Source organism: Melopsittacus undulatus, chromosome 5 (genome assembly GCF_012275295.1).
Source record: "Melopsittacus undulatus isolate bMelUnd1 chromosome 5, bMelUnd1.mat.Z, whole genome shotgun sequence".
Classification (NCBI taxonomy): Eukaryota; Metazoa; Chordata; class Aves; order Psittaciformes; family Psittaculidae; genus Melopsittacus; species Melopsittacus undulatus.
The window spans coordinates 38,378,639-38,653,237 of record NC_047531.1 but is presented as its reverse complement, the minus strand read 5'-3'; the positions used below and the strand labels follow the sequence as shown (position 1 = coordinate 38,653,237).

General features: G+C 40.1%; 2 protein-coding genes across 3 annotated transcripts; both read left to right on the top strand.

Annotated features, from left to right (window-relative positions):
- Positions 1–55,573: 55,573 nt before the first annotated feature.
- On the top strand, positions 55,574–200,889 carry PTPRR (protein tyrosine phosphatase receptor type R). The gene is given in 15 exon segments (XM_013127333.3): positions 55,574–55,624; positions 55,626–55,746; positions 68,207–68,511; positions 128,336–128,449; positions 131,719–131,874; positions 139,225–139,335; positions 145,600–145,856; positions 166,184–166,370; positions 172,856–172,940; positions 179,924–180,003; positions 180,976–181,113; positions 187,314–187,424; positions 188,568–188,725; positions 192,649–192,762; positions 199,659–200,889. Coding segments are annotated over 15 exon segments (2,082 nt in total). The 3' UTR covers positions 199,753–200,889.
- Positions 200,890–201,646: 757 nt separating this feature from the next.
- PTPRB (protein tyrosine phosphatase receptor type B) lies at positions 201,647–266,077 on the top strand. Of its 2 annotated transcripts, XM_005142572.3 has the most exons (34): positions 201,647–201,701; positions 202,970–203,362; positions 212,425–212,663; positions 217,219–217,495; positions 224,143–224,421; positions 224,787–225,044; positions 226,640–226,903; positions 228,757–229,026; positions 230,154–230,414; positions 232,556–232,822; positions 234,186–234,449; positions 235,408–235,671; positions 236,621–236,884; positions 237,600–237,863; positions 238,722–238,991; positions 239,562–239,825; positions 240,667–240,930; positions 241,320–241,601; positions 242,789–243,067; positions 244,947–245,096; positions 246,190–246,433; positions 247,175–247,281; positions 247,800–247,899; positions 252,730–252,813; positions 252,920–252,937; positions 253,040–253,121; positions 253,551–253,641; positions 254,803–254,879; positions 255,675–255,809; positions 256,886–257,008; positions 257,233–257,396; positions 259,534–259,669; positions 262,941–263,061; positions 264,097–266,077. In XM_005142572.3, exons 1-34 carry the CDS (start codon positions 201,647–201,649, stop codon positions 264,117–264,119), a joined length of 6,633 nt encoding a protein of 2,210 aa, XP_005142629.2. In that variant the 3' UTR covers positions 264,120–266,077. The 2 variants fall into 2 exon arrangements, with proteins under 2 accessions (XP_005142629.2, XP_030899129.2); XM_031043269.2 differs by having other exon boundaries at positions 262,941–266,077.
- Positions 266,078–274,599: the final 8,522 nt, after the last annotated feature.

Below are 274,599 nucleotides of genomic sequence, written 5' to 3'. Positions count from 1 at the left end.
TTAAATCAAGATGGTATTACTGTTATCACTGGATGATTTTATATATGTAAAGCCCCAGAAGATGCAGATGCTCTGGCACCACACAAAACAGGTAACAGAGGAGATTAAGGTATTTTATGTCTCTTGCAGACAGGAAACCAGACCAGCTGCCTTGATGTCTGTTGAATGGGAAAAGGCATTAATCAGAATGAAGAAAGAAACTTCAGTCATCTTCATTTGCTCATTCTGCTACTCAGCTCTTAAGCAGAGGTAGGTAAAACACTTCTGGGCATATTTAAACCATTTCGTTTTTTCCAAGACTTAATTTATACCCAGTTTTCATGGGAGAGAGAAATTGAGAACACCAGCAATATGCAAATAACTCAGGACAGGGAGCAAAAGATGCATGCAGTCAGAATCTGCATTAGGACAATGATGGTCCTCAAGACTAAGAGACCGTTGCCAACCACAGAAAAGTCAGTGCCAAATTTAAGGTTAACTTAAAGAGTATATCAGTTGCAGGCAGGTATGAAGCTGAAACTCTGCAGAACTATTATAAAAAATTCATAGTTTTGATTTTTGGGAAATGAGAACAAAAATAAAAACCAAGGGAATTACAGAAAAGGAGCTATAACAACCAATAAATGATAAAAAGTAACATGACCAGGAAATATCATCTAACATATCACTAACATTGCAGGTTCATTTTACCATATACTGTAGCACATCTGAGAGTGGCATTTCAAAGCAAGACACAAGTCTTGCAGAGGAATAAGCTGAAGTTAAGGCCATTTGCATGTGCTTATATCTTTGGCAAATGCTGAATTAATCATATACTGTATTCAAGACTGTTGGTTGTATCAAAGCTGTAGGTATAAAAGTTGCTTTTAACCTAAGCTGGCTGGTTTAGTATTTGACCACAGGAAATAAAATTGTTGATCTTCTGTTATTTTTCAGTTGCACTGCATTAAAGTGTGTACGGAAGGCTTGATAAAGTATTTTTCATAGAACCATTATTGTGTGGCTGATTTATGTGGCTACTTTGATGGTAAGGAAGTTTAATTAGTAATAGCTGCAGCTCTTGAGAATTTTAACAAGGTGCCTCACATATGAAAAGTACAGAAACCTCTTTGTTCTGAACAAGCTCTAACAGGGTGTAGGGGAGACTTTTGCTTACTCCACTCATTCTGATAAATTAGGAGGTTGCTTTGAGCAAGTAAGTGGAACAAGATCACAATACCATCGAGTATCAAGTCTTGGCCCACTGAGGGAACGGTTGCACAACTGCTAAATTGCTGCAGAAGATTTATACCATCAAAACATCAACGCTGGGATTTCTTTCCCTGCTTGGTTGAAACAGGGCTTCAAACACCAGAGGCCCTTTTCTAAGTGTCTCCAACTAGATGCCCAAAAGCTAAGCTATTTCTCCTGTGTATGTTGAGAAATTGGTACAGCTGGGGAGTCACCTCATCCAAACACAGGAGTTTAGGACAAGCCAATTCAATAGCTGTAAGCAAATCTGCTGAAAACAGCCTTCCACCCTGTCACAAAACAAATAGGTGCTGCTGGTATTGCAAGGTCCCACTAATTCAGGCTGTGTACCCATCTGAAGAACAGAATGTATTCTCATCTTCATGGCTTTTCCGTTTCAGAAATAAAACAGATATACAAATTGTTTGAATCTATAAATCTGATACAACTTTCAATAAATATTTGATGTTGTCTAAAAAGCAATGCCTACAGCACCAACTAGAGGAAGCCAGGGATCATTCTGTGTGGAAAAAGGCAGCTGGCATGGCACTGATCCTTTCCACAGTCCTGAACTCACTGCCCTCTCAAAGCAGAGATGTCACACTGCTTTGTGGGAAGGGTCCCTGACAAGTGCTGGTCTTAGCATGGTCTGTGGAAGCACTGACAGGCACAAGCTGGAAGCAGGCAAGCTCATAATTTCATTGCAGCTGTGAAGCAAGGTGAGCTGTGCCTTGCAAAAATATAGTTACTACTGAAAACACTTCTTATAGCAGCAAAAGCTTAAAAGGGAACGTGTTCTCTGCCAGGGCAAAGTCATGTTTTCAGGTTGGAAGGACTTATAGATCATTGCATATGTTTATATTTATGGATAGAATTTCATGTGCTCTTTAAGAAAGACCCCCAAAGAGAAAGCCACATTGCCTGTATGGTCCTTAAGTGAATCCTGACCAAACAGCTTTTGATTATTTTATATGAATTATCTGATATTTTACATATCAGATAGACACTGTCTATCTGATTCAAGACAGTGTCTTGAATCTTTCTCTAGGTGTCTATGTACCTCGTACGCTTTGTAAATGCTCTGAAAGCTTATAACAGTTTGGCAAGAGAGCTGTAGAATGGAGCAATCATTTATTTCTGGCATCTTAGGTTTATGGCACATAAAAGAGTAGGCTGAGCATTTATCAGGCATCAGGATTTATGGTAAGACTAGGAAAGGAAAAGAATATTACATTCAATTCTTCCCTTTTGATGAAGTGCTTTAAAATTCTGAGCTCTAAGACAGGTCTGAGGTCCTCAGTATGCAGGGATAAGGAACTACAGTGAACAAAACCTCTCTCTGCAGCATAAGGAAAGAACTACTTCTCTAGCACTTTGAAATTCAAGTGTAATTGTGTCAGGGAGTTAACCCATTCTTACAAGAATTGAAAAGGAGATAGATGGACACAAGAGAGGGACTAAAACCAGAAACTATAAATCACTTCCATGGTGTCTAGAGCTAAACAGATTTTCCAAATGTTAGTGAGATGATTTTGAAGTTAGCTCTTGTGAATGTCTCCTACTTGGCATAGGGATCCACTTTGAAGCTAATGTACACAGAATTGGGAAGAATTTTTATGACATTTTGTCTTCATCTTTAATCTCCAGAATATGAAGCCCTGTGACTCTACACAACTTCCACATTTGACTCAAAATAATAAGTTTTTTATAATAAGGAAGATTGTCAGTGATGGGGACAAAAAGGTGAGATCCTAGGATTACTTAGATTAGGGATTGCATTATACAACATAATCTGTGACAATGGCAAATGGCTTATGAAATACATAAAAAGATTAACTACAGAATAAGAGTACCCATTTCTAAACATGCAGACCCATTGGTTTTACCAAAGAGGTATTTCTTACTGTGAGTATCTGTGCACTCTGAAGAAAAGCCATTACATAGACTCAAGCAGAATTTTTTTATGTTGGATATATACTTTACTGCAAAGACAATAGGATTCAGATGTGCCATAAAAAAACTGCCAAACCAAAACAAAGCACATATATTTCTTAGGTGGTGGGAGATAAAGAGTTGTTTATAGTCCCTTATACTTGAAGCATCTCAAAACCAGACGTGGGGATTTCTAGTCCCACAGCGCTGCTAATTTCTAACAACTTTCTAAGTGTAAGGAAGCAGACAGTGTCTTGTTCCTCAGCCGTGCTGCTGCAGCCTCAGTGCAGATGCCCATTATGATAAAGGTTTCTTGTAATGTAAACAGTTACCAGCAATTCCACTAAAGAGCCCTGTGCCAGACTCTCCACAGGAGCTCTGTGCTGAGCTGGCTCCTATGCCTCTGCTTCTCTTCCCAGGGCTGCAAGTGCTGTCTCCTGGCCCTGGGGAGCCCTTGCCAGCTGGATACACTGCTGTCTTGGTGCTGAGTCTGCTTGAGCAGCTCCTTCCTACCTAAATTCAGCAGAAAGCCTCAGGATATCTCTGATGATAGACTGAAGGATTAACAAAATTAGCAGAGCGTGCAGGACACTCTTCTGCAGTAGGCAGCACTGCACCCTGGGACTGTAATGAGTGATACAGACCTCTTGTGGTGCTCAAGCCCCAGCATGTTCCTGATAGTCAGCTGGCATATATTTCATAAAAATTGGCTGGTATTTTACCACTAAAATTGTTTTCAGAAATCGAAAATTCTTTGTGGCTTGTTATTCTTCCTCAAATATCTCCGTGTTTCCTTAAAACAGTCTCATGCACAAACTTCTATTTACATGTTTCATAAACCTTGTAATTTGTGGCTTCCTACATATTTTTCCTCCAAAATACAGCAACTTAATCAGAGACCTGAAATTCTATTAATAAGGGTCTTTACAGAGCATTTCCTGTCATTCCTACTTCCAAGTGTCCCAGGGAAATCTGCTAATTGAGAGAAGTCAGCAGCAATCAGAACAGCTACAAGATGAACTCGGAAAAGCAACAGTAATTGTGCAACAAATTAGGGAATATATTAAACAGAATTCTTTTCTATTGCAGAAAAAGTAGACAAAACTAAGAGACCAATTAGTGTTCTTCCATGTGACAAGGAAATATATGAAGGTAAAGGGCAGATGGAGCAATTATAATATGCAGAAAAATCAATCTGGGAGGTAGCAAAAGCAAGTGATTAACTGAAAGCGCTGCTTGAACCCACCAGATGACTACAGCATGAGAATTAAACAGCAGCATCTGCACCAGCAAAAGTATCTGGTGTTACTTCAGTTTCACAAAGAGAGTGACATTTTACATTCACATAGATATATATATATACATACACATTACACCTTCTGTTGTGCAAAGAATCTTGCAGACTTGGCCTTATTTCAATGAACAGTGGGTTTGGGGCATATCAGCATGTTATTGACAAGTATTCTGTTAGTTCATTCATGAAGGCTTCCCTGCTGATGATCTTTCATAGGCAGCTGTGCTTCAGATCTTGGTGACACCTTCAGAGCCTCTAGGGTGGACTCAGCCTGGACACAATAATTTATATTACATGTATCCCATGGCACTCACAGTAATCTGACATGGCCTTTTTAATACTTTTTTCACCTATTTGAAACATGCTGTCCATACTGTCTGCCAGCGTTGCTCAGGAGCTAGACATTTGCCATGAGCACCTTCCTCTTGCATCCCTATGGTCCACCTTGACTCAGACCTGTCAGCTTATGTTGCATCTCTGTGGGTAGCTCTCTGCTCCTCATTGCAAGTAGCTTTTTCTCAACGAGACCATCTTGTGAGGCAGGGGCTCCTGTCAGCAGTGCTTTTGGCTTCATAAGCAAGCTGGCTACGTGCTTCATATGTATTAAAAAGTCTTTGAAAAAAAAAAAGTCTCACCCAATGTCTTGGGCTCTAGGGTGAACACAGTCATATATTCAAGTCATCCTTGTGGAGAGCAGCTAATGGTGGAGTCACCTGGACAGTGTGAGGGAGCACACCAGAGGGTGAGGTATTGAATATCTGAGCCAGAGGTTTTCCTTCCCAGCAATCCCATTTTGTTATGAACTCCCAGTGGTACTGTCCAGACTTAAGATGTTCTCCCTCAGGGCCTTGGAGTGTCTATGTGGACACTACCAGTGCTTTCCTTTTATATTTGTATTCTTCTTGGGTTTTTTTCTCTGAAGGATGCACTCAGAGGAAATATACAACAGTCCCCAAATCTGCATCTGCCTTCTACAGTTTTGAGCAGTAACACCAGGACCAGATGTTCAACAGATCCACTGGAGCTTGACCTAGCACTTACAAGCTTTTTTTTCTACAATGTGAACGTCTTTTGGCAAAACTAAAACCAAGCAATCTATATGGCACAGACCATAAAGTGCAGCAAGAAGACAAATTTTTAACTGGTGACCAATAGCTGCAACCTCTGTTTTCTACTGCTGATGTTTGGAGATCTCCATTTTCCCAAGACAGATTTGCCTGACGTACAAAAAGAGAAGGAGGTCACAAAGACAGAAATGTTGGTTATACAAAATGGATCGCTACAGCTTGCATTTCATTTTTAATTTTCTTTCAGTCTTACTGTGATTTTTAACTGATTTTCACCACTTTTGTCAAAAATCTGTTCAGGTTTTGATTGCTGAGAGCTGACAAGCAGTTAGTTTTACAATGTCAACAGCCTTTATAGGAGAAAGGGAATATTGTCAAATTAGTTTTCTTTCTTTGCTAAGAATAAAGCACTGTTATAATCAGATGGGGTCACCAATTTTTCATTAAACTAGTGCTGATGAGGTTATTGCTGTTGCTTCAAGCCTCATACTGATTCTTCCTTTGTTGCAGGGGCTAGATTGTGCATTGTTTCCCCTGCAGTGGGGAGGTACTTAGCTCATGCACATCCATCTTCACTAACTTTCAGGAAACATAATCGAGTCTGAGACTACAAATCTGGGTTTAAATTGCATTATAATACTGTTTTCAAAGACAGGTACACTTTTATGTGTCCTAGAAAACAGTCAGGCACACGCTTTGATGTCTTCTTTACAATAAAAAGTCAACAGAAACAACAGCGCCTGCAGCCCAGACATTACTTTTGAACTGTAGAACAAAAAAGGGAAAGTATGTGGAAGAAAAGGAAACTATGCAAAAGAAAACCCTTTACAGGGAAATGGTAGACTTTGTGTGATATTATTCCATTTTTTCATAACAAAGAGAATACACTGATAATAAGAGTTACATTTTATAGGAAGATAGTATTGGTAGGTTAAGGTAAGTAGACTGCTCTTTCCAAGCTAAAGTCAGAACATAAACTGGATAATTGCACTTGGTTATCTGCATGCCTGTAATTATTCTAACTCTCCACTGGATGTCAATACTGCTTAATACAAATGTTGGCTCAGAGTTCACAGCTCAGAGGAGAGCAAGACCTCCTTTTAGAGGTGATAGTGTTTAAGAACATAATTAGGTATGGGATGTAATGATAGCAGGTGAAACTCACCCATTTGGAGGCTGGTAAATGATAGCCTTTAATAGCAAAGGCACTTCTTCCTCCCTTCCCTGGAAAGTTAAGGTTTCGGTTGTGCTTTGTGCTTCCATTACATTGCAGATGTTGTGCTTCTTGCTGCAAAAAAATCCTGCCCTGAACAGTTTGGCAGAATGGGGGATTTGGTGCCTAAATTTCTAATAAAAGCCTGCAAAGTATGAAAAAAATCACCCCAGAACCATTGCAAGGCTACCTTTCACTCTTTACAGAGAGGAGAGGGTTACAGAAGATAGGCACTTGAAACTTATTGTATAGAAGTTTTCATTAAAAAAGCTGTCAAAACCTCATGGGTACTATTAATGCCAAAATTACTGATTGGCTTGAAGAAGCCTTAGTTAAGCTCTGAACTTCCAGAAGGTTCCACCCTTTTTGCTCCTATCTAAACCTAGTGCAGAGTTTTCCTCTGCAGAGCAGAGGCATGGTGGAGGTGCTGAAGGAAGAGCCAACACGAAGAATGGAAGAGGCAACGGCACGAAGGTAAGGAGAGAAAACAAATAATACATTGCATGTGCTGCAGATGCAGGGATTCGGAGGACATCCTGTCCTTGTATCTAAATTGGAGAGACATCAATTTGATAGGTGGACCACTCAGTGGATAAAGAACTGGCTGGATGGTCGCACTCAAAGAGTTGTGGTCAACGGTTCAATGTCTGGCTGGAGATCAGTAACGAGTGGTGTCCCTCAGGGATCAGTGTTGGGACCGGTCTTGTTTAATATCTTTGTCGCTGACATGGACAATGGAATTGAGTGTGCCCTCAGCAAGTTTGCCGATGACACCAAGCTGTGTGGTTCTGTTGATATGCTAGAGGGAAGGAATGCCATTCAGAGGGACCTTGACATGCTTGTGAGGTTGGGCTGATGCCAATCTCATGAAGTTTAACCATGACAAGTGCAAGGTCCTACACCTGGGTGGGAGCAATCCCAGGCACAGCAACAGGTTGGGCAAAAAGGAAATTCATGATAGTCCTGTGGAGAAGGACTTGGGGGTGTTGGTCAATGAGAAAATGAACATGAGCCAGCTGCAGTGTGCACTTGCAGCCCAGAAAACCAACCGTATCCTGGGCTGCATCAAGAGGAGCGTGACCAGCAGGTCGAAGGAGGTGATGCTGCCCCTCTACTCTGCTCTCGTGAGACCTCACTTGGAGTATTGTGTGCAGTTCTGGTGTCCTCAACATAAAAAGGACATGGAACTGTTGGAATAAGTCCAGAGGAGGCCACGAGGATGATCAGGGGACTGGAGCACCTCCCATATGAAGACAGGCTGAGAAAGTTGGGGCTGTTCAGCCTGGAGAAGAGAAGGCTGCGTGGAGACCTCATAGCAGCCTTCCAGTATCTGAAGGGGGCCTACAGGGATGCTGGAGAGGAACTCTTCATTAGGGACTGTAGTGATAGGACAAGGGGTAATGGGTTGAAACTTAAACAGGGGAGGTTTAGATTGGATATAAAGAAGAAATTCTTTACTGTTAGGGTGGTGAGGTACTGGAATATGTTGCCCAGGGAAGTTGTGAATGCTCCATCCCTGGCAGTGTTCAAGACCAGGTTGGACAGAGCCTTGGGTGATATGGTTTAGTGTGAGGTGTCCCTGCCCATGGCAGGGGGGTTGGAACTAGATGACCTTAAGGTCCTTTCCAACCCTAATTATTCTATGATTCTATGATTTCCTCTGAAATGCCAGTGAGCTGTCCCTGGTAACAATTCCCTTAAATGACTAATTCTGTGCTATGAGTGCTCTAGAGTTTAGTGATATCTGTCATCCTCCTGCTGTTGTCAGCACAGGCAATAATAACATGATGTCCCTTGAAGAGGAGAGGGAAACTGTGCTGAGGACAAGATGTGGGCTAGTGGAGTATAATTTTTAAGGGAACAACATTTTTCATTTTTTTTTTTTTATTTTTGGCAGGTGACTCTGAAAGACAACCACTTGAACATGGCACTTTTGCAAAGTAGGGGGTTTGGGTGGGTTTTGCTTCAATATGTAGCATTTTAGCTGAAACAAAATGTAGAAAACAAAATGAACAGAAATGGTGTTTCAATGACTGAATTCCCAAAGCTGAGCTGATGCCAGTGGCACCCCATGCTTCTGTGATTCTGCCTAACGATTCCTGTGCTATTTAACTTTCATGAGGATTTAATATTTGACACTGTGACAAGATTTTTTCCAAGCATGCATGGAGTGGTTTCTTTTATACTCTTTTTGGCATATTTATTCGAAATGTACTATATTTAAGATTGCTGTAATCACATACATACATTGGCTACTGGCCACAACATTCAAGCTATTAATCATACCCCAGAATCCATGGCAGATGTAAAAATTAAGTTTTATTTATCAAACGTACTCATTGGAAATGGCAGCCTAAGAAATTTACTCCTTCAGATTTTGACTTTTCTTACATACTTCTGGCAATAGGTTCAAGGCTTTAGAAAGGTGTAAATCATATTTTTGCTCAGTCCAGACAGTGTTGGCACAAAACTAAAATTATTTTTCCAGAAATGCAAACCTTTTGTTTGGATGGCCTTTATTTTTCTGCCAAATTATACCACCAGTGCTATTCCTTTAGCCTAACACTATTTTCCATTATAAACCCATCTTTCAAGAAACAAACCAAAGCCTTCTACCCTTGCAGAAGTTTCAGACCCACCAATACAGCTACCTTTCAACTGAATTGGGAAAGTCGTCTCCAGTGACATGCTTGGAGGATTCTGGTTGTTTTTCCCACAATTAGCTAGGTGAAAAGCCAATAGCTTGATAGGGAAAAAAACAGGTTCAGGAGGAAGATTGTTTCTGTGGTATGACCCGCAATAGCTCTGGCTCTAAAAAACTTAGTAGTATATGGGAGTATTTACAACAGAGAATGCTTTTGAAAAGAACTAGCATGAGTACTTTTTAAGCTGAAGAGGCCCCAAATGATTGTGATGCTGTTTCTGTTGTCTGCTAGAGAAGGAAAAGTTTGTGCAACCCAAACTTTCTATTAAAAAATTAAAATTACTATTTCTACAACCCAAGTTTTCTATTAAAAAGAGCAAATTAGGTACAAAGAAGAAAACAAAACAACTAACAAGGCCAGCGTTATGGGACAAAAATACACCCACCATATGAGTGTACAGAGTGCCGCAGATTTGTTCCTCATTTATAATTTTGCTTGCAAATTGTTTTTGCTTTATAAGCGTTCCTTTTATATATATATGTATGATATATTGAAGTGTAAGAACTAAATTAAATCCAATTGTTTTCTGCTTGGACTAAATATATGTTAATATCTGGACTTCATTTCATTTGCCTTTGCATTCCAAATGTCATAATGCATATTTTTGTATTTGTATCACAGATCTATATAGAACTTTATCATTAAAGAATCAGCTGCTTTCTTGAGTAGCTTATAAACTTGCCCAAATTTAAGAAGGCACCTGAACGGTAATATGTAAGAGTGGATGGACAGCAGTGGAGAGCATGTCAGCCTAAAAGGGACTCTATAGAGATGCAGCAAAAGAAATGTTTGGGCTTTTTTTACCCAGCGTTACCTGCTGCTTAGTTATACTTCCATGTTAGAACTGTGGTTTGCTGGTCTTTCCTTATAAACACTGGAGAGAGAGTGATTCAGACATTAAGTAAGCTGACTCATGTGCCTGATGCTAAAAGGGGTGAATAATTTGTGTCCAGGGAACAGAGACTGTCCCAAGTACAGCATTTTGCAGGACAAGCTGTTTAAAAAATATCATGGAATCACAGAATGGTTTAGGTTGGAAGAGACCTGAAAAATCACCCAGTTAGAACCCCCCTGCCATGTGCAAGGACACCTTCCACCAGACCAGGTTGTTCAAACCCCTGTCTAGCCTGGACTTGGACACTTCCAGGGCATCCACAGCTTTTCTGAGCAATCTGTGCCAGTGCCTCACCACCCGCACAGGGAAGAATTTCTTCCTAATATCCATTCTAAATCTCACTTTTGCCAATTTAAAGTCAGAATATACTCATGGTTTAATCCAAACGTTTCTGAATGGAGACCCCCATGACCCCAGTACCCCCCAGATGGGCAGATAACCCTACCACCAAAACCAGCACTTCCCCTTCCTAAGTGAAGGCACTACCGCCACCTGTCTCTGGCACTGCCAGTGAGACATAGGTTTATGGAGAAGACACGGGGCAAGGAGGGGAGATGTCAGGCAGGAGGATTAAAGCCCTGCAGTCTGTGCTAAGCATACTGCGGGAGGGCAATGTCTGTGATCAGCAGGGGAGTGTTGGCCAGGTGGCTGCATCACCCACCTGCAGCAAGGGACAGGCTAGCTCCAGACAGGGAAGTCAGAGGTTTCTCCTGCAGCACCAGGGGTCTTGCCCCTCCTTTTATTGGCCTGTTTCATTTTCTGTACAACAGAAGTTTTCTGTTTTCTCACTTTAGTGAGGAAAGCAAACACAGGGAAAAATCCAAACTTAGCTCAGTCTGAACCGAATCGGTGTGTAACTTGGCCTCCACACTGAAATATCGACTATCTGCAAAGCCCTAAAGGAAACGGTCATGCTGATTTGAGGTAGACTGATATAAATCCATGTTTCAACAGGTTACTTCAGGCATTAATGTTAATATCTGTGCAGCTGTTATTTGGGGAAAGACATGGAGTATCTAGCATGTTCTGTTCATGACTTGAAAAGTGGTGATACAAATTCATTAGCCACGGCGCTGCTCAGGACACTCATAATTTATTTGCTCCTAAATACTGCTCTCAGGTTTTGCTTTGTAAGTTTTCCTACATTCCTCCTGCTTCAATATCTCGCTGTTTGCCAGCATCCTACTTGTACTCAAAATGGGTGAGATTTGTTTTCCGAAACGTCAGCATTTCCAGGTGTCAATTTTCTTTCCTGTTCAGGCGCAGAAGTGCCAGCAGAAGGTTGGCTCTCTTTTCTGGCTTCACTGTGCATGAAGTTCAACCTTCCCTCAAAAAGGTTTGTGTTTCACAACAGCTAAACTAAAACAAAAGAGAAAAATCCACAACCTGACCCAAGCCCCCAAACAGGACAGTTAATGGAAGAAAAAGCTCTTCGCTTTGGTTTCAAAATTCTTCAAGAGGAGGAATACGTAGGACATAGTGAACACAAACAGTCCTTGTCCATGCCCCTTCTCCATGCCAACATATTTCTTCCTTCCAACTCCTGATCACAAATTAGTAGGTTAGTAACTGACCCTGTAGTGTTTTGGACTATTATTCTGGGTCTGCTTTCACCTAAATAACAACCATCTGGTGGTGTCGCAAATCAGATTCATGTGATGGACTGTATATAATCACCAGTTCAAGGATTGTCAGGGGAAGGGTTAACATTCTTGCCCTGAGCAGAAGGACCACAGCTGCATGCCGTAAACTTTGCACAAAGATTGTCAGGGTGGAAGGGCTGGGTCAGCTGTAAAGAATTAAGCAAATCCCCCTACTACAAGAGGACGGAAGAAGAAGAGTGGAGTTAAGAAGTCCTTTTCTGTTCTTGTGTTTGTTTCATAGTAAAAGAGATAACTGAGAACATTTGAGGTGTACCTTGTCCCTTAACCTCTACACAATTTTTCCTCATGAAGGGTCTTGCTCTTTGCTCTCACAGAATCCCAAGTAATTCATCTTCCATTCCAGTCATGTCCAAGGTTTGCAGAAGGTGTGTGGAAAAGAGAGCACATGAACCTGCAAACTTATGTGCTATTTGTCTGGAAATCTGCATCCTTTCTCTCAGTCCACCATTATGTTCATACAAGAAAGGTTCATGCAAGCATACATTCTATGCCAAAGTGTTCCCAGCACAAATCCTTTTTCAAGGGCAAGACTGAATTAAAGTATCATGGAAGTGTCTTGTTTTCCCTAAAGTGTTAAAATCCTACTTCAGCACAAACAGAATGTTCAAAATGCAATTCCCTGAAAGCTTTATCACAGGGATATGGGAAAATATCAGATGTTCCTGCTACAAAAAGTCATGGGGCAGCTGGAAACAAAACTGTGTCACAGGATGCTAGAGATGGGGAAAAAAAAAAAAAGGGCTGGCTGATTTTGAGTATCCAAAGGCTTTTTTTTTTTTGTGGAAAGGAGGAATGTAGAGCTGGAGATGTGGCTGAGGATGCTATTACAGCTTGGGACCATAGTAAGGGTATAGTCCAGACTCATGATGAATGGGGAAGGCCACATTCTGCTCTCTTGTTTTTTTCTGCTTTCTTGGATTCTTTGTGTTTGTTGAAGTGCCAAGGGTTATCCAGCTTCGGGTTTTTTCTTTGTTCCATTTTTAGCTGTGGGTTGGGAAATTATTTTCCTCTGTGTATCTATGTGAACCTAAAGTATGTATGTATACACAGAACCTAAGTATGTATAGATCTAGATACATGCATGTGTACATATACAAAAACTTCTTTAAGAATATAACTCTTTACATACTGGGTTGTGCAAAAGCCCAACCACATGCTTATGTTTGTAAACATACAGAATCCTACTGAAATCAGTAAGACTTCTTCCATCAACAGCAGATGCATAGGGTACATTTTGACAGTGCAGGGTATAGGTTGGCTTTTTTGTTCTGAGCCTAAGTCCAGTCACTTGCTCTTTGCAAGAAGGCTGCTGCACCTCTACTGTCTTTGAGGGACTGCACAGGGGAGCAGCAACCTCACAGAACTTTCGCTCCTGGTTTTCCTGGCTTGTGTGAGCCAATGCTTTATGAGCTTACCTGTTTTCTTTGTAAACTGCTGCACTGCATGTCACTGAAGCTGCTTGTCCATCTGCAAGACTGAAAGCAAGACTTGACTGTAGTTACTATTGACAATGGAAGAAAGATTTGTTCTGTCTTTCTATTGTGTTTGGTTTTTTTTGCTGTGTGGTAAGATTATATTTGATATATGAAAACATTTTTCAAACTGATTGGATCAATCCCTTTGTAATTTGATTTGTTGGGTGGGAGGAGGGGGAGGTGGGAGGAAGAAAACCTATTGTAGAATGTTTTTCAATAAAACTGCAACAACTAAGACTCCAGACCAACAAACACTTACACATGTGCTTAGTTTTAAATCTCAGACCCATGGGGCCTATATTTGTATTTGATTAATGACAATTATTTGAAGAAAGATGGACTGGGATGGAATCAACTGGAAAAAATATGTAGCCATAAAAACGTATGCTTACTGTAACCAATTTTTATACTGTTTCAGTTCTGTTATATTCTTTTATCTTGCATATTTGGCACACAGCTGCAACTTTCTAGTGTAAGGAAAATGTTGCACTATCAAATTCTCTTTAGTTTTAAACAGAAGTGTGTAACAAAGTCCCCATTTGCCAACGTGAGCCCAAGCAGAAACCCTACTAATGTTAGGGAATCTGGTTGCAGAACTGGGACCTTAATTTGTATTAGCTCCAGGAGTTGATCTCTTTTTCTTCCTTCCTCTGGTGAGTTCAGCAGCCCTGCTTGTATGGTTACAAGATTGAGCTTACAGTACAATAGCAGGTTCACTTTGTTAACAATCCCTTTAACCCTCTTAGGTGTTTCACCTTGTCTGTACACAAACTTGGTTGTTTGCAACCAGGTATTTGAGAGCAAAGTTAGGCAGAGGTAACCTCTTTCAGGTAAGAGCTTCTCACAGGATCCCCACAGTGCTGCAAGAAGTATTTTTAATTATATGAAAAGTGTTAAGAGTGTTGGGACAGGACTTACTGTGATGGCTTTATCGGATCACAAACAGCTGGTATAATTACAGGATCCACTTATAGGGTTGACTGTCAGGTTTGTCAAGTTTACCTCTTCTATGAGTTTCTGTCTTAATCTGCAGAGTGTCTCTGGGAGATGCAGCAGCTCTTGTACTCCCACCCTAGCCTGGGTGCTCCTGTCCCAGCACCAGTGCTCCTGCTTCAGCCTGGACACTTCTCTTAGATCAACTTTAGCAAGAGGAACTATCAGGATTGCAGGAGAGGTCATACAGCCACCTCACTACTTTTTTCCTACTGGTGAGAGGTACTTCTTCCTGCTCTCCAACACTTTCTTTTCACTGTGGCAGACAGGAGGAGGAATAAGCACCCAGACTTGGCATGGGATCTTCTCAGTCTCAGCTCAGGTCAGCAGCTTAGAAAAGACACTGCTTTGAGAGCACTGCTCAGACAAGGAGAGCATAAGCATGTCCACCCCTGAGCTGTTCACACTCCCTTTGTAACAGGTCATAGAATCATATACTTAACTAGGCTGGAAAAGACCTTTAAGATAATCAAGTCCAGCCTTTACCCAGGACAGTCAGGTCCACCACTAAACCATGTCACTGAGGGCCTCATCTACACGTTCTTTAAACACTTTCAAAGACAGTGATTCCACCATGGCCCTGAGCAACCTGTTCCAATGCCTGACCACCCTTTTGGGTAAGAAGTTTTTCATAATATCCAGTCTAAATCTTGGTGTAACCTGAGGCTGTTACTTCTTGTCCTATCACTTGTTACTTGGGAAAAGAAACTACCACCTAAAGTGGTGAGGAACAGCCTGTAATTCACCCCAGCCTTAGGATAGGGTAGGATTCAGCTCCAGACTGACAGCTGAACATAGGGGGTCTAAATGTGAGCCAAATTTTCAAGTGTCTGGTGTGGTCAGTGGAGATACAGTCTATCCAGAGAAGGGAAACCAGTGGGTAGTTTAGCCCACTACAGGTAACTGTACTGTAGGTTGAACTGTGTTGCTCTTTGATCTTCACTGATTGTGTTTGAAAAGATCTGTATGACTGTACTGAAGGCTTAGACATATTGCTCCCACTTAGGTACCTGCTTCTGCTAGTACCTACTTTTGTCTCCAAAGGTAGGCTGCAGATGGCTGACAGGTAACACCGCTTCCCTGATTTGGGAGGAGAAACAGAGCAGTGACATCTGGGAAATGTCCTGCTGGGGCTGAGGATGCCAGCTGTGCTCGGGTGAGGGCAGTAGCAGTCATCTCTGGACTACCTCTGGCTCGGGCTTCTAATTCCTAGCAGACAGCATCTATCTCCTTCTAGGAGCACTGTCTTTCTAAGTGTATGGGTTATGCAAACTGGAGAGCCATATTGGTTTACTTCATTATAGCCTCTTCCAGAGTTAGATTCCTGACAAGTTCAAAGAGAAATACAGACATGCTTGAGATGTCTGAAGCTAAACTGCAGCTTTGCACATGTTGATCAGTGCTTAAGCTCTTGAGAAGGTCCAGACAAGACGCCCAGGCTAATGACTAACACTTTGCTTTACATATAGTTGACTGATAAAAATTGTTACCTTAGCTGCTGGTGCTGTGTTAAGATCATGACTAGTGCAGGTAGGCATTGCCCTCCTCACAGGGAAGGTATGAGTGCCCTCTAACTCTCAGTATCTTGAGCTTCTGTTTAGAAAACATAGATTAGCAAGACTGAAGGTGGCCCTCTCTATATTTCCTACATTAAACACTCTGAGTTGAAAACCATTTTACCATACGAAATCTGCTCTGAAGAACTTAACTCTCCCAGGTCATCTTACTGCATTTCCGAGCCAGGACACAGAAAAGTCAAGCAAGGTGATAAAGGTGCCACCACCCAAGTTCTTTTGTGAAGTTGGCACTTGGCTATTCCTCTGCAGCCAAACACTCAGCCTGAAAATATCTTCCTCTCTGAACTGCTGGGTACTGCTGTGCTTTGTTTAAACAGCTGCAAAGTTCCACTCCTGAGGGACTCTCAGGTTTGCAGTGGGTGAAGTCTTGTATACACAAACAGAGTTTTGTGTACTTCTTTGGAATCTGCCTCTATAAGTGGTGGTATATAAACAGAAGATCATCACTGCTGTGCAGTGAGGATTACATGTTGAAGCCTCATTAGCTCTATGGCTGAGATAGATAGATAGATAGATAGACAGACAGACAGACAGAATTTACCTTTTCTGTAGTACTGCCTAAATGGAAACCACCAAGACTGAGGCAAAACATTCACACAAAATTTATCCATTTAGACTCTCTGTTCTAACCAGAGATTCAGATTCTGCAAACATGTTTGTTTTCTCCTGAACTGACCAAAAGAGATGGTCTAATTCAGATTAGATTGGGTAAGGCCCATAAGCAAGCACAAGTTAACAGAAATAACACTGCATTTATCTCTAGTGCATGACTTTGTTAGACACACGAGAATACCGTATCCACAACTCAATACTGTAATTTCAATGGATATAACAAGAGATGTAATAATTTGGAGGCTACCCGTTGGGACTTTAGGTTAAGAGTTCTCAGTCTCTCTTCCTTTTGCTCCCACCGAAATACAGTCCTACTGCAGGAGTACGGGGCTACTGCTGAGGCAATGCACCAAGAGAGAGTTTCTCTTCCCAGAGCATGTAACTCTGGGCTATAATCACTCAAAAATGTCCTGTAGAGACTGTGGCAAACTGCTGGGAAGGCACAGGAGCCATTGAGTTGTTTAGCAGAAATTGCTGTGTTTGGCATATCATGGGTATTACTGAAGTACAGTAGAGGTTTCAGATTTTATTTTCTATCAATGTGTTTTGCATCCCTTTAAAGACTCTGAAGTAAATAAACTGAACAGTGCTTGAGTAACGTAATGTAGTTGTTATTATTCCAGTTATTTAGAAATATTTTCATATTTAACACTACATTCCAATCAGGGAAGCCTGTTCTAGCACTGTGGCACAGATATATAATTTTAATATGTAATCTACTAATGCAATAGAACCAAGTGTATGTGTAGTAATTGCAAATTAAATTCCATATACAGTATCAATTGAAAATAATTATTGGGGCCCTATTGAGTGCAAATTTCTGCAGTTGCCTATGATGACAAGCCATAAAAAATGAAAGGTTTGGCTTCTGGACATCATTTTCCAGTTCTTGGACCTGCGAATCTCTGTGCTTGGTGAGCAGAATCTTGTCTGGAGCAAGGGTTTGAGTCCCAGACCTCCCTCCTCTTAGCAGGCTAGTCCAAGAGCTAGGTTCTTTTTTCCTATTTGGTGGTGGTCCTTTGTCTGTAGTTTTGAGCAGAAATTCCATTCTGAAGCACAGAATGCTTTCCCAATCACTCTTTCATTGAAGCTGGTACACACTGTGAAATGCTTTATTTTCAGGGAGTCAGCACTTTCCAAGTAAAATACATTTTGTCAGAAAATTGGCTACCAGCTTTCACCCTGTGCTAGCTGCATACATCCCCTGTAAGGAAACTACACCCAGCTGAGAAGGATGTTCCAACTGTGGTAGGTGAAGTTTGACAGGTAATATACCTGGTCTTCTGCATTCCTCCCATGGATGCATCCCACAAAGTACTCTGACTTTCCTCTGCTTTTCCAGCTAACAGCCCCATCCCTGCTTCATACAGAAGTGATTTAGAAGAGAGGCCTCTGACAGCACCAAAGCTGGGCTAAAGGTACAACACATGAGGATGTGCCAAGAGTGGTGAAACAGGGAATAGTCCTACATAACAAATTAGGTGTGAACTTGATATGTGTGCTACTGTTAAATATGATTTGCATACAGTAATGAGTGTCACAGGTGAAATCAGGGTGCTATCGATCTTTAGCACATAGACTCCATTTTTAATCCTGTGTGGCTATTCCATTTTTAATTTTTTTTTATTTTTAATAAAATAAACATGTATGTATATATATATATCTCAAGATAATTGAGAGCAAAAGTTAATGCAAAATCTACATTAAAATGACACTCACCTGTGACCAGCTGAAACAGGCTAATAAGATTTCAATATGTGCAGTTCAGGAAAGGCATTTCTAGATGGAAAAGAGAGGAAAAAAATATCCGCTCTCGTGAGACCTCACTTGGAGTATTGTGTGCAGTTCTGGTGTCCTCAACGTAAAAAGGACATGGTGCTGTTAGAACACGTCCAGAGGAGGGCCACGAGGATGATCAGGGGACTGGAGCACCTCCCATATGAAGACAGGCTGAGAAAGTTGGAGCTGTTCAGCCTGGAGAAGAGAAGGCTGCGTGGAGACATCATAGCAGCCTTCCAGTATCTGAAGGAGGCCTACAGGGATGCTGGGGAGGGACTATTAATTAGGGACTGTAGTGATAGGACAAGGGGTAACGGGTTGAAACTTAAACAGCAGAGGTTTAGACTGGATATAAGGAAGAAATTCTTTACTGTGAGGGTGGTGAGGTACTGGAATGGGTTGCCCAAGGAGGCTGTGAATGCTCCATCCCTGGCTGTGTTCAAGACCAGGTTGGATGAAGCCTTGGGTGATATGGTTTAGTGTGAGGTGTCCCTGCCCATGGCAGGGGTGTTGGAACTAGATGATCTTGAGGTCCTTTCCAATCCTAACTATTCTATGATTCTATGAACATGTGAATAGTGAAGTAATGCTATCAGAGAGGAGTAACTGCTTCAGCAGGTTGTGAGTGGGAATAATAAGGTGAAGAGCTGCAAATTAAGGAAGATAAAATTCACACCATGAAATATCAGAAACATGACAGAATCAAGTAACTTGCCTCATACGTGAAAGTCAGGCAAATGAGATTAGATAAAATCTGAGAAGCCCAAGTCTTGTTTTTTGTTGGTTGTTGTTTTTTTCTCTGAAGATGATGACAAGATTCTCAGTAATTTCAGTAGGAGCTGATTTGTGCTGTCCCGAACTGTTAACCATAGTTCAGCTCTGGGGGTGGAAAGAACGTCCCAGCAGTTGGGCTGAAGGAGACAGGAGGAAGGCCTAAATGGCAGAAAGCTGATGCTGTATCACCTTCCCTCTTCCTCCTCTCACCTCCCTCCAAAAGGAGGTTTAAATATGCACACACACAAAATCTGCGATCTTAACAATCTTCTTAATTTCAAGGCTGTTCATACACACCCTAAAGCTTGGATTGTATTAGGCTACAGTCCACAAGCTATTCTGCCTTATTCTGAGTAGTATGAAACACAAAGAGAAGAAACTCATGGTTATAACCCTATAATAAGTCATTCTGATCAAGAACAGCCTGATAGCAAGGCATGTATATTAATTTATTATAATCTGCCATGAAGACCATTTACATAATCAGTTAACTGAAAAATGCAATGTGGTTATATTATCCTGCCCCTCTACTCTGCTCTTGTGAGACCTCACCTGGAGTATTGTGTGCAGTTCTGGTGTCCTCAACATTAAAAGGACATAGAACTGTTGGAATAAGTCCAGAGGAGGCCACGAGGATGATCAGGGGACTGGAGCACCTCCCATATGAAGACAGGCTGAGAAAGTTGGGGCTGTTCAGCCTGGAGAAGAGAAGGCTGCGTGGAGACATCATAGCAGCCTTCCAGTATCTGAAGGGGGCCTACAGGGATGCTGGAGAGGAACTCTTCATTAGGGACTGTAGTGATAGGACAAGGGGTAATGGGTTGAAACTTAAACAGGGGAGGTTTAGATTGGATATAAAGAAGAAATTCTTTACTGTTAGGGTGGTGAGGTACTGGAATATGTTGCCCAGGGAAGTTGTGAATGCTCCATCCCTGGCAGTGTTCAAGACCAGGTTGGACAGAGCCTTGGGTGATATGGTTTAGTGTGAGGTGTCCCTGCCCATGGCAGGGGGGTTGGAACTAGATGACCTTAAGGTCCTTTCCAACCCTAACTATTCTATGATTCTATGATTCTATTTTGCCTTAATCAGAGTTGAAAGTTCAACTGACACAACTTTTCCAACAGTGATCACACCTTCTCATCTCCCAAGGCCTCTTTACTTTCCACCAGAAAAGAGCATTAAGTACATTGGCATTCTTTGTACAAAACACAAAGGGAAGAAAAAAGCTGGTAAATTGAGTTTTGAGCCAGAAGTGAGAGAAATATTTATATTGTACATAAGTGTGAGTTTTCATGGAATCTCATGGCAGGGATATTTCACCAGAATGCCCCTGCTCTGCACATTCAGGGAACATGTAATGGGATACTACATAAATGAATGGAAAAAGAGTCATCACAGCGCTTTGAGAGGGGAAAAATCACATTTTATTACCCATTTGGGCAGCATGAAGCAACACCACTTTCAGTTTGACCCTTTAGTGTTGCTGACAAGTGTTGTTTAGTTTAATAAAAATATCATTATCTTTTACTTAAACTACAACTCTAAGTCATTTAAAGCTGGGCAGCAGAAAGAAATTCCATTTCATGTAGTACTTCACCATTTCATATTAGACTTTACTCTGATTTAACAATGAACCAAAATAAGTGTGAACTTTCTCCAAGAGAAGGAATTGGGGCTTGGCTAGAAGATTTTGAAGCTATTGCTGGACCCACCTGGTTGGAGGCTGAGGAGCCAAAGCAGAAAGCAGTAGAAACTACACAGTTCTTCTCCTGTAACTATTTTTGGTTTGCAAATGTATGCTTAACTTTCTGTATATGTTTAAGTACCACTCACTTTCCTGAGATTAAGCTCATGTCTTATGTCAGGGGTGAATCCAAGAGAGCTCATAAATCCTCTCCTGTGAACTAGGCACTTGATGTCAGGAAGCCAGCACAGCTGTACTGGTGGTGGTCCCAGGTATGCGTTAAGGACATAGTAGGCCTGCCACCCAAGAAAAACATGGGTTCCTTCTTCTTAAAAAGACTCAGCTGAAGTTTGGAAAGTCCACGTCACCATTGTATAATCCTACCAAAGATAACTGATGCAGTGATACCATGTGGTAGGCAGGGGAGCTACTTCTAAAGTAGAAGTTTGAGCATAACCCAATTGTAGGTAAAGTTTGTTTATGGGGGAACATAAGAGTCACTCTGTAGTTCTCTGTATCTGAAGACCCATCAATTGCATATGAGGTGCTAACACAAAAAGAGGTAGTGTCTGAGTTTGACCTTTTCCCATCTTTCATCAATACTGAGCAAGTTTCCTCTTTAATCTTCTTAGCCTGTGTTGGCTGGAGGCCTGGGAACCAAACCCTTCACTGGCAGCCCAGCAGCCACTACTTCACTACCATCTTGGCTGAGGCAAATTAATTTCTATTAGCAACTAATTTATTGCATAACATAGGCAGCAGGAGAACATTTCAAAAACAATAAGACTTTTCAAAGATTTATGATCTACTAAAGACAGCAAAATATGCTTTGTACATAAACTATGAATACAAAGAGATTTGAATTGTCTTGAGGCTGAGGCATAACGCACTTGGTCCTGCATAGCAGCTACTTCTTCATCTGAGTTTACCAAGGTGATCAAGAAGTAATTGGAGTTTTTTATTTACATAATATTAAAATCAAAATCACAATATGCATCAGGTCACAAAAATTCTGTGATAAAAGTGTTTACAAAATAATAATGGTCATGAGTTTCTTTTGATTTAATATTAACATATTATATGCTTTAAAACCTGTTAAAAGAATGTTATTACATTAAAGGATTGAGAAGGCTGAATATTAAATAAAACTTAACTGTGAATAAATTCTTGTCAGTCTTTGTGAATATACAACACTCAAAGCCTTATGTACCCCCTAAGAAGAGATGGAAAAGTATGTCTTGCCCTTCCTTCCTTACTTATAAAAGCAGAAGGTATTCAGCAGACCAATTCACAATACAATTTGAATTAACTAAATGTATTCACAGGTTTCTGCTGACAAGTATTGTTGTTCAAAACTATGGATAATCAAAACAGACTATTTTTTAAAGATGCATTTCTATTTAATTTTTAAGATAAGATGCATTTTCTATTTCTTCTATTAATTTTTTTTTTTGTAGTAGTATTGCTATTGCTATCAGCATTTCAAAACTTGTTCCTGAAATTACTGAAACATAACTTTTTCTTCATTTCAGTGAGCAAACTAAGGAAACTGATTTACACAACAGCTTTTAGGTTTGTCGCTGGAATTGCTTCAGATGAAAAGCTGGACTTTGTGTTGAATGATATTATTCAGGAACAATGCAAGGGAAAAATGTGTATTTTTCCTTGATAAAACATGACCAAGTTGAATGGCCTAGGGAGTGTTGATCAAAACCAGAACCCTTCAGTTAAAATAAACTAAGACAGTGGATTAGGAGAGAAGTAGTGTGAATACCTCCTGTTTCTCCTCAGTATGTCTGGCTTCCCCAGCTGAGCTATGTTCCTGCCGTGCACTGCAGCCAGGAGGACCTGCAAGATACAGCCTAGGACAACAGTGGGACCATCCTACATTCTGGGAGATGTAGCCTCCTAGAGAAGGTGAAATGACATAGCTTTTGGAATATTCTAGGGAACATAAGAAGTGGGCTACCTTAGCTTCCCATGTGCTAAAAAGGATGAACAATGTGGCATAAATGTCTGCACTTCAGCCTATTAGTGTTCAGGGTACATGCAAGAACCTTTTTTTGGTTTTTGAGGTGTTCTTGTCCCTCTATCATTTAAATGCTGCAACTTACTTTTCTATTTCTTTTTTTTTTAATGTCTTAGATGAAATATAAAGCTCTTCACAGTTCAGTGCTGTCACTACTTTCTTGGGAATACCTCTCATCAAACTTTGATAGTATCATGTGCTATTGCTAAGGAATATATACTTAACCAAAGATATCTGTGCAGACAGCCTAAAAACTTTCAGTATAGCGGAACCTTACATACATGGCTTCTTTATCTAATCTTTTCCTCAAAAAAATAAACCAGTTCTCTAACAGCCAGAGCTACAAAAGCCCACTTTCTAATCACTTTTTTCTTGTAGTTGTCTAAATTGGTTAATGAGTTATACGAGGCACAAAGTTATACTTTATTATACACCAGGGAATCCACATTCACTACCAGCATCACAATGCAAGGATCGTGTTTTGTATCTCTGACAACATATTAGGCTGTCTTTTGAAACCTCTATCTTAATAACAGATTAGGCTAAAACTGGTCTGAACTCTATAGGAAAGAAAACCAAGAGGACTTACTGAGTGCATGAACCTTGCCTCCTTCAGAAATCAGTTAAAATGGCTTCAGGTCCTTATCAAAGGGATAAGTAAATTTGATGTTTCCATTAGCATGATTGATAGAGCTTTTCTGGTGGAGTAATTTAATTCTTATATCCTTATAATTATTTTCACGTTGCAAAATATTCAGTTGTCATCCCATTTTACTGGAACTTTCTGAAAAGGAAAAAAAAGAGATAGGCAATATTAAAATACCAAGTCTGCCTTTGTCAAAAGTACCAGTGATTTGTAGTGCTGGGAAGTCTTGTGTGGCTGAGGTCTAGAATGAATTAAACCCTGGAAGAATGGCTGTATTTTAGTGCTGACCCATCAGGTGTGAATATTTGCCTGGCTAAAAGAGCCCTCGTTTGTTACTACTGGCGAGATGTGCTGACCATAAATCTGGAGTAAGGAAAGGCACTGGGCTGAACTGGCATCCCAGAATACTTAGTCTTGTAAAACCCTCAACTGCTCTGTTATGTGCACCCTGAAATGTTGACGCCTGTCTGACTGGAACCAATAACCTTGTTTGACTGCTTTTTGACATGGGCAGCTACATGCAGAATAGGAGGCCAGACATCAGTTTATTCTGCTCTCTGCAGCTATAGAACCATAGAAGTGTTTAGGTTGGAAAAGACCTTTAAGATCATTGAGTCCAACCTTTAACCTAGCACTGCCAAGTCTACCATGAAACCATGTCCCTAAATGCCACATCTACACATCTTTTAGACACTTCCAGGGTATAGTTGCTTCAAAGATTGAATCAGCACTTTTCTTCCATGATGGCTATTTTATTAAAACCAAAGTGTTTTGTAAAACATACCATTATTCTCTGAAAATGTGATTAATGAGTTTCTCGGGTTCAGCAGCATATCAAAGAAAGAAAAGCACTTACCTGGAAGGAGGGAAGCTCAAAGTCAGCTTCTTCACTGCCTTGTTCCTTGCAGGGAGTTGAGTTATAGGCTTTTTTTTTTTGTCCAATGTGAATAACTCATCTGTAGGTTGCAGACAATATTCTAGCTGGTGTTCTGGAATAGGTTTCTTCATCATAGTTTAAAAGCAGGTATTAGTTTTGCCCATGTTAGAACAGGCTTTGAAACCTCAGCATGTTTCATGAGCTGGAATTACCGCTTTTCAGCCAGCCCTAATGTGACCTTTGTTTTTCACCATGCACAAGAGTTATTGGGCATAGTTTTTGTGACACCATTTGACAATTTTCTGGTAAATCCATGGGAAGATCTAACAAGAGGAGACAAAAGTAGCTGCAGAGATGATAATTCTCTCCATATTCTAAATCTTTTTCAGAGCTAGGAAATGTTAGGATGCTTATTCTGCCCAAGAAAATAGAGAAAAATGTATACCAGGAAAAACAAAATAAAAAAATCTATTTATCTAATAATTAAAATAAAGAGCTATCATAATACAATATTTTGAGGTTTTTCTATGTCCGTGGGTAGTCAGCAGGGCTGGCTGAAAAATCTTTAGTATTTCTATACAGGCCAGATTAACTGAAAATGCCTAAAACAAAGGTGAAAAGTTCACAGAAGACCCAACTGAACCAAGAGATCAGCATCAACCTGGCAAACTCCTGTGACTTGGATACTGCCACTGCATACTGAGCTGCTTAAGGAGAGGGTCAAGGCAGTTGACATCTGTCTACAAAGTTTGTATATACCACAGATCTTTCTGCATCTTGTGGTCAGTGACTGAGCTTGTCACACAATATACAGGAAACTGCTCACCACAAATAAGAGTCCAAAACTCTATACCCATTTAAAATGACTGCATGGAATAATGTTTTACTCTGTTGCTTATTCTACTGAGTATCAGATCTTTACAGTTTGTGATAGGGATGCTCCTTCATGTCCTGTTTCCATCACCAGTCATTAATACATCTGTTATGATGTCCAAGCCTCAAAGTACTAGCCAAGACCTGGGTCACAGACAGTCTATTTGTCTATATTAGCTGGGAAAATGTAGTACTCTGTTGGCAGAAGAAAGATTTAAAAAGAATTTCAAACCTTTTAATGATGCTTGACCTAATTATCTTCATTTCACGTGAACAAACATTGGGTATAAAGGGAAAGGAACAGTAAATAGGGCTACAGCCATAAAAGATATGATTTTGGGAGCTCTCTCCATGAAAGAGAATTATCAGTTAGACACTGTACATTATTTCTAGTCTACAACAGAGGTGTCACAGCCATGTTGCTGTTGCTTGTTCTACCAGCATCCATTTTGAAGCTATTGTAAATCTCTCCTTCCCCTCTCCCCTTTTCCTTTGAACTCACAAACTGGTCCGGTTTCATTAGAACTAAATGAAAACATTTTACATTATCTAAATGAGAGAGAGGCTGCAAACAGCAGTAGCAGCAGTTATTCACAGGACAGTTTAAATTAATAGGAGGGTAACTTTTTCATACAAAAAAGCCATAAATTGCCTTTTTGCTTAGTGACCCGGTTGAAAAATCTTCACTAGCTGCATTAAACATACATTTTTTAAACTACATTATTCCCAGTTCAGTGCCTAAAGCTGCTAGAAAAGCATTGACTTCATCTTATTAGATTGTTAAATGTTAAAAAGCTAAATTATATTTTATTCTAGACAAAACTATGTTCCTCAGCATGCATTGCTTGTGTTTCATTGCATACCCGTTTCTTTTTGCTATACAGTCTACGCACACTAAAATTTAATTCCTTAATAAATTTGTGCAGCTCCCTAAGCAGTTACAGAGAAATGTTGTTTATGCCTTTGGTATTTTTCCTGCAAATGGAAAAAAGGAGAAAATACAAATTAAACCTTGAGGCATTTCATTTCTGTTATGAAGCCTCCTGCATTCTCTTTAGATCTAGAGATATTTTTGGAAAATAAAGGTCTGAGCAGTATTTTAGCACAAGATTTATTTCTGCAGATGTAAAGCATTGTTAAAATCCTATAATTTTTAATGAGATGACAATTAGGCTTTGTAATGTTTGTTGGAGTTGTATATATATGTATGTGTATAAACGTGTGTGTGTGCACATGAGCATGGAACAGAAGTTACCATTCCTAACTTTATGGTTCTAAAATATCTAAACATCTGCAATCTGGAACAGATGTCTAAATTGTTCACCTACTCTCCCACTATAGCTGATACATGCAGCAATACCTCCTGAGGGCAGCTCATTTCACCTCACAGACATCTATCTCAGGATGAAACAAATTACTGTTTGGACATATTTCTCCATTGGTGGAAGAAGGAGCTTGTGTGATGATCTTAGGACTCAGACTTTTCCATATCTAAAATTAGGAGAGCTGAAAGTCTCACTCACAGACAATATGCTACTTGGCAAACTAGGATAGGCTTTGTCCTGCCAAACCTTAGATGTCAACCACCCACATCTGACAAAATCCCTGGAGGCCTCCCATGCTGAGGCACATATCCTTAGTTCTGCAGTGGCCATGTAAAACAGATTGGAGGAGTCATTTAATCCCCACTTCCTCACAGATGACTTTTTCTAGAAACCACTGTACGAACTTCCCAGAAAGGCTGTGAAATCTCCATCCTTTGGCTGCTCTCAAGACAAAGCCAGCACTGAGCTGATAGAGTGCAGCTGATAGTCTTGAACTAGAAAACACCTTGTAGATCACCTCCAGCCTACATTTCTGTATAGTTCATTTCTCTTCACTGGTGACAAAACAAGTCCAGTTAATGAGATTCCACAGAAGCATTGACAATTAGGTGAGATCAATGCAAACTCTGGTCTTGGGCTGTTTCTGTACACAATTTGCTCTATTTTGATTACAGACAGGTGCTCCTTGTGGTGCATGTGAACCAGAAAAAATGTCTGCAGTAGCAACAAATAGCAATTAGTGGTTAAGTCAGTTAATGTGTAAAAATGGCAATGTTAAGAGGTATCTCCAGTAGGACTAATCTGGGGCAATCTGAGAAAGATGTTTAGGTTGGATAGCATGAATTCTTCAAAGTGAATATGCACCTGTTTTGATTACTACAATGGAAGCTTAGGCAAGTAGCTTAAACTAAATGTCTAATGTATAAATAGCTAAATAGGAGCGATGGATGGAATATAGCCTTTTTCTACAGAATTTTCTGCCTTTGTTTCTTGCCTTTTTTAGTTACCAGGGAAGGAGAGACTATATTGTAGATACAGATGCTTGAAAGACAAACAAAAAAAAAAAAGATTGTTCCCCAAAAGAACAGTTTAATCTGCCTTTTCTTTACTGCATTAGGGTTTGTGATGTATTCCTGTATAATAAAAGCATCCAGAAGATGAGATGGTGAGCTAGAAATCTTTAAGCAATAGGGTGGCAGTAGAACCCTAGGCTGCAGGAGAGGAGAGCAGCAATGACAGTGAAGAGGGTGCTGCAGATCATCATACTGCAGTAATGATACTATTTTGGGAGCATTACACATTAGCTATCTAACAGAGATATCAGCATCTGTTCTTCAAAGATTTGATCAATTCAATAGTTCAAATACTAATAATTATTTGTGGAAGTGTTGCACTCTTTTTTTTTTATTTTCTGGGTTTAGCACTTGTCTTGTCTCTCACTCTAACTCCTTTCCTGCACTGAGCTATGGAATAATCTTACCTGGACATGTGCTGTCAAACACCACATTATCTGAACTCTCCCCATGTAACTTAGAGGGCAGCAGTGAACTCCCTGATAGACCTTATGCAGGTTCTGGCTCTTCTCCTTTTTTTGTTTTAAAATCTCTGTTTCCCATGAGGTATTCTTTGGGTGAAGAATGAGAAAAGTTCTGGTTCTGATAAAATGTACTCTATTGAATAAATAGGGCTGGCAAAATTTCTGAAGTGTGGTTAGTCTCTAGATTAATTTAATCTCCTCTGAAACTTCATTCCATGTTTTCATTCCATAATTTCATTCAGCACACATGAAGGACTAGATCCTCAGCTGTTTTAAGTCAATAGAGCATCACTGACATCAGCTGTCTGTAACTCAGGATAATCTGGGTGTTACAACACTCTGGCACACAAAAACCTAGGCAGTGCAGTAGTTTTCAGCCCTGAACTGGCTCTCACAGAACCAGTCTAAGCATCCCTGTGCTGGACTCCCCCATGTATCTGGTGTTGCTTCAGGTGCTGAGCCATGTGAACAAGTGAGACTTGTGAGAATTGAAGCAGTCTGGTCACTGCTGTGCCCAAGTTACCAAAGCTTTCCAGACATGGTTGTGCTAAAGAGAGTGAAGACATTGGAGGAGCAACCCAGTGGAGTCCAGCAAGGCTGATATGGAACATTGGAGATATCAGCAGAATCATCTTGTTTTGCAGAAGTGGGGAGTCTCTTTGAGGGTCAGATCAGTGATACAGGCTCAACATTCAGCTGTGATTTTAGGCTGCCAAAACCCTATCAAGCACTAGATTGCTTCTGTGAACAAGTTCAAAAGTGTGTTTTCATAAGAACATTGTATATCCACAGCTGATGCTGCCTCTTAAACTGAGTCTAGGGAAGAAGCGCATAATTTATGAAAACACCAGGTAATGTCAAAACAAAATGTCTCTGTCCTTTTTTCCCATTGTTTCTTCTAAAAAACATATTAATCAATCCTATTGTGCAGTCCTTCAATTTCCTGGAGGTCTCCCCCATACTGCTTGAAAACCCTATGGCTCATTGTTTCTGAGGCGAGACACAGAGTGTCTAAAAAGGGAGCAATAAGAGATCATGTGGATCCAAAAGATGGTATAACTAACACTGAGCAAATGCAAAAATAGATTGCCTTTAGTTTGAGGGATAATCATATCAGTTTCCAAGTTTATACTACTTAGGATGTGTTAGCAAGTACTTGAATAAATGTAGCACTTTACATATAAAAATTTTAACCTAGAGGGAGGCAGCAATAATTTAGTTCAGAAAAACTGCGGGGCTCTCTATTTCTCATTGAGTTGGCAGAGAAGCCTTCCCATATCCTCAGAAGAAATGAAAACAGATGAAGAAGTCCTGCACAGTCCATTCTCTAGTAGGAAGCATATCATATTTCTCACATCTGTTACCATCATGGCTGATCTGCTCTGTTCCCATCAGAGGGATAGTCAGGATATCAATGATTTGAGGTTTTGCCTTTTTAGGAGATGTATTTCTCATCTTGTTATGTCTTTTGTTAATTTTACAGCAGTTTGATGTTATGAAGGAGCTCCTCCTTTTCTGTCAATAGTACAAGGTCACCATATCAGAGTAACATAATAGATCACCAGCTTGCATGCTTCAGGCATTTGAATAGATTAATTTTGTCCTGGTAAAATTTATCAATGCATCTTCCTGCTTTTCTGTGGACAGTCAGTCCAATGTTAATGTCAAAAGTAACCGCATGTTACGGTGATATATTAGGCTTAAAAAAATCAGATATTGCAAAGATCTGAAAGAACAATGTCATAATACTTTAGTTCTGGGAAAGTTTTTATAGTTTTACCAGCTATAAATAGGTTAAATGATGTAAACCACCAAAACTTTCTACCTATTTGCCAACTTGCCAATATGGAGTAAGGAGAGAGACAAACAGGTTGACAGGCCTTCATGTCTCAATGCCAGATAGAAAGAAAATCAGGGATGAAACTGAAGGACCTCAGCACTCCTGTTGCTTCCACAGAGGATTTTTAAACTGTAGAAACTACAGCCTGAAACACTTCTGAAATGTAAAGTCTTTGTCAAATCCAAAGAGCTATCCCTTTGCTGTGATAGCTTTGGATGCATTAAATATACTGAGCCTCTCAACTTTTAGAGAAGGAAATTGCCAGAATAAGTCCATAAGACTTATGTTCTTGTGAATCTCTTATTCTACTAAAATCTCATTATTTGTTCCTACTTCAGTCAATGGTTTAGAGCACAGAATAATATTTGATCATAATATGTAAAGTAGCGATTAGAAAAGACCTTGACAGGCTTTATAATGAAGTGGATTATTCTGAAATCTAATCACATCTAGAAATGACTTCAGAAAAGAAAGGGATTGCATAAAATAGATGCAGGAGAACTGGGGGATCATTAAAAAGTAGCTACAACCACAATTTTTGTTGTTTGTATGTTACGTGGGTGAAAACTGGGGAAGTACCAGAGAAGTAATGAGAAAGCTCAGAATACTGAATATCAGCCATCAGCCAATACTGAAATATTTTTAATGCACATCGAAACAGAAGAAAATTCAGTTGTGAAGTCAGGGATACGCCCGATGATTTTACATTTACCTGAGAAATTGCAATCAGATAGATCAAGCACACATGAGTTTAAAGGGTAAAAATCTGTCATTTTCTGCTCTGTAGAAACAATTGCTTAGTGTTTCAGGGTGGATTGTCAATTAAAGGCTGAATTTGCCATAGGATATCTCGGAAAGTGAATAATGGAAAGCATGTTTCTGGTAGATCACTTGAAAAAATCAGTTTCTGAAAGCAGCAGAGCAGCCCATTTCTGCTCAAATAGGTGTCACAGAAATACACACCATTAAATAACATACACTGAAGCAGCAGTTTGGACAGTTGGTAGGGAAATTACAGCTTGTCTGTGAAAGGTACACCATGAAAAAAAGAAAGTGGGAGCAAATGCCACTGCACAACAATTTTCATGCACCTTATCAGGTTGATACACAGGGCTCATTTCTGGTTTTACTGGGATAAAACCTATGGGTGTCCTTTTCAAGGTAAAGAATCACTGGGGGTTTGGTTCTGAATTAGGACATCACGTAAGGGATAATATGCTTTATTCTTCCAAGTAATTAGAAAAATATCTGAGATCCTTATTTTGTGTCTTAACTTTTGGATGTCAAACGCATTTTTAATTATGATGTTCTGTCTACTACAATTAGCATCGTTAGCAGATGTTTTTGATCAAGAACCAAGACTATTGGAAACCAATATGTTTCTTAAACTAGCCATGTTTTTCCTCAGAGAGGATTCTGATCTAATTGACATGTGTCTTAAAGGGATTTCCTGTTCTAAATATACTGATTTCCTCAACTGTTGTGACTATGCGTAACATATGTCTCCAAAAGCAGAGTATCCTCAATTACCAATGTTCCAGAGTTTATGCTGTAAAAACTCAAAGATCTTCTACAATTTTAAATTTCATTCTTAACTTCTGAGTTCAAGTGGGATTTAAGGGTATCCATGTCCTTTCATGACATGCTCAATGTGTTGCAGGATCAGACATTGAAGTATTGCCTTAAGAAAGTATTCAGAATATGAATTTCTGGATTTTGTCATTCTGAATGTCATAGAATTGGCTCAACAATCACAAGAAATTCCAAAACATCTGGAAGGCATCACATTTCACACTGATGGTACCTACTAGATTTAGGTAGAAAAGCTCCAGACAGTGTATTTTTATTATTTATTTATTTCTTTAATGCCAGTCCTGTTGGAAAGAAGTTGATACACACATAGCTAAGTTCTTAAAAACGTAGAAAATCTCACCAGATATGAATAAGGCTTTAATAGAAGGATTTAAAAGATACTATTATGACATCTTTGGGCATGTCATAAGTGGGTCAGATTGGATATAGCAGAACAGTTAGAAGGTGAAAAAACCAAGATTTGCAGGAGAACTGGAGTTTTAACAAGCAGTACTAAGTGGAATATGAAATATTACATCCATATGCTAGAGAAACCACATGTCAAACAGAAGGAATGGTGGACTATCAAAGCAGTGATTTAAAATTTGTTGAGTTTGGCAAAGCAAGTCATAATCAGTACAATAAACAGAACACTCGAATGCTTAAACAACCTTGAAGAAACATTGTAACTGCAAACAACATTCTCCTCTTGATTAAAAAAATAAATAAATTTTAAAAAGTGGCACCAATTCTGTTTGTTAGGCAGTATTAGTTTAGGTTTTTTTAATTTGAGGGTATCCAGCATAACTATATTTTGTTTTTACAGAAAATACTACTTTCTCATGAAAAAACTACAACTTGTTAAATATTGCATGAAAAAATATCTACACTTTGTGGGCAGCAAGTACAAACAAGTACAGTGCACGCAGCACCGAACTGCTGATGAATGAAAGTGCTATGTATATTACCTTACCGTATTCATAACAAATATCATGCATTATTTACAGAACTGCCTCACTTTGTGCAATGATGGAAGCTTTATCCATTCTTTTTGAACTTCTGAGGACACCATATCACCCTCAGAACTCGGTTTTCTGACAGCTATTACACTATGTCACACTAACCAAGATGGTATCTGGAGTCAGAAGTTTAAATCGATTCTCTTGGTTTTACTTTAATGTAACCGAAGAAAACATCGTTCATAGATTTCAGGCAGATGTTACAGATCAACAGAGCTTACTTAAAAATGTTACACAATATTTCATCATTTACACTAACAGCATATGACTCTAGGAATTATTACTAGTATTTACAAGCAGATAGTACCTTTGAGCCATAGGACAGCAGGCATGTAACCTGCAGCACGTAGGATGTATCGTATATCTCTGAAGCCTACAACTTCAGAGTTGAGAAATCATGTGTGTGTATCTATATATATTATCTTGTGAGTAATCTAATGCTCAGGTTGCAGAACTTTACATATGTCTCCACTACCTTTCTGTGTGCTAAGATAACAAACTACGCATGCATCGGTCAACATGAACACATCTATAAACAAATAATGTCCAGCAAACAGTTTTTCTTTAATCTTTCACAGTAAATCACAGTGACTGTCTGAAAAAAGGAGATGTTGATGGAACTGTAATATTTATTCCACATTCACAGAGATGAGAGCACTGGATCTCAACTCCAAAGGTCCAAGACATCTCTCTCATACCACATCAGACAACAGGGTGTTCCAAACATGAAAGTGTTAATTGTAATCCAGCCTTGTTTTTCAGCTAGAATATACATAGCCACACATTGTGAATGGTCTGATCTGTAAATGATCCATAATATGTGTGCTTCTTCACTCACATGAAAGGGGTATGTCCCTCAAGGAAAGGGTATATGACACCTGCTGTAAGATCCTCCCATGAAGCCTAATTCGCCTCTGATGTCATGAAAAACTGAAATGTATCTGATGTGATTTATAAGAATAAAAATATTTTTATTAAAAAATATTGTTTCTGTTTGTCAGTCACTGTTTCAAGGCACTTTATGACAAAGTAGTCCCATCATATACAGCAACCTCCTGCAGCATGGGAGAAAACCTATGTGCTCATGCGCTTGTTCTGAGGTGGAGGCTATCAGCGAAGCAGCAGAGAGTTATCCATGCGGTTTTATTTGAAAGGACAGGAGGCAGATACAGGGTGGATTCTCAAGGCAGGATTTCATTGTGAAAACAGGGCTCTGAACAAGTGTTAGCCATCCAGATGTGATTTGCAGAACTAGCCATATATAGAAGGAGGGTGGCTATGTACAGGAAACAGCGTGGCAGGATGCCTGCAGCTCCTCCTGCTTCAACTGAACAGTGAGAGTCTGTAACTCTAAGGCCTTTTGTGATGGTTGCCCCAGTCACCTGCACTGTGCAATTAAAGAATGATATTTTTGAGCAATTTTCCACTGTAGTAGTGTCGTGGTTTAAACCAAGTCTGCACAGCTTGTTTCTCACTTCCCCCCCTTGCTCCCCCAACTACAGGAGAGTTAGGAAGGAGAATTCAAAGAATGTAGCCCCCATGGGTTGAGATAAGCACAGTTTAATAGCTAAGGCATAACACAAATCACTACTGCTACTACTACTACAAATAATAATGATAAAGCCAACAAGTGAAGAGAATACAACAACTCACCAGCCACCGACCCATAACTCACCCCACCCTGCCCGACCGAGCACTGACCGATACCTCCTCCATCCCCCCTGAGCTCCAGCCCTTCTGGGTCTTTCCCGGTTACCTCCTGGGCATGACGTGCTATGGTATGGAATACCTCTTTGGCTAGCCTGGGTCAGGTGTCCTGTCTCTCCTTCCTCCCGGTCTCCCTCCTCCCTGGCAGAGCATGAGCTCAGAAAAGGCCTTGGACAAACCAAACACCCAAGCAGTAACTCAAAACATACTTGCTATCAGCAACCGTTCCCAGCCCGAAAGTCAAAACACAGCACTGCACCAGCTACAAGAAGGAGAAAAAATGACTGCTACTGCTCAAACCAGGACAAGTAGATATTCAGTTGTTTCAGCAAACTTAGTTTCCTTTTCCACAATGACCTCCAGGCAGACAGAGGTTTCAGTTCAATAACTGGAGCACAGCTTTTTCTTCCCAAATTAAAATTGGCAAGTGTGTAATCAAGATTAATTGCATATGTTGCATATTTAAAATATGCAGGTCTACTTACACCCTACAGTCAAGATTTTGATACTGACATGGAGATATTTATGTATGATGCCTGTTTAGTAGGGATGACTTTTAATGGCTGCAAAGTGCCCATCAATGGCTGCAAAGAAATTCCCTGAGCCTCTTGCTCATTTTCTTTCTACTTTGCAACACTGTAATAGTCATGACTTGCTTCAGCTATCATTAATAGTAGTACCACTGCTAGAAGAGAATTACTAAAAACCCCTTACAAGCAAGAAAACTGCTTTAATCCCATTGCTTTCTATAATTCATGTTATCAGACAGTTTAGGGTTGTAAACCTTCTTTAAAGTACGTGAAGCTGGCTTAGGGGGTAGCACATTCCAAAAGTTAGATCCTTTTTAGCCAGGCTGCCCTGAAAGCCTCTTGTGTTCCTTGATCCCTAGAATAAAGGCCTAATCACAGCACAACTTGGAGCAGGCTGTCAATGCATAAGCTCATTCCTGCCTCCTGCATCATTGTGGAATGGGCCATTTCTGGAACACAAAGGAATTGATGGTACAGATGGTATAAACAAATTTTATAGTATGTGGTATGATGCCCACTCATATGCTGGGACATTCCCAGCTCTCCATCACCTTATCGCTTTTTATCAGTGCAAGGAGGGCTGCAGCCAAAGCCAAAATTGAGTTTGAAATGTCTAGTTAATTTTTGCTGGGCTGTAAAGACCCACGAAATTCATCTGGAAATTCATCTGCAAGTTTGAGCCAGACAATGAAGCCAAAGACTAAAGGAACATTCAGTATGGTGAATTGCTAAGAGTGTTCAAAGGGAAGCTCTTCCTCAGTTTATCCATTCTGGGGTCACTTATGCTTTCTGTAGGTTTTTAAATGCTATTCCATTGCTGGCTTTTAGCCAGGCCTATTGCTGGCGCCAGAGAGACTCATCATTTTATCAGGCTTGCCTCTGCTTCATGAACATTTAATTGTTTGCGGGATATTCTTAGAGCACAGAAATGATAGATCCTTCTGGCATTCAAACAAATTCATTAATTTGATTTATTTGTTTTCCCTAATAGCACTAAGGGTTTTGACTGAATATTTATTTGGAAGGGATTAGTATATAGAGAAATGTGAAGAAAAACAAATGTTTTTGTTCCATTCAGATTAGCTGGCTGTAGTGCACATGGAGAAAACTCAGCCCATGTAGATACAGAAGAAAAGCCAACATAAATGTTTGCTTTACAGTATTCAATAAGAACTGCTAGAGGCTAACTTTTTCCCGGGGAAAACTGCTTGAGCTTGCCTTCAGTGTTAGCCACATAGCCTTCTGGGTTTCAGACTGGATATCTTGCTTTAACATTAGTCTCTAGATGCTCTGAGAGCAGGGTACCACTCCAACATATGTACAATACAGAAAGTGTACTGATGCATGCTCACTCTTAAGAAAAGACACAAGTATCATTTCCACTTTTTGAAGAGAACAAAAGTTCAGCAGGCTGTATGCAGGCAGCCCACATGCCTGATTTAGTGACTATAGTACCATGGTGTTTACACTAAAGAGTGCAATGTCTAACTCAGCCTTTCTGCTCTCTAGGACATCACATTGGGATCCCTATGCAGGTGGGCAGAGAGAGGTGAGAGACAGGTAACACAGCAAGGCAAAATAACCTAAGACCCTGTAATTTGATCCATTGAATTTAGATGTTGCGATTTATCTTTTATCTCCACTGGCTACATAGGCAGCACTGATTGACAGCATTGATAAGAAGATAGCTTCATACACTTGCTGCTGTTCTGAAAGAACATGTCATCCTGAAAATACTGACAGCTAAAGGATGACCTGTGGCCATTAAGGAGGCTGACTATTGTAGAGACAGTGCAGCAAATTGCCCAGTATCATGCAGTAGAGACAGTGACCTGATAGAAATTTGTCCTGGCATTTCCTAAATCTGGCGGCATAATTGTCACAAGAACCAGCACAGATCTAAAGGACAGGTGCAGCACAGCTTGTGGACATGTCCGACATGTCCTATGATATGGGAGACTGTGCCACATTGCTAGTGTAAATGATGGAAATGATAAGAAAGAGGATGATCTATCTCTTTTCTCCACTGACTACCTATACACCTGACCCTATGTAACACATCCATCAGCAAAAGGTTGAAGTGCAGTAATGGAGAATATGAAGGCTCAACAGTGCTACGGATTACTTGAGAATATAAAATTCTTCTGGTTTAGCTCTTGTTTTAAAGAGTTCAGACACAGCCTGCTATCATGAAAGTGAAAATGTCAGCTTTACTTACAAAAGTCAACTTTTAAATCTCATACTTGAAGAATGGAAAATATTTACCAGTACAGTTTGCACCTGGAAAATACAGCATCATCAAGGTTTAATGATTTTCTTATCAGAGAAAATAATTTAAATCTTCCATATTAATAAAGCTGAAAAAGTTCATCTGGGCTTTAAATTAATGGTATTTCAATACTATCAGAATGAAATATGCCTGATTTTATATCTATTATCAGTTTTTATAACTAGCTGTTTTTTAGAAATTATGTTCCACAACACTTTTGAACAATTTAATAGTTTTGTCTGTTGAGGACAGAAATTCCATTTATGAATAGCTCTAGTTGTTGAGGGAAGCTGGAAAAAATGATCATGGCAGACTCAAAAACCAGAAGACCAATAAAAAGGAACAAAAAATGTAGTATTTTGTGTTTTATACCAACACCATGCATGTTGGTGGCCTGACACTGTGGTTTGGCAGTCCTGCACTCATTCAAATCCTAAATATTTTTCAGCTTGGTTGTGCTCTCAGAATTTGTGCAAATGAACAATTTGCACATGAAGAAGGCATCTGTGCAGAGATGAGCATGTTTGTTCTTAGCCATAGTTAATCATTATTGATTATTTATTATTCAGTCACATATGAAGAGCAACACGTCATGGAAATTGTATTGTTTAAAAAACGTTATCTAAACAGGACGTAACCAGTTCCCAAACTAAATCTCAACTATTTCTTGTGATAAAAACTGTAACTCTTCTATTGCTTTTCAACTACAATCTCAAAGAGGATCACAGTGGAAAGAGATGATGGTTACAGAAATAGGAAACTGAGGAACAAAGCAGTGAAGTGACTCTTCTGAGGTACTGAAATAGGTTAGTGGTGAGGTCCTGTATACTTTCAGTTAGACAAACACCTTGATCTTTAAGGATGCTCTGTTCCTGTGGTAGTGTGAAAGCATTGCAATGCTTTAATGGCTATTTCTGAGGGCAAATTGTTTTGTGTGTGCTTGTCCAAAATGGGTAGCTTGACTTATACTGCTAGATTCATATGGGATGGATTTATTTCTAAGCTGGGATTTTTCACAACCAAAATGTTCTATGAGTAGCAGAGTACTGTTAATTCAGTACATATGCCAAGGAGAAAAAGTAATTTACCCAAGTCTTTCTTGCAATATATATAGAACTCTCATTCAGGCCTATATACTGAAATTTGTCATCATTTCCCTATTTTGAGTCCTAGATTTTCTGACTCTTATTTCTTCTGTACTGTCCTGGCTGACACCAGATGATTTGAGTAATACCAAACATCCATTTAATCTAAACTTCAAGATTATCTCCTTACGAACCAATGACAATTAAAACTGTTATTGTTTACAGCCTACAATTATACATATGTGTGATCAGGCTAAAAAGGCTATGTCCCATCTGTGACTTTTAACATTTTCTCCATATATACTGTTAACTTCTAAGACATCACTGCCAAGACAGGACTTATCAAATAATGTGGAAGGAATTATTATTATTGTAATAGGTTTACATAAATATTTGTTTTTGAAGCTCTTGTATAAATTCCTAGGCAAGTGTTGGAATAAAGCTATGTAAAATTAAGGCTAATTTTTGCTAATCTTATACTGAATAAAAAGTGACGTTAGCCCTTCACATCTGACCCTCTACATCAATGCACTTTTGATGAGATGACAGCTGAAAGAGATTTGAGAAGGGTTCTGCATTCTGTCACTTAGACATTAAGGCTAATCTTTTCAGACTACTGGCAAAGTGAGTTGGCCGCAATCAGGTTGAGGTTTGAAATTTACATAATTCATTATACAGTTGTCTTATGTTTTGGATTTGGTTGAGAAGAGCAAGTAGGCACCATTGAAAAAAAAAAAAATCTTTCATTTCGATTTGCCAAGGGACCTTAAGATCAAAATCTGCCTTTCCAAATGATAGAATTCATATGGAATCTAGTGAGGGTTTGCAATTTTCACATCAGCAATAGCCTGTTTTTTTCCATGAGAGGTTAGAAGCTGTCATTTTAGTATTTTAGTTTTTTTTTCTGCCTGCTGGTATGTTACAGCATTCACACCTGCCAGCAAATGTCAGAATGTTTATTCCAAGAATAAAAATGTGGGCACATGTCCGCCTCCCAAAATAAACAGTACAGCAGATATATTCTGTAGCGCCTCCAATACTCACAGGTTGGAGTTAGTCATTCTTCCTGTGAGAGGGTGGCCATCAATCACTGTCAAAGGGAGCCTTGAGTTTGGAGTCAAGAATAGGGCTAGCTGGATCAATGGACAAGGAGCCTGTAGAGAGACGATATGCCTTTTCATATGTGTAAGTGGCAGCATAGTACACTCCCAAAAGCATCTGGGCTTGAGGAAGGAGAAATTGCAGTATGGAGAGTTTGCTGGTTTGCCAAGGAAATCATCTTTCAGTCACAACCTTCTCTTCCCACAAGACCAAGGGGTGAATATTTTCATGATAAAAAGAAATCATTATTTTTTAATCTCTGCCAAGGGAACACATTCAGAAATCATCTGCATTGATTTACTGGAAAAAAGGAAATCTTTGTTCTATTGTGAAGTGGTACCACTATTTTAAGATGGCAAATACATATGAAACACCAAAAGTGATACTCAGAGACTAATTTAGTCTGTCAATCTTACACTTTTCAAACTTAAGTTCTAATAAACCGGTCTGCTTTCAAAAATCTTCTATTTAGTGATCTGAAACTAAATAGAACAAGTCATGAAATCTTTACACAGAATGGTAATATTGCCTTGCATTTAAAGTGCTGGAATAGGAATTGCCTAAATTTCTGGCTCACTTATAGACTCCTTGGGTGACCTTAGATGAGTTATTTAATCTCTCTTTGCCTCAATACTTATACAAAAGAAAATATTCCCTTTGAACTTGTTACTTTACCAGGCAAGTATCAAGGGGCAGGTAATGTGTCATAGATTCTCATCTGATGTAGAAGACCCGATAGAGCTTCATTAGTGAGGAATATGCCAGTTCCAGACTCTCTCTACAGTCAAAGCAGGGGGATAAGAAGCTCCTTTGACCATTATAGCTATGGTTGGATGGGCCCTTTGACAGCACTTCTTCTCATGCATTCTCAGCAGAGGAAACCTATGGTGACCACGCTCCTCATATGGCATTTGGGTTAGCTGGTTGACCAAAAAATTATTTTGGGTTTTTTAACCCATGTTGACAGGACATCCTCCAGAAGAGCTGGTGACTTCTTTGTGTTTCATGGGTCAAGCTCCACAGCCAGATTGTTTCCCAAGAACTCCTAAAGGTAAAAAACACCTTTTATGCATGACCTCATTTAAATACAAGAAGACAATGAGACCTTAATGGGCCTGCATTTGCAGTTTGCACAAATTCAGTGCTTTCATTTTGTTTTCTGAAACATATTTTATGAGATGCCTTAAGCAATGTTTTGGTCAAAGTTCTGCCAGTAACAACCTCTCAGCTTTCTGAACCGCACCTTAAGCGATGAGTTGAAAACAGGCAGGAATCCTTTGGCTGCCAAAGAGCTACTTATTCGCACAGCATCTAAGTCCTCAGCTTTTCTACAAGAAAGTAAAATAAAAGTTTTTGAAACAGCAAGGCTTACAAAGGGCTTAAATATTGTAACCAAAGCATAAAGGCAATTTAAGAACAAACGGGAAGTCATGGCAGAGAACCTAATTGCAGTACTCATATTATTTATGTATTTTATTATGTTGGACTAAAGAGAATGAAAAAAAAAAACCCATCAAATAAATATTCTGTTTGCAATTGAGGGCCTGGGGACATGCACCCATGAAATGTATTGTTTTTACACAAAGAACCCATTTCAGCAAAAGAAATGGAAGATACCTAGAACACTTGGTCAGGGCATTGCCTGAAGAAAAAAGATAATTTAATTTTGATGAAATCTCTGAAGGGGCTTCAAACCACAGGGATTTAGACCAGGACCCTCAGATCCTAGCGGACGTTCCAAGACCATCCTGTTTTCTGTTCATCTTGTCTTCTGTTTTTCTGCTCTAGTCATAGAATCACACAATAGTTAGGGATGGAAAGAACCTTAAGATCATCAAGTGCCAGCCTCCCTGACTTGAGCATGGACACCTCACACTAAACCATGCCATGCAAGGCTCTGTTCAACCTTGCCTTGAACACTGACAGGGGTGGAGCATTCACATCTGCCCTGGGCAACCCATTCCAGTACCTCACCACCGTAACAGTAAAGAATTTCTTCTTTATATCTAATCTAAACTTCCCCTGTTTCAGTTTTAACCCATTACCCCTTGTCTTATCACTATAGTCCCTAATGAAGAGTCCCTCCTCAGCCTCCCTGTAGGCCCCCTTCAGATCCTGGAAGGCTGCTATGAGGTCTCCATGCAGCCTTCTCTTCTCCAGGCTGAATAGCCCCAACTTTCTCAGCCTGTCTTCATATGGGAGGTGCTCCAGTCCCCTGATCATCCTCGTGGCCCTCCTCTGGACTTATTCCAACAGTTCCATGTCCTTTTCATGTTGAGGACACCAGAACTGCACACAATACTCCAGGTGAGGTCTGATGGGAGCAGAGTAGAGGGGCAGGATCACCTCCTTCGACCTGCTGGTCACACTCCTTTTGATGCAGCCCAGGATACGGTTGGCTTTCTGGACTTTCCGGAAGTGTGCTGTGAGCGCACACTGTTGGCTCATGTTAAGCTCCTCATTGACCAACACTCCCAAGTCCTTCTCCACAGTACTATAACCGTTGGTGAATCTTGACCCAAATTTGTATTTCTATCAGTTTCCATCACCCCCCCCCCCCCCCCCGGAAGTCCCCTGAAAATGATAACTCATCAAGCTCTCTAAGAACAAATACAAGTAGGGTAGCAAAGCAGAATTGTCCTTTTCCTAGCAATGTGAAACACAGTCAGAAAATTTATTGTCTCCCACTCCTCCTTATGCCTATATATTGGGTGCCTTCCATGTTATTATAGTTTCATACAGACACAGTGACATCTGAAAAGGAAAACAAGAAATGGAAAAAAAACCCCCACCAAATAAACCCCAGCATTTTTTGAGTTTTAGCTGTTTAAATGCAGGTGAGGATAAACACCTGTGTCGCAGACCAGAGTTTTGTAAGTCTGGCAAATGCTTTCTGACCTTCTAAACCTCTGAATTTAGTATTTATTTCTCAGAAGTGAAGTGTAACCAAGGAAACACACATTACCAGACAGAATATCTTCAAGTAGCATAGGCTCCCAGACTTGGATAAGAAAAGTAGAGAAGTGCTTGCTTGTAACCTATAAATTAATGTTACTGTGAATATCTGTTCTTAGAAACAAACACCCTGCAGACAAAACCTAGAGGTGGCTGTCAAAGGCACTCATCAGTCCAAATCTGGCAGCTATCTGGTCATATTTTTAAAGACAGTCTTATTAGCTTCATCCTAAGGAAGTTCAATGAAATCTTTGAATTTCTTCAAGAAATTCCACATGACAGGAATTTCAATTCACATAAGACCCTTGATGCTATGGGCTAGTTAAAAGGCTTTGATTTTTTGTCTTTCTCCTAGTTGCTCCTAGCAAATAAAGAATCAATCTCCTACAGTACTCAGCACTTTGTAGTGCAAAAGATCATCAATGAGATGTTCTAATATGGTGTCAAGAAGGATGTGAAGTTTCTAGACAAAATGAGAGCAGATGACAAGCTGAGGTAAGCAGCAATGACTCCTGAGTTTACTTGATATATACACTTGGCAGTCACATACAGGTTTGAAGTTTTTGTGTGTTTTTTCTTTTTACTAGAAAAAAACAAAACAACCCAGGGAAACAGCTTGATCTTTTGAAATTAAATTAGACAAGCTGTTAATGAAGACTAATTGCTTTGCATAATTTAAAATATGTAGAGAGAGCTCTCTTGATCTGTGCAAGCTGTACTGGGGCTGAAGACAAAAGATATCTCCAAGCCATTTGCTATCCTCTTAATTTGTAACCAGACTGAGAGCCAAGATGCCCCTGAGAAAGTTATAGCAACCCAGAAATATGCATCATTGCTCTTTTATTCTGCTCTTGTCATACAGCTTAGCTGTGCTTTTATCTTTTACTTGCAAGGGAATGTGACTGCCCTCTCCAGCTAGTGCAAGGTTCTCATTTCATTGACAAAGACATTTTCCATGCTGTGCTGGAGAAAATCTTATTAGCTCATAAGATCCAGGAGATACAATCTGCCCTGGAAGCCCTACACTTCAAGAGTTCTGTTTGGGGAATGGGAGCAGAGACTGAAGGGAGAGGAGTGAAGATAAAACTCACATGGCCCAGCGTAGGCTATGTTAAGTGCCTCTTGAAAGGAGCGGGTCCCTAGCAGCACAGGCAAACCTAACTCAGGATTAGGTCTGGGGTCTTGCCTTCCTTCTATTATCCTGGCACATTACTACATTCCCCTCTGCACTAACCCTGTGGAAAAACATCAAGTTTCTTCAGGGAGCTTATAAAAAAAATACTCATCTGATTTTTTCCTCTGGATTAATTTTTGGCTGAGCAAGCTCACCACCTACCAGACACAAGGGAGAAAGTCCAGGAATGTACAGCTGGAGGTGGAGGTGGGACTTGCCACACCACTGACATAGATCAGCTTAAAATGCTATTGAACTGCACTCTTGAGGGCAATTCACAACCTAGTTTCTCTATATAAAAGTAAAGGAGTCACCAGAGAGCAGTAGACTTTGCATAAGGCGAGTCAGAGCACCTAAGCTAACTGCCTCAAGTCAGCAATGTGCCCCCCATGTTGAAACATGCTGTTATGCACTAATGATGCTCTGGACACACTTGGGTGACTGGTGGGTTGGATTTTTTCCCTGAATGTTTATTGATTTAGCAAACACAAAGAAAGTAGTGCCAAATCTGGTAGTTATTAGTGACTTCATGCTGTAGCCTGAACATACAATTTTTGTTCTGAAATATTTCTTTCTTTTTTATTTTTAGTTTAACACAGCCTGATTCAACCCAGTTATCCTCTTTACAGATTATTACCTTGCTAGCAACTCCTTTCTCTCTTGCAGTCTGTTTGCTTGCTAGTAGAATTGTTTATAAGCTAAAATACATGAATACAAACCAGTCCCATATGCCTGGGACCACTCACACTGACAGATTTTAAACATGTAACTTTCTGTTTTCAGGTATGGTAAGCCATGTCTCCCCGAACCGCTGATGTACTCACTGGAAAAAGAGAAGCTCTTCCAGAAGTACATGAATAGTGTTTCCTTTCTGAACCACTGCAGGAGACCCAGATGATCTCTAGTGATCATATAGGGAGCCTAAGAAAACTAACCTACAGTTTAGACATATAAAGTTAACTGACCAAAATTAAGTACTTGGACAAAAGTGTCATCAAAATATTTATCTCCAGAGTGAAAAAATGTCAAGTACACATGCAGCCAGGCAGTGCAAAGTGACGCTTTGTTAATTTTGCATTCAACCCATTTCTAAAGCATGTAACTTCTAAAGTATGGTTAGGGAAAAGACTGAAAAATGATAGGACTCCTCTACGGCCATGAACAAGGACCCCTCTTTTGAGAGAAGTTGTTCTTGGTTTACATTGAGGTGACAGGAAAATCAGACAGTGCAAGAGAAGTAAAGCGAAACGTTTTGCTGAACTATGGAAATTTTGTAGATGAACTCAGTTTCTGAAAATACAAGTCTCCTGGTTAAAGACCCACCATATTTGCAGCCAGAAAAAAGTGCTCACACACTTATTTCTGGAGAACAGTGACATCTAGTGAGCGTCCTGGCGGAGACTGAGCATCTCCTGGGGTCTCTTAAGACTGAGCCTGCTACTTGGGCTGAGATCGTTTTTTTGCTGTCTTTACAGCTCCTTGAATCTCAACTGCATGTGCTGCTCATCTCTTCATTAGTGAGTAGCTGTGAGCCAGAACGGTGAGGGAGTGGGCTGACTTCGAAGAGGGGACTTATGCACAACAAATAAAGCACAGGTACGTGCAGTGGGATAGAATTTCCATAGCAGAGGAATTATGGTCGTAGCAGAGTTGCCTAGGAGACAAGCATCAAGCTGTCAAACTGTCAGGAACTGCATCAGCCAGGAAACGAAAAAGTCTTATGTGCTTCATTAGTTCAGCACTTTTCTGCTAGATATTCTGTTTATGGGCTCCTGGGATGCTCCTGACAGAATTCATGGCTGGCTTCTCCTGATGGAGATCCCAGGGCACATAGCCATACCCACTTCCACTTGCAGCTAGGGACCCTTCTCCAGATACTAGTCTGAATTCATCCATCAGGTACTTTTCTTGCTCAGAACTGTTAGAGTGTGTGGACACATTTGTGTAAGAGTAAAGACTAACAGAGTTTTAAAATACAATTAGTAAAGACTAATACAGTTTTAAAATACAATATTTTAAAATACAATACAAGTACCTTTGGAACTAAAAATACTATTCGTTTTACACTGCAGCTCTGTAAATAAGTGATGACTGGGATGATCCCCCAAGGACCTCCGGGCAGTGGAATGAGTGTCAAAAAGAACTGGAAATGTTGCTGTGATGGAACAATTCCCAAAGATCACAGTGAAGCACACAATGAACTTGGGGAGTATAAATGGTTTTGAGGTATGCACACACCAAACTTGAAGTCCTCAGCACTTCAACAGCAGCCACAGCTGGACACTTCATTAGTACTTGGGCTGTAAAAAACTGGAGAGGTGATCTTTCAGCTGTGTCATAAATGACCATTGTATCCAAACCCACCTGTCCAGGCTGTTATCATGCATTTTATTACACAAATTACAAATATATTATTAGTATTCTGAGAGATACAAGCCAAATTCAGCAGTGTTTCTTAAAGAAATTTAGCCTAAGGAAAGCTTTTCTATATATGAAAGTTTTAAAAGGCACAATCCTTTTACACCTAAATTACCATATTATACCACTTTCATTTGCCAGCATTTGAAGAAACTCAAAAATGATGATGAGAAGGCCTACACTGGTGGAAAACTAAAGCTAATGAAATCTTTACATTATGCTCTACATAGTTCCTAGAACTAAAGGAGGAGAAGTTTATTTTTCATAAATCCCTCATCTTAAGCTGCTTGAATGGACAAAACCCCCATTGCAATGTGAGTTTTTGACCATTTCCTGTGTCACAGCACTTACACAGTTACTTTTGGGGTGGGTTTTTTTCTTTCTTTTTTTCTTTTCCTCATTGCAAATACTGGAAATGTGCACACATTTGAGGAAAACCTGTGCAAATATCTCAAATGTCAGAAATAAAATCTGAAGACTATCCTGATGTATTACACCTCTTCTTGGGTTTATCTCAGGGAAAAGCATAGTATGGTGCAGTCTCATGGAAGGTGCATCTTAATGGATATGAACAACAGATACAAAGTAAACTTTTCTAAGTAAACTTAATCTCGATGTTTCCCATCTTCTACATATTTAGCTTTGGTACCATGAAATTTCTGTAACACAGTGATGAAGTCAAACTTGCCTCTAGGATATTCTCTCATCTTTACAAGCTAGATGCATTGAATTTTATGGAAGATAGTTTTGTTGAGCCCAGAAAAGGAGCTTGACTTCTTCTTAGAATAGTAGTGCTGACTGTCATAACCACACTGCCACCAACATAGACACTGTCTCTGCAGTCTTGTCTGATCCCTCTTGGAACAAAGGCTTTTCAGCAGAGATCTATTGAAGATTTTGCTGTAATGAGAGAAAGATCTGTAACATATCAGTGGAAACATGACACAGGAGCCAGACTGTGTGGCAGCTAGGTTATGGGGGCCAGTCACAGCCACGGGATGAAAAGTGTTTGTAGGACAGAGGGAGCAAACTCCCCACTTTTCACCACCAAATAACTGATGAAGACACTGCAGAAAGACTGAAATCAGGTGTGGAGAAAATTTATCTTATGGTGAGGTCTTTGACTGCTTTAAGAGTAAAGCTTCAGCAGTTAAGAAAGTTTGTTAATAGGCATGTGTTTTGCTGTTTCCTTCCTTGCTCCTAGGACATCTAGCTTAGCTCCTCAGAGACAATATTTTAGATGAAGCAATGGATGAGAAATGTTTAATGCTAAAGTTAAATGTCCAAGAGAGAGTTCTGCAACACTAATTTGGAAATCCCATGCAGTTTCCTGTCAGATTACAAAGTCAGCTGAGAGGTCTGACCTAGGACTGTATCCAAAAAATGACCTAGCTAGAACAGTGAGACTGTATTTAGCCATTCTCAGCTGGTTTAAAAGTATGTAAGATTTAGCAACTGAGTCTAAATAATGAGGTATCTGGCTTGGCTGTGCAAGTGTAAACATAATGTTTCAATTCAAACCTTCCATACTGACTGTTTTTTCTCTTCAATTTGCATTTTATAAATTACTTGGAATTGCACAGATTCCCAAGAGTCAAAAACAAGTTGAAATCATTATACGGACAATGTCATCTATGATCTGAGCCACTTCGAGCATTACAGGCTATTTTTGCTCTCAGGGTAGCAGATGCTGGAGGATGAGTGGTACACTTTGCCTGTGGCTTAGTAGCTACTTTCTGGTAGCAAAGTGTAGAGTAAAACAACAATATTGATTCAAAGATGGTTATTAGTAAAATTATAATATTAAATCATTCTAACCTTGCCAGAGTCTCAATTTGAAAAGGTATCTGTGATTATTTTTATATCAGTGATGATCGGAGAATTTAAAAAAATACTTATCTATCAGTTAAGTTTTGGGGGAATTACTTTTCACTAGGAAGTGCTCTGGATAAATAAAGGAATTCCTCATCCTTTGTTAGTTAAGGATCAACTTCAAGTATTGAAAGATAAAATATATTATCTGTAAACCACTAAATGTATTTTTTGATGACTAGAGACAAAAGTATACAATTCTTCAATTTTTAACAGTATCCTTTTATGCTGCAAGTTGGAAAGTGTATGAATAACTTTGTGCTTCGTAGGAATCACATTATATTTTGGAAGTGGTTTACATGCTAATAAAGTGTAAAAGTAACTGTAAGCAGCTAAGGAAGAGTCTTACCACTATTGTATGTCAATGGAAAGACTGAGGCCTGTCTCAGAAGGCTTTAAAAAAAATAAACCTTATGACAGAGCTTAGTATCGGAAATATTCTGGACTTGGAATTATTCTCTTCAGAAGCAAAAGATGTAGTGACATATTAGTAGCAAAGGCAGACACAGCTTTGGTTTGATGCTACATGATGGAAGTATGTCAAAAGTGTATTGGGAGTGGGCAAAGATAATGAGTCTGTAAACAGTTAAGAAGCCCACACTTCTGACATGATGGGCTCCTCCTTTTCTGAAGATATAAAAAAAAAGAGATTATAAACAACTAGCCAAAGAAAGCATTAGTTCCAATTCTCAAGTTTACCACAATTTTCACAGTGTCTGTTGGCTTATATAAATGAAGAAATAGATAGATAGATGAAAAGGAATGGTGAAGCAAAAGAACTGCAATACACCACTTGGGAATACTGATTTTCTTCTCATGAATGTTTCTGTAATATGATGACAAGGCTGCATTGTCCTGTGAAAGACAAAGTGGTAAAGCATTGCCAAGAATTAGATTGATAGATCTATTTTGAAATTCCTTCCAGGATATTGACTTACTATTTAAATTTAAATATTAAGGGGAACAGAGAACATTAGAAATACTTCCCTTTTTATATAAGACTAATGAGTTATTATTTTTGACAATTTGTTTTTATAAAACCACGTTTTAGATTTTGTAAGACTAAAAATTTCTATCTGTTGATCACCTGTAACTCTACAGGTTAGGTTATATGTGATACATTACATAGGTCTGACCAATTCTCTGATGGAATTGCTGGTCCACTTATAGGCTACCTTTTTAATTATATTACATTAGGATAAGACTTGCTGCTAATAGGAAAAAGTAGATATTCTGGACTCCATAACCATATGGTAACCATAACACCATACTCAGTGATGTGTTCTTTGTCAAATCCTTTCCACAAAAAGGACAAATTAAAAGAATTAAAGTGAAATTGCCATTCCTTTTGTCTGTGTTCCTTTTTTTTTTTCTTTTCCTTTCTTATCAATTAAAAAATCATGGTTAATAAACACGGTTATTTTCTTTGTCTTTAGTCGTTGTGTTCCTTAAGTGGTGGTGAGGCAGACCATGTGACTAAGAGAGCAGGACTCGAATCCCTCTACTGGCATGAAGAGAAACAATTACTAAATATTGGCCACTCATTTTTTGTTTCTCCAGATTATAAATTGCAGAGGGGAGCTTTGTTTATTTCTTTGTTTGGATAAAATTACTTGCTGCTCAGCAAATTGGATCATGTTTTTTCAGCCTACAAAGAATCTGGCATTCTTTTGCAAACTATAGTGTTTACTTTACTGTCCACAGGCGCTCATGCTTCTATTGCCACCTCCTCCTGTTTCCTGACCACTTTTTGTCTTGTTTTTTGTTTTTAACTCCATTCACTACTGTCCTTCAGCTTTTCCTTTTGCAATCAGATTGCATCAGAGCATTAATGCCTGTGCTGTCTCAAATTGCTAATGTTTTCCTTTCCACTCCTACCTGTTTTGATATTCTTTGAGCTTCTCCTTTGTACTGCCAGTGCTCCCTGTATTCAATTCTGCAACCTTATGACTCCCTGCTGCTAAGAATAGTAGTTACAAGGAAGCCCTCTTACCTTTGCAACGAAGCATGCACTTCTGCTCTGATGGAATTGCCCACCAGGATTCCAGCCAGCAACTAGAAATTAAGTATATGCAGGGTAGATGAAATTCTGACAGAATTTTGCTTCCAGCTGAAAACAAACAGCAGTCACTGCCTCCAGACACTCTCTAGTATACACATTGAAAATGTTAGTTCCCATAGCTTTATTAAATACGGATCAACATTTCATGATAACAATAGATACACCCTGACATCAGAATTACTCTTTTGATCAAACAATTCTATTCTAGAGATAGTATCTTTTTAATGAGTAACTCTTGGTGTTAATAGGTAGAGTCAAATTTTTTGCAGTGAAATTCAGTGAAGTCTCTAACAGAGATATGTAAAATTTCAGACCAAGTCTTTAAAACTTTATAGGCTTTAGAAGCAACTGGAAAAGAAAAGCACCTCTATTAGAGAGTGACAAGAAACCTTAATTAAGGGCTTAAAAATTACAGATGTTCTAAAATTTTAAGTGTTTTCTGACTCTTTCCTAAAAAATAGGTTGTGTTTTATTTGTGAATCACAACAACACTTTCAACTCTCAACAAAACTAGGTACATATGGGTATCTAGGCCTGCTAGTAAGTTGTCATACATTCCTCTTAATTCATAACAACACTTCCAACCTGCAGACTGGAACTTGAATAATGCTTTGCTATAAAGAATTGATTTTTAAAATGTGCACACTAGACTTTTTATGTTTTTGTTGATTCCTTTATTACCCTCTTTAAATGTACATTTAACTTTAAACATTAGTTAAACATTACATATGTATATTTAATATATTTTTATAGAGAGAAAAAGATGGATTTGTTATAGGCTACTGCTTTCCCGTTTATATTTATAAAAGAAGCAAAAATACCATCTGAGAAGTAAGATTTCTAATAAGAAAATGTGTGACTTCTTTAAAGATTTAAGAGGGTGCTGAAAGCTCAGACTCACTGCATAGACCCATACTGTTGTGCTTACACCAATCTGCTGCTGTGAGACTGGTCTTTCTTCAAGAACTGTATTAAGTAACATGCCTAGAATCTGCCCGATGTTTATTTTCTGCCCCACCTTCTGCCTCAGAGGAAAACTGCTTGGAAGAGATTTTAGAACAGATACTATGTGCATTATGCTCTGAGCTTATGCTGGGTAAGGGAAGGTCAAAGAAATACAGCTTAGACTTGGAATGAAAGTAAATTAGATTTTGCTGTGGCTTTTAATACCTGTGGAATTTCATTCCATATTCTTGACTGTCACTGAAAAAGACTTGTTTAGGACACCCATCAACTTCAGCAGTATTGTCTATGTGTGTAACTAGCAGTGTCAGTAGAAAGGTGAAGATTTGATACTTTAAAACAGGCACCAAACTTAAAAAGAAAAACATCTAGAGAGAAATAAACACAGTTTATCCATAGATCTTACTGGGCCCCAACCTGAGATTTCTTGCGTGATCAGGTACCTTCTCCCTTAGCAAACTCATGTATAACTTTTGTCCAACACGAAGAGATAACAGTCTTACCAATTACCTAAACTTTCTAGCTAGGGTACTTATATTAAAATCTTTACATTTATGGTATGTCATGGGTCTAATGAAAAATTAATCAAATGAAAACCTAAAGCAAATCAATTAGTGAAAAAATGTGCTACCCACTGATTTGCTGATCAGTATCAGCCTCAATATTAATTATACAAGATGTTTATTTGTTATTTGCTAAGGACAACTGCTATAACTCCCATCCCCTAATTTTCCATTAATGTCAATTTGATATTGAGAGAACAGTTGCTTGTCCAGGTTCTTATCATCCAGCTAAAGGTGCTGCAGTTTTTGATACACTGAAATCCCAACTGCTAGTTGCAATTATACTTTAGAAACATTGTTTGAAAAGCCAATCGGCAGCTAAATCAGGTACATTTTTATTAAAACCAATCTTTGTGCTTATACACCAAAACAGTGAATAGTAAACCGCTCTGAGAGATGACCAACAGCTTAGTCTTGTTCACTTTGGCAAAGAGAAGTAATTCCACTTTTCACAAAATTATATATTTAATTAATAACCTTTTAACATTTCTTGAAATATAACATCAAAGTTAACCACCTGAGCCTAATACTGCAAAGAGACAAATGCCCAGATTCCCTAATCTTATCTGAACCTGAACTTGCCCTAATGGTGGCATCTATGGATTAGATCAGAGTTGCCTGAAGATTTATTCACTTGCACAGAAGATGATGATGATGTTATTATTAATAATAACATCAATATTAATATTATTAATAATATAATTGTTATTATCTCTACACAAATTTAGTTACTTCTGTGTGGAGAGGTTTGAATTTAGTCTATAAATTGTACTGTGCAACTTACTTTAAATCTCAAGCATAGCTGCATTACTGAGAGATGTGCTCTCTAGTTATTAGTAGCCATGGGTAACTTGCCTTCCCTATTTAAAAGCACATTAGTACACACACACGTATTTGTGGGGTTTTTACCAGTATTTAATGAGAAACCCATATCACACTAAATTACTTTGACATAAAATAACTGATTATACAAATAAGTATAGTTCAAGAGATACATTCCCAGCCTTGGCTAAGGGTCTTTTCAGGATAATCTGAAATTTCTTTTTACATGTTTTTCTGTCTGTGTTGTAATTTAAAAGTACCCAAATTTAGAAATTTTGACGGCCCTGGTAGAACATCAGAGCATGATGTCTTTATTGCCCTCTGGTACGAACAGCATAAAATGGAGAACAAAATACCCTGGCATCCTCTCTTTCTCTCTTTTTCTATCTAGGTTTTTTCTGTTTCTCCACTAAGCCAGTGTCACTTTTTCATGTCTATATTAGAGATTCTGCCAAAAATACACTGGAGAGTCTCAGACCTCTCTAGAAGGATGTACTCCTATAATGACAATGCTCATTAAGGAATATGACACATTTGCATCGGTATAATAATGATTTTGCCCAAAGGCAATCCCTCAGGACACAGGCTACTCCCTGATACTTTTTCTGTAGCAGTTACCTTTCTGCATCATATTAAAAGAACCCCTCTTCCCATCCTAGCAATATCAATTAGTGTGAGACCTACATACATGTCATAAGTTTTACTCTGCTGAGATCAATGCATACACACACACACACACACCAAAAAAGTAGTTATTTTTCTGACTTGCATTCATGTCTCCCAAGGATCTATACATAGAACCTCCTCTTCACCCCTCCTCTTCCAACCTGCTTTCATTTATTACTACACAGTGCTTCAGTTTTCTGCAGAAGCTTGTCAGGGGACAACAAATATAAGCACCCATATTATTAATCTCAGGCAAAAGTGTGATTGTCTGTTCTTCAGATAAAGTCTCTCCTTGCTAATCTGTGTACTGCTGTACTCTTAAACTGAAGATTTGGCTTTCATTGTTTCCACTTTCTTTTTAAGCAATTTGTTAATGGAAGTCTAGTGCAAAATGAGTCCCAGACAAGAAGGATGGTCTACTCAGTGTGACAGAAGGAAACCAGTAAGAACTCTTTGACCAGGGCTCTCTTAATTGCAACTAGCATTGGGTATGACTTCTCAGCAGCATACATGATCTGTTACATCAGAAGAGAAGGTACTATGGAAAAATCATCAGCAAGAATTAGCAATATCCCCCACTATTTAGTCCACTTGTAAATATTGGTAATATTCAGCGTTCCTCTGAACACTTCATTTAGCTTTAGATTTAACACACCCTCTTAGAGTAAGCCGCACACTAGTGATCTCCACTCCCTTAATATCATGTCCTATATTTGGAAATTTAAAAATAAATAAAAAACCAGTGAAGCTAGGGAATTCAAGCTGATGCAACATGTGTTAGCATGCTTTCTGTGTAACAGCTTCCCACTCTACAGTAATGCTTCCATTCTGCACTGATGAGACCGCCTTTTAAAAAGGATGCATTGCTATAAAATTCAGCAAATTATCTAGTCCTAGCTTCCTATTGAGTTCAGCTGAAGTATGAGCTTGAAGCCTAAATGTTTTCTTGGATGTGGGCTCAAAACTGTATCTCAAGACATTTCACCAGTGGAAAACAATTTTCTTAACAGAGTAGTGGTGAGTCATCTGGTCTGTGTGCCTTAGGGCTCTGCAAGTGAGGTGAGCAGATATTGCTACAGTGCTCAATTATATGAAACCACGGCTGCCTCATCTGTAACCACATGGTGACAAATCAATACCATTAGCTTCAGTGCAGTTATCCTGTTGACATATTTGACCCTAAATCCTTACCTAGAACACACAAGGGTGATGACTTGTGGACAATAACAAAACATCAGAAGACTGCAAGTAATTTTTTCTTTTGTCTTTCCCTAGGAGTTGGCTAAATTGTAATTGGTGCTGCACTCACTCCTTACTGAGGGAAGTAATTATAGCCCTCCCAGCTTGTTTCACCTGTATGTATACCTCTGAGGCCTCGGCACACAGGAACTGTAGTTGTGGGAGCACAAATGGGGTGCACTGTGTGGATAAACTTCTTTATCTCACGTTAGTTTTCATTTCTACTAGTCAGAACTAACAGGATTAAACAGGAACAGGATTAAACTGCTGCAATTTGTACATATCCACAGCAAATTGTGCCAGTAGAGGAAGCAGCAGAAATCTCACAACTTAGCAGGGCATCTGAGGCACAATACCTGTAAAGATACTACTGGAAGGACAGGGCTCAAACCCCTCTCCTTGTTCAAAAATCCCTTTGATCGTTGTAGTTCCCCATTTTGGGCAGAGCTCAAGATAGAGTGGTTTCCTAACCAAAGCCCTTTTTCATTCATGTTGCTGTCAAGCAAACAACCTGACTGTCTGTATGGATGTGAACAGCCTCGTGGGGGCTGCAAAAGCAGCTGATTTGCATATGTACAGTCATACATGCAATTGCATTTTGATATCAGGCTCTGTGCACCCATTCACAACTTTATATAAGGAAGATTTCTGCATGAAGGGTCATTTGAAGCCATGTAGAAGCAAGCTCTGTAAATCTCTGTTATTTTCTGCTTATTGCACACCACTTCAGGGGCAGACCCGACAGTGTATGTACACAGCCCGCCACATCCAGCAGTAGGCTGTCGATAGATCACTTGCCTGGCAACACATCTGCTACTTCCCCTCAAGGTTAGCCTCCAGTGACATTTTTGATCAATTAAACTCAACTTCAGAAAATGATCATATTACAGGACGGTTTCATGTCTGGCTGCTTTACATGGGTCTGTGATACCCATGTAATCAGTTTTCCAAGTGTCTCCCGAGTAAGTGTTGCATCAGTCTGCTCTGAGTCACTGCCCAGAGTTCAGGAGTCATTTCTTTATCTCTGTATCGGCTGTCATTTCCATCATACAGTTTTTGCTAACTGCTCATTTCAACGTGTTTCAAAACGCATTCAAGAGGAGAATTGCCTCTGCTGCAAGCACAAACCCACAAAGTACCCCCAGCCGCGCCAATCTGTTGAGACGAGCCTCATCAGCTGGGAAGAAGCAAACCCACCGCTCCGCTGCAAGAGTGAGCCCTGGCTTCAGCCGCAGCTAGGAACTGAGGAACAAACGACCACACACCCCCACCACCCCGTCCTGCCTAGACATGCTGCCTGGAGACCTCTCCCTTCGCCACTCATCCCGGAGGACGTTTCGGGTCCCCGCGGCTTTCCACAAACCCCTCTCCCCGGGACAAGGACTGGACGGAAAGCGGGACACGATCCCACACACAACTACCACTGCTTCCCGCTGTCACCTCGCTCCTCGCCTCACCCCGTGCAGCTGAGGCAACCGAGGGCACCCACCCGGCCGCCCGCGCGGCGCTGCGCATGCGCAGCGGGCTCCCAGGCATGCTCACTGACGGGGGCGGGGGGAGCGGGACACGGTGGCGCGACGCTGCCGGGCTCGGCTCCCCTCGGTTCGGCTCGGCTCGGCTCCGGTCGGCTCAGCGCAGCTCGCACCATGCGGCGGGCGGCCGAGTGCCTGTGGGCGCTGTGCCTGCTGCTACACCTCCGCACTGCAGGTCAGCGGGGCGGCCGGGGCCGGACGGTGGGGCGGGAAGGTGGCGAGCACCCGCTTGTGCCCGGCGGCGCACCTGTTGTGGCGGGGCGGGGGGTGAGCGGCCCCGCGGGGGCTCGGCTGCCGGGGTCCGGCTGGTGGCAGAGGCGGGCGGGAGCGGCAGGTGTCTCGAGCGCCGTTCAGGACCGCGGACAGCGGGCGGCCCGGGAGCCCCGCGGAACGCGCCGAACCCCGCGGTCCCTCATCGCGCGGACCTGAGGCTGCGAAGGATAAAATCCTGCGTCTTTACCCCCTTTCCTCCTTATTCGTTTATTACTTGAGGGGTTGGGGGGGGGGGGGGGGGGCGTTGCTACTTGCGTTCGGTCGTGGCAGCAGGGTTTTTTAAGGAAGGGAAATTTCAGCTGCGACAGCAGGCGTTTCAGCTGTAGCGGTGGTGATCATAAATCCTCTCTCTGCTTTGCTAGCAAAACGTGTGCCTCATTCAGAAATGTGGTTAGCGATGGGAGCTCTGGTACGTACATGAAGTTCCACTGCCAGTTTCGTTCTGATAGTCACAGCTTATATTCCTGGTATAAACCTCAGGCTTCTTTTAAGTCACTTAAAGCGGCTTATTGCTCAGAGTAATATGCCATCTCTTTCCCCTGTGCAGACTTAAGTATATATACTCTTAGCAAGGAAATAAAATCTAGGGTAACTGTATAACTGAGTTAAATTCCCAATTAGTGAAGTTGAATAGTCTCTTTGGTTTATCATTTATGGCAAGTGTAGCTACTTCTGAAATAGTAAATGGCTCTTGCACCCTGCTTGTAACTTCACTGAAGCTAATTAAGAACAGCAGTGAAATGCACAGGTACGGTTTCTCTTGCTCCCAGGAATGTTGTTTTTAGGAGAGATTTTTAAGATCTAACTAATTGGCATTGTCTTACTGCAGAATCATTAAAAGTAATAGTTGAACTCCATGTCTCTTTTAATGTGGAAGCAGTGAATGAATGTGTACTCGTCCCCCAAATAAGCTGTGTTATGGAAATAGTTGTTTGTATGGACTCATCAAGAAGCAAGTACTTCATTGTTTTTTTTGTTTGTTTTCTCTTTTGCTGTTGTCAGGAGAAGTGGTTTGCCCCAGTTATTGATATTTTATTGCCCTGGAATATTAGGCTACACTTCATAAAACCTCAGAAGCTTCTTTCTGGTATATCTATAGTTAGGAAGCTTGTGCTGTTGTGCCTTATATTCATATGTGCAAGAGATTATTGACTGAAAGGGAGCATTTCATGATCCATTTTAATAAAAGCCTTAAGCTGCTTTTAGATTGTTTCTTTGTAACATGTACTAAAATGATCATCTGTGCAAAATTAGTGTATGGCCTCTTTGACAAAACATGCCTTCTAATGTCAGTGTATCCTCTGTTAATAGTGGACTTCACATTAGTTTTAATGTGCTTCATTTTTCTATCCAACTAATGGAAACTGGGTTTATATCCTGCCAGTAAGCCATTTACTCTCCTTACTAAGTATTTTTATTTCATTAGTTTACTGGGAATGTCTGCAGACAAATATTGGCCTTTGTTATAAAAAATTTCTAATCATGAGAAAAAGAGGGGAAAATAAACATTTATATGGTATTACTTTGCTCCCTGGAAAATCTTGGAAAATAACTGTTTCAGAGAAGGCAACAGGATGGACATGAGCTGAATTCAACCTTTGCGTATTGGGCATGGCTCCCACTAAGCACATGAGCTGTGCTTCCTCCAAGGCAGGGCTGCATGCAACTTGCTTTTGCTGGAAGTCACTGAAGATGTCACAACAATGAAACAGCAAGCTTAAACTGCTAAGATTTCTCCGTTTCATTTAACGGAAGTAGAAAATTCGGTCTTACACAGGCTACTGTTATGGACATCTTTTATGTATAGCCTAAACTTATGAATTATTGACATTGATTTTGCAGCTTTGGTTCACGTGGAATCACAAAATGCATTCCACTTGCCATTAATGCTACGTCACAAATTATATCCCAAATGTATTTTTTTTCTTTTTGTGTAATGTGATGGAAACTGCTTGACTTCTTTTCATCTGACGCTGAATTTGTATGAGCCATGTTTCTAGGGAATGTTAAAGACACTGTCAGCAGATATTAACAAAATTTCCCATGATATCAGTTGGTGAGAATAGATTTTAGAGAAAACATAAGTCTATATTTACTGGAGCTGATGCTACAGGAAAAAGAATTAATAATCCATATTTAAATAATGCTTTTTAATGAAAAGGTAATGCATGTCATATAGCAAATCTGGTTTCCTATGGAAAGACTATTCTGCTATGAATGTGTTTACAGTAGCCACATATGCATTCACACAAAAAATGGAAAATATTCTTGTCAAATATGTGATCAAGCATGTTCATGTACTTAAAAAGGTACCAGGTTGATTGAGATTCCAGTTCCAATAAGGCATGACAGCTGTGTAAACAGAAAATTAAATCCAGTTGTGCTGTTGGTATACCCATGTATTTCTTTGCTGAAATCACAGACACTTGTGTGTGTGTCTCTGAAAACAGAAATAAGCCCTTCTACTGAGTGCAGCAGGTGAAGTAATCAACCTATATAGAGCTTGCTGTTGGATGAAGACCTAAATCAGTAGCAACTGATTAGAGGTCAGCATGAACCTTCGACTTACATTAGGCATTGCATGAAACAGTGCCCAACAGCACAGGTTATATTCCTTTTTACCAGGTATGATCTAATACGTATTCTTGTAATAAAAATCTAATACCTCCCAAGGTGACTAGGAAGCATTGTTTCCTTGTGAAAGAATGGAAGGTGGTAGCAAAACCACAGAGTGATGTATTAGGCTAACTTGTAAATAGAGAGCCATTTGAGTCATTCAGGTTACTCAACTAATTAACTCTTTCACCTCATTTTCTTTCTTTATCAAATTTTGTGAACAGAATTAAAATGCTGAATTAAACATCCAGTGACAAGAAATACGTGAGGAAAGTCAACTGGACTAGAAAAAAATCTTTTCAACTCACCACTTGCCTTATGTTAAAAATCTCTCTTTACAACAGAATTTTTTTTTTCAGAGTTTGCTTTTAAGATGAACAAACTCTAGTCCTGGAAAAGCGAAGAGTTAACAACTCAGGTCATCTATGTTGTGGTTTCTTGAGCAAAGGCCTTACATTGGCTTGCTAAGGACTTCTGTTACCTCATTTTATTATCCTCTTAATTGGTGAAGAGATGCATTGACAACCTGAAGTCAGTATGAACCAATACTTTCCTACTAGACTTCTCAGAGAGGAAGCATGTAGATCCTTGTCCAACCTCTTGATGGATTCATTCCCCAAATGAATCAGCTGAATCAGATAAAACTTGAGGTAGGAAATCGTGGTATTCTAACTTCTTGAGGCAATGGTGTAATAACAGGGGGATTGCTTATATCAAAACAAAAATTTCTCTGACCACAGACTAACACTCCTTTGGGTAGAATTCACTAGGTGCAGAAACATGTTATAAATATGCTAGACTGATTTTGTTAATTGTTACCAAAGTCCACAGGGTGATTTTACTAAGTTCTGATGGGCAGAAACAATTACTTCAGCTTTCCAGGTAAAACATTTGTTGTGTGGTATTCTCATGGTTGGAAATGATTGGAGTGGGTCTGTGGTTTCTACTTATGTGTTGGAGGGTCTCTGTTCCATAAAGTGCACAAACTCTGTCACAGTAATACAAAAATCTGGGGACTGTACTTCTAGGGTTGAGGTGAGATCTGCACCAAATGCATTCACAATCAGATCCATTTCAGTAACCTAATACTAATGAGTGAAAAATGCTAGTTTCTAAGTACACTCAGAATGAACGTGAAGGAGCTATTGATTTAAAAATGTATTGGAATTATGCTTCATTGCACTAACATAATCTAAATGAAGTCGGTACTTATAATTGCCTTCTTTAAAAAAACATATTCCTGGCCATGAGTGGGTGTTTTTACTAGAATAGACATTTGAGCCTTTTATTAGTAGAATCATGCATAATCAGGGGGTAGTCATCTGTCTCTTGAAAGGTTCTTTTGGGATAAATAGTTTTATAATAAAGTATCTGACTTCATATTTTTGAGGACATATTTCATTGGAAAAGAGACCCATGCCATGTTTTTACGTTTGGAAATTCTTGCTGTTGATTATTTTGAAGACATCCTCTTCTACAATAGGTTTATGCTCAGTACATCCATTAGGAAATTATTGAGGCTTGTGATCTTGGAATCCATGCCTAATTTCATTTGTTGCATTATAAGAAGACTGAAATGTAGACAGCAAAGGCTGTTTCCAGTTTCTCTGGAGAGTGAGGCGGGAGACTTGCTGAAAAACCATGAATTGGGCTCTTGGGGGAGTGTGTTTCTCTAGAAGGAAGCTAATGAGATAACAGTGTGGCTGTGCTTGATTGTAGTCTCCCTCCATGGGTATGTTAAGAGGCTTCATGTAGGGGGCTAGAAGGAGGGGTAGGACTCTTACTCCATAATGCACAATCATTGTCTGGTTGGATTTTCAGCATGGCTTCAAAATAAGTACTTGGAGAAGCTTAACAAGATCTGTTTAGAAATCCTCAGTGCTATTTCCGAGAGTAGTATTACTGCAGAAAAAAACAGCCAAAACTGAAGGCTGAACTTGACTTCCCTTTGTGTCAGCTGTGGTTTCTGTGGAAATACTATATATTTACATCCATGTTATATAGAGCAGAATTTAGCCACAACCTTTATTTGGAAAATTACAGTAATCACAAAATTAGCACATTGATGCAGTGCTTTCTCACACCTTCTGGAAAAAAAGTCTGATGTGAGACTATATGGTACATTAGTGCCAGGGTATAAGTATGGCAGAGTACTTTAGTGCCTTTGGGACCAATGGCTCATCTCTTAATTCATATGAGTAGACCTAGTGAAATCAATGGTCTGTGGTATCCAGTTTTATTATTGACATATTAGGCAACAGGCCCACGAAACAAGACGCAAAGTGTCTTTTTAAGAAAGATACCACTCGTGCTTAATTCAAATTCACTGTGGATATTTTTGGAGAGGTTTTTTTTTGTTGGTTTTTTTTCCCCTACTGAAAAGGCCAAATTCAGCAAAACTGAATTTGCAGTTGTTTCTATTTTCAGCAGGTTGCTTATTAGAAAAGGAAAAAAAAAATATTCCTTGCAATCATCTCTCTCTCCTCTTCCCGCTCTTGTGTGTAACTCCCCCTCTCTGGGGTGTTCTCTTACTCTCTCATGTGCATGTGAGTGTCCTTGCTTGCTCTTACACACACAAACACACACAGAAAAACAAATTGTATGTACATTTACGTGCATACATACACATATTTTGTACAAATTGGTTTTGTATTAATTTTTTGTTTTGGTCAGAAAAGCTTTTGTGAGGCAAACCAGGCAAACTTGAAAAGTTAAAAATATGAATCCACTCTGGGTTGGTAGCACATGCATGAAGCAACACATTGGAAGTTTTGGAAGAAGAATTCACCTATGAAAATACTTTCCCATATATGACAGTCTTTGTAGCAGAGGGACCTGGAAGCTGTGACAGTCCCCATCATTCAGAGAATAACTCCAAAACACATAACCTGATCACATCCTTCATGCCACAGTTTCCTCTTAAGATAAAACCTGTAAGAGCAATACAAACAAAGCTATTCCCTACCAAAGTAGGCTGCTAGAACTAGCGTTCTTTTAACAGGCACGCTCCTGGATAGCTTCTCACGACTTTCTTCAGCTAGAAGAATTTTATTACATTCAAAGCGTTGTTCATTAACGAAGATGAAGCACACCTTATACTTGAAAGTAAAGTGGTGAGTTTATTGTTAGCATAATGAAAATCTTAATAATCTAATTCAAGAAGAATTGTTAGTCTAGATCTAACGTTTTATAGAAAACTGAAGAATAATAATACAAGAAAAAAAAATCGCAGTTATAGCAATGATGCAAATAAAATTGCCTGTCCCTTTCCTCGGTATTACACTTCCCCTCCACTGCTTCTCTGGATTCTAAGCTTGATAGTTTCGCACTGATGTTGGCTACTGGAGGATGTTATGAGGAGCTGTCAGCATCTGGAGTCCTTTGCCAGGAGGAATATGATGTTTGTTCTGATGTCTCTTCTTCTTCCTTTCTCTTAGGTCCATATGTATTTCTTTGCTAACATGCATTTATATTTTTTAATCCCGCTTCCTCTGGACCAAGTAGATCTTATTAGATCTACTCTTATAGACAAGAGAGAACTGCAAATTAAATTTTGCAGGGTGTGAGTCCATTTCCATCCCAATGGACAAAAAAGAGGCAGGCAATGAGTCTCCTAGCTGTAGGAACATTGTCATTATTGGAGAGGATTGATCAATGGTCTGCAGTACCTTTCACAGAGATTCTGGGTGGCTGTTCAAGAAGAGATGAACCATTGTGAATGAGGTGATAAAGACTGAGCTTGACTAAAGCCTGAGGCTGGTTTATAGAGTGTGAAGGTAGAGTGTATGGGACAAAGAGCATCTTTCAAAATGGTGAGCTAAACAGAAATTAAAAAAGCATGGGGAGCTCAGGGTGCAAAATTTAATTACCAAAGTTTAGTAAGTCTTTTCTACTGAAAATGAGAAATTATTTGGCAACAGCATTAAGTACTGTGAATCAAATTATATCTGAGTTATATGTATCTTTGAAACCAATCAGTCAAGTTTCAGCATGCTTTTCCCTTAAGAAATGACTCTACATTTTCTGCCTTTTTCTTCCAATTTCCAGCTTGTTGGCATGAAAATCTCAAGCTGTGTAAAATACCAAGATATCTGTAACTATAAAGAGACTTCAGTTATATAGTGCTAGTTACAGTATTATATGTGAGATTTAAAGCATATGCACTATGTGTCTGTATTCACTTGTGCACTTTATTAATCAGGTATAGCACAGCAGTTCTGTCAATGGATTTGGGGTGACTGCACTAATTGCAACTAGTAAATATACAGTATGCCTCTGATTACAGGAAATGGGAATGTTCAGTATTATGCCTTATTATGAATCTAATTTGTTCAGATTAAAACAAATAATAAGACTTAAGACAATGACCTCAAATTGTTTTTCTAGACACACATTAAGACTTTAGACACCATTACCTTGCCCTATCAGGTTTACAAAAGAATGTTATATCCCACTGGGACTCTCCTTTTCCAGTTGAATGAATTTCTGGTTTCTGGCTCTAGAAGATGTGAGATAAAAAAAATCTGCAAAGCTGTGATATTTAGCTGTTTGAAAAAGAGAAATCATGCTATTGTGTTACTGGCTTGTTAATGGATCTTGACTATCTCAAAGTTTTTTATTTCTCTGTTTTAGAGAAAGTGAAGGTATTTGGGAATTGGGAGACTAGCAATTTGCTGGCAGGTTGCTTTAAAATAAAATGTCAACTGTCTTGAGAATATTCAGGGAGTCAAGACAGTCTGGAGAAATCTTGGGATTTCTTTATTAAGCAGAGGCCAACTGGGACTGCCAAAAGTGCCTTGATTTACTATTTATTATAGTCTTTCATTTCTGCGTATGTAGCACAAATTTGTAGAGTAAGAGAGGCTCAGAAGCATGTGCTATCTAGCATTCATGTGATAGACCCATCTATTATAATGAAAAAAATTTTGTGTCCCCCATATACTAGAACCATGCAGGTATTTCACAAGGGCTTCTACTGACCCATTCTCCATCAGTCTTCTATAGCTGTAGAAAGTATGCATTCTACATCACTCTGGAGCTTCTTGTTGCACTTTAACAGATGAGAAGCAAAACTCCATGGATTGGAAGTACAACTAAAGATAAACAGATTTTGAGGAAAGAAAATACTGTTGTATAGGAGAAGCTAAATTAAAGAGGGGGGGGGTTACAGTGGAGGAACATGGAAGCAAGATCAAGACAGGCTTTGTTGTTAAATATACATATATATAAAAAAAACCCCAAAACCTAAGGAAAAGCAACAGCAGCATGTAAGGGTTTGCAAGGAAGAAGGAAAAGTCAAGCCATAGGTAAAGAACAGGAGAAGTAGTGATGTTCATCACGAGCCAAGGCCTGAGGAAAAGAGTCTAGCGATCACTGCATTTTACAGACAGAAAAATTGGAAGACACGATCAATAAATCATACCAATGTAAAGTCACAGTACAGTACCTATTCCTAAAGGGTATAGGAATTGTTATACATGAGATGATCTACATGAAGGAAGGATAAGCTGTCTTCCAGGAGCAACAGTAGATACAAAGCTGCTGCTAATAGAAGTTCTGACCTGAGTTTGAAAGTAACAGTTGACTTGTTCATTTTTTGTTGACATAAAAATAGCTATACATAGCCAAGAAATAGGGGAAGACTTATTGTTTTTTTAATTAGAAGAAATAGTATGGAATCACCGTCTGAACAGCTAGTCTGTTCTCCTCAATGCCAAGGCAGAATAAACTGTAATTCTTTGTAAAAACACTTGAGGGGAAGGAATTTTAGGAGAAGGAATAACATTATTTTAGTTGAAGGGTGATATCAGCACTGGGTGAATATTACAAGTCAGTCATGAATTCTGAAGTAGAGTTTAAATAGAATGGTGTGAACAGAATATAAAAACTCACATAAGATCAAGTTTCATAAGCTTTTGGAAGAGATACCTTTAGAGATTCTATTTTTTTGAGCCTTGTCCTACGCCTCATTTTCTGAATTTCTGTGTATGTTGGGATACCTGAAGCTTAAAAGGCACCAAAATCACCGTTTTGCTGTCATACTCCAGTTCTTCATAGCTTCTGATGGTTTCCCTGGGGGCAACAAAGGAGCATTTGCTTTTTATGTGTAAGTACAGAACTTGGTATGGGAATCCCAGTCTTCCCTCTCTTAGGGTTGAGACAAGCAATATTTAAAGGTGATGTGTAGCAGAAATTCTGGTGTTTCTAATGACTTACTTCTCTGAGTGTCCTGTTGGTGCATACTGCTTGTGTTCAGAGCTGTAGTCTGCAGGGTAAGAAAGGAGTATTTTACCCCTTCGTGGTATTAAGGGGAAGCTTTATGTTTCCCTGAACATACAAAGCGTGGACCAGTTGTTAGGGTCACTGGAGGCAGCCATAGCAGTCTCAAAGCCAAAGTCTGATCATGGTTTGAGCTTTATCCACAGTCCTACAAAGATCAATGAAGTTTTTCACATGGTGCACACTAAATGCATTTATCCTACTTAAGCTAATGGGGATTTGTGGACTTATCAGAAAAACAAATACAGCCTAGTAATTTCCTTGTAACATATTTATGCTTCTGTGCCGTCAGGTGGTAAAATGGATTGTTGTGAGTGCAAAGAGTATGTTGTGTAATTAGAATTGTTAATTTCTCATTTCTAAAGGATGGGCCATTATTAAAATGTATTTTGCTACCCATCTTGAAAATCTGCTGCAGTGGGCCATGTATCAAACCCATTGCAGGGACCTGTGTTACTAACATGATTTTTAGCATTCTAATGGAAGTGAGCCATTGGGATTTAGTAGGAAATTGTGATGCGGTTGTTAAAAAGTAGTGAGATTCATAAGCAGGCAAGCTTTCAGAGAGTTTCTTAAACTATTATTAGGGTTTTTTTGTGTTACTTTGGATTCAGTCAGGATTAACTCTGAAGTCATACTTGTTATTTACCTTAACATTAGTCAATGAAGAATTTGGGCTAATACTTAATTATATTTTTTCTGCTTCTTTCAGTAAAAATAAATGAAATTAAAGTGGAATTTAGAATATTAAAGACAATAGGAAATACAATATAAAAAAATTCAGGAGTATCACAATAGTAGGAATAGGAATAAAGGAAGCAAAAAGGAATCAGAGGTGCCAAATAAAGCTGTACTTACATTCCTGTGTATTATCTGTGATCAGCTTTGGAATACTGGTTGTCTGTGCAGGAAACATTAAAATAAATCCAGCAAAGAGGTGATTGTGAGAAATAGGTGGGTATGAGAAGCAGATGACGATGAAAAGTCCTGATGTTTCCTTCTTTTTATTTTGCCATTCACACAACTCTCTAAATTGCTAGGTAAGATCAACCCTTAGTATTTTATCAATGAAGTCAGCCCCCACAAAGCTTAATGAGATCCCAGCCAGCTTAACAAGCTTTGATATTCAGCAATCTTTAAGGCTATGCTCTGCAGTTTATCTGTTTTCCTCCTGCTCTCAGTCATCTTCCCCATCAAAACCTAACAGCTATACACATGTGAACTCAGTGGTCATCTAGGAAATGGTCAGCATTTGTCTTTACCATTTAAAAGAGCAACCTTAGGTTTAGCATAGTTATTTATAATAGGAGGATCTCTAAGTGTACTGCAGAATGCAGGATTTTGTGTTCTGTCTTCATCCTCTTCATTTTCTGCTCATGCATGTTATGAATTTCTTCACCGCCTACAGACATGGATCCGCTTTTGGCAGAGAATGCATTTCACAACGATGCATAGCAATACTATAGCACAGATGAAGTATTGTCCTTGATTTTCCTAACTGAAATTTCATGAGGAATTAGGTCAACAGAATGTAATTACCTACACTGAAATCTCCTAAGGACTCTGGATAGAGCTGTGCAAATGACCGATTATTTAGATTTGCTTACAGAAGCAAAAAATTCAGAGGCAAAAATCAGTCTGAATAGAAGAAAATGATTTCTTGTTCACCCTGAATTGAACTGGTATTGGTGCTGAGATGTTCTTTACGGCTCATTATGAAAATTAAAATAACAGTGATTTTTTTTTTTATTAAACTAAAAATCAGCACACTGATTCAGCATTGCCATGAACTCCAACAGCTTCTGAAGAGGAAATTCCAGACTGATCAGAGCGAGCTCTTTAGGTTCCCTTGTCTTAGAACAAAAAGTCCCTTTTGTACCACAGTGGGTTTCTTAGGGTGCTCTTCCAGGAGGTGACTAATGCAGCTTCAGTTACTTTGTATCTATGAAGAAGCTGGTCCATGCCTGTTTTTCTGCTCACAGGGACAGCCGGTCTTCCAGACTGGGAGCTAAACAGGGCTGTTGTGGTTGTTCTGTTCTCCATAACGGCACTGAAGATTTACTGCATTTCATACATTTAAAAAGAAAAAGAGAATCAAATAGTTTTAGTTCTGTTTCCTTTTATAAAGGAATTATTGGGAAGTATTCTGACTATCAAAACATAGTTTTTACTAATACATGGTTTATTAAAACCATGTACTCTAGGAGAGTTCTTTGTGTACAACACCAAAGTATCAAGGTGTGGCTAAATCCAAACACCTGTGTCTCCTCTGCAGAGAGTCAGGTGCTCCATTGGCTGGCCAGGTAATGTGTGGGAGAAGGTTAGGTCATAAAAAGAATTGGCATAATGGACTCTTAACGCTTACTGATTTAAGCAGCTGAATGAGGAATACAGGATCATTATTATAGACTCAGGCATCAGAACTTTACCTTTCTTCTCTTTCATACATGTTTATGTCTGATTTTGGATCCAGTTCTTGTCCCTTTCTCCTCAAGTCCCCATATATAAAAGGTGATCACAGTAATTCTCATCTTGGGCATTACTGGGTGATTAAATACATCAGAAAGTGGACTGCATATGTTTTCCCATTGGAATTGATGCAGACTCTGCTCTCATGAGACCTCACTTGGAATATTGTTTACAGTTCTGGTGTCCTCAGCATAAAAAGGAGGTGGAACTGTTGGAATGAGTCCAGAGGAGGGCCAAGAGGATGATCAGGGGAGTGGAGCACCTCCTTTATCAAGATAGGCTGAGAAAGTTGGGGCTGACTGAGAAAGAGGGCCTGGAGAAGAAAAGGCTGTGTGAAGACCTCATAGCAGCCTTCCAGTATCTGAAGGGGGCCTTTGAGGATGCTGGGAAGGGACTCTTTGTTAAGGACTATAGTGATAGGACAAGGGGTAACAGATTAAAACTTAAACAGGGGAAGTTTAGATTGGATATAAGGAGGAAGTTCTTTACTGTAAGGGTGGTGAGGCACTGAAGTGGGTTGCCCAGGGGAGTTGTGGCTGCTTCATCCCTGGTGGTGTTCAAGGTGGAGTTGGACAGAGCCTTGGGTGACAAGATTTAGTGTGAGGTGTCCCTGCCCATGGCAGGGGGGCTGTAACCATATGATCTTAAGGTCCTTTCCAACCCTAACTATTCTATGATTCTATGATACTGAAGTTGGACTTGGCTCAGCATGTGTTCTGTACTCTTGCGCTTAATTTTTGAAATGTAAACCTGGCTGGAAGTATAAATAACATTTTAAAAGCCCTGTAAAAATGAGTTTATGAGTGTAATATACTTCACGTACTTTGTAGATACTCTGTAGTTTCGTGTGAGTAGTGTTGTGTGATTTTAAGGAAATTCTTGTGTTCCACAAATATTCTTTCCAAACCTTGCAGAATCTAAGGATCTCATCAGATTTCCAGTGCCACCTACTGAGTAGCCAGGAGAGACATTCTAAACTTATTCTTCTCTTTCTACAGGCTGCATTTCTGGAGACAATGACCACTTTTTGGCAATTCATCAGCAAAAGAGTGGAAACCCTATATTTATTTATCACCATGTGCAGAGTGTGGAGAAAAGTCTGGATGCAGACACTTATAAGAATTCCAAACAAAATTTCCATTCTTCTTCCCACACCAAAATAAGCAAGTTGCACCCTGCAATAATTGTTAAATCAGCCTTGCCCAGACCTGCCTACGACCCATCCCTCAACCTATTAGCTATGACTGGTCAAGAGTTGGAAGTGGAAAATCTTCCTATTCCTGCAACAAATGTGATTGTTGTGGTAAGTGCCTTTTTTTGGGTTCTGCAGTTTTTTGGTGAATAAATACGCATGTAGATAAATATTGACAGATTTTTACTGTGGGGTATCCAAAGTTCATATTCCATTGCCTGGCTGAACATCTAAATCTAAATAACAATTTCACGTCTTGAATCTCTTCACTTTGCATTCATATAGCTTCACTGTGATCAACAAGCAATCTGATGAACCGGTGCAGAATATAACCTCTCCGTAGGTAAAGAATTTGCCTTTGTTTCAAGTGCCATTAATCTTCTTGTCTTTATTGATGTTTGCACTCCTTTTGCTGGATGGGTTTTAAACTTACTTTGCATAGGGCACAAGAAGATGTACCTCAGAGTACAAATCTACAGAGGCAGGGAGATCTTAAAAGGCTGGCTGTCATGGTTTAAGTCCATCAAGCACCTAAGTACCACCAGCCACTCACTCCCCTTTACCTGGTGGGATGGGGAGGAAAATTGGAAATAGGTAAAACCTGTGGGTTAAGAACAGATTAATAGTTGAAATGAAGTAAAACATAACAGTGATGATGATGAAGAAGAAGAAAAGGGATGCAACAAAAAGGGGGATAGGAATAAAACTCAAGAAATACAAGTCATGCACAATACAATTGCTCACAACCTTCTGAGCAATGCCCAGCCCATCCCAAAATAGCCATCAGTCCATTCCAAACAACTCTCCCCAGTTTATACACTGAGCATGATGTGCTGTGGTATGCAATACCCCTTTGGCTAGTTTGGGTCTGTCTCTGCTCCCTCCTGGCTTCTTGTGCCCCTCATCACTGGCAGCGCATGAGAGACTGAAAATTCCTTGAGTTAGGTAAGAATTACTTAGCAATACCTAAAAAAACCGATGTGTTATCAGCATTATACTAAATCCAAAACACAGCACTGTACTGGCTATTAGGAAGAAAATAACTCTATGCCAGCGAAAGCCAGGACACTGACACAAAGGTTTCAGTCATTTCTATTTCTCCAATAAATCTATTGTTATGCTTACATAGCTGTTTGAAAAAAAGACAGTATCTTAAAAAGAATATATTTTTGTTGGCGTGAGCCATATGCACTACTTCTGGCACATACAGACTGCAACCCTCCTCATTCAGTTAACTGTTTGCAAATTCTTTCTCTTTCTCAAAAAAGTGATGGCAGTGCTCCCTCCAGCAGTGGAGGGCATTTTGGTAGAACTGTATACTGGTGCCACCCTGCTGCATCCTCACCCTTCATGCTGGTAGAGCAGCATACTGTCATTAGAGCTGTCCTCTGTGAAGTGCATATCGCTGTTTGCATAAGTTCTACACAGACTCTGCTCTGCCTCACCATGGTTCATAGGTAGCCCTGCTTGATTATGGAGAAGAGAATCAGGCTCATTCTTCCCCTTTACCACCTAGTACCTTTTCCCTTGAGACTTCCCTTAGTAGTTGATTGAAGAGGTCAAAGTTGGTCCTTCGTAAATCCAGAACTGTGGCCTTGCTAGGTATTCTATTCCTCCCACACAGGATCCTAAACTCCACCATCTAATGGTCACTGCAGCCAAGGCTGCCATTGACCATCACCACTTCAACCAGACCCTCCTTGCTGGTGAGTACTAAATCTAGCAGCGCTCCTCTCCTAGTTGGTTTGTCCACCATTTGCATTAAGAAGTTATCATCAATGCACTGGAGGAACCTCCTAGACTGTGAATGATTGGCTGTGTGAGTCTTCCAGCAAATATCGGGGTAGTTAAAATCCCCCATGAGGACCAAGGCATGTGGAACAGGTTACCCAGGGGGGCTGTGGATTCTCCTATGTTGGAGATATTCAAGGCCTGCTCGGACAAGTTCCTGTGTGATGTACTGTAGGTTACCCTGCTCTTGCAGAGGGGTTGGACTAGATGATCTTTCAAGGTCCCTTCCAACCTTTGGGATTCTGTGATTCTGTGATTCTGTTTCCTGGAGGGAAGAACAACCATTCATATCACACACTCATTAAAGTGAACTAATAAAGATTAAACTCAAACAATGTGACTAATTACAGTCAGTAGCTATTGCCTAGTTCTGTAAATTACTCTGTACAGAAAATGCTGGATTAAAACAGAATGGCCTTTACAAACAAGGAAAGAAGATACTTCCTCTTGTAGAAGATAGGGTATCTTAGCACACAGAGCGTTTTAGAATCATGTACAAGTTCCTCCTTTAGTACCTCTACATATCTGCCCTCATGAATGTACCAAATGCAATAGAGGCTTGTGACACAGAAAAGAATAATGAGAAAAAGGGTAGTCATTTTTAGTAGTCTAACGTTAAAGTTTTTAACAGTTAACAAATACCATTGGGGAGCTAGGCTCAAAAAGCTGGGCTCTGAGCTTCTTGTATTCCACATGAAAAAAACTCCTAATTTGAGATTGGATGGCTAGCACAGTTAGTGGACTAGATTCAGTTATATGTAAGTGTTCATATCAGAGCAATATAATGTCCTGACAGCTTTGCTTCACTGGGGACTTGCCAACTGTACAGAATCCCAATACTGAATAGAGGAGGAGATGCCAAGCAAGCTGGATATGTCTATGCCCCAAGGTAGCCAAAGCCAGCACAGCCAACTCCATGGTAAAAGTACCTGTTTCTTTGTTCCACAGCAAGTATTATTTCACCTCCTGTGAAGGTGAAACCCCCTTCTATTAGTGCAAGGAATGATGCTATTACCTATGGTCTGCTATTTTAGTAGAGTTTTGCACAATTATAAAGACCCACAGTCTTCAACTTGGAAGAACCCTGCAGAGTATTCTGGGGCCATCCTGATTGTAGCTGACCAGCTCTGTGCCTGCATTAAAAGCTAAATGAGGCAGATTTTCAATTGGCAGTCACATAAAAAAAAGAACTATTAAATCTACATTAAGTTCTCATTAAGTGACCTCAGTCTGAAGCTTTGCTACTGCATTTCTAGGATGGAGCTCCTGCTCTGAAGCCTTCTGTTCAGGCTGAGAACCATATGTGCTTCAAGGGGGGCATAACAGCATGAGCTAATCATGACATGAAAGTTGTGTGTTGCTTGGGATCTTCAGCAATCTGTGGACGTGTTGAAGGACAGTGGTTTTGGTTTGGTTTTAATTCATATTTTCAGAAAAAGCCTTTGAGGAAGCATATGTTTTAAAGCTGAAGTGTTGAGAGTCAGACAGCTCATTGGACTGATTTTGAAGGTGCCTTCCTCCAAAGGGTAGCTGTCCCACAGCAGGGTAGTTGCCACAGTCCAAGCACAGCCCTGCTCCTTCCAGGTCTCTGCACTTAACGCTTTGTTTCTCCCTCTTAAATGCCATCTGAAGTAGATTGTGATGTTAATATCATTGCCAAAGGATTCTGTGTTTTGAATGCACATATTGCTCCCTTTTGTTTCAAATGAGCACTTAATGGTTGCTGCTGCTTTTTGGTTTTTATCATATAGAGCAAGTGGCAACATTTGTTGTTTTGCCCTGGCTGACCCTTTTTGTTCCAGCCTTTAGCAATGTTGTTGGTTGCTCAACTTGAAAAGGCAACTGCTAGTGTTAATGCTTCCTGTAATCCAGTTACATGACTATTGCACATGGTGATTTAGTATGAAAGCCAGCAAAGGGGGTTATTATTTAGAATAAATCAACGCTGTTGTGGCTCTGCAGAGGGGATGGAACTGAATTCAATCTAATTTCAGTGACTTGAGGTCCATTTTCATGATGGAGATGGAAGGGTAGGGTGAATGGATGCCTAATGTAGAACTATTACAAGGTTACATTTTGTGCTAAGGACTAGACCATCTGACAAGCAAAATGTTGTCAATACACAGCAGAGTACTGTGGAGCCAAGAATTCTACAGGTATTGTGTCAAAACCCGATGTTTTGTGACTCTGTCATTACAGAATGCATGTTAAGAAGTAATTTTACTGAACCTGGGGAAATTTTAGTGCTTGCTTGCCTAAGAGGAAGAGGATGGATTTATTTCCTGGGACTGAATTTTATATAGCTGAATGCTTTCCATCACATTACTGAGTATCAAGTGCCTGTTAGGTTTTTTTGTGTGTTCAGTGCACACTGTTTGTTGAGGGCAGTGAGGACAATCAGAGCTCTTAGTAGCATTTTGGCTGTTCTATAAATGCCTTAGTGCTTACCCATATGTTCTGTTTAGCTGTCTCCCTAAATGACATGAAACCAACTCATCTGAAAATCACTTGGTTAACATATGGAATTACAAAATCTTTTGTAATACTTTAGAGTTTTCTGTTTGTATGGGTTTATTTTGGTTCTCAGAAATTATACACTTATCAAATGTATTAGTGTTAGTAGTGAAATGAATACATTCTCCAAATGTTTCTTTGTGTTTATTCCAAGCCTTTCCAATACTGAATGTGAGCATTACCAAGGTCAAAGCAGTACATGGAAAGTAGAAATAGTCTGTGGATAACCACTTATGATTAAAGTTGTTGCTGTCTAACACACTTGTTAAAAACCCAAATGTACATGCATTCGTACATATATATCGACAGGGCTGAACTTGAGAGAAAAGCAGAAAGACTTGTAGTAAAGGTTACAGCTCAGAATAGGTCTCAAGTATCACCTCATGGAGGTGCTAAAGCATCATCCCTTGTAACTGGATATAGTTTGGTCTGTCCAAAGCCTCTTTTCAGGCACACAGGTGTGTTGTACTAAGATTGGACAAAACTCCAAGGATGCTTGTTTCACTTGTATCCTGTGAAGTGTTTCAGAAATGTATCCTGTGAAGTATTTCAGTAATGTATATATTGCTCAATATATCAAGATTTTCCCTTTCACACCTCACTATTGCTATACACCTTCTTATACGTGTGAAACCACAGCAGAACTGCTTTTACAGTTACTTCAAATTCATCACACAAGTGCTGCTATATCCTCTTGTCTAACTTTACTCATACTACATACTCAGGGAAGATGCCTCTTTGACTTGCTTATTGACATGAACTTACACATATATGTTTATTCCACCATCACTTCCCCATTTCCTGATTCATCAGGTTTAATTACCAGTGTCAAGGCCCAGGAGTCATCTACCTTATTTGTTCTTATATTTTATTTCATTATTCCCACCACTTATTTTTCTTCTGGAAATGACCATTTTTGTAGATCTTTGTATGTTTTCTGAAGCCATGACTTCCACATGGAATATCATCTCTAGGTTCTTCTAGTAACACATAGGATGTCCTACTCTCTTCTCCTTCATGTATACACTCACGACTTTTGATGCTTCTTTTTAAGTATCAGCCAAACAAAAGGAACCAGAGTACAAAATATCTTCTGAACATTGAATTTGCCTCTGCTGACTGGCTTTGCTGGAATGCCATAAGAAGAACTCTATGAGGAGAACTTTATAAAAAGCTGGGGGCATCCAGTCCTTCCAATCATTTTCAGTCCTCTGAGTCAACACACCTACCTACCTGCATGTGATCTTTCTGTGTACCAGAACATAAACGGCCTTCTGAGAATCCCAGGAAGAGAAGATGCTCTGATAAGTTTTTTTTTTTACTATTAATCTGTTCCACCTTTCCCCATCTTTCCACTCCACTAACTGACTGTTTTCTCATAATCTCTTACTGATGTTGAATACCTTGCCTTGATAAAAGATGGAGTCTCTTCCTGTTTCCAGTTTTCTTTCATAGGAGCTCTTCTGTCTTTCAAGTACTGTAGCAGCCTTTGCTGGCACAGCATCTACCCAGTTGACTGGCCCAGTAAGGCCATAGTGAACAATATGTGAAGTTACATTTTAATGTTTCTGTCTCAGACAGAAAAGCATTCTTCTTTTGGGAGGGAGAGAAGGGAAGAGGAATGGATAAGGCTGGAGATGTCCTTAAAACAGAACAGGCAGGGTTTCTTAAGGAAGTGGTTTGTCATTGCTTGTGTTTTGTATACCTTCCATCCTGTGTTGTGTGTTATGTAATACTACAGTTATTTTGGAAGCTATTCAAACTGGTATTTTTATCTTCCTACTACACCATGTACAGTACCGTCCTAATTTTCACTGGTATAGTTGTGGATGTACTTATATGTAGTTCTATCTATAGCTATATGTAGTTATACTATATTATAATAATAGAAATGGCTAAGTAGCTGCTTTTTCAATACTGCATGAACCTGGGTTCTCAGCCTTGAGTCTGTCAGATTCCAATTCCAAATGCCATTTACTTTGTGGTGCACAGAAAGACCACACGCAGCTTGGTGCTGTGACTTTGAACTCTGTATCCTACTCTTCCCATTCACCCTGAGCTCACTCCCTTTGCAGGTCTTGTGAAGAGGTGGTTAAATACTTTTGAAAGTACATTAAGCACAAAATGGTGTGAGAATAAGGCAAAAAATATGAGTGAGGAGAACAAGTAGTCCACAAAGTAGCAAGTCAACCAGTGCTGGGGCAAACAGCTGAGGTAAGTCTATGAAATGTAACAAAAAGTCATATGTCACTTTTTGTCACTTAACATCTGTTATTGCCAGCCTAAGAGAGGGGTTGGCACTGGGTCAAACAGAGGAGGCATAAATAGAAAACCATGTCAATGCAGTGACTTTTCAAAGGAGACTTTTGAGAAGTAAGATCTCAAACCCCAATAAGGTATCAACTGCATGCCCTTCATTTCTGCATCATGTGTTTGTCTGATGCTTGGAATTAGAGAGGACAAGTTCCATGCTGATAGACAGTGAAATTTTAAGACCTTATTATAATTAAAGTGCTAAATTGCTAACAAGCTCTAAATGTTAGTCACAGTTTACAACTATGGGCAATATCAGTCAGTACCCTTAGTGTGATTGTTATAATCACTGTTGTGTCCCTTTGCATCATGACCCTGAACATCAGGTCTTCATGGTATTTGGCTTCTAGACTTAAGTCCACCTTCTAATAAAGGATTGATACTCACCATTATCCTAGTCCTTTCTGAAGTAATTATATTAGACATAACATATCTGCAGCAAGCCTTGCAAACAGACCTAGTAGCCTGCAGCTCTGTCATTCTGGATTTTGTTTGCACAAAGAAATCTAGAGTCTGCATTAGTTGGCCTCGTTTGCTTTCTGCTCCCTTCTGTGCACTTCAGTGGGGATAATTGCGTGCTGAACCATTATCATGGTATTGTGTTTGCTGTCAGTCTTTGTGGAAGACAGGAAAGATTGCATTAGGCTGTAACATGCACTAGAACCTCCTTAAGGCACTTTTTTTTTTTGTCATCTGACTTGCAAAATGTCAGAAGAATGTTAGTGGGATATTCTGCAAACCGGTGTTTAATTGATTAGTCTACTGCTGGCAACTTCAGGGTTATTTTCTGTAACATCCAGTGGGATCCTAAACTTGCACAAAAGCTAGCCATATCTTTCACAATTGCCCGGATCTATTTTGGTCACAAAGTTTTCCTTTTCCTGCATTTTTTTTTTAGTGAAGAGAAGATAATTCTCTTAAGTCATTTAATTTTCTTCATAAACTGCAGTTTAAATTAAAACTGGATTTTCAGGAGCAGGTATATGTTCTTAAGCTAAAGTCTGGTTTTTCAGTGGCAGCATTGTGCAATTCATCTGTAAGAAGGTGTCAGCTGTTCCATACTTCTTCCAGCTGTATATTCCTGTATACAAGTAGATACTTGTGTATAGCAGAACAGAAATTGTCTGTTTTTCCATTCTTCAAATTGTTTGGTTTGGTCCAGAGTACCGCTTATCTCATACTCACAGATGAAATTATTTGTTTGACCCAAAACACATAATTTCAGCCAACTTTTGGAGAAATTTTGAAGAAGTGTTTATCTTGAGCTGATCCAGTACAAATTTCATGTATGTGTTTTGATTTGGTCTCCAAAATGGAAAAACAAACAAACAAATCACCCTGCTGTCTCCTTTTTACTCACATGGCCCAATTTATTCCTATGATTTAAACAGATTTCTCTACCATTTGTTTGCTATGCTGGACTGAATTCCAGGAGAAAAGATGCAGAGATTTAGACAACAGTGGATTTTCCATCCCTGCACTTTGTGTGTTTCAGCATTTAACTTTGGAGATAGCCTTGCACTCCTTACCGGATGGAACTGCACTGACTCCACTGCCCCAAACAGTACAAATTGGTTTTAGAGATTGCCATACTGCTATCAATATTCTGTTTTCCTTTTACAAGCAGACTGAAACCTATTAGTGCCTAAAATTGACTAAGGAAAGGGAAAATTTCCTGGTGTGCAGAGTTCCAGGTGCCATCACTAGAATAACACGTTTGATATCCAAAATGATAAATGAACAAAACAACCCTGGGTTATGAGACCCAGCGATAAACAAATTAATGACTACTTCCCACAATAGATCTATGCATTGTGTTGATATTGTTCAGGAATAAAGACTGAACAAGCACTTTTTCTCCTTTCTTTTTAATTCTGTTAGCACTCTGGAAGAGCTGTCTTTGTGAAAAACCCAAGTGCCCTACAGTAACATTTAAAAGGCAGATAAAGGGCACTCAGATAAAAAGACAGCAAGACAGCATGTGTTTCCTTATCAGTCAATGTTTTGTTGGATTTGGCAGTTCAGCCTCTGGAATAATCCTTTTGGTTCTTCTGACATTGTTGTTAGGAAAAGTGACAGCTTCTATGAAGTTCCTCAGTAGATGGTTCATAATGTGTTCTTGTATGTAACCCCTTAAATATTAAGCCTTAATATTATAAATATTAAAGAAAAAAAATATATCATTGTTATATCAATATGTCATATTTTTAAAATCAAGTGACCTTTTGAATCAGACAAATTTCATTTGTGAGCAGAAGATGATCTTTTGAGCACACTTATAAAAATGCTTCCTAGATCATTACTGCATTTTGGCATCTCTTTTGCAAAAAGTAAATATTGGGTTCTGAAATGAAATGCGCAGGTTGAGAGCATGGTGGGGTTTGAAAGTGATCACATAAGGTGTCAACAAAATGATATTTTTTCAGTCATCTTGATATTGAAATGGTTCATGGAAAGGGGAATAACCCAGAGAGGTAAGAAGAGAGTTACAAAGTCTTTGTGTTGTTGCTAAAAGCATTTAAGTAGTGTTTTGCTGTCCTTGCTTTGAAGGTCAGTCATAACTGAGGTTTGTAATGGAGCTAATTCTTACTTGGCTCTGCACCACAATAAACTGGTGGAAAATACTTTAAGTGTGTACAGTGCTTTGAATCAAATATATGGTGGAATCATGATGAAAGTGTGGGTGTGGGGGATTACAGCAAGACTGCTAATATAATAGCATTGAATACTGTAGGAAAGTGGTTATAGAATCACAAAATGGTTTGGGTTGGAAGGGACCAACTAAGGGTTGGAAGGTTGGATCATCCAGTTCCAACCCCTGTTCTGTGGACAGGGACACTGTTCTCTAGATCAGGCTGCCCAAGCCCTGTCCAGCCTGGCCTTGAACACTGCCAGGGGTGGGGCAGCCACAGCTTCCCTGGGCAACCTGTGCCAGGGTCTCACCACCCTCATAGTGATGAATATATATCCTTATATCTAATCTAAATGTGCCTTCTTACAGTTTAAAGCCATTCCCCCTGTTTTATCCCTGGATGCCCTTGTAAAATGTCCTTCCTGAGATTTCTTGTAGGCTCCCTTTACCTACAGGGGAGGCTGCTCTAAGGTCTCTCTGGAGCCTTCTCTTCTCCAGGCTGAATAACTCCAATTCTCTCAGCTTGTCTTCATGTTGACTGCATATGTTACATTTATGTTTATTTAAACATGAAACAGATTTACATTTCAGTCTTTATTAGCTGTTGGAGAATAACAGTGAAATGTCTGCATTGTACAGATTTGGCTGAGGATATGCATTCTCCTTAGGTATGGTCATTGTATAATAAACTGTAACAGAAATCTGTGACAATATCAATAAAAATTTTTATATTTACAATATGCTAAATTTTGCTTGATTTACACAATATTATTGATAGAATTTAATTTCATTTTTTTCCCATTTTCCTGATTTTTTTTTAATTAGAGGTTATCTTTTTACTGGTAATAATTGTGCTAGTAATCTTGTTTTCTTTTTGAAAACACACTGAAAGAAATAAAGATCACTTCTGTTACAGTCCTGTGGTGTTCTGGCAACACAGCTTTCTGTTCTCTTGCTGCTGGTATGCTTTCTTAGTGCAACATGTAATGTATTGTCTAATTAAGAACACGGCTCTGCAGGCTAACCTTTACAAATAGACATGATATTTCAATTTCATGTAATGAAAATTACTTTGTGTTAACAGTTTAATTTCAGGTACTGTACCATGTAGCTCTATAGTTGTGCAGTTCTATAGTAGGGGCTGACAGGTCATTAAAATACAAAAGTTTTCAGTCGGTAGAAGAATGACCTTTAATACTGCAGTCTTAGAGCCTTTGCATTCTTTAGGCAAAGTAAAGCTGAAACAGTATAGAAATGATATTCCTTGTCTTAAGATGATGAAAAAAAAAGTCATGAAGCAGACATTGTCTCCAAAACCTCTCTCACCGACTTTCTCTGGCATGATTCTACAAGATGCTGTTCCTCTGCCTAATTAGCCACAGTAAAAGTGTATACAGGCAGTAGAAATTAACTTGGAAATTAAAAATACTCACTCCTTTTCTTCCATTCTTTTCTGTTTAAACTATAGGTACACTAGTTAAAGACCTCTCCACTTCGTCTGTTGCCTGCTATGATATAAACTTTGTTTTAAGAATTTCTAAATTGACCCTGGTAGAAGTACTCTAAAACACCGACTGGGGCAGGAGGAAGGAAGGTCATTGTTAGCTGTAGGAACACCTCTCTGGCATGCTGCAGACATACTTTTGTGGCTGGAGCAAGAGACTGTTGACTGCAGTTGGGAGATCAAGGAAACAAGACCACCCAGATAATGAAATAGCAAGAAAGCTATTGAATTTTGATCAAGAAAATAATAAAAAAAACCCCACAGCCACTGACCCCTTTAGAAATAGGTAATAGGGCAATAATTAAATAGATGGGTAATTTGAAATCCATATACTAAATAAAAAATTTGATTGTAGCTTTAATTTTTAAATGTGCTTCCTACAGATATGCCTGAAAGTGGATATAACCTTTAATGAAATAACTGTAACGTGAGAGTTTCAGTAATGAATGAATTATAAAACCATATGGATGCATTAAGTTGAATAATAAATGTACCATTTATACACAGAAGTAGGACATCCATAAATCATTTATGATGTCTCTTCTCATCAGTTCTTGGCTCTTTGAGTCCTAATTGAAAGCCAGGGTAGCTGGATATTAGAAAAACTAGATTTGTTAGTCAAATAACAGACAACTTTCATTAAAGGATTGATTAATTAATTTTAGAAGGCTGAGGCCCTGATACTTAAAAATACTTGCAGAGCAGTGCTACGTTAGTCATGCTTTTTTATATTTTAATTACTGTCTTCCTCTGGTCAATGAAAGTTGTATTCTACTTTAACCTGCTCAACAAGCATGTTGGGATACTATTGTGCTTATAGAATTAATTATTGTCATGCCCAAACAATTCCAAATGCTTCAAATGGCTGCATGGTAGAGTAACAAAAGTAAGATGGCTATTTTTGCAGTTACTGTAGAGTGTTCTTGTTTCCTCCTTCAAAGGCAGAGATTTAGCAGACCTGTGTTGGGCAGCTTGTTCTGTGCACAGTCCTTTATGCCAGTAGATACAAGAGAACACTGGAGAAAATACCTTCTTCCTTTTTAATTTTTTTTTCACATTTCTTGCATTTAAGCATACTAATTTAAACTCTTTTTATCACCTTCAATAGCTTCCTTCTTGGAATCTAATCTCATTAAGTAGATGACCAAAATAAATATTGCGCATCACTCTTCTAAACTCAGAGCACAACATGCATTCTGAAATTAATGTGAGACTTAAGCTACAAGGTTACTCTTCCAAAGAGGTAGATATCTCTGCCAAAATGATTAGAGTCGTTTTAATAAAATACTTCAAGAATTTGCAATATTTGTTCTAAAAATATAAATGATTCAGTCTGACAATAATATTCAGTATGAATAGCACATATTTATGGTGGTGATCAATATGCTTAGAAAAAGAGATAGGCAGCTTATTTTCAAGGATCATATTTAATTCTGTGCAGGTGTTGAGTAGGATGTTTTTATAATTAATTCTCCATTATTCAAAGTGGGGGAATAAAGGATATTGTAGATTATGAAATAAAAAACCAAACCATGCTGACAGTGCAGGCTAGCAATATAACATAGTAAGGTCATGATACAGGTGTATTGGGCACAGATTTAGCTCACACCTATCTGGGCTTGCTAGCCAAAGCCTAGCATCATAGAGGTGGCTATCTCTAACAAAAAGTCCCTTGGAGTCCCAGTGCCAGCAAATGTGTTCCAGAACATGAGAAGCGTCAATATCAGTTCTGAGTTATGGTATCCTGATTCTGAGCTACTATTGCTTAAGGGCAACTTTGATCATTCCACGTTCATGTGCTATTAAACTCAGATCCAAGGGCAGCTGAGCACTGACTGTATTTCTGCACCAATGTATGTACTTCTAGGCCAGACTCAGATATTCCCAACTGTCCTACCCAGTCAAAACCTTTATTTTATTCTCATGTAATTGATCCTTCTTCTGTAATGCTACCAGTTTGTTTGGCTGGCCAGCCAGGTGTGCTCAGTGTTTGGCAGTGCTTTCTCTTGGCCCACATCAAATTAACTTTTGGTTTCTACCGTTACCTTTCAGTGGACTGTAAAACTGGTTTAGCCTTACAGCTGTAGGCTTTCCTAGGGGCTAGACAAAATTTCCTTGTATGCCCTGTTTGACTTTTGGGTTCTTTTCATTAAAGGCAAGAGATTTTAAACAAAGAATCCAGTGCTTTTGGCATGCTGCATATTCATCTCTTTTGATCAGTCACTGAAGAAATTAAATACTTCAGAAAAACAGATCTGCTGCTTGAAAGGACTGTTCAGTCATTGTGGCCTCATTAATGTCTTGTGTGTTGCCAGTCCCAGTGAGCCCAGCTTTTGCCAAACACAGTTGTATAAGTTTGGCAAAGGCTTCTAGCTTTCCTTTGCCTTAATGTTGTTATAACCCTCTTCATCCATTGCTCTATTGCTATTGATCTTTGCTCTCTTGGCCATGTAACTACTATCATAGTTTCTCCAGTTGTAATAGAAAGGCATTGGCTATAATCTTTGGCTCCAATGCATAGTAATTTATTTTCTTGGCTTCTCTACTACTCCACATATAAGCTACATCTTTTCTCTCTTAAATCTTAATCTGCCTGGAGGCTGACTGACTGTGCCTCTGTCTTTGGCTTTCTTTTTCTTCCCCTTGTCTCTAATTGTGGACTTCTTTCAGAATTACTTTGAGGATGATGCAATGCAAAAATACCTTCACTTAGATATCACATCAGCTGCTAACTAGCTCGCTAACAGCTTATTGGTTATGGAGTGGATCACTCATTCTGTAACAGTTGACCTGTACAGGAAGCTGATCAAGAACCACTGAAATGAAGTTTTCTGAGTCAAAAACTCAAGGCAGATATAGCTCAAAAGCTAAGTTCCTTTGTAAAGAATTTTGAGGTAAATTGTTGAGGTTAAAAAAAGTTTAACTGGGATAAAATGGAACTATTTAGAGCCTTTAATTGTGAGGTAAGGAGGAAATGAGAGTCATGCATCACAGAATGGCCAAGATCCCACAGCTCAAGGCATAGAGCTAGAATGGATGCTTGGGTTCCAGCGCCTTTTTTGCCACATCCTGGTAGGAGCCAAGAGTCTCGGGGAGAAAACAGCTAATCACCCAAGTCAGGTTACTTGGTGTCTTTGTTTACATTTTAGGATAGATACATTTTAGGATAGATCTGAAACAGGCTCATGAAGGGGTTGTTTTCAGTGCACTTGAGATTGGTCTTTCTTTTGTTATGTTCCAGAAGTTCCAGAAGGCCAAGTCACTTTTAGACACTGAAATGCTTTGCTTTTCTTTCCAGATCAATTTTTATGTAGTTACTTGGACTGAGTGGAATCTGTGGTGTTGATAGAAAAAGATTTGTCTGGAAGTCTAGTCATTCAATTAATTATGTGGCATGTGGAAGACAAAGCAAGAATTCTTACAGATCAGGGACTTGAGCTGAGGTCTCCCATAGCCAGTATAAAGCTCTAACCACAGATCTGTTGCTTGTTCTGAAGTAAATCAGTCTTCTTCAGGTCTTCAACAGGTTGCCTCTTAGTGACATGATCAGCAATCTATTATTTCTCAGCAGTAGAACACTCATAATTTTGAGAAGAAATTCTGAAGAGAGGAGCAGGAGAAAGAAGCTATTAGATGTTCTTTTGCTAACAGTTTGTACAAAATCAGGTGGCAGTGTATTGAGTCTCACCAGAGATTATCCTGATAAGATTGTGCTGAGTTACTCATATAAACCTAGATAGCAGGGGATTTCTGCATCCTTGCTAGAGAAAAAAGTTGAAGGAAACACTATGAAGTAAAAATGCAAAGTGCTTCTGTACAAGAAGATGAGGCCACATGCAATACATGTGTTTTATCTGGTAAAGTGGGAAGACAGAAGTTGGTTTTCACAGGCAGTATCAGACAGGTTATATAAACAGAAAGGAATGAAAAAAAACTTCGGTTTGGTGCATCTAGCACACTCCATTATTCTGTTTTTGGAAATATTACTTAATAGCCATGGAAGCCTTTTAAAAATTCTCCATGTATAATTGGGAGTCATTTAGTTAAAGTCATAAGGTCAACTAGGCAATCATTTTAGCCAAACTTGTTCTACATTACTTCTGCATTGTTCATTCTTTCCTAAATTCTATTTTCTACTGGGACTTACAGCGTAATAGTACTTATGTGAACTGATGTGAAACTTATAAGAGTCCTAACTGCTTGTATTATGTTGTCCAGTATAAAACTTGTAGTTATCTCCATTCAGCCAGGCATATAATATATTCAACATCATTGATTCAGAAGAACACTGCCAATTTTCATACATCCTGCCTTATTTTTCATCGTTTTCTGTTTTGGCTAACAATTTGGTGATTACCATGCAGAATTCTCTAATTCTAAAAGAGAATTCCCTTCTCTTTCATTCCTGTAATGAGTTTGTTGGATTTCTTCCCCTACAATACCTAGTCTGTAATGCCTGCTTAAGACATTTGTCTCACCATCCATTCAAAATTCCCTGATGATGTTGTTCTTTCATCTACTCCCTCTCTGACTCTGTGTCTGTAAGTCATATAAATCCTTTAATCCTTTCCTCATCCAACCCTTGTCTTGTTTGGTTTTTTTTTTAACATGTGTTTTGGTTTCAGGCTATAATAGAGCAAATATCTAATCTTACTGAAAGTCTTTCATAACAAATTTAAACTTGGAACTGTAAATACCACATTCCTTTTCCTTGATCATGCCCACATATAGCTGCTGGAAGTGAAACTCTACTTTCCTCTTTGAGTGCCGCATTGGTCTTCTTAGTACTACTCACACCTTCTCATTCTTCTTATGCTCTAATGTTCTACCTTCCTTTCTTGTGTCTCTTCTGTGCTATCTCTTACCCCAGGCTACTGCCAGGGCCTTTGCTTTTTTAGTCACCTTCACCTTTGTCTTTCTTTTCCCCTTTGTCTTTTGATCCTTGTAGCATCAAGTCATTTTACTGTCCTCTCTTTCCTCTCCATTTCTGCATATTTCTTAGCCCACACTTCTCTTCGGTTCCCTTGATAGTTTTCCCCTCTGCTGTGCACAGTCCTTTTTGCCCTGGGGACTTCTGTCACCAGTTTTCCGACAATGTTGTGGATGTGCAGACACTTTCTTAAGCTATAATATACATCTTCTCATCATATATTGTGACAGTATGGCAGGTGTTCTTAACTCCAGTTTTAGTTACATGTTTTGGTCTGGGTTTCTTTTCTTACTCATTTATTTTGTTTTATTCATGGCACAAAGCTGCTTTGGTTCACTGTGAATAAGCCTATTTGCTTATTTGCTTGTGTTACTCCAATAAAAACCAACTAGAGAATATCCCTGCTATTTGTATAGGGTTGTCTTACTTTTGAAATGCTTCCTGGACTTCTGGAGTCCAGGTGCTGTGGGGGTTCTTGTGAAGCATATGCATGTGAGTACTTACGGACCTGAAACTAAATCATTATATAAGTGATTTCTGAAAATCCCATTTAAACTCATGACCAAAATGTACTTTGAAGTCCAAGATTAAAATTTGCTTTCTTTTGGTAAAATATTATAGAAAAAAAAAATCTTATTTTGATAAGGTTCTCATTTGCCATGACTAAAGAAAATATAGTATTGTTTGTTTAAAACAATAAAAATGTTATCTCAGCTGAAATAAATGTTAATTTAAAATGAATGTGCTTTAAGGTGTACATGTCAAAGGTCACTTAGCAATATGAAAACATGCAGTATTTCTGAAGTGTAGGTCATGTCATAGGTTGAAATTGTACTCTGTGGAGTGTTAGAGGAAAACGCCTCATGAAAAAACGTATTAAAATACAAACTAACAATGTCGTCCACCAGATGTCCCTGTACTCATAGGTGGTAATGAACAATATCCTTTCAACTGTCTTAATTGCTTTTATTAAAGGCAATTTACACACAGTATATTTATTTCCTAAGTCCCAGTTAACCACTGTGTAATAAGATCATGAATAAATACCAATTATATTAACAGTGTTTGAGAGCTGTAGTTATGAAAATAAATTACAGGAATTCAGTGTTAAGTTTCTACTTGGCATCTTGTTTTTTTCTGCTTTTCCTTCTCTTGGAAAACAGTCTATCGTGCATTGCATGACAGAAGTGATAAAAATTGATCTCTTACATTTGTAATTCATATATGTAAATATAATTAGTCTTAGAAATATTACTAATCAATATGCTCTTATCTACCTAGCTATAAATGACTCTAAGTTGCTTGAACTGGTAGAACTATGGAGTTGAAGGAACGTGGCTTTTGTGGAGAGTTCTTTTGACTTTGGTAGCTATTGGAGCAGACTCTAGTCATGGTACTTGCATTCATGCAGGGTGTTTTGTTTCTGTCAGCTGCTCCCTTAACTTGCCATGCAGCATGCTCTAGCCAAATCGTTGGCTGTCAGCCGTCCATGCATGTGTAGGGACTACAGCAGGAATGTGAAGTATTTCTTCTCAAGTGGAGACTTAGGCTACTGCCCTCAAATCTGTAGATAACCTGACCATACCCACAGTGGGAACTGGGCCGATCTGCCGACATGTGTGCCTTTGAGCATCATGGCTGATTCAAAGACACAACCTGACTTTTTAACGATACCACAATACAGGCAGGACACCCTGTCCTCCTTTTCCCTGGGATGAGTAAGCTGCCAGAAGAGCATCAGATTCCTTGATGGGAAAAAGGCTCCCATGTGACTTAGAAATCCCATCCCAGGGATTCACTCTGGCAGTTCTGTATTGATGGGTAGCCTTGGAGACAGCAAGGTGGCAGGCCACTCGGTCACAGGATCCATTTCCAAGCCTTCCTTTTGTTTTCTGTGTCAGTGTCACCATGACATAGGCCAGGTTGGTGATGTGCAGTCCTGGCAAGCTCTGTGGACCTTCCCTACCTGTGTGCTATTGTGTATCTTGACAGCTACCACACATGGCCAAGGCCCAGCTAGCCACAGAAGCTGCCTGGCCTCCTACCCCATCTCTGCAGATGCCCATTGACAGGGAGCAGCACTTTGGCTTGGAGTGGCCTCCATTGAGGTACAAAGGAGGTGCATCTCTTAGGAAAAGCTATGTGCCTAGTGTGACAATGGCTGCCCTGTGTAATTTTTGCTATAAGGAGCTGGTGGATAATGGCAGGAATCAAAGGCGGCATTTTGGGTAGAAATGTGTGGGAATGGCACAAGATATTTGTGTTAGCATGGCCTGGGACAGGCACTCAGCAGACCCAAGCACTCTCTGCAGTGTGGGCATACCTAAGCTGATCGAAGGTGTTGTCTTAGTTTCTGTTGGTTTTCAGTGTGTTTGCTGATGTGTCTGTACATATGCGTATGCATGTGACTTTCCTGCTTGGTGAGGAGTTATGTAAGGTTTGATATTAGATACATAGATTGATTCATCAGTAGGAATTCTGTCTTAATAAGGTGACTGCCTTCTGGTGTCTAAGCACTGTAAGCTTGATTAAGTAAGAGGAAATCAGTGGGAGCCAAAGGAGGCAGGAAGAGAGTCAGAAATAACAAATTTCTTAACTAATTTGGAGAAAATAAGCCACTTCTGAAAGCAGCAGACATCCTTATTTTGGTGGATGTGCTAAGAGTCTGCCTTTCCTAAATTAAGTTATCAACTAGCATTTTATATTTCTTATATAAAAAGATATGTTTTATTTATGTATATTTTTGTCTATGTATTTCAAAACAGCATATTGCATGTAAAGTTAAGTGTTTTCTTTTGATTTTTTTGTTGCAAAGTTTTCTGTGTCCACAAGGCATTATCTCAAGAACAGCTGTTAAACAAAATAATAACAGAAAATGTTTACTGCCATAGCTCAGTAAAGAAGGCATGAAAGGCTATTCCAAATCTGAGTATTAGAAAATGCTACTCAGATTTTCAAACCCATAGACCAATCAAAAAGTAATTAATTTTTTCTTAATCTTTTTTCCCTCCTAGACATACTTAGTTTTATTGATGTATTTTTAGCTTATGATATACCATGGTAGTAATGTAAAGAAGCTTTAAGGAAAAAGTTTTAGTGGAAGCAAAAGGTTTTACATGCATTTTAGCCCAACAGAGTGAACTAAATTTATTTCAGTCAACTGAGCTAACTATATAACTTAATCCTGTTGTTTCATCTGCAGTTTCACGGATTATCTCTAGCTCTTTAATCTCACAAAGTACCATGTTTATTAAACAGCTTGCTTGTGTTGGGGAAAGGCACTGGCTGAAAGAGGCAACAGAATTCCTTGCACACCTTTTTTAACTTGAATGTAGGAATGTAGACCACCTACTGAAAAGACAGTGATAAAGTCTGATTATGTAAGTACTTGTAATTTTCAATAGCTTTTATACTTGACCCTAGAAGGAATGGTATAAAATAGTCAAAGGTTTAATAAACAACTTGTGAACTAGCTCTGGTTTAGCAGTATGTTGCTAATCCTACAATAACAGTGCTCTTTTCTGTAGTTACTTGGAAATGCTCATTACATCTTATGCTTTTAATGAGCTAAATTTCAGGCTAATGTAGCTCTGATTAATTCTACAAGGATGGTAGTTATGAAATATTACAATACTTGTGCTAATTTTTGAAGGGTAACTCATACAAAGATGGATAAGTTTTGATCAGCAATGGGTTTTTCTTATAAAATTGCTTCCATAACACTTTTTAGAGGAGTTAAAATCCTCTTACTGAGACTTCTTAGAATTCTGTTTGCTGACAGTGAGTGTAACACTTGTCTTTAAGCTGGTAGAGCTTTATAGGGAGAGTTGACAGTGGATTTTTGAAGTTAGGGGGAAAATAGAGGCTTTAGAGGAATTGTTTTAAATAACTATTAACCATATATATTTGGTTAACTGTAGGTTTTATGCTATTGTAAAGTCAAAACATGGCTAGAGAAAATGTGGAACAATTCAGCAACTCTGTATGATGTCTTTACAATGAAAAAAGGTCTTGGGTAATATATATACTATTATTTCTGTAATTCTCTTCTTTCATGCTTAGTGTACCTCCATACCTGTATGTTTTTCTGTTAGCTTGGTGTCGATTACACTGTAGGTGTATGAAAAATACCCGTGCATGCTTTGGGCCCATAGGTGTTTTTGTCCCATGGTCTAGCCACATCTAGTTTGTGTCTCTGGGGATCAGTTCAAATGCAGGTGCATCTATTCTCCTGTGTCTTACTGAGGGGAAGGAGCTGAAGGTCCCATCCTACAGACACTTGCTCAAACTGAAAGTGACTTAGAAAAATAGCTGCATAGGTCATGGTATTGTATTCATTTCTACTTTGATGATAATAGAAAAGGCTCAAGTTCACTGGTATTTTCTGCCTAGACGGGTCTGAGATCTCAGTGCCTAGGAAAATTAAAGCTACAGGCCAGCCGTGAGCACAACATCACAGTGCAGGAAATGAACAAGGAACATAGAAGGGACTGAAGGAGATGTCTTCTTATATGTTGTCATTTCGAGTTCTGTGAATATGACCATGAGTATGTGTCTTAAAGCTCTCAGATATCAGTGAGCATAAGCAACTGCATTTTTAGTGTTTTGAATAGCCACTGGGATCATATCTGTGGTTCCAGAATACCTTTCTGCTACCTACAGTACTTACTGTTGGTCACTGGGACACTGAGCTCTGACTGAAAGCCCCCTGACAGAGTCTTCAGACCACTTGGGCCACCCAAAATGCACCTATCTTTCACTTCTTGCCTGGTCCTTTCTTTCTTCCTAGGCGGGCTAATAGCATCATGGTACACTTCTTTGAGGACAAACCTAACGCCTGATTTTCAGTGACCTGGTCTGTTTACATTTGGCTTGACTCCATCAATGACAATATTAAGTCTCTTAAATATCATCCTGGTATTTTAGAGCATTTGTGCATAAGTTTTGCAAACCAATGCTGGAAGGTTGTTTACACAGTGTAAAAGGCAATTCCCCTAACTTAGCATATTAGTTATTATAACATTTGAATTGCAGTCTAGGATACATGAAATATATTCAGAAAGGCAAAGATCCAGGAAAAACCTTTCCTTCAGCAGAGTAGTTCAAATGAACAAAATATTCCTGGTTCTTTAATTGCTTTTCTTTCTGTGACTTGCCATGTCACATAATAATCTATAATAAAAGTGCAGCTGTCTAATCTTGTAGCACTCATTCAAGCCGAACTCTCACATTTTAAGCTCTTTCTTTTGGTTGTTTTCCGCTCACTATGATAATAAAGATGAAATACCTGTGACAGAAATTATACCAGAGAAGGTGGCACATGGGAGAACAGTAGTTTACTTGGATAACCATGGCTTTGTCTAACAGTTTTGGGAAAGAGGTTGGCAGAAGAACAATCTTCTGAGAGGGTCAGAGCTCTGCCCTGGAGCCTGCTACCTTTGGAGTAGAACAGCTTACCAACACGCATTTCCTCTGACTACAGACATTAATCTGCTCAGATGTGCTTATGTTCAAGAAACTACCACACTCTTAAACATTTTAGCCAAGCACGTCAATATTTTCAGCCTCTATAAGAACCATTCACATGAACATCTGCTTGTTGGTTTGATCACACATAGTCTCCTTAGAAGCCAGAGTAGCAAACGAGGATGCATTTATGGCACATGCACATATTGCAATGAGGTAGATGTAAGTGAACCAGGTCAGGTATTGGAAGTAATGTGGCCATCATCACATAGTAGCCATGGTTAATTTGTGAGTTTCAGAAAAGTATTTATGTTTCTCTGCATTGCACTTCAAAATGGTGTGACTCAGCAGGTGGCATCTGTGGACATTCGATGCACAGGAAGGGACCATGTGGCCATACTACTTCTGGTTCTTCAAAATGAGTGTGAATGGTGCCACCAAATGTCCTCTAAGATGCAAGACCATAAAATAGGTAGCAAAATAAAGCCCCTGTCATAAGCAGGATATCGAATTTGGTGATATATATATATACACATATATATATGTATGCTAAATAATTTATGGATTTTAATAATCATGAATAAGAGGAAAATTCATTCTTAATTCTCTGAAATGTATTAAACAAAAGATAGAACGAAATTATGTTCAGGAACTTCAGGATAAAATGAGGTACTTACTGCGAGAATTTGCTTTATTGCTAATAAATTAAAAATGAGCACTTTTTGTATGTGGTTATAATTTTCTAAGAAAATATTGCGAATTGTTAGTAACCAAGTAAAAACCACCAAATACTGGTATGATTAAATATTTACTGGATAAAAAACAGGGAACAGAATCTATAACTTGCCTCCTTCTGTGCCTAAAGCAGTCACTAAATTGCAGTCACAGTCACATTTGTTCTTCATCTCTTCCCTCCAAAATCTGGACCTATTATCCATTTAAGCGTCTTCAAAAGAGTGGATGGAGAATGCTGTAAGTCCTAGAGTAACCTCAGGCTTGCTAGACAACAATCACTTTTGGGGAGTGTGGCTTGAAGTCTCCTTGTAAAAGGGAGAATATTGGACCCACATCTTTTTTGCTTTGGGCTACATCCCTAATACCTAAATTACTACAAAGAGTAAGGGTACAGTAACTCCTATACTGTACTGGGTGTAGAAATGGGCTAAGCATAAACAGGCAAGCAGAGTCCTCCTCCACAGCTCTGGATATGAATCCTTCTGATGGAGGATAGGATTTAAACCACATCTCTGTCCACAGTAATCTTATTCTTGTCACCAGCTCCAGCACAGATTAGATGTGTAACCTGACTGGTTCTGCCTCTGTTCCCCCTCCATTCAGACAGGATATTATTTGATTTTGCCACATACAGAGGTAGCTGCAAATATACATCCATTAACAGTTTTTGAGTTTCTCAAATAGAACACTAATGACTTTAGGGAGGAAAAAGCATTAAAAAAAATAAAACCTGTATAGAAATATAGCTGAAAAGGTGCTTCCAAAGTGAATTTTCTTGCACTAGCATCAAGGAAAATCCATACTCCCTGAGTTTCGTGGAGAAAAGATATTGATTCAATTGCTTTTCTTTCTGGGTTCTTATAGGTTCAGTTTATGATGGGTTCATATGACATGGCTGAATTCAATAAAAGAAAATTTGATCCAGGAATATGGTAGGTGCTTCCTAGTTCTGTATTATCTGAAATCAGATAATTTTTAGTCCACAGCTAAAAGCATAGACTGGTTTTCACTGCAAACTTTTAGAAATTAATTCAGTGTGTTTAGATTTGAGCAAAATCACACTCAGTTTGCATTAAAACCAGACTTCTATGAAACTATATATATATTTTTTTTAATACTAGATACTCTAGAAAAACCAAAGAATAGAAATTCTATATGCAGGACACCTCCTTAAAACTGTAATACTGAAAAGAAAAATGATGGTACGAGCTCATTGGTATTATGTCACAAGTAACACATTCAGTGGGTTAGATCTGTCTTTACCTAATGAAGACCGATCATTTGTAATGAATCCATCTCTTACAAAAAGCATGACATTAATATAACTGTAAAAAATCTGACATGGTGAGATATGCCTCTAGCAGAAACAAGTCTACTTTTCCTTATATGACAATTTTAGTTAAACTATCAGTAAAACTGGGAAATCAGTCTATAAATATGTTTATTATTATTTTGAGTGAAGGGTTTAATTTGCAGAGGAGGTGCTGCATGCAGATGTTGCAGGTAAGGCAAAAGCAGGGCGTGAAATTACAGGCTGCCATCTGCTTTAACATTTTTTTTCATTTCTGCCAATCAAAGTTTGAAATTCATGATTAATGTATGGTGCTCAGTTTGAAGCTGTTGGAATGACAGACTCTTCAGCACTGAATTCTACCACAGCTAACAAGGCAGACTCGGAAGGTCAAATCTTATTTCTTACAGTCTTAAACAGGCAAGGAAGTCCTTCTCCTCATCCTTAGTGTCTTGATTTCAGAAAGCTCACATCATCTCCAGTATGTTTTCTTGGAAAAGAGAAGGCTATGAGAAAGAGGTGATTGGTAAGACTATTCATGTCATTACATGTCTTTCAGTATTTTGCAGATGTCAATGGCTAGTTGGGACTACGGATAATCATCCTAAACCTCTGTAAGCAATAGTGATTATAAATTGTAACAATTCTCTCACAAAGTATATTAACTATAAAGGTAATGGGGCATGCTTTTAACCTTTATTTTAACCTTTTAACCTGTATTTTCCTTTTTTGGTTTTTTTTTTCCTTCTTAAAGGAAAACCCTGGAAATTTTTTTGTCCAGTGCTGTGCATCTTCTATAAAAAGTTATATACATTTCTAGATCAAATTTCACTTTATCTTAGTTTTAGCTTACCCATTTTACCATTTCTTTTTATTTTCACTTTTGCTCTTATGTAATTTAGAAGAATTGGTTGTACCTGTGTTTTTTTCAGGGTTGCTTTTAAGTAAATTTTTCTTGCATTTTGCATTCTGTAATTCTTAAAAACTAGAAACAATTTGGATAAGTTAAATAAGCAGTAACAAAAAACTTAGAAGCACAGTCAGAAAAATAGGAAAGCTGGAAAGAAAATGAAAATAAATAACAAAGCTGGAAATAGTTTTCTTCTATTCCAGTTGATGGCAAAAAACTTGAACTGAGGATGAAGAATTAGAGGGGAAAAAAGATGTATCATAGTTTTCATTTTCCAAAACTAAATGCATATAGGAATTCCAACTGTAATAAGGTCAAATTTATTGATTTGTTTGCTGATTTTTTTTCTTGCTTAGAAATTTCATATTAAAAGCATTCGAGTTATGTTTTCCTTGGAGAAAAAACAAGACCAAGTTGATTTTCAATTAAAAAACTTTCATACAGAATATGTCATCCAGCTCTTCTGGGGTTGACAGCTTTTTGCTGTTGTGGATTAAACTCATGATTTGGAAAAGTTCTGGAGCTGTTCTGTTTTCAGGGATCTGAGAATCACCCCAAAGCTGCAAAGTACCGGGTTAGAGATCTGAGGGGTTACAAATGCCAGTGCTAATAGATCACCAGCTCTATCAGCTAAATCAGTGGAGCAAAAGGAATTTCCAGGTTTCATTACTGCTGTTGTGCATTGTCCTGTATTTGTCATAATGATATTGTATGTGGATGATGCATAGTTAAGGAAGGAAAAATTAAGTCTCTCTTCCAAGGAAAATATTGTCATCTGTATCAAACTTCAAAATATTAGACTTTGTATGCTTCCTCAAATGAAAGCAAGCAAGCTACAGGCAAAAACACTTGAAATTATAGCTCATGTTGCAGTCTGTCATGGTGAAACCAGTGAAGTTCTAGGACTCCCAACAGTTCCTGGAGGTTTCTACGTTTCCCAAGAATTGTTAACTGTATCTGCCATGCTGTCAACTCCACATCCTTGCAGTGGCAATGCCAAGGTGAAAAAGGGCAGTGTAAGCATGAGGTTTTACAGGCGACAGGGAGGTGTTCCACAGTTGCAATCAAAGACTGTGTGTGGCCTCTTAGGAATGTGCCCTGGCAGATCATGTTCTTGGGGAATTGCTCTGCAGGGCAGCTTCACATGAATGGTTTAGGCAATATCTCTTGAGCAAAAAGTTTGCTGTGGAAAGACATTTGTGACTCAACAAAAAAAACCCCATACTTACGTTTTTCTGATTAGCAGACCTTCTCATCGTATTTGAAATCTTTGTTAATGGCCTTGTGGTCCTGTTTCAGATTTTGTAACTGCATGGTGAGAAGTTAAAAAATTGATTTAATTAAAAGCACTTGAATCTTTCAGAGGAAATAATTCCCTCAGAAACAAAAGAAGTCACATTATATTGTTTAACTCCCTGCCTTGCTTTGGTAACTGGATAAAAGAATTTGAATCAAAGCTGTCTTCATACAGTGTGTTCTCTACTTTAGAGATTCTCTAGCTTACAAATTATACCAGATGTATTTAAGGCTTTCAAAGCATGTGGTTTAATTCTAACTCTGCATGTGTGTGTGTATGTATAGCCTAGTCACTTCAGGATGGAAAAGAATTATTAGAAAAGGTAAGTATGTCCAAAAACCACTTATCTACCTGCATGCTGGAATTATGAAAGTACAGTTTCCAGCACTGTAGGACAAGAGGTGATCATTCAAAGCAATATAGACAATATTTAATTGTTCCATCTCTTGTATGCATGCACGTGTGGGCATGTGTGTGTATGCATGGGATCATTCAGTGATATCATCCATATTGAAACTGTTCTCCAGGACAGTTTCCCACTTATGTGGTTTGCTAGCACGTTTTCCTCAAGGTAGCACAGTGTCCTGGCACAAAGCAGCACTTAATTCCCCATGTCCTATGTAACTCCCCATATATACATGTATTTATGTATAGCTATACACTTCTTATAGGTATATGTATCTATTTTTATACAGTCAGTATATATCATCGTTAAGTATGGTTGTTATGGTACAAGTCTCTGAAATGCTTAATAAACTTATTTTGTGTGACACAAGTCTGCCTAATCAGATTTTAAACACCCCAGTTATTTTGTGGTAGAGAATTTTACAGCCATGATGCTCAATGAGTAGTAATTTTTTAAAAACCTGTTACTGTTTCTGTGCTTCCAATGTACACTGCAGGTTTGCACTGAAGAAAAAACTAAGTTGAGCCTAGGTTGCTGTTTGTTTATCTTATTAAAACCCACGGTGTATTCTTCCCTGGATGCACATATATAACTCCCATTTGCATTACAGTAAGTATCACACAAGCACAGAGGAGACAGAATAGTTCCCCAAGGCCTTTATATTATCCTCCATGCATTAAATCATGTGGAGCAGAACAAAATAATCTGAAAATATGAAGGCTTTTGAACTAGGGCTATTGACCTGTATTATCCTTGCTGCACTAATTCCACAGAATCAGCAGAGCTGATACAGACAGTACTACCCCCCCCCCCCAAAAAAAAAAAAAAAAATATGGATATTTTTCAAGCCTTTTGGCATGCAGTGAGGGGCAAAAGACTGCTCTGCTCTTGTACATATGGCTAGTAAGTTGCTAAAACCTGCAAATTATTTGGTGTAAGTAGGAAATATTGTAGAATGTTTGTTTTTAAAAGGTGTTTTCTCATTCAACACTGCCTTTTATCTCTGTATGGTTAGTATACAGGTATTGGTGACTAAGGTCTCTCAATAGGTCATTAAAGATAAAATTATTAGTGTTCTTAAGCCTTACAGGTAGTGAAAATATGAACTTTTCATTCTGAATAAAGCATTATGTGTTTGTAATATGAAAGAGTTTAGAAAATTTTGGAGGGAAAAAGATCTACAAAAGCAACATAGTCTATTGAAACAGCCTGTTATAATAATAACTTTTTCTGTGAGAGATTTTTGACTAAGTTTTTAGGTTGTTTTTTGAGCAAAACTAGGACAGGATCATAGCAAAAGCTTTTGGCCAGTAGCTAAACTACCTCTAAAGCTAATAATGGTGGTGTGCAGTTTACATCCTCCTGTTCTTTTAAATGTGACCTCACTCAGAAATAGCAGTTATACTTTGCAGAAAATTCAGAAAACTAAAAATTCTAATGAAAAAGATTTCTTGAAAACCAATTAATTTATCTTTTTTTTTTTAAATGTATTTCAGTCATATTGCATAAACCTTTATGGAAGATACGCTTAGAATTTTCCCAGCATAATCTGAATGAAATTCAAAGCCTAGTAATTTAGTTCTGTTAATATATAATCCCCATTACCATGCCATTTTCTGTTTAAAGTTCAGGTGTTTTCATGGCTGTGCTCATGAACTCTTATGCAGTAACCATAGGTTGCAAATATTTGTTCACTTATTGCTGGTTGTTGTCCTTCTTACCTGTAATAAAGCTAAGTAAACAGCTACAGGCAACATAGGCTTATCTCATTGGTAGGCTACAAAATGATGAATCAGAGGGAATAATTATTTGGAAAATAGACTGCTTCAGAGCAAAGAAAACCACCCACCTTGTGTCATCTTAGAAACTTTAAAATATATTAAGAGAATATTGGCTGTGAAGGCCAGACTAAACAAATAAGTGGGATGTTAGCATTTATTCCTAATGTAAAGAGACAGAATAAAAGGTCACAGAAAAAATTTGATTACTGTAAATCTACCAAAGATGTTGCTTCCCCCTGGTATAGACCAAACTGTTCTGTAAAATAAGTGTGTTCTCAAATCTCATTTTTATAGGACTTGTCTCAATACTCTCTGAATTCAGTGGCAGTTGTCCTCATGGTATTAACAGTGTACAGCTACTTTCCTGCAAGGTACGCTCATCTCTTGCACCTTCAGGATTTTATTCAGCAATTAATCCCTCCACTGATGTTTGAGGAGCTCATACTCTTATTGGGTTGCCTTAGTAATGGGGTACAAGGCTGGCATGAACATAAGTTGAGAATTGGTATTGCGGTAGCTACCACAGGAAAGAAGCCATGGGGCAGTGCTGGGTAGGAAGTAACAAGGAAAAACAAGCAAACAAACCACCAAAGTTATCTCTTCAGGAATATGAAACTTCTTTGGCTTTTCTACTGAAGGTCCACGGGTATGAATTTAGTTGTTTCTGCTTTACACATTGATGACTAATGGTCACTTCTTTCTAGTCCTTTTGCTATCATTTCCTTCCCTTGCATTTCATCTTACGTCTTTCATGCTGCCTCATTTCCTTTCTCTTTTCTACTCATTTCATCCCTAGCTAGGGAATGGGGAAGGAAAAGGGAATAGTGTCTATCTCTAGTAGTATTTTTTGACACTGGATTTATTCATACAACTCAAGTATACTGCTTCCCTAATGATTAAGACTAAATTTCTTGACCTTCCACATCACCATGCAGATTGACTGCTGGCAGAGACCAGTGGAGTTTGCTAGTCCATCCACATCCTGTTTCCAAAAGTCATTTATTAGGTTCCTCCTATCTTTTCTCCAGAGGATCATTTCTGAGGAAACTTTCTGCTTCCTTCTCTGACACCACAGGATACCATTAGAGATATCCAGACTCCAGTCTTCCCCTGTGAAGAAGTTATTAACTATAAAGATTTTAATCTAGATTTCTATTCAAAAGCATTCTTCATTTTGGCCTTCTTCAGGCCTTAAACTACCATGTTATATATGTACTGCCTTTCCATTTTTGCCAGATATTCCATAGAGAATCACAAGGAAATCTTCCAGTATTCTCCCACACCATGTCATGATTGGACTCCCTGTCCTTTCCATCAAATGTGTATCATCCTATTCAAATTTGTTGCCCCGTACCCATCACTGTTACCTGTTTACCTTTTTTCATAGCAATTTGATAAGCATCTGTCAGACTAATTACTTCAGTACTCCCATGTAAGCATGTGTATATCCTAAAGCTATGTGAAAGCAGACAGTCGAGGAGGTCCACGTGAAGAATCACTTTGAAATTATTTCTGTGTTTTTCTTTATTCTTTTTCCCACTCAGTTCTCCAGTGAGAGAGGGAAAATACTTCTGAAAAATAGTTTAATCTTTTATGAAGCTGTGGAGAGGTACAGGAGTTGTATTACCTGCTGAGAAAAGAAAGCCCAAGCGGGCACATAACATTGTTATTTGAACCTGTCTGCTGTAGCAGGAAAACATGTATTGCATACATTTAAAAAGTTCTCTTAGCCTCCCAGCACGATATGAGCTGTTCTCACTTGTAACTAAATTTAGCATAACTGCACAGAAACAGAAAGGAAAAAAGCAAATAAAGCCTGAATCTTCACTTCCATTAATAGTTGTTAACTGCGTACTGTCTTATAAGATGATATTGGGCAGACATTCTCCTTTATTACAAATGCTGTGATATTATTAGAGAACAGGAAAAAATAATGGGAAATAATCTGCAAATAAATGTCGACCTCAGAGAAATAAAACCTTCTGAGATTTTTCTTCCTCTTCTAAAACACCGGTGCTAGCCGTCAGCCTCTAACAAGGAGTATGTCTGGGAAAGTAAATCAATGGTAATGTTTCATAAAAGAAAAGAAGAGCTCAGATGCTCTTTAAAGGTTTTGTGGTTCTGTATTGGTTGTGTTAATGAAGTTCATTCTCTGTAGATGATATAACTGCACATGCTAATGCTTCCTGCATTAGTGAATGAATTCCCTTTTCTCTTATGGCAGAGCAAGTCTCTGGTGAGAAACTGAATTCATGATGAGATATAGGTCAATATCTCCCATCTGACTAGGGCAGTCCTCCCACCAGCCTGCAGAGAATGTGGGTGGTAATGAGAGGGGTGCAGGTTTTAGCAGAGATTGAAATAAATGAAATGAGCTCTGCTTGGCAGCAAAATTATCAGTAATTTTAGTCTTGCAGACCTGATTTTTAAATGAGTAATAGGAACATCTCTGATAATACAGGAATAAATAGAAAGTGGAGAAGCAAAAAAGTTGTCAGCTTTTCTGCTTCAGCGTGTAATTTGTGCTATGCCTGAGAGCGTTCAACAGAAAGAAACCTTCCTTTAAGTGAAGATGCCCATTTCCTGACTTGTTTGTGGCCTTCTGGCTCTCCCAGAACTGACAGCTTCAAAAAGCAGAAGGAAATATAGTTGAACTGGTATCTCTAAGTTGCCTGTTAAGCTGCTGTCAGTAATGGGAAAGGTGATTGCTTGCAGAAGGAAACATCAGGCATTCAACTGTAATTTTATCATGTTGGAGATAATAGCAAGCAAAAAAAGATGTCGATGAGAAACAGAGGTTGTGATTACCCTTCGTAACATCTTCCAGCTCTGAGAGTGGCCTTAAATTGTCTTTCCTTCAAGAACTGATTTGATTTTCATTGTAACAGTAGTTTCTAGACCTGGTTCCTACTGAGAGTATAGAGGAAGGGCTTAAGCCTTGCCAAGGGCTGTCTGGATTTGCATGAGTCAAGACTTGTGAGAAAACATTTTAAAGGCAAGGAACTTTTAACAGTGATCCCTTCCTAGCAGTGACAGGATTATTTATATATGAATAGTTTACTTCCTAGGACATTTTAGTGAAATACTTAATATAGATAAATACACATTTCCATTGCCAGCAAAGAACAGTTAATTCACTGAGCTCTGAAGAGCTATGATGAGATACCGTGTAGCATTTACTATATAATAATAGTAATAATAAACCTAATTTACTATTAGAGTGTCTCTCTGCATGTTCAATAACAGGCAATGCCCTCTGGATAACTGATCAGTTGCCTTGCATCCTTTTTAGTGTTGACATGATTTGCCACATCCCAACTGTCACAGTGTATTTCAATTAGGCTTGATTCCCTTACCTAAAAAGGTCTGAAAAGCTAATTGGCACAGAGGTACTTTGCTCCCAGTTGCATGGAAAAATACAATTATACAGCAGACAGGGGTGAGGGTATACACAGAGCAATGATGTTTTCCACTGTCATTGGGTAAATCTGGAAAAGTAGGGATCATTATAGCTAGAGATAAGAAGGAGTAGTTAAATTTCTCCCTGACAGGGAGATAGGTTTATATTTCATAAGACAGTCTCAAAAATTCAGAATACCCTGTCTTCAGTAGCTATGATACACTAAGGTATTTTGGAAACTATTATTGCCAGCGAGCAGCTGGCAATAATATGCTTACTAAAATGTCACATTTAAAAGAACTGATATATTATCCTTCTTAAATGCAAGCATTTTGAAAGATATGTGGAAGATTCATGGAAAGCTTTCACTTCTGATGTAAATAATTAATTAGTGGGGATAATTTACTGCTTTCTGTTAGAAAGGGCTTAAAAAAATCCCTTCTACTATTTGCCAGTGGAAAGTAAATGCTAGATGAGTGCCTATGCTCATTTTCCAGTCTTATCTCTTCCTGTTCATGACCACAGAGAGAACTATATTTTTATGCACAGCCGCTACCATCTAGTGTCATGAAAAACACTAAGCAGGATTTGTATTGTGTATACTGACTTAAAATCCCTGGGTACTTCATCAAAGTTGCTGCAACAGAAGATGCAGCCATTCAGTTACAGTATTTGTTGTTACAGATTTCTGGGTTGTGAGAGAAAAGACGGAAATACACAAAAATAGTTTCAGGTCAGATCTTCTGGCTTGCAGCTACACCATAATTCCACCACGCACAATAGGTCTGAATATTCCAAAATTTGAAGTGTAAAAAATGGTAAAACACGATGAATGAAATATACGGCTGGTATAGCACTACTGACTTCACAGAAATTACACTAGCACAAATCTAGCCCAGTCACCTAACAGGTACATCTGTTGTCAGGCACCTACTTGTAGCTGTTTATCATTTCAGTACAGTTCAGTATCATATCAGTATAATGGAGAGGTTTTCTTCCACTCCTAGAGAGCTTCCAAACTGATTCTGAAACTAACTGAAAAAACACTCTTCTGTTTTTCCTCTCAGTTTATGAAGAAATTGAGCCCATCTGGCTTATGTCCCTTTCATAACAGCATCCTCTGTGGGGTTTTAATCGAATCTGCATTTTAGCAAGATGTTTTGAGTTTCTGCTTGCTCTCTTATAAGTAAAAGTGTCCTTTTGTTCTGGGGGACACTGCTTTAATTAGGCCACTGTTAGAGATATTAAAGAAAAGACTTTAGAAATAGTCCCTCACCATCCCTCTAAAAATTACTTACCTGATATTTATGAAACAACTGCACACATTCCACCCCATTAGGTGATGTGAGAACATGTAGCTTAAGATCATCCACCAGCAGGCTATTCCTCAGTCCGTAGTTCATAAACTAATAGACATAAGGAGGCTTACACAGCAACCTGATTTATGGTTTAAATCCTAACATTGCAGCTGTCAATAAGCAATCTTCTTCTCCCCCAAGATGTAGCCCACAAGAGTGTCAGGTTATGACAGGGGCTTGCATCTGAAAAGGGAGGGATGTCTAAAGTTATTGACAACAGACCAAAGAAGAGATGCACAGTGGAAAGCTTTGACAGAAGCAAATGGCACCTTGTGAATACATTTTTAGCTATTTCTCTGACAGAGAAATAGCAATTTTCCTACTGTCACATTTGCTTAAATAGTACAAGCCTACCCCAGATCCATCCGTGTCAAATGAAAGATTCTGACTGAATTCAGGCAGCTTTGGTTCCAGATTTTTAACAGGTCTGTGCTTTATGCTCTGTTTGCCTAATTCTCCTTACTGCTGCTGAAGGAACACGACAGCTCCTTTATTGCCCTATCACAAGGTGAATACATGACCTTAGCAAAGTCCAGTTGGAAAAAACAAATCTATAAGTTGTGTCTGGTTGTCAGAAAGATCAGCATGAAAATCTGTTATTCGAGGACACCTGTTTGAATTTACCATACTTGTCAAATCTTTCACCTGATCCCTTAGAGCTCTGCCTGATCTTCTTTTTTATGCCTTTTATTAAATCAGCACTATTAGATTTGATTCTGAAGATGTGTAGAATGAAGAAGAGCAAGTGCCTTCACTCACTGGTTTTCAGAGTCTAGATGAGGGGGAGAAGCAGTGTGGGGCACTGAGATGGTCCGTACTTTAGCACAACCAAAGAACAATAAATTCTCCAGAAGTGTAAATCATCAAAACCTGATCAATGGCTCCATGTCCATTCTCACCACCCAAAGATCTGGCCAAATGATATGAACAGATTGAACAAATCTTGGAGGAAAGTGTCTTTTTCTTTTATCTCCCATCTTTCAAACTCAATACAGCCAATGTGGCAGATAATGTGGGCAAGCCAGTGGCAAGGTTCTGCACTGATTCATTGCAACAGCAAGCAGACAACTGTAGCTGTTCGCCTGAATTTTTTTAAGGTACATTTTTCTTGAATACAGATGAAATGTTCATCACAGGGCAATCTCTGTTGTTTTCATTTTACATTTCTCTCTGTTTAAGTCATTCTCAATTTCTAGGAAGAAATTCAAGGCTATTAAATAGACTTCTTGGGGAGGTTACGAGTCAGCTAGTCAGCAGAATGGGGCTTGTCATCTAAAATGCATGCAGGAGCATGGGCTTGTTGGCTTAAGTAGATTAGCCAGAAAGTAAAACTTTGAGCAGTGCTTAGTGATATCAGCAATGACATTTTCAGACAGTGTCCTAGAAAGACACACATAGCAGTTTATGCTTCCCAAAGAAGTAGTAGAAACTGCAAAGCTCAGGAAGACAGCTCTACATGATTTGAAGTTCATTCATGTTTGATTATTCTTTGCCTCTTAAGTCCAGAAAGCATATTTTAAAAAACAAAGTCAAAAGTGATGGAATAATTGCAGGAAGTGGTTTTAATGCACAGGCAGCTAAGGAAATCTTGGTTTTTAGTGCAGTCACTAAGAGGCTCTTCTTTGACATCCCTAGAATTTCCCAGGCTCATAATTAAAGTGAGCCAGGCAATTAAAGATAATAGGTGAAAGTATCACACAAATAGAAAGGAACATTTCTTGCTGAGATAATAACAGGAATAATTAACTGTGAATGTCAAGTAACACTGCAGAACTCAATATATTCCAGTTACAGGTTGTATTCAGAGATATTTTACTTCCATCAGCTGCAGGTTTCAGCTGCAGGAAGTATGTAAGTTAACAGCACTATCTTGATATGAAGTAGAAAGTTCATAGCAAATGTTAGTTTTAAAACACGTCTTTCCTTTTCCTGTGAAAGTTTATTCCTATTAATATAAAATTGATCTGTATTCTAGAACAGAGTATTCAAATTAGTGCTTTATTTAAGGAAATGAATTCTTCTACTAGGAGGTTTGAGAAACTTCTCTGGCTGAAGAAGGCATCACTGGAGAAACAAAAATCCCTGCACTGTGACTCGTGCACAGGGCAAAATGGTAATGGGAGGACAAATTCTTAGCTATATCTGCATTGCTGAAAGCTCATATGGATATCCAGAAATTAATTTTCTTTAGGACAGATCTGTTTTTAGCCCACTACAAAATGAGCAAGAATCAGTAAAGCTGAGTTAAATATTTTTGATAAGCAATAAATTTGTCACAAAAATATCATCCCAAAGAGAGTTCACACTGAGGTCTAATTCAGTAAGTCACTTTGGCTGGAAAAAATAACTGGTGGGAAGGGCAAAGAAGAGGACATAGAAAATCCCTTCTATGCAACAGCTAGAATGCTTCCCAGGGTATGGATACCCTTGCTGATCTTCAGAGCATTTGAACATAATTCTGGACTTTCTGCTTTTCTGCATTGGTTGCTTTCATTTTCTTCCCCTGACAATTTTTTACCCACTGTGAGCTGATTTGAGATTTACTGGGACAGTAGCTGTAGCATTTGAGCATTCTTGGTGTCCTGACCACCAGGTTAGACTGTCTTTCTCTTCCTTTTACTGACTGAATGTGCTTTATATAAAATGGAGGAGTTTCTGAGAGAGAAATCAAGGATTTCCTTCAATAAGGGTGCTAACTGACCCTAGCATGTCACTGTCTTCTGGGAGCCCAGAGATGACACTTAAGCTCATTCAGCCACCAGTGTGGCAGAGTGATGGACCTTACGTCTTGCATTTCCCATGGGAGACTTCTGACTCCTTGGCTCTTTCGGCTTAGATGTAAACATTGACCAAATCTAATTTTTCATATATACATTTTTTTCTGTAAGTGCCCAAAAGTGAAATGCCAAATGGAAAATATGACTTAGAGTAGGAAATACTTGTTTTTTTTTTCATCCCTCATTTCAGTAGGAAGTCAAAATTTATGGATTTTGCTTCATTTTTGCAGTTTGTCAGATGAAAGCATTGGGTATTTCTGCAACCCTGCAGTCAGCAAGGGCTGGAACAGAAATACTGTGCTCCAAAATGCATGCCTCTTCCACCTGAGCAGGAAGGTTAACTGCTCTCATGATATCTGTAACAGCAGGTATCCATTATTTGTTGGCGGACAAGCAAAGGGGAGAGTGTGGCAAACATTTTGTCATTTATTACACATAACATGTCAGAAAAGAGGGCAGCTCTCGGGCCTGCTGAGCTCCATCTTGCAGAACTTAAACTGCCTGCCTTTATTGCAGGTCATTATTCACCATGACCAATAGAAAAAGAGAAAGATACACTGGAAAACGTACAGCATGGGTCTGTGGGGGCAGGGGTGATTCTTGCCCTCATTACTTGTTCTGTTTCTCCCACTGATAGCTGAATTTCTGTGATAAATGGCAGCATTGTGTATAATTAATACTGGGTATAGTTTGTAAATCAGTCTGTAATGTACTTAGACATCCCTTAAGATGAAAGGTACTCACCAGTACCTCTGTGAATCACAGGCCCCTGTCTTGTCAGGAGATACAGTAAGGCATAATCTTTTTGCCACAAATCACTGTCCTCCCACACCTTGCAGTTTTACAAAAGCAAGCCATCTCAGGAGATCCATGCTTCACTTTTATATCGTTCAACCAGATCTTTACCTCTCACTTGTTTAATAATTCCCCTTGTCTTTCTTGTCCTCACCCTGCATCAGTCATGTTAATTTAAATAGTGGAAGGTCTGTACAACTGCTAAAGAAGAATGTCTCCTCTCCCTGTCCAATTCATATTTTATGACTCAATTAACTTCTCAAGGTATTAATTGCTAAAATAAAAGAACAGCATCCATGAACATCATATCTGGATCTTTAAAAAGTTTGCTTGTTATTCAGATATTCATTGCATATAGAAAGCTACTGAAAATGTAATGATGTGCCAGAAAGTGACAAGAAACTTTTAATGCCTGCTTTGGGTGGGAGAAATACTGTCAGACAATGATTTTATTGGATTAACATGATTAATCACTATGTGTGATTTACGATGTTTGTCAATTTCATAGTTTTGCATTATGTTTGAGTATCAGTCTCAGGAATGATCAGGAAGCACAACGTCTGCCAGCTGCCTCCCTGTTATATAGGGGTTTGCAACAAAATGCAGACCTACGTGGACACACTTAGAGGTATCCAAATCCATCAGGTTTAGTCAGGTCCTGAATACGCTGTCCTGATGTGTTCTTGGAATGTTTTGGTTATATGCCTATGTTTGATTTATTTGCCAGTAATGAAGATATTTAAATGGTGAATTTTGTCTGGAAGATATTGATCACTTTTTTTTCAGGGTTTGCCACATTTAAATGCTGAAATTAATGTTATCATGGCTGCCTGTATTTAACCCTCCTGAGGGAGACCAGTGAGCAGGACAAATTCCTGTGTTTCAGCTACTGAATTCATTGTGCAGCATCCTGTTGCAAATTGGTCTTCCTTTGTGGCTTTTCTTTATGAAACAGAAGTCCATCCTTGCACCATGTGTGACTAGGCTGTAAGTCCCGTTCCACCAGCCCAGGCAGGAAATCAGTGATATCTCTGCAGAAAAGGTGTTGAGTAGACTGTGGAGTAGTAACACCACAGCTGTACCACCCCAGCACAGCCCACAAGTTCTCTGGACCCAGTTTGCCTGAGCCATTTCGTGTCATATGACATATTTTCAAACTTCTTTCCAGAGCTGCAATGTAGAATGTTTTCAGTGGAAACAAACATACTGTTCAGCTGGTGCCCGTCCAGGTTAGGAAGGTAGTTACATTTTTAGAACTGAAATGGTTATTTTGCATTGATTGCTTGGATGAGGGCTTTTGAGTAATGAATATTGCTTAATTATTGCCTCAGATTGGAAGCAATTTACTGTTTTCTGGCATCAGTTTCTGAAGCTTATCTCCCTTCATTGTCTCCCACCAAGATATTGACAGATAGAAAAACATCCATGTTATGGAGATTGTTAGTATATGTTCTGTGTACCTATACAGAAAGACAGCTGAGCAGTAGGAGTTAAGTGATAAGAAGTCTGTGACAACAATACATGCTAACAGAGGAGAGCTGCTATTGTACACAATAAAAAATAATAGTATTTATCATACTTTTATTTATCTGGAACCAGATAATACACATTTTACCAGCCCTTTCTGTGACTTCTGCAAAGATGTTGATGTAGTTATAAATAATTCTCTATGAGTTTAAAGTGCAAGAGTGATTTGCCACAGCAATCAAAGCAACATTACCCTGATGATTCTGTTGCTAAGTCCCCATATATCACGATAGACAAAGTATTCTGTAGGCCTCAGTCCTAGTGAATGGAGTCATTTAATGGTCTTACATATTTTACATCATTTAAAGTTTGTACTGAATGACTGACGAAACTTTCATCAGGCTCTGATACTGCAAAGACACCACGTCATTGTAGACATAGGATTGTTGTCATCTTTATCTCTCTAAAATAGCATGCAGGTATGCAAAAATGCGAGTAACTGGATTGTACATGAGAACTAATTGTACATGAGAACCAAGGACTTTGTGCAATCAAAGTCAGTGCTTGGGTAATTTTCAAATTACTCTAAGTATACCAAGCTGTACTTTTGAAAGATGTCTTTTTCTTATACCATTAGAGGCTGTGAAGGACATGGAGGGGAAGGACAGGCAATGTCATAAGCTACAGCTCTTTTATAATCTAGCATGGAGATTTTCCACTCCACTGTGCCATTTCTCAATCTCTGCGATAGCTGATAATCAAATTCTAACAATGTGATGTTTGACTTGGTAACTTGAACCACTGAAGTGACTGTTTTTCTGAGTATCATGTTGTCATATGTTTGAATTGCTCTATTCTTAACTTGCTTTGTGCGTGTATGTGAAATGATTTGGATATGTTTCACATACAGAAGAGTAACAGCTGGTGAGGGGGCGAGGAAGAGTAAGCTGTAGCTACCAAAAAAAAGAGGATAGTTTTTTACCATATGCCATTATGTAGAGAGTTCTTGTTTTCAAACCACATCCTGTGTGACTCTTCATCCTTCGTCTCAAAGATCGGCATGCCTAGATATGTCCTTTCCAGAAGGCAAACCTGGGTTTCATTCAATCTTATATACCATGAACTATAGACGGAAAGGACTGTGGTCAGAAATGATCAAGTAGAAACCTTGTACTTGCATGGCTCATTTATGGTCCTGTATCAGAAACATTGGAGAGGCTAGAAGGCAGGAAACTGTTCAAACATCAAATCATATTTAGGTTTAGAAGCTTATCCCAGTCTGACAATTTCAGAGTGCTTTGATCTCTAGCACATTCTAAGGGGGGAAAAGAGGGGTTTTTTTAATGTCAATACCTAGGGAGATAGCCTTCCTGCAGTTTTCATATGCTCTCCTGCTATGCTCTTAATGAATGAAGCAAAATCTAGGGTTGAAACCTGCATTACAGACTCTATTGTGGGCACTGCTAGTGAGTTTTGTAACTGCAAACTCATGCTTACATGATTTATTTCATTATTGCCACTTTCTAAAGAGAGAGTTTTAAGTGACTTTCTTCAAGCTGTTTAGAACCTCTTACACCTGACAAATTTTCTCTTGTGAAATAAATGTAGAATTTTGCAACTGTTTATGACAATAATCCATTTATCAAGAAAATGTTTTTATTGATGAGAAATAATGCTAAAAGAAAGCACAATGAAAAGGAAATATAAAATATTGCACTACTAGTTAATTGTGAAAGTGGGTTTTTTTGAAACTAGATGAAGAAAGCTTAATTGAAGCACAATAAAGTGTGTGAAGCATATGATGTCAGAGCATATCCTGAGGTGTTTTTTTAGGAAAACAGAATTTTGTAGTGCTAGCAGAGCCTAGAAAAACTCTGCAGCCTAAGCTGTGCAGTCAGTATCCCAGCTCACATCATGGGAATGGCTGAACTGTGTTGTTGCCTCCCCTTCACATGATGGCTTCATCCATCTCAGGAGGAGCTAGGTTCAGATTAGATGAAGAAGGTGTTTCTCGACAGTGAGCAGTAGACCTTACCCAGTGCTGCAGCGGGTGCAATTTTACTCAGGTTCACAGAAGGAACTTCAAAAAGAGATCTGTTGAAGGTTATCATTATGGCAAACTACAGTAGGCTCAGGAAATCCCCTGAGCCAAAAGTGTTTGACACAGAATTAGTAGCAGGGGAGAGATTTCATATGCTTGCCCTGCCCTCACTCTTTGCTTCATGTCTACTTATGGCTGTGCACGATATACAGTATTGGAAGAGCTGGACATTTGGTCAGAACTAGTAGGGATGTGTGCTTCTGTTGGCGTAGAAGTGCTGGCACAGTACAAGTAATGTTTTAATTCTATTTCATGAGAGCTATTTTAAGATTTTATGCCAATTTATGCACAACTAAGCATGAAATAGAATACATATTTCAGAAAATTTCATGCTGTGAAGTGATGGGAAGGAGGTGCCTTCCTCCTTAAATTGCTACATGCATAACAGATTTGTGAATAGTGATGGGGGCTGTCATTGTATACTGTGCACTGTCCATGATCCTATTATAAGCATTCTGTGAAATGCAAAGGCTAATAAGCAGCAAGGCAGTAAAATGCTGCAGCATAATGCTGAATATGTGAATAATTTTGTGGAAGTTAATAGGAGCACTCTTATTCCTTGAATGATCATAACAGCTGCTCTGGAAGATGATTGCAAAATGCCACTCTTGTTCTTGGCAAGTCTGTGCCCTGTGTTTATTCATAAACAGAGCTGTTTAATATTGGATACAAAAGTGAGTTTCTCATTGGTTTATTGTCATCAACCCTGCAGCTTTGTGAAAGTGATCTGGATGAAGCACTTAAACAGTGATCCAGAGAGTTTCTTACTGAAAGAAGAAAACATTAATTTAACTTCCTTACTTTACTGATTTTTCTTTTTCCCTTTGGAAAAAGTCTATGACATTTCCTTTATAGATTTACTCCAAATTTTGACAAGCACAATGCATAGAAGAAAATCACTGATTCTGTCTATAGCTTTCAATGTCATGTTTTATTTCTCACCATAGAATTGTTTGAGACTGGAAGGGACCTCTGGTGATTGTGTAGTCCAGCCCCCTGCCCAAAGCAGGGTTTCTCAGCCCTGCAGGTTGTTTGGGATCTTCTCCATTTGGGTTTTGAGTATCTCCTAGGATGGAGACTCCACAGCCTCTATGGGCAACCTGTGCCAGTGTTTGACCACTCTCACAGTAAAAAAAGTGTTTCTATGTAAATGAAACCTCCTATTTCAGTTTGTGCCTCTTACCTTCCTGTCCTGTCACCAACCAGCACTGAGAAGACCCTGGTGCCATCTTCAGTCCCTCCTGTCAGTTATTTATATACATTGCCAAGCTCCCTTCTGTACCTTCTCTAGTCCAGGCTAAACAATCCATTTTCAAGAGCTCCCATCAAGTTCCAGCAACGGCTTTGGAGCCCTTGTCTTCATAGAGGTAAAGTACTTTTGTGCTTGTGTGTACAGCATGGGGCTCCAGATCACAGCTCTCCATGTATTTGGAGTTCATCAGGATCTCTCTCATTCACAGCCAGTCTTTCTAATTCAGCAGAAGCCTAGAGTTATTGCATTAGTTGCCCATTAGTTTCAGACAGATGCCCATTAGTTTCAGGCAGTTTCAGGGATCCAAAATAAAAGGACATTAAAGCCCAATGTACCCACTGAACACCTTACATTCTTCAGTGTACACCTGCATAGAGCAGCAAAAAAAGTAAATGGTTCTCCCAGGGTCTCACTCACTTCCAGTATATTTCTTGCTGCACACTTTGCATCTTTACATTGTTCTGTAGGAAAATACATTCTGAGATTTCCACAGGGGAGAATGGGTTTTATTAGATTGCTATCTCCATCTGATGACCCTAGACAGAAGTGGGCGTTATTTAATGTGAGGAACTGTTGAGCTTATCTAGCAGAGACAGAGCATAAAAACCTATTTTGCTTACTTTATTTTTGTACTTTAAAATCATTTATCCTTGGCATGTAATTTAGAAAACAGGGTTTGATGACTTTTGGTAATTGCCTGTATTTTCTGTGATCAGTGTGCGCAGTGTCCAAAATACATGATGCTAATTAAATAACAGAAACAGGAACCAAGAGTTAATTGCAGTCTGTGCAGGTTGCCCCTTAGGTGTTTTACCCTCAGCTGGTAAGTCTCAGCTCATTAGAAGAAACATAGTCAATAAGTGTTTACAGAACTGGAAGCAGCTGGAGAGTTACAAAATCACTGTCCCATAGAAGCTATGTATATGTGAATGTGTATGGTCATGGTCATGGTCACGGTTGTGCTCCTGATCACCAGCATGAGCAAGACATTAACGAATTGAAAAGCGGTAGAAAGTGACAGCCTGCATGTAGTTCTCTCTGTTCATTACCAAGATACCTATAAATAAATAAAGATACATACACCAAGAGACACAGAGACCAAGATACATATAAATAGATGAATTTTGCCACCTCTCTGACGTGGCTGTGCAGCCTCCAGTCAGTTCAGAGGTTGAATAAGAATTGTATTCCCATAACTTTAGCCTGCATGTTGTCCTGGGAATTATCTGTTTACTTGGTTATCAGTTATGAACCCTGACTCACTTTCTGAGTCAGTCCTTTTAAAAATATATTTCTTTGCAGCTGAACTGCATGTGCTTTTCCAAAATTTGTATTGTCTTTAATTTAGCCGTATTAAGTACATGATGAACTTCATGTGAAGCACCCAGCACATCCGATGTACCTTATTGTTTATCTCGTGTGCCCTGATTCTGAGCTACTTTCAATTTTCCGTGTTATCTTCAAGCTTCTGTATGACTTTTTATGGTTTAGCAGGCCTCTAATAAGGATGTTGACTAGCACAGAGCTAGGAGAAACTTTCTGAAAGAGGAAATCTGTTCTAGCATACTTACAGGTTTATCCTTTACTTGCTCTTTCAGCATCCAGTGTGATTACCTTTGGAATGGAATATGTACAGTATACATCACATCACTATCACCCCTTATTTTCTTATCCTTAAAAAAAATTTCTAAGAGTGGTTCCTTCTTTTTTTTTTTCTCTGTAATTATGGAAATTTTGCCATCCTAATCTGATGTATATCAACCCTGTTGATAAATAAACTGAAAAGCTTAAACTGGAGGAAGTCTGCTGGCCCTATATAGCCATTGGTAGTTTTTCTTCATTTAGCGATTACCAGCAGTTCATGAAGAATTTTTTCCCATTACATTATTTACATGGTTATCTAACGGGATAAAAATTAGCCTTCCTCACAGAAACATAATTTCTATTATTCTCCATCTATTCTTTTCACAAGCTTTGTAGTTTTCTTCAAGAAGAAGGAAGCACTTTGGGTTTTTATAAATGAGGAATGTCTAGATGTCAGCACTCTCTGGATTTGAAAGCAGTGTAGCAGGGGGTTGTAGAGGCCCATACCATATTTGTAGCTCACAGAGTATTTCTCTGTGGCTCCTAAAGGGGCCATACTCAGCAAAACCATTTACAAGTTGGAGCTGTCATGGGCAGACCATCATTTTGAGATCTGTGGGATATGTGAGACAAGAGCCTTAGGCTGGAGTAGCACTGCCACAGTCACTGTTTCCACAATTCAAAGAGCCCACAACTGGATTTGCACTGTGGATAGATGGGCAGCCCCAGCCTGATTTTCATTCATTATGAGACTCTTTAGGAAAGATTTACTCGTACCCAGAAACACAGAATTAGTATCACTGCAGAAGTGCAAATACTGCTAATGTTGTGAAATTGTCCCATTCATTAAGTTTATTTAATGAAATTTAAATGTTGGAAGAAAACATGGGTGTAGTATTCCCACTGGTGAAGTAAACTGGATTGATAACAGAATTTGAATTCCCAGTTCTCTTTTTGCCTTTTCAGGTTTCTAAGCCAGTCTGTTATTGCTTCTTAGTACCAGCTCTCATCGTCTACCTTCCAATTATTTCAGCTATGGATATATAGAGAAGGTTTATAACCAGATGTAATACTTCTTCAGTCTAAAGTAAGCAATCACATGCTCAACTAATAATTAGAGCTCTATATGTGTTCTATTGTACATGAAGTTTCAATACACAGGTATGTATAAATATTTTAAGGATATGGCTCCATAAGGATATTATCTTCCATAAGGATGTAGTCTGTCAAGTAGCAGCTTCTTTCTTGCACAGAAGTTTTGTAAAAAACATTTTTAAATGACAAAAAAATATCAGCTTTCTTATGTAGGTGTATATCCTATTTTATTTTACTAAATCGCTTCAAAAATATTAAAATTAGAACAGCTTGAGTCACTGAATGAAGATTTGGATTTTTGACTTTGAAAAATCACAGAGTGGTTGTTCAAGTAGAAGATCACGTCTATTTGGACTTCTAAAAATGCAAAGGAATGGCTATTTATTCATTGCATTTTGCAGAAGATACTTTCAAATGCATTTTTCTCAAATGCACTTTTCTCATTTATTCATTTAGTCGTAAATATAAAGAATAACCCCAAAACCTACGGAAAATGAGGTAGGGAGGGATGCTGGCCAGAGCTCTGGCCTGGGTGTCCCAAGTCTTCGTTTCTATTTATAGTGTTCACATTACGTACCTTCTTCATGTTTGTAAGATAACCACTTTCCCATGGTGGACTTCTGTTTCTTCAGACCTAATGAATATGTTTAATCCCCACTGACAGATCCTTTGTGGTGCCCACATTACAGAAACTACAAATGTAAGCTGAGAATTATTATATATTACTAAAGTGTTCCTTCGCCTTTCATCTTTGCTCTCTCTGTCATAACACAGGGACATAACAGAGCTTTAGGTACCTGTTTGCACAGGTCTGTAATGAAAGAATCCCTCTTGTACTGTTCTGTTCTAGCAGGAAACAGCAAAAGCTGCTGCCCGCTTTCAATGTCTTTCCAGGGGAATGCAACTCAGGATGTCTGCGACTGCTTATATACTTGCAGGTGTAGCTGGCAATGAATTAATGGGATTTGCTTTCCTTTCAGTCAGCTTATAAACCACTCTGATTAAGGCAGGTGAAAATGAGATGCCTGAAGTTGTGCACATAAATATGACCCTAGCAGCAGAGCCTGATCAGCTCTCACAGAAGTGAAAGATACCAGGAAGTTATTGTGAGACAGACATTTGTCTGTTAAATATGACAGGCTGTGCTGATGGGAGGATAAAATGGTTTGTGTGTAGATGGACACAGGCAAATTTTACTGAGTAGGTTTTGTCTAACATGGCAAATACAAAACATAGGTTTATTGTGTTGAACAAAGTATTATATATATCCCTCGTATATCCCTGCATCCTGTGACAACAGGTAGTTGAAGAATTGGGGGCGAAGAGGTCTCAGCTGTAACATTGAGCTTCACTGATTATATTTCTCTCATTTCTTGCCATATCAATCTGTGGGAAAAAAAAAACATAACTGAAAAAGAATCACATTTTCAAAGCATTTTTGCTACAACAACAGAGAATATTTTAGAATGTTTACCTTCCACTTGCTGTTGCCTTTAGTTAAAACACTCAAATGGAATTCCTTAGGAAATGATAATTTTCATATTTTTTAACTTTTATTTTATTTTCCTCTTTTCCCTCCAGTCATTTAATTATGTGATTTCTGGAAGATTTTCTGGGGATGTTATATTTAATGGGGAAAAGATCATAGAAATGGGAAGCTGTAAAAACCATTTAGTTAATCTTATGTTTCTTTGTTCGTCTCAGAGAGGGATTGTTCTGTTTTATGGTCCATTATTTTGGTTCAGCTTTGTTTCAGCTTGTAAAATGAGCATTCCTCCACTATTATAGACAGAATCTAATTCCCTGGCAACTGTAATGACCTTGGGAATCAGCTACCACATTAGCAGTAATGTGCCACATTTTTCATTGAGGTAACACTCTACCCTGCTACTTTGGTCAAATAGTAATGATGCTTTCTAGATGTCCAGAAATCCTGTGAGCACATATATAGAGCAATTGTATTGCTCTTGCACAAACATTTCAGCTTGTTCTGGTGAAGCTGAACTTGCTGCTGCTTTATTCAAAGTTGCAATAGCAAAATCATAGAGCCATAGAATGGTTTGAAGAGAAATCATAGAGCCATAGAATGGTTTGGGTTGGGAAGGACCTTTAAAGCTCACCCAGTTCCAACCCCTTGCCACAGACAGGGACATATTCCACTAGACTGGGTTGCTCAAAGCTCTGTCCAACGTGTCCTTGAACAGTTCCAGGGATGGGACATCCACAGCTTCTCTGGACAACCTGTGCCCAGCGCATCACCACCCTCATAGTGAAGAATTTCCCTTTAATATCTAATCTAAATCTGCCCCTTTCAGTTTAAAGCCATTTCCCCTTGTCCTGTCACTATGTGCCCTTGTAGTTAATAATGGGTCAGAAGCCTTTGTTGTACTCTTCTGGTGCTGTGTCAGACCAGCTATTGAGTCACATAGTAATACTACACCCTTGAGCTGTGTGAGAGGAGCTCTGCTGTACATAGCCAACAGCAGAAGGATGAATGGATATAATATATACATTCAGACTACTGCACACCACTGTGGCTTCCTTGTCATCAGAGGAGTGAGAGATGGGACATAGAACCATAGAATAGTTAGGGTTGGAAAGGACCTTAAGATCATCTAGTTCCAACCCCTCTGCCATGGGCAGGGACACCTCACACTAAACCATGTCATCCAAGGCTCTGTCCAACCTGGCCTTGAACACCGCCAGGGATGGAGCATTCACAGCCTCCCTGGGCAACCCATTCCAGTGCCTCACTACCCTGACAGTAAAGAATTTCTTCCTTATATCCAATCTAAACTTCCCCTGTTTAGGTTTTAACCCATTACCCCTTGTCCTATCACTACAGTCCCTAATGAAGAGTCCATCCCCAGCATCCCAACAGCCCCCCTTCAGATAATGGAAGGCTGCTATGAGGTCTCCACATGAGAGCAGTCCAAAATATGTAATTTGCTAGCACTGCATGAAGAGAAGAGAAAACACAGCAGGGAATCAGCAAGTGAGGGTAGCACAAAAAATAAAGCTCTTTCAAGCACTCCAGTAAATTTATATCTGCATCTTAGAGAGTATAGTGCATACTTAGTCCAGCACCAATGGGATCCATTGAGTTTGCTTCTGTGCACTGACCGGTAGCTGTGCAGGTCTGGTATATCAGTGTTCAGCTGGGTGCAGAGTTGCTGTGGGCACAGCCTGGTCTCCCAAGTGGTCATATGAATTTCAGTGGGATCACATCAGTGGATTTTATTCCCAGGAGCATTTTCTATTTAGGACCCTTGCAAAATGTATTTCTGTGTTATTACAGCTGAAGGAACAACCTTGTGAATAGGTCACTGAGAAATTTTCTCAAAATGAGCTAAAAATCAGTTGCTGTCATTAGATGTGTATAAGAATAGACAACATTAGACACAGTTCCCAATGAAATTGTTCTTTCTCTGCATGATTCTGTCAAAAAAAAGTTATAACATATAAATACACAAATTTAAACTGTGTTCCTCCACTTTTCCTGAGGCTTTGTAGCTTTTTGTTTTGTTTTGGTTTGCTTTTACATGTGACTTCTGAACTTGTTGAAGTAGACACACCTTGACTGATAAATTTAGGTCCTAAGTTTTATCTGTATACCAACTGAGATGGAAGCCATAAAGCTTTTTATTAACAGGCATAGATGCTGTCACTGGGTCTTTTTCTTGGGGCATAAGGTAGATATGCTGGGAATTTTTAAGATGTCTACAAGCCCTCTTGTCATCATTTGCAGGACTTGTGTTTTGATATGACAGGGATAACGCAGATATTGCTCTGGATTGGAGCCATAAACTCCATTTCTGAGAAGTGAAGTATTTCTCCCCAGGAGCCTCTTTCTGCCCACACAGAGCAGGAGCCACCAAATCACTGGGAAACTCCCAGAGTACAGGAAAGAGGCAGGAAGCCTGCATAAAGGTGCACTCGCTGCATTCATGCAGAGAAGCAGTACCTCCCAAACACAAATGGCACAGTTTGTGGTCACTTGGGAAAATCTGGAAGATTACTCCTTGTATGTTTAAAGAATATTATTTAAAAGAAAAGGGGGTGAGGGGAAGCAAAAGGAAACTTCACCCACCAAGCTTGCAATTGCTATTTCTTTCTGGAAGGATTATGAATTCTTTTGCTTTTGTGTATGTGTGAGAATGAGAGAACTGCATGCAAACTGTTTTGTATATTCTCTCTGAGAGTGATCAATTCTGAGTATAACGGGGGAAAAGGCATTTTTCTCATTCTAAACATCCGATGTTGGCTTCAACAGCTGTGTTGCTCATTAATAAACATTGAAACAGAGTGCTTTTCTGATTCTAAATATAAAAGACAGAATTGAGCATCCATGAATTGTGCTCTGTCCCACTCACTTTGGAGCAGTAAAATTCCATAATACAAGGCCACACAACTTCATCTTTGACATCACAAGTGGGCTTACCTCTAAAGAAAAGTCCCCCAAATTAATCTGGAAGCCATTTGATAAATGTTTTTCCCTAATGATTGAGCCGGAAATCTTGTCCTATATTAGGTCATTTGGGACACAGATTATGTATCACACTTCCAAACCAAAGCCTGAATCCTGAATCTTGACCTGCTAGTCTTAAATACAATGTTGTTGTTAGCATTAACAGGAGTCTTTGAGGTAAAACTCTCCTTAAATCTTTGAAGATTTGGTGTTAGTGTTTTCCCTTGTGTCTTCTCTGTTCAGAACTAGAAAGAAAAGGAAAAATACTTTTTCTGCCCAGAAGAAAGGGAACTTGTACCTCATAGCCTCTGAAGTACACTCAGTATTAGCATTTTCAGGAGGTCAGAGGTCCTGAGACAGTTGTCAATCATGAGATTGTCTTTTCATCTGCTTCCTTGTTTGAGCTCATAGGTTTCACACACGATCATTAATGGTTTTGCTAAAACTTTGAGGAAAAGGAGGTATATCCAGTCACATGAATCAGTGACAGCATAAACCTCAAAGTAATGCAAGTTTTGTCTAAGAAATTTAGGTCCCCAAGAATTTTGCTGGATTTTGCTTAACTTTGTTTCAAGTTCTTAATAGAAAAAGGAATGTAAGGCAGAAGTTACGAGGCTGCCTTTTGTTGTCTGCACTCAGTTCATGTGGATTTGGAGTGCTTCATTGGGCAGGAGAAAATCAGTGATACAACTTTTATTGCAATAACTTGTGATTGTGGTGACAATAATAGCTGTAAAGAAACTTGAGTGGGCAAAAAGGCTGAAAGCACCTAAACCCCAAAACACACTGGTGAATTGCATCACACTGAAGAGCCCTTTCTGTTGGACATTTGATTCCCAAAAACTGGATGCTGATCTCTCAGGAGCTGAGGTGTAAGAACTGCTTCTTAGATTGCGAGTCTCATCTGTGTTGGACAAATAATCCAGACTGTCCTGGGACATGAGCTGTATTCAGGAATCACATAAAAATAGGCTTTCATGTAAATATCTCAATTCCACTTGAGCCAAGTATATTTTAAGACCTTTTTTTTTCATTATTTTTTTTCCCCCAGACGTATTTCAAATTTTCTTCTTCCTATTCCCAGGAACTGCAGAGAACTGTGATTATGTGAAAAAAGGGAAAGCATTTGCCTCTTTCTACAATGTTCCCATTGTGTGTGTTCAGGCAGTTTTTGCTCCCCTGAAACTACCAGTAAAATTTGTCTCTGAAACTAAATGCATGAGAAAGCTAGGACGTCAGCAGTGCTGAAATCTTCCTTTGATTTTAAGAGCAAAGAAAAAGGTTACTATGGAGAATAACTCACTGGGAGTCTTTTGGCCACATCAGTTCCTGAAAGATGTGGAAGTTGCTGTATTGTCTTAGATTGCTAGTTTTGTTCTTCATTACTTTCTCAGCTTATATACATGCATGTTTCTGCTACAAACTAAATTTAAAATTCTGAAGATGAAAAGGATGATTTTGGGATGGGTTTTTTATGCCTGCCATTTTTCTGGGAGGCATTTTAATGTATTGAGGATCATTTTACAAAGTCAGAACAAGAATTCAAACTTCAGTAACTAAGAGTTGTTTGAAACATAAACCTAGCTGAAATTAGGGTTTTACAAAAGGAGCAAGGAGAAACAATGATGGTTTTCTGACATTTAGAGCTTTATGCTGGCTCTACCTGGAGATTTCATAATTGGACAGAAAAAACAAACATATAAAGTGCTGTGTTGAACAGGCTCAAAAGGGTCTGTTTGCCCTGAGGATTACAGCGGGCTTTGGGATAATGAAATAGGATGTGACTGGTACAATCATGCTGTGCATAAAAGTTGTACCGGGCATAATAGCACAATACATTTCTTTTGTAATGAAAGGAATAATTTTTTTGCTAATATTGAATTAGGACATATAGGACAATTTTACGACACTCATTTTACATGCCTCTCAAAGAACAAAAAGTCTGAAATGGTGTACAGCTGAGCTCTTCCGGCTCCCCTCATGTTTCTACCTCTCTTTATTGTCCTGTGCTTTTCCATCATCTTGTCCTTTTCAACTGTCTGCCACAAGGGAGGCAAACAGGGAGAAGTGGATGGAGAAAGAAGGAAGCCTAGAAAGCTATTGGAGCTTTGAAATGAACTTCAGCTGTTATTTTAAGAAAACTGAAATACTTTGTGATGAAGTAAATCTCAGTCCTTGAACAAATGCAGTACCAAATTACGAAAGACAGGAAGTGACTTTTGGGAGCAACATTAAAATGTTGTGAAAGAAGAACTTCTTCAAATTCTGTGAAAGAAGTTGAAAAGTTCCATTCTGTATATCTGCCCCCCATCTTCTTACTGAAATATATGATGAATGCTCCCTCCCTGCGGGGTTCAAGGCCAGGTTGGACAGAGCCTTGGGTGACATGGTTTGGTGTGAGATGTCCCTGTCCATGGCAAGGGGGTTGGAACTTGATGACCTTAAGGTCCTTTCCAACCCTAACTATTCTATGATTCTATGTAAAATCCTCTGAAACAGTCAAATGCTGTTGTCCCCATTTTACAGACATAGAATTGAGGCAGATTAACTGAGGCAGACTTGCTAAGGCCAGAGGCACAGCACAACTTTGGTCTCTTATCCCTACTGGTAACAATTTGCATTAATTGCAAATGCTCCCAGCTTAGCAGTTTTTAAAATAAATGTAGTGTTGTCGTGACCAATTTTTTAAAAAGGACTAGCATACTTCCATGTGCAGCAGTAAACTGCCTCCTCCCATCACTAGGTACTGAAGCTCCTTCAGGTGGTAAAGCAGAAAGTTCCCTCTGTCCCAAAGAAGCTCTAGAAAATCAGCCACAAAGTCCAACAGAACTACTGAATCATCCTGCCTCTCTCCTTCCTGCTTCTGAAGGGCACCCACAGTAGAGAGTACATGTGTTATTTAATGACAAAACTGTGCCAAACTTGTGTCCCACAGACAATAGATAACCTTTTCTTCCCCTCTTATACCCCCTCAGCAATGGCAAGCATGCATCCCATGGGCATTTAGGGTATGGGGTTCTTCAACTCTCTGACTCAATAGGACAGAAATAAGTCCTATTAACTTTACTGGGCTCTGGATAAGGTTATTCCCCTGCTGAGGTTAGGCTATGGGATGGTAGCCTCATGCAATCTATAGTATATTAGGTGTTTGGAAGCTGTAGAGAGTTTCTGACTTCCAAATATACAATGCATGATTAATGCATTAATGATAACATAGGAAAGAGGTAAAGGGCAGTGAGTACAATGAGCATTGAGGGGACAGTCTAATCCACAGTCTCAGACTGTCACCCCTCTAAATACATCACATTGTGGTACAGGAGTGACCCACACGACTCAGAAGCCACGAGAATGAAATAACTGACCTTCTGAGATCTCCTTCAGAAAAAAAATGGAAGGCTATGCTGTGTCTTCTCATTAGATGTGATCACTAAATCCACATCACCTTGTGACACAATGGTGTCAAGTGACATTGAAAGAGCTGACCCTTATCCTTGCTAAGAGACAGCAAGCCCAGAGGTTAATGCAAACCATAGGACTGATAGAAATCAAAGTGTGCCTTTTGAAGACAAACCTTATCCTTAATAGGCTGAATGCATTCTTGTACACTTTAATCATCCATGGAGGTCATAGAGTCTTTCTATAGCTGACTGACTCACATGTGCCCAAGTGCATGTAAGAGCTCAGCAAGAGGATCTTGGACAAAAGCCAGACCTCACAGATGGAGCATTTCTCACTCTTGTGTTGGTGCTTCCTACAGAAGTGGTTAAATCAGCTTCAAATCAGCTGATCTCGTTTGAGAAATTAGTTCTTCCTGCAAAAAGAAGTGTAAATCTGTCACGTAGCTGAGACAAACCAGTTTAGTCATATTACTCACCCACCTCCAGAGTAGCTTTGCCAGTCTGAACTGTGGATGCCAGCAGAGTGCCCTGGCCTCACCTCAACACCTGGTACAGCATCTTCATTCTCAGTGATGCAGCTCTTACATGATCCTCAAACAGTACCTACACATGTAAATAGAACTTGTAGGAAATGCAGTATTTAGTCCAGGATGATGTCCAGCACTCAAAACTTATGATAGCAGACTGAGAAACTTACCCTTTTATTGCACTAGGGTTTGTCTTGGTTTCTGATAGTTAAAGGTTTGTCTTCCTTCCTTCTTGCTTGTATGGCAAAATTGTAGTCTCTTCTGTACAGTTTTCAGGGACATTAGTGATTTTCAGCATCTAAGCATCCAGCCTTTTTCTGCCTCTTGTTCAGTTTTTGGCCTCAGAAGCTTCCTGTGGTAAAAAGGTGTGCGGATTAATTGCAGTGTGTGAAAGACTGCTTTCTCTTATAAATTTTGATTTTTTTTGTATTTTAATTAACATTAACTCAAAAATCGGTATGGGGAGAGACCATACGGCTGTCTTAACTACATTAACCCTAAATTTCCCATTAGTGTTACTTCTGTATTTGATGTCTTTAATAGATCTCATAACATGCATAAATTTTTAAATGTGTATGTTTTCATGAAAAATTGATCAAGAGCCAAATGGTTCTTTAATACTGTATGAGAAAAGCATAAATCCAGGAAATATTATGCTTACTTTAAAGATTTCCCATAAAGGATATGGGTTTTTTTTCTCTAGTAAAAATGTGAGTTGTATATATCTTGAAAAGTAGCATCCAAATATACAAAGCTTTCCTGGTCTCATCAGGACTGAAGTGATCAAAGTATCTCATTCCTATCACTTCTCCTTAATGTTTATACAGAATCAGTTTCAAGTTATTTTTCTCACCATCCCAATACTCTTTGTAAAAGCACACTTAAATTTTCACCAGCTACATGTGAAATTTGGAACTGTTGGACAGTTTTGCATATTCTGCAACCTCGTGTCTCCTCCATCCTTCTAAATGGATGACTTAAACAGTTCATATTCCAGGTCCAGAGGATTTCTCAAAGCTTTTCACTGCTTCTTGTAAACTGAAGCATACACCTGTAATTTTTCTACTATTTCAGGTGTTTTTCATAGAATTGCAGAATAGTTCAGGTTGGAAAGGACCTTAAGATCATGCAGTTCCACCCCCCTGCCATGGGCAAGAACACCTCACACTAAAGCACGTCACCAAAGGCCCTGTCTAACCCAGCCTTGAACACTGCCAGGGATCGAGCATTCACCACTTCTGTGCCAGTGCCTCACCATCCTCACAGTAAAGAACTTCTTATATCTAATCTGAACTTCCTCTGTTTAAGTTTTAACCCGTTACCCCTTGTCCTATCACTACAGTCCCTAATGAATAGTCCCTCACCAGCATCCTTATAGGCCCCCTTCAGATCCTGGAAGGCTGCTATGAGGTCTCCAAGCAGCCTTCTCTCCTCCAGGCTGAACAGCCCCAACTTTCTCAGCCTGTCTTCATATGGGAGGTGCTCCAGTCCCCTGATCATCCTCGTGGCCTCCTCTGGACTTGTTCCAACAGTTCTATGTCCTTTCTATGTTGAGGACACCAGAACTGCACACAGTACTCCAGGTGAGGTCGCACGAGAGCAGAGTAGAGGGGCAGGATCACCTCCTTTGACCTACACAGTTTTCAGTGTACTTTTGTAGAATAGGCAAGAATCCACCTCACAATTTTTTATGTAGTTGGTCCCTGACCTTAGAAGTACTTAAATGCCCCAAGATTTATATTTCCAGTCACACTGTGTTTTAGCAGAAATATATTATGTATAAAATTTTGAGTAGGTCACTGCAGACAACTGCTAACACATAGAAACATGAAGCTTCTTTAATTGATTACTGAGAATAATTGATTTTATACTCAGGAGAATTTAATCTTAGTTTACAGATATAATTCCAAGTTTAATATGGACTTTATGAAAGAGCAGGTTTCTCATCTTGGAGAAAGTACCATTGTAGAGGGAGATGTAAATGGGAGAGGAGAGAATGCCACCATGGACATCAGTTTGGTTTAGGGCAAAGTACCTTTGGAGTGACAGTTGTCTTGGCAAAATGCTTTGTTCTAGTTCCATAACACTGGCTGACTACATGCAGTTCCCATTTGATTCATGGACTACGTGAGACGCTGAACTTGCAGTGACACATGACACATAATGTTACAAAAGCCAAAGTCTCCTATGGATGTGTATTAGGTACCTGAGCCAGCCAAAGGGGCTAACATGATGCCCAGTGCAGCTATGATCTCAATTGCTGAACAGCAACAGGGGGCAAATCCAATGTGTTTAGGGGAAGAAAACAGAAAATGCAGGTATTTTCACAATTTGTTGCCAAGTATTTTGTACTCCTGTACCCAAACTGTACAAATACAGCTGCAGCACTTTCACCTTCACTCCTGAAAAATACATCCTATTTGGCTGTACAACTGAGGCTGTCTGATGAGGGTGACAAGATGGAACACAGTGACACTAATGAACTACAGACATTGTCACTGTACAGAGAGCAGAGCAGAGTGCTCAGATGGAGGGACCCACAGCCTGACCATAGTCCAGTATTTGCTTTAACACAAAAAACATTTTATAGCATTTCTGATGACTTTCTTATAAATAAAGTGGAGCACAGGCAGGTAAGGCAACTCTTTTCTGAGCTTTCTCTTTTGTTTGGCCTAAGTAAATTGGAGTGGTTATTTTTCTTGTCATTTTTAGAGTAGACTTCCTTTGGTTTTAGCACAAAAATGGAACTTATTATGCAATGGCTCTTAAATACGTAAATTTCCTAGTATATATAGTTTGCTGATTTACTTTTAATCTTTCTTGGTAAGAGTATTGTGAAGACTTTACTTTAACCTTCCTCTTTCTTGGTTATTCCAGTATACTGAGGTTAGCTGGAGGCTTGAGAAAACACCTGTGGTGGTTCGGTCAGGTGGAGTTCAGAGGGCAGTAACCAGTGTTTAGCAAAGGAATGGTATATTTGAGGGTCATTGTAAAAAGGATATCACTGATGATAAGGAAAAGATAAGAAAGGGAGGCATCTCTGAATGCTTCTTGAGAAGCAGAATTTGACTTGCAAATTATAATTTATTGTAACATCCTAAGATATTGTTTCAGAAACTGTGTTATACATTCATCCCTTTCATATTGGGTTTTTTTTTTTTCCCCTTTTTTTTCTTTAGCATAAAAATCCTTATCAGAAAGTACCTGTAGGATCTCAGGTGTGAATGAATGGCCCTTGGCATTTTTCTGTCTTGAGTTTCCTTTCCTGGAACTCTGTCTTCCCAAGTTTTCCATTACAAACAGAAAACTTCTCTTCAAACTACTGCTTTGCTTGGATCACATAAACCTGGAAACTGTCACTGCAGCTGCAATATCCAGGTCCATAGCTGCTCAGGGAAATGGGTCCTCCAGGGTGTTTACCTCGAGGCTCAACAAGTTGCTATTGCCAACAGCAGTAGCAGATTCAAAACTGTGAACTCTCATGGGAGCAGGTTGCAATCCAAGATAAACACTGCAGATGAATAAAGGGTAAATTATTAGTGCTGTGTAACTGGGATGCTTCTGCCCTTTCTTTTCCAAAGCAGAAGGAGGAACTAGAGGAACACAGTAAGACACAACTTGTGTATCTATGCTAATGATTTGTTTTATTTATATCTATGGATTTAATTTGCAGGGGTTAATTTCACATTATATCACAGGTGGTGTTAGAATACATAATGATTTCGTCTGTGTAATTATAACCAGTAAATGGTTGGACAGGTTTCCATTCTAGGAGTGATTCTGTTAATGGTAGTTTATATTGTTTGTCTAATGTACAGGCATTGTTGCATTTGTAATTCATCCTTTATCAGTTTTCTGTGCTAATCTCTTACCTTTATGGACTAAACACAGTATCTAAGCAATTCATTAGTATGGCACAATATTAAATCTTAAAATTTTATTAATATTTTAGAAGTTTTCTACTGATAGGGATCATTAGGACTTTATTTTTTTTCTTTTTCTTTTTTTGAGTAACTTTTCTCAACAAAAATTGTCATAGTTAAGAATTTGCAAAGGCAATTTTGTACAAGACCCTCAGGTCAGACTTAAATTGTAGTCACCTTTGGGAGTGCACATGCCAGAGTTGAGAATATAATGCCCCCAAGTGTTGCCTTCAAGATCTTAATAGTGTCAGTATGATAAAATTCTTGTAATTGAGGAGACTCATTACCTTTTAGTGCTGAGTAGGCATAAATTAGTATGGAAGTTGTCAGAAGGAAGTTGGGAAAAGGATATCATTTTGCCCTGTTCCTTTCATTTTCCATAAGCATCCAGAGTTGGCCAAAGGAAAATGAACTTGATGCGTCTCTAACCTGGTCTACTCCTGCTTTACGCTTTTATGAATCCCGTACAAGCAAGGGGGTAATAGAGAGCACAGAGCACATTTGTGGTGTGCTGCTCACTCTAAAGCAGATGCTCTTGGGATACCATCAAGCATTTTTATACATTATCTTTCATCGATTGAGTTAGAAATCCCATTCCTAAAGTGGCAGAATCCGGACTGCTACCTTTTCTCTCATAGGAAGAGGCAAATGCACTCTCTTGTGTTGCCTCATGTAGAAAAAGGTGGCCTATGTTACTCTTGCTTAATTTTTATTATAATTGCCAAGTTCCTAAGTTTCACGCTAACACGAGCAACTAAGAAGTAGATCCCTGCAAGGCAAGGTTCTTGTAAAAAAATCTGACCTTTTTCTTCCTCAGATACTTCTTGGGTTTCAGTTTTCTTTTGTGAACAGTCACAAAAAAAATCTTTAATGCTACACAAGGAGCACTTTGAGATGAAGTTTAAGGACAAATTTCTTCCCATCCACTTAGGAGGTTTCCTAAAAGGGTCCTGAAATCTCCAGCTGCAATGCCACGTGAGCTTTCACAGCAGGCTAAGTCCAGACCAACAGAGCAAGTCCTGTGGTCTTCAGGCTTCACCCAGAACCACCAAGGACAAGATAGTTGTTAAAGACACACACACTGTGAAGCCTTTTATGACTGTTTGTTATAGGACACAGTGGGCAAAATTCAGACCTAGTAGAAGAAAGCATTACCTCTTCATGGTAATGGAGTTTATTCATGCATTTTATTGTGCCTGGATATGATGAACTGTGATCCCAGCATGCTAAATCTGTAAGTATTTATTACCTCCGTATAGGCTCTTAAAGATCTTATTTTTCATCTGAAGCTAGGTATTTTTCTGGCTGTTTCATTTCTGTGTCTTTATCAGTGAGCTCTTAACACACGATTTAACAACATCTCCATTAGCGTGATCTGCTCCCTGGCTCGAGTATGTTTAAGTGAATGTATTTTGATTTTATGCCTGCTAATTTTGCTCAGTAACAACAGTTAGCATTATCCCCATAACTCAGGGTCACTGACTAAGACAAGCAGTTTTGCACTCTTCATACCATCCTGATGGATCTCTAGGGACACTCATGGCAGCCTTCCTATATTAGCAACAACTCCCTTTCTCGGTTGCCCAGGATCCTCAGAGCAGGCTGTCAAATTTCAGTGTAGTGACAGCTTCAGACCAATTCTTGTCTGATGTATTGCTCAGGCATGTTGTGGCTGGAGCAAGCCAGTCTGGGAACAGAAAAGATGGTGCTCAGATCTGTTAGACCTACATGTGTCCCCTCTCAAGACATTTTTGTGTTTCAGTAGAAAAGCTGGATCAGTTTTGTAACCAGTCAAGTTGTCTGTCTAGATCAAGAAGAAGCAAAGAGAAGAGGATTTTTCATTTTGAAAATGCCAGGGTAGGAAGGGTAATCTAAAATGAAGAATCCTGTAATACTTTGAATTAAACCTGTGTGGTAAGAGCAGATCTCAGTTGATGTGTCAAGACCTGACAATTCCAAAAAAATGAGAAAATGGGAAAAAAAATTAAAACAGTACTGAAAGAAAAATCAGATTGGCAGTGGGAAAAGAAAGCAAATCTTTTATGGGTTCACATCATAACTTACAAACCCTTACTGATAAAGAACAACTGTAAAACTGTGTAATGCTGCTTTTCTTTGAGAAAAAAGTTGCCTTCCTTTCTGGGCCATAGCCATATTCCCAGGGTGATGTCTGACCCATGGGTATTTAATTCACTTTATGCAGTTATGGTTATGAAAGAATTCTTGCTTGGATCCTCAAAGCAGCAAGGTGGCCTATGGCTCTAAAGAGGAAGCTTAAAATAATCTTTTTCAGCTCAAGTCAACTGGCTCAATCAGAACTTACTGACTTCCTAAGTCAGAAGTTGCCAGAAACATTGGAAGCCTTCTGGGACCATCTGACATACTCCTCTTCCCTCTCTTCTCCACTACATATTGTCTGCAAAGCAGATATGGATGCGAAGGAAGGGACCCCAGAGTACCACATGGACGTGCTGGCCACCAATATATAAAGTACATAAAGACCTCACACCTGGGTCTTTTTGGAAACAGAAGATTTGAATCTAAATGATTTCCTGGGTAAAATTCCACTGACTTTGAACTTGAGAAAACATTTAAATTTCACTATGATGCTAACACAGGGAAAGAAAATGCTTCAGTCTCTGCTGAAAATTATCATAGAACCCTAGAATCATAAGATGGTTTGGGTTGGAAGGGACCAACCTCTTACCATGGTCAGGGACACCTTCACTGTTGACCAGGTTGCTCAAAACCCCATCCAACCTGGCCTTGAACACTGCCAGGGATGGGGCAGCCACAACTTCTCTGGGCAACCTGTGCCAGTCTCTCATCACCCTCACAAGGAAGAATTTCTTCCAAATATCAAATCTAAATCTCTTCTCTGTCAGTTTAAAGCCATTCCCTCTTGTCCTATCACTACATGCCCTTGTAAAAAGTCCTTCTCCAGCTTTTTTATTGGCCCCCTGCAGGCACTGGAAGCTTCTCTAAGGTCTCCCTGGAGCCTTCTCTTCTCCAAGCTGAACAACCCGAACTGTCTCAGCTTGTCTTCATAGGAGAGGGATTTCAGCCCTTTGATCATCTTCATGACTGTCCTCTGGACTTGCTTGAGCAGGTCTATGTCCTTCTTGTTTTGAGGCCCCAGAGGTGAATGTAGTACTCCAGGTGGTGTCTCACAACAATGGAATAGAGGGGCAGGATCACGTCCTTCAACCTGCTGGTCACACTTCTTTTGATGCAGCCCAGGATACAGTTGGCTTTCTGGGCTGTGAGCACACACTGAAGCTGGCTCATGTTCATTTTCTCATCAACCAACACCCCCAAGTCCTTCTCCTCAGGGCTGCTCTGAATCTCTTCTCTGCCCAACCTGTAGCTGTGCCTAGGATTGCTCCCACCCAGGTGTAGGACCTTGCACTTGTCATGGTTAAACTTCATGAGGTTGGCATCAGCCCACCTCACAAGTGTGTCAAGGTCCCTCTGGATGACATTCCTTCCCTCCAGGGTATCAACCAAACCACACAGCTTGGTGTCATCGGCAGACTTGCTGAGGGCGCACTCAATCCCACTGTCACCAACAACGATGTTAAATAGTGCCAGTCCCAATACTGACCCCTGAGGAACACCACTCATCATTATAGCCTTCTCTGACTCACATGAGGAAGGTTTAGGAAATTCAAGCATGTGGAATCATAGACTTATAGAATAATTAGGGTTGGAAAGGACCTTAAGATCATTGAGTTCCAGAATGTTTTTTTTTTTATCTCAGAAACAGCTAATCAAAATTAAAATCCTATAATTTCACCATGTCTGACTCATTCTTCACCTGCAGGGAGAAATGCTAAGATAATATTCAAAGCAAATCTTCATTGTGTAAATCCAACATCTCATTCTTAAAGGTGAATTGGTGTCTAATGCTTGACTTTTTAATGTAGCAATTTTTAATGTAATAGCTGTGTTCACTTGAACACTATATCTTGCCCAAGGAATTTAGCCAAAAACCTCTGGAAACTCTTTTGAATGTAGTTGAGGAAAGGTGGTACTTCGCTAACGAGAAGCATTTAAGATGCTTAAATTTTCCTTTGGACTTGTTCCTTACTTCAATGCAATACACTGCACGGATTATTATTCTCGGAAAAAAACAATTAACAAACAGTTGCAGAGATCAGTCATCTTGAGAACTGAGTGTGCTGAGCAAGGATTTCATTTGAACTGGTTTTGTTTTTCAGACACTGCAAATGGATGTAAACAAGCTGAATATCACGTTGCTCCGGATATTTCGCCAAGGAGTGGCAGCAGCACTAGGACTGTTACCTCAGCAAGTTCATATCAACAGACTCATTGTAAGTACCAAAGGGCTATGTACAATAAAATGTATCAGGTTACTTTGAATTCTCTTAAATTTATTTTCCTGTCACTATGGAAAAGTGCAATAAAATAGGATGGAAAAATACTTTTTTTTCTAATGTTTGAACTGCACTACAAAAAAATAGATCTCCATTACAAAATGATTTAAATTTTCTTTTGAAAGGAAAGCATTCTCAGTTGCAATCTGGAAAAAAATTAAATCAGATAAACTTCTTTTGTGTCATGTTCATAAGCAGATTGCTTATCCCTTAGTTTTCATTCCAGTGCAGTTCAACATCACATTCACTGAGAAACCTTTATCATGGGGCTTTTTTTTCTCAAAGGTGGAATATTGCTCAAAAAAGTACATATGATTCTGCCTTTCAAAGGCATCTTCACTATCTATCCTCAGATTGCCCTCACAATGTTAATATTCGTGTTCTTAAATACAGCTGTAACAATGCATGCTCAAAAATTATCTTGCAGACTATGGTATTGTATTTGCAAAACATGGCAAAAAATTTGCTTCTAATAAGAATGACTATTGAAAGCAATTGCCATTGTGTGGTTTTCTGTTAAGAGCATGGATTCTTAATACTGTTGTTTTTTTATGACAGTTTTGCCATGAATCAAGAAAAACCCCAACATCATGTGTGTATTGCATTCAATTCACATTGCAGAGGGAAGAAGAGTTATTTTGTTTTATTCTGCATGCAGGTTGAATATTAGGGAAGAAAACTGACAGCTTCAGCATAAAAGTGTTTCCTGCCTCAATACCTTGATAGGATTTTATACATCAAAAAGGATTATAAAATTGCTTCAAATAATATCTCTGTGAGAAAGGATCACACAAGAAATACAGCGGAAAAGATCAATAGGAACGCAATGCAGCCCTTTTAATGTTTGCGAGGGACGTCACTCAGTTGTGACAAGTGATGCTAAATCTCCTTTGTCCCTTCCATTAACCAGAATGAAAGGTTGAAAGACATATTCACAGAAGAGCACAATTAAATGAGAAATGTTCCAAAGTTTGGGATGTGTATTTCAACACACAAAGTCACTTTCTTACTATGCTCTGTGGAAGTTATGTAACTAAGCAGAAGAAAAATGCTGTTTATTTTCCTACTGGCTCCATAGATTTTCTCCTCTAATTTGTGATTTAAGAGAAAAGATAATGTCATTTTGCACCTGCCTATAGCTTAGAATACGGTAAATACAATTAATTAATTAGTCTTAACATCTGCAAAGTCTGCTATGGGTTAATATTTTAGTGATATAAGAAAGAAAGGAAACTTTTGCCCTCTTTGCTCTAAAAATCACAGTCAAAATTCACAAGGATGAAAAATATCTTAGGAGACATTATTCCCACTCTGCATCCAGCATGGGCCAGTTTCTCTCATGCAGAGGGCTGGCAAGCAAGCAGAGGACATCAAAATTCATCTCACCTTACTTCAGCCTAGTCAAAGCTACTCAAGAAGGCTCCCTGTAAAAAAAGTATAGAGAAGGGTAACTGCTAGGAGAGGCACTGAGATCCTGATTATTTTAGGGTGGATTAAATCATTCCCTGGAGGTGCCAGTCTCTCTCCGCTGACTTTCAAGGTAATTCACATGACTTAAGTGAGGTAACCTGATTCCATCCCAAGTGAGCAGCTATCAAGAGTGATGAGGAACCTATCAGCCAAGATGGGGTTGGGCACAAGGAGAGCAGAGTGCGTGCTAGCCTCTCATATAACAACACAGTGTGCCAGGAAATATTCATGGGGCATTTCCAGTGTCTCCTTAACCTTTCCAATAAATCCTCCTCCCATAAAGGCCTTTTAATAGCAGAGGAACTCCTAAAAAGAGAAGGCACAAAATACCAGGGGTGTTGGGGCCATGCTAAGCCTTACCTTGTGCCTGCCAACTACACCCAGAACCAGCCACCTAGCCACATCAGAGACTGAGTAGGACTGCAGCCTCAAATCAGCTTCTTCAGCTGACAAAAGTCTCTGCCCTGAACCGGTGGTCCAGACCTGTAGGTGTGTTTTCCCTTCTTATAACCTTGCTGATCTGTGTAGTCCCACCAGTAGCTAAAGTCCTTACTAATCTTATCAAGCAGATGGGCCAGCAGCACATGTGAGAGCACAGAGGGCAGATTTCAGGTAAACATGTTTGAAAGTGTCCCTTTCCATGCAAATCTACCCTGAATGCACAGTTAGGTATTCTAAAAATAGCAAAAGATGTCTTTTTCTTCACTTCAGAAAAGTTAATGATGCACATTCAAGGTGAAGGGAAGGAGGTGGGGAAATTGTGATTATCCTAGTTTGAACCAATCTCTCCCATCCCATAATGAATAGCAAATAACCAGACTGGTTCTTGCCTGTGCAGGCATCAATGGAGGTAGCTCCATGCTTACATTGCATGTGTGGAATCCCCGACGTCTGGACTCTACATCACAGCCATGGCGAAGTTGGCCATAGCCCTGGGAAATCCAGGTTCCAAAACTCTCTTTTGGACATCAGCACTGTCTGGACCACTGGTCTCAGGTGTTTTTCTAGGCTATCATGACCAGAGGAACCCTCTGGCAGTCTTTACTTTTGCTCCCTCGTGACAGAGTGGTATCTCTAATACAGCACCCCTTGGGCTACCAGGACTGCATCACAGACACCTGGGCAGGAATTAATAGAGGGGAGAGTAGGAATTCTCAACTTACCTATTAAATGTAAACACAGCTTTTCTGGTCCTTTCATCTTGTTGTGCCTTTTTAAGGAGTTGCACTGCAGTCGATTAAAAGGACTTTATTCTTCACTGTGGTATATGTCTGCAATGTTTTGGCATGGGATTAGAAAGCAGTTCCAGAATACCACACTATTCTATTAAGCATTCCTGTTTTAAAATGACCTTCTAAAATAATGATGCATTTCAAATCAGACAACTGTCTGATAAAACCACTGCTGGCACTTTGCCCTTGTCCCCATCTTGTAGCTCCTTCCCTAATCATGTTACATTGGCCTGTCTCATTTAATGGTACTAGACTTAGGAAGAGGGTATTCTGGTAATAGTGAATGGGACAAAGCTCATGTGCCTGCATATGGTAATTGCATCTTCTTGCACAGTCAACTGGGATTTAAGGAGTCAAGGAATAGGTATACTCTCCTCACAGAGCAGGTTACAGTCTTTATATTCTATACTTTCATTTAAAGAATTATAGATACAATCTATAGACAGCAGAGGCTATCTAATCTCAGATCCTTCTTATGATTCTGTATTGTTTTTATTTTCCTAGGGAAAGAAGAACTGTGTGGAACTGTTTGTATCCCCACTGAATAGAAAGCCAGGAATTTCTGAGGCTCTCCCATCTGAAGAAGTGCTGCGTTCCCTTAATATCAACATTTTGCATCAGAGTTTATCCCAGTTTGGAATAACAGAGGTCTCTCCTGAGGTTGGTTATCAATTTTCTAATTGAGTAGGCAACAACAGATTAGGCAGTTATTACATCACTGGTAGTTTTCAGTCTGGGTTTCTTAAGAATGAGGGAGAAATTGTGTAAGCTAAGATGGCATTACTGCTGATATCACATACGTGGCCACATCACATTGCATTTTCTTTCATGTCTTAGAAGCACTTACTTTATAAAGACCTGCAGTATTCAGTGCAAGGTATAATAACTTCAAACGTATTATCAAGAATCAGCATTTTCCATGGAAGTTCCCATTTTGACAGAGATGTCTATGTCCAAAACAATGGAAAAAAGGAGAGGTTCTGATGAGCTGTATTACTCCCTATGGATAAAGACTTACTGTTTTTTTTTTACATCCAAAACTGTGCTTGAGCCATTGCTGAGTTAGTACTGGCTGTTATGTTCACTTGTATATCTACTGATTAGAAATCCTTTTGCTCATTTTAAGTATGCTAATTTTGTTTAAGAATCTGGAAGATGGTTTTGCTGCAAAAAAATAAAACATAAAACCAAAGCCAGTTTAAAGCAATTTTAGATGCCCTCCTACAGCAGCCTGCCACTATGAAAACTGAGTGGATTCTCAGGCTTTAGCTGTTCTGACACAAAATGAAGCCAAGCAGCACTGTCCAGAAGTCAGATCAGGTCTTTAAATTGTATATCAGTGACCTGAGCTAAGATTCCTTTAGGTCAGAATTTCCTTTGTTACTGAAGCACATGACACTGATGGTTGTGATAGATGCAATTATCTGTTCCAATTACTTCAGTTACAAATAACACTTCAGGTAGGCATAGGACAAGAACATACATGAATAATAGATGAATGGAGAAATGCCATCAAGCTATGAAGAGATGCTGAAAAAAAACCCAGTACTGAACAGATCTCATCTGGAGTTAGATATATTTCAAGAAGTTGGAGTGCTTAGGTGTTTGAATTTTCTGTCTGGAAAAAAAAATGCAGACAACCAGATGGAATCATTTAGAAAGGGATTATTAGAATGGAAGTTGTGCAGACTCTAACTTCTTCTAATATGAGAGACCAGAGATTATTTTAATATTTCAGTTCTAGCAGATTATACAGCTAGAAAATCACGCAGCTTTTCGCTGTTATTCCTTTTGGATTTCAAGAAATTGTTTACATGTTTAAAACTTCAGAGAAAACAGCTACTAAAATACAATATATAATCTTTACTTGCTTGGCTACTTACCAGTAATTTACTCTTCTCTCAACTTGCTCTAAGAACAAATCATTCCAAACAAAGTAACAGCAAAGAAAATCAAAACAGGCAAACCTTTGAAGGAAGATATAGTTACGCAAAGCTTTAGATATCTTTGACACATTATTTTACACATTGTGTGGTTGTGTATTTAATCCTAGTTAAATAACGAGCTAATAAATTGTGCACTCTTCCACCAAAGAGTCTGAATGCTTCACAACCAGTATCGTGTGTACACTATCAGTTTATCTGTGCAGAAAGGAAACTTTATCCACATCTTTCTAGCTGGGTGGCTGACACAGAGGTGTTAGGGCTGGAATTTGTCTTCTTTTTTAGCTGCCTATTTCAGTATGAGCTGCTGACGGCTTGAAAGTCTACTAGTTTTCTCTGCAGTAAAAAGGAAGAGTTACATTTGACAGGCTGTTCATCTTGTCTCTGAGACATCTCTCCTGAGATTCCTTGGTTGACTCTTTCTAACAAGGCTTAAACTAGACCCCCTAGCTGTAGAGGATTAATGGGGGGGGAGATTACCCTCTCCTAAGAAACTTTACCAAGATTATATGGGAAAACTCAAGTGTAAAACTGAAGCTCTCTGCTTAAATTCTCAGCCCATGTGATGCCATAAGCACCAGAAGTCTCAGTGGATGTAGGTGACTGGAAATACATTTCCATTCAGTCCAGTAATAATTTACCAGTTCAAATCTGCTGATGCATTAAATATATTAATGTATTTTAATTAAATTGCCTTTCTCAAAATTCATATCCTAGTTTCTTAAACTGCAGTAGCTGAAGGAGCAGGTTCCCTATATGCCTTTGCTGTGGGAACCACTAGAGTCCTTTGCTGCCTGGTGTAGAACAGGACATGTACTGGTGGGAATGTGAAAAAATTAATTTAATGGAGTCATTGCCATTTCAGGAATCCAGGGCAATGGCAATACCTTCCATATGTCCTCTCTCTTCCAATAGCCTACTGTAGTTGTAGCATTTGCTTTTTTGTTATGGTCTTAAGTTGGTGTCTGAAGTTGGGTTCAGGGTTGTATTCTGCTTCACAGTGTGTGTCAGGGCCAGGAGCAGACTTCCCAGAACAAACTATTGAATTGATGCTTCTTTGTGGGATCACATTCAATGACTCAGGCAGTCCATGGTATTGTAGTGTGGGAATCACGACTTCCTAATGGCTTTAAATTGTGCTTGGAGAGGGATTTCAGAACTTAGTAAAGAGAACTTGAAGTGGTTTTGAACAACAAAAATAACTGAAGTTACAGTAAGTAAAAGAAAGGTTACTTTTTTTTGAGAGATAATTTAACTGCCAGCTGGGAGATACGGCACTGAAGGGGAAATTTCCAGAAATCATGACAGAATTATGCAGTCTGAAAATGTGCTGTTACAGCCTCCTTGCACAAAGCTTCAGTTGGTTGCCTTTGAAGTGTGTGATATTAACTTCTTAGGGAAGAAATCAAAGGAAGCAGTCATGCACTTAAAGCATACAGAAACCATAAGTCATTGTAAGGACAGCTGATCAAAACCAATAGCTTAGAAATTACAACAGCCTAGACCGAGAGGGGCTCCTGGGAGCAAAGCAGAGCATAAGCACGTTCTCCTGCCATCAGCCAAGGTAGATGTAACATCACATCTGCACAGGTGCACCCAGAGCAGGTCAGGAGCCCTGCAGGCTTCCCAAATTTGACATGAAATCACAACACTGAATTGCACATGCGTGTAAGGTACAGTCAGGGGAGGCTTTGTCATGGGACACACCAAGTGGCTCTTATCCACTGTCCTGGGAGGACACTGGATCAGTGTCTGAGAGGTCATGCATGTTCCTGCATGTTTTCACTGTTGGTGGAAGTGATTTCTTGGCAGACTTTCCTAACCTGCCTTAGATAACATAGTCAAAATAGCAGAAAAAAAACCCAAAGTGAAGTTCAGGTTACATAAAAGGAAGAAGTTCTTTACTGTGAGGGTGGTGAGGCACTGGAATAGGTTGCCCAAAGAAGTGGTAAATGCTTCATCTCTGGCACTGTTCAAGGCCAGGCTGGACAAAGCCTTGGGTGGCATGGTTTAGTGTGAGGTGTCCCTGCCCATGGCAGGGGGTTTGAGCTGGATAATCTTAAGATCCTTTCCAACCCTAGCCATTCTATGATTTTATGAGTCTAGGATAAGTTGGATCCCCAGCTCCCTGCAAACTTTCCTTTGAGCTCAGAATGACAGCTTGCCATCCTTTCATTAGTGTTTTATCCCAAGGAACTAATAGGGGTTAACAGACCAAATCTGTAAATTCACCTATTTTCCAGTGCAGACTAGCCTTTCTTGGTCGTTCCTGCTACCTTGGCAGGATGTTTCAGTCATAGACTTTACAATGACTACTTACTTCCATTTTAATGTCTTAATAGATATATATGTATATATATATATAAAATAATTTCTCTAAACGCATTTGTTCCAGTTCAGACCAAAGCAGATACCTGTGCAGGCACTCTTCCATAAGATTAGTGATAGCGTGGGATTGTTAAGAATACATTGACTCTTCCCCACATTGAATTATACTGATTTTAAACTATTTAAATTAACTTGGCTAATTCTGCCTGAATGACTCACCTGATTGCAGATACTCCTTAGGGAATGGCATCAAACACTTGGTGATGAAGCTCTTGAGGATGTACATGATGACGAGCTTTCCTTCCTGAAGCCAAGATTACTCTGGTACCTGATGGTGCCTGAGCTACTGGAACTCCTCTTGCCATTTCACCTGCTCTGGTATTCCCCTGCCTTTATCAGGGCTTTTTGCAGCTTGATCTGAGTTTATCTTCCTGCCCGCTGATGGCAGTGGTACATTCCCACTCCTCAAAAAACTATCCAAAAGTCTTAGTGGATTCTCAGGCAGGAAGAGGTTCCCAGATAAGTGAGGGAAGTGTGGAGTAACACCAGACAGTTGAGCCACAGAAAGCACATCTTCATGTGGGAGGCTCATTGCCCATGGTCATGGACAGGAGTCCTCTCAATGGGGTAATGGCTTTAAACTGAAAAATGGTAGATTTAGATTAGGTATTAGGGAAAAAATCTTCACTATGAAGGTGGTGAGGCACTGGAACAAGTTATCCAGTGAAGCTGTGGCTTCCCCATCCCTGGCTTCCTCATCCCTTCCTTCCCCCTGTACAGGGCTTGGAGCAACCTGGTCTAGTGGAAAGTGTCCCTACCCATGTAGGGAGGCTGGAACTAGAAGGTCTTTAAGGTCCCTTCAAACACAAACCATTCTATGGTTCTATGATTAGCCGATCCTGCAAGCTTGTTTCCTGGGTGCCAACAATTTGTAGTGACTGTGGCAGCTGCCATCCCTCTTACCAGTTTTCCCAAGTCAAGGAACAAAGTTCTGAATGAGCAGCACTGACGTTTCAGAAAGCAGTTCCTTATCATGGTTGTGAGATGATTCATTTACTGAAGGTCAAAGCCTCTTCTGTCATTAGGGAGCAGCTTAAGCAACGATACTGCTGTCCTGCGGTTAGATTCAGGGAAGAGTCATCCTTGCTTAGGTGAAAGTACTAGTAAAGTGTTTCAAAATGGTGTGTCAGATAAGTTTAAGTTGTGGCATACATTTCTTTGAACTTTATTTTTAGAAAGACAAATCAGGGAATCTGAACATACAGACATCATAGAGATCAATTCTCTTAGTATTAACTCAGCAATGTGTACGAAGTCTGTTATAAAATATTTTAAGTTTTGTGACGCTAGTGAATTAGCTTTAATTTTAGTGCCTCATTTTGTCATTGAGTGAAAAAATCCTATTCATTCTTCATTTAGTTTTCAGTGTATTTGTCCTTTCAGTGGAAAGGTACAAAAAAAAAACCCAAATCCGTTTACTCACTTACAAAAGGTCAGCACAGCCAATTCCCCTTCAGCTCCTGTTTTATATCTGGATTTCCTCCTGAGAGATCTGAAACACCGGAAAGCCATCAGGTAACCCACCCAGGGTCAAACAGTTTATAGCTAATGGGCCAGAGCTGCAGCTGCTTCTGTCACTGTGGGATTCCCATGGAGCTCAATAGGAGGAGTGCTGAGTGCAGAGCAGCTGTAGATTTGGGCTGTGAGCCAGTACTGGGACCTGCGTCCTGTGCCATAAGCACAGCAGAAGAACCTCGCTGTGCTGAGCTGGCAGATTGCATGGGGAGCTGCACCCTGCTGGAGTGGCAACGCTGTCTGAATGTGTCCAGGAACAGTTTCTGCAGAAATATTTGGCAGGATTTCCAGTTTATCTTTGAAAGCCCTCACTAAACATCAGACTGACACTCAGAAACCTTGTTAAACTGTGATGCCTGCAATACGTTTAAGCCCAGACCACGAAACACTACATGATTACACACACAGACAAATATACTAATTATACAAGGTTTGTTTCTGAAATTTAGCAGAAGAGGGTGAAGGATTTACCTGGGGCTATAACTTCCAAAGAAAACTCTTCTTTGTTATGCTTTCAGTTCTAAAGCAGTCAACTCCTGGTTATACACAGGCATTTTTTTTAGCAATCAAGTCTTCATAAGTTAACCCTTATACCAAATACTTCTCTAAATGTTTGCATTCTGGGGCAGTATGATCTGTGAATTGTCATGCATCTGCACTGACTTTAATGTCCATTGTCCTGGCCCTTTTCAAAGCAATCAGGGCACAAACCTATGCGGAAAGGAGGATCATGAAAACTCCAGAGGGATTCGTCATGCAGCAGGATTTGTCAACTTGTCCTCTGTTCCCCAGGCCATGATCTTCTCCTCAGCAAGCCTTTCTGCATGCATTCAACTTCATAATGACTTAAGATGTTTGGGAAGCGGATGGACACAGGAAGTTTGCTTGACATATGAACTGTTCAAAAGATCAGGCTAATCAGTGGCTTAGCAGACATTGGAGCATGCAGCACCCATGTAAAGTGCTAGAGGGTCCCTTCAGTTACACAGGTCCAGTGAGCAGCCACTCATCTCTAAAGAGAGGAACTCTTTCCTCTGTGGAAAACTCACAGTCCTCTTACTCAGTGCCCCTAGAGAGAAAAAAGGCCACCTTGTGACAGAAGACAGCTCACTAATTAAACAAGAAGTTTAATTAAAGCCATGAGGGAATTTCAGCAAAAGGGAAGCATCAAGACATTGAATATTTACAGTGGAAACCAGAACTTGACAAAAGTAGTTTTTACTCAGTCTGAGAACTGTACTGAAAATACACAATTAAGAAGAGCAAGTATCCAAAAACTGGGAAAACGATGTCTACTGAACTGTGGTTGTGGAAGCACAATATGCTATACTTTATTCTAAATAATGTATTGCAGTTAGACTCAGGGTGTGTGTACCCTGTTTCTGCTACCGACTGTTTGGAAACAGTGAAATTCTGGTCATTTATATCTCAGCCAAGTGACCACACTGCAGTAAAGCCAAAAATAAATGCTTTTAGCATTATTAATATTTCATAATTGCCAGGAGTTCTGGAAATGTTAGTGTGCACAGCTGTTTTAGAAATGTACTATTAGCAAGAACCCAAAGATTAAGCAAACAGAGTTGTAGATAGATGGAGAGCAAGATTACTCCAGCAAAAATCAGAATTTTTTACACATGCACATGTGTGTGTGTGCAACCTAAAGGTGCCAGCATTGGAGCTTTCCAGCTCATGAAGGCAAACCAGCAAGTCACCTGCTCTTTGCTCCTGTGTCAAATGTGAGCAGTCGGGAGGCTGTCTTGTGGGCTGGAGATAAGCAGTGGGGAGAAGGAAGCAGGGTGAGCAGTTCTCTCAGCCTTTTTACCTAATGAGCTCGGTAGTTTCCAAGTAAGCTATGGGTCTTGTTTGCTTACCTTCACCCAGCCCATGACTCCTGGTGGAGGATTTTTCTCTCAGCAGCCACGGAGGAGCTCTTGTATCACCTCTTGTGGCACTGGAGCTATAGGTGGCATGCACGCACACAGACACAGGGAGTGTAGGAGAGGTGGGTATGCACATAGCAGCGTTCAAAGTGAGTGCTATATACTGTGGAATGTGAACTGTGACAAAGCTGAGGAGGGTGATTAATGCCTGACAAGAGCTATTTAATCTGCACACGCTATTGTGTGACTTTCTCTTCCTCTTTCTCTTTTATTGTTTCAAAAAGAAAAACGTTTTGCAAGGCCAACATGAAGCAGACAAAATCTGGAGCAAGGAAGGATTTTATGCGGTTGTCATATTTCTCAGCATCTTTGTCATTCTAGTAACTTGTTTAATGGTAAGTTGCCTTTTTACCTTATTTTGCTGTTCTTCATGCTTTTCTCAGTCTGAAGGGTAGAGTCACACATTCTTTACAGCAGAGGTGTTTTCTCAAAGCTGTTAAAAACTCAGCTGCAAGGTAAGAGGTGGTTGTTCTCATAATGCTGTGGAGCCTAAGTTTGAAAAACCACATTTCTTGATATATTTTGAGTTCAACTGAAGAATATAACTAGAAGGAAGCTGAGAAATAAATAATGGACTCCTAAATCTGCAAAATAACTGTGTAGTGACATGAGTGATGACTTTTCAGTCTTCTTACCAAGGTCCCAGGATCCCTGAAGTCACATTAGCTGCCTATATTTCAGTTTTATTGGACAGTAAAAGCAACACCACATTGATACAGTCCTGTCAAGGAACAGTTGTTAGAGTGATGTTGGTATTCACATATTGAATATATGAATTTTACACCAAAATGACTAGTAAGTACATAAAGGATTGATCAGATTTTTGAACAACTTTGCTGTTCACATTGTTCAGTGGCCTGGTTTCTGGGCATTGGACTTCTGGTATGCTGAATATGAGATGTGCAAGGATCACACAGAAGATGGAGAACACAGCACCACCACTGACTTTGATAGGGTAACTTTTGCATTTTTTTCCAATGTTGTCACTTGTTTTCCTTCTCTGAACTGTATATTTCTTCTGGGATGCATGTGAGGGTTTACTTAATTCTATGACAATTCTCAGCATTTATGAATACATAGTATCTTGGGGTCTTTTGTCTTTTGCTTTCTTTTATTTTTCTTTAACCTTAAGATGGATTTACCACTTAGAACCTTAAGATGGAAAGAATGTTTTAAGATGTTACTAAACAATCACATTTATAACAAAATCTTATTTAAGGTTTTCAGGTCTCCCTGAGATTTGAAAAACACTTATTTTCTCACAAAAATTGTTGCTTCATTTTTGTACTGCCTAATCATCTCCATTTCTCCTGGTCATCTCACTCAAAAATGGGAGGGTAGCTCTAGCAGTACTAACTTTTACTCAGACTTTCTACTTTGGAGAAGCAGGTATTTTGGTCATTACTGTCTGTTTAACTGAAAGGGTATAGAAAACACTGTCTGTCCATGTCCTGGTAGTACACAGTATTTTCATTATTGATTTGGAATACATATACGGTATTGGGAATTGAAAACATTGTGGAGGACATTATCAGAACTTAAAATATTCCTAAGGTGCTGTAGAAAACATGGGCAATAACAAGAATATTGCTCTGCAGGGACAAGAGCACTGATCATATGCATCAATGCAATGTAGGAAATACGTGGTAAAGCAACAGTTGTGTAGGAAAGGATCCAGTAATAGTGCAGAGCACACACTGAAGTAAATAAGTAACACCACATTGTTGAAAAAAATATACCACTTGCCCTGGGATGTATAAATGAGCATATGATCTCTGCATCCAGCAATCAACTTGGTGACAAAGAAGAACAAGGAGAAACATGGTGGTTCTCAAACATGGAGAGATTTCAAAGGCTGTGGTGAGGAAGAATACTTTCTCCCCTGGGGTCTGGAAAAGAAGGAATATTTTTGAAAGAATGATTTGGCTCACTCACTAGAAGGAACTTTGTTATTGCATACATGGGTCACTAGACCTTGGAGTGCATTGCTTCGGGAAGATCAGTTTTCACCCATTAGGGTTTTAGGCAAGCATCTGTCAGGAATAGTTTGGGTGCAGCTGATCTGGAATTAGGGCAAAGATAAATACTAGTAGACTCCTTGAACTCCCTTCATAGATGGATTTCCTTTGATGCTGTGGTCTTTTCTGCAGGCATTCCTCTTTCTGACCCTGCCCAGGTCCAACCTGTGTCTTTACATGTATGACTGTTCAGACACTGTCCTAAATTTTTCCAGGCTCTGTTAATACATCTGCAATCTATAAGGCTAAAAACTATCTCATGTTGTTTTTCTTCCCACTCTACGTGTTTGAGTGTGGCAGATTTTTGGAAATAGTAATTCAGTATTCCAAATTCAGCCACTGCAGTCTATCGGATCATTCAGCTTTAGTGTAAGGCATTAGGACTCATCCTAAGTAGCTTTGGCTGTAGCAACCTTATGAAAGCACCAAAATGTGGCCTATTTTTCAAAGTTACAGGGTAGTCACCTGTTTGCCCATAGGTGGCTATTTATGGTATAGAAGGTCCCAAAGCAGAAAGCTTAGGCTGCATCTGCAGATGACTTCGAAGTTTCCTCAGAAGTGTGGAGCAGGAAGCACTTTTAAGTGGTGATTATGATGACCAACAGTGGTCAGTGTAGAGACAACTGAATTGTCAGTTATTGCTTAGTTCTGTGTAATTTGTACAGAAATCGTAAAGCATGCTGCCTTGTCTCTAACTGGGTTTTACAAATCACAATGCTTCCCTGCGCTGACAGCGTGCTGTACATTAACAGCTTTTAGGCTTCTTAATGCTTGGCTGGAATTTAACAAATACCTGGCCTCTATACATAAAAATCTACAGTGCAGAGTATTGCTGAACAGTGTAATACAGCAGCACATGAGATAAATTCAGCCTTGTAACCTTTACTTCTGAGGTCATTTTTTGTATTTATTCAGCTAGTTCTTGTCATGGTATGAGAACTTCTTGCATCCCAGAAGTTATTTGTCATATGGGGAAGCCAACACACAGCTCGTTGCTATCCTCATCATGGATTAACCATGGGCTCAGTTCTACTGGGAACATCATGTATAAAGTTTGCCAAAGTGCTAAATAGCAATGAATATTTTTACTGCTCTTGTGTGCTGTCATTTTGATTTTACATAGAGAAATAACTGAGCCATCACCAAGTTTGCTAAATAACACAATATTTGACAGTGGGTTAAAATATTTGCTGTCATATTTCTGTTTTAATAAACAAGTATATTTGCATATCCTTTTTAAAAAATGCACATAAAAATATCAGTTGAGTAGTCTGGAAGTATTGTCTTCAGATTAGGTAATGTCTGTAACAAGTTGTACTATGAGGGTTTTCTAAATGTTTTTCTTTTTCCCACTAAAAAAAAATAAATCAAAAAGTGGGATTTTTTTCATTTAAAATAATGAAAGATGTGAACTTTCTGCAACCTGACCTGTGACAGGTACACATGAATACACATGCACAACAGCTCTGCTCATGCAGAGATACACACACAGCCTCACTCTCATGTTGAAAAGTACTTGTTAAAGAGAGCACTTTTAATAAGAGTGAGCTGTCTTAATTTTCATAGTTTCTGGGAGATTTTACTATACACTCCTGGGTGTCCTACATATCTCTAGGCAGATGAGTTTTCGTATCACAGCTCCTCATAAGCATTGCCAAGATCTTTGTTCTAGAAACAGTTATGTCGTTGGGATTTCCTGTCAATCTCTGAAGATGAATAAAAGCAGTTTCTACTGGCATTTTGAATGGGGATATAGGAGCTACTGGCCAAGTTAGGGTGTAACATGTCAGCTTTCCTTTGCAGAAATCTGAGCAGAGATACAAGCAGTGAATGTCATGCTGTCAGCACCCTGTCATTCTTCCATATGAGTTAAAAAGGAGGCAGAAAGAAGACTTATTTTCCTTTTGGGCTGTGGCTTTGAATCTTAGGCTTAGTATATGAAAAATCTCAGGTGACCCATATTGTGGCCTGGAAAATAGTACTTTGTGGTGTTGCTCCATGCCTTTTGATTAGCATCACAATGAATCTTCTGGGGTATCAGTAAAGTGACAGTTTTCCTAATTTAGGGAGGTTGTATCTGTTTCCATCCATACTGACAGATGTGTTTAAACTGATTTGAAATATGAGTACAACTCAGTTGTTCCCTTTGCACAGCTTGGTGATTGGTTGGTTTGTTTTTTTTTTTTTTGGCTATTTGGTTTGGTCTTTTGGGCCATTTCTGTTTGTTTGACTTTCACCTGGAATTCATTAAAAACATGATAGCGCTTACTACACTTTCTGAGGAAAGTGTGTTAGCTTTTAGCTCAGATGCTGTTCTTTAGTTTTTCTTCAACTTTTGCTGGGGGTAGGCTATCTCTTTTCCTCAGGTCTAATAATAGAACATTGAAACATATACGAAATAATACTTGTCCAGGTTTTGGAAGTCAAAATCATAAGTCCCTGAGTCTCCAAGGGACAAAACTATGTCAAAATATATCAGTGACAAGAAGTCATGGTTAATATAGTCATCACCATGAATGTCTGAGCTGTATATCTGTGGGTTACCAGAAAAATAAGACCAAAGCAATCACTGGAGGAAAAAAAAGAGTTAAAATATTTCAAGCTCCTGTTTTATCTTTACTGATACCTGTGTCCTTGCTTCACAGTAGGCTGTTTTTCCTGCAGAATAACGGCAAAGAGCAGCTTATCTTATCCATGCAATTTAATTCTAAACTCTTCTGAATGAACATATGGTTTATGTAGCTAAGTCTTGCTTAATGGGTATATTGCTAATGACATTAGGTCGGTTCCCAGCTAAACCTCTAATGCTAATCCTTGAAAAAACAAACCCATCTCAGATATCCAGTCTTCCGTGGAAAGCTATGGAGTGATAGATCTTCATGCAGTGCTAGCAGAACAGCTGCCAAAGAGCAGCAGAAAAATGCTTTAGTCTAAGCTTTGTCTTTATGGCTTTACAAACCAGGATTCAGTTGGAATCCATTGCAGCAACAGAAAAAGCAGAGTAGAAGGTATAAAGGTGTCTGCAAACACCTCCAAAAAGCTGTGAAAGTGCCTTTCACCCACCTCCACACGCAATTCTTGTGTGTGGGTAATTCTTGTGAGTTTCATAGGTTTTAAGGCACATTTTGAAAATGACACAACTACAGCTCAGATATTGTTTTTTGCATTCCCCTCAAGAGAGATAGGATTTGTTAAATACGCATAATACAGGGTCTTCTAGAATGGTACTACAGAGCACACACTATGCACCAGCCCTCACCAAGCCAGTGTACAGCAACGTCAGTGTGGAGTTCAGTGGAAGAGGATCAGCACAAATTCTGAAAAGCTTTTGTTGCAGATATTTGACATCCAAGTTCATAAGCAATAGGTGGACAGAGAATCCTGGTACTACAGTATGATGAGACGTCAGTGTCTTGGTAATTGTAAAACACACTTTTCTGAACGGATGCTTTAATAGCTTCATAAGCCATACATTCACTTCAGCTTTATTCCAGAACAGGGTATGTTTCTCTGAGGATATTGAGGGACATCCTTATCCTGAGGAATATTTCAGAGTAGTAGCAGCCTACCACTGAAAATGTAGCCCAGTAAAGTTACTCTGTTCAGCCATCAGCTCAATGCAAAATCATAAAATCATAGAATCATAGAATAGTTTGGGTTGGAAAGGACCTCAAGATCATCCAGTTCCAACATCTCACACTAAACCATGTCAGCTAAGGCTCTGTCTAACCCAGCCTTGAACACTGCCAGGGATCGAGCATTCACCACTTCTGTGCCAGTGCCCCACCATCCTCACAGTAAAGAACTTCTTATGTCCAGTCTAAACTTCCCCTGTTTAAGTTTTAACCCATTACCCCTTGTCCTATCACTACAGTCCCTAATGAAGAGTCCATCCCCAACATCCCTATAAGCCCCCTTCAGATACTGGAAGGCTGCTTTAAGGTCTCCACGCAGCCTTCTCTTCTCCCAGCTGAACAGCCCCAACTTTCTCAGCCTGTCTTCATATGGGAGGTGCTCAAGCCCCCAGTTGTCCTCATGGCCTCCTCTAGGCTTGCTCCAACAGCTGCATGTCCTTCTTATGTTGAGGACGCCAGAGCTGCACACAGTGCTACAAGTGAGGTTGAGTAAGATCTTTTAAGAACATCTTCTCTAAAACAAAATGAATCTGCTATAACTTGAGACGTATATATCATAAGCATCTGTTTTGTTTTGTGCCATTGTCTTATGTTAAAGTTCTTACAAATTTTTCTACAATTACTTTTTTAAGCAGTAGTTCCTTCTTCACAGTGTCTTCTCTGTTTTCCATTGTGGTTTTTGCCCCTTTAATAATACAGCTGCTGGTACTACAAATAATTACTGGTCACAGCAAGAACTCTTAAAATCCTTTCTGCCCATGTGTATACACTGTAGTTTATGCTATAGAAATAATTATCCTTTTGTGGGAAATGCTGTGTAACACAACTTGTGGCTTACTTTCTAGAAATGGAAGCCACATATAGCAATCTTATCCAGCTTTTGTGATACCTTCCTTACAATGTTTAGCAGGGAATTGAGACTGGATTTTCCTCTTTATTTCTGTAGATTCTGTACAGATTAAAGGAGAAGATCCAGCTGTCACTGAGACCAGAGAAGGAAAAGAAGCAGGAGATCCACCTCTCACCCCTTCCCCTGCCGACATCTCAATCTAAGACCACCAGCAGCATGGTCCAGCCTGAACAGACTCCAAAAGTTGTCAATGTTGTAGTGGACCCTCAAGGCCAGTGTGTTCCTGAGCTCAAACCTCCCCTGTGTGCCAGTCCGTCTCCTTTCAGAATGAAACCTGTGGGGCTTCAGGAAAGGTAGGATGGTGCCTGGCACTTTCAGGATTTATTCTGCTTTGTTACACTCATGTTTCATGATTTCATATGTCTCTTCTGTCAATGAATGAGAGACTTTGTTATACAGACATCTGAGAAGTGGGATTTTGATGTGTTAATATCTCTCTCATGGGTATTCTTTCCTTTTCATCTGTGCATAGGTCCAGAAGTTTGGGCTGAGATTAACTGTAGTACTGGAATTCTTTCTGCTAACTTGTTTCTTCCCGTTTCCAGCAATTACTCCAAAGAAATAGCTTTTCATTCTCCATTGATTTTTGCCTGGTTTGATCTTGGAATCCTGGCAGAGGGCACAAGGACTGGTTATGTTTTGTCAGCAAAGGTTGTTCTCCCTGTCAAGGAGTCCCTATCATATGGGAAACTTAGAAAGAAGAAATATTTACACCAAGTGGTGTAAATTTACTCCAATATTTACACTGACTGATGCATTTTCCAATCTCATACAGTGTTTCCATACCACCTTTAGATTATTTTTCTTCTTAAATACAGCTTTCCATGATGGTTGGGATACAGTCCAAGGTCTGCAGACTTTACAAAACAGGGAAAAAAGTGATTGGTGATGAAATTGACCCTTGTGTGCAGCTCCTCAGAAATACTTGAGCACTAAAGCTTTTGCCTATCTTTCAAAAACTGGGCCAATGCTCTTTTTATGAGACTAGTTATTTTTTCCCACAGGAGAATGCACACTGACATCTGTCTCTCCTCTGTTAGAAAACTATATCATTCTTTGCCTGATAGCTGCAGGCCACTTTCATAAAGCATCAGTGCTCTGAATAACTAACATAGCGTGCAGCCATGCAATTGAACTCTTCCACCCTGGCACAGACAATAAATGAAAGAGCAGACACCACGCAGATATGATGGGAAATCAGAATGAAAAGGAAAGCAAATGGAGCCTTGTCTGTGAGGGCTCTCAGAGCTGAGCAGTAACCCTGATTCAGTTTGAACCATGGGATTTCACTGACAGAGATTTTGTCAATGGCTTTAGGAGCTACAGCCAGAGCTAAGGGATGGTGATAACAATTGCTGAAAGGCAGAGCTGTCATAAAGTATGTTGTGATATCAGTGCAGCTAAAAAAACCTGGAGAAGTGGAGGAAGCAAGTAAACATGTTCTGATAATTGCTGTCATTCCACAAGACCTTAAACAGAAAGCACATGAGCATGGGGAACACATATCTAGTTTATAATACCTAGTACCTAACATAGCATTCATAATAGTTGAGAGCAGTTAGGGTGAAGAAATTTGTAGAGGGGCTTTGTCTTAAGAATAAGGGAATGAATTTTTCCATTGCTCAAAAAAGAAAATAAAAACTAGGATCTTCATTTCTGCCTCCACAGATAGTAACTGAGCATTTAATGATTCCAAACCAAATTTCATCCTTTGGAAGGACAAAGTTCTGAGTCAGATGTGTGAAAATGGAGAGCTGAGATAAAAAGAGGAAACTAAACCTGATTTTTATCAAAGAGATCAGGCATTTAGACTTATTACTAAGGAAAAAGAAGTTGAAGGAACTGGGAACTTCTGTTTCTGCTGTAAAAGAACACTAATAGGCCAGTGTGGAAAAGTGAAAGCAATTGTGATGCCCTGTTCTGCAGTTCTTTTTGTCATGCTCAATAGTCACATTTTTCAGCCTATATCCACTTCTAAGTTTATTTCAGCCTCCATGATGCAAAGGTCTGGAGACATGAGGGAGAGAACATTAGAGAGTATGATATCTTCTTTTCCTCTGAAATAAGCATCTATTATTAAATAGATTTCTTATTTATTTGATGTATTCTGTACTATGAACAAATTTACACATAATCTGACACATAGAATCACTGAAGACAAGACATATTAATGTAAGAACACTTTTTGCCTCAGACATTCACTAATGACCAGACATGTGGACAGTTTAAAGCCCTTCTCCACCACTGTGCCCCACAACCTTGCACTAGACAACCCTCAGCTATCCTCATTACACATGGAGGCAGTGGACCTTACAACATAGGTCGGCACACCACAAGCAGCACACTGTGCACAAAACAGTCTGCTGAGAGCCCGTTTTCCTGTCGATATGGAGTGAAATCAAGTCCAGAGGTCCCCTCCTGCTCATAGCCACAGCTTCAGGCACACAGTCAATAGTGTTTGCTACTCTGATTTTGTTCTGCCAGAGGAAGAAGCTCTTGTCAGTCTAGTGTGGATATGGGGACTTCTTGACAAGCTCAGCATTGAGATTCCTTTGGCCAGATAGCTTGAGAGTGGTTCCTGAGTATTTTCTAACTATCCAAACTGCCTGGTTTGATTCCTTGTGTTCTATAGTCATGAAGTCATAGAATCACAGAATGGTTTAGGTTTGAAGGAATCTTAAAGATCATCCAGTTCCAGCCCCCAGCCATGGGCAGGGACACCTTCCACTGGACCAGGTTGCCCAAAGCCCCATCCAACCTGGCCTTGAACACTGCCAGGGATGGGGCATCCACAGCTTCTCTGGGCAACCTGTGCCAGGGCCTCACCACCCTCACAGGGAAGTTCTTCCTAATGTTCAGTCTAAACCTATCCTCTGTCAGTTTAAAGCCATTCCCCCTTGTCTTGTCACTACTTGGTCTTGGGAAAAGTCTTTAAATGACCCAGACTAAAGTGTATCTCTCTAAAGAGAAATCAGTGGATCATGGGCCCAATTAGGGAGTGAGGCAACTGCTGTGCCTTCCAGATGGGAAGTCTGTGGCAATGTCTCTGAAGGAGGGGGCAGAACAGACGGGTGATGCCTGCCTCTCTGGCTCTCCCAGCTCTGCACACCAGTTGCTGCTTTGAGGAGCGTATTGAAATGCAAAAATGCAGTGGAACCGAGATTTGACGTCAGTATCCGGCTCTCTGAACCTTTCCACTTTTACTAGGAATAGCGTTGGCTGGTACAGAGGCAGACAAATTGCTAATGACCAACCGTACACACGTACCTGCATTCACCAAAACGTTCCTGGGAGTTAGTCCAGCTTCTTGAACCGCTTCGTGCTTCCTGGTGCAGCGGAGGGCGACACCTAGAGGCGACGAGAGGAACTGCAGCTCCCCCCTTATCCTCCCGTTTTCCTCTCATCCAAGTGTCCTACGTTTCTGATTCTTTGGCCTGTAGCTCTTGAAGGAGGGAGGGTGGCCACGAAGTCAGGACAGTACCTGACTGGTGATGGGGGATGCATGCCCATGTGCAGCATGTGGCTGGGAAGGGATGGAATGCTGCTGGCCAAGAGTGGACAGAGGGGTGTGGAGGCAAGGAGGCTGTTACAACAAAGTGGCACTGACCCCTTTCTATTGCAGCTAATGATGGATGCTGGGCCAGGTGGGTGAAGTGCTGTTTTAAGAGCCTCCTGGCATCCTCTGTATCATTCAGTATAGAATGATCCAAAGTTGCTCTGTCCTGGTGTTTTCACAACTGCTCCTGCTTTGCAGCAAAGACCTTCTCCACCAGCAACCCACACAGCACTGTTGCTGACCCAAAGAGTGGGAGAGCTAATGTTCTCCCATGGGTGTCTTCAGAGATTAACTGTCACAATATCCTAGCACCAATGCCTGAATTTAGGATGTAAATAATCCTTTTCTCTTCTGTTAGCATAGCCATGAATATTGCAGTGGAACTGAGATTTCACATCAGTATCCAGCTCTCAGAACCTTTCAGTTTTCACTAGGAATAGCGTTGGCTGGTATAGAGGTAGACAAATAATGTTTGGTTTTCTACTTATGCTTTTATAAGTTTATATCAATAATATATACTTTTTCCTTCAGCAGAGTAAGGCTTCCTTTTATTCTGTCAGTTGGTCCAAAACTCATCTTGATATGAATGGTCCCAGCCAAAATCAGAATCTGTTGAAGTGGGATGTGATAATTTAAATTTCATTCTGACATGTCAAGCATTGACAATTCTTAGTCTAAGCAGAGAGCTGTTAAAACACAAACATGGTGGGGATATAAATATAAGTAAGTTACCACACCAGCACGGTATTCACTTGTTTTACAACTGTATCTACTTTTCATCCAGCTAGTTCTGTTGTGAGTTTTAGTTTCAATATTATTTGTGACTAGGACAACTAGTGCACAATGTAGTGTTTTGTTCAAATAGTTACTATCTAACATGCAAAAATGCATGGAAGAAAAGAGAATGTGGAAAACAGCTTTTCTATGTGTCTTAAAAACCACAAACAGCGCTTGGAAAGTCTTCTCAAACATTTGTGTTCCATCCTAGCCACAAAGACCTAAAACTGTGAGTATTACATCTAAATGATCAGTGGGAAAAATCACAGCAAGATGTTTTTCCCATTCTGTTACATAGTATTTGGAAAATTATTCTGTCTGAAATGGAGGGCTCTTCATGTTCGCATATCAGGATGCTAGAGGCATGCAGGACACTCATTTAGACCAGGTAACATTTTACATGTGCTTTGTGGGTTTGTTGCTTTTTTTTTTTCCTCTGCAAATAAATACAGAATGGAGAATATAATAGAAAAAAGTTTGGAAAATAGAGGGAAAAAAGGCAGATACATGAAATAAACTAGTTTTTAAATAAAAGCATTCTGAAATGGTATGGAAGCACTGCTGGGACACAGGAAAACAGAAGATTCTCTGTGAAAGGGAAGGCATGCAATGCCAGCATGAGCAAAACTGGAGAGTAGAGGGCAGCCCACTGATATCACTCAACATACACTGTGCAACCAAGTCTGAAACCTCTAGAGAAAATCAGTAAGCATCAGAATAGAGAATAGTGAGGGGGAAATCACCTAGATCAACATCAAGTGTAGCTGCCTACAAACATAACAAATAGGACTGAATTTTGATTTGAACTCTGATTGTGAGAACTGTGTGTGGCAGAGCAATAATATAAAACCCCTATCCCACAGCTAATAGACTGTAGCCAGTGAGATTTCTCTTACCACCCTGAAGATGCCTGTAAATTGACAGCAGAATCCTTTTCTATACTCACAGTGAGTTCTGCTCTCTGCAAGTATAATTAAACAACAGTTAAAATAGCATGCATTTTAAAGCTGGTAAATGCTCTGTCCTGTTCCTTGTAAGATGAGAAAAGGAGATATTCTGATGGAAAAGAAAGGCAATATACTTTAATATATTTTTTAAAGTTATTCAGATAACCCATAGAAGTTGTGGAACCTATAACCATAGAAGCCTGTGGAACTCACTGCTGAAAGATAACGTTTGAATTAGGATTGCATGAGCAAGAGGTACACACACATACAGTCAGTCACACAAATAATGAGAGCATTTATTGCTCTTTGTCTGCCTTTGGCGTCCTTCCTCGGAAACATCGTGTATTTGACACCTTTAGAGAGAAAATCATGGACAGTTTGGGCTCCAAGTTTCGAGGTAGAAGAAAATTCCTACATTGATATTCATAATTACTCTCTTCTATTAGTTACTGTGAATAGACACACAAATGAAACTATTGTTCTCACCACCTATACATATTCTGTGCCTTGTCAATTGCCATCTGGATGAGAAATGCTGTGGATGACAAACACTAATACCTGTTTTCCTGGTGTCAGAAAAACAGTATCCATTTAAATGAATCATTGCCTTAACAGTACTGTATAGCAAATAAAACCTCGTAAGAAATGCTGAGAACAGGGTAAAAAGCCAAATGTGATTTTTACGTCATTGCTATTATGGCAGCTGCATCTCAGGATATCACTGTTCAACTAAATCAGATGAGAAAAATTTCCAACAATTCTCCCTGGTTCTGTTCTGATTTTCAGATCACAGAGCACAGTCACTGCAAATATAATTATGGTGTTGCTGATCTGTTATCTTTATACAAAGCCATCCATTGTGAGTAATCATTTCAAGTAATGCTCAAATGGTAGCACCTTGCAGTTGGACTACTGTAAACACGCCAGGTTTTGTAGTTTATGACACAAGCATGGGAACTTAATATATTTACAGGAAGAGGCCTCGAATTTCCTGGCTAAAATATACTAGCTTTGCATAGATTTGGAGGATAAATTTACCCTATTGTGTGGAGCTGAATATGCTTTCTGCATTCTTAATGTAAATCCTGGGGATTGTTTTCAGGAAAATGTCAGTGTAATTGTTCAAAGCACAGCTCTGTGCCAACACGAAAGTACGGGCTGGAGAATCATTTTACAGTGATACCCTATCAGGAGTCTGCAAGGCACCAGGAACCAGTAGAGTGAGTTTGAAGTGGGAGGCATGAATTTTTGTGCTCCAATCCATCTCTGCCACTGACTCATTAGAGCACTTTGGACATGGCACATGAGCCTCCTCCAGCCATGCTCCTAACCACTGGATTGAGGCTGGTTAGCTGGCATGTCCGTCTGAAGGAGAGGCAGCAAAGGTGAGACCCTTAACCTGAAGGACAGTAAAAGTCCTGTATACTACTATTTGTCCACAGCATTCAAGAAGAGTGAGAGAATATAGTAAAAAAAACCCACTTTCTGAAGGGCCTAAAAAATGCAGTTCTCTCGTTTGGCAGACGTCTCAGCTGTATTGTCCTAGTCTGTAAGAAGCATTAATAAATTCAATACATTGAGGAACCCTTATTGCACTGAGGCCAGCTAGCAGAGATTAGTTTGTGTCTATACTGCCAAGCTTCCTTTACCTCCAAAAGAGTGGGGGCTGGATGCGGACTGCCTGCGGGGAATGGTCTATGCATGTGCTGGTTCCCAGGCTGTGCCAGCGAATTGCTTTGGAACACTCTTGTTGGCAAAGGCTAAAAACAAGGCTTGATACGTAGCAGTATCGATTACAGAGTTGCAGTGCCGGGGATTGTTTCCTGGCGCTGTTTAACTTCTGTTTGTAGAGGTAGCTTGCACATGAAGTGCACAGCTGGTATAGCAGCTGACATGAGGGAAGCAGTCCTGATCACGAGCAGCTGCTTGCAGGCTGTTTCTTATAGTGATGCTCTTACCAGTGCAGGGTCTCCCCGCAGCCTGGCATTGTGGCTTCCCTCTTCCTCAGGCCACCTCAGTTAGCTGGAAGACAACACTCTGGCTGCTGACACCTCTACTCTGGTTGACAGGATAAGGGCTGAAAACCTGGGCTACCAAGGTAGAAGAAACTGATCTAAGTAATGGGGAACATAACATGGGATCCAGCCCTGAGGGCCTCCAGCTCAGTGCCCCACGGGCACGTGTATTCATGACTCAAGAGAGTACTGCTTTACCTCCAGCTTGCATTTGTGCAATGTTTCTGTTTGTTAGTGCATAGTCACTGTGAAAGCTTTTTGCAAGCACTGAACCTCTGAGTTGCACAAAGGTCTGTTCTGTCCAACCCATTACAGACGTCTTTGCTTATCTACAGTGTAGGAAGAGGGCAGGAATGTGAATTGTCCCCTTTCTCTGGAGGGGAAGTGAACTCAGGCACCAGCCAAACAAAGACCCTTTAAAAACTCTGTTTTAACTGTTTGACTCCTGGATGGTTGGGAAGGTGTTTTGGTTGTGGTTAGAGCTCTTGGAAGCAAAACTCTGAGGGCGTTTTGATCTAAATAAATAGTTGCACATAACTATGTACCATCACCCAAACTTACACCCACAATCCATTTCCCTGTGTCTCTAGCACATCTTGCAAATTACTTCAGATTAGTGTGGGTAGATGGTACGTTTCCACTCCTAGCTCCATCTCTGTTTTAAATTGTCCCACATCCCTTTTTTATTCTCTTGCAAAGAACTAAAAGCTTTTCAAAGCACATGACATTCATTTCTGGCAGTGGATATTTTAGGCAAATTATCCTTGTTTGGAGAAATTCTTCTGGTGCAGGTCTGTAGTCCTCTCAGGTGATGAGGAGTGCTCTGTTTAGCACGCAGCCCATGCTTACCCTTGGTTTTGCCTTTACTGTCTTCTGAGATTTAGTCAGGACTTTTATAATCATTTTGTTGTATTCCCAGGTCTCTTATCTGCCGTTTATTCTTGTTACTCCAGTTGCTACTGGTTTTAGCTTGTACACAGGAAACCGCAGTGCCAATCAGTGTCGTTCCCAAGGTGACAGGAAACCCTATTTGGTCGGATGTTGATTGTGCTTGTCTTTACTGCTCCACCCATTGCATTTTCTTCCTTTTTGGCTGAAGTTAAGACAAATTAATCAGTGGCCGCCATCTGGTAGACAGTTTTGGTGGTTTTGCAGTGATTCGTCCAGCTGATCTTTTGAAAAGTCACACGCAGCACAAGAAACCAAGGGGAAACATCGATGTTAGTGTTTAAATGCTTCTTGAGACCCAGAATCACAGAGGCCATTGTTGCCCTGGGCACATGAGTAATTTTTGTTGTGTGAGTAATCCCCTTTTCTGGTCCAGCAGCAAGTTTGGGTTTTTAAGTGCTGTTTGGTCAGTTTTAAACTCTGATGCAGCTTTCCTGTGACTGATTTCCTCAGCTCCTCTCTGCTTCTGCTTTCTGTGGTTGACCATCCCAGGCAGCTGTCTTAATGTGCAGGCAGAGCGGGACATCTGGGAAAGTGAGGAGATGCATATTAGCTGGACTTGAATGCTTGGAGCACCTTGGCTTAGCCTGTAGCAAGATGTGTGTACCTGTGACATTTGCAACTAAATATATCACCTTTTCACTCAGGCACGTTGGAAATGCCGTGCTAATGGGGAGTGGGAGAAGAGCACCAGTTTCTTCATGAGACTGGGTTGTAAGCAGGATGCAGTACATTGCATCTCCTGAGCTCCTGACGAGAACCCACAGGTTTCAGCAAAACAATCAACCAGTGTAGAAGGGAGAAGGGTTGGAATGCATTTCTCAGTCATCATGCCATTCCTTCTGGCCAGCTTTTCTGCAGGGCAGCCTAAAACTGCATTTAGCTCCATTGCCCTTAAGTTAAATTGTTAGGAACAGACAGTTGAAGAAGTAAAAGAAAAACATCAAAGTGCCTCCAAAACTGCAATGTAAAATATCCAAGTATATCTTTGAATTGTAAGAAGCCATGGACAGTACTTATATATAGCTTATATTGTAGCCATCACTTAATATTTCAGGCCATGAATTTCTACTTTGAATGCAATCATAATTAATTTTATTTCTGTGCATTGTCAGTTGACTAATTATACTGCTTCTTCATGGAGAAATCCAGTTCTGGAAATCCAGCAGAGAACTCTCATGCAGTCAGAGCTAACATGTGCAGAAAGCTTAACACTGTTGACTAGCAACATTGCATTGTTTGCAAATGCACCTTTGCTCCAAGAATACTGCACGTAAATCTGTGGGTCAGACTATTTCTCAGCTCTTGTGGCAAATACTCTTTAGCGTTTCTGTTAGTCTAGAACCTGAGAGCCTAAGTCACAGATCGGATCCCTCCATGCAAGGCTCCATATACACATGAAGATGAAATCATCCTCTATCCAAAAATCTTATAATCTAAACATCAGATAAGGTAGTAAATGCATACAGACAATCAGGCAAGCCTTGGGAAATGGGGTAACAGTAGCACCGTGGCAGAGTTGTGGATGCCAGGAGTATGTTATGACAGTGGCTCAGCCCAAGAAGTACTGCCCAGAGGCAGTAGCTGTTTTCATATGACACTGACATTTCAGCCAGATTCTTGCTAGAGCTGTTTTTCTGCATTTATACCATTACATCCAAGCTGATGCATCAGTTTTGTTTGACTTTGGACCTTAGCTGAGTATGGCCATAAAGTTTCATGCTCAGGAAGGGGAGACATTAACTGGTTAAGTGGCTGAACCAAGATGATATTGTAAATCAGAGCCCTATCTTCATAAAATACCTGGACCCTTAAAACTCTTCATTCTATTCTCTAACCACGGGATTCTGTAAGAAGCTACAACAGTGATATTTCTTTCTGGGACAGGGACTTCCCTTATGTTCCCTATCAAAGAATATACTTTTGATGCTTAACAAATAGGATGTATTGTTGTTATTAATTTATGGTAGCTATAATTATCCCTGTTATGTTAATACTGTGATTTGATAACAGGAGCAAAACAGAACACAGCCACTTCAAATGACTGCTCAAATATGCGATAGGCATCAGAAGGGGAAGTGCTGTATATAATTCCCACACAGAAAAATGTCGTTAAGTACAATGTTTCTCTAGGGAACATGGTCCCGATGCTTCAGGATGACCAATAGCAGCTCCCTGGAAAGTTATGCTGCCAGCAAGAGATGGAGCTGGTGATGGGCAGAAGGCAGCTAAGCCTTCCCCTCTGCCAGGGCTGGTGCTTCCGCTTCCCACTATCCCCCTGACAGCTGCATCTCCTGTCTTTGAGATGTCTCAAGTTCTTCCTGAGTTGTAGCAAATTCCACTGGACGACTGCTGCATAGCCCAGAGGCTTCAATTCCTTTCCCTTGGATTTGATAGTGGATGTAGCAGCATAGCCATACAACAAATGAAGGAGAATGGTCAGAATAGCAGGGAAGTACACAACAGGCAATAAATCCAATTTGCATGGCCTTGTTTCACTGTAGACTCTGTTTAGCTTGTTTTGCCTCAGTGAATTTGTAGAGGTATCTGGGAAGAGAATTTGGCCCACAAAGCACAATACTGAATGGGTTTGTGAAAGCAGGCAGCATTGTGAAAAGCAGAAAGCTGGTATTGTAATTAATCCCAAAGGTAATCCTCTGGCTACAGAGAATGCATTTGCTATTTACTGAAAAGATTAGGATAAAATAAATGTTTTCTGCTTCATCACAAGGATTTTCCCAAATGTAGATGGCCTTAATACCCCTCTTGTCCCCATGTTTAGTGTTCACCATTGCCTGGCTCCCAGATGTGTCTCTCTTTGTCCTGGGACAGTGCAGAGGTCATAAGGCGGGCTAAGAAAGCTGTCTGAAGGTAAAAACACAGAAGAGAAGACACCAGACACAAAGATGTGGAAGCAACCTTTGGTTCAGGACATTCCTGAACTACAGATTGCCAGAAGCTGGAGGGCATCCTAAAAATAAGTCACAGTGTTAATTAAGTACTCAGTAATTCGTGCTCACTTTGTTCTTGTGTTCTTTCACTAAAACTCCTCTTGCTGGCTATTGTTGAAAACAGGATACTGGTCAAACTTCGGTCTTACACAGTATACCAAATTTACATTCATATTTCTACATCACTCCCTTCTATGTGTGTTAATCTAACCCATGTTAATCGCTACCTGTATGGAGCCCTGGGTGTTGAAAGCATTTGAACTGAGACAGATGGGATGGAGGTTGGTTGGGGTGGGAGTCTGGTTTATCTTTCAGATATGACTTCTCCTCCTTTCTCTTTATTTCATAATGCAATGTGCATTTAGAGGAATGCTACTTTTATCAATAGTCCACACATTTCCCTCCTCTATTCACATTCATAGAAGTGAGTTTAAATCAAGCGATGTAATGCTGTGAATCCTTTGCTAATAGAGTTATGAATCTAAAGCAATTATAATTGTTTCACTCTGAGGTTTCCAGTCTGTACTGACTCATTGGTGGGTGTGTATGAGGAAGAGGTAATACAGAAAACCTTTGCTCTGGCCCATGCCTTCATCTCTGGGCATAGTTATCTCCCTTCTCAAGAGCCCAGCCTATGCACTCCCCTATAGAAATATCTCTCATGAAGGCAGGCAGTGGCCAGGGCCATGGCCTTCAAAGCATCTGCTGAGCTCCATAGAAAGGAGCTCCAGGTCACTTACCTCTCTGTTCCTCATCAGCTATATCAGCCGCTCTGTCCTAAATGGGACTGTACAGCCTGGCAATACCTATTTTAAAGCTCTATCTGATCTCTGAAGTGCAAGATAAAGTACGCTGTGATATGCAGCCATTTACAGCTGTCTTTTAAAAGCATTCAAGCACTGCTCATTCCAAATTGCAAGCCTAAGCAGATTTCCTAAACTTTATTTTCAAAGGAATCCAGGCACTTTGCACATTAACATACATGTTAGAGCAAACCTTCCCATGGAAAGCAAGGCTGGAAAGACACATTACCAAAGTGAATCAAGAAAAAAAAAAACAAACCTGGGTGGAGAGAAATGTTTATATATCTGGCTTAGGTGTCAGCTCTGGAAACTTCAGAAGCAGTTAAATGGCAGACCTAAGTGCATTCATATGGCTCCTGTCTCTAAAGCCTAAATCCCATCAACTCGTAGTATAACATAGGCACATAAGTCACTCTGGAAAAGGGTCTGTGCCTTCCAAAGTGTATGAGCCAACAGTAATTTTGGTCAGTACAGCCAGCCTTGGATGCTTTGTCCACTGTGTGTGACTGAGTGGAGCAGTTCTGCCGGTTCCCTTTAGAAATGTCTATAGATGGCGCAGCTCTGTTGAGCAATGGTATGGGTCTGGAGGTTTCACATTCTTCAGGAACTGCTGCTATTCAGTATTTTCTTCAAAGTCCACTAACAATTCATTTGTCTGCTTAGAAATCTTCTTGTGTGACACTTGCAGTAGTTTAAAGATAATGAAGACCAAGTCAAATAAACAAGGAATGTGCTTTTTTATTATCTTAAGGTTGACAGGGTGTAGTAAACGCCTCTTTTCCCAGATGTTCCTTCCTGTCTTTTCCAAATGGCAAACTCACCAGGAAAGAACTCATTGTACTGATTAGTGTTTAAGTCACAATAAAAAATAATTTTCTCTTACTGATACTGTCTGAAGATACTGCCCATTCACATTAAGCATACCCCTACCCTTGTCCTTTTCCAGGTCAGCTGGTTTTGAGTATGGAAGATTCAGAAGAGTATTGAAGGACAGTAATATGTGAATAGAGAATATATTTGTTTGTTTGGATTTAAGGGTTGTAGATTATATTCCTTAAATGAGCAGCAGGTGCAGGATGGAGGCAGAGTTTGTGTTCAGATGATTAATTAGTATGTAATATATGAAACTAAATGGACTCATTGATACCTGTTATGAAAAAGAAAAAATAGCCACAAATAATTTTTTTTGTCTTTTAGACAAAAGCAGACTGAAAAGTCTAAGATGAGTCCATTATTTGTTTGTTTACCACAGGGCTGACCAACTAAAATAGCAAAAAAATCTCAGTTAAGCAGTCTTGAAGAAAAACTTCCTGGAAGCTATTGGTGTAGTGTTGTACCTCCGTGTTCTCATTTATTAGGTCATTTCTCTTAGGCTACAGATCTTTCAATACTTCAGACACGCACCCTCTGGAGATGCTGTAGTACTCAGCAAAGAAGTGAGCCTTGTGTGTGCTGGGAAAAGTAACAAAGCTTTGAACCTGGGCAGGAGATCTAAATGGGAAATGCTGGTGCCTGGCTACAGCTTCTCCAAACCATCATGGAAGTACTTATGAACTGAAATTGTAGAGGAGCAACTCATACAAGTGTGACAAAAATATTTTGCAAATTGATTTTTAGAAAATATTTTCAAGCAGAAAATACAGCAGACAGAATATGTAGGGCTTTTAGCAGATCCTGTTGGCTTACCTTAAATAAAAGCATTATCTGAACTCATTAACTTGTGCATTTATTTAATCTGTGCAGCCCTGGCAACTAATTATTATTCCTCTCCATTCTATTTTCCCTGTCCCTATTATTCTTTTAATCCTTTTTGTTTATATTCATTGTAGCTTGGTTTAAATTAGCGTGTGCATTAGTCGGAAAGAGAACAGGTCATCCAGTATGTTTGTGCAATGAGGCCTCCAGTATGAAATAGAGCAGTGCTGCAATGCAAGTAGATAATACTAGCAATAAACAAGACTGCATTCAATTAAAGCTCTACCATTTAAAGCAAATTACCCATAAATTACTAAACATTCATTCAGCTATTTGAAAAAAAGGCAGCTGAAATAAATACAAAGAATTAGTATCTTCATTTGTTTTCACTTCTGACCATTTAACTCAGTTTTCAGTCATGCAAAAAGCACGCATAGGTGAATACAAACCTGAAATAGAGCTTTATGTTACAATTCAAATTTTATTGGAGAGAGAAGTTTGCGTGACAAGATGCAATTTGATTGTAGAAATAATCTACAGGAAAAGATGGGAGGTTGAATAAGCTTTGCATTTTTGAACAGTCAGTTCCCGTATCTGAGCGGCATAGCCTTATCGAGGGCAGAACAGGAGTGAATTGGCAGTACATTAGAAAGCATGATTAAAAGAGGGAAAGTTGAAACTACTCTAATGTCAGCTGTTTTCCTCTACAGGATATTGAGCCATTCCTGTCCTAACCAGATACTGATTGCTTAAAACTTAGTCCAGAAGTACTTGTCAAAACCATTTCCTCAGTTCATTTTGACATACTGAGCTCTGAGTAGATCCTGAGAATTGTTTGCAATTTAGTGATGGAAGTATTGGCCTGCTCTTGCTCATGGCTGTGGGAACAAGATCAGACCCTCTGGAGAGAATATGAAGGGCCTCTGCTTTCCAGAAAACCTGTTTAAGCTTTACAGTTGAGGTTGCTGGTTAGTTTCTGTGGACTCAGAGAGGGCTGGAGGATGCTACCAGGTGCTGCCAGGTTTCTTGTAGCTAGGAAGCTGCAGAGGATTGGAAGTTTTGCCTCACGGTAGCCATGTATCCCTCTTCTCCTTTCAATAGGCACACAGCTTGCTGTCGTCACTTCCAGACCCCTTCCTCGGAGTGAAAGGCAGGAAGCATCAGGTTTTCAAGTGACAGCTGGGTGGGAAACAAGGCAACAGTGGAATACTATGAGGAGAGCCATGTGATAGAGCAAATGAGAGCAGACATGGCAGAGGCTCTTTCCAAGAAGATGCCTAAGATCAGTATGCTTCATCCTGTTGCCTCTCTTGTAGTCCCAAGCTTCCATCTATGACTTTCTGGTGATAGGTATTAGTTTCAGTGCTATATCCAGATTACTCCCTCTGCACTGCAAATGAGGTCCTCTAGTTGGTGAAATCAGGCGGCCCATACAAATAGCTAGAGGATTTGTCTCAAGTGCAGATGGCTATGAGGCAGAGTAGGAACAATATAAACATCAATATTATTAATGATTGAATTACTAAGCATTCTTATGGAAACATCAGGCTAGTATCTACCTGTTTGTCCAGGATAGTCTCTCTGGAGAGGAAAAATCAGAGCTAGAGTAAGGTTAATCTGTGAGAGGAATAAGACTTTGGAAATGAGGCCAGGAGCCTATAGAAAAAGAGAGTCCATTGTTCCTAGGCATGATAGGAGGTCAGTAGGTAACTTTTTCTGTTTTAAGTAGCACTGGTATATCAGGGGATAGTAAGAGAGTGAGGGAAGTCAAGTTTTGACCACTTGCACACCAAAGTGCTGAAGTTAGAACTCTGGTCCTGCAGTTTTAATTTTCGGCAATAGTAAAGTTGCTGTAAAATGACCAAACACGAGCTGAGTGAAATAGGTCTTCAGGGTATCTGGCTGTATCAATTTACATTGGCCATGGTGCATGTGATCCTTTAATGCAAAGTAAATCAGTAATTTTATATTCATAGTTACAGAATTTCTATCAGAATCAGTTTGTATTCCTCTCCTGTTGTTTTGTTGAGGTGTTTTTAAGTAAACGACTGACATAAATAATACTGAATCTTGAAATCAGTTGATGAGTACTGTCCTTTAGAGAAGAGCACCTGCAACAATTGATTGCAAAGTGACTTAAGTTAACTTGAGGAATTGCCACACACCCCACTGCAGCTTTACATATCACATTTTCTTCATCTAAATAACCCTTGCTCATACCAATTCTGTTAACTACTTTGCTAAAAGCAGCAGGAATGCTGAGACCTCTGCTTTTTTTCCATTGCATTTCTTTTACAAATTTATATTTTTTTCCTTTGAATTAATCTACAGAAACATAAAATAAGGAGGTGAAAACTATCACCTCCTTAAGGTAAAGTAGTAAATGGTGGAAACCACATAGCTGACTGTACTCTCCCAGTGCAACTGCAGCAGTGCAAAACCCACCTCAATTCAGTGTTTACTGATGAGATGGACCAGCAAGGGAAAAGAATGGGGACCCATGTCTAGAACCAGTCTGTGAGCACTATAGAAATGAACACAGAGGGAAACCATGGTGTTTTCCTGTCATCCCTGCAGTAAAGCACAGGGAGAGTGGCCTTGCAGAGCATCCCCTAGTACAAGCAGGATCTGAGGACAGAAAGCAAGGTCCCTCCCCAGAAGCCATAGCGAGTGCTGCTCTTCCAGCTAATTAATGTCTTCCTTCCACCTGCACGGCTGACACAGCTCCTGCTTTGGCCACAAAGGGGCTCAGCACTGGGACAGAGAGAGGGTGCAGAAGGAAGCACCTCCCACATCTGCAGTGCCGGGGTCGGAGGACAATGGCTCTTGGAGGGCACCACCACTTCCAAAGCCACTCGAGAGAATGAGAAGCCGAGGACCAGGAATCTGGGCACTGCATTTTTCAGGACCACTGAATAAACACGGGAATGTGTATTTAAAGAAATTACCCAGCTTAAATAAACAACTGGGAAAACGTGGCGGGTAATTGGGTTTTCATAATCACCAGCTATGGCTTAATTTTAGGGTCAGGGAAGACCTGGAAATGACCTCAGTAATGATTAATAGGCTTTAGTAACCTGGTGGCACTCCAAGGTGGACAGGTGGAGCTTCCTTTTGAGAGTTTTCAAACAAACATTGCATTAATCTTTTTTTTTTTTTTTCAATCATGACCTGTTATAAAATCTGCACCTATAAATGTGTTATTAAAAATACTCCACTGGGTTCTCATCAGTGGACCTGTTCCTACTTACCCAATTGGAAAGAGGGCTGTGAATATGTAGTAAGACCCCCCTCTGGGATACTAGACAATACACAGACACAAGTGGTTTCCTGATTGCACTTATTCACATACCCAGTGATGAGGTGGCTGTCTCAGCTGGTGAAACTTTGGAAGAGTTAGTCTCATGCTGACTTTAATATGTTGTCATGAATGTTTACAGTTCCTCACATTCCTGCCATGATGTTCTTCCCCATCAGGACACAACCTCAAGGGGCTGCTGGGGGAGGTGTATCATCACAAAATCTTCTCCAGTTTTACCTAAATTATTAACATGGGGAACATAAAGAGTAAAAGGTTATTCAGATGGTTAAAAAGGGTTGGAAATATTCAGAAATAATGGCAAACCCATGCGTATGGCTCCTTCACTCTCATTTAAAATGGAAAGATACCTGTAAGTAGTCAGGAGATACATATATGTGTGTGTGTGTGTATGTATATATATATAAAAGAAAAATTACTTGTCTGACTTGAAATGTTACTGTTATGTTTGTGATATCTTTATTCAAAGCCTACTGGAGACAAGGGACAGTTGTCAAAAGTGGGCTTTGTTTTAGGTAGTACCTCCTTGTTGCTCTGTGGCCAGCTTGTGCAGTCCCTACAGTAAGGTGGGAAAAGGTGGGCTCACTTCCTAAGCTCTTTCCATGCAGGTAGTAAAAGAGCAGAGAATTCTTGCTTTCTAGTCTTTTCTGCAGAAAGTGAAGAATTTAACTATTGCAGGAACATAGAGAATCCAAGGAATGCAGAACAGGACAAGAGACTAAAATCATCTTCTATTATGACATACAAGTGCATGATGGGTGCAAGCCCTCCCTCATCTTTGAAAACAAGGCAATATATCCTGTTTTCAACCCTATTTCTCAGCATGGTCTTAAATGCAGTGAAGATGTCTGCATGATTAATACTGGCAATAGTTAGTATTGCTGCTGTAAACATCATTAAAATGTTTTTGTTATCTGAAGCGTACTTCAAAAGTGTTCTTTGAGATGCTTGTTTTTATGGAAGAATTACTTTTAAAGCTATTATCTATTGTATATCCTCTTATGGACTTTCTAAAAAAACCCACTATCTTTTATTTACTGCCCTGTATCCAGCTGTTTTTTTTTTTCAATGTGTTGTTTTTAATGTGGTAAATATGCAGAAAAAACTACTTATTCTTTCCAGAGTAAGTTATTTGATTCTCAACACCGGTATTCATCAATAATTCCCATAAATGGTAAAAGCTGTAAACTCAAAGTTATAATTAGATCAGGTATATTTTTTTGTTGTTGTTATAAAGGAAATAGCCTTTTTGCCAAGACTGTCAGTTATAACAATGTAAAAGCCAAAGAAAATATTAACATTTTCACTGTACTTTGTTACTGAACAATGCAAATACTTTTCCTCTATATTAGGAAATCTCAGTAGGTTCTCCCAGAAGTATGTTTGGGTCTAAATCGCTACCCATTTCTCAGCCTAAACAGTTCTGAAGGGACTCATTGCACACCTCTTCTGTGGATTTCTGGATTGTTGTCAAAAGATTGGATATGCAATATACACCCTCAGAGACACCTGTTTGAGGGACTGCCTTTTTCCATGGAATAAATCACTAGTCATGGTCAGAAGAGGTGCTTTCGCAGGAGGGTTTTTGTGAGAAAGCAGTCCAACAGGATGTTTTCCTTGAGAAGAGGCATGGAGCTGGAGGACTGGATAGGATTAGTCCCCTAGGGAGCTGGAATGGGAACATGAGCCATCATCCTCCCACAGAGTCCAGCGCAGTGTGGCCACCACAGCTGGCTTGTGGTATGCCCCATCTCCCAGGCTGTCACAGCTCTGGTAGTGCTGACTGGGACTTCTGTATGATGCAAGTTTTGTATCAAGCCACAGAGCACTACTGTTAGCCTATTTATGTATCAGTTACTAGTCATTTCTGCTCAGGATGCTACTTCATTTCTGCTCACCTCCTAGCAAAGTTAGTGGAATTGTACCCCTCCTACTTCCCTCTGCCAACAGCAATTGTCCCCATTTAACCCTGGAGGCAGCCAACTCCATCTTGCCTCTTCCACTTCTGCTTCTGTCACTGACTCAGTGTTACCTGACCACAAAGCTCTTGCTATCACCCACCCATCACCTAAGCTGAAATAGGCTTATGGGCACTGTGGGACACTGTGGGATTCACTGATTCCACTGGGTGGTCTTGTCTCTTGGGCCATTGTTCCTTTGTGTTTTGCAAACAGGTGAATGATTGAAGTAATTTCTATTCATGCAGACTGATTTGATAGAAATGGTTTAATTTAAAACAAAATTACTGGCATGTATGAGAGGAAGGAAAAGTGCATTTAAGTTGTGTCAGAGCAAAAAAAATGTTTATATGGATACAAACAAAGAAGAAGATTATAAACCCTAAGAGTACTTATTCTGGTGGCAGAAGAAGGTCAGAAAACAGAGCAGCGACACCAGCACTAAGTAAGGAGTCACAGTGTCTGCAAAGAAAAGTAATTTTCTCAAATATGTGTGCATACAAATACATATTGGGCACTGGTTAATAATGAAAAAGCAGTAAAAAGCAAGTATTAACATAAGCAGGTTTTGCTGAAGACTAGAGGAAATCATTCTCCCCAATATTAATAGCACTTGCTTCACAGATAGTATCTGGTGATGCCTGTATGGTATTTATAATAATATGTGGTATTACTGTGAATGGGATAGCTGTACCTTACCAGCATCTCAGTGTCCAGAGCAGTGTGCAGTGACACCCACCCAGTGGGAGTCTAGTCACCGTGATTCAGAGAGCATCAATTTATTGCAGTCAATATGTCTAAAGTTAAGGGTTGAGTCGATAACACTGATGGTTTGAAACTATGAAAAAAACAGTTTTCTTAAGTGTTGTTTGGAGAAAGCAACAAGAAGTGTGCTTTATTCGTATTTTCATTACTTAAAGGTGTTATTGAATGCAACTTTATTTTCCTGTAGAAATGTGCAATGTTGATGGATTTGATTGTTCTGCAAGAGGTGTTTGTCATTTCTGATTAACCCCTCTGTGACCACTCCTCCTCCTGGGATGCAGCCTATTTAGGGAGAGGTTTATTGCATCTCCCTTTTGTCCTACCTAACCTGAGACATTGTCCAGTCTCTGGGTAACTACAGAATTTGCACTGCCTTTCCACTTATTCCTGCTGATTTTATCACTTTTTTTCACTCCATTCTGTATGTTTAATTTGAGTAGACTCTTAAAACATAAAGCTGACATAGCTATGAATTTATTTCCTGGTTGTTATATATATATATCAGTTAGAAATAGATCCCCTTTTGTTTTCTATGAAACGTTTCTTCCTCAATAAGATATCATTTTCACGTTTGACATCCAGAATGATTGATTAGCATATAGGGAGCAGTTTCTGCTTCTAAGAATAATCCAAATAGGTACTCCCTAGCACACTGTTATTGCAGCATCGGTTGTTAGATTCAGGAGGCAGGATGATATGTATGGTCTTGGATTTCTGGCCACCCAGTACTACCAGTGAAAACAGTCTTGCAGTCTTTGCACTCCCAGATCTCCCAGTGACTATACAGAAAGGCAGAGTGCATAAATAACTCAGGATCATCTGCATGAGTATGGGACTTACAGTAACACAGATGTGGTGTAACTATTGTAATTCTTTTCTAACACAGACGAGGATCCAATGTCTCACTGACTTTGGATATGAGCAGTTTGGGAAGTGTTGAACCTTTTGTCACTGTGCCAACCCCACGAGAAAAGGTAGCGATGGAATACCTACAGTCAGCAGGCCGCATCCTGACACGGCAGCAGCTTCGAGATGCAGTTGCATGTTCTCATTTACTCCAAACAGAATTCATGGTGAGTTTAACAACAAGCTTTAAGTGTAGATTTTTTTTGCATAATTGGCACAACAGAAACTGTGGGGAAAAATAATTGGGCAACACTTTAATGTTAAGGTACAAATCCTTTCTGAAGGGCAGATTAGATAGTTTAAAGGTGGTGTTTTATGATTAAGCTGAAGATAGATAAGCACTGAAGATAGATAAGTCAGTCAGCTATATCCACAGATCATACAGATGCCTCTCAATTTGAAGTCCCATTATAGATGGGATAAATGTTGTATTAGAGGTACAGTACAAACAGCCAGGACTCTAACACTGTGACAGTTTCAAAGAGATCATAAAGGCTATGATGACAGAAAACACAGTAATAATTGGAGATTTTGTTTATTCCCTTGTAAACATCACATATTTTTGCAATTTGAAGACTAAAGTTTTAGTCACTATAAATGACTTTTTGGACCAGACAGGGATACCCCGAATCAGTCAGTCCAAATTATCTTTTAACAAGTACTCCATACAGCAAGCGTGACATGTAAGACCAAAAAACCTGAAGTGTCCTACAAACGTATCTAATATACAAAAGAGTAAGAATCTAAAATGAAGACAGTAGGCTGATAGATAAAAATAAATCAGAGCAGGAAAACTCAGCCAGGGAAAACACATAATTGCATAAGACCTGAAAAAGACTGGTATTGCAAAACAGCCAGACGAACGGTGCTATAAGAAATAAGGAGATAGCTTTTAGAAGGGAAATAGAGTGTAAACTGAGGCCAGTTGGATGTGAGAGCTGAATAAGGCAGGCCAAATAATGTTTTGGATTTAAAAAACAAAATCGTAACTCCATTTTCAAATATATAAAAAATGTGAAACTTACCAAAGAGTACAAGGATCAATGGATGATCAAAAGGGTAGTAAAGAGATTTGGAGAAGTTGAAACAGTCAGAGAGAAGTGACTGAATTATTTGCATCTGTGCAGATCATAGAAGAATTTAGGGAATTTCTGACCTCTGTGCCAAGGAGTAGTTTCAAACAGGTCACTGGAGGATCTGTCTGACACTGAAGTGTTAATGGAAAAGATTCTAGAACAAATCAATAAAATAAATAAAAGCTACTCTCTGGAATAAGCTAGTATTCACACAGGAGTCCTAAAGGAGTTCCTGTATGCAGTTATTGATGTATTAACTGGGCAGGTTTAACCTAGCACTTGAGCCCAAACAACTGAGGAATCAGAGGGCCAGAGGTAACAGGAGTTTTTCAGAAGGGCACCAGAAGAGGCCCAGAGAACCACAGGCCTAGAAATCTGATCTCTAAATCAGAGAAATTGGAAAGAATCCGATAGATATATGAACAAATGCAGTACAGTGGGGAATAATAGTGTAGCACTGGAAGGATTGGTTGCTTCTCAGAGTAAAAGGAGCTCACCAGAGGAATTTAATCTGGATGTAATACTGACCAAGATGCTCTTAAGTCATCTGGAAAAGGGAGTAAATATTAATCTGGCAAAGTTTGATGATGACACTGATTTACCAAGGATAGTGAAATTAAAAATAAACTTCAAAGAAATTACAGAAGAGTTTTATGATGGTGATGAGGCAGAGGAAATTCAGGGTTGATAATAAGGGGTTTGGGTTCTGAAATACAAAGCTAATAAACTTGAGCAAAAAAATAGAGAATGAGACAGAAAACATCTTTATGACACTGGAAAATTCTGTATTGCAGTCACACCTGCATGATGCTCTGATCTCTGAATCTCAAAGCACATACAGAAGTATGGTGAACGTAATCACACACTAGTGCAACTTCTGTATCAGGAGATTCTAAATAGACGAGGACTCTTCTGCCTAGAAAAGAGACTGTGAGAGGCTCTAACAGAAGCCTATAAAATCATGACAGCAAGGACAAGGTGCACAGAGTGATTATTCATGGGTTTTCATGTTCAAAGAATGGTATCAGGTGACCAGTGTAATATAAAAAAAGCTTGTCCTGTTCTAGTTCAGATGCTTTGCTACCAAGTGCTTTCAGAGGATACCAGAGAGGAGGAAACTAACATAACCAACTACCTATCCCAACTTTAGCCTCTTTTAGTTTTTACAACTCAGCTAGCTAAACTAAACAATCAAAGCTTTTTAAAACTGTTTTCATAGCTCAGATTTAATAAGAGACACACATAAATGTTGATCCTAACAAGGCAGGGGAGCATTGGAAGACCTGTACAACCCCTTGAGCATACTACTACTACATGTCTAACAAAGCCATATAAACAATTCAGTTCTTATTAAACGTACCAAAGCATGTGATCCCTCAAGTTTCATTTTGTTTTCAGTTTGTACATGGAAGTCTATAGAATAGAAAGATGATGAGTGCCATCTTCCTCTAAAAATAGGTTTTCATTATGAATAATTGTATCCTATGACACAGTCATTTTATTCACCTTTAAAAAGCTGGGGTTTGTAGTAAAAGTCATTTGCTTAAGAAAAAGAAATCCTTCAGTGATTTTACCAAAATTTGGTCAGTCAGTGTACATGGAAAAAAATACAATAATCCAACATAGTTTTATCACCAGTTATGCATCAGTTCTTTGCCATTCTGCTGCTTAGGCAGGAAAACTGGAAGAAATAACTTCATAGTGCTTAAACCGCCTGTGTTAAGAGACAGTTTGTGCAGACAACTTGGCACCTCCATAGAATCCTGTTTACCCAAAACCTCTCACATAGCATCTGTGCGTGGCTTTGGGGCAATAAAGACTCACATTTTATTTGTCCCTCAGGGGGGCTCAACATGGCTTTGACCATTCAGTGTGTTTCCACAGAATTGTATTGAAGAGATCATGATTTGTCTATTCCATTTTCAAACCATGTTTTAAACTGTATTTTGAGATGAAGCTGTTGAACAGGATCTGCTTAATATCTTCCTTGCTACAGATAATAGCTTCAGTAGGAACTTGAAGCATGCAAAGAACGCAATATATAACCCTCACTCGTTCTGCTCACTCAGCTTGTTTTAACTAGCTGAAGAAATAGAATAAGACAGTCTTCTTGAGTCTAAAATTATATATCCCATAAAAATCTTCCAAATGTGCAAAAAGTGGAGAAATGTTCAAAGTTTTAAATGGAAAACTGAAACATGAACAGTTTCAGGTTATTTTTAGTTCTTTAACTTTTTTTATTAACAGCTAAGGGAGAATTAGCTGTATTTTTTTGCTTAATGCTAAAACACTTGGGAAAATATATCTGATTTGTAAGCAGGAAAAAACACAAATTGCCCAGCATATACTTCTTTAGTAGCCTGAGCTGCTACTATTCAAAAGACAGAATGTCTGAAATTGGGAACAGAACAGAAAAAATCATTATTTCCAAAATACTGGAATAAAATGTGGTTCTCATAAAAATGGAGGGTTGAATGTAATTAATATCTGCCTGAATTTTCCTAAATTTTGCCACATTTTCTTGAATGCTGAATGCCTTCAAGGACCCAAATAATTTCTGCGTATTATCATATACAGTTATATGATTATGTGTATGTATATATGTATAATCATATGCAGTTGTACATGAACAGTTGTAGCATGAAAGGCTAATGTGAGCCACAATAGCTGTTATTACAGGAGTGACACCCAGAGAGGTGAAGTACCCCATGAACAAAGGTATATATGCATGCAATATATAACTAACGCATGCAACTGAGCACATAATATATGCAGCTTATACATTATTTTTAATCATTTAGTTATATATAATGTGCATATATGTTTGATAAAAGTAATTGAGACATATTGCCTATGTAGCTACAGATTTTGTATGCTAATTTGCACATGTTCGTGCTATTTGCAATCTGCTGGGATTATTTTCCCCCCATGTTAGCAGGAACATTATCCCCATAATATCCTAATTTTTTTTTTCCTCTGGAATACTCTCTTGCTTTTCACAGCCGGTTTCAGGATAAATGACTTGTCTGTGGCTGTGATCCATGGTGTGTTGTCAGATTTCTGCTTGTGCCCTTGGCCCCACAAGTACTTACTGCTGGGAGGAGCCCACTGAGTAGAAAGTGTTTACAGAATGTAAGTGATTAATATTATTAATTGACCTTGCTGGCCCAGAGAAATGCAATTCTGTTTTCAACTCAGTGGCATTTCTGCATCTGTCAGTAACCTGACAACTGATGGACTATTTTAAAATAGCAGGCATCAAGAGGGAAACAGCCAGGCAGCTGAAAGAGCCCCCCTGACCACTGTCTCTTGTCATGCAGGCAGAGAACTCTTCCTCACGCATCCAGTGTGAGGATTTTCCAGTCTCTGTAGATTAGACAGATCCAGATAATGTTAAACACAGGCTTAGTGTACTGCTCTCTCTTGGTATATTGTCTAGCAGGGAATCCTTTCAGAAGGTGGTGGTGTTTCTGCCAAGCCAGAACTGAACCAGGGACACTCTAGGTCAGCCACTAGGTCAGCCACTGACCATTAGAGCCAGTTCGGAGCCCAAGAGCCAAGGGGAAGAGTCTCACAGAGATCATCACTGGAAGGGGTAAAAATCGGAGGTAGGTATGAAAGGGGGTGTAAGAGCTCATTTTGTTAGGTCCACAGAGGAGGAAGAAGCGTGAGAAGCAGGATAGAGGTGAAATTGTTTGACCTGAAGGAATGGGGATGAGGTTTATGCAAGAATAGAGTCTTACAACTGAGAAGACCCTGTGCTTAGCACAGGCACCATACAGATGGCAACCCAGGAAGCTGAAAATGAATTGGATAAAATACCTGAAAGGAAGGTGTACCTTACCAGCAACACTTTGGCTGTCCTGAAATGAGAGGCAGTGAGTTCTTCTTTCGAGGAGTCAGCTGAAGAACAAGAAAGAGACCAAGGAAAAAACTGGGTGAGGGAGAGAGGAAAAATAAAGAAGGCCTACTAAACAAATGGGCGTAAAGCAGAGAAGTGATTAAGTAGAGAAAGTAGGAAAATAAAAACAACACAGAAGTTGTACCCTTATACAGTAAAATGTTCAGAAGCCAAGTTGGGAAACAGAAAAGTTTCAAAGCAATTAGTTATGATCCATCTCAATTTTACTTAATTTGCCTTCAGCCAGAAAACTAAGAGGGTACCTTCCCCTGCTTGGTTAATCCATGTAAAGACCTACTGCTGGATGCATCCTTGGCAAGCTGGGGCCTCATCACTGCTCCTCTAAAAAGTTCCCACAGCAGACAGTCATGCTGGGCAGGACCAGAGCTTGGGTCTGAAGGGCAGTGGCCATGCATCTCATCTGTGTCAAAGCCCTGGGCAAGCTTATGCCTGTGAATTTAGAAACCTGCTGATTTTGGAGGAAAATCCTTCAGTAAATTTTCCAGTGGTGGCAGTCAAAGGACCCTCTTGTTCTTATTTGTCTGTAAGAGGCAATTATTTAATATGGTGGTGTCTGTTCAGATAAATGTCCTGGGATAGCAATGAAGTTTTCAAGTCTGTAGTAATGACTGTACTTTTGAGTAGAAGTATTAATTTACTGAAGATCAAATTTCAGCTTACCCTGTGATAATTTAAATAATAGTGGCCAAAAAAAAACCCAAACAAAACAACAACAAAAAAAAACAGTAAAAAATTGAGATTGGGGTCAGTTGAAGCATTTTTAATGTGATTTAGCCAGATTGTTTTGGTTGGTAAAACATCTCCCACAGTCAGGGAGAAAAAACACCAAACTACATGTTTGATCTTTCCATTTTCAAAGGGTTGATTTTATTCAGCTGTAAGAAAACTAACAATGTTTCAGGACCTCAAAATCAAAATTATTCTTCATCCACTTAGACCAGGTGAAGCATTTTCTTCAATGAAAAGTTTGAGGATTTTTACTTTTCATTCTGACAAAAAAAAATTTGAAAACCAGTAATTTTCAGTTGATAATCTATGTATTTTTTGGAACTCCAAGCAAACTGTCACATTGGTTACTTGAATATCTGTGTATTTAAAGAAGACAATGGAGATCAGTCACTAAAAGATCAAAATAAGAATCAAGAGAAATAGCTTCCAAGTTTTATTACACTGAATGAAAAATACTAAGGCACTTCATTCTAGTAATTTCTATAAAAAGCAAGTGAGGTCCTTGACTGACATTATTAAGGGCTTTACGCAAAATTTAAACAAAAATGTTTGCCAGGTATTAGTATTTAGTTATTTTGAAAGTTCCTCCCCCAGTTATGGAAAACGTTGTGCTTTTCTGCTACAGAACTGCACTTTTCAACTCTTCTTTTCTAGGACTGTTGTGCATTTTAACCTCTCTCAAGGTCCTGTAAAAACTTTGCTTAAAATATTTCATCAGAAGTGCTCCTTGGAAGTCACCCCTTCAATATGCAGCTCCCTGTGTTTATTAAAGGAAGGGTGTTGACAGGCTTGAGGTGGGAACCACTTTTTTTCTTAATAACTTTGATGTCAAAAGACAGTTGTGTAACAGCAGATGGCCTTCTGGGGATGATTTCCTGCATGGCTCCTTTGGAAACACCAATCACATTTAATTTATTTTTTATAGGAAATACCAATGAATTTTGTGGATCCCAAAGAAATTGACATCCCGAGTCATGGAACTAAAAACCGCTATAAGACAATTTTGCCAAGTAAGTAAGTTAGCCCTTGGTTTCCTATGGTGACATTTCATCCTGCATTGAGAACGGATTGCTGTGAAAATCTAGCTTTCTTTATCTTTGATCACTGTGTACTCATTCATAAGTGTATTTATAGTCTATGTAGAAAGCTAACAAAATCCCAGTAGTGTAGGACTGGGAAATGCAGAACTCTCACTGGATGCCTTAGCAGGCACAGGCTTTGTCAGCATCCCAACCATGTACTGAAATGCAACTTATGTTTTCTCTGGAGGACAGCTCAGGCAGATAGGTAGAGAGGGGTCTACCATGCCTTGCAGTAGTTTCCCTGCTCTGGATGATGAGAGAGCCAAGACTGTTGCCTCCATCCATCATAGCACAAACCATCCTGTGGTGAAATCTGTTTATGTTAGTAAGAAAAACACTGTCACATGGTGCTTCCTCATCATTGTTGTAAATTTGTTACTGCTTTTCTCTGCTGCATCTGTATTTTCATTGGCCCAAATTCTTTATTACTGACCAAATAATAATTGCTTTGTTATAATCAGAGGTGGTTGAAAACTCTTCAGTGGAATAGTTTCCCTTCAAAATACATGTTTCTCTAAAACATGACCATTTTCATAACATTTGCTGGGGGATAATGAGATAATTTCTCTTTTATTAATCATTTTGGTTTGTGTTCAGTTTCAAAATAGGTTGAAGAAGTTTTGACATTGCACTAAATATAGACAGAAATAGTTGAGATTTTATAAATTTTTATATCACCAAAGTAAAAAAGTTCAGTGATTCAAAATGTTGGAGGACAGTCCTACAGAAAAATGTAAACACATCCCTTTGCTTAGGTTTGGAATGAAGAATGCTATTAAAATGACAGCATATCCTACCAATTTTTTTTTTTTTTCTAATCATCTCTATAATGCCCTTGTAGGCCTATGTTATGTGTTAGTCATGCAAATTCACACACTTTAAATGGCACGATTTCTCTCAGCAAACATGAACACACTGTGATTTGTTCATATCATACAAAGGCTTACAGCCAAATTAATGAAAACTGATGGCCCTCAGCCACTAGATTTGTCTCAGAAATGTGGTGCATAGCTGGGAAAGCAACTCGTGTGGAGTACTTGCTTCTCTTCAGTCCCTAGTAAGATTTCCATTGTCTTCAAGGTTAGATTTTCTGTTGCAACTGATAGCTCTGTGCATCTGTGTGCTATCAAGAAATATTGAAGGGAATTAAGAAATGTAATTGAATGCAAGTTATATACCAAATAATCAGAAAATTCAGCATCCCTTAGAGTCTGGCCCAGAATCAACAGGATGTACACTGAGGGTGAAGTTCTGACCCCTTTGACAACAGCAAGACTCGCCATCAGCTGCAATGGAGCCAGGATATCACAGAGCCCCCCTCCACCTGACATGCAGATTTTTGGAAGGAGCTCTCCCTTCTCATAGTATCTTGCATCCAAGCTGCCCCAGCCACAGCATCGCCTTCAGCAATGCCTTGCAAGTGTGATGAGTCCTGCTTCACAGTAGCATGTGTTTTGAATTGGGACACAACAGCTGGGCTGTGGTTGATGCTGATGAGCTTTGAGAACCAGCATGCCTTTGTGTTTTCACCTCCGGTTAGCTGGGAGGTGCCACTAACTCTGCGGCACATTTTCAGTCCAAGCACACTGCTGGTGCACACCACAACTACTCACTGACAGGCACTTTGTAACCGTCCTTGACAGAAATCAAAAGGTCTGTTGTGTGTTAGCACCAGGCCTTTTCAAAGGAGGTATTTTGTGGATTGAGGCACATGCTCGTAATAAATACTCGCACACCCCACACCCAGGCTGAGAGGGTTTGGAAATGATTCGAGTGATTAAATAGAGCGGCCTTCCTGGTTTCCTGCTCAGATGATATCAACCCGCTGCTTCATATGCCCGCATCAGCTTTTCCATTCCCAGTGCTGGGTGCGTCTCTTGAATCAGGGCACCTGTGGTGACAAGTGATGTTTGACCTGATGGATTATCTCCTAAAAATGCCCAGTGCTGCCATCTCCACCCTCTGCCCTGTGGAGGATGTTCTCGTTTTCTGAGATAATTTTGTGTCAGGGTGCATGAGGGCAGGTTCATGTTAACTATACTGCCCAGCCAGACACACTCATGGGAAATAAAATGAATGCCTAATGAAAATTATTCTATATGGAAAACTATAAAAGGCAGGAAATGTTGCATTACATGAAAGATGTTTCAGTTGCAGTATAACATAGCCAACACCCTTATGCCTCTTCAGGCACAAGAGTGTCAGCTACGGCAAAGAGGCACAGGCCTCTTTAAGTTTTCTGAGTGTTATTTGTTTTATACATGCATATATATGTACATATATACATGACATGCAATGTACAAGGGGACAGTGCGGGATCAGAAGCAAGTGGCTAAGAGTTCCTTAAAATCACCGTTTTTCCGTCCTCCCTCCTGGCTGCAATTCCAGCCACTGTTAAACCCCACTCCATACCTTCAGCTGCATACCCTCTGCACTCCTTGAGCAAGTTTGCAATCATATGTGCAGATTTCCCAGTCTCTCACCACAGTCACACCCCTGTGGCAGAACAGCAGCCCTGCTGCTCCCTCCTCATCCTCTTGCATCGTCACCTTTGCCTGCTTATCTCCTGCAGCTCCTGCTACATGTCCCAGCAGCAGGACCTCAGCTTCAAAGCCATTCTTTTCCCATTCTTACCTCACTTTTCCATCTCAGATCAGAAGCAGAATTCTCATGGTGCTTCACAGCACGCATGGGCTCTTGCTTATAGTGGAGCAAGTGGCTTAACACTATTCTGTGGCTATTCCCATGTGTGCAATACATCCAAGGTACCTGGATGTCATTCCTTAACCATTTCTGAAAAGTACCCTCAGGGCAAAAGCCTACATGAAAACACTTGTGGCAGAAGAGCAGTAACATGAAGGTAGGAAGCACTTGGCGGGTCCTTTCTAAATTAACAGCCCTGATCTGTTATGAAATAGTCAAGTGCTGTAAACTTATCTCTGAAATGAGGAAAACCTGAGTGCCCTTAAACATCCAGAGCCACTAAGCAATCATCAGACACAAATGGAAGTAATTTGCTTCCTCCTGAATGACAAATACCTTGGAGGTTCATGGATAGCTGCTTTGCTGAGTGCAATCAAAGCAATGTCTTCAAAGATACATATGTGGAGAGTTGTAAGACAACAATATTTATTATGTGGCCCTGCTCTTTGCACAAGAAATATAGAATTAATTTATGTATGCAGTAGCAAAAAAGGGGTGGGTCAGACCAACAAATCCACAAGCTGTTGATTGAAGTGCTTGTGCTAAAACTTGCTCTGGCTCTCCAGCTAAAGACCAGGGGGAAGTTAGATCTCAGCTGTATGAACAAGTGACTTTATTGTGCAAGCTTATGGACAGATACTGGAAAACAATTCGCTTGATGTTGAGAATTTTCCAGCTCCCTTGCACTGCAGTTGTGACTACAAGCAGTCATGCTTGCTCCAGTCCTGCCCCCTAATGAAGGCAATAAAATCTCCAGCAGGCTTTGATAAAAATAAAGAAAAAGATCACATTTGCAAAGCAGAAGGAGAAAAACTGTTTAATTTTAGGAGTATTAAACATGGGTTCATCAAAGCATTTTGTATATCCATATGAGTCAACGAAATGTGTCCTAGTTGTGGTCAGGAGTATCATAACATCTGTAATATTTGTAAATAGCGAGTGTTATGCTTATCTGTATTAGGCTGCACAGTTAAAAATGTCAGCGGATATTAGGCAACGTTTTCTTTAGTAGATAAAAAAAACAACTTTGCGTGAATAAAACTTTATTTTGTTGTGATGAAGGATTTTTATTAAATTGCAGAAGCACTCATCATCATAAATCTGTTAAGTTTTCCATTGGGAAAACCTGGCTTACATTGGAAGTGCCAGGAAATTATTCAGATGAGATTAAAAAATTATGCCTTGTTTACAGGTGTTTTATACGTGAGGTGTTTTGAGACAAATGTATTATCTGCAAGTCTAATAGCCTATTCCCCACCTGGCAGAGATTGGGAATACAGTCTGGTATGATTCTTCCACGTTCTGTGTTAACAGTGTTTACCAGATAATACCAGTATCTGTAATTCATTTACTGACTGCAAACAAAACCAGGCAAAATAGAGGTGGATGGATTTCAAAATGTTTCAATTATCTGAAATATTAATGATCTTTTGGGCTGTGAGTTTGAGAGCAGTCTGCTCACAAAGTTTTCATCTTCCTTTCCTGCTCAAAAGCAGACATAACTTGAGGAGAGCCCTTCTCACAGTACTTCAGTCCTGCTGCTGGTAAGGCAGCTAGGACTGGACTGGGAGCTAAAAATCACTTATCATGGAAGTGCTGCAAATGAGAACATACCCATGCCTAATGAATTCACAACATAGTAGCAGTCAAAAGAAGAAGAAAAAAACAATCACAACATATCATACCCACAGTAAAATGAACACAGCCTTTGCAATGGGACAAAGCCTCACGTCTTCATGACAAGGTGGTGTTCATGAAGTGGATGAATCTCCAGTGTTGATGGCAGCTGGGGAGGCTGTCCAGCTAGCTCCCCTTGTTGACTGCACTGGGCAATCTCATGTTGGCAAGCTCCAACCCCTTTAACCTCTTCCTTTTCCTCCAGCCTGGTAAATTCAGGCCAATATTAGTTTATTAGAGATGGAGTTAGGGGAAGCTTCTTCTACTCTAATGGGAGAGCTATTCCAGACTTCCTAGATACGTGGAAAAAAACAGCAGTAATTTTGTCTCAGTCAGAATTGCAGGAGACATTTTTTATTAGTAATTAAAAGTGCTTAACAGCTCTGCTGCATTTCAAGATTGCTTTACAAAGATTGATGAATTCAGCCTTGCAGCCACCATCTGTGTCCTTCTGATGTAGCTTCAGACTCTCAGACTTTTTCATCTTTGAGGAAAAGATTATTACCTCCAAGGTATTTGTCATTCAGGAGGAAGCAAATTACTTCCATTTGTGTCTGATGATTGCTTAGTGGCTCTGGATGTTTAAGGGCACTCAGGTTTTCCTCATTTCAGAGATAAGTTTACAGCACTTGACTATTTCATAACAGATCAGGGCTGTTAATTTAGAAAGATTCCCATCCGGAAGCAGTGTTTGTTTCATTGATTGGAGTTGGAAGGAGGTCTCAGAAATTATGAAACTGATTTAGCTGCTCCTTAGTAACAGAGGGATTTATCTCAAGACATGGTAATTAAACTGGATGTTGAGTCTGTTTGGAAGAGGGTTTTTGAGGTAGGGGTCAAGCTACACCAGAATCAGAGGTATTGTGTGAGTTAGAGGAAGCGGTGTTTTTTTAAAGGCCACGTAGCCTGAGGCATTTGTGGAAATGGCTTATAATCACTCTGTGCTGAAAAGGAATGAGAGGTTTCCTGTCCTCTTATTGTTAAGGGGAAAAAAAAGTGAAAAGTTGGGAAAGCTAGTACAAAGAGATTTTAACACAAGCTAACTAGGGTTCATGTAGTGCTGTTAACACAGGACAAGACTTCCACACACAGACTTTGAACTAGAAGTCATGCATTCGTTTGCATGTTTTAAGAAACATGGTTTCAGAACACCAGCCTGGGTCTTGCAAAAGCTCCACTCTTGTCCAAGACACTCCTACGACCTCCAGTGGGAAAATGACATACAGTATGTTTGGGATCATCCTCCCTTTTCCTTTGATTTGCAAAGGTTTTATCTTGTTCTTAGGAACAGGATGAAAAGTAACAAAAGGAATCCAAAACCAACTCTGAAAATGCCCCTTTTTTGCTACTGCATACATATATTAATTCTATATTTCTTGTGCAAAGAGCAGGGCCACATAATAAATATTGTTGTCTTACAACTCTCCAGTTCAGCATCCACATATGTATCTTTGAAGACATTGCTTTGATTGCACTCAGCAAAGCAGCTATCCAGAGACAATTTCCAAACCAATTGGTGCCTTGTATACTGTCAAAAAGCTGTTGATTCTAATGAATTATTTTAGCAAATTGCCAGAATATTATTTTTTTAGTACAGAAATATTTCCATATCCTTTTGTTAACAGTAGAACATTTTTTTCACAAAAGGTGTGAAGAAAGCCAAAGTGTGTCGCTAGACAGCCACACCATAGGCACCTCACTCCCCATCTCTTCATCCCTTTCTGTTGATGCTGTGTAATTGGGAATTTACTGGCTTTAATTCCAAAAGGGTAATTAATATATCTAGAATCACAGCATCACAAATTAGCACACAGAAACTTCTTTTGCAAGGGGGATTTAGTAACCAAAAACTCTATACTCAACAGAACTGGGCCCAGCTCTGTTCTAGATATCTAAAACAACGAAGGAAAGAAAAGCGTGAAGGAAAATGTTCCTCTATTTTGTCATTGCATCTCCAGTCCAGTACACATGAATGGTCACAAGTTTTATCATATGGAACACAGGACTGAAGGGAAGGATAGGTATTTCCTGGTCCAGCCCATTGCAGTGAACTTAAATTAGTATAAAAGCACAGCTGATTTCATCCCAGGGAGAGGGAGTTTTTCCTGATTTAAATCCAACTGTAGTAATTGGAACAGTAGAACTTCAGGCAAAGATATCCAACTTGAACTCAAAAGACTTGGTGTCATTATGTAGCATCATACTATGATATGACACAGATTTCAGAGACAGTCTAAGCAGATCAGGTTGATACTCAGCACAGGCAGACTAGAGTTTGCTGGATATTGCCTGTTGCTTCAATGCCCACAGCTTGCTGAGATACTTCTACACAGCTCAGCATTGTGCAGTACAGGTGCACCTTAGTCACACATGATGATCTGCCACAGAGGAAAGAGTTGGGTGCATAATATTTTAGTGCTTGACAACCCCAAATAACAGTAGACTATTTTCTTCAAAAAGTCTTCAATTGTCTATATAAACCTTCTAATTATGGATTTTCTTTCCAATTTCCATCTTCCTTGTGTTCTTAGATCCTCTAAGCAGAGTATATTTGAAACCAAAAAATCCAGCTGACTCCCTGAGTACCTACATAAATGCTAACTACATTAGGGTAAGTAAATGTACACTCTTCATTTGCTTTTGAAAGAATATTTTATTTTCTAGTGAACATCTGGTTTTGCTAAGGTGCTGCTCATTTTATTCCTACCCCTCTTCATTGATAATTCCTTATCTTTTTGTCTACATTGGTGTGACAGGAATAGTTTAATGAACTATTTGTAACGAAGACCACACAGCCATGAATGTATTAAAATGATTGCAGTAAGAAAACACTTTATCAGCTAGTTTATAAAAGACATTAAGAAATGACGCATTACTATTTACTTCAGTATTTACCTTTTAATATTGTCCTACTGCCTTATAGTAAGGAAATGAGAGTTACCTTTTAACAGTGACAGAGATACCAGTATTGCCTTTCCCTTTCCTCTGCTTCCCCACAGTTAGCTTGGCACTTTTTTGACCTTTTATACATCTGTATGTCTTGGGACTCCCTATACTGATAGGCTGGCCTTCCTATAAAGTCTCATAAAGGTGCTTCTCCCTTAGCAAAGATATATAGCAGAATCTTGGATTCCACAAGCATTCACGCATTTTATATTTTTTTTCCTGTTACGAATCTTCATAGGAACTAATTTCATAGCTCTCATTTTTTTTCCTGTGGCTTGTTGACTGTAAACTATCTTGTAAACACTGCAGCAATCTGGATTAAAGTACCGCTGGATGATGGAAAGCCCCAACAACTCGGAGAACAGAGTAAGCTAGAAGAAGCCAAGTAAGCAGAGAAATTTGAGAGGGATTGATATATTCGCAGGACCTTTTCAGTTCATCCAGTTTCCAGAGGAAAAGCTGTTCTACTGAAAAATTTTGGTCTACTCTACTCTAAGTCATAACCGCTTTCAGTTCAAGTGACTTGATTTTTTAAACAAAATTCCAGATTAATTTTTCTGCCTTTTAGAACATCCACCTGCAATTTTTTGATCACATGGATTTAAAGCAAATGCTTTTGTTTCTGTTTCTAAACCAGGGATATGGAGGTAAAGAGAAGGCTTTCATTGCAACTCAGGGACCCATGATTAATACCGTGAATGATTTCTGGCAGATGGTTTGGCAAGAAGACAGCCCTGTCATTGTTATGATCACAAAGCTGAAAGAAAAAAATGAGGTATGACAACTAGCCAAACTGAGAAACTATTCCTATGGCTGATACTGTAGAAAGAACCTTAGCATATATGAAAGGAAGCTAGCAGATAACCAGCTTTTAAATAATCTGGTAATGGGCAATGTGATAAGTAAAGCTGGGGTAGTCAAATGCACCAACTGCAATTGCATAGCAGTCATAAGGCATGCATTTAAAAAAGACAAAAAGTAATTCTATTTTCTCGATCTGTGCTGCTAGGTTCATATTTTTTTAAGAAACACCTCATTTATTTGTTGGTCACCTCTGTATTTCTTGTAACTTTCTGGTATATAAAGAATCGCAGGTTAGTATTATGGTTAGAGGTTTTCTGATCTGGTCAAAGTTTTCACTTTGCTATAATGGCAGGTTTTGATTCCATTCCAGAAATTACAAATCTTCTGGACCATCCCAGAAATAGTTTGGGCTCCCAAATGCCAGTACCACAAGAGGGACTTGGCCAGAATGAAAATATGTGGCTCTTTACCTTAGTACCAAATAGAGATGACAATTTTAATTGCTAACGGCCATCTAACTGCCTGTTATACATATGTGACTTTTGGATCAATTCCAAACTACATCTTTAATAGCTTTATTTAGTGTTCATGTAAATTGTTGTCAGGTTTTCCTTGATTGCGCCAGAGTCCGTATTTGTGACTGCCATACATTAGGAACAAAAATCACTCTTCCTTGCAAAGGGCCAACACAAAGTAGTGTTCTGGAGGAATAAATGTATAACAAGTGGTTTACAAGGCTTGTGGACAAGAGAGAAACAGACATGAAGGAGTTTGACTTTTTTCTTGAGTCCAGACTGCTAGACTTGGTATCAGTTCCCAGCTCCAGTTAGGTACTTCAACCAGATCTCAGCACCTTGCCAGGTAAGCACTAGGGCTATATTGCCCCAGCTTCACTCACACCCCTGCTCTTCAAACTCAGATGCATGTAATGATAGAGAAACAAAGGTTATTCAGGTGAAGTTCCCAGTCTGAGTGATCAGGGGACTGAGATCCTGAGTGCATTCCCAGGGTTCAAACTCACTGCCCCGTGAAAATGTGGACTTGGTAGACACACTCTTCTTTCTTCTGCTCTTGACTGCTGCTTGGCTCTTTGTCACCCTGCATTTGGGCTTCTAGTATGAACTTAAAATCAAGCGGATTTTAAAAAAGCTGTATGTAAAAAACAGGTTAGCCATGTAAAATATCCCAGGCCGTATATCCAAACTAGGTACCATTTTTCACTAGACTTCAAACAAGTGTCCAGAAGCCTACATTAAAAAGATTACTCCTGACAACATAGAAATTGGCCAAAAGGGTAAGTATTTCACTGAGGAAATGCTGACTGTTTAAACATTCACATCTGACACTGAGTAAGAAGAATGACTTGAAAGAAGTGCCCAGTGGTTTCCACCGTGTCAGGAAGCCCTGTGTTTACCTGAATTACGCAGGCTCTAGGCATTGGTGTTTATCCGCATTGTTGTGGCCTGGCAGTGGTAATTTCCTCCTAATAGAAAGGATGGGGAATCTCAAATCGTTCCCAGGCTATATAGAGAGGCTGTGTTTGCACAAGCTGTCCTGCTCTGTCTAGAAACCTTAGAAACTCTCACTGTTAGGTTCCTCCTGAAACCTGGCTTGCTATTGGAAAGGAAATAGCTTGGCTAGTGGCTGAGCTCAGTGTATTAACTTGCTTTCTAAAGAGGAGGCAAAAGCAGTTGTTATTTGACATAATAGCAGTTTATATTTTTTCTTTTCTTTTGTCTGCTTTATTTCCATCATTTTCAGAGAGGTGCATCTGCAGTATACACACATACAGATTCCTTCATATTTGAAGGCATACTCATCCACATCCACCCCTGCACAAATAAACACCATATACGACTCTCAGTTGTAGGCACCATTCCTCAGTTGATGTAACATCAGTCAGCCTCCATTTGAGCTATAATGGACTATAAAGTAATGTGTAATGAGGGAGCTCTCAAATGGGAGACACATGGAAAACCTTAATCTCAACAATAAGTTCATTTATTTATCATAAGTAATTTTTTTAGGACATTAGTGTCCTAGCGCAATATACTGATGTGATGAATTTGCAATCAAAATGGGAATTGTGTGAAATGATGATACACAAAAGTTTCTATGTAGTTACTCCCTTTTGTGAGAGGAAAAAATGGTGAAGACTCTGTAGTAACAGTTTTTGTAAGATGGATGAAGATGTAATATGAAAGTAGAGTGCTGAACAAAATACCCATTTCAGCTGCATGAAAAAAAACCAACCATGGAGCACTGAATTATTGGATTTTCTTTCTTTTTGAAAACTGATTAAAACAAAGGAGATTGATTTGTAAGCAAGAATAATGCCAAAGGAACTATGGGTGCTGTGTTTTAAACAGAATCTGTAAAACTTGTCCTCAGCACTACACAATGTCTGAACAGACTGGAAATCTACTTATGCAAGGAGAGTCTACCGCAAAGGAGCTTCTGCCTGAGCAAATAATGAGAAACTTGTAACTCTAGGCTATAATTTATGGTTAATATGAGGAAAATCACAACTCATCTAGTGATCTAAGTACTCTCCCTGGTCACTGAAGAGCAGTAGTCACTTTCACAGGGTGACCCATCCTATTCTAAGAGATCAGTGACCATCTGTAGTAATATTTTAGGACAGGATCTTACACAGCTTTATCCACAAGGCACATGCAGACTTCATATATTGCAGAATTTAGTCAACTGCAGTTTGACAAATATGTGGAGTGTAAGAAGTTTATAGACTTCTATATAATTTTACAGAAACGTTTATAGACTTCTGTTGTATCAACTGGTTTTCATAATTCTGTGATGTATTCCATAGATAATATGCATTTAGTTTGTCTTAAAAGCTTACTAGCAACGTTACCTGTTAACTAGAAAACATATTTTAGGAAGCATAAAGAAAGAATACTGTGTGGCATTCTACAAGAAAAAAGTCCTAGTACCAACTGATGCATGAAACAATGTATGTTTATTCAACTCAGATAATGTAAATCTTGTCAGTAATTATCTAGGACAATCTTGTTAACTCACTGTTTAAAACTCATATTGTTTTTCATGTGACATTTTTTCTTTGCTCTATAAGCACACTTATCTATGCACAGCAAAGTAGATTTTGGAATTCAGAAATCATACCTTTCATAGATTCACCTAAGCCTCTTTGGAGATTGCTTATTAGTTCAGTATTGATACTGTAGATATGTCTTGGGTTTTGGAAAAACTTTAGAAAATTTGGTCCTCATTTTGAGGTTTTTAGTACCTCAAGGAAAGCATGCCTTAGTTCTGGAGATCCACCTCAGAAGCAGTCCCATGAAGCCTGGCATCTGGTGGGTTTGGGATGGCGCATGCAAGGAGACAGGACCAGGGATTGGAGGGAGCCTAAGCCTTCAGGCCTGTCACAGGAGGAAGGACAAAGGCTGAAACCAATTTAAAGGTCATGCGAGATGCTGTTTCTTGTATAAACTTCCTGCTCAGGTCAGGGAATGTCATTTTTGTGGGGCAGATCAGAAATAAATAACCATTTATTAACAAAAAGCTAAGCAATGGAAATTAATTCGAGGGGGATTTGAAAGATGGCAGGAAGATGAGAATTTCCATGTGGAAGTAAGAGGTTTCCCAGGCTTTTAGCTGCCATACAAGTTGGCTAGGTTATTTTTTTTTCTTTTGAGTTTAAGCATCTTTTAAAAAAACCCTGCTCATAGTTGTTATATGTTTGCTCACTACACAGAGGATTGTGTGTTCAACCCCAAGCTCACAAAATGTGTGACCTACTTAGAAAGTGCTGTAAGTGAATGAATATGCAGCCTGAAAGAAGAGCAGGGAACAGAATCAGGATTAGCAGAAAGAATGGAGGTGGAAGATGATGTGATGATAAGAACAAGTAAATTATTTCCTTTTTTTTCTGATACATTCTATTTGCAATAGGCTTTTACTGATTACAGACCAGACTGGAGAGCAGACTTTTCAGACACTGTGTTTGGCTTTTGAACAGGTTTAAGATATACCTATATGAGACCAGTGGAATTTTCTTTCAGGTTCAGCTAATGGCTTGAGGGAATTTTCTTGTTTTTGCTGATGCTCCTGGGATTTACTATATTATTTTCCATATGTCTGATACTTCTATGCCTCCAATCTTTGTCTTTATCCTTTTTTTATAATTAACTTTCAAAAAACATGTTAATTCCCCCAAATATATGTCTTCTTAGAAGTGCCTGAACAAGCTGATCCTAGCTCTACTTTCAAGGCTTTTCTTAAAGCAGTAACAAATGGTATTTATAAAAGAAGCACAGAGACTGTGTTAAAAATAATCCTTTGTATTTCACTAAATGTAGACAAACTGTTAAATGAAAGTTATTTTAATGAACAGCCCCATTTCATTGTCCACCCAGCGCAAGTTGCCAATTCCAGTTCTGGGAAAGAGTCAAGAAAAACACTCTTCTGAAGTGCCTGAAGGCTTTGTAGTGAGCGTTGTATGCTCACATTTATCAAAAAGTCTCAGGGGTTGACTCAACTATTGTTGATTGTCAGGGTACAATTGTGTATTTAGAGTTTTCTTTTCCCCATATTAGCACTGAAAACTACACTCCCAGGGAGGAGCATGAACTGCAGATCTGGCAGATGATAGTAGCTAAACGTGTCACATGGGGGGACTGTGGAACTTGTGAGCACCTTTCTTTTTGTACAAATTTCTGAGTATTTTATTGCCATTCTTGATGTCTTCGGGGAGACAGCAAATTTAGGATGTTCAGGTAATGCTGCAAAAGGCAGGATCTGAATGAAACCGGTCAGATTGGCCAGCATTATTCCAGAAAATGTGGCTTTCACACACCTTACACTATTAAGGTAATGAGCATCTATGTTTAGATAAGTATCTGTACAACAGAGATGATTCAGTTCAGTCAGCTGTTGGGTTATCGCATAGCAGCTTAAAGATCACACCTGGTGGTAAAACCTTGCATTTCACTGATAATTTTTTTGGATCATTTTTAGCATGATTTACTGGGAGTTATGCTTTATGGCAATTAATTATATTAAAGGAATTTTTTCATTTTGCTGTGTAATGTAGGCTACTGTCTAAATGTAAACTAGTTTATTCAGCAAGAATTTGTGAGGAAATACAAACAAGTTCTTTCTGGGATTCCTATTATTGTAGAACTGTCTGTTTTCTGGTCATTTTGGGTCGGTTTGTTTTTTTTACTTGTGCGCTGCATATTACAAAGAATATTTTCTTTAATTGATGGGGTTCTTTTTATTGTATTGGCCAGCATTATGTCAGAAAACGTGGCTTTCCAACACCTTACACTCTTAAGATAATAAGCATTTATTTTTAGAGAAATATTTATACTTCTCTAGAAGTATAGATAGAATATAGAGATACTTTCAGGGAAATTAATATGAAGTTGCAGTTGACTTGTAGGTAAGCAAACTATTGGAAGGGAAAAATAAAATGGTTCATATTGTAGATACTATTTCTTCATCTCCTTTTAGTAGATGCTTGTCAGGTACATTGCTGAAAGACTGTGACAATACTGATTCATTAAGAATTCTGTATTTAATTTTGTGTAGCTCTAGCAAGTCTGATAGATTTTTTTAGCGTTCATTTCCAGTAAGTTATATAGTTGACAGTTCTGATTCTGCAACATACCTTAACATGCACATCAAGTCCCATTGAATTCATTAAGATCTAAGGGCACATTTACAAGCTTTGTTGTATCAGGGCTCAGGAGAGTAAAGAGAATAAAAAGTCTTGTGAGGAGAGGACAAACTCTGAATCTCTTGCCCAGAAGGAAATCTCCTTTGGAAAGAGAAAATTTTATAAACTTAATTATATGAATTAAAGAATTTTCTAGGGGGAAAAGATCTTTAATTTTGAATGTGGAAAAGAGTTCCTTTGACTGAACTTCACTGAGCTTTTAAAAATAAAAAAATAGCTGTTCAAAGTGTTCAGTGATAGAAATCTGTATTTGAAAAAATCAGATCCTGAAAATCAGGCCTAAGTAATCCTTTAAGAGCCCTACAATATCGTATTTGGGAATGTTTCTGACATGAATAACCCCTTGGTTGAGTTCATCTCAACTTTCCAGACAAATACATTCTGTGTAAAAATTAGATATGAATATGGCTCTGGGATCCAGCTCATTGATGACACTGTTGCTTGCTTTCCAGAAATGTGTGCTTTATTGGCCAGAAAAAAGAGGAATCTATGGGAAGGTGGAAGTCCTTGTTAACAGTGTGCAAGAATGCAAGAACTACACTATCCGTCAGCTTACAATAAAGGTAACAGTCTGAATCTGAGAAACATTGTTCCAAATGCTTTCTTTTTTTAATGTTAAATGAAGTTAAAGAGTTTTTTTTAAGTGGCATAATTTTTTACAGAAGGAGTAACTGAGCTATGGAGCTCACTGCTGCAAGGTATGATTGAGACTAAAGCACTGGAACACTTACCCTACTGCTGCTTTGTATCACTCTGGCAACAAAAAAGGCTTAAAAAAGAGTGCAAGTTCCATTCCCTTGAATTACATTTGGTTTGAGGCCTCTTTACACGGCCAACACAATGTAAAGGGATTTTTAGTTAATGAAAGAAATAGCATAGCATCACCCTAAAAAACATAAGCTGCTCGTGTTGTGTGCTGAGTGCATCCGTAGCCCATTTGAGAAGCTAAAAATGTAAGCAATATATAAATTAAAACTTCACACTTTAATGTTTCTGACTAAATATTAACTGTGTAAAATAAGGCAGATGCTGCTTTTCTGAGTTACTCCTCATACTACACTTACGTGCTATTGGATTGGTCTGCTTCTGCTGACAAAGCATTACAACTAGTAATGAACTGGAAAAATTAGGTGTTTCAATCCAGTCAGTGGGCAGAAGTCATACTGTCCAACACAAGTCACATTATCCCACATTTAGGCCCTTTGCTTGTTGAATTAAGTGGTAGCAGCCTCTGTTGGAGAGAATAACTGGACAAACTGGGATGTCTGGTTAATCTGGAAGAGCAGTTCTTCTGCACCTTTAACTTGAATACTCTTGTAGTTTTAGTATCAGACCCTTATGATAATATTCATAAATGGTAGCAGAAATAAATAATAACTAGGAGAAACCCAGACCAAGCTAATCTTTCTATATCTTCTTGCTGATCTAACACAGATCTCTGACAATTCCCAACTGACAGTAACAGTCAGCAGCAGTCAGATGGACAGAGTGGAACTTACATAGCTGGAAAACCAGACAAGTTTTCAGATGTACAAACCCTTCTTACGATTGGGTCTCTGTTGTCTACAATTGCATCCTCCAAGGTCTATAAAAAACATCTTTAAATCTCTCTTAACATTTTTACTGTCTTTTTACCACCACATTAGGAGAAATAAAAAGATTTGTTCACCCCAAGTGTGCTTATAAAATCTTCATGTTAATTTCAGCAAGGGAGTCAGTCCCGAAGTGTGAAACACTACTGGTACACATCCTGGCCGGACCACAAAACCCCCGACAGTGCTCAGCCCCTGCTGCAGCTCATGCTGGATGTAGAAGAGGACAGGGTGGAATCACCAGGCAGAGGGCCTGTCATTGTGCACTGCAGGTAATTTGCAATCCTTCTCTGAAATGACTGCCCAAAGCCAGGCCACAGCAAATCACTTCCTCCTAAACAAAGAACTTACCTGGGGAAGAGTAAAATTCCCCAGATCCTCTTCATGCTAATTAACTTTTTTCAGTTCATATTTCTGGATTTGAGTTTTGGAGAGAATTCCCTTGTTGCTAGCAAATTGTTCCTGAATCATTGTCTGTTTCTACTAATGAACCTTGTTTCTGCAAGACCAGCTGGAAAATTATTTTGCTTCTGTTACCTAGTCATGATTTGCTTTCTTTTCAGTCTTGTTGCATAATTATGTGCCTAGGTCAGATGCAATGCCCTATGACTGGTTGGCTAAAATGCTGAAAAGCAAGTCAATTTTCAACAGCAGGCACTGGGTTCTGGAGACCAGAACACATCAATACTAATTTCACACAGGCAGTTGGTTTGATACTCAAGAGCAAAGTGTTATTTGCACTCAAGAGCAGAGTGTTATTCACATGAATTGTAATAAAACAGAGAGTGTCCTTCTGATAATTCTAATTAAATTCAATTTTATTGCTTTATATTGATTCATTGCCCCAGTTTTGCAATTGAAATAGTAGGAAGTAGTACTGGATTGGTTGGTGCAAAGAAGTAGGTGAAAAGTGAAGCAAAGCAGAAAATAAATGAAAATTATGTCTCCTTACCTCCTTTGTCCCATAACTGTGATGAGACTTCTCTTACAGTTGGGATACTACTTTTTTTTCCCTAGAAGTACATCAAAACAGAACTTTCATCTTGAACCACTTCTTTTCAACTTCATATTTAGGAAATTCAGAGAAATGGAAGCCAGATTTGAACCATCCGTCAGTTTTCAAAACCAGAATGTGATGAATAAGAAACTTTCCATAATTTTATGCAGCTGTTTTTTATCAGGAATTATTGCTTCCCTAGACAATCCACAAATCTGTGGATGTTTCTTGAGAGTAATTTTTTTTTAGTACAGAGCTTCAGTAATGACGGTCTTTAGAAAAATAAGGTGCCTTTCTGAGGTGAGCAATATGACAGTAAGGTCTGTAATCATGAGAAGGAATTTATTCATTATTAAAGACACAGATATCATCTCAGTTGTGAAAAAAATAATAGTTCTTCAGGTTCTTAATGAATTAATATCAGAACTATTAACATTAATACTTCTAAAAATCAATAGATTACTCAGAAGCCTATATGATCACTTCATTGTGGTCTAAAAAATAGGTAAAAACCATTTTCTTCTAGTCAGATAGTTTCTTCCCTTTTAATCTGAGTTGCACTTGAGGTCATGCAGGTTTTATAGAGCTGTGCACACTTTTAACTTTGGACTTTCAGATACAACTGCACAATTCTTGGTTATTTCCAGGGGACCATTACAGTGCACACTCAAACAGTGATCCTTAATCTGAAGCAGAAATGCTTTAATCATCTCTGAATATTGGAAATTATGGCACTAGTGCAAACAAAAGTCTTTTTGTATGTGTCTTCCTGTAGCCTATCACAGAGGGTGCTGTCTTAAACACTTTAGGAATGAGCCCATTCAGGATATGAGAAGGACTTCTTGTAATAAAATAATTCCTTGTCTCTGAATGAAAAGAAAAAAGAGTAAACATTTGTTTTGGTCCTTCAAATCAGTGGATCTGGTTAGACACACACTAACAACACAGATTTCCAAGGGAAGTCTTAAATTCTTACTAATCTTTATAGTGGCATTTACTGAAAGGTATGTTTCCTCTGTCATGTCACTCATCAAAAGCATGTGGCAAATGTGGAAAATACCTCTTTAATCTGTCCTTTGGATGTGTAGTTAGTGCTAAGTTTGAGTTTAACGGCAACTAGGTGGTTTGGGATCAAATACAAATTTTAATTCAAAGATTTCAAATATAGAGGGAAAAGGTTGTTGGTTTTTGGTTTTTTTCTAATGTAAATTTAATTAATGTGAAGAATTAGAACAAAGAGTTACATTCTACAAATCTAAAACTAACTTAACCCCATTTAGTCAGTGAAAACAAGTGGACTGAGAATCTGGACAGAATCTTCTCAGAAGCAGCAGTTTGGCATATTGGAGGACTTGTAAGAGTTTCCTAAATGAGACTGAGGGATAAAATTTTCATGCTCGGAAACATGACACTCTTATTGCTGTAAATGTTTGCTTTTCTTTCCTCATCAGCTGGTGCATGAATATGTTTTATAAAAAGCACACTGCCCACATCTCTTAATTCCAAAACTGTAACAGTCCAATATCCCACACTGCCAATTAACAGACCAGTCATTATGAATGAACTACTACACCTTAAACTCCTAAAAGAAGAGGGAAAAAATAGAAATAAATGTTTTATAAACACACAGACACACACACACACACCATGTTTGGGTGCTTAAAAATACTTCAGAGTAAGTAGCTCTCTATATTTTATGGATATACCAGGAAAAAAATATTATGCAAGTGAAGAACACTACCTGAAATAAAGCTGTGTAGTAAGATAGGACTGGCATGCCTAAACTGAGGAAGAAAATACATTACAAAACAATAGTCTTTGCTTAATACATGTTAAGAACTTGTCCAAGAACACTTAATCCACTCCAAAGGAAGGGGAAAAAAGAACCCTTCATTGTAGCCAACTTCACTTAAAACTTGAGCCCCACATTCAAGGTTTTCACAGTTTTGAGGAAGTGAATGGGTGGAATGCATTAGATTGCTTTCTTCAAATCCTGTTTTAGAAACTATTATTTCCTCCTCTTTTTGGGTACATTTTCCTCATAAATATTGATTCCAAGGAGACAGGCTGTCAACTGAAGATCTTCATCTCACTTGATATTTCTTATGCTGCCAGTTTTACATCTCACTATCCCCCCATGGTTGGCTTAGGCATCCCCATATATTCGATATTGCTGAGTCCTCTTGGAAATTTTCAGTTCCAGATGGGAGGGCTCTTGATTCTCTAAAGTACTCCAATCTTTCACTCTGTGGTGAGTAGATTGTGATTTATTTCAGCTGTAGCAAATAAACATACTTCTGGTAACACTTTTCACTCATATATATCAAGCTTCCATCTGAGACACTCAGTGGCATTAATTTAAGTAACTCTTACAGTGCTCTTATTAGGCAGGTAGCATCCATACCCATTGCAGAGATGAAGAAAGTGAGGCACCAGATGGTTAAGTATTTAGTATAAAGCCAGGCATGGAGATCTTGACCCCTGACTCCATGTTTTAACTATTTTAGCTATTTTCCTCCCATTCAACATGACATGGATGAGCTGCACTGAATTCCACATTAATTACGCAGAAAACTGGGGGGCAGAGAGTCTCAAAAGTGTTGGAGGCACAGGAAGTAGAAATAATGCCAAAATGGCTGTTTCCATGCTCGCATCAAGAAAACGTGGAGGGTTACAACACCAAATCCTTCTCCCTTCTGCAGAATCACAGGAGAGGGAGTTAACTTCATCAGCATGGTTCTAGATCCTTTTTTCCTTCATCATTGGAGGTATGGTTAGCAGAATCCATGTATACTTCGAGGGCTTTGAGCATAAAGCCCCATAAAGACTTTTGCCTTTAGGTAGACTTTTCCCCATCTCAGTGCATATCTCCATCATTTGTTTGGACTGTTTCATAGAATATTTGGACTTCGTGGTGCTACTTGAGATTATTTTTCTCACCATACACCTGTGTGCAGACTGAAAACATACAAGCCTCACAAATTACCCACAACAACTGGGTCACTGGAACAGTGCACCCTTTCATTTCTATTCAAGTGAACTGAGAAGCTACCCTTGCTAGTCGTGCACCCTGGAACTGTGGGTTCTAGCAATGCCATGTTTCATGTTTTTACTGTTTTCATATCTATTTAGTGTTTTCCAGTTAATTCCTTTTATCTGTGAACTCCATTCCCTTATTAAATTTTGTCTTCTTTTCAGTGCTGGTATAGGAAGAACTGGATGTTTTATTGCTACGGCTATTGGTTGTCAGCAATTGAAGGAAGAAGGAGTTGTCGATGCATTGAGCATTGTCTGCCAGCTACGAGTGGATCGGTGAGTTCCAGAAGAACCATAAATAGGTCAATGATTCTGAAAATCAGTCAATAATTCTGAAATTATGCTGAAATCATTGCTGGAATGATTCAGTGATGATTCTGAAAAGCTTTCCACAGTTGAATGTTGCTTTACATGAAATAGCAGCCGTCACTTTTGCTGATTCGTATGACAGTATTAGCTGAGTATTCAAGGTAACATATGTTTTTAGACACTGAATAATGAACATTCTTTTCTGGGTGAAACTGTGTGAGACTCCACTGAATGAAATTGTCCTGTGATGGCAACCCTGCAGTTGCTGGGCACTTGGCACCCCTCTTTTCTCCCCTGGAGCTTTCTGCTGTCTACAGCATCCTACTAGGACACAAGAGACATGGGGCAATCTGGAGGCAAGGGACTGTCTTTGAGCCTGGATTGACAGGGACATCCAGGCTCACTCAGTGTGTAGCTCCTGTATGCAGCAGAGAGAGACAAATCTTGTGCTGCTGCTATTCCCTCAGCTGTGCTGGGGGTGGTTTTGAATTGGGTTGGCAAACGTACCCAGTTAAGAAAATAGCAAGGCATTTGTTGTAGAATTTTCTTAAATCTTCAGTCAGATCAATTCCCTGATTGAATTCACAGCTTGGGAGCAGGAACAGTGTAAGCCAGCATTGTTGCAGAGTGCTTTGTTTGTGAAACTGTGGCTGAAGAGAGATTTGTGTTGGAAAGGAAGATGTGGGTATTGTGCACAATGGGATTGGTCTGATTGTACTTTTCTTTCTTATTCTGCTTGGGGAAACAGGATTTTGTATCGAGTAAATAAACAGGGTTGCACCAAGAATAGAGAAGTCTTGTTCCTCTTCTGCTCTAGGTATCAGGTCATATAATCTCCTCACAAGTATCTTAACTGCTTCTGACATGCATTTCTTCTTTAAATGGAAACAACCCATAAGCATGCAAATGCTGAAAAAAAGCTTAGGTCAAAGGGACAATACAGGATTTTTGTGTTCTGAAGAGCTCTGAAAGATACTAGAACCACAGATTGCAGAAGAACCAGAATTCATATAGTTAACCATGTTTATGGATCACCCCCTCTGCCTTCTTCTCCCATGTGCCTTCATCCTACTAGAGATTGCAGTGTGATCCTTACAGGGCAACACCAGTCACTTGGAGTGTAAACTTCCCCAAGGGGAGCTACTGACCTAAAACCTCTGCAACATGAAAAGATGGGAGAGCTGAGGGGAAAGTGCTTACTCTGTTTTTAATTATCAGTTCCAAATTTCCAGCACTCCATTCTGATTAGCTCTTCATCTTATTGAAAAAGGTTTGTAGTGTTCTCCCCCACTTTAGTATCTCTGTTATAAGATGACCTTTTCCTTATTGCTATTACACTCCATTTTAGAGAAGTTGAAGCAAACTCTGGTCTCAACTAAGTAATTTTTCATGTCATTATTTCAGCCATAGAAAAAATAATCTAGATTTTCAGCATTATGATTGACAACACTATTTCATTGAGTGTATCTGACCAATGAACTCTTTTATATCTACAGTATCCTAGATAAACTTGAAAGATAATGAAAATCTGACCCAAATAAAAGAAAAGAAAAAGAGGGTTTGGTTACTGAGTTTTGCTCAGAAAAATGTCTTTAAAAATTAAAAGACACATATATACCTTTTATCTCAGGCAATGGCTGAGAGTTATACAATCTGAAACTCATCCATAACAGCAATCTCAGCAGCAAGAAGCCTGTTATAAAAATCGTTAAGTCTTATGATTTGCATATTTCTGTGAGGTTTTTAAGTTTCATGTTATATAAATTTGCCATATTGCATAATGGATCTCACTCACCTGGCGGTCAGTTTATAACAAGGATTGCTAGAGCAGAGCTTAGCAGCTTCTCAGATTATAGCAGCCACTGCCAGCCCACCCAGACTTTGTGAACACGGTTCCTAAAGTGGCTGAGTATCACTCTTACATTGACAAAGCTCGATGAGACCAGCTTCCACTGATGACCCAGTGCTGATGTGGTGGTTACTGCCAGGTGGTGTGTGAGATTGGGTCATGACGTGAGACCTCACTTGGAGTATTGTGTTCAGTTCTGGTGTCCTCAACATAAAAAGGACATGGAACTGTTAGAACATGTCCAGAGGAGGGCCATGAGGATGATCAGGGGACTGGAGCACCTCCCATATGAAGACAGGCTGAGAAAGTTGGGGCTGTTCAGCCTGGAGAAGAGAAGGCTGCGTGGAGACCTCATAGCAACCTTCCAGTATCTGAAGGGGGCCTACAGGGATGCTGGGGAGGGACTCTTCATTAGGGGCTGTAGTGACAGGACAAGGGATAATGCGTTGAAACTTAAACAGCAGAGGTTTAGACTGGATATAAGGAAGAAATTCTTTACTGTGAGGGTGGTGAGGTACTGGAATGGGTTGCCCAAGGAGGCTGTGAATGCTCCATCCCTGGCAGTGTTCAAGACCAGGTTGGATGAAGCCTTGGGTGATATGGTTTAGTGTGGGGTGTCCCTGCCCATGGCAGGGGGGTTGGAACTAGATGATCTTGAGGTCCTTTCCAATCCTAACTATTCTATGATTCTATGATTCTATGACACATGGCATGAGCTGGCAAAATGAAATTAATGTCCCACTGGACTTGTTTGCAAATGGCCGACATTAGCAAGGAGGTACAACCAAGAGCAGGGCAGGAACAGCGATGAAGCTGTCTTCTTCATAACACTGGCCAGCAGCTGAGCTCCAATTTATTCTTTGTGCATCAGATTGCCTTTACAAAACAGAAAAAAAGAGAGCTCAGCAGAAAAGGATGGTTTTATCTGACCACCTGAGAGCCAGAAACCTGCCTAAGTAGTACACTGAATATTTCATTCTTGGTACCTCATCTCCATTAGTTTCCCAGCCAGGCTTGCTCATGGTCAGAGCCATCCAAACACCTGCTGATGGAATAAACACATTTGATGGTATCCAGTTGTGTATGGACTTTTTGTCACATGTGTTCATGGCCACATTTCTACTAAAGTGAATTAAGTAATAGGAGAACAGAGCTGCGCTTCAGGGACTCACAGTGATGCTGTAGTGATTTACCAAAACATTCCCGTTGCCCAAAATACTGAGAGAGAACCAAACAAGGATCCAGACAAATTAGAGATGGTGGCAAAAAGTTATGCTGAAAAAGAAGCTTAATTAAGTTATGTAACCCCTTTGGAAACAGTATAAATCAGAGCTCCAACAGGGAATAAGACAGAAGAGGTAGGTGTAAGGTGTAGGCTCCTAGGTAAGGTGTGTCCAGGTGCCACTTTCTTCTTAGCTGCTTAGGGTAAGTTAAGGGGTGAATGTACCTGGCAGTAATTGTATGTGCTGAGCTAACATGAGAAAATGAACCGTCCACTCAAAATCTTGAGCCAGGATGGAGCCATGCTATGTGTGGATTCAGAGAAAGACAGACCCACAGGTCTGCTCAGCTTAGCATTTTTTCCCAGATCATTTTTTCAGTTTTGCAACAGAAACAGGAAACGTTTGATCTGAGGCATCTTCAAGACTGACTGTGATGTCGAGAAAATTTGCACATTCTTAACCTCAAAGGCACATTCTTGGAATGACGTCCAGTAAGTTTGCTCTTGGCTCCTCAGACAGGATGAAAAGAGTTTCCATTGTGCGTCAATTCATTGTTTAAGTGTTTTGACTAATCGCCACAGGTTAAAAAAAAAATAAATCCCAAACCCTGCATCGCATTCGTTCTGGAGCAGACTGCATCCAGCTGCACTAGCAGCAAGCCAGAGGGCAGGGTAAAGAACACTTTCTTCCCCCATGGCTACCCAGGCAGAGCTAGTTGTGGTCCCCAAGCCCTCAGGATACCAGTGGCTGTTTCTTCCAGAACCACCCCAGAGAGTCCCAAAGAAGAAAAGAGGCCAGCAGCTCACAGAGGAGCTGGAAGTGTGTGCTGGCAAAGGTCAAAGGCTGCACACCCGGAGGTGCCATAACTGTGGGTACATCCCTTCTAGGCACTAGGGACATGGGAAAGGAAAACCTCCCTCCTTGAGCAGATTTCCTCCTGAAACGCTCTACCACACAGCCTTCTGCACAAACTGATGTCTTAGGGTCATGGATAATTCCTTGCTATTAAACATAAGCCTTGCACAAGGACAAAGGGAAGAAGGACATGGGGATACTGGTAGATAAAAAATTGGACATCAGTCAGCAATGTGCACTTGCAGCCCAGAAAGCCAATTGCATCCTGGATGGCATAAGAATAGTGACCAGGAAGTTGAGGAAAGTGATTCTTCACCTCTACTCCACCCTTTTGAGACCCCATGTGGAGCACTGCATCCAGCTTTGGGATCCTCAGCACAAAAAAGACACAGGCCTGGTAGAGTAGGTCCAGAGAAGAGGCATGAAAATGGTCAGAGAGCTGGAACATGCCTACAGTGAAGGAAGTCTGCAGCAGCTGGGGTTGTTCTGGAGAAGAGAAGGCTCCAGGGACACCTTTTTGCAGCAATATACACATAGAAGGCTTATAAGAAAGATGTAGGAAAGCGTTGTTACCAGTAGTGATAGGACAAGGGGTAATGGTTTTAAACTAAAAGGGTTAGTTTAGGGATTTAGGTTAGATATTAGGAGGAAGTTCTTTCTTTACTGTAAAATTGGTGAGGCACTGGCACAGGTTGCCCAGAGAAGCTGTGGCTGCCCCATCCCTGGAAGTGTTCAAGGCAAGGTTGGGTGGGGCTTTGAACAATCTGGTCTGGTGGAAGGTATCCCTTGCCCATGGCAGGAAGGTTGAAACAAGACGATCCTTAAGGCCTCTTCCAACCCAAAACAGTCTGTAATTCTATAGTTCTACAAATCCTGTGTATAATAGCATTGACAAGGCCAAGTTGTCAGGTTTCCCTAGGCTGACAGGAAGGTGCATTGGTTTGCCCATACAGGATTCAGAAGCACCATAACATCTTGGTCATGCTCACATAGGGCACATGCAGTAGTGCTGGGCTCAGCCTCAGCCAGTCTTACACATACCTTCCTGGGGATTTTGTATGTTACTTCAACACCAAAGAGGAAGGAGCAAGGATCACCCCCGCAAACAGCCTAGCACAGCCAAACTTGTCTTAACCTGCCCTTCCTGCCAAGTCCTTCTCCCTGGGTATGTTACCTTCCTCTATCCCTTCCACACAGCAGATCTAACCTGGGAAATGTACTCCCTTAGAGAACATCTTGGAGGAAAATTGATGGGGGAGACAGGAAGGGAAGCTGGCTGGGAAAGGGCTGTGTGGGCAAGGCAGGACACAGTAGTGAGAAGGAAGGAAGGAGGCTAGGCAATAGAGTGGACCAGAGCAAAGCCCTCTCATCACCTTTAGACTCTCACTGGATATCAAGGCAGGGAACAGGCACAGGGGAGAGCAGCTGAAGACAGCAGGCAGCCAAGAGTTATGAATTTGTGGATGTCCTTGTTGGCAAAGCTAAAAGGCTGCTGCATTTTGCACCGGATGGGACCATTTAAGGGTCTGTGATTTTATTCCTATGGCTAGCATATCATAATAGATACGCAGCTCACTGAAGTATTCTACAGTTGCCTGAACTCACTGGAGAAGCACAGACAGCTGGTCATTTGCTTAAAGAGCTAGGTATTTTAAATACGTTTTTCATGACATGGCCCTTTAACCATCCAGTACCACTGAGGAAAATAAAAGTAACTTGTGGCTACAGATAACATTCTCTAATACTCAAGTACAATACTTGTTGAGGCATTTTTACCATTTTTTGTGTAGCTTTATATATCAGTAGACTCTTTTGTTGCTAGCATGTCTAAAGGAATCACAAGGGTTTGTAGGACCTTCTCCTTTAAGATACCTGGCTTCGACATTGCTCTGTATCTATATCCCTCCCAAACTTGATTGTTTCATTGAAGGTCTAGATGAAGCCAAATACAATGTACAATTAATGTCTTCCTTCCCACTAAGGTCACTTAGTCCTTCATCCTCCCAAAAATATGTAGCTGTTCCAGGGTACGTGGAGGATGAACTGGGTTCTAGAAGCAGAGTAGGTAGCTTTGAATGCCCTGGCAGATGAGATAATAGAAGTGAAATTAAGTGAACTTGAGGCTTCACTCCATGAGAAGTGAGACCTGGGAGACCTAAGGACTGTTAGAAAGAGGTTGAGTTTAATTTCAGAGCTCAGTGGCATCACTCTTATTAAATACTACACCTACTTCCTGGAGGGCATCATCCCTGTCCCACTACCCTGCAACTGGCACCAGAGATGTGGGATTCAATCCTCATACTTAGACCTGAAAAAGGGATTGTTATTAAATGTAGGCATCTAATCCAAGCTGACTGTAACTAGTCCTTCTTATGGTCAAGTTAAACTCTTTTGTATTGTTGGTGCTGAAATGAGTCATTGCTGTAAAATTTCTTAGGTGGCTGCTGTTCAGACAGGATGCATTGTAGGCGTTAGAAAGAGGACAGGAAGAGCTGCTCTCTGCACAGGCGATCTGAGGGTCACCAAAGGTTACATTTTTAGTAAAGGACAAAAAAATGAAAGGCCACATTCTGACTGCTCCCTTGCTCCATAGTAGTACTGCTGGGTCCATGTATCTGGCCTTCCTTGCCCAGGTGACTGAGCACTATTCTCTAGAATGTGTTGGATTTTAAATGTAGGTTTTAACAGTGTAGATCCCAGATGTTTTCCTCTCCAGTTCTTACCCTAGCAGAGTTGGGAATGGTGGCTCATGCTGGCCATGTGCTGGATAGTGTAATATGTGAAGAAAGTACTGCTCAGGCATACCTTCCACTTACTCAAGCAAACCCTAAGTAAAAAATTGAGAAAATGTCTTGTATGTTTGGTGGCCAAGGATCTGGCAGGGGCTGCAGTTTGTCGCATTCTTAAGATTTAATTCTGATGTGTTTCCTTTTCAGGGGCGGAATGGTGCAGACCAGTGAACAGTATGAATTTGTACACCATGCGCTGAGTCTGTATGAAAGCAGACTTTCTGCAGAAGCTGTCCAGTGAAGCCAAGGAGTATAAAACCAAATGTCAGTCTCTTGAGGTAATTTGTTTCATTACCTACCAGCAGCTTCTTCAAGGAGTTTACTGAAGTGGGAAGAGAGGCTTTGAGGCCAACTTCTGAAAGGATTGTGGATGGTTTGGCGAAACTATAGAGATTTGTGGACCCTTACTATATATGAATGTATTGTGAGCTTCCCAAAAATTATTTATAAAGAAGGTACTGTGCTGAAAGAAGGTACTGTACTACACATGGATTTTGCGTATATATCTAAAGGTGGGTTTAATTCTGTAATACTGATATCTGCCATATGGAATGTATGTATGTGCTACTGCTGCAGTTGGATGGACATTGGAACTTCTACAGAAGAAATGTTTATCAAGTGTATAAATGCTTTAACGTTTGCAAACTGTCTTGTGAATGGACTGTTAACTGTACTGTAAAGTGCTATTACTGATTATGTGGTGAGCTTGTTTCTTGGCCACATAATATTCTTGCTGCTAAAATTGCAAGTGTTCAATTATGGATTAAAAAAAAAAGAAGATGACAAAAAAATGAAAAGTCTTGGTTTTGAAAATATCCAAAAATGGCTCATATTTTATATGGAAATACATGTTCTTCATACTACTAATTATTAAATGTGTATTTACTGTAGGTCTTACAGAGCAGTTGCAGAGCACAATGTCTGTTAATCAGTGTGTACGTATTTACCCTATGCTGTTGACTGTCTCAGAACATTCTTATGCTACAGACCCGAATCAAGTGTATTTGTAAATTGTGTAAGTCATTTTACTTTTAAAAGAAAACTTTGTAGCATATATTAAATGGTAAGGATTTTAAATATTTGTCTGTCTTTTATTAATAAGGAATTTTTTGCTTATGTTGTTTATCTGCTCTGTCTCTTTCAGTAAGGGATAGATACCTTTGGTGATATAGACTGTTCCATGACAGGTTATACAAGACAGAAAATGCTGCTATGACTGTTTCCTTTACTGTTCAGCAAGAGTTTGTTTTTAAGAGAAATTCGAACTTGGCATTATGACTTACAGCACTGGGAGGTCTGTTTACAGGGTATAATGAGTTTTTAATGCAGTGATGTTGACTTTGCTTCATACTGCTAATAAATTGCACTTGATATAAAATATTTACCGAAGTGTCTATTCTTAACCTAGAGCAGGTAATGCACCACACGCTCTTGTACTCCCGTAAACAGGCACAGCCCAGTACAGTTTGTTCAGCCTTCACCATGGCTTTAGACCACTAGAGAACTAATCCAGAGGACACAGGCAATCTCCCACTGACATGGAGCAAGGTGGATCACCTGATGGGAAGGCAAAACCAGCATCACTTGATCCCTTTGAGAGTTTGTGTAAGACATGGTGCAAACCTCAGAGCTTTGCCTCCTCCTCTTCCTCTTCTCTCTCCCTCCCTCATCCACTTGGCTTTTAGAACATGTAGAGTTAGAAGCATTGATATCAAGGTTTTGCTTGATTATATTATATATAATGTTTGTTTATTCTCTGGATAATACAGGATATACTCATTCAGCACCATCCAGATCACCTGCAGACTTTCAATATTTCACAGGCAACAAATTACACAAAAGTATAATCCCTTTGCTTTTATTCTAAAGAGATACAATATCACCTCTTAGCTCCCCAGACGTTTGAAAACCTCTCTCTCTTGCTTGTGTTTTTCCAAAATAAAGCAACTAGTAAACTCTGAAGAATGATATGAAAGAACAAAGTGGTGTAAAACTCCCCAAAACAATTGAATAGAAGGAAGTGCTCGTCACTGACTTTTTCCCCCTGTGAAGGCACATTTCCTTCCTAGCCTTCGCTTCACTTATCTGAGGTGGGGTTTTTTTTTAGAGAAGCATGGGGAGTTGCTAGAGGGAAAATGGATTCTTTATTTCACGTCCTGGTTTCTACCTGCCTTGCCTTGACATTCTCAGGTAAGTGTCTCTCCCCACTTCCCCTCCACTGTGTTGCTCTTTCTGCCTCTGAGCAGAGCCCTGCAGCGCAGCTGGTGACTTACAAAACCTGAGTCATTTCTTTGCTGGGGTTCATAGAGAAGGAATGGGGGGCAGGGCCAACATAGCCCATTCTGTTTAGATCGCTTTTCAAAGGAAAATAAACTGTCCCCTTCTATGTTGGAGATACCTCTTTTCATTTTTACGAAGACCTCCTGCTAGACAATCCAGGAGCTGAGCTTTTTGAAGGGGAGATTCCTATTTTTTATTACTACCCTGTGAAACTTCCAGAGCCAGGAGTTTTTGCCGGTGCTTACTTAGAAAATACCCAGTCTGTAAAAACAGGGGGATGACAAACCTCAACCAAGGGAAATAAATACACTTGTCGGGTTTAGCACTTTGTCACTAATGATGCTGGAAATGTTTGAGTAACTGAGATTAAAAAAAGAGAAACCTAAACAAGATGTGGCAGGGAGGCTGCCTTTGAAATAACCAGTTCCGTGTTCTGTAATAAGTATGAATTTGTTGTTCTAACTTCAGGGTTTTTTTGATGAATGCATTGCAGTTCTCTTTGAGTGTTTGGTGTTGATCTTTCATTGTGGTGGCACAAAGAGCTAATCTAATGTGAATTAGGATGGTCACAAAACTAACAGCTAGAGATGCTGGAGTAAATCCAGTAAAATAGATGTACTTCCTACCAGTAAAAAGCCTCCATTATTGCACAGGCACTGAGAGGCACATAGGTTTGGGAATGTCCTCTTATGTTTTCTTTGGAAATACTATGAGTTTTACTAAAACAATTTCTAGGCAATAAATTATATTATAAAAGGAGTGTGTCCTGAAACTGGAAAAAAAAAAGAAAACTGAGAGCTCATGTAGATCTCTCTATACTTTCCAGCAGGGGAAGTGGGTTTTTAGAATTGGTATTTAAAGTTAGTAGTTCTTGATTTTTTTCTACATCCAGCTTAGTTTCTTCTCAATTTTTATATATAATGAAGGTTGAAGTGACCTTTGCCACAATAGTTGCTTTATGCATTCTCATTCTTTACAATACCAACACTTGCATCATGTGGATTGTGTGTTTGGGGTTTATTTTAAATAGGTTCAACATATGGAAAGTTCATGAAAAGTTCAGCACATAGAAAGTGGGAGGATTTACTTGCTGATGCTTTTTAAATAATCAAGAATTCACTTTTTGTTAAATAACCATGTGTAATCTATTGTATTTTTCTGGAATATTCCTCTTCCAGAGGGGTTTCTGATTATCCATGTCCAGAAACAGCAGTGTCTTTCAGAAAATAGAGGAGTCATTATGGAAAAGTGCAATATGACCAACCTCAACCAGGAATGGCAGTGGACAGCAGATGACAAGCTCCTCCATGTGAAATCTGCCCAGTGCCTGAGCATCTCTACCCGCTTTGCCCTTTCATCTCGCAGCATCATTGTTGATTGTCTCGAGGCAGTCAGGTGGACTTGCCATGAGGAGGACGGGCTCCTTACGGTGGCCAACAGCTCTCTCTTTCTCACAAAGCAAGGCCAGAAGGTAATGGCCAAGCAGAGTAAGAAATACCTTCACAGATGGAGGCAGCTAGAAGCCAGAGAGACAGGAAAACCTGTGTATGTAAATCTGTGCTCAAAGCAAGGTGAGCTACTCTTTCAAGGAAGTATGCTGGAAGTTTTGCTAACAAAAATGTATCTTGTATGCTAACTCAAATGTTAAAAATTATGAATATAATTTTTCTTATGTGAAAAGAGTTTAGAGAACCCTAAAAAGAACAGCTGAGTGCTGACTTTCTCACAACTCATGGGGTTTTTAAGCCATTTTATATTTTCAGGATGTCTCTCCTTTTCTCTAAGTCCCAATCTAGTCCCAGAGCGCTTATGAGCTGAAGTGCAAAATGAGCTGAGTATGCTAAGTGCAAACTCAGCTCATTTTTCTTGTGTCATTTCCTTTTCCACTTTTAAAAAGAATTGTGGGTACTAACTCCTCATACTTTTAAAAAATATGTATAAAAGTCCTTCTCTTCCCCGTTCATTTTACCGTACAAATCCAGATTCAATCTGCCAAGATCAAGAAGACATCTGAAAATTAAGCACATGCACAAAGGTTATTTCTCTGATTAACCCAAATGTGTGATTAGCACAGACACTGAAGGTCCCTTCCAACCCAAACTATCCTATGCTTCTATGGTTCTATTACTTCCATGTTCACATATTTAGTGTCATTCTGCCTTAGAGTCATAATATATATGGGAACAGTTCTGGGCCCCCCAGTTGAAGAAGGACAGGGAATTGCTTGAAAGAGTCCAGCGCAGAGCCACAAAGATGATTAAGGGAGTGGAACACCTGCCTTATGAGGAGAGGCTGAGAGAGCTGGGTCTCTTTAGCTTGGAGGAGACTGAGGGGTGACCTCATCAGTGTTTACAAATATGTAAAGGGTGGGTGTCAGGATGATGGAGCTAGGCTTTTTTCAGTGATATCCAGTGGTAGGACAAGGGGCAATGGGTGTAAAGTGGAGCATAGGAGGTTCCACGTTAACATCAGGAAGAACTTCTTTACTGTAAGAGTGACAGAGCACTGGAACAGGTTGCCCAGGGAGGTTGTGGAGTCTCCTACATTGGAGATATTCAAGACCCGCCTGGACAAGTTCCTGTGTGATGTACTCTAGGTTACCTGCTCTTGCAGGGGGGTTGGACCAGATGATCTTTTGAGGTCCCTTCCAACCCTCGGGATTCTGTGATTCTGTGAACACTCAAAATCCTGAAAATAATTACTTGAACCAAGAATTTCAGACATTCTTGCAATAGTCCTTTGAGGCTCATGGGTCTGTATACATGCTTAGAGATGTATTGATATACCAATGTGTTTGTACGTTTCCATATGCATAGCAAAAGGAAAGGTAGAATGGTTTGAATACTGCTTAATAACACTTTTCTTGATGTCTTGTTGTAAATCCTTCCTGACAATCCTGTTGACATTTTTCTTGTGCAGTATTAAGCAGCTCTTCATGGTACAAAATAAGAACAACCTGGAGAGTTAAGCTTTTTATTGGGCCACACACATTTTATTCTTAACTTTACAGGATTAAGAAAAAATGCTGTATGACCCAATACTTTTGCATATGGCCAAGTTTTCAGAACTTTTAAAACGCATCCTTGTTCTTTCTAACCTCCCATTCATTGTAAGGCAGGGTACTATTTTATCAGCAAATGTGTACTTGCAGAACTCCACTCACAGCAGCAGGACTACCCACCTGAGTGGAGGTCTGAAAGGCCAGCTTGCAGAATCATGGAATGGAAAATGACCAAGATGTCATTCCAGCCCACCCGTATATTTTACAGATTACAAAGGCAAAATCATTTGAAGTCCTGTGTATAGGGTGAGTATGTCTTGCTTAGTCAATGCACCATAAAAAGTTAAGGTGAACTACACAGATAGTGTTATTTTCTTTAGGTTGCTGGATTAAGTGTGGCCTAGCAGAGTTAAAGTAACCTTATATCCTTCTTTTAATCATCCTCAGAGAAGAAGCAATTTAAGACCAGTGAGAACTGAGGAAGGTAATTGTCATGGGGTATTAAAGTACCTTCTCATCTATTTGCTGTGTTCAGTCCTTTAATGAATTTACCTTAGTTTTTCTGAAATTCTCTCCACAGACAGGACTGTAGATCCACTTAAAGATCTTCACTGTGTCACTTATCTCCTTTTTGACAGCTCTGGGAAGCACTGTTGAGAAATCAACAGTAGATTATGATCCTATCTAAGAATTCCAGGTATATAGGAAACTAATAAAGAGCTGAAGTAGTGCAAATAAATTAATTTTTCAAATAATAATAGTAACAATGAGTACTACAAGAACAAAATCTAATGCCCACAGTGCTGGTCTTGACATCTATAAGCATGTCAAAATTTTCAATATTGAATGTGCAAAATTAGTCTTTCAAGAATATCTGCCCACTTTCAGTGAAAGCAGCAGTGGAACAGCCTAAAATAACATGTTCAGTCAATATTTAGCTAAGATAGTAAAGTTGAGCAAAGTCTTTGGAGCTGAAATGGCTAAGTTTTTCTACTCCTAAATAAGATTTTTATATAATTTACCCTTTGTTTTCATAGTACTCATAAAAATAGTTCCATTTTGGCAAAGGAGTACCTCACTGAATTGCATCTCAAAACATCTTATCAGCCCAGATACAGTACAAGTTCCAAACCCAACAACCGCAACTACCTTATATTCTGGACTTAAATGCCAAGCATGATTTTTCTGATCCTGGGGAAAGTCTGAGCTTGTATTTAGATTTCAAATCGACCATCTGAGATGTGCTTGGATACACTTTTTTTTTTTTTGCTACAATCCTAACCTACACAACTCTCTGTGGAAAGCAGGATAAGTTTAAACATCTCATCTCTGTTCAGCCAAAGGTCGCTTTAACAGCAGACAGTCTTCACACAAACCCATGGTTGAACCTGGCCTCTGGCTGAAACAACGGGCATGGAGAAGGGCCATGAGGCATCAATCTCCCTTGAGATGGCGAGACTTCTGTTCTTATTAAATTCACAAGTAGATTCTGGGCAGAGAGAAAAATAGTGTCTATAGTGCCAATACCTTCTTTTCACTGGCCAGCTATTGAGGTCAGAGCTTCTCTAAGACCAGGATCCAGGAGAAGGGACAGGAATGGAAACAGGGAGGAGGAAGACATGGTGGGGGTGAAGGGGTAGAAGTCAGGATGACTAAAAGGAACAAAAGCTTTTGCATGTAAATAACAATTATGGAGCAAATCCTGTGTTCTTTTTTATGTCTGGAAGGCACCCAGAGCACCACACTAATGCCTATGTCACTGCTGAGTTGTAAGCAATTCTTACAAGATTCTTTTGTTCTGGGAAGGACAGTTTTAATAAAATATCCAATTAGAGAGCGGAAGCAGTGCTATGTAGCACCTCAAGTATTACCAACAAACCTCAAAATCGGTGCAGACCAAAAATTATTCACTTAGTGGAGAATTACTTCAAACAGGGAGACACAAGTCCAAGCTTTATGCTGCAGTTGTTCACTGAGACCTGGAGACTGTCACATGGCCTGTAGAACACTCTGGATGCAGAAGGTGACATCAACTGTTTTGTAATATGATGCTCTGCAGTGCATTTCTCTTCTACCCTTTCATACATATCAGGGACGTCTCCTGAAGGAATTGTAGCTGCAAAACCATAGAACAGTGGATAGCAAGACAAAGCCCCATTCAAAAGAATGGCTGATTTTGTGGAGAAGAATGGTTTTATTACTTACTGTTATGTGCCAAGTACTTAAGAACCATAGTGAGATCTACAAAGATATGAAACAAGTTGGACAAGGAATTCAAGTAACACAGCATCTTTTAATCTCTTGTTTTGTTTGCAGTCTAAACCAGACAAAATAACAGATACTATGTATGAGCCAAAGCCTGATGTACCATCTGATGTTCAAACTGTTATCTCCACAATCCCTCCTCCTTTTCTTCCTCAGTTTCTGGCCCTGTATCTTGTCTTTCACATGGGTCTTTCTCTTCCCGTTGTCCCATTTGCAGTTTGCCTGCGTGGTCTTACTGAGTTCACATCTCACTGCCGACCCTTCAGTAGATGGAGGGTAGAAAAGACCAGAGCAGTGCACACTCCACTGTATCATCAGTACTGACTGCAGAACATGGTAAGGGAAGACACATGTGTCTTCTTGACACTCTTGGGAAAGTGGAAAAGCATCAAAGAAAGGTGGCAGAAGCACAGGAAAGGCAGCAACTCTTACCCATTTTTGTGGTCATGTTAATATCTCTGGGCTTTGATTTTCCTATACCTTTGGTGTTTGTAGTGACCGCAACAATCCATCCACAGGTTTGTACCAGGTTGGATTTTTGTGCGTGTAACCATTACAGATTTGTCCGGGATAAATTAGAACAGTAAGAATCAATAATTTCATTCTAACTTTGAGCTGACCCAAAACTTTTTTTCTAAAAAAAGCCTTCACTCAAACCCATTTTTATTTTCGTGAATTATTATTTTATAGGATTTTAGAAGTGAGTTTGCTAACATCTACATCCTTTAGTCAAAGCAATTACATAGCTGACCACTTTTGCTCAGCTTCACCTGGAAAAAGAAAGGCATCAATGTCAGATGCTTGGATATAATTACAAGACCTTATACCCAACCCAATATCACGCCGACAGAAGCTCAAAGATAAATGTGGTTTTACATTTCATAGAAAGAAATGGGGGGAAAAAAATCTACAGTGTAGCCTAGGACTTTGCTTTTTGTAAATTTTCTGTCTCAACGAGCCACAACACAGAACGTGTTGAACAAAGTCAGCTTGGGTACTTTCACATGGGAAAAACGGAATGATATGAACAGCTCCCCAGAACAACCAGGAGGACAGCAAGTTCTCCTTTACTATTTAATCTTCTGCTGAGAGTGTGAACAAAGATGCCAGTTCCAGACATCTGTACTTACTGATAGTTTTCATTATTACATTTTCTGCCTTTATTGTGTATGGCTCTCTGTGTAGTAGCTAGAGCGGGTTTCAGCTTCTAGATGTCTAAATGTAGGTGTCTGAAGTAAGGTCTTTTTTCAGTTGTCTCAACATAGGTGCTTTTTCTCATTTGAGATGCTCCAGGATACCCTACCTGACTGCCCATTCAGAAAGACATAGGTCTCCAATAGGTGCTATTGTGCACCTACGTAATTGTGCTGAGCAGATGTCTCAGATGTCCTAGGGCAGTTTAGATTGCATGAGGCAACCATGTTTAGGCAACTGAACCAAGTCCTAGGTGTCTCCACAGTAGCTGCCTTTCTGAGCTCTCTTCAGTAGAGATGTAATCCATGGAGTTAATGGAGTCTAGATACCTTTCAGTGACCAAGAACATAGTTGGATCTATCCAGAGTGTCAGAAATAGGTCTGACAGAGCCCTATTATGTGTTCTCACCATAGTTATGTGGGATGTTCTGCTACCACTAATGTGGAAAAAGCCTTTAAGTAGCTACTTCAGCATTTAAAAAACAAGCAAGTAAAAGACCTACTTAGGATTAGACTGGAGTTCAGAGGCATTTGACCTCCCTGGCATGAGATACAAACATTGCTAACTTCTACATTTCAGATAAAGAAGGTAAAAAAATTTCAAGCAGCATAGACCGTGCAGTTTTTAAAAGGTCTACACTGAATGGGAAAGAAAAGTCATTCTGTGGATTTTGTTCTTCTGTCACACTCCTACATACAACAGAAAGTGGAAATACTTTTTTTAAATTGAGGCTTTATTTTTGCAGTCTCTTTACAAGTAGTTAGATCACTAAAAAGAGAATTCACTTTGTCATATACATACCAACTTTTTAAAGCAACCCCTTCTAGTTTCAAGTCTTGATGTCAGCGAGTTAGATGCAGTCTTACAGATTATTATATATATATGTATATGAAACAGATATCTGATTAGTTTATGTTTCATTAGCAGTTCAGCCTCTGAAAATGTGCTTTAATAGGGTAGGCAGATAGGTACGATGCTGTTTCAAAAAGCTGCATCAGGCTGGCTTGTCTGAGTCTGAAGGCACCAGTGTAGGGTCCTCGGTACTTGACAATTAATCAGCGCTCTTGCTCATCATACATACAAAACGTATGTATTGCCTTTTCTTGTAAGCAGCCTGCTGCTGTGCAGATGGATGCAGCCTGAAGTATGCCCCATGGACAAAATATGCACTTAGTCAGAATGTCATCATTTCTTCTGGGTGTGCTACTGATGATTACAATGGTATGTTCACACATTGTATATCATTCAGCCACTGGTGATCAACGTCAGTGTCAGTACAGCGGTTCTGTTCCCATGAACAGTTTTATGACTGATTTCCAAAGATACTGCTAGAACAATGCTAAACACTTCTGAAAAATCCCACTGTTGGGTTGTCTGTGTACTTTACTGATGTCCATCCAGATGGGAGGGGAGCTTTTTCTGGTTTAAAAATTGGGAAATCAAGTTATTGTATCTATTTGCTTGGTTCTTATACTATGCATAAGTGTCTGCTATTGAAGGACTGTGAGGATCCTTATATTAGGATTGTAGTGGTTTTCCTTAGAAAGATAATATAAATCTGTATCCTGATTTTCTTGAAGTGAGGGCAAATATGAATCCTATTAGTCCAATGCAGGATACATGGCACAGTACTACGTGCAAGCCATTTCCATACAGAAGGTACAGGTCACAGACTCTTGTCAGTCTTTGCTGGGAAAGATCTTCTAGCTGGAAACCTAGGATAGCCTCCTCAAGCTTAACAAGAGGAGCTGGGTTGTGTCATGACCAGCTGCTTGTTTATAGTACCTCCTCAGGCTGGTGGAACATTTCTCGGGACCAAGCATTTTGAGCTCTACTGTCAGCTTCTGCACCAGGAATGCCAGTTATCCTCCGTCTGCTGAGTCCCATATATGTCACTGGCAGCACCAGCTTCCCTTTTATGGAGCAGCAGCTTTCCTAAAACACAATTGCACTGGAACGCAAATGTCTTCCTGTTGGAATCACTGCTATTCATCTGTAAATAAAGCCAAGACTTTTTTTTTAAGTGTTTTTAAGTAAGTTGGGTGTGTAAATCTATATTTAGGAACCCAGTTGAGTGGCCTTTTTCCTAAGCAGCTGCTGACAACTCAGATGTACTTATTTTTTCAGCCATCTTTCTATCAGTAAATTCTAATCCCTGCTGAATTTTGAGATTATCTGTGAGAAACAGAGCCAGCAGGCCTAATTCCTTCCAAGTCCTTGGGGCTAGCATTTCTTGTTGCCTACCACAGGCTCTCAGAGATCCCTGACTAATGAAAGGAGCAATGACTGACGTGGAATTTAAACTAAGTCTGGACTTGTGTCAGCTAACCAGTTTGTTGCAGCAGCTGATGACAGCTTGAGCACAGGGCTGCCCCTGCCAGACTATTCCCTGTCCTTTTGGTGGGGGCCAGAAGGTACATGACGTAGGATCACAGCAGACTCCGCACCACAAGCACTCTGCAGGGGATTCTGCAAGCTTAGCAGCATGAGGATAATCATGCAGTGTTGGACCAGGCCTGAGAGTTCAATGAAGCCCTTTGCATGGGTGCAAGAGCGAGCAGAATTGGGTATGTAGTATTATTTTCAGTGCCTTGATTTGAAAAAATAATTGATCAATATTTTTTGTAATTAAATGGACAATTGGAGTTTTATATTCCCAGAGAAGCACAGTTAGATAAAAGAAGGGCAAATGTTTAATCTGAGTATCAACCTATTCCAGCAAACCAATCCTTTTCAAGAGGATCTAAGACCCCATACCAGGTGAAGGCACTGTGCTGTGAAGCACAGGAAACACTTGCATGGAAGCATCTCTTACAACGGCTTATGATCTTACTTTTATTTCTGAATGCAAATCAGAGTGCTGCAAGTTTCTTTATATAAACATGTCAACATATGTATTTACAAATATACAAAAAAACCCACCACCATGTTGACTTCATGGAAGCTCACCCGCTGTTCCTTTTGGTAAGAGGTAAGCACACACTGGCCTGTTAAGACATTGTAATTGCATGCCAAGTAATTACATTTGGAAGCTTCTGCTGCAATTTAACCCGGTCATTACTATTTTTTCAAGGGGACTTGTGAGCTAAAATTGTTATAAATGGCAACCAGCCCAGTGGCTCAGCAGCAAAACAAGGCTCTGTCATGATGGAGACCCCAGTTCAAGGACAGACAAAGTGTCTTGGGCATTGAGCCAATGCACACTAGCTGTGCTCCAGCAATGGTAGGGCAGCTTTTTGTCAGGAGAAGGGGCCAGTGAGTAATACCAATCACTTAGCTGAAATGTGATGCTACCAGATGTAGGGGCCACCACAGCTTGAACCCTGCCCTCACAGCCACAAAGAAAGGATATTAAATACATACCAATGGGGAGGAAGAGCCATGAAAATGTGGAGGAAAAATGTGTAGTAAAATCTTTCCTGCTCTAATTGCAATTTTGGCGTTCTCTGAAGGATACGTGACTAAGAAAGCAAATCCACCATTATATTTGCAGACACTTCAGTTAATTGGTACAATTGTTAGCTGAACCTTGGGAAGAGAGCAGTCAGGGGTTAGTATGGCCTCTGCATGGGATTGATTTAAAAGAGCAAGAGGAACGTCCTGTATGGGCACAAGGAGCTTACCTTGAACAAGCATCTCAAATAAAACAAAAATGTCTTGAACAAATTATCTTGAAAAATTACCTTGAACAAAGCCATGTTTTGAATGTTAACCAACAAAAGGCAGATGAGAATCTGGTCCATGTACTTACAAGGAGGGGAGAGGGGGATATACAAACCATATAAAGCTGAAACTGGGCTGTTCGACAGACCCAAGCCAGTGAAAAAGCTCTCAGGGAAAAGAAGGCATTGTGCTGTTAATGACAACATACAATACTTCACTTCAGCATCATTGAAGACCGATGTTTAAAATGAATGGTGTGAATGTTCAGAAAAATTAATGTTTTTCTGCTTTTGTACTGTAGAGAATTTGGTACTGATGCAAAATACATGTTTGTACTGAAACCCAAAAGCTATAGAACTGACAGAAGCACTTAAACTACTAAAAAGTTGTATCAGCCACATTTATTGAGAGCTAAATAAAACGTAGAGCTAATAAAATGTAGAGCTAATTTTATTATTTTATTCATTCATAAAACGTAGAGCTAATTTTAGTTACTTTCTCTGCCTTAGGTCTCCAAGATGCAGAAATATCTGCATGGAGTACTAGAACTACATCCCACCCTTTAGACGTTGTTACCTCTAGGCCTGAAAATCTGCTGAAGAGTAGCACAGAGATGTTCATCAGAAATGTGACTGAACACTTCAGTAAAAATCTCATTGAAAACCTCTACTTTGACTTGAAATCTGCAGTAACAGAGAAAGCCTGGATTCCAACCACTACTCGTCAATATTCTAGCACTACAGAAGAGGTAAGGCAGAAGAATTAGTGATTTTTATTAAGCCTGCTCCACTCTGTGGAGTCTGATAGCTATTACAGGTGGACGTTTCATGGCCTAAAAAAAGCCAGCTACAGGACTAAGCTTTGTTCTATATCTTGATGGGATGCTTTGCTCAGGCTGACAGTGCCCTTTGCTAGAAGCACAGCTGCAGAATAATTCTGCTGCTTCTGTACAGCAGAACCCTGGTGTGCACAATGCATTGGGAAAATCTCTATGTTTGAGGGAAGTGCTCAGGATACGTGAGAGGCAGTGAAAGCAGTATCTGCTCTCAGGGACTTGGGCTCTGCCACTGGTTTGTTGCATTACATGAAGGTCCAGCTCTAATTACCTTCTAAGAATTGCAGTATGTTTTATGACCTTATTTAGGATAATTGAGTCCTAAAATTACATACGTGATTTACAGATCAAAGCAAGTGAATTGAATGGTTCAACTTGCTTTACAAGCAACCCTGGCCTTGACCTTGGTCAGATTATCTACTGACTGACAGGCAGAGTGGGGACACATAGCCACTTCTTGATCTCTGCTCTGTTCAACTACAAACAGCCCTAGCAGAGGAGGGGAACGGGGATGACAGCCCCATCCAGAGAAGGAGCTAACACTAGGCATTCAGTTCCTCGACATCAGTTTCCAGTCTTCCTTTTCTGCAAGGCGCAGTTAAGTAGTGGACATTCAGTACCTCCACATTCTCTTATGCAAGGCACAGTTAAGTAATGTGAGAACAAACCTGGAATTACCACTGGCAAAATGTGCACAGATAATTAGAGCTAAAGCACACAGGTCATTATTAGTCACTGTATTGCTATCAATTCACAGTGGTTTAGAACTGAAAATCCCTAAATTCCCTGTGGCTTTTCCTCCAGAAGAGCACACTGCACTCAGTGTACTGGGGCAAACATGTTGTTTCAGTTACTACTCTGGGTGTCAGTGTTACTGTGGATAAGACTAAGAAATGTGGTTTTTATTTGGGAGTAATCTGTACAATCTGGTATGAACAACATTGCTAGAGTCAGGGATAAAGAAAAAGCAATGTCATCAGGACTATGTTGACCCAAATAACCAACTCAAAAGTTTAAGAAGCCTGACATTGCTGTTGTAGGAGAAGGGATTGAGCCAGTGATGGATGCACTGCACACTGTTCTATATCTGATGGGGACAGTTCTTTTAAAATATGATTATTCTGGCTTGGTGCAGGCAGGTTGAGCTTATTTCCCTATGCCCTCTCTTCATGTGCATACCTCCTGCACAGAATACTAGTCTCTTCAAAATGGAAATGTCCTATATAATCCAGTATTACTCAAAGTGCCTCCAGCACTCCTCCTAAATAAGGCCACCAGTGCTAGAGAAATGGTACCATTTGAACAGAAGCTACTTCCTCCTGTGTTCCTACCACAGTTCACCTTCTGATTCACATGATTTGCCCTGAGCAAGTTGCTTAGGTCAAAGCTTCCAAACCAGAATCCTGACAATAACCACTCTAAGCATATTAAAAAAAATGAAACAACCCAAAACATTAATATTTGTCCCTTAGAGCCTCCAGCCAGATCTGGACATTTGAATCTAGATACACCAACTTAGACACACTAACTTAAAATCCTTGGCCTTCATCTCTGTTCCCCTGCCTTTAGAGTGTAAGCACCAAGTATTGTTGTAGGAGGACAATACTTTCTATGAACTGCATTTGCCCAGGCTAGGTCCTCTTGTTTGTAGAAGAAAAGCCTTGATGTTATTTGGCTGTGAGCATACCCATTGCAGGGGGGAAAGGGAGGCGGAAAGTGGTAACACTTCAATCGGACAAAATGTTTGGTTTAGAGCAGCCTTGGTCTTCAAGTAAAATGCAGCTTGCACTTTCAAACCATGACAAAAGCTACGCAAAGCCCATTTCCTCTTGATTAGAGAGACGTGGGGAAAGAGGTTGGAGTTAAAAAAAAAGTCAGGAAACCCTGGGAAAGTGCCTGAAAGAGACTTTGGAGCCTGCTATTAGAGACACTTCCGGCCACTCCCAAAACTCACTTCCATTTCTCTTTTTTCTTTTTTAATTAGTTTCTTGGCTTGCCGCACAGATCAGTAAGTGTTAAAGGCTGTGTGACTGCTGATTTGCTAAGAGCCCATTTATTCAATACCAGTCTGGAAATAATCACTCGTATTATGTTGGCTATTCTATATAAATACATTGCCACCAGTGACTGACGGACCCCTCCTGCTTTATTCCAGTGCTGACATAGACATCTGTGTCAGACCCTATCCTTACAGCAGCTTTATTTCCAAGAAAAGGCAGCTTACTCTGAATGTTGTCATTTTCAGAGAGGGGTTTGAAGTAATCCAAATGTCCTGATAAGCATTCAGATTTGCTCGTCTCCAGTGCTGGAAAGATGTTGGTGTGGTTCATGCCATTAGGTCCAAAACCCACAATCATCTAAAGATGAATTTACACTGGGAAACTCTCTCACATTACGAGACACCTATGTAATTTTAGTCCTAGTTTAGGTCTAATGCACACACCTTGTGTTTTCCATAGATGGTTTATCACTGCACTAGCTCTTTGAGGCAGTCTCTCCTGTTGTGTGAAGTATGTAAATCATATCTTCCAAGGGGAGATCTTGTTCTGCAATGAGCTTGAGATGGCATAATAATCAACACATATCATTTAAGGTGATGTTCACAGTTATTAACCATCCCAAACTTTGCAGAGTAAAGCCCAAAACTTTCAGTGCCATGTCCCTAGGGCCAGTCAAGGAGCTGCACTGGGACAGAGGAAGCTTTCTGTAGGTGCACAAGTGAAGCTTTCCACGAGTGCTCACACCTTTGATTTCTGAATGGAAGAATAAGAGCTAAAGTTTTTCATGCATTAGTATCTTGTTTGACAGGCTGATGCATGAAAAATCCTACAGCAGTGGCTCCCCTAAAAGGCAGACTAATGTTTGTAAGCCCTAGCACCTTTTTGTCCCTAAAATGGGACAGAAGTGAAACAGACATGGTGCTGAATTTGCTTGAGGTGCTGCTTTTAAAAGTTAAAATCCTACGTGCACCATACAGTACAAAAAGATGCATAAAAGTGTCATTCCCATAGAAGAAAGTAAATTCCTCCCCCTTTATGCAACCTCAGATTTACCCCATGGCTGCTAGATTTTGTCTATTTGAGTGTCTGAAAGTCTGAAACACTTCTATGTTCCTTTTCCCTCACATACACGTTGAGTACATATTAGGCTGAAACCTAAACAAGGAAATGGGCACACATCACCTGTGCCATGGCTGCAGCTATTTCAAAGTTGTGCACAGCTGAATACAGGGAAACTTTCCTGCTTTCTGTTGTGTATGTAGGGACTCTTGCTGCAGTGCCTCTGGCTGTGGTGCCGCAGGGCCAGGGAGAAGATGGGTATCTTGGTGGTCTGCAGCTAACCCCTAAAGACATCAGTGTTTGGAACATGGGAGCTGGAATGGCACTTCAGTGATAGCTGAGGCTGAGAGGAGGGTGAGCCTGGAGATGGGGTGAGCATGAGAAGTGGCCGGCATGAGGAGAAGCAGACATGTGAGGAGAGGCTGGCCATCAAGCTAGGCAGGTGTGAGGCAAGGCAGGCATGAGGTGAGGCAAACATGAAGCAAGGCAGCTCTGAGGCTAAGCAGACACGAGGAGAGGCAAGGTATTGTGAGGTGCAGCCGGCGTGAGGCCAGAGCGCTGTTGGCACGCCACTGCCTGAGGGGCCTCCATGAGCCCGGAGGGGCGCGAGGAGAGAAGCCCCGTGGGCCCGACATCGGGAGGAAGCGGCGAGGCAGGAAGGGAGGCGGGGTGGGAGAGGAGCGGGGAGGAAGGTGGGACCCACAAGGAGCGCGGGGCGCACCCCGGGGCCGGGGCCCGGGCCCGGGCCCGAGGCAGGTCCGGGGCTGTCGCGCTTCGCCCCCTGCAGCGAGACGCGAGGAAATCGCCTCTTGATTGCGGAAGTCGGCGGGAAGGGCTCCGGCAGAGTCAGCCCGGGTCAGAATGGCAGCGTGGGAAGCGGCGGCCGCTCCCCCGCCTCCTCCGCTCCTCCTCAGCTGCGGGCGGGCGGCGGGCAGCCCCCCCACCCCACCCCACCCCGGTGGCAGGAGGCGGCGAGGCGGCCGGGGCAGCCCCGAGCGCATGCAGCAAGCGGGCGGCCCGGCAGAGGGCTCGGCGGCCGCCGCGCGGAGCCCGGCGGGGAGCGGGGGGCCCCCGGGGCCCGCCGCGGCCACTTAGCTTCTCAGTACCCCCCTACCCCACCCCTGTCGCCCCCCTTCCTCTCCTCCCCTCCCCACGAGGGTTTTCGGGGTTAAAATCTATCTGCGATGCTGAGCTATGGGGCGGGATTCGCCCTGTGGACGGCGCTGGCCCTGACCAAGGTGAGCGGCTGCGGAGGGTAGTGTGGGGTCGCCCCTCGCAGGTCCCAGCCGAGCCCATGGGCACAGCAAGCACTGGGGACGGGGTGTGAAGGATGGAGGGGGGAGCGCCCGCGGGGCACTGGTGGCTGGCGGCGCCCCGCCGGTCCCTCAGAGCTTTCCTGCTGTTCGCAGGCCGTGCCGGGGGAGGCGGCAGGATGCAGCGCCAACCTGACGGAGCGGCGCGTCGCCGGGCAGAGCGTCCGGCTGCGGTGGGACGCCGCGGACCGAGCTTGCAACTTCAGCCTGAGCGGGCGCTCCGAGGACGGGGAGGCGGTCGGCTGCCAGCCCACCCCGACGGGCAACGGCTCCTACGGCTGCACCGTTAGGGGCCTGGAGGCCGGGACCTGGTACCTGCTCCGCATCGAGCCGCTCGCCGGCGGGGATGCTGTCAACATCTCCGTGCAGACAGGTATGGGCGGGGGGCGCGGCAGGTGCTCGGAGAGGGACCCCGGGCTTTTCCATCCCGGCCCCTTGCTTCTGGCTGGCTGTGGCAGGAGGTGGGCAGTGCATTTCCAGCTGCGGTAAACCTTCGGTCTTAGCTGGACGTAGCTGTCCTGTGCTTGAGTTCTCGTTATGCTGCTGCCAGAAATAACTGCTGCCAAAGGTTAACCCACCAGGCTTGAAACGAGAAGGTGCTGTGAGGAGACTGGGTCAGTGCTGTGCATGTGTTTCTGCCACTCTCTTGAGCTGCCATCCAACAGAACACTATAAGAAGTAGTAGCCCATGATGATGTGTGCTCATGAAAACCTACTGGCTTCATAGTTCCTCAGGTGGTAGTTTATTTACTGTGTTTAAAGTACAGGCTATTTCATGACAAGTAGATCCAGTTCAAGTATAACTTACTATTTCAACCCATTTCTGTACTTTTATTCTGTCTAACTGGAGTCTAGAAGTCAGAAAGTAAGGCTGAAATGTCTTGCTTGCATGTTTTCCTTAAATACAACCAGTGAGGTGTTACGATGTACAGTTGTGTGCAGAGCACTTACAGTGTCACACCCATGGCTGGCTGTAAAAATGTCCCAGCAGCTTGATAGAGTGCTGCCTTTCCTTGCCCCCTTTCTGCATGCCTGTTTGTGTGTGCATGTGAACAGCTCAGCTGTGAAGCTGTGAATGACATAGAGCCACCATCTGCAGTGATGGAACGGAGCTCTTTCTACCTGTATTAGTGTTTTTCTTAAGACAATGAAATACAGTGTTGTCCAATCAGTCCATCACTAAATACCTCCACGGTTTACTCCTAAAAGTGTTGGTTTCTGAGAGGTACTTTGCAGTCGTCCTATTGAAGATTACAACAGACAAATACTTAAGTACTGGTTCAGAGACACTGTCTGTTGCCAGACCCTTTTCACTGCATTAACCACAGAAATGCATTAAATACCTTCCATTGATTTGCTTTAATAACTCAGGTTTAAAAAAGTCTATCGGCAAGTCTTCTGGTGTGGTAGCTGTACAGTAAGCACAAGTAAAAATGGTAAAAATTAGTAATGTTTTTTCTATGCAGACAGTGATTTAAATGTCATGCATCATGCCAACTGTTTTCAATATTGATGACTTGTAATTCGAAAATTGAATGAATAGATCAACTGTTACCAGTGTGACAGCTATAAATCATTGTTACTAGGTAGCAGAGATCTATTATTGAGCACTTGTTAAGCAGATTCCACTTTAGTGTGCATTTTGATTAATACATTATCATTTGACAGTAGCTTATACATGTCATTTAAGATTTTTTATCAGTAAATAGATTTTTCAAGGCTGTGGGATAAAAGTGCATGGAAGCAACTGCTGGTTATAATCATTATGTAGCTGAGCGGACACCAGCGTGAAAAGACTGATTAAAGTTTAAGTTGAAACACTGCAAATTAGTGGACCATAGTTGAAGTGAGATTTGTGTTTGGGTTTTGGACAGCACAGATTAGTCAAAAACGTAAAATAAGAATGGAGGAACCGTGGAGGTTTCCTGCAAAGATTGTTCCACGGTTACTTGCTTTTCTTGATTTCATCACATCAGTTGCATTGCTTGATGGAGTTCAAAACACGTCCAAAAAAATGTCAGTATAATTATTATTTATGTATCACTCCAATATTCGTCTTTTTTTTTTTTAAAGAGTATATAGGATTTGTTATGCCTGTCAACAACCCATATGGTACTGTTAATACCATGCATTTCAATGCAGAATGAGTGAGGATTATTCCTCTGTATGTTTCCACTAGGGGCAGCATTTTAAACCAGTTTTCTGGAAGCTCTTTTTCACCTGTTCCTTTGTAAGTTGATGGCAGTAATTTTGTTTTATGGCCTACTGAGCCTGACTGTCCATAGGCATGTGTTCCTGGAAACTATCCTGTCAATATGGAAGTATGTGCAATATTTTCAACCATATTGTAAACAGATTTCCCACTCATTTGAATGGTAGCGGAACTGAGCCGTCTAAAAATATGATGTCTGACCTTTGTACTCAGTGAGGTTCCTTTCCTGAGCTCTTTGTCTAAGACAGATAGGCTAAGCTGTCCTTGCAGGTGCCCAGCTTTCTCCACTGACTACAAAATGAGCCTAGGTTCAACCAGGCACCTGAAGCCTAGATGATTGTAGTTAAGTGAGAGAAATCCCATCTCCTGTGTTTACTTTTGCAAAATGAGATTTTGAACATCTGTCTTGTCTTGATATGGTAAAGGTACACAGAGAAAGTTGAAGATTCATTTATATACCTAATTTGGAAACTTTAACTTTTTGCTTATATTCAGTCCTGTTAAAATTTTCATGTGCTCATGTTTCGAAAAATGTTCAGTTTTCATCATGTTTCAAACAGTGTTCGGTTTTCATCATGTTTCTTATACAGAGTGCTGGAGTAGCCTATAAAATCCAAAATATTTTGTTAAATTTTGAGTATGATCTGTTCTGATGAAGGTAGTAAGGTGAAAGTGATGAATAATGCATACCACAGTTGCAGTTGTAATGTGGAGGCTTGGAGAGGACCAAATCCCTGAGTTAATTTGGCTTTCTGAGTATTGGATTTCACATTAAAATCATAGTTATGCAATGAGTTAAGTCTATCTTGTTTGCAAGTTTGATATTCCAATGGTGTAAGTTCACAGCTCACCATGACTTCATAAACTGTCAAGTAACACCAGACCCTTTGTGAATCTTTGAGCAGAGAAGCAGCTTCTATTTCACTTGTGGATCCATAGATCTGAAATCTAAAAATGTATGGATACTGATACAATAATCTGCACTAGTCCACTAAGGTGGGGCCTCTTTACTAAAGAAAAAATTTGATTTATGGGTTATCAATTTAAAATGCCAAGTATTTAATCCTCTAGAGCAGAATTAAAATAGATCCTCCAAAACAATGGAAAATACAGTCATATATACTGTCTAAGGCAGGTATACACATACAAACACATAGACAGTGTTGGCAGTTGTGCTATTTTGGTAGAATAGGAAATGAAGAAAAAGCTGATAACATGACTTTATCAGCTCTGAGCTACAGATAAATTTTCCACTGCAAACCTGAGATTACAGATGTTAGTAGGGATAAGTCTGTGTATTTATTTCACATTAGTATTTACCATTTTTTATATTTTTTAATATATACATACATAAACCAGCACATAAACCCATACAACTAGTCAGCATGGGTGACATTGTTAAGCTGGGACAACACATGCACCTGTCGGTCCGTTTATGTTACTGTCTTTGTTGTTCCTAGTAAAACTGTTTCTGTGACTGAGAGTGACTCCATGACAAAATTTGATAGGGTTGTGTCTTTCTCGATTTCAGATAAAATACTTCTTAAGTTCTCAACTCTCCAAATGTCTGTGTACCAGCATAACTGCGTATTTCAGTAGGGCATTTTCAGTGAATGAAATTTAATTTAGCTCTTTAATTAGAATTCTAGTTAATAGTATATAAACATCCTAATTACCATTAAATTTATCATTTTCAATTTGAAATTGAGATTTGAAATACTGGTCTTGACAGCCATGAAGAATAACTTGGCAATTGCCCTGCTTTCAAATATGTCTTCTACAGTATGCTTACAAATGCCTTTTTCAAAATTGTTTTAAAAATATATTGCAGTGATACCGTATGTTATATATACATAATCCAAGCCACCTGTACTAAGAACACTAACAGGTAAATCACATTTGTCAGAAAACTGCTCAATATTTTAATGAAAAAAGGCTAAAAAAACCTACCTTCTAAGACACAGACTGGTATTTTTCCATTGTAGTATGTAACTCTAAATGCCAGAAGCATGGCTTGGCCATGTGTTCAGTCCTGTAAATTTCAAATTATTTGGGACAAATCTGATTTATTAGCCATCTGTAGGAACAACTACTGTGACATGGCTCTGACTGTAGGCTGTATAATTCTATCATCCATAATCATGTAATGGTTATGATCATTGACTCAAAAGGAAGAATACAAGAAGAAAATAAATGACCATCTTCTAAAGATTTTCTAAGTTGATTATCATCCCCCAGAAGGTGTATTGATACTTAATAAAGACAGTGAAATTAACCCTCTTCACTTGTTCATCAGAAGAGTCCTTGTGAAGTAGGTTACTGTTTCATGAATAGAGAAAACTAGGAAAAAATTGATAATTTGGTATGAAGATGGCTGAGACTGGCAGAAATTCCTGTTACTGAGTCCTGGGCTTGTATCTTTGTCATGTTTGTAGGTTTTTTCTCCTGCATAAGGCAGGAGTGTTTCTGTGCCTGGAGGCTGCATTTAGGAGTCATGTCACTGGGATGGGACATATCCCTGTCTATCATTTCTATAAATTGTATCTATAGCAGCTCTGCACAGATGTATCCTCTTCCAAAAAAGTGAAAATGGGGGTGCAGTATAATTCAAACAACATTAAGCCTTCTGTAAGATTCCTTTGAAACCAGGAGACATGAATCCATATAGTATCAAATGGTATAAAAATATCTTTGTGAAAATATTTTATTTCTGTGATATATCAGTATTGTATCGTTGCCAGCAGAGACTTGTATAACAATGTAAATGGCTTTTTAAGTGTTTGTTTCCATCCAGGGCTCTTTCAGCCCAGGCACTTCCCAATCTCATTGTTCCTTTGTTCTAGCGGATGTACAAAGCACTGAGTGTTTTGTTTTCTGGACCAGATAGATTAGATAAAGTCTGAATTTCTGAACTTCACCTTCTAGGCACGCAACTCTTTTCTTTGCAAATGCATCTTAGAAGACAGATTACCCAGGACAGTATAATCTCTTCTAAAAATGTAGATTCACAAGTATGATCATATAAATGTACATTCACAAGTATAATCACTTCTAAAAATGTAGATGTCTTCTTTTTGTAGAATTTGGCAAGTAATGCAGATTACAGTGTTGATTACTTTTGCAGGGCTAAGGAACAGACAAACTTACTATAACTTTGTCAGCAAATTAAACTTCTCAACAGTTATCAAGACTGTTCTCTTGGTCAGTCAAATTAAAACTTTCTGCAGTTGTCTGTGCATCTGACCATATATAGCACTGGAATTTATTTCTGACTTCCAGAGTTTGACCTTTCTGATTAGAACAATTGCCTTCAAGGAACAAGACTATACCCCCACTATTCACTTTTGCCAACATAATAGTCTTTAGTGGCTTAGTATATATTATAGGTGGAGCTGGTAGTCAAGCCTATTGTTAACATTTCCTGACACTTTTCATTAAAACCTCCTGTTTCAATTGCTGTAACTGGGTGAAGTTTTAGCTATTTTGGCCTGAAGTTTGATGTACTTGATATTGCACTTGAGTTTTCTTTTTTATTTATTAATTTTTTTTCAGATTTAAGCAGACTTAGTTTGACCTTTCAGAAAGAGTTCAAGAAAAGAAGACTTTTATTTATTGCTTTTGTTAATTTCATTTTTATCTCCTTTTGTGAAGAGTATTAGTATCTCTGTGGTCCGAAGCAGGAATCTGAATTTAAGCAGAGACCTGGGTTCAAAGTGACACTGTTTTTCACAGTCATAGAATCACAGGGTGATTGAAGTGGGAAGGGACCTCGGCAGGTCGTCTGGTCCAAGCCCCCTGCTCAAGCTGGGCCTCCTAGAGCCATTTGTGTAGGACCATATCCAAACAGCTTTTGAATGTCTCCAAGGAGGGACATATTGCATTGAAATTCCTAATATATTTGATGGACAGAGCATACCACCGAAACCTGTCACCAGTATGTACTGAGCAGAACAAGAAGCAGTTAAATCCTCTGCACCATCGAGGCTTTGAAGAAAAACAGCTTAGAGAATCCTAACTCCATGATATTCCTACTGCTGTATTTGTAGGGTGGGGGTAGGTTTGACTTGACAGTCTTTACAGTCTAGTTTTAAATTATGTGATCTCACACGCTTTCATCTGCCTTGTTCAGGGAACCAGGCAGCAACAACTGGATTGGAAAAATTGTCTTCTGTGTTTAAGGCACGGTTCATATGGAGACCTCAGTTGTTAGCCTGGAAGCACCATACACTCCCTGATGTCTTGTCTGATGCTAGGCAAGAGTAGCAGACTGTACTCATATGGAAGCCAAATTTAGTTGTTAATTGTTGGTAAACCTTTATTCTTTCACTCCCCAACTTGTGAATGCTTGAGTTTGCTGCTTTGGGTTGTTTTACAATACCTTTTTAATATGCAATTTCTTAACCTTATTGGGAGACATAAATGTGCATCAACATGTAATGTATTTCTTTTGATTTGCATGAAGTCTTGTGATGAGATACACCTGGAGTATACAAGCAAGAAGAGTCATTCGATTTGGTCAATGTTTGAGTGTATCATATTTTACAGGTGATTTTACTTGAGAGCTCCTTAATAAACAACGTAATGGATGTTGATATTTTCTCAGAGGAATAGTCCCAATTAAATATAATTCCTAAAAGCTTAGCCATTGTAGTGTTTGGGGTTATTTCAATTTATATGAACAATACTATAGCAGAGCAGAAGCTTACGCTATCAGAATCTGTTTGAAGTGGTTGAAACTGATACTAAAACCAAAATGTTGTTGCCCCCAAAATTGTATAGATGCTCATGCTTTCTATTTTTAACTACAGATCCATTATTGCCACCTCGTTTTGAAATTAATAAGGAAAAAACTACATTTACAAGCTTGAAGGTTCAGTGGGAACCTTCCTCAGGAAGGGTGGACTGGTATAACCTGGTGTTATTTGATCATGATAATAAAAAGATACAAGAAGCGGCCATACCAGGAAGAATTTCAGAAACAGAAAATACTTTTTCTAGTCTCATCCCTGGGAATAAATACAACATTGTCCTCACTGCAGTTGCTGGAAATAAGAGTACCCCAGAACTTCACATAAGTGGATCTACAGGTAGGATTTTTTTACTGTATTTCATCTGAATAAAAACAAGGTATTTTTCAGTTCTGCATTTTGAAATTAACAAATATATGTAATTATTCTTCCTGGCAAGATGTATATCTTTACATATATATGTCAGTAACTATTGATTATAAGTAATAAAAAACAAATCTCTGACAAACATGAAGAGTTGTTTGCTAAGAATGGAGGCATTTTGTTATGATGTATTTGGACATAAATTTGGGATTGGGTTTTCACTAATCCTAAAGAAACTCAACATATTTCAGAAGTAGATCTGTTTAAAGTATCTGAAATTGTGGTGATAACCATTAGACCTTAAGCATGTGATTTTTTTTTTTTTTTTTTTATTCGAACAGTGCCATCCCCCGTAAAAAATATTCAGATCAGTGTCAAAACAGACACTATCCATGCTTCATGGTCTCCTGGCTCTGGGCACGTGGATCGTTACAGACTGCTATTGCTGGATAATCATGTTCCGGTTCATGAAGTTCACCAAGAAGATCCTCTGACCTCCTACACTTTTTCAGGACTTACAGCGGGTCACCTCTATAACCTCTCTATCATAACCCAGGCTGCAGGTTTGGAGAGCAACAGTTTTCAAACAGTCAGGACAGGTACGATTTCAGAATTCATCACAACAGAACAAGAAGCTAAGACCATAGTCTTAATAATACCACAGGACATGTTAAAGAAAAATAAGTGATTCATATTCCAAGTGTATATTCACAGACTTCAGTGACTGAATTACCCTTGGCAAGTGTTTCTCTCCAAAGGCTCTAGAGGGAATTAGAGACACTATAGGTTTATTTAGCTCCCTAAGTTAGCACTGCAGCAAAGTTAGCTGCTAAATTAACTTATAGGTGTCTGCAGCTAACTGCTTAATGTAGGCAACTTCATTAAACATGTAAATTTAAGTGTTAACAGTCTGAGCCAAAGTGCGCTAATATCACCTCGTATCTGTGAAAGAGGTCCATCTGACTCCTGTATGAACTTCAGTGAATTCAGGCAGTGTGTGGACTGGTTATTTCACAGTACTGAAAACAGTTTAGCTCCATGTTTCATACTCTGCTGAGTGGGAGATGTAAAGCTTGTGAGTTTTGCAAAAAATATTTTCTGTGACTGCTTTTCTCTGGATTTCAAAATAGCTGCACTTCTGAAAAGGAAGTGAAAAAAGTAGAGCAGGTTAAAAACTTTAAAATTGGACGTTGGGTTGTTTGGTTACTTGGGTTTGGTTATTTTTTCACAGAGAAGTATTGATTCACAGAAGCAGAGTTTTCGAAATTAAGTTTTTTTTCCAGGAAGGTTTTTCACAATTGAGTTATGTGGTCATAAAGAGAAAGATAAAATAATACCCTACTAGAGTCCAATGGTTAAAACACTGTTGTAAGCAATAACAGGGTCATGCCTTTGCTTTCCTTAATCTCTAGTAAATGTAAGGTGCAGTTTCTCTTACAGAAATCTTGTCATGTAAATGCAATTTGACATTAAGTGAACAATATTGTGATATCTAGGGCATACAGATGAGTGCTGTTGTCATCTGTCATTGCATGTCATGGGGATCATACTCTTGCTTCCTTTTATTTCTTCAGATTTTTTTCTTTCTTCTTCTTGTGGGGTGCCAAAACTTTAAATCTTACAGGTTTTCTCAGAACATAAAAGCGCTCCATGTGGCTTGCAGCACAGTCTGCCCTTTCATACCTAGCATGCCAAAATCCTTAGAAATGAAGATATTGGAGGTGGCTATGGTTTTCTTTTGGTGGATTGCTTGAATAAAAGAGTTTGATTCCAATCCTACCAGTTAAATTGGACTGCAATTCAGTTCTACACTGGTGTAAATCAGGCATAGCTCCAATAATGCTGTAGCATTTACTCTACAAAAATGTACGCAGGCATCTCTGTTCTTAGGAGCATGTGTTTGGTCTGTTTCATAGTTAAAATTACTAGTGTGCAGACATGGCTAACAAATTTTTTATTCCATGAAACAAGAGTGGCGTTGTAAGAGGTGTCACTCTTAGCAGTACAGCGTCTGAAACAGGATTGGGTTCAGTTTCACTTTGACCAGATTTCGCCCTTTCACTGTTCAGGCAAAATCATTCATGCTCCATCTCATAGAACTATTCAAGAGCAAAACTTCACTATTGCAGTTTGGAGGCAGCAAGTCTTATAGCTTCTGTGGTGGAATTATTTTATTCTTGTTTTCCCTTTTTAGCCCCAGATGAAGTCTTAGATTTGACAGTGACTAGCGATGACAGCTCAGATGTTTTAAAAGTTAAGTGGCGAAGACCTTCAGGAAACCTCGATTTCTATAATATCACTCTGTCTCATCTTGGATCAGTTAAAGAAGTCAAAACTCTACAGCCACCAGTCACAGAGACTCACTTTGACAAGCTAACTCCAGGACGTCTTTATCAGGTTACTGCCCGCACAGTCAGTGGTGAACTGTTCACTGACCAGGTGGCATATGGCAGGACATGTAAGTCTTCTTCCGCTTCAGTAGGACCATTGTAACCAACGTTATTTTTGTCTACACTGGCCTTGTAGAAAATCATTTTAGGAGACAAAATTATTTGGATTCCAGGCAAAATAAGATAAAAAGCACAATATTGTTCCAGGAGTACCCCTTCCTGACTCTGGCAACAGTTAATCTGGCAGCCAAAAGAAGCTCCAGCATAGCTTGGAAGCAGGCGACCATAATGCATTTTGGACCTTATAGTTGGGTGGGTCTGTTAAAAAACTGTTCCACACTACTACACTTCTGACTGACTTTGTTATATTGAATTCAACTCAGCATAGCGTATAAAGCAAGTTAAATTATGGGGAAGTCTGCATGTAGTCAAATTGTTAACAGATTTTTAAGTCATTTTGCAGTGTCTAAATATCCCTTTCCCCAGACATAAATCTACAAATAGGAAAAGATTAGGTCTTGGCTTTCTTCACTACTAACAGCATGGATTAAGGAAGGCATGTGGGTAGAGCTGGAGTATTTTGGTTTTTGATCTTTTTCAGAATTATAATTTTCTTTTGAGATATCTCTTGTATGAGTTCTGAACCTGAAAAATCCTGGCATAGTTCTCCCACAGCGTTATTGACCACAAAGTCATCATCTCCACACCAGCCTAGCCCAGGCAGAATTTAGATGGGAAAAAAAAAATGTGAGTGAAGAATACGTGCATAAATTGTTGATAGCCTCAGAACCAAAAAATACATATGTGTATGCAAGAGGGAGAAGGAGAGAGTATTTTAGAGACTATCTATCATCTACAACTAAACGTCTCATGTGAAAGAGTCATGCTTGAAGTATCTTGGTGCAACCCCAGTATCAGTGCAGGCTGGAAGAGAAGTGGAAAGCCTTTCATGTCCAGGAAGTACAAAGCTGGACTGGTCATGTGCATGTCTTTATAGGGTTTTTTTTTGTTTAGCCTACCACTGAAGGCCATTAAGATTACAGTTTGTATCTGAAGGGAGAGCTTCAGGCCCTCACTCAAACCACTGATCCTCAAACTTGTGACCTAGATACAGTACATTCAGAGTCAGGGATCTGAAAGTCCTTTTTCCAAGGATGGTGATCATGTGCAACTCCTTCCCATGACTTTTCCATAGCTACCAAGAGCTTTGAAAATAGACTCAGAAGCTATATGTCTAAAAGATAACTTTGTAAATCAAGGCTGCCATGTCTAAAGATGCTGAGGGGGTTAGACTGTTAGGATCCTAACTCAGAGAGCTAGGTGCCCAAGAACATAATCCACATCACTGTGTATTGAGGGGGTGCCTACCGCAGCAGAACCTGCTGAGGATGTAATTCAGCACCCTGGAAGTGGAGGACAGGACAAAGTGGATGTTTTAATAGACCTCAGTTTGAGCCTCAGTGCCTTACAAATGGGAGGGCCTAGGACATACAAGGCCTTTGTGGGAAGAAGCCATCAGACTTAGCATTTCTCCTGCTGAGACAAGAATTTGGCCTGTAGTGACTCAAGCTTTGGCCTTAGCTTTGAAAAATTTATTCATGTCTGTAAATGAACTTAAGTCCAGGAAACAACAGGGCAGCTAACTGGAAACTGCAGATGTGTCCTAGAAGTGCAAGGGAAGATTTTGCCACCCTGATAAGAAGAATTCCCCATTTCTGATATCAGAAACCAACAGTAAAAAGTGAGCGGTTTGTGTGGGAAAGAGTAAAAATTATCTTTAAAATGAATGCCAGCCACATTGCTCAGCTGAGCCAAGTGCTTGTGCAATAGCTGTGCTGCGAGACAGGTTTTGCCACTGTGCAGTTACATCTGAGCAGGAATGCCCCACTTCAGAATTACTCTCTCAATCTCTGTATTCCAGTTCCACAGAAGGTTTCAGAGCTGGAAGCCGGTGCTGGAGGTTGGCTGAGGTCTCTGCGAGTGAAGTGGCTGCCCCCTGCGGGAGACTGGGAGAGGTACCACCTCCTCCTGTGGAACCGCTCTGCCCTGGTGCTCAACACCACGCTCGAGAAGGACACCAGCGAGTACCTCATCCACGACGTGGGCCTCATCCCGGGGAGACAGTACAGTGTGGACCTCTTTGTGGAGAGTGGTGATCTGCGGAGCAAGACTAGCTGCACAGGGAGAACAGGTCAGTGTGCTTGCCTGGGGAGTGTGAGAGTGCAGTGTTCAGCTGGGGTTTGGGGGCAATGAGAAAGAAAAGTACGTTGGAATCCACAGATGAATTTTACTATTAATACAGGGAAAAAGAGCTCCTTGTAAACAAGAGAAATAATTCTTCTTAGCAGTTCTGAGAAAACTTTCAGGGTTATTTTTGTGGCAAATATTTTGTTAATGAAAGCTTTGGGAATGATATTCTATATATGATATAGGCTATTATATATACTATCGTGACTGAAACATTACACTACATATACAACATTTCACTGTTGTATATTGTAGCTGATAGAGCAAGGCACATTGCCATCTTGCCTATCTTGATGTACATTACAAATAATTTAAGTTTATAGTGTTACTTTTAATTGACACAGCTAAGTGATTAGAGCATGGTCCAATAAATAATATCCAGCTCTAGGTGTCTCACAGCTGCTTGACCCACAGTTAGTTACATAATGTATCCATTATGAAGCATAGGTATTAGGCCCTATTCTGTCCTAATTTTCTGTTATATAGATCAACAGTTTTGGAAAGTGAGTTGTATTTCAGTGTAACAGGGACAAAATAAACAGATGCCCTCTGTGTGTATGTGTGCACACACAGAGAAATTTACTGATTTCTTTCCTTTATACCACCGTAAGTTTGGAGTGTCTGCCAACTTGGCTGAGATACGAACCAGTGCAAAATCAATGTCACTCTGATCAGATAATTTGCATGTTTGTTTGTTACAGCTAAACTGGTCTGGTTCATGGTACAAATGTTTTATATTGCTGTTTAGCACCCACACTTCAAGAGGAAGCTCACTGACTTCACTGCATTTCCATTCATACTAAAATATGTATCCTGACACAAGTTTAAACCTAAGCATTGCAGCCATAACGCTGAAGGCTGCTGCTGCAGCCCTTTACTGGAAGAGTAGCACAAATACTAGGTTTGTAACATTGGCTTCTTAGAAAAAGGTGAATAATCTCCTCTTGATTACAAATACTGTTTCTGTTACAATTCTGTCTTACAGAACAGATTCCTTAACAGCAGCTCGCGATACAACATGTGTTCGCTACAAACTCGTGTTCTCACTGAGATATTTGTGTACTTTTACAGCTCCAGAGCCTGTTCTTCAGCTTCGTGTGAAGCATGCTAATGAATCTTCACTTAGTGTCATGTGGATGACCCCTGCTGCGGAATGGGACAGCTATGTGGTCTCACTAGGAGACAGGGATCTCACTGTCATCAAAAAAGGGCTTGCAAAAGAAGCTAAGGAATTCACTTTCACTGACTTGGTACCTGGAAGAAAATACACAGCCACAATCACTACTATTAGTGGGAGTTTAAGCAACTGGACTTCAGTGGAAGGAAGAACAGGTACCATCCTGTCAAACTATTTTAATCTTTACTTCTGTTGATCATTAACAACTTTCTTTGTTTTGTAGTGAACTGAATGAACTGTGTCTAAATTTCAAAAGTATTGAACATACGTTTGTTTCCTCAGTAGAAAAGTTATGTTTCCAAGTCTCTCATTTCTGACTCAGTTATCTTGCAGTATTTACTTAAGGTTTTGGGGAAATGGATATGTAATTCCTGGCAAAACAGGTTTCTGAAATACTGTGTCATGTCTGATCAATCTACATTACCACAAGATTCCATATAGGAGGAACAATTTTCACTGGGTATCTTCAGGAAGGTCACTTCCTTGATTCAAAGCATTCATCATCTTTAAAAAAAACAAACACCACCACACAGGAAAATGTTGCTTTAGGGGGAACATTGCAGGGTTGACAGACACAAAACATATGTGACCTTGAAAATGTATTTTGAATCTGTCTGCTCTTCTGATTCCAGAATCTGTCTCTTACTTAGGCTGATGTCTATGATACAAGCAAGGTCCCATTCCCACCCCCTGCAGGGTGCTAATTTTGTGCACGTGTGCAAGTTATAAACCATATGTGTTGCTTTACTCTGTTTGACTTTTGCATTCTCCAGTGCAAGCAAAGTCTTAAAATGTAGCTCTGGTCTGGCACAGCACAGGGAAAAACAAGCTGCTGGTGTGAATCTAATCATGCCTATGGCTTGATAGTGGTCCTTACTCAAACGCTGTAAGTCCTTCCAAGGCCTGAAAAGTTTAACTTACACTTTTATTTCTCTGCTGTGTGATTAGATAGCTGGGATTTCACTTCCTTTTGTCTTATGCCCCTTTAGAAGGCCTATTTAGGCGTAAGGGTTACAGTGTCCCACTTAACTAGTATGAATCAGGCAGGGATATCATGTCACTATTACATTCAAAGTGATAAAGAATTAAAATCAATAAATTTGTATAGGCATTAATAAGCATTTCGAACCTCTCAATCTTCATTGCAGTAGGACGGCTTACTAGGCTTGCAAAATATTGCTGTAAATATGACAGGAAAAGGTCTTACATGCATCCTAGATTGGCCAGCTTCTGATGAAGCCTGAGGTATTACTAAAAGTGCCTGTAACACGGAATGTGGCACTTCAGTGTCTTGTTAGAGCTTTCTGTGTTATGACAGCATTATAAAATAGGTGGGATTTTTTTACATTTTTTTCAGCTATGTGCTTTACTTTCTGGCTTTTGTTAATGATGGCTAATCAAACACTGTGTGTGCAAAAAAGCTGATATAAAACAAGAGATGAAGCTTGCAATCACATTCTGTAAAATAAGAGTGTGTTTAATTTTAGTTGTGCTTGGTCACGTAAGCATCACTACTTAGAAAGAAGTAACTGTATTTCCTTGCTTTGACCAAATACTGTCAAATAAAAAAAAAATATTTGAGGTAAAACTTGTGCAAGGTGCTACATTCCTTTTGTTCTGTCTTTTTCATTCTTGTCCTGGCTAAGTTTATCAGCTTGTATTTACATAAATGTTATGTTTGGTTTTTTAGTCTTTTGATGCTAGAAAAGTTAGTGTCCTGCAAGTCTTCTGACGTAAAAAGTAAAACCAAAACCATCCAGTTACCTCTGAAAGTAAAGGGTCTGACACTTCTGAGATATAGATGACTGTGTCCGAGGTATTCAGAAAAATAGTTTGCCATTTAACAGGAATGAGAGATGGGGTGTAGGAGAAGAAATGGAGTCTAATAGGAATGAGAGATGTGGAATAGGAGAGGAAAGGGAGAATGAAAGTCACAGTATTACAAAGTCATCAAAACCCCAAGTGACTTCCTAAATTGTTTGCTTTTGTTTAATGGTATTTATAAAATTCCATCTCTTCCAATTCCCTGATCTTGAATCATTGTGGTCTGATTGGGAAAAGCTCTGCTAAAGCCTGAAAGACCTTTGTGTGCCTTAGATAGTTTCCCATAGACCGCATCCCATCAGACAGGAAGCAGTCCACAGTTAGATTATTTTTAGTCTTCTTGAGTCTGGCTGCAAATTGGAAACGTTCTTTTGATGCACTTCCTCAATGTGACTAAACTTGGGTTATTTGGGGGGGTTGTTTTGTTTTATTTTGTTTCTTCTCGGTAACATTATGACAATTTTCTTTGCAGTGCCAGCCCAAGTGACAGATCTGACCGTGGCAAGTCAGGGATCAACCAACAGCTTGCTCACCAACTGGACCGGAGCACTGGGAGATGTAGACTCATACCAAGTGCTACTGATTCATGAGAATGTTGTCATTAAAAATGAGACTGTTCCCAGTGAAACCAACAGATATCACTTCTATGCCCTGAAACCTGGAGGACTCTATTCAGTTGTTGTCACCACTGTCAGTGGGGGAATATCTTCAAGGCAAACGATTGCAGAGGGGAGGACAGGTAAAAAGGAAAATACCCCAGCATGTCTTTTGTCAGTTCGTAAAAGCTGAGTTTATTAAAGAGGATGGTCTTGTGATTAAGCCATTGCACTAAACATTCAGAAATACAGGAGTTTCAGCCATATAACTCCTGTATGTGACCTCAGGTACACTATGGGTCCAGATTCACATTAACATAGTTCCCTAAGGAGCTAACTGCCCTGCCTACATAGTGAACTCAGTGCAGCAGGATCACTCTGTAGTGAAGACAAAAATAGGTCCTGAGAGTGATGTATGGCTGTGGTAGCTGAATCACCCCTAGGAAGGGACTTTCTTGTTCCATTGACTAGATGGCAGCATAGGGTGATTGCTCCTTAGGTGTGCAAATTAGCTGCCTAAAGATGATGAGATAAATTTGTGTCTTAGTCTCTTACAACCCATTCTTTTGCTCCAATCCAACATTAAAGAATGTCCACCAGGGTTAATGACTCATTATGAAGCCCTTCTATACCACATAAGACAGGCTTTACTTTTGCATCAAATTCTGTAAGTGTAATGACTCATAAAATGTAATACCAGTCCTTTGGATATTTAAATAGAGGGAAATATTGACAACACCATGCAGTTTCACCTTTTATGCAAATTTGGCAAAGGCTGGATATTCTGCAGCTTGCTCCAGTGTTCTTCCTCAACTATTTTCAGGTGAAAACAACAACCCAAAAAACCCCAAACAAACAACAACAACAAAAAACAACCCCACAATTGCAGAAGAATAACACTAAAAGGCCTAAAGTACATAAACGTATTTTGTAAAATCTATTTTTTTTTTTTTTACTCTGACAGCTGATGGCTTGTCCCTCTAACTGAGGTAAGTCAGTTCAGCCAATCAGGGTCCAGTAAAAATGTGGAAGTTCATTGTGATTAAGGTCTGCTTCATTCTGGCAGTTCTGTACCTGAGTGATAGTATTTCTGGCAATGCGGAGCCTTTGATCTCACCTTGCTGCTTTGAGAAACAAATTTCATTCATATTTTGGCCACTAGGCGTCAGAGAACTCATTGTAAATGACACATTCTGCTGTGGGCCTCAACTTCATGCAAGCCTTAACAGTTATTGCTGCTACTGATGAATGTAGTTCCATACTGATGAATGGAACTTGAAAGGATTATTCATCTCCTGGGACTTTAGAAGTGCTGAGATTGTGCCACCAAAGGCAATTTCCTTTGCTGTATTCAGAAAAGCAGACAAGTGTTGCTGACTGGGAGTCAGTGCAGAGCTTCTCAGGAGTCCCAGACTGCTTATTTTGCAGGGTGACATTCCAGGCATTCTGACAACAATAGGAATTGGGTAGTTAAAGCTCTCCTGTTTTTTTCTCTTTGTTGCACAGTTCCTTCCAGTGTGACTGGAGTAACAGTAAATAACTCAGGTCGCAGTGACTACCTCAGTGTTTCTTGGCTGCCAGCTTCTGGAGATGTAGACAGTTATTTGGTAACACTCTCTCATGATGACCAGATTGTTCAGACTCTCACTGTTTCCAAATCCTTCAGTGAATGCTCCTTCAGCAGCCTTACTCCTGGGACACTTTACAATGTGATGATAACCACGAAGAGTGGGAAGTATGAAAATTACTCTTTCAGCCAGGAGCGAACAGGTAAAGAGAGCCTCGGAACAAATCCAGTCACCATAACAACTTTGTATAGCCACTATCAATGATCTGTCAGTATCTAACCAAACTGGGATGGGTGAGTAGGGATTGGAGGGTCAAACTATAAAATTAAAGCTTTGCAGACTTAGTTTTATTCTTAATCCCCTAGTGCTGTTTTATGTCGCATAAAATTACTTTAGCATGAGTAAAAGTCACATGTCAGTCCTTGTGAGTGAAAATAAATCATGTATCAGTTTTAGCTCGAATCATTTACCTGCTCTTAACGTCTCTAGTTGACTCTTTCAAGTATACCCTGTAGAGCATCCCAGCCATCCCCAATTACTCAAGTACTGAAGGAAAGGGATAGATTAGGCTAACTACTAAAATATTTGAAAGGTGTCACATAAATGAGTAACACCCATGTCTACGGTTTTGGTCATGCAGTGTTCAAGAAGGTTATATCAGGAATAGAAAAGTTTCAGAAAAGGGTGGCAATAATGATGGAAAACCTCTTAAAACTTCCTCAGAGGTTGAAAAGACTCAGACTTTACACTTAATAAACCAGTAAAATGGAAGAAAGATGGTAAGGGGTGTTAAAATGACAAAGGGTGTAAAGTTAATGCAGTTTTAATCTTCTCATAATGTAAGTGAAAAACCAAGAGACAGCCATTTAAGTGGGAAGCAAATTCAAGATTAGTGCCAACCTGTGGAACTCAGTGCTCTAAGCAAAACTGACCAAGTTCGAAAAGACCAAAAACTGGAAAGGCAAACCATTGTTACATGACATAAAGCAGCCTGGAAACGGCAGTTATTTAGAGGCTAGGGTATTACTTAAATCCACATTGTGGTCTTTTTGCAACTTCCTCAGAAAAGTCTGGTAATTACCACAAATATAGTCTACTGCAGCAGCTCCTGTTGCTTCAGGAAGTTATTGCTTTCTGAATCTTTGTGTTTTTTCTTTCAGTCCCTTCAAGTGTTCAGGGACTTACTGTCAGCAATTCAGCCAGAAGTGACTACTTGAAGGTGTCCTGGTTACATGCCTCTGGATATTTTGATAATTATGAAGTGATCATCAAGAACAACAATGATTTCATCCAAACAAAAAGTGTCCCAAAGGATGAAAATGAATGTGTGTTCACTAAACTGGTCCCAGGGAGGCAGTACAGTGTCACGGTCAGCACAAGGAGTGGAAAATATGAAACTAGTGAAAGAGTCTATGGCAGAACAAGTAAGTAAACACCCTGGAAGTATCTTGAGACACTCCAGGATTTTTTCTGTTAACCACAGGTGGCCTAAAAATCTCATATGATTTTAACACAGAATGCTGAGTGTGACTCTTTGAATGTGTGTCATTCCAAATACTTATTTAGTTTATGACCACTGTTTAAGTTACAGACATACAGAACACGAAAGAAGAGATCTGTGCCGCGAACTTGGAAAGTAAATCTTGAAATATGGAAAACTGAAATAGAGTTGTACAGATTTTCACATAAACTTAGTATTTATGCTTAAACTATGCCAGAATGTACACAACAGTTTTTTTTTCTGGTTATGGAAATATATAAGGGAAATGAAAGGCTAAACCTCACACTCCTCAAATTACCCCAAGAACCGGAGTTGGAGAGCATAGGGCAGGAGTAGTAAAGTGACTAGCTGTGAGCCAGGAAGGACCTGAATGCAATCTGCCTGTCTTCGCCTAGCACTACATGTAAGGTAATGAGCCATGCTAAGAAACTGAGTTTATTAACACAGATGTAGCACTGGGCAAAAATAACTGACCTGTGTCTGGCAGGAGTTTGGAACTGTGCAGAGAGGTGCTGCAGCATATAGATGGATTGCCTCAGGTCTCTGCTAGCTCAAGCCTCTTTGTACAACATTTGTTGTACATGCAGATCCTACTCAACTTTTGTTGGCTATGCAGATTCTCTGCAGTCTCCATTATTACCCATTTATTATTTTTATACTGATAGTTTGTGGACTCACTGTTCTGAAATGGGACCTTCCAGAGTTAGATACAGTGCCAAACCACAGACAGCAGCCCTTGTAAATAAGTGCAATCTACTGCTTCTCCTAGGGAACTGAATGAAAAGTTTTAGTGCTGGAGCATGGCATCAGAGCTGTTATCTTTTTGCTGTGATCTGTTAATAAGTACTGAAAAGTTTTCTATCTTTCTTCAGTGCCAGAGTCAGTGAAGGAACTGACTCTTAGTAACAGGAGCACAGAAGATCTGCAGGTAACTTGGTCAAAGGCTGAGGGTGATGTTGATAAGTATGAGATTCAGCTGCTCTTCAATGATATGAAGATCTTCCCACCTATTTTCCTTGGGAACACCATTGAGGAGTATTGGTTCACAGCTTTGACTCCAGGACGTCTATACAAAATTCTTGTCTTGACCATCAGTGGAGATGCACAACGTGCTACCTTCATAGAAGGCCTGACAAGTAAGAAATAATATGTTATCTAGCAGAAAGAATAAGGCACATAAAATTAAGGGTGAACCATGATCTTATCTGAGCTCCTGTAATACAGGTATAGTGGTGTCATATCTTGTTGAAAATCGCACTAGTACTTCAGCCAAGTTGATCTGTGCTTAATAAACAAATGTCACAGCTACCAGTATCTGATATTTGACAGATAATCTAATTTGTTGCATAGGAATAGTATTAAGATGTCAGTGTTGGGTTTCTGTTATTCCCATGAATGCCAGTTGTTTGCTTAGTATCTCTAGCTAAATAACTTAAGCTGTTTTACACCTCTTGTTTACCCACCTGAAGTGAATGGGTGTGATTATAACTGCAAAATGGCTAACTAAGTGTACCTAAAGAGCTCTGATTTTCCGAGTGTATCTAAAGCTTCATTTGGAAAACAGGGGGGTTACCCAGATGAAAGAATGTAGAAGCTGCTTTCTGTTTAACTTACATTTTATTTACTTTTGTTCCTATGAAGTCATAATTGGTTTTCTAAAATGGCAGAATCCTACACAAATGTCTTCAGCTTTAATTGCATTTGCCCATGAGTGAAATTACTTGCATATGGAAATGCTCTTTGTCCTTTGAATAATCTGCTGTGGCCATTAAAAAAGTAGGAATTTCAAAGTCTGAATCAAACAGAAAATATGTGAGCAAGTATCTTTGTGTCCCCCTTTTTTTTTTCCAGTTCCAAGCATGGTCAGAAACATTCATGTATCCCCTAATGGCATGACAAACAGCCTGAAAGTGAGCTGGACTCCTGGAAGTGGAGATGTTGATTCCTACACAGTGACTATATTTCAGCAAAACCATCAGCTTGATTCCCAGAGTGTCTCTAAACATGTGTCTGAGCACATGTTTCACAAGTTGGAAGCTGGGGAGCAGTACCGGGTGGTGGTGCAAACCAACAGTGGCACCTTGCACAACAGCTTAGCAGCTTTTGGGAGAACAGGTACGTTTCTTTTGAGACAAGGGCAAGTTGCATTAAATCTTCCCAGAAGCTGAACCTTATTAATAATGTTTATGAACATACTATTGGGCATGGGGATTCTGAGATTCGTGACAAGTTTTTTTCCAAAGGAGTGCGAGTCCTCGCTCTTGCAAACACCTAGACATGGATCTGTTAATAACAGATCTGTCATGTCAGTAGCTTTACCTGGGTGAATGCATGTGGAATGCAAGTCCCCAGCCCAAAGTGCCTTCACGATGTAGTTCCATCGCCACTCAGGCCTGTGCCTGTACCCATCCAACACATATCTTCAGAGTTCCATTTAGTCAAATATTGTGTTGTAGCAGAGCCCATTGTATGGTGGAGGTTTGCTGTACAATGTTCCACTGCATGCTGGAATACAAAAAACAGTGGAACACCCTAGTTTCAGTCCATCTTCTCTCCAGCACCTTGGTGTGTCTGCTGTGTCCTTGACATCTGTGCTAGCTAATGTTTTCTATTCTGTGCCATTATTTTGCACCACTTCTTTATTTTTCAGTTCTTTTTCGCATGCCTTTGTTAACTGTTCCCATCAGTTCATCTCACTCTCCTCCCTCTTTTCATGGTAATTTATATGTATCTGGGCTCCTCCGTACCCAGTTCAGATGTTCATGTTGCTCTCAAACTTCATCTGATTGTATTTATGTCTAGGAATTACTTTCTTGGGTAAACATATGCACAGACATTCCTTTCCTACAAGTGAACACGCAAATGAATAAAGATATTTTCTATTAATTATTTTATTCATAGTTGTGTATTGAATGTGTATTGAATAATCTGTATTTCACCTAGTAATGTCCCGCATTTAATTGTTGCTTCCAGTTCCAGCCTCTGTCCAGGAATTATTGGCCCATCATGCTTACAGCAGTCATTCCTTGTTAGTAACCTGGCAGAAAGCTCCTGGTGTAGCTGAAAGATATGACATTCTGCTCTTGAACGAGCAAGGAATCCTCCTGAGCAACAAATCAGAGCCAGCTACTGCCAAACAGCACAAATTTGAAGATTTATTAGCTGGCAAGAAGTATAAAATACAAGTTTTGACAGTTAGTGGTGGCCTCTTCAGTAAACGAGCAGAAACTGTTGGGCGAACAGGTAATTAGAACATTTCTGTATATTTATAGCTCCCTCAGTCAGATTTGATTAAATACATGAATCATCTTATATATCTTGATTCTGGAAAGATTATAGTAAAAACAGACTCCAGATATTTATACATCATTTTTCCTTGGTATGTGAATCTGAAATTGTTAACATAATAATGTGGCCATGGTTCATAATAAGGATATTAAACCAGAGTGTGCTGAATGCTTTCTTCAGTCCATCTGTTATGGAACTATCTGAATGCTTTATTGTCATCAAGTTTTTATTTCACAGTCTCAAGGCTTTTAGCACATCTTTACGCAGTGAAGAAACTAATGGAAAGGTCTGTGTGAGTGCAGGCTGGAGAACCAGGCCTGCTGAGAAATACAAATGTTGTCTTGGAGAGACTCAGTGGCACCTCGTAAATGCTTTCCTCTTGCTTCTGAAAGTTGCTGTTGACATTACTTAGCTACTTGTGGCTTAATTGAAATGTATTCCAGACATGAGTTGTTACTTTATTAAAGCTTCAGCTTAGTGGCCAGACATTTTGGTATTTACCCTTGCATTTACTCTTCTTTTCAGTTCCAGCAGCAGTTACAGATCTGAAGGTCACAGAGAACACCACTGACCGACTGTCCTTCAGCTGGACTACCTCGCAAGGAGAGCTTGATTCATATGACATCTTCCTGTACAACCCAGACAAGTCCCTTCATGACAGGATTTCAGGAGAGCAGCACCTCCAACAGTGTTCATTCCAGAACCTGCGGCAAGGCAGGATGTATCGAATGGTGATCGTTACCCACAGTGGGGACCTTACTAACGAGTCGTCTGTCTTTGGAAGAACAGGCAAGAGCATCTAAGAAAACCATCTGTCTCTGGTGTGGACACCAGTGAGCTGGTCTGAGTCCGCTGTTCACTTTAGATTAGAGAAACTATTAGAAATATCAAAATGGGCTCTGATACATGAAAAGCATTAGACAAATAAGATGGTAATTTTTGAATGACATGGTTGCAAGAGGAAAATGGAACAAAGACCTTTACAACAGTTCCTGCATACTCAGGTCAGGAGAAGAACATCCCAGTGTGTGCTGCTTAAGCCTTAAAGGAAAATAGCTTTGTCCTATCTTAAAAGAATGGTCTATGAGTGGAAAAGACCAAAAGGCAAAGCAAGTAGGGTTAATGGGGAAGACAATCTACCAGTAAATAAAAGTTGTTCCCCCTGGGGAACTCTGGCTGCAGATCTGTGTTTGTTCAGCCACACGTGGGAAGCGGAGATTCCTGAGCAGCTTTAGCAACCCTGATGCTCTGTGAAACCTTTCTTTATCCTCTGAGGCACTGTATAGTAACCCTTATATAAGACTGCCTCTAGACAGTGATGTGCTTTCTTCAGCTACCTCAGAACTGGATGTTTCCATACACTGTGTGGGAAAAAGCTGCTTAACATTTGCAAAAGTATCTATTATAAATATTTCAGCCTCCTCTGGGAACAGTGGCATTTCAGAATAAGAAATTAAACTACTGAGGTACACTTCCTGATGCTTCCTAGCTTTTTGCCCAGCTGTGATGGTTGTATGGTTTATTACATGGCTGTCATTATGGGATAAGTGTAAGTTCTGATGGACTTTGTTGCCTTTCCTCACCCTAAGGGTGTTCTACATAAAGTAATATTCGTCCCCTTTTTTTTCAGTACCAGCCGCGGTTGTTGGTCTCAAGGCATCCAACCGAAACATGACAGACAGTCTGTGGTTCACCTGGGGTCCAGCAGCAGGAGATGTTGACTTCTATGAGCTCAATCTTTACAACCCAAATGGGACACAGAAAGAAACATGGCAGAGGAAAGACCTGAAAGAGTGGCATTTCCAGGGGCTCATTCCTGGCAGAAAGTATACTCTAGTTGTGGTGACTCACAGTGGTGACCTGACCAACACAGCACATGCTGAAGGAAGAACAGGTAAAAAACACAAAAGCTTTAGGATTTTTGTTCAGTCCCATCTGTCAGCATTCGTATTAGTTCACAGCTATGCAACACACTTGTTCTGCGGGAGGGTTTATTGTAAGAGTCACTGAAGGTGTAAAGATAAAGAATGTCCTTAAGGGTATTAAACTAATGGAGTGTGATTTTATTCAATGCTGGTTTTCTTTCAAAGGCTCAGGGATATGTAATATCTGTGAAAGTCACCACCATCAGCAGAGGTGCAGTGATTGGCTGGGTACATGGGATAATATAAACAACTTTGTGATGCATGAATAAAATAATGTATGTTACATTTTATGCCTTGTGTAAGAATTTGGTAAGAGTCTCTTTATCCCCTTCCCTCTTCTCCCCCACTTTCTGTGTAGCACCCAGCCCTCCTAATACCGTGTCATTCACTGATGTTGCAAACACTTCTTTATCAATCACTTGGCTGGGTCCTCCAGACTGGACAGACTACGATGATTTTGAGTTGCAGTGGCTTCCAAAGGATCCCCTCACAGTATTCAATCCCTACAGCAGCAGCAAATCAAAAGTACGCATCATCTATGGCCTGCGACCAGGAAGACTTTATGATTTCAGTGTCAGAACTGTCAGTGGTGACAGCTGGAAGACATACAGTCAGTCTCAACTTGCAAGTGTGAGAACAAGTAAGTGAGAGTTTCCACTGCACGCTGTCAGCTGGAGAAGATGCAAAACTTAAATCTTACCAGTTCCTTTCACAGTCAGTAATTTCCATTAGTGAATTCATGAATGATGGTGATGAATTCATCTAGATTCTAAGCCCTTGCTGTGTGCAAGGTCAACTGTTTAAAGATTGAAAATGGACATATATTTACAATCTACACATCCAGAGTGGGGCTGTTTGGGTGCGGAGCCTGAATCAGTCAGTTTCAGGGTAAAATAAGGCCGAATATCTAAACTTCTCTGACAGTAGGATATTGAAATAAGCAAAATGTTTCTGGACAATCAGACAGGAGAGATGAATGAAACGCTGCTGTACTAGATTTGAAATTGAAGTCAGTGTTGCACTGCTCTGCATTTTTGTTCATGTTTGTGGATCTGCATAATCTCTAGCTGTCTCTATCAACCTTAGGAGCAGGCTGATTTGAAAAAGTGACCTGGAATTGTAAAATAAACTGGGCCTTGGCAAGCCCTCATGTCACCTGGGGTGGGATTCAGCTCCAAATTGACATCTCTGTTTAGTAAGCTGAATAGCATTACTCCATTCAGCATATTTATTAAAACAAGAGACCTCATGCACCTGTATTTATTCACTTAAGTGTAGACATCTGCCATCTGAAAGTGAAATCTATTTTTGTTATGTGACCTGTTGTATATTGTTCTCTGATATTACATGGATAAAATGTACTTCTGTGGTATGTTTTAGTAATACATGCATACCGCATGCTAGCCAGGAAAACATAAAAGTCATGAGATGACAGTATCAGGATTGACTGATTCTGTTAACCACATGTAACCTCCAAAAAAGTCGTAGCAGAGTTCTAGAAATCCATTGCTTTGCAATGTTGTTGTTTAAGACCCACAAGTAGTTCTGTTTGCTTGTTTTCGCAATTAATGACTGAAGCTTCACAAACCCAGGGAGGCTGATGTCACTAGATCTGATTTCAGATGGCTAAAATAAGTTAACCTTGCCTAATAATAATAATGCAGCACATATTTGCAGGAGAGGTAGGAATTCTGGTTCCTAGCCTCCTGCTCTGATTAAATGGTTGTGTGGAATCTAAGGGCTCTAGGGTGAGCAGAGCAGGTGCCCTGAGCAGGATGGTGCCTGTACTTTTTCCCACTAAGCTTCAATTTCTCCACATTCCTCTAGAACCAGACAAGATACAAAGTCTTCATTGTCGACCCCAGACCTCTACTGCCATTGCCTGTTCCTGGACTCCTCCTGATTCTGACTTTGATGGGTACAGTGTCGAATGCAAGAAGATGGACACTCGTGAGGTGGAATTTTCTAGAAGGATAGACAAAGACAAGTCTCTGCTCAATATCATGACCCTTGTTCCCCACAAGCAGTACCTGGTGTCCATCAAGGTGCATTCTGCAGATATGACAAGTGAAGTCGTTGAAGACAGCACCATCACAATGATTGATCGTAAGTATAATTCAGAGTTGCTGTGAAGGGGGGCAGTGAGCAGCAGTAAGGAATGGCTTGTGTTAGTTAGATAGCAAAAGGAATTCTGAACTCCATAATTGCCAGTGTGTAGTACTAATAATCTGGCAGCCAGAATAGAGTAAACCTGTCCTTTGGTCCCTGTTGTGACAGACAATGCAGGATTTTAACTATGTTGCTTCTCATTGTATTGCCAGACCTGCTTACTTGGAGAAACTTTAAAAGTTATCCTGTCATTCTGATGTTCAACACCAAAGATGTCCTCATTGTACACCTTTAGCTGTCTTTATGGTTACTGCTTGGCTTCCTGTGCCTGGCTGTTTCCCCTCATGGGTGGTAGCCATCCTAAGCACAAATATTCTTCAGTGAGGACATCGGATTGTGGCACTGGGTCATTTTTGGGCTCTGTACACTCTTTTGAGGTGCTACCTGATTAAATCACCTGTAGGAGGGGGGATCTCAGATTTACGTAGCATGTGCTTTCAAACAGCTTCTTCAGTTTCTCTGCCTGTAGGCTGCTGAGTGGAGGGTATCGATAGAATCAGCTGATGCCTCTGCACTGCCAGACCACTGCGGTGAACAGCCCGCCACTGCTGGTCCTAAAGATGCTCCATTTTTTGCAGTACTTCTGGATTCAGTGGCACAGCAAGACACGGAGGCCTGAACCACTCTAGGGCTAAACTCAGAAGTACAAGGTGGCCAGGAGGCTTATATTCAGGGACATTTCTATAGCTGCTTATTAAAAGCCACATTTGGTGTGAAATGCTATATCATAAAAATTACATTTGGTTTGGAAGCTGTTGAACTAAGCTACAGAGTTCAGTCACCAACCCACCTTCTGCCTTCCCCCATTGGTAGCCTTTTAATTGCAACAATGTCATCTCCTTCCTCTACCACAAAGGATGCTACAAATTCAGGTGTAGTTAAAACTAGCTACTCATGTCAGAAGAAGCGATTCTGAGTTCTAATTGAAGGTTAGCTGTTTCACATTCTTATTTGCTTTAAGCACTGCTGTTCTCTCAGATTCTCATTATTACTGGGAGCCCTACTCCAGGAAACACAAGAAAATTGTAGGTAGACTTCATACATATATGAGATTCAGCTAAACAATGTAGAAGGGCATGAATTCTTGGCTCTTCTTGCAATCTAAAACCTTTTGATGTTTAGCCACCTGCTTACATATTTGATATGTTTCCCATACTAGCAATATAGTTTCAGTAATACAAGTTTTTAAAAGATTCAGCAAGTAGATCCTTAAAATCCCCACTTTCACTCCACTGGTCCTGTGAAGGTATTTCACACGTATTTCACTTTCCAGTTTTATTCTACTTTGTGAGTTTGAAGTATAGCTTTCTAGCACATGAAGAACATTTCCTCTGGAAATTCTGCAGTCTGTCTGGAAAATGGTACTCTCTAGTTGAAAGCTGACTCAAGCCTGTTTGTCTGGAAAAGGAAGCAGAAATTTAGATGCCTTAAATAAGCAGCTTCCTGTAGTGAGTTTGCTAAGTTGCCTCCAAATACCTGGTTTAAGCCTGTGTCATTTCTAGCAGCTATAGTTCCTGATTTCATAGATTTAGCAAGACTTCATGCATTTCCATATGGGCTTCTACAGGAATTCCTGCTGAGGAGCTGCCACTGTTACTATGGTTAACTCACTGCTGGCTTGTTTCATCTCTTGGCAGATTCCCAGTGGGAGGTGAAGGCATGTCCTTGATTGCAAAAAGAATAGAATCAGAGATTTGGGTCAAGTCAGCTGAGCTTTATTACAAATTACATTTCCCTTACTGGTCTAGCTCACAGCAAATACACAGATAATGCTTTCTCTCTTCTTTTTTGTTTTGGTTTGGTTTTAATTACTCAGGTCCCCCTCAGCCACCTCCAGACATACGAGTGAACAAAAAAGAGGTGCTGATTACCAAATCTTCTATCAACTTTACTTTTAACTGCAGCTGGTTTAGTGATACTAATGGAGCTGTGAAGTACTTTACTGTGGTTGTGAGAGAGGCTGATGGTAAGTGTCATGGTTTAATACCATTCTCTCTGTCACCTAATGTAGTTACATAAGGAGGTAAACCCCTATCACCATGCAGCAAAGGAGCTTCCTGTCATTTAGTGGCTGAGTTGCTTAGAGGTTTTGAATCTATCCCTGATCTCTAGCCCTGGGGACTTAGAAACTCAGTCTTCTCAGCGAGTCAGTAGCAACTGCAGAGCTCAGCCAGAAGCAGTAATTAGCTTCTGTACTCTAGGTTACATGCTCATGTTTGTTCAACAAAATGCTACAGTAGGAGACTTATGTTGGATGCCATTGCCAGTAAACATAGAATAAGCTGCCTTGCAATGCACAGATCTCAAAAGGTAGTTTGAATGTTGGGTGGGAACACTAAGGCAACTCTTTCAGAAAACCTCAGTAAGCCATGCTGAGAAGGCAAAGGTAGCAACTCCCAAGTGATGTTTGATAACTGAAGAAAATTACTTCGTGTGTAGAACAGAACAGAAATTGCCCATGCAAACCTCCCTTTCTGCAGTTGACTTGTGTGTGACAAAACAGATGGATGTCTCAACAATTAATACCTTGGTTTTAAAAGTGGCTTCATTTATTGGCATTCCAGGGCATATTTTGTGACCCTTGAGAAAGTTTCTGAATCTCTCTGTCCATCAGCTCTTAGGAAAAAAAGCAGAGATAGTATTACCACTGTCTGCTCTGTCACGTTTGTGCAGACCATGAATCTCTTTGAGAAAGAGTCTGTTCATTGCCATGACTTTGCCTACCTGAGTCTTTTACACATTATTGTGAGTCTCTGTTCAGGGGACTCCTGTCATTTCCTTTTGCAGCTCTCCTCTCTATACAATAGATTTGTCAGTGTCTGGTTTTTTTTACTTGCTTTTTGAAATAGCTGGTGGTGTCTAAGTTCCCCAGAAAAATAATAGCAAGGTTGGTACTAAAAACCACTGTAGCTTTGCATTCACAAGGTAACCTGTATAGCCTCCAAGAAATGTTAGAAAGTTGGATAAGAATATGTCTGTCAACAGCTTGAGCCTATAAACTGCATCACATTAATGGCTGTGATACATAAATCTTCTGTCTTTCTCTGCGTATGATATAGGTAGTGAAGGACCAAAGCCTGATGAGCAGCACCCATTACCTTCCTACCTGGAGTATAAACACAATGACTCTATACGCATCTACCAAACAAATTATTTTGCCAGTAGATGTGCTGAAAACCCTGACAGTGATTATAAAAGCTTTGACATTAAGCTTGGAGGAGAAATGGAAAATCTAGGAGGAAGGTGTGATCCAGATCAGCAAAAATTCTGCGATGGACCTCTAAAACCTCGGACTGCTTACAGGTTAGTTTTATGCTGGTAGTTGTTCTCTGTCACATTATTAAGCATGGTGCTGTCTGGGTTCCTTATACACTTGAGCTTCTGTAGATTCTTAACAGGGTTATATGATGTTCTTTGTGTTTCACTGTGAATTTATAAAAGCTTTAATCGTGTATCCATGCTCCTGTTCCATAGGTATGAATCAGTCCTTCACTAGCATGGGAATGATAGGGTTAATTATGCACAAAACTCTGTGCAGTGAATAGGTTTGCTTATTTCCTTTAACTTGATGGGAAGCTCTCCTATAGCTGATAAATCTTTGGAAAGACTTAAGACGATCCACTAAGTCAGAAGACTAATTAATGGGAAATGCAAGAGTCCTTAACTCAGTCTGTTTGGCACCACTACCCCACACCAGTTCTTTGGAACAAGCTAGAAAACCCTGGAGTCTCCAGAGCTAGGCCCAGGTTAGCTGTAGGGTGTAGAAGAGGGTGTCTGCCAAGATCAGGCTCAGAAAATTCTTAGGCTATGAGACCAAACAGGATCTTCAGTGCAGCTCAGTCACATCCCTCTCTCAGCCAAACACTCTTCAAAGAGATCTGCAAGTTGCTTAATGGACAGCCACATGGACAGATGGCATTAAGAGCTGTCTGTGGTCACTGGAAAGGTTTTGGATATCTCTAAGGGCCAAATGAGTTCTTACTTTTCTGCTCTTGGTCCTGAACATCTGATGAGCTCTAACTATAATGGTACTGTTTTTTTTAGGATCAGTATACGGGCCTTTACCCAGCTCTTCAGTGAAGACCCAAAGGAACTCCCTAAACCGCTCTTCTCAGACACCTTCTTCTCTTTACCAATCACTACAGAGGCAGGTTAGTTTCAGGTTTGTTTTTCAATTACTGTAGCATGTGGCTGTATACTATGCCCAAGAACACTCTGGTACCTAGAACTATTTGCAAGGAGTGAAACAAACACTGGTTGTCATGCATGTCCCGAAGGCTGTTCTGAAGTGAGGCTGGAGCCATGGCTTATCAGGCCTCAGTCTGAGAATTCAGATGACTGCTTGATGGAGCTGCTGATAGTAGAGGTAAAGGATGGATGCTCAGTGAAGCTATCACTAAGAAAGCTTCAAAATGCAAGAGAACCAAACTCCCATATAATGGGGCTGAGCTTTCTTTTACTGTGTTGAGAATGGAAGATTTTGTGTAACATTTGGATTTAAAATAAGGACAGAAATCAAAGCCAGATTTTAGTTAAATGTGTAAATGCCTCAGATTTCCTTAGGTTTAACCATTTTCTTAGCTGATAGTAACATATCCCCTGAAAGCTACTGATTCTTTGATTCTTCATAACTTTTCCTCAAGATACATAAATGTATTTTTGTTTCTAGAGCCTCTGTTTGGAGTCATTGAAGGTGTGAGTGCTGGCTTGTTTCTGATTGTGATGTTAGTGGCTGTTACAGCTTTATTTGTCTGCAGACAAAAGGTTAGGTAAGTTGAGTCCCTTTATCAGTCTTTGGTACTGAAGTCAGGTCAAATTACATTCATTTAAGCAATATAGTATTTAAAGCATAATTATAAAATCGGAGGAATGCACTGAACTCTTCAAAAGATAAAATCTATGTCCTCTGTATGCAAACTATAGAACTAATGATTTACATATGAAGAGACCTATATATTCTTGATTCAAATACCTGCTGATGTTAGTCAGATTTATCACATAGGTGAATCTTTGTAGCTTTTACTTTTCAGTAGTTGTCTGACTATTTCTGAAAAACTGGTTTATCATTCAAACAATCTGTTGTCAAAAATTAAATGTTTCAAATTAATTTCATTAATTTCCCACTGTAGATGGGAAGCTCTTGAAACTGTTCATTTAGACTTTATCGTTTTGGTTAAAAAATCTTAAGTTGTGCCATTACCTCAGTGTCCAAAATATTACTTCAAACTTCTAATTTTTTGTCAGTTACAGTTGTATATTTCACATTATAAATGAAACTTAAATAGTGAGTTCTAAATATGTCTTTTTAAAGTGAAATACTCTATTTCAACTTTGAAAAAGCTTTATCCATTTAAGCTATTTTGCGTGAAAGAGAAATGACATTACTGGTGCGAAATTCTTTGTGGTTTCTGAAATAAGTAAAAAAATCAACATTTCCATTGCATGGGAAACTGAAAATCTGAAATTCAGTTCTTTCACTAATACAAGATTAGGTCTGTTTTGATTTGAATTTGCTTTCTGGATGCCAGAATGAAAAAAGAACCTGTTTTGTGACTAGTCATAGCTTTTAGCCGAATTGATATACCTCACAGCAATGCTGTTCTTAGACGCCGTGAACAAATTCAGTGTATTCCTCTACGTGCTGTCAAAAAAAACGAGGCATAAATCATTGGCAAATTAGTAATTTAAGTCTGTTTTTGCATGTATAGACTTGTGTACCACCTCTGTACACAGTGACATGCCAGGAAAAAGCGGCGGGTTGTAGTAGTAGGGGACTCTGCCTTGAAAGGGACAGAAGCGCTCATCTGTTGGCCTGACCCGGTCACAAGGGAGGTGTGTTGCCTACCTGGGGCACAGATCATGGATGTTGTGGAGAGGCTGCCTGCTCTAGTAAGTCCCACGGACTATTACCCGCTTCTAGTGATACATGTGGGTGCTAGGGATATAGATAGTAGTAGCCTGAGGAGTATAAAGAAGGACTACAGAGACCTGGGAGAGGTGGTCAGGGGTTCTGGAGCTCAGATAGTCTTTTCGACAATTCTCCAAGACACAGGGGAGGACCTTCCAAAGGCAAGGAGGATTGGACAGGTTAATAAATGGTTAAAAGGGTGGTGTCATAATCAAGGGTTTGGGTGTCTTGGACATGGGGCCCGCATTTGTAGGCCAGGCCTACTGGGGGCTGGTGGAACTGCTCTGATAAAGAAAGGGAAGAGTGGCTCTGCTGGGAGGCTTGCCAGACTTGTCAAGGATGCTTTAAACTAGTTGTGTTGGGGGAGGGGAGCATCATTCCATCCCAACACACCCAGTCAGTTGCCAGCACCTATAATAAATACTCTGAGCAATGTAGTAATATTCTAGCCACTCCAGCCACTGAGCTGGCTTCATTTGGAGCTCAGATCAGATGCCTCTATACAAATGCCTGTAGCATGGGGAATAAACAAGAGGAATTAGAGATGTGGGCACATCTACGGGGCTATGATATAATAGTCATCACCGAAACATGGTGGGATGGCTCCTTTGACTGGAGTGCTGGAATGGAAGGTTATAGGCTTTTTAGAAAAGACAGACCCAGTAGGAGGGGAGGGGGAGTTGCCCTTTATGTTAGGGATAGGCTGGAGAGTATGGAACTCTGTCTGGGGACAGGTGATCAGTTAACAGAAAGCTTGTGGGTCAGGGTTAAGGGGAAATCAGTGATGGGACACATTACTGTGGGGATATGTTACAGACCGCCTGATCAAGAGCAACCTGTGGATGAAGAACTCTACAGACAAATAGGAAAAGCCTCATGCTCACAGGCCCTTGTTCTCATGGGGGACTTCAACCACCCTGACATCTGTTGGGGCGACGGTACGGCTCGGCACAAGCAATCCAGGAGGGTTCTCGATTGTGTGGAAGACAACTTCCTTCTGCAAGCAATAAAGAAGCCGGCGAGGAGAGGTGCCCTGCTTGACCTCGTGCTCACCAACAGGGAAGGGCTCGTTGGAAATGTGACTCTCCAGGGAAGTCTTGGATGCAGTGATCATGAGATGGTCGAATTTGAGGTTCTCAAGACAGTGAGAAGAGCGTGCAGTAAGCTCACTGCCCTGGACTGCAAGAGAGCAGACTATGTGCTCTTCTGGAGCCTGCTTAGCAAGGTTCCATGGGATATAGCCTTAGAGGGCAAGGGGGGCCAAGACTCTTGGTTAACATTCAAGGATCACCTGCTACAAGCTCAGGAGTGTTGCATCCTGACTATAAGGAAGTGCAGCAGGAGGGCCAGGAGACCTCCTTGGATAGATAAGGAGCTGCTGAGAAAAATTCACAGGAAGAAAGAGGCTTATAAAAGGTGGAAACAAGGACAGGTGGCCTGGGATGAATACAGGGATATTGTCAGGGTAGTTAGGGACCAAGTTAGGAAAGCTAAGGCCCAATTGGAGCTAAACTTGGCAAGGGATGTTAAAGATAATTGGAAGGGATTTTATAGGTATGTAGCAGCTAAAAAACAGACTAAGGATAATGTAAGCCCCCTCCAGAAACTTTCAGGAGAACTGGCTACACAGGACTTGGGGAAGACTGAGGTTCTGAATGGCTTCTTTGCCACGGTCTTCACTGGCAAAGGCTCTGACTGCAGCACCCGAGTCTTGGAAGGCAGACGCAGGGACTGTGAAAACCTAGACCTTGGGCCCACTGTACATGAGGATCTGGTTCGAGACCATCTTAAGAACCTGAATGTACACAAGTCCATGGGACCTGATGAAATCCATCCGCGTGTCCTGAAGGAGCTGGTGAATGAAGTTGCAAAGCCACTGGCCATCATATTTGAAAAATCATGGCAGTCAGGTGAAGTTCCTGATGACTGGAAAAAGGGAAATATAACCCCCATTTTCAAGAAGGGGAAAATGGATGACCCGGGGAATTACAGACCAGTCAGTCTCACCTCTGTGCCTGGCAAAATCTGGGAGCAGATTCTCTTGGAAGGCATGCTAGAGGACATGAAAAACAACAAGGTGCTTGGTGACAGCCAGCATGGCTTTACTAGGGGGAAATCCTACCTGACCAGTTTGGTGGCCTTCTATGACGGGGCTACAAAAGTGATGGACAGGGGTGGAGCGGTTGATGTCATCTACCTGGACTTGTGCAAAGCGTTCGACACTGTCCCACATGACATCCTTGTCTCTAAATTGGAGTGTCATCAATTTGATAGATGGACCACTCGGTGGATAAAGAACTGGCTGGATAGTTGCACTCAAAGAGTTGTGGTCAACGGTTCAATGTCCGGCTGGAGACCAGTAACGAGTGGTGTCCTTCAGGGATCGGTGTTGGGACCAGCCTCGTTTAATATTTTTGTTGCTGACGTGGACAATGGAATTGAGTGTGCCCTCAGCAAGTTTGCCGATGACACCAAGCTGTGTGATTCTGTTGATACGCTAGAGGGAAGGAATGCCATTCAGAGGGACCTTGACTCACTTGTGAGGTAGGCTGATGCCAACCTCATGAAGTTTAACCATGACAAGTGCAAGGTCCTACACCTGGATGGGAGCAATCCCAGGCACAGCTACAGGTTGGGCAAAAAGGAAATTCATGGTAGTCCTGTGGAGAAGGACTTGGGGGTGTTGGTCAATGAGAAAATGAACATGAGCCAGCTGCAGTGTGCACTCACAGCCCAGAAAGCCAACCGTATCCTGGGCTGCATCAAAAGGAGCGTGACCAGCAGGTCGAAGGAGGTGATCCTGCCCCTCTGCTCATGTGAGACCTCACCTGGAGTATTGTGTGCAGTTCTGGTGTCCTCAACATAAAAAGGACATGGAACTGTTAGGACAAGTCCAGAGGAGGGCCACGAGGATGATCAGGGGACTGGAGCACCTCCCATATGAAGACAGGCTGAGAAAGTTGGGGCTGTTCAGCCTGGAGAAGAGAAGGCTGCGTGGAGACCTCATAGCAGCCTTCCAGTATCTGAAGGGGGCCTACAGGGATGCTGGTGAGGGACTATTCATTAGGGACTGTAGTGATAGGACAAGGGGTAACGGGTTGAAACTTAAACTGCAGAGGTTTAGACTGGATATAAGGAAGAAATTCTTTACTGTGAGGGTGGTGAGGTACTGGAATGGGTTGCCCAGGGAGGTTGTGAATGCTCCATCCCTGGCAGTGTTCAAGACCAGGTTGGATGAAGCCTTGGGTGATCTGGTTTAGTGTGAGGTGTCCCTGCCCATGGCAGGGGGGTTGGAACTAGATGATCTTGAGGTCCTTTCCAATCCTAACTGTTCTATGATTCTATGATATATAGAGCATGAGCAGAGTGCAGATTGGTGCACACGTTGCACAGCTCATTACATTTTTTTTTGGTGTAGTTGAACTTCAAACAGAGTGTGGTTTCTTGTTGTGAGTTATATAGCCAGCAGCACTGCAAGTATACTGGTATGGTTTTCGCTCATCAAAAGAAAATGTTCTCTAAGGGACGTGTGTTGAAGCAGGTGGCTGTGAAAGGATGAAGAGATAAACAAACTTCCTTAAATTCCTTTTTTACAACTTACCAACTTCTTTCCAATGTAAGTTATGTTATTGGCAGCTCTTGCAGTATCAGAACATACCAGTAAAACAGAATACCTTCATTTTTATTCCAGTAATGGCCACGAGAGACCTACAGCAAGGCTGAGCATTCGGAGGGACAGGCCACTGTCAGTGCATCTGAACCTGGGGCAAAAAGGGTAACGTCACAAGTTTTGTTTCTAAGAGCAGTATTTTAGTATGTCATCATGGATGAACAGTCCCTCACTCACTGAAGTGTTTCTTTTTCTTTGAAATCATTTCTAGGAACCGGAAAACTTCCAGGTAAAAAGAAAAAAAATAATACCTAAAAAAGCTTCTTGATAACCAACTGGATAAATTATGACTCTGATTCATCCTGTGATTTTCTCCTGTTGAATGTTCTAGTCCAATCAAAGTCAGTCATTTTGAAGCACACTTCACCAAACTTCAGGCAGACTCCAACTACCTCCTGTCCAAGGAGTATGAGGTGGGATCCTAATCTAGGCAAAGGACTTGCTTTATGAAGGGGAGGGCTGGCTGAATCAGTGGGTTAATGCATTAGAAAAGCCTGAATTTGCTTGTCTTGTTCACAGAAATACAAATAAATTTGAGAATCTTACCTGAACTCCATTTGTCCTAGTGCAGAAATCAGCTGTTCAGGTTGGCAGGCTCTGCCTGAGATCAGGAGCATTTGTTTGTGTGATACATCTGTGTAGCAAAGCATGGAAAGTATCTGCCAGCCATGTGCTTGCTTTAAACCAGTATGATTAGCTATTTAATTTCAGTTTGGTTTAAAAAAAACCTACCCATTCTCTCTGTGCATGGCCCTTGAGAGCTGATAAGCACTGCACCCCAGTGTGTTGTAAAGTCCTTTAATTACTTTTCCTTCACATTTTATTCCTGTTTTCTTTTGCAGGACTTGAAAGATGTTGGTCGAAACCAGACGTGTGACATAGCACTTCTGCCAGAGAACAGAGGGAAAAATCGATACAATAATATATTGCCCTGTGAGTTTTGGGTTTGGTTGTGTAATATTACATCACACCAGCTATTTTTCACGTTTTTCAGCAGGCCTAGTGGAAAAGAGAGTGCAGCCAATCCCTTTGCTTGGTCCTGACAGAGATAAAATACCTCTGCCAGCTCAGGTTCTAGTGCTAGGAGGCAGATGATGCATGGCCCTGAATGGCTTCCCGCAGACCAGTAATTTCATTTCACACTAGAGGTGTAATGACTATCACTTAGTCTGGAGAGAAAAAGCTCCAGCTGTTAGGGACATTAAGTCACTGCTGATAACAAGGTTAATAGAAATAACGGTAGCACTGTTTACATATGGGGTATCATCCATTCAGTGCTTTTTGACAGCCTTGCCACATCTTTTTTCTTCAGAGGACACAGCAAACCTACTATACAATGTAGAGGCAGTGTGGTTCTACATGGTAGGACACACGTGTGACATTAGCCCTGTTCTCCTGAGGCAAGACCTGGCATTGAGAGTTTCCCCTTTTAATCTCCTATCTGTCATTTTTGGAGGAAACTGCCAACTCTGCATGCTGCCCTGCTGCTGGATGTGGTATGTGCTTGGAGCACAGCCTAACATTATCTCCTGTGTTCTGCCTGCTGTGCAGGGCTGAGAAGCATGCCCGCGATATACAAGAAACAAGACCTGACTCAGATCCAACATGGTATTATCTCATGAATCAGTGACCGGGTGGCTTAGGCACTCTAACCCTCTGCACAAGGTCCTCTGCTGAGGGAGGATGATTGGCCTGCTCACACATGTTAGCTCAGGACCTGTGTGGACCAGTGAAACACTAGTACTCTTCAAAAGGGCAGTGCTGGGCACGGCTCTCCAGTACTGCTGGAGCATCAAAGTGTGCTGTTGTGGCTCTTTTGTTGCCATAACAAATCCTATGCAAATAAGCAGAGAAATTTTGGAATACTCACTACTTCCTTCTCACCCATCTATCTCCTAGGCTTTGAAAGTCTCCATGGCACTCATGGGTGAAAGAGGCAGTGCAAATATAAACAGTTTCCCCTCTAAATTAGCCCTCCTGATAAAATCCTTATGATAATGCTGCCAGTCCTTTCAAAAATGCATTTCTGTAAATGGGAGAGGGACTGAATATCACGACCTAGCCATAAGCCTCTTCTAATCAATTTCCTCCTAGATGATACATCAAGAGTGAAGCTTTCCAATGTGGATGATGACCCTTGCTCAGACTACATTAATGCAAGCTACATACCAGTAAGTGACGCAAGGATGGTACTTTGCAGTCCTCCCTCCAGTGGTAATTTGTCCTTCATCTAAAACTGAATATAAAGCTGAATGCTTGTGACTCCCTTCCCCCTTCATTTATTCACTTGAGCTAAAAGTCTGAGAACTCATTTTGTGAGTGTGCTGAAAGGCTGTGTCTGACTGCCAGTAAGTTAACTGTGAGTGATGTACGCAGCACTTAAAGACACTTTTTTGGATTGCTATAGTTGTGTAAGATAGCAGGTCTAATTGGCCAAGGACACATTTTAAAGGTCACTAATTTTATAGAGTGTCCACAACAACTGTAGCTATCACTGCAGGTGGCATCCTCATTGTTGAGCTATAGCTCATCCTGACAGTGTTGGCACCTTGCTGAATGGCAAAACTGGCTGAAATTAAAACAGTGCCCTTTGCCAAAGAGTTATGATTGATAATAGTGATGGCCTTAGCAATACAGATTTCAAGCCAGAAATCAGCTAATGTATTAAAAACAGTAAATAAAAAACGCTAGTAGTTCCAAAAAATACTTAAGACTGTGCTGGACACAATAGAACAATGAGTTTTGACTGCCACAAAAGGAACAGAAATAAAGATACACTGCTGCAGTCTCTTCCTTCTCTTTACTCCAACCAGCTGCTTCTTCTGAGTCCAAGGCAACAGTTTAGCCCTCAAAACTAAAGAGCATTGTTGCTGCAGAGCCCTGGCCACAATCTCATGCCATGTTCACTTTTTAGAGACATTTTTTTCTGCCTTTGTGGAAACTAATGGTGTTCTTTCTACTTGCAGGGCAACAGTTTCCGTAGGGAATATATAGCGACTCAGGGCCCTTTGCCTGGCACCAAAGATGAGTTCTGGAAGATGGCATGGGAGCAAAATGTTCACAATATTGTCATGGTAACCCAGTGTGTTGAGAAGGGCCGGGTGAGCAGTTACTTTATTTGCTATCAATGACTGTTTTAACACATGTTAGAAGCTTATGCTTATTATTTGCATCACATTAATGTCAAAGGCATTAGGAGGTAGACAGTAAGAGATGAAAGGTAAAATCTAAAGACTAGAGACAGATTAAAGCTGTGAAGTGAGGGTGTGGTGACCATCCCATGATCATGTAGCATGTCGAGGCTAGAGTTAGGAACAGACCTCAGTGCTTCTGGTCTTTAATCCAGGACTTTGCTCACTAGTACTAATAGAAGCCATGCAGAATGACAACCACCAGCAAAGAAAACTCAACCTGTTTATCACATCAGCTACTATTCTAAATACAATCTCTAGAGAGCAAATGTTGATCGTTAAATACGTGGAATTGTCTCTGTTATATAAGCCCTGTTGTAGCAAAAAGACCATTTACATACTTAGCAGTCTTACCGTGTGCAGGTGTAGGTAGGCTATTTAGCTGTCTTAGCTATCCACTCACCCAAGTATGACCACATCGTGCACCCTTTGTAAGACAGGGACTAGATCTGTAAGAAGATTAAACAAGACTTGAAGCAGTGATCATCTAGTGGCACATATTGGGACACTTGCTTTCAGTTTACCGTTTTTTCTTGAGGAGATGGTGAAAGCAGATGAAGGCAGGCAGGCACCTCTCTCCTTCTGCACACTATCTTTGAGTGGGACATTACTGTCATGTTTCAGCAAGCAGTGAGGAAGCAAGCACTGGAGGCCTGGCTCTCATCCAAGGAGAGTGCTGAGAAGAGTTGGTGCAGAAAATGTGGCATCCAGGAGAGGGCATCAGTGAAATGCTTCTGATTCAGCCCATCACAGACATCTGTGATGAGAGCTTCAAATTCCTAGTTCCATCCTAGGCCTCTCTCAACCCAAGCCGTTTGTTGAGCTGATGTGACAGGGCATGGCATGTCTTTCTGAACTCAGCCGCTGCCTTTCATCCTTCATCCTCAGGCATACTAGATCCAACATCTGCTTCTGCCAGTGCTGGATGGAGGCATTGTCTGCAGATGTTACTGACACTAAATTCGTCTTGGTCTGTGTCCCTGCAGGTGAAGTGTGACCACTACTGGCCCCTTGACCAGGATTCCTTGTACTATGGAGACCTGATCGTTGAGATGCTATCTGAATCGGTGCTCCCAGAATGGACAATACGAGAGTTTAAAATCTGCAGTGTATGTTTGCATTCTTGGGTGGTTTTGTTTTGTTTTGTTTTTTTCAATTAATTGACTTTAAAGCACCTGCAGGCTAAATTAGTAAAGTTTCTTCTGCTGTAGCACAGTTGCATCATGCACAGGTCATCTCTGATGGCACCTGTAGCATTTGCTCTGAAGATGCATGTTGTGTGTGCCTCCCCCTCCTCTCTATTCTGATGACCCACACTTTTGTATCCCAACAGGAAGAGCAACTTGACTCAACAAGGCTCATTCGTCACTTCCACTACACTGTCTGGCCAGACCATGGTGTGCCAGAGACCACCCAGTCCCTGATCCAGTTTGTCAGAACTGTAAGGGATTATATTAACAGGACCCCAGACACAGGACCAACTATTGTGCACTGCAGGTATGTGCAGCACCAAAAGGTCAGCAGCACAGAGCCCTTGTGCATACCCTTGGGAAGATCCCAAATGTTCATCCCTGTTAGGCCATGGGCAGCCACAGAAGCTGAGAGAGCTGATGGGCTTAAGTCTCCAGATACATCAGAGCAGCATTCCCAAGGCGCATACGCACACTCACGACCTCACCTTGGAGATGCCCCCAGAATGTTTCTCAGGTGCCACTGTGTCTCTGGTACCACAGGAGAGCACTAAAGGTGTCAGCAGCTGCTACTGTTCATAAGCTTTTACTTTCTTATATTGCCTGTGTGCTGCTGTTGCAGCCAAACATCCGACACACAAAGAGGTGTTCTGAAAAGGTAAGATACACCCTGGGTGAATCTAACTATATGTGGATGTTGAGACTAGCTGGCAGATTCATCCTTTCCCCCTCCTGACTGACTTATGCTCTTCTGTTGTTGTGCCATTTCTGGCAACCATAGAGCTGCATTTTTTCCTCTGCTCTGTGATCCACCCCTAGACACATACACAAAGCAGAAAACATACTGCTGGATGCATGATCCACTGGCCAGCTGCAGCAGAATATAGGGTTACAGAGTGAGAGAGAGCAGTGTGGTGTTGTGTGTATCATCCAGTAAAGCCATATGCTCACACTGGTACTAGCTGAGTAGTATCTGAGCTCGTTAGGTGGGCTGAGGCATGTATCTTACATGATCCCACCTGTGTCTGGCTGTACATCATGTGCTGCAACATGTCAGATGTCTGCTGTATACTGTCCTCTCTGTAACTTTCCTTTTCCTAGCCTCCTGTCTCCAAATCCCACCTCCCAACAGTTCAGCTAGTGGGGACTCTGGGATACTTTATCTTACTTCCACAAGGCACAAGCCAGCTGATCTTTTAGAATAAAGCCTACTGGTTCATCCCTGGAGAAAAGAGGTTTAAAAGTTACAGGCAAGTGTAGTGTCTCAGTGTGTCTTGATGGCTGAGTTAATACAAAGCAGAAAACAGTACGGGTAGTAGCAGAGATACCTCTAGCATTGTTATCTTTTTGTCCTTCCTAAACAAATTCCACTGTTAAAGTGTTTGAAGTCTGAGAGATGCCATTTGAACAACGAACTTCTTACCCTGAAGATCTAAACCTTACTAAAGTATCTCTTTAAAGAATCATAGAATACAAGGTTGGAATGGTCCTCAAGATCATCTGAGCCAACCTTTACTGGCAAAAGCACAGTCCTGACAAGATGACCCAACACTGCATCCAACACTGGGGAATTCATCACTTCCTTGAAGAGATTTTTCTCACTGTGAAAAAGTTTCCTCTTGTGTCCAATTGGAATCTTCCAGGGAATAGTTTGTGCCCATCACTCTTCATATATTTCCATGTGACTCCTTGCAAAAAGGAGTCTCCATCTTCTTTGTAGCCACCCTTTAAATACTGGAGGATGATGATAAGGTCTCCCCTGAGCCTTCTCTTCTCAAGGCTGAACAAACCCAGCTCTCTCAGCCTTTCCTCGTACAGCAAGCTTCCCAGTTCTTTGATCATCTTTGTGGCCCTTCTCTGCACCCTCTCCAGCCTGTCCACATCTTTTTTGTATAGCAGGGACCACAGCTGACCACAGTATTCCAGGTGTAGTCTGACAAGAGCTGAGTAGAGTGGGATAATGCTGGTCATGCCCTTGTTGATGTAACCCAGAATCCTGCTGGCTTTCTTTGCTGCAGCAGCATACTGTTCACTCATATTTTGTATTGAGCTAGTCTACCAGGGCCCCCAGATCCCTTCCACAGAGCTGCTCCCAGCCAGGTAGATTCCAGCCTGTGCTGCACTTTGGATTTTGCTTTCCAAGGTGCCAAGACCTTACTTCTGTCCTTATTGAACTTCATAAGGCTCTTGTTTGACCAGTCTTCCAGCCTATCCAGGTCTTCCTGCAGAGTGGCTCTCCCTTCCAAACTGTACACTTGCCTACTCAGCAAACTTGGTCAGGGTACACTTGATCCCATTTTCCAAATCATTTATGAAGTTATTAACAGTCTTGGGCCCAGTATTGATCCCTGGGGGCCTCACTTGTGACAGGTCACCAGTTGGAAGAGTGGCTATTTACCACCATCCTCTGGGTGTTTAATTTTTTGTGTTGTCCTCTTTTCCAGTGCTGGTGTTGGCAGGACTGGCACATTCATTGCACTGGACCGAATTCTGCAGCAGCTGGATTCAAAGGACACTGTTGACATTTATGCAGCAGTACACGATCTAAGGCTCCACCGGGTTCACATGGTTCAAACAGAGGTAAGTGTTGGATAGCCTACAATACAGCAACACCAGCTGCAACATACAATAATCACTCTCGTCTTAGAGGCTCTCAAAGCACTTCACAGTTACTCCACTATGAAATACTAGTTAGATGTATTTTTTGTCTGTGAGAATTTCTAGTTCAGGATTGTTTCTCTTGGCTTCAATACAGCAGCTCCATACAGCAGGTCCAAACCATAACAAGTGGTAGCTATGCTTCCTATAGATTTCTCCTGTTGGCACTGGCCCAGTCGCCCCAGCAGTGCTATGCAGCAGGCGCTGAACAGCACATTGTTCTGTTAGTGCAGTGTCCAGTAAATGAGCTTTGAGCAGGCACAAGTCCTTCAGGAGCAGGTTTGAAAGACAAGCCTAAACAAGACAGATAGTTCAACATAATAAAGAAAAGGAATAGAGGGCAGAGAAAATGAGATGTACATAATTTTTAAACTCTTAAGCACTGTAACCTTGTGGCTTTGCAGTTAATATTTTATTGAGCCACTCTCTCATTTTCATTAATGGTATTGGAAAGTTGATCAGCATTCTCCTAACATACTTGCAAAAGCAAGTACCTTTATTCTCAAAGGATAGAAAAAGTACAAGTTTGGGATTTCTTTCTGTGCTTTTAAAACTGCAAGAAAATCACATTGCACTAAAATAGCAGCCAAACACTTTAAAAGCTGATTTAATAAAGGTGAGTTGTAGAAGCAGTCTTTACATTTTCCCTGTGAACTGTTAATAGAGGAATCAGAACAAGTTTGATGGGTCTGCTTGTAGCCTGATACTAATGGAGCTGTCTGTTGTAATATGGAAATGAATATATCAGTGACAGCACTTCCTGATAGATGTAAAAGTCACACATGGGTATAAAGAGAGCCTCATCTGGGAATGCAGAGAGATTTCCTGGAACAATCTTAATCACAGAAGACCTTTTGCTGGAGGAGAGACAGATTCTCAGCCTGGTCTGGGCATGCTCAGAGACAGATCCATCTCACCTTCTATTTTCTCATTAGCAGTAGTCAGCAAAGGCAGACAAGCATCTCAGGGGGGTGACTATTTTTCCTGAGCTGAAAAGAGGAGGCAAGTACCTCAGAAGACTTAAGTTTCACATGAGCCTTATAGGCAGCTAAAGTTTTGTGGTATAAATCCCACCTTTGGCATGAGCTTGACGGGACATCTAAGTCAAATGGTAGCCATATCCAAACAAAATACCTACAGCAATAGTGAGGAGCACCCCACCTTCCCATTACATGCACTTCTGCCCCAAACTGCAGTGGCTCAAGTCTTATCCAGATCCCTGTTGTAAACAGCCCCTCCCCTGGAAGAATTCACAATCAGCATCCCAGAAATAAGTTGACAGCTCTTGCAGCTCGCACTTACTCACCCCACTTGAGCTGTTACATGCTTGTACACTGACCATGTAGCTGTGTCAGTGCACAGCCACTGAGCTGCTGCATTCTCAGCAAGTCTCAGTAATCTGAGAGGAAGAAGAAAAGGTTTGCTTCACAAATTCAATTTGATGTGTGAGAAGACCCTAGTTCCTGTTATCATTCACGTCCTGGCTTCCACAATCTGTTTAGGGTTTGAGATAAAAGCTAGGTCCCCATCTGTTGATGTGGTGGAAGCCAGATACCAGTGGGGAGCATAGGCCAGCAAATAGGGCTGTTTGCAATGAGATTGATCCAGCCAAAAATCACAGCACCATCCTGCTTGACATTATGCAGTCACAGTAAAAGAGCAGCAACAAAATATTGCCCCTACTTGAGACTTGGCTGAAAGCTGTTTAAGAGAAGAGACAGCAGCTGAAGACATGCAGGAGAGTAGCAGAAAACTGCCCCCATTAGTTTAGAAGGCAGTGGGCCCAGCCATAACAAGCAGAGAAGCTGTCCACCATTTCAGTCCCAAATGGTCTCTGCCAAAGGGAGTCTCCATGCCTTGGCCAACTTTCCACCAAATTGGCAGGTGGCATGCAGGATTCTGCTCCACAAAGACAGCAGCTGCATGTGCATAACAGCAGGTATGATCATTGTCCTAGAGCCAGAGCACTGAGAAAAATGCACAGAGCAATAGCTGAAATTCTTGTGAAAAATAAGTAAAGAAGATATTGGGTGAGGAAAAAAAGCATATAGTCATTGGAGAAATTATGTCTTTGAGCTAAAGTAATATTAAAAATGTACACTTGGATGTATAAAGATGCGCAGCCTAGTTTTGGGGTACCATGCTACACTAATCAAAAATTTATGACCCGTGTTATAAACCTCCCAAAAGCATAGAGGTTTAACAATCTATTCTACCAAGGTAGTTTGATAAATAGCCGATTTATGACACTCCCTGCTTTGGTTGTGAATGTCATCTTAGCTTCCTTCTATGAAAAGCACTCATCAGAAAAGACAGTCTGTCATTTACTGCATAGTCAGAAGCAAGCTCATGTTGGATCAAAAAACACCGCTTTTGGTAGAAAATTTGGGTTCATCAAAGTTCTATGAAATATTTATATATTATAAAATTCTGTGAAAAATACTTCCTTTCAGAACAAAACAACTGGGAGAGTCTCTCTTCTGTGTGCTACTCTGTACATATTGATTCTGTCACATGCACATTATACAAGATCGTTCAGAAATAGTAGCTATACAACACAGCATCAGGTCAAATTGTGCTTTACACTTCACAGAGTTTTCACTCATGACATGATCCATCAAAACATATTATGTTCATTTATGTTTTACTGATAGCATTTCTAAAACCAGGTGATCAAATAAAATTTAGTGTATTCCTAGTGTGAAAAGCAGATTAATTTTAGAAGTGCATTTTCATTTTTAACACCCCCATGCAATGAGCAGGAACATCTTCAACTAGATCAGGTTGCCCAGAACCACATCCACCCTGGCCTTGAATGTCTACAGGGATGGTGCATCTACCACCTCTCTGGTTAACCTGTGCCAGTGTTTTACCACCCTCATTGTGAAGAATTTCTTCTTCACCTCCAGCCTGAATCTTCTCTCTTTTAGTTTAAAACCATCACCCCTTGTCCTATCATAATATGACCTGCTAAGAAGTCTGTCCCAATCTTTCTTCTAAGCCCCTTTTAAAAACTGAAAGGCCACAATAAGGTCTTCCCAGAGTCTTCTCTTCAGGCTGAACAACCCCAACGCTCTCAGCCTTAAGGCCGAGGCTGTCTCTCAGAGAGTTAGCCTGTAATGATTTTTCACAATACAGAAAATTCAATTACAAAACTTCCCAGAGTGACTTAAAAAAACACCTTCCTTTGCAGTGTCAATATGTGTATCTACATCAGTGTGTGAGAGATGTGTTAAGAGCCAGAAAACTTCGCAGTGAACAGGAAAATCCCTTGTTTCCAATATATGAAAATGTGAATCCAGAATATCACAGAGGTAAGTGCTGGTTTGTCAAATTGTAAAATGTTTTGAAAGTAGTAGCTCATTAACACTGTAATTGAGGGGGAAATTGTGCTATCGGTTGCCATCAGTATTTGTTCTCTTCCTGGGCCTTCATATCTTCACTCCTCTGCTTTTGTCACTCTCGCAATTACATCTTTATTTCCTCCATTAGTAGTCATTATAACATCTTTTCCTGCTCCTTCCTTACCTTCATGCTTTCCCTGTCTCACACTTCATGATTCCTATGCTCTTGAAGGGAACTGAATCCCTTCTGTATCATGATTCTGACTTCCTCCTTTATCTCACCAGTGTTTACACCATCCACTTTTAAGCATACTGAGGCCACTGGATGAGAAGGGCCACTGGGCCCTTCTCTCATTCCTGGAGTTTGCTTTCTGTCCTGAATCACCCTCATTTCCTGATGACTATCTAGGCAGCATTAGTCTTCCCATCTGCTTTGACTGGGTAATGTAGGTGTACAAGGCTGTACTCTTTGTTTCTTCCCCAACTTGCCATCCTTGTAGGCTTTTTTTCCTAGCCTGTGTCCAGTCTCTTGGCAATAAGAATTGCAGCAGTAGCAAACCTGGCACTAGCACTGCTCTTCACCTCCTGTTCTCATGGCCAGAGGACCAGTCTGGAGAAGCTGTGAGCAGAGGTGGCCTGTGTGTCCTGGTAGAGCTGATTCTTAAGGTCTGTAGAAGTTTCCAGTCAGAGAGCAGGATCTCAGTAGCTTCTCAGATTTGGAGATTAAGAACTGAGATTAAATGACGAGAGACCAAAATAATTTTCTTGATTTAGCCTGTGGAAATCAGAGTTGTCATCAACAGGTAGAGCAGGCTTGGAGGAGGAGGCCAGCAACTGAAATATCCAGGGTTCCACAAGTTGGGAGTGCTAGCAAAAGCAGAAGTGGGATCTGCTCTTGAGCTGTCACATCAGTCACCAGCCAGTGTTGTAATGAGCTGGCAGAGTTGAACGTGAAGCCAGCTGGGTGGTTTTATTTTTCCTAATCTCATTTTTCCTTGCTTTCAGATGCTGTTTATTCAAGGCACTAAGAATGTTACAGACATCTGCTTTTGTGACCACATGTATTAACTAGGGGTTTTGTTTGGGTTTTTTAAATGTATGTATTTTATGCACCAGGAAGGTGCCAGACCTTTCTGTTGAGACTGTGTATAATTTATTGGTCTGGTAATTTTCTGAAAGATATTTAAGTGTATTAGATATTAATGTATATAATTGTATTTTGGCATTATGTAAATATGTATTTTTTCTATCTTGTTAATATTAAGCTTCAGATAATACTATTTTTTTCTTATCACAGTTTTTATGAACTATTCTACAGAAACTATTTTAGATTGTATGGCTGACAGGACTGCTGCATTTAGGGCAGTATTGGCAGGAAACACAAAGGAAAAATCCTATAAGGAGGACCTCATTTTTTTATCTAGTTCAGTGTTTGTGAGATGAAATAAGCTACTATAAAGCAAGGGAACAGTAGTCCTGTATAGGAATTACAATGCTACTCTAAACTTACTGCTTTTGATCTGACAAAAATGGGTATAACCCATAACACAATGGCATACTTTTAACAGAAATCATCAACAGCCAAGCAAAACAGGGTCCACCTCACTGGAAGCAACTGTTTCAGTCTAATGTGACATAGTAGAAAAATATCAAACAACATGCACTGCCGTGAAGTCTAGCAGACCTTTCCTCCCTCAAATGCTCTGAGGGGAGACAGGTCACATTCTGGTTTCTTTGCACTGGTTTAAGAGAGCAGAATCAGAGCACAGCCTGTGTCTGTGCATTTTCACATGAATAAAAAAGATCACACCTCAAGGAAACGCCTCAGACATTCATGTTAACAGACCTGTAATGATGTGAAGTCTGGCAGCTTCCATAGCTCATTAAAAGCAATGCTGTACCAAGACAGCTAAAAAAGTGGAGAGATTATGAACACACTGAAGACAGATAAAGGTATACATCCCATAGGATACACAACTGGCTTTGGTCTTAAGCTGCTTGCAGCACAGCTGCCTTGGCCCAAGTACTGGTCTACTTCAAATGCTGCTTGCTTTCACAAAGGGAAAGCATCGCCCAAGCATGTCCTCGTAGAAAGATTCCTCCATTTCAGTGTTGCCTGATGTCACCGCTGCAAGGGCAACTGGAGCAGAAAAAAACTCATCGGTAAAAAAAGGGGTGTAGGCTGGCAGGGCTGTGAAAGTCATGGGATGACTCAAAGCAGTTAGTGATGAGCAGGAAGCACAAAGACCACTTGCCAGGTATCCTGCCCAGCCAAGCAGATTAGGCACATTCTCTCTCCTCTGCGAAGAGGCTTCTTACTCAAGGGACTGAATACTCTGTTCAGTAATTCTTTGTCTTTACAAACTGCTGTTAAACCAATAGAGAAGAGGCAGTACACAGTTCTTCTCCATCACAAAAAGAAGGAAGGGCTTTATAGGTCTTCTTTATGTATCTACACATACTTCACCAAGAGAAATCTTAGCCTGCTGCTGAAGTGCCTAAATTCAACTTTTATTTTGGAGAGAAATATTTCTGAAGGCCTCCTTAGAACCAGCCAATACACCTAAGTGCCTAACTGAGGAGCTGCTACAGCTATGGTCCAAGACTACTGTGATTTCACCATGACATTTTGGAGCCATGCTCTCCTTGCAGTAGGAACACCTGCCTGGCAATGCTGAAGACATCTGCTAGGCAGATCTGACATAGTTTTCTTAGATTGTTCCAGCAGAAACAGCAGGACCATACACATCCAGGTCAGTCTGGTTTTCCTAGAGAGAAGGAAACATTCTGAAAGTCACTTGTCCTTCCGACTCCATCTGGAGTCTCATCCTTTCTCGACCAAACACGCTCATGTGCCTCAGTAGGCACCATTCGTGTTGGCTTTTACAGCTGCTCAGAACATGTAAGCTTAGTTAACCTTTTAGGTGTCACTGTATGAAAATACTGCTCATTCCTCTTGTACATTCTCTTTGGCCTCACACAAACCTCAGTATTTGCCACCCTTAGTTGGAACTGAAGAAGGGAACTACTGTTATATTGGAAGCCATTTTCACAGAGGAAAATCTGAGCAAAACCACAAAGGAGTGTGTAGGTTTTTTGCAGGCCCCTTTTTTATGCTGTTCCCTATGCTAGGTAGACTCTAGGTTAGCAAGGACAAACAAGCATGGCAGCTTTGGATCAATCATTGACTCTGCTAATAACAGCTAAACTTAGGGCATAATGAAAATTGCCGTTTTGTTACATGTGCTGTATTTAGTCCTTCTTGCAGTGGTAGCTGAGGAGTGAAGATGACCATGTTAGTTATCTGCAGTGCAATTACACTGTGAAGACATACCAAATGTACCCTATAAATTATCTCACACTGTATATCACTGTGTCATATTTTATGCTGAGCGAAATGGAACTCACTCAATAATACATGATCTGAGGGCAAAAGTCTGATCGTATATCCTGTGTATGCATGCTGTTCATCATTTTCAGAAAGACACACATCATTCTGCTCTTTATTTTAATGTTTTTTTTCAGCTCCCTCCTCCACACCTACAGATTTCACAAATGTGCACCCAAAATGATGAAGTAGTAGCACATAGCTATTTTCATCTTTTCTCTCAGCTTATAATGGACACAGTTCATAAGCCTCTTCCTCCTCATCACGTACTAACATGACAGATGACCTTAAACCCCCTGGCACAGTGCTCTTGAACAGCTTTACCTCGCTGCCTAGAAAGGTCACGTGTGAGACTGTACACACACATTTTTGCTCTGGTTCTGCTTTCCACTCAAATCCTTCTCTTATGAAACCAGTGTAAATCCACTGAGAATAAGTAAAAGTATCTATGTAGCATTTTGTTAATATGACACCTACTTACCAGTATAATTAATTATATTTACCATGCCTCTAAGCTGAATAACAGGACTGATGGGAAATTGTTAATGTAACAAGAATGGACTTGAAGGAGCCTGTGCACTGAACAAAGACTGCGCTTAAGGAAAAAGACATCCTCTGCTGAAAAGGGTGTTTCTCTTTTGAATGTTCCTGACTGATGTTCAGAATTTCCTTCTTGATGTTTCCCAGTAATACTGTTATAAAGCAAGGCTGGTGTTGTTGCTGGTCCATAAGCTAAGATTTGCACACTTGAAGCCCAATCCTGTGAATCTCTGCATTGTCCACAAAGCTATCTGAGTACTTTGATGGAAGTCAACTGGAATGCTTACCTGAAGAATACCACTTCACTTCTGAAGCACTTGCAGGGTTGGGTTTTTAGGTTATTTCAAATTTTTGTATTGAAAATTATTTAATAATGAAAAAATTGTAATAAATGTTTTTTTTTAATCTGTGCAATACAAGATCCACTACTAAAAAAAAAAGAAAAAAAAAGATTTTGCATAGTTGGAGTTGATAAATGATATTTTTTTTTACTAATGGAACAATGGAACACAAAAGTGGGTGAGAGAAATAGGCATACTGTGAAGATGTCATAAAAGTGCAACTTTATACATTTTTCTCTGCTGCTATAGTTATTTATACAGCTTATATATGTGCCTAAAATTGCCAGAAATATTATTTTATACCATGATATACTATGAATTTTGTTTCAGTTGTAGAACAGAGAAAAGAAAATGTGTCAGCTTTAAGTTTATATTATGTATTATATACTGTTATTTACGCTTTGACTTTGAAAGCAAAAGGTTAAAATACTAGACAGACAGGAGTACATGAGCACTTAGCTGTGCTCCTCAGCCTGGGAGTTAATATATGTGCTAGAGGGATGAGATTAATAACCACTTATTCACTATGTATTAGCATCTCCTCGCAGGGCCACAGAGGGGAGAAACATGTCTGACATTCAGAGATACTGTCTGCAGGAGCCACAGCTTTGCTACCATGGCAGGGGCTCACCTTTATTCAGGTGTCTTTCAGCACTTCAGACATGCAGTTTGGGTGAATAAAATGCAGTACAGAATGACCACCACTCCCTGATGACCCTGTCGCAAGTGTTTGGGCTCTGGACTGTGAGTTCTGGGACCTGTAGTCCCAAGAGGCTGCAACTTTGAATAGAAGATGAGGGTGCACCCCACTGCTTGGCAGCTCGTTGTGGACCCAGGGCCCTCGACTGTCCCTCTCAGGCTGACAAAGTCAAACTCCTGCCCTGTTGTTAGCACCACTGTGGCCAAAGCAAACTGGTCTGTTATTGGTGACCTCACAGATCAACAGCTAGTTCAGACTGAAATTTCATTTTTAAGACTGGCAGGAAATACTGGAGACTAGGGACTAGCTAAATTTAGCAAATACTGTGGAATTTGGGCATATACAGTCTTAATGATGCTGGTGGATTGATATGTGTGATTATTTGGTTGTTTCTTGGTTTATTTGAAAATTGAAATACAGTAAGTAACATCAAGTAGCTAAATATATATTGCTCTACAGCAGGGCAGTATGGTATAGTGGAAAAACCGACAATTTTGAAATGTGGCTAACTGTAAGTTCTTTGCCAGTGCCTGGAGTAGAGCATCTGAAAAACATCTTGAGCACATATTCCATTCTCATATGCTACATTATTACTTATATTTGTGTTCCTAACAAACACTGGGTGAACACAGACTTGTGCTACTATTGTCAATTTAATTTATGCATTTGTTAAGTATATTTTTATATTTTTAGCTACAGTCAACAAATCAAATATATTTGAGTGTATTTTACACATTTTTATAAATAGTTCATGAATAAAACATTCATTTAAAAATAAATCACGTCCTCGTCTTCTGTTTGACTGCCTTTGCATTATGGATTTTGTTGTCCTGCTGCTCAGAGAAAAGGTCATAAATGAGTTTGATTCTGATTAAATTCATCAGAAGCCTCAGCCTGTTGGGGGAAAGGCTGTTGCCTGCTGGCCAGGTTAGTGCCCATGAAGAAAGATACCACGGTTCTATTCACCTCCCTGGTTCTCTGGCCTCTAAATCTTTAATTGCTCAAGGAGTGGCACTCTTCTCTCTAAAAGTTGGGGCACACACATAAAGCCATGAGCTGAGTGAGCCCCTGTTAGGGTTATGTGTATCCCAGCAGCTCTGTTTCACATAATGGTTCTCATGGCTGCTTTTCTATGCATCTGTCTCAGCTGGGCTGTTTTGCACCAGACCTCAAAACATAGACATTTTTGCTGAGCGATGCCCAAGGTGCACCCACCTGCACAGGTGCAAAACCTGGGCAGAAGAAAGCTGATGATCAGGCTAAAATATAACATCTATATGAAATCTCATTGGTGGGTTATCAGGAGCATAAATCTGGCTTTGGTCTGGTCCTTCCTTCTTGTGGAGAGCAACATATGTTCATTAAGTCCTTGTCCCTACTTAGAAATTATTGCTTTGCCTCTTTGATGTGGGAGCCAGGCACCTGGACAGTGTTGAGTTACACATGCCATATACGTGCTGCACTCAAGAGGCACTGACCAAGCCACTGCCTAACCCTGGTGCCCTCTGTCTCCTCAAACCTGCTGTGGCAATCACCCCTGGTACTTAGGCCTGAAGTACCTTCTGGAGAAGCTCAGTGACTGTGGAGAAAGTGTGAACATCAGGAATGTGATCACACAGAGACACTTCTATAAATGAGATTAAATTAGAGATATCTGTCTATCCAGGGTAATCATCCCACACTGCCCTTATCACTGCTCATCCCCAAGTCTTCCAATTGGAAGAACCATACCCCAATGGTATGTCAGTTATCAAAGACAGAGAAAGTGGTTAGATGACAAAGCAGTCATCTTAGTAGACTTCTGCAGTGCCTTATGAAGACATCCATGGTCTTAAATGAACTAGTTACTCTGCCTGTATCCAAGTCACATTTGTGGATGGACTATGAGTTGAGCATCTTTGCTCAATGAAGGTGGTCCTGGGGCCTCCTCAGGGTCTTCAGACCCTTGTAGCTCCAGAGGAGCCACTGCATGTTTTCAGAACAGCTCTGAATTTAAGTGATGTGCTTTGGAGTCACACTCAGAGGTCTGTCACGGAACGATACCGCAAGCTCAGTTCTCACAGTAGTTCAGCTTCTTCCCCACAACTTGCAGATGAAGTGTCTCCACTGATCATCAGAGTAGCAAAGTGCTGGGGGAAAATAATGCCAGAGGCTCCTTCAGAGAGGAAAGCAACCATGTTGGATGGCTCCACAGCACACTAGCACACAGCAGCAGTCTGCAAGCATGAAGGAATAGGAAGGAAAGACATACTATATGAACTCTCTCCTTGGCACAAACACACACATTTATGTTTAGTAGGGATAGGAATATATTTCAAATCCTTTTTTTTTTTTTTTGCATTGCCAAATGATACAAAGCTATGAAACTAATTTCGCTTTTGCAAACTTAGGTGTTTTTGAAATAATCTATTTCTACTACGAGATCATGAGGTCTCCCCCACTCCTACTGGATACATGGATTAAATCCATCTAATTTTTGTCCAGGCCAAGTTTGAGGCTGCAACTCAGCACAGAAAGAAGGCCCTTCAGTTCAGTTTTCCATCCCACAGAGAGTAAAGAATCTTGAAATTATAAACGAGACTAGTGGCACTATGGATAAGAAAGCCCAAACTTCCTGGAAAATCAAACACAGACCAGATAGTATGTAGTAAAGCTACCCAAATAGATTGGGTATGAGCTGAGCAGCACTGCAAAAATGCAGAATAAAACTAATTGGATGCAGAAAGCAAAGTAAAGGTGTCAGAATGCTCCACACAAGCTTGGCTATGGAAGAAAATGTTATGCAAATAAAGGACAGCTACAGAAAGGTCCATGAGTTAATTGAGGGCATTTCTGCTGTCTGTCAGTGACTAAAATAGCAGCAATGAAACCACTAGGAGAAAAAGAGGGATACTTGCAAAAGCAAGGAAGAGGTGTATAATGTCCAGAGTATCAAATAGTTCAGGAGAGATATGCTCAAGGCACCACACATGATAAATGCCAGCATCCTGTTATCACTGGATCTAAAAGACACCTGGAACTAAATTATTGTGAGAATCCAACTTCCAGAGAATTAACTGGCAGACAACTGGAATTAATTAATTTCCTACAGATCTTTGCTGGAAAGACTGGGGAGCACTAAAAACATCCGAGGAGCCTGTTTCTTTACACATTCTGCCAATTAGATGTGGTCAGGCCCTAACAAATTTCCTATAAACATTCTGGTGAACAAGCAGCTCCCTCAGCCCCATCTGGCAGCTCCCAGGGTGGCTGAAACCGTGCCTTTAAGATGTGAGAAATTTCAATGGTGAAAATGGAGGAAGGGGGAAATAAAATCCAAAAGGAAGAGTTGGTGTCAGGTAGGTTGTGGTTGATGAACCAGGGCACATAGGAAGATTTCAGGTCCTTGACTTGGCAATGTTCTTCAGCATGGATTTCTGTTTGCTTTGGTGGAATCAGACATAAACATCTTGGTATAGTGAGTCCATTAGAAGAAAATGGGAAAAGACAGAAAATACGGTAATGAACTTTTACTGCTTTTGTCTAGGGAAGGTACATCCATTTCAGTGGGAAAAATGCACATGCATCCATGCTGGGATGGAAAGGCAGCTACGAAGGATAAAGCCTCCAAAGGTTTCCACCAACTTTGTGGTGACATCTTCCATTTAACATCCCTTCTTTATCTAACACATTGTCAAAGACCAGATGTGAATGACCACACAGTGTGACCATGCATCTCTCCTAGGAGGTCCTTGCATGAGGACCTACTCCTCATTCCTCACTCAGCCTTACCAGGGAAAACTGTACTTCAATTGCCTTCAAACAGCAAGCTGTTGCTGTCCCCGTGGAAGCGACTCTTTTCCATCTCCTTCTGTCAAGCCCCTGTGCTGTCCACTTGTTCCTACATCCCTCTCCTTGTTATCACTCAGTGCAACAGACTGGGAAGTGATCTGTGTTAAGATTACCTTGTCATCAACAACAACAAATGGCTATTTTTAACCTCCCGGGTCTGCTCCAGGAGAGAGCATCTGAGGCTTTTATGCAGCTGCAGGCTGTCAGGGCATGGGTTGTCCATTCCCTGCATGGACCTTCTCAAGGGAGATGGGGAAGCTGAGGGTCTTATTAGTGTGACCACATCCTGTTTCCTCCTGAAATGCCACTTTATGTCTTCCAGTACCTGCACACTGAAAGGAAGAGCTGAGTGCAGAATCTTCACAAACAAATTTCGGTTACCTACATCTGCATATCCTCTCCGCTCCAGTTCTTATCTCAGTAATTAAATTATGCAGCTGAGGAAAGTGATTTGGAAAACAGATGGCATGCAAGATGCTATAGAATACATTGGTGCATTTTAAACATTACAGCAGAGACACAGACAGATTTGGATGATATGTGGGCCTTGAAGTAATTGAACTTCAAAGGCTGGTAGTGCAATGGCCTTTTAACCAGAAGAAATAAATAGCCCCCTGGCCTCCAACTTGATACTCATCATTAATTATTAAAATCAAGCTTTTTCCTGAGTGCTCTGGCTGGTCTAATTTGCCCCATGAGTTAGTGTGACCTAACCATGGTTCTTGGTAAATGTCAATAGTAGGAAATACGGGACTTGGGCAAGATGGAACCTTGAAGCAGCAAGGTTAGTCTAGCACTAGGCTGAAGACTAAGGGAGAATGACACAGAAAAGAGCAGATCATCAGTTATCTGTGTGAGGCTCTAAGTCCATTCTCCCACTTACATTTAAGACCACAGCATAAACTCAACACTGCAGCAAGGACCAGGTGCCACAGCTGCTGGCAGCATGAATGCTGTGTCCCCAGCCCAGCTGGATAAGGTCCTTCTGGGCCCCCACCACTGCTTCCCAAGCACAGTGGGAAAGGACAAAGGGAGCTCTTTCGCCAACATAGCCAAGGAAAGTGGTTTGCCAATGGCATCTGCCTTGGGATCAGCATTAAAGATATCTTCACTCAAAGCATAGATGGTAAAAGAGATTGTGCTAGCTTATGTTGGATGGGGCTGCGGCCTCTTTCCAGGAAAATAACATGGTCAATCACATCCCACCCTCTGAAACTGTGCTGGAGATCACCTTGTAATGAAAACCATCATGAGAGGAGCTGGGGGAGCCCTATGGCTGACAGCTGTTTCCACCACTGAGTTCCACACAAATTTCATATTTCCACAAATCACATATTTCCACACAAAGCTGGAGGTAATTCTCAGAGAGACCAATAAATTGAACATAAAGAGTTTAAACCATACGGATAAATAATGGCAGATGTTTAGGGAAGAAATAACAGGCAAGAATATGACTTATGCAGTGCCTGCAGTTCAAAGAAAATTAGTTCATACTGTGAGGGCATTGTTCAGAGGAACAGTAAGGGATAAAGCAACTGGGGGAGGGAGGAAGGGGAGGAAAAGCTGCTTCCCTTCCCTTGGAAGCCTGAGTACCATCCCCAGCTAACACAGCAAACCACTGTTTCATCACCAAACTAGAACCCAGATCTTGTGTTGGAAGCAGAAGCAACCACCTGTCACTTGCAGTCACACACCCCATCTTGCAGAGCCAATTCCCTCAGAGCATCACTAGCATTAAATGGGGCCACTGATGTGCAGAAATGCTGAATCCCTCCACAGTACCTGCATCTTCCTGTGGATGGTTTCAGCAAAGGAAAAGAAACTGGGCTAGTAGCTGGAGTAAGGACTGAGGAACCAGGATCCCCTTTATCTGTATCCATCTCTATATAACTGTCTAACCTAGCACGTAATACCTAACCTCTGAAAGCAGCAGTTCAGCTGCCTGTAAAAGAAATTCTCACTGTGATGTAAGGAGACCTATGGTCCAATTAAAAGCTCTGTTTGAAACATGGTATGAAAAATAACTGTGCTGCCAGCCTTCTTCTTCCTCGCCCAAGGATGGAGCAGATTTTAATATGGTACTTTTGCCAGAAATCTACTCACTTGAAAAGGGCAGTAAACCCTTCATTTTCAGAAAGACTGCAGCACTTCTTATGTGCTTTTTCTCAGATTTCATAGGGAATAGTAAGGAGTGTTTAAGTGGAAAGGGCCAAATTATCAGAACACTTTTGAGCTACATAATGAGTATTGGTAATAGCAATGCTTAACTTGGCAACACAGTCTTCAAGGTTATTTAGCAAAGCACAAAATGTACCTCAAACAAAACAAAAAGTTCATTTTAATATGTCTTTGCAAATTAAATATAAAACTAATCAATTTGGCTTTTTGCTTTCATTCTGCTTTTTTGTTTTGGCTATCAATAAAAGTAGCCTTGAAAATGTAACACAAGAAGCATTAGAAGCGATAGAGGAACAATAAAACAAAGAGGAATGCAAGTTGGTACAGAACATCTTTGATCATTATAAAGCTAATTATTGAGAGAGCTCAGTGTGCATGAATAGAGAATAATGATGAGTTTGGTAAACCCTTACTGCACAATATGCATGTATTTGTGTGCCCAGAGACAGGGTGCTTAAGGAGGAAGCAACAGAGTGAAATAAAAGAGTATGCATGTCACTCCAATAGCAGGATGGAAGGAAGGAACAACT

What these genes read in the sequence shown, in the direction of transcription:
- PTPRB (XM_031043269.2), top strand. Translation starts at nt 201,647, where the DNA reads ATGGATTCTTTATTTCACGTCCTGGTTTCTACCTGCCTTGCCTTGACA. An exon ending in AAGAGTCTATGGCAGAACAA is followed by an intron (nt 235,672 to 236,620) that starts GTAAGTAAACAC and finishes ATCTTTCTTCAG; the next exon opens with TGCCAGAGTCAGTGAAGGAA. An exon ending in CACCATCACAATGATTGATC is followed by an intron (nt 243,068 to 244,946) that starts GTAAGTATAATT and finishes TTAATTACTCAG; the next exon opens with GTCCCCCTCAGCCACCTCCA.